Here is a 204,341-nt window from a genome sequence, read left to right on the forward strand (position 1 = left end):
CTTTTCCCATGCCAAAGCACTCAAATCAAGCTTATAGAAGAGAAGGCACACCACCTGCAGTTAGTCCAGGTAGTTCATGGGCCTCCCATCTCTGGAGTTACCATATGTCAAATTCCAATGTCCTCCACCTTATTCTTGATTCTAACAGATGATACAAAGCCTTAGCCTAGGGGTCATCCTAAAAGTGAACATAAGCACTCATGAAGCAGCCTGCACCCCAGCACAGCCCCCATGTTGCCACTTCTCCTCATGAACCGCAGCAGGCCAAGTGGGTGATGGGTCTGTAGCAAGAAAGCAGGGCAGTGCCCATCTACTCTTTTTTTTTTCTTAATACTGTCATAGACAGCATCAATTTAGGCCAAGGAGCCTACTTTTTACAGAGGTTTAGGTAAAACAGATTTTTCTCTTTTCTAATTGCTCAGCCTTTCTCCTGGACTCCTGGATCCATGAAGCTGAGCTGGGGCAGGCTCAAGTTGCAGGATGCAAGCTGTTTCACAATCTCTGTTTCCCTTCAGCACATAAGGCCTGGCACCTCCTTCCAGATGTCAAAAAAAAAAAAAGGAATTTCAAACAAAATTTTTATGCATATTACACAGCTCAGTGGATGCAAAGAAGCTCTCAGTCAGACCTCTAGTATCATTAGTTGTGTTTAAATCATTGTGTGATCTACTAAGTATTTCACTGTCCTTAGTTTTGCCTCCCCCAAAACAAATGGTCCCCCAAACGCCAAGTAAAAGTGAATGGGCTTCGTTTAAGTAATAAAGTAAAAATTTTTGATTTCTTGAAAGGTGGCCGGTCTTTAGTGGAAGTTGGCCATTATGTGAAAAATGAATCTAGCATCCACAATAGAACACTGAACTCACAGCAGTCTTCTTGGAAACAGATACCTGCAAATACCAAGGATCTACTGTGCCACAAATTGAGTGGCTTAGCCACATATTGTCTCACTGTTCTGGAGTCTGGAAGTCTAAGATTCAAGTGTCAGTGGCATTGGTTCTCTCTGAGGACTGTGAGGGAGAATTTGTCTCAGGCCCCACCTAGACTCTGGGTATGCTGGCCATCATTGGACTTCTTTATTTTGTGGAATCATCACCCTGTTTTCTGTCTTCAGCTCCATGTGACATTTTTCCTGTGTGTGTGTGTGTCATGTCAAATCTCTCTTTTTTATAAGGACACCAGGAATAGTGCACTAGGGGTCCACCATGCTCTAGGTTGACAACATCTTAACAAATTGTAACTACATGACTCCATTTCTTTTTTATTATTATTATTCATATGTGCATACAATGCTTGGGTCATTTCTCCCCCCTGCCCCCACCCCCTCCCTTATCACCCACTCCGCCCCCTCACTCTCCCCCCCACCCCCTCAATACCCTGCAAAAACTATTTTGCCCTTATTTCTAATTTTGTTGTAGAGAGAGTATAAGCAATAATAGGAAAGAACAAGGGGTTTTGCTGGTTGAGATAAGGATAGTTATACAGGGCATTGACTCACATTGATTTCCTGTGCATGTGTGTTACCTTCTAAGTTAATTCTTTTTGATCTAACCTTTTCTCTAGTTCCTGGTCCCCTTTTCCTATTGGCCTCAGTTGCTTTTAAGGTATCTGCTTTAGTTTCTCTGCATTAAGGGCAACAACTGCCAGCTAATTTTTTAGGTGTCTTACCTATCCTCACCCCTCCCTTGTGTGCTCTTGCTTTTATCATGTGCTCAAAGTCCAATCCCATTGTTGTGTTTGCCCTTGATCTAATGTCCACATATGAGGGAGAACATATGATTTTTGGTCTTTTGGGCCAGGCTAACCTCACTCAGAATGATGTTCTCCAATTCCATCCATTTACCAGTGAATGATAACATTTCGTTCTTCTTCATGGCTGCATAAAATTCCATTGTGTATAGGTACCACATTTTCTTAATCCATTCGTACATGACTCCATTTCTAAATAAGGTCACACTCTGATGCCTACCTGGCAAGGTAGGACTTCAACATAAGAATTTAGGTGTGTGGATGGGGGACAAAATTCAACCCATAAACCAACCCAAGATGAAGAGGATGGCATTCTGCATCTGCATAGAGAAGAGCACATGCAAACACAAGAGGAGTGGAAATGAGGGCATAGCTGGGGGGTGAAGCCACAGTGGAGGTGCATGAGAGTGGATGGGAAAATTGAGGTGAATATGATAGAGAGGTGGCTTTGAATCTGATTCAACAAAATTCTTGGCATGAATGACTACCCTGGGTGTGTACACTTCTCTGGGGCAGAGCAAAACTCACCTTCCTGGCTTCAACCAGCCTAAGGAAAGAGGCAGGAGTAAGCGTCTGAGAATGGGACATTTCAAAGTGTCAGTTCAAACCATCCTGGGGTCAGAGGATGACACAGAGACAAGAGAGCTTTAACAGCTAAAGTTGAGCTCACATCCTGCTCTGTACCCTTGGGCAAGTCACCTCAACTCTTGGAGCCCATTTCTGCCTCTATGAGTTGACCAAGAAGTCATCTGGCATATCACAACACTCCATAGATCACAGTAGTATTTTCACTGTGACCCATCAGCACAGGAAACACTGATTTTAAAAAAAAAGGAGGGAAGGAAGGAAGCAGGAAGGGAAGGAGGAAAGGAGGTGGGGAGGGAGGGAGGGAAAGGAAGGAAGGAAGGAGTGAGGGAGGAAGGAAGGAGGGAGGAAAGAAAGAAAGAAAGAAGGAAAAAAAGAAAGAAAAAAAAGGGAAGTAGGGAAGGAGGGAAGGAAAGAAAGCAAGCCACCAAATTGTAGTGAAGTATTCTGACTCCAAGCTGGGATTCAGAGAAAGCTGGTGAAGAAAAGTGATAGCAAGAAAGCATGTTTAAGGATCAATTTCCTTTTCAAAGCTCACTCTAAAAGAAATACCCACTTTATTGGTTCAGGTCCTATGAGTGAGGCAACTTGAACAGTGGGCTTTATATTTTGTAATAAAAGGAGATTTGCAAGAACTGACTAGCCTTGCATGAGGGCCTCAGTCCTTCATGGTGATGATTCAGATCTGTAGCAGGCACACAATTGCCCTTTGGGGGTAAGAAGCAGATGGTGCTGGGCAGTAACCAAGGGACACCTCTGGCCTCAGGGCAGAGTCCACAGTCTACACCTCCTGTTGGAATGCAACAGAGGTCATTGGCAGGACAAGACAGGAGGCTGGAATTGTTTCACCAGCTCCTTTTCAACCTGATAGCATGTAATGAGTGTGGGCTTGTTAGAGAGAGAGAGAGTGAAACAAGACAGAGCAAAATACTGAGTATACTATTGCAAATTTGGTCTTTTTCTTACTTTTTGAGAAAATTATAGATGCTTGCAAAAATTCATATAAAGATGTGTTTAAAATGTTACTGGAGGCTGAGGGAGCGGCTCAAGTGGTAGAGTACTTGCCTAACATGTGCAAGAACCTGGGTTCGATCCTCTATACTGCAAAAAAGAGTCAATTAATTAATTACAATATTTGTAAAATGGTTCCTGGAAAGCATGAAAATGTGTAACAATGGACCAAAGTAAATATATAAATATGTCAATCCTTATAAGTCAATGTACACATTTAATGTGATTCCAATATGTAAATATTTTTTAAAAAAATAGACATTAAATGTAAAGTGGGCCCAGACAGAAATCATGAGAGAGAGACAGAGAGAGAGAGAGAGAGAGAGAGAGAGAGAGAGAGAGAGAGGAGAGAGAAAGAGAGAGAGAGAGGAGAGAGAAAGAGAGAGTGAGAAGCAAAGATAAAGATAAAAACCCAGAGACAATATCTTGCCACAAATTAGACCCAGGTATTAAGAGAAGAAAAAACAATGAAACTCCCCTTGTACAATTAATTTATGTTAATAAAAATTCTTTTAAAGATAGGGAAAAAGGCAATGTTTGCTGAACTTAGCATCCCCACTACTCAAGAATGACAAGAAAAGAGAGGGCCAACAGAAGACACAGTGGGTGCTGAAGATGTTTATGTGCTGGAGTGAGCATCCCCAGGGTGCCCAAGAGTGCAGGTCTGTACTCTGTATTTCTTTTTTCTTCTACAGATGAGCCTCCTTCCTCCAATGTTTTACCCAGCTGTGAGAGCAGACACTAGATGGAGAGTGACAGAAACCTGTGAGGAGCGTCAGTGTTTCACCTGCCTGTCTTTGACCCAGAAAATTAGACGCAAGAATTTGGAAGTCTCCCAGCCACGAGCAATGCAATAAAAAGCAGAGCCCTTGGTTACTGACAGCGAGAATATGAGGCAAGCATCATTTGGATCCTGAAAGAGAAAGCATTTCATGTCCCCTGTGTGTGGTGTAGGCAGCCCTTGTAAAGAGACATAGGTCTTTGTAAAAGGAAACTTTTAGGGAACTGTAGTGGAAAAACAGGAGATTCTGACACTTGGGATCAAATCCTGACTACTTGCTGGCTGCATGTGTGACCTTTGAGCAGGTTAATTGACCCTCCTGGGCCTGTTTCCTTGTCTGTAAAATGGGAACAATGACATCCACCTCATAGGGAGGTTCTATGGATTAACTGAGAAAATGCCTGGTAAGTGCCTGGCACATTTTGCTTAGTATATGACCTTATCTGTTATTAGTTTCCTGCAACTGTCAGAACAAATTACCACAACAAATGTTGTTCTCTTATAGTTCTGGAGGCCAGAAGTTTAAAATCAAGGTGCCTGCAGAGCTATACTTCTTTGGGATTCTAGGGGAGAATCCAGCATTTGTCTCTTCCAGCTTCAGGTGGTTCCAGGCATTTCTTGACTCAGAGGAACTGCAATTCCTTCTCCATCTTTACATGCCCTTCTACACATGTCTGTGACTTCTCTTCTGTCTCTTAGTAGGACACTTACCAGTGATATAGGGCCTTCCTGGTAAGTCAGGATGATCTTACCTCAAGATTTCCTAACTTAATTCCATAAGTAGATAGTCCCTTCTTCTAAATAAGGTCATATCCACAGGTTTTGGGATGCAGCTATTCAACAGTTATAATACCTTAATCTCAATACTTTTCACAAGCCAGAACTTAAATGTATTATCTGACCATTTGATTAAGCTAACTCGTAGAGGATAGAATTCTGGATTTCTTGGGGTCTGACAATGTTTTTCTAAATGATGGTGACCAAGTGGGCTCAATGATTAGTGACCAAAGGAGGTGAGATGACACACATAATTTGTATTCTCCAGATTCCCTCCTCAGTCTTCTCCCTGCCTTCTGTCTTAGTCACATGGGATGTGGACCAAATGTCTGTCCCAATACACCTCAAGGAAGGTTTTGTTATCCCACCTGCTAGAAGTATTGTCATCAAATAGCCTTCCGCTGTCAGCTCCTTCAGGTAAACCTCAGTACAGGAAGCCTTGTTGCTCAAGATCACACCTGTCCAAAGGAGGACCACATCAGATGACTGATGGAGACAGCAGTACAAAGGCTGGTCACTTCAGCCTATCATGGGATGTATCAGGTAGGTCACCTCAACTCAAGTTCCCTTGGTGTAGAAGAGGCTTTGCAAGGTCTGCATTGCAACTTAACTTCTTCCTTCACTGAATCCTGATGCCTCCTCCTCCCATCCATGGGCGTTGATATCAAGGCACCTCCCAGTAAACCTTGGGCACACTAAGCTCCTCGTCAGAGTCTGCCCCCCCAGACACCCTAACCTGCACCACTGACTAAGGATCCTCTGTCCTTGGGATTATGCAATTGTGTAGAAATTTTACTTCTACCGAGTTTGTACTAATACGTAATAATTCTGTTTCCCATAGGTGGCAATGGGCCATGTCATCTTGTAGTTATAAATCACATTTTCAATCTTTTGGCAAGCTTCTTGGGGCTCTGAGGTTTTTCATTTTCTTAAGAACTAAGAACATGCTGCATGAATCCAAGGTAATTCTAAAACTTTGAAATATTCTATAGTTACTTGTAAAAAAAAAAAGGAGCAGCTTGAAAGTGGCTGGAAACTTGATTGAAAACTACTCTGAAGTTCAACTAGACTCATATTTGTCTTTGAGTGTTTAAATTCAAAATTTAGTATCATCTATGAACAAGAAGCCATAAAAAGTGTAACACAAAGGAGGCCACTTTACTGGGTGAGAAAATAATACTAGCTTTTGGAATAAAGCAGCTCTTCCTGTCAGAGTGGCTCAAGATGTAGAGCGCCTGCCTAGCAAGCATGAGGCACTGAGATCAAACCCCAGTGCCACAAAAAAAGAAAAAAGAGAACCATTAAAGCAGACCCTATCTCTACTACTTGCTGTCACTGAACTTTGAACCTCAGTTCCCCACCTGATAAATGGGGATGATTGTGTTAGTCGACTTTCTGTTACTATAATAAAACCTAAGATAGAAAAATCAACTTACAAAGATAAAAGGTTTGCTTTGGCTCACCATTTTGGAGATTTCAGTCCAGAGAAAATTTGCCACATAGATTTTTGGTGTACAGTGAGTCAGAACCTCATGAGAAGGAGCATGAGGTGTGCAAAGCTGCTCACTTCATGGCTGGGATGTGAAGGAGAGAAAGAGGAAAGGGTTGGGGTCCCATTGCCTTCTTCAAAAGCACACTGCCAATGATCTGAAGATCTCCCAGTAAGACTTACCTCTTAAAGGTTTCCACCACTTCCCATAGTACCCAGTTGGGGACCAAGCCTTTAACACATGGGCCTTTAGGGGACCTTCCAGAACCAAATTATAACAATAATAATCATACTACCTTATACAGTTTTTATGAAGTTTAGATGAGATTATTTTTATAAAATATTTATAATAATGAATACAGTAAGTGTTCATTTTTATTAGTTCCTACCTGAAGCAAAGCATATAAACACATGCACATACCCTAAAGATCACATATGAAACAAGTTTTCCATCATTTGAGCCACTGTTTACAGAAAACCCATGAAAATTTGTCCAAACTTTTAAAAAAAGATCACACTGTTTTCCTTATTAGAGAGAAAGCCATTAAGTTTTCTAATAAGACAAGATCTGAATGAAGACCTAAGATCTGAATGGTGTAGCTCTTTGGGGCAGAGCATTTCAAGTAGAGGAAACAGTCAATGCAAAGTCCCGAGGGTCTGGATGGCTAGAGAGGAGCAATCCAGGCAGGTGAGGTCAGAGAAACAAGGGGGTGAGGGAAGGTTTTGTAGGACATGGTAGGCCACTGTGTAGACTTTGAATTTGTCCAAATGATTTGGGAAGTTGTTGGACCTTGAGCCACAGAGTGACATGGCTCAGTTCCTGTGTTAAAAAGATGTCCCTGATTACTAAGTTAAAAGAAAGGATTGGGGTGGGCAAGGCAGAAGATGCAGGAAGACCTGCTGCAGTATCCAGGCTGACAGCAATGGCAGCATGGCTGGGTCAAGCATGATGATGGATGTGAGCATAGTCAGCATCTGCTGTGTTTTTGATTCTGAACTGGCATTGTCTTGAGAGGAAGAGACCATCAAGGATGACTCTAATATTTTTGTCCTGAGAAACTGGAGGAAAACAATTCTGTTAACTGAGATGGGGAAGAGGAGACAGATAGAGGGTTTGGGAAGAAGTATGAGGCATTCTTGTTGGAACCTGTTAAGTATGATATAACTCTGAAGCATCCAAATGAAAATGGGGAGGTGGCAATGAGATGGAAGAGTCTGTAGTTAGTGAGCAATCCGGGCTAGAAATATTCATTTGGGAGTCATCAGTCTGTAGTAGTATTTAAAACTATGAGACTGGATGAAATCACTGAGCAAGTGGGGAGATAAAGGTAGGAGGTCAAGGGCAGAACTTGCAGGCACTCTGTGTTAAGGGGTCATAGAGATAGCAAATAGCAAAGGAGACTGAGGAGGAGCTGCCAGTGAAAGACAAGAAAAACCAGGACTCTGGAAGCCAAGTGAAGGTATGCAAGGAAGGTTTTGATGGCTGAACAGGAGTTTGTTAGGCCAGGGGTCCTCAGAATGTGGTCCCAGGGCATCACCAGCAGCAACAGCTGGACACTGGTTAGAATGTGGGAAATTATGGGCATGTCCCAGATCTAATGGATAAGGAACTCTGAGGGTGGAGCCCTCCAGGGGATGGGGAAGGACCCTCAAGTTTGAGACCCACTACCCTACTCACAAAATTGCCTGTACAAAATTATAAAGAAAATAAAGAAGAAGAAAAAGAAGAGGAAGAAGAGGAAGAGGAAAAAGGAAAGAGGAGGGGAAGGGTGGGGGAGGAGAGAGAGGAGGGGGAAGGAAGGAAAGGAGAAGAAGAAGAGGAGGAAAAAGGAAAGAGGAGGGGGAGGGTGGGGGAGGAGAGAGAGGAGGGGGAAGGAAGGAAAGGAGGAGAAGAAGAAGAGGAGGAGAGAAGAGGAAGGAGGAGAGAAGGAGGAGGAGCAGGGAGAGACCTTTATGGGAAGAGAATATTGTTGGAGACCCACTTAGCACTCAAAGATGAACTTGTAGCAAACAAATATTTCAGAATGACTCCTTCCCCACACCACACCCCCGTCCTCCACATCCCACTTTAGATCCTTCTACCAACCAATCTATCATGCTCTTTGGAGAGGAGGAATGCCCCCCGTTTCACTGGACGGAGGGAAGGCTGAGCACCCGGCATGCCAGAAATTCCCCTGGCTAAAAAAAGGGAGGTGGTATTCCGGGGTTAGCAATCCTAGGCCCTGAGCGTTGAGACATAAAGCTTATTTCACTCCCACCGTTTCCAAATTTCCCTGACGCTTTTCTGGGGAGAAGAGGTTAAAATTAGGGCCAGCCCTGCGGGACTGACATGCCAGATGCGCGGAGGCTGTCCCCTGAAATAAGCTGGTTCCCACCGCGGTTGGGCGGGGCAGGCGCGCTGGTCCCAACCCAGCAGAGGGACTGGAGCAAGGCCTGCCCCTTCCAAGTGTCTGCGAGGGGTCTGGTCCCAAGCTTTAAAATCCTGGGCGCAGGCACTGAGAACCGACCTCTCTCTCCCCCAGTAGCCACTGGCCTTTCAAAAGTGTGCCTGCCGTTGTCTCCTCCCTGCCCAGCCCTGCTGTCGCCGGGGACCAGCTGGGTCTGACCCGCCGCTGCAGCTCAGCGCAGCGCGCTCTGCACGCAGGCGTCTCATTGCCACTTGGCTCGCTCTGCAAAGTTGGCAGCTCGCGGGACGCGCTTTGCCTCTGCACCTCTCCCGGGCCCCCAGCGTCCCCGCTCCCACGCTCCCTTTCACCAAGAGCAAGCAACCCCGCTGCCAGCCTGCACCCTTCCTCCCTCTTCCCTGAAGCTCGACCATGCTGCTGAGGGGCGTCCTGCTGCTGGTGCAAGGTAAGGCCCCGCCCTGCGGAGACCTGGGGCGGGGGGGGGGCGCCCACTCCTGCTGCGGGGATGTGGGGCTCGCGGAGCTGGGCCATCCGAGGACGCCTCCCGATTGATCGCTCACTGCAGCCGCTAACCTCACTGTCCTGGCCACGCCTGGGGTGCGGGTGGGCGTGGGGACGTGCAGTGGAGGCCTCCGGGTTGCACTGGGGAGGTAGTGCATCCTCCCTCCCCATCCCGCAGCCTTCCCCCCACTTTCATCAGGTAGCTCCCCAGGTTGGTGCAAATGCTGCCGGCCGGGCGGGAGCCCGAACTGAAACTCTCTTTGTGCCTGCAGCCCTGCAGCTTGCTGGTGCCCTGGACCTGCCATCTGGGTCTTGTGCGTTTGAAGAGGGCACTTGTGGCTTTGACTCAGTGTTGGAGTTTCTGCCATGGATTTTAAATGAGGAAGGTAAGAGGGGTCCACGGAGAGGAGCCCGAGGTGAACTTTCTTCTTGGCTGGCTTTTTTTTTTTCTTTCCCACATGGATAATGTTATCTTGGAGTTAATTCCAAGTGTGAGTGTAAAGGGAAAAGTGTGAGTCATAAATCCTTCTTCCAGCCCTCAGCTGTGCTGCAAGGGAAGGCCAAGGAAGAGCTGGGGGAGGTGTCCCTGTGTACCTGGCCTGTGGGCAGCTGCTCTGAAGATGTGGATCTCCTCCCAGCACTCCCTAATGGAAGGGAAAGAGATTGTCACCCACCAGCTGTGTGCCTCCTGCAGGCCATTAGCCTTGCTGATGGTCAGCAGTACATCATGTGTGAACTGGGAAAGCCAGCTTTGCAGAAATGCTCCCAACCTCCTGTAAGGGGACCTCAGGGTTAGGACTGCCCACCATCCTGTGGCTCGTGGTGCTTTTGCTGCTGTGGGGTTTTATGCTTACCATCCTGTATCTAATCCAGCATCGGATAAAAGAGGAAGTGCCACCACAGATGTCTGAGGTCACTCAGCTGATGGGCGTTGGTCACTGTCTAACTACTTCACAATGGGTTCCAGTGACAAAGTTTAAATGTGGGAAGTTCAGATGTGTTTTCTTATCTTTCATTTTTACAGGAGAAAATGAATTTTAAGTACCTATCAGCAGGCACAGTGTGCCCTTCATCCTTTCCCTTCTATCTCTACTGTGCCACTATCATTTAGAAGCCTGCCATCCAGGACCATTTGGACTAGAAGATGGCCTCTTTTAAGAGACACCAAAGGAAACCAGCTAACCTCTCTCTCCCACTCAGTTGTCCTCAGATCTCAAACCATCCAGATGGTTCCCTGGGGCAGGGCAGAGTCCAGGACTCCTGGTTAGAATGTAGGAACTGCCACCAGGCCTTGGGGGTTTTGTTTACGTTAGCTTCTATCATTCTCACAGGTAGGTGATATTAGCACTACTTCAGAGGAGGAATCTGAGTCTTCGAATATTCAAATGGCTGGCCTATGTCATATAGCCATATGGCCAACTCTGAGCTGTTCAGTCAGGGAAAGAAACAGAAGGGAACTAATTCAGAAGTAAACTTGATCTCTAACACTGCCCCAGTCCTGACATCTACCATTTTCTTAGAGGTATGTAGGAAAAAGAAATTCTTGGTTTGTTATCAGAGGGGTTCCTACCCTGATGATGGCATTAGTTAGAAAAGGTTCTTTACTCTCACGACCCCACTCCTTTCCCTGCTCTGGTTGTGTGTAAAGCATTTTGAGAGATGGCCTTACAAATGTCATGCGTCTGGCTTTGGAGAGCATTATTATTTAGCACAAGTCTTTGGGGACTCTAGCTACATCAGAGTGGCCTGTTTGGTGTGTTCAGGCAGGGCTTGCTGTCCTTTCTTGAGTCTCTGATTCAGTGGGTCTGGGGTGGGACCCGAGAACTTCTCACAAATTCCCAGGTGCTAGGGCTGCTGCTGGTGGTGGTAGTGGTCTGGGGGAATCATATTTGAGAATCACAGACTTCCATGATTTCGTGTACACACACACACACACACACACACACACACACCTATGCTAGGGGCAACGCTGGGTGGAAGAATCACTTGCTCAAGTCTGCAAGTGAACAGCTCCTTGAATCTTGTGCCCTGGGCTCTTTGCTTGCCTTGCTCTGCTGCAGCCCTGAAGAAAGGAAATGAACATCACTCTTAAAACCAGGAGTCTAGGTCCCTGAGGTCCCTCCCTAGGCCTCCCCCACCACCTCATCAGGACAGAGCCCCCTCCCATCTGCCACCAGTCCTTGTGAGCATGCCACAACCTGCTGAGCACTGGGGCCTCCCAGGCCTGCAGGAAGTGCTCCACTGAGCTGGCACCTCCAGACCAGCATGGCAGTTAAACAGTCCCCTCCAGGGAAAACAGGAAGGTGCTTATAGGAAAGGATGATTACGATCTAATAGTATAATGAAGGCACTGTGGCTTGCCTTCTGCTTTCTTTCTAACAGCTGCTGCTTCCTGGCTCTTGACTGGGATGGCTGACTTGGCTGGGGGAAGTTCATTCATCCTCTGCCTGATTCAGGGTTGAACAGGCAGGTTAGGCCTGGGCAGTTACAGACCTAGGTTTCAAAGGCCAGAACTTGGACACTGGGAACTCTGGGAAGTGAAATAAAATGTGTGTCAGTTGCTGTGGTTGCCTGCTGAGGAACCAACACCAAGAATTTCCCTTATTAACCCATTTCTAGGTTGGTAAGTTAAAGATAACAAAATTGTCCTGGGCTGAAATTTGGCAAGCCATTCACAAGGCTCTCTGCAAATTTACTTCATCTGGCCTCAGAAACCCTTTAAAACTGGTTCCAAAGACCTCCATGTGCTGGAACCCCACAAAAAGCAGTGAGTTCCAGAGACTATGGCTCACAAGTCCTTGGAGCACAAATGACACTTCCTATTATCTTTGCTCAGTAGATTCATTTACAGTGAAGGGAACAAAAAGCAAATCTACAGATTTGAGTTTCATCCAGTTACGTAGGGATAGTGGAACGCTCCCCTTGTCTCAAAATATCTCCCCTGCTGCCTGAAATTTTATGTAAGACCCCACCCTTTGTTTTATCTAGACTATTAGGTCTCTAATCATCTCTGATTACAGTTCCAATGTCCCCCAGGTCTTGGTCACTTTGAAAAACCACCAGATACAGAATAAGGAAATTCTGATGGGGCAGTGTGTTGGTGGGGCTGTGTACCCCAATGGAGGGTGCCCCCAGGGAAGGTTGGATCCACTGATGACCATGCACTACCCTCTGGTCTTCTCTACCTTTGGTTTTGCCAGTGGTTGCTTTGTTTTCTTGATCTCCCTGTATGCTTTTTTATAGAATATTTAAAAATTTTTCCTAACTTGTCCAGGGATGCAAGATTATGTCGGACTCAAATTGGAACTTGCTTCATTTTCTATATATACAGATGGTACTGGGTTGAACTCAGATCCTCATACTTGCTAGGCAAGTGCTTTAGCACTTGAGCCAGGCCCCCAGCCCCTTTTTGGCTTTAGTCATTTGTCAGATAAGGTATCCTGCTTTTGCCTGATGCTGTTCTCAGATGGTGAGCCTCCCAAGTAGCTGATATTACAAGAATGTACTACCACACTGGGCAGATCTATGCCTTTCTCTCCTGCTTGATGCTGAAAATCTTCATTCATTTATCTTTAATAATGTCATATTTATTCATTCCTAGTTCAGAAAATATTGGACCCCCTATAGAACTGTGGCACTCAGTTAAAATTGAGACTGTTTGTCTGATGCCAGTGAGTCGTGCTTGTAATCCTAGCTATTTGGGAGACTGAGATAGGGAAGATCAACGTTTGAGGCCAGCCCTGGCAAATAGTTCTTGAGACCCCATCTCCAAAATAATCACAGCAAAATGGGTTGGAGGTGTGGCTCAAGCAGTAGAATGCCTGCTTTGCAGGCATGAAGCCCTGAGTTTAAACCCCACTCTCATCACAAAAAAGAAGGGGGGAAAAAAAAGGAGACTATTCATTGCATCTTCCCTAAGCCAGCTGTGGCTAAGGAGTCTTGGAGACCATGAAGTTGGCCTCACAATTCTAGTTACTCATTGAGAGGCTTGTGGCTTCACTCTTGGTTTTGGACATTGTGGCTTAGTACCTTGAACTCTACATAGAAACCGTTGGAGGAACTGAAGAAGGGAGGGAGGTCAAACCAAATCCAGGTACTGCTCCTTGATTAGAAGTCTAGTAGTGAGCCACAGGTCGAGGAAGGTAGATGCAGAAATATGTGGGCTCAAGAGGAAGTAGAAAGGAAATTCAAAGCACTTGTAGGAAGATCTGCTTTGCTTCTCCACAATAGAAGTCAAGGATGAAGTGATTGGTTAGCACAGGAAATCTTTAGATGGTTTTTGTACCTCAGAATAAGTGATGATTCAGGAGACAGGAAGACAATCATGGGGTCTGGCATAAGATAGGGATGGTGTGGGAGACATGGTGGAGTGTGCCAAGGTCACATTATAAGTACACACGTGTGTCCCTTTCTGATACCTCCTTCTATCAGCCAAGCTCATTCTTTCTTTTTTAAGTACACTCTTGGTTCCTTGGTCATCTGAGTTTCAGTTCTGCACTCAGTCATGTGCCAGTTATTATTAATAGTGATAAATCCTGCCTGATATTTACGATGGCCCAGCTGGAACCAAATGTCTGGGCAGGATCCCAAGGTGCCTTCTTGGGAGAGGAAGAATGCAGCTCTTGTCCTGACTTTGATGGCTGATTCAGCAGCCCACCCTGACATCCCCAAGTTCTTAAGGCAATTCTTGCCCTCATGGGGTTGCTGGGTCTTGCCTTACCTTTGCTGAACAATTACTTGGAGCTCTCCAAAAGAAAGCTCACACCCTATCTCCTTTTTATCGAGGCTGGAAGCCAGCACAAGTCTAGAATGTTCCTTGGTTGCCTCTTCAAGAGATGGATGACCCCAGAAAATCAGCCAAATTATCCCTGTAGTGTCACATGCTATTCCCTAGCCATACCTTGAAGTTTCTGCTGTCAGGCTGAGCATGGCCTGGGGTCTGCCCTGGCTCTGCCTAGGAGCCTTGGAGGACATCCAGCACAAGCTCCTTATTTTCAGGGAAACACACTGAGGCCCTGCCACTTGTGGTCATGGCCAGGTCAGTGGTTGCCTTTGGGTAGGGCCTGTCTCTTTGACTTTCCACCAGTTCTTTTCTCTGTGCTGCTCTTGACATGGATCCTGGCCTCTTGAGCCTCACTGTGTTGGAAACTCTTCCTCAGAGATCTAATTATATATCAGACATGTGAAAGAACACGGATCCCAAAAGTGCAGTGCTTTAGGTCTACCAAACCCACAAAACACTACATTTTATGCCACACCAACATTTATTCACTCTCTCCAATTTGTAAAGCTCCTGCCTGGCTGCAGCCTTCAGCATATAGAAAAGACCCTAGCACATAGTAGGGCTTCAGTAAATACATGTTGAATGAATGAATATGCTGAATGAGTGAATCCAGCATTGGATCATGAAAATGTCCACATAGATCTTGTGTGCACCTGGCTCATTCTGCCTCTTTCCATAAAAAAGGTAGTTCTTTTCATGAGGAGCAGCCTAAGCCTAGTGGTTAATACAAACTCTGAGCTGGGCTGATTGAATTAAAATCCAGGCTCTGCTCTTTCTAGCTCTTGACCTTGGGCAAGTGATTTGTCCTCTCTGTGTCTTAATTTCCTTGACTGTAAAAGAAGACAATAAAAATATCTGTCTCATAAGATTGTTGTGAAATCTATATACATTAGCACATTTAACATATATTGAGCACTTTATACTTGTACCCTGATGTTATTCTTACTCTTAACTATTACTAGATTTATATTTTATCACCATTATACACATTACAAGTAAATATTAGTTCTACTAATTCAGATGATTTTTCAACATAGTTTCTGGGGAGCTAAAGGAATTTTGTTTTCTGATTCTTTTGCCATTTGGTCTTTATTCCAACCAGACAGAGAACCCTCTTTTTCTTATCATTTGGCTGTGTTTTAAGCATCAATGAGCCTCTGCTCACTTATGTGTGGCTGGTACCTCAGTCTCAGTTGGCTCTATTATGAGTGTTTCTGGTACCTTCCATGAGCTCCCAGGCATGCTAATCTCTCACCCCTTAGCTTCAGGCAGACCTCTGACCTTGGCCTCCTTGTCCATCATGCTTTTCTGGAACTCATGCTCTTTTCTGACCCCTCCATTTGCGACTGGACTGGTGATATCTACTGGCTCCTTCCTGCCTGTCCCAGGCTCTGTATAGCTGGCCTCCTTCCTAGCCAGGCCAATACCCTGTCTGAGTTCCTCACTATTCAGATTAGAGTAACCCAGTGGGGAGCAGCTATCCAGATCCTGGCCTCCTCCCCAAGAAGACATCTGGGGATTTTTAGGATGTTTCCTTCTCATAATTGCAGAAGTCGGCCAAGGTCACAATATGTTGGGAGGAAAAAACCAATTTTTTTATTGTAGGACTTTATGCTTTCACCACCATCTTCAAATTTCTTAGCACAGTTGCTGTGTTTTGTGATTTGCACATTGGGGTATGATATTCATAAAGAATCCTGTTTCTTGAAATAGCAGCATCTCTTTTGTTAGGTCACCAGAGGAGCAGTACCATTTCTATCTTTTATTAAATAATACTTGGTTTTCAAAAATTTGAGTGAAACCCAGTTATTCTAATAGAGGTTTGGACATTTCAGTAAGTCAGTTGAGCAGGCAGTGAACTTGTCTTGGGCATCTGGGCTGGTTGATCCTGATTTTCACACCTGCTCTACTACTGTCCCTGAATTTTTCTTATGCTTGTCCTAATCGCATTAGCCTATTATCTATGTATTCAGGTCAAGGTTCTCAAAATGTTTGACTATATATCTATCTGGAAGAAGGCAGTGCTAAATACTGAAGAACAGATTGCTAGTGATAAATGAGGAAGCTACTTAGGAGCAAAACACTTCATAGTAGATCAGAAATTTCTCTTATAGATGGCCTCCTGTTTCACTTAGACAATGGTTTTCCACCCTGGCTGACATTACTTTAAAATTTCTTTAAAAGTGATCATCTCCAGCTCCTATCTCAAGAGGCTTTGAATTATTTGTCCAGAAATGAGACCAGTCTTTGCATTGGTTTAAAAAAATAACTAACACTTACAAAAGAAAAAAACTCCTTAGATGACTCTAACATGCTTCTATAATCATAGACAGTACACTGGAATTACTGCTAGCTCCCCAGCTCCTCCAGATACAAGAAAGAAGAGATGCCATCCTATTAAAAATTCTTTGATAATGTCAATTGTCTATAGGATAAATGCCTAGCTTGGCATTGGAGGCCCTTTGTGATTTGCTTCAAGTTGCTTTTCTGCTCTTCCTTCCCACTAATCCCTAACATGCTGTTCACTCAACACACCCTTTAATTTCTTGCCTCCTGCTCTATTTGCACTGTTCTTTACACCTATATTATCCTTTTCTATTCTCCTGTCCCAGACTGCGCTATTTAAAATATTGTTATGGTTTGGCTATTAAATTATGTCCTCAAGGGTCTATATGTAAAAGACTTGGTCCCCAGAGTGGAGTTTTGGGAGGTGCTATGGAACTTTAAGAGGTGGGGCCCCATTGGAGATTGTTAGGTCATTGAGGTATGCCCTTAGAAGAGACTGTGGAATCCCACCTGTCCTTTCTCTTATCTGTTCCACTTTGGGATGTGACCATTTTGGTATTTGTACACTCCCATCATGATGTCCTTGCTGCCTACAACAGAGGCCAGATTAACAGGTCCACTTGATCTTGGGGTTGAATCAACAAAACTGAAAGCTAATTAAACCTTTTGTTTTGATAAGTTAGTTGTCTTAGATATTTTGTTTTTATAGCATGAAACTGGCTAATATAAAAGCTATCTGTGCTTTAAGGCTCTGCTCTTTCTTAAAACATTCCATGATTGTCTGAGTGAAATTAACTTCCCCCTTTTCCCCTTTCACGTGGCTCTCTTCACTTTCTACCCTGTAACTATTCTTATTTGTGCCTCTTTATTGGAGTGTCCACCCATGTCATCACTGGAGTGTTACCTCATTGAGAACAGAGATCATATCCTCCCCACAGTCCCTGACCAAGAGTATATGGTATCAACAAACACTGGGACTTCAATCAATCTCTAAAGCCCTTATTGAGATTGATAGAAAAATAAAAATTAAAAATCATTGACATTTTTCTTTTCAGTGAAGGAGGTTGTGTTTACTGGTCCTTCCTACCATAGGACTTCAAAGACTTTAGAGGCTTATGTTATAATTTCCAGACACAACAGTGAAGCGGTATTTCAACTTGCCTCACTAATGCATGGTGTGCTTCATCTGTGACATGCCAGTTGACAAATAGCTAGCTCTTGAATTATTCACCCATCAGGGCTGCCCAAGTGCCTTGATCCTCTGCCATCGCAAACAATCACAGTCTAACCTTGAGAGCAGTCCTGCTGGGTCAGAAAAGTATTTTTGGCAAAAGATTATTAGACATTGAACTGGTTATTAAAAACTGGTGTTTGTAAGGAACTCAGGTGTGAGGCATCAATAGTAGCCATTTTTGTGGGGAAATGCCAGGAAGGATATTTGTCTGCTCTAGGGAGAGTTTCTTGCATAAGGATATGACAGAGAAGTCAGAGAATCAGGTTTGCAATTCAGTGAGATTTGCCAGAATATTTGCTTTCTCTGTTTTGTGAGAAATGTGTGTGTGTGTGTGTGTGTGTGTGTGTGTGTGTATGTTGGGGGTTCTGAGGCTAAGAATAAGATAAGAAAATAAAACATGTGGTATCATGCCATTATTTCATGGACTCATGAATGAATCATATGTTCTACAGAAAAAAGCTGCTAAAGAATATTTATTCTACCAACAAACATGTGAGTGTCTACTGCTCATCAGGTACTGTGCCAGTACTGGGAGAACATACTACATAGAGTACATGCAGCATGTGGAGTTCATAGCCCATGGTCTCTGTCCTTGGTGGTAGCTGTAGACCAATCAGAGAAAACGTATCTAAATTATGGTTGAGAGTAAAGGAGTTGTGTACAAGTCAAGGATTTTCACTGCAAACAGCATAAATTGGCAGCTTAAATTAAGAAGAAAATAGCTGCTTGGGAGGCTGAGATCAGATGGATTGGGGCCAGCCTGGAAAAAAAGTACATGAGACCCTATCTCAACAGAAAAAGGCTGGGTGTGATGGCATGTGCCTGCCATCCTAGCAACAGCAGGAAGCATAAACTAGGAGGATTGCAACCTGGTTGGCATGGTCAAGAAGTAAATCCTAGCTCCAAGATAACCAGAGCAAAAAGCCAAAGGAATGGCTCAAGCAGTAGAATGTCTGCCTATCAGCATTGAGTTTAAACCTTGTTACCACCAAAAAAAAAAAAAAATTAAGCAGAAAAGAATTTATTGGAAGGGTATCAGCTTTCAGCATCAATAAGTTTAGAGAGTTATATCTGAGTAGGAATAAAGAGATGCAAAGTGTAGGCAAGATCCTTCTGGAGGAATCATTTGTGTGATTTTGCCACTCCATGTTGGTAACTCTACTGAGGACCTCCCTTTGTTCATTCAGTAGCTTGAGACTGCTCAGTGTGAGGAAGATGAGCTTGTAAATAGGGATGCTAATTAGGGGACCATTCAGTGGTCCGAGAGATGATAAGGGGCTGAATTTGAGGAGGGATATTAGGTATGAAAAGGAAGGAGTAAATGAAATGCAACAAAGAGATTAAATTGGCCAGTTTGATGACTGATTGGGTGGGATGAGTCAGAGGGAGAGGGACCCCCAAATTTCTAGTTTGGGTGCTATTTGGCTTGTGATGCCAAGAGTTGGGACAATTTCAAGAGGGACGTTATGTTTAGGTTAGAAAAAGATATGATATTTCTGAGCTGCCTGGAAAACATCTAAGTGGGTAGAGGTCTCCAAGTAGGTATTTGATGGAAGAATCTGAAAGTCAGGTACAGTCTGGGCAGGACTACAGCCATGGGAACCTTCAACATAAAGACAGTGGTTAAAATCTTGAGCACAGATGGGCTCAAACAAAGAGAATCATGAAGTAAGAGGAGGATGCTGACAATGGGGCTGTAAACTCACAAAATGGGCCTAAGCAAGGAAGGGGAGAGGGCATGAAAGAAACAGAAAGAATTAGGCTAGTATTTGGGGAATTAGGAAAGTGACAGCCACAGGAGCCAAAGAAGTTGAGAGTTCCCATGGGAAGATGTGATCAACAGGATGCAGTGCAGCAGAGGTTGGCTCAGGTCATGTGGCCGTTGGAATTGACTGTTGGGAGATCATTGGTGCTGGATGAGTGTAGTTTCCATGGAAAGAGGACAGAACTTTGAGTAGATAAGTGAATGGAAAATAAAATATAGATGATTGGTGGAGATTTCTCAGCAAAGAAGTTTGAATGTGAAAAGAGAGATCCCACCATATCTACAAAGACACTTCAGATGAAAGGGTATTTTTTTTCTTTTGTTTTTGTTTTGTTTTGGGAAGAGAAGACTTGAACTCGTTTATGGAGTAAAGGGAAGAGATTAGCAAAGAAAGAAGATTCAGGAAACAGAGATTTCCTTATTAGCTCTAGATTAGACCCAATTTCTACTTTGAAAATTCGGAAGTCTCAAGTATGTATGAATTGTTTTAGCTCATGTAACCTAAGAGCTTCCATTGAGAGGCTCATGGGCACTGGAGTGTCAACCTCAAAATGTGTGAAATTTTATTTTTATTGCAAATGCAATGGAGGTAGGAGATTTGACTAAATCTATGGTAACCATGATGCAGCTTGGAATGTACTCATTAAAAATGAAAATATATCTTTTATAAGATGCAGGAGCATGTCTTAGGTCTAAGGGAACTTTAGTGACATGACGTGCTATTTCCACCATAGGAGTAGTTCTCCGTGAGAAGTGAGGGCGTCATAATGAGAGAATCATGTACTAGCTAGGGTCCAGGATCTAGAGACAGTACTGAACAGTGCCTGTCAAGCTATCATTGTCTTCAACCTTCACAGCACTCTTGAAGGTTATTATTGTTAGCATTTAATAGATGTAACACAGAGATTAAAAAAAAAAAACTTGCTCAAAGCCATAGAGAGTGGGAGAATAGGGATGGCAACCCACCCCCCCCCCCACCCGGCTGCAGTTTTGAGCTTCCCTTTTGGCAATGGGCTGCCTCTCCCAATGAGCAGGATCGTGCCTTTGCACTTCCAGAGGTCAGCACTGAGGAAGACAGACTGGCAAGATTCATGTTCCTCTAGAAATAAATGCAAACTTCTGAAAAATATTGATGATGACCCAAATTCCAACTCCTTCTCTGACTCCTCAGCTACAACTCCTCTGTCTCCCAGGCAGTAGCCAGCTTGGAAGGCACCAACAAAGGAAGAGTAATGTAGTTTATACTTATTTTTTCCATAACAGATTAGAGTTTGCTCCTGGAACTATTTGAAGGATTCTCTTCTCAGTCCTACACATAATCTTGGAAAAAAAAAAACCTCAGGGAAAATTTACAGCTTGACTTAAAATACTTTGGCAGTCTTAAGGAATACTCCTAACTTTCAAATTCGTCTAGTCTTGCTGTGAAAAAATAAAAAAGAACCCAGATCAATGTGTTTTTGCAAGCTGGTGGTACTACAACAAGCATTTTGGTACTTATTTATTCTATTACTCTTAATAGAATGGCAATGTTGCCATACAGCAGTGTGATGTATAACTTAGCTAGATGCTTAGAGAAATTTCCATCCCTTATTTGAAAATCTTTTGCCTCACTGCCAAAGAGAACTGAAGTGTTATTTGGGGCTGTGCATATAATGAAGATGACTTTAATATGGTTCTGCTTTCCTGAGAAGTTGCTTCTTTTGCTTACCAATATTTTATAACAAAGACTATCTAATCTGAAACTACAATTTAGGACCTTTTCTTTTTAAGCTTCTGCAGCTTTTTTCTACTTCTGGAACTTTGTTATAAATAAACAAAGGATAGGATAGACTGTTGGAGAATTTTCTTTTGGTTCTGTACTGTGTGTTGTATCACACAAGAAAAGTAATGGTAGAGATACATATCATGCAGCCTGCATGATTCATTTCTAAGACTGGCCTTGGCACTTGGACTTGTTTGCTTTATAAGTATATGCTTTAAAAGTGCTAAATTCAAAGAAAACTATGATAGCTATAGGTATAAATCTCAGGTTTTTAGACTACACCATTTAAAGAACATATCAATAGTTGCCAATGATGTCTTAATTTCTTTCATGCTCAGGTTTGATCCAAATGATCCTCCTGCCTATTGAGTATGCTATTAAGCAACTTTTGAGAGAGGATGAGGGTGACATACTTGTGTTGCAGTTAAGTGAACAGCTCAGTTGCTGTGAAACTTTTTCCTTCCCTCAGAACCTCCCTCCAGCCTCTTTTTGTTCTATAAATGCAACTACTCACAATGAAAATCACTGAAAGATGAAGAGTGTGCAAAATGGTTTATATTTTTAATTACCCCCCTTTCATTTGTCATTTTGGTTATCAGGAAGTCATTTGTACTTTTGTGAACATATTCCTGCCATAAAATAAGTTTGAATGCGTTTATGAACCATCTCTTGCTGAGCATAATATTAGCCTGGTGGTCTAAGAATTCTTAGAAAAGTAATGAGTCTTGAAAAAATAGATAGTATTCCATCAAAATGTGCAGCAAATCATGGCCATGCACAAAACACACTGCATTTGAGACTCAAATGATTTAAGTACTTTTCCTTGGAAATATTTGACAAAGGAACAAGCCTGGAGAGTGAACAACAGGGGCTCAGAGTTTTAATTTATTTTTAGTCTCTATCACCGGCTATGAGGCATCTTCCAGAATGCCATTGGGAAAACCTGGGCTGGCACTGGGGATGGTGCCTGGCATCTTTTATTTTTAATTTTTATTCTTACATCTCATTTCAAGTTTGATAAACAAACTCAAAACTCAAAGTGGCGTTTGCAAGCATTTACTGAGCATAGGATGGGCATACTGGCATTGAACCTGAAGATCAAGGAGGAAAATGAATAGTGAAAATGTTTTTGTTAAACATTAGGCAATTGTTACATGCCAAACATTGTACTAGAGGCACCAATTCATGGAATTCCTGTAAAGGCCCAATGAGGAAGATACTCTTTACAGATGATGAAACTGGGGTGTAGAGTTTTTTTAACATTCTCAAAGTCATGGAACAAGTAATTGATGGAGCCTGAATTTTAACATAGGTCTGTCTCCAAAGACTAAGCATATAACCATTCTGCTATGTTGCCTCTCTGTTCTCAATTTCCTTTGACATTGGCTTGCAAAAGATCTTTGTGATAAATATAATAGTAGTAATTATAAGAATAGCTAACCACTATGGAGTGATCTTATCTGTGTCCTGGACTGCTTTGGGGGAGTTTTTTTTGTCTTAGAAATTCTTTTTTTTTTCTTAAATTATTATTTATTATTGTTGTACTAGGGGTGCATTGTGACATTTACAAAGTTCTTATAATATAGCCTAGTTGGATTCATCCCCTCATCATTCTCTTTTGTCCCCTCCCCCCATTCCAGAATTTTTTCAACAGGTCTCATTTTTTTTCACAAACAATTATGTTCATGAATTATGTTCATAAGTACATAATAATTCTACCATATTCACCCTTCTACACCCTTTCTGTATATTGGACTAAGACTTTTATGTTAAATAATTTGACCATCTGAACAACCCAGTGAGTCAGGTCCCATGTCCATCCCATTTTAGGGTTGTGGTAAGTGAGGCACACAGAAACCTGCAGGTCTTAGAGATCCTAGTGACAGGGCTATGTGTTATAACAGATTTTTCTGGCTAACTGTGTTCTGTAAAGGAAATAGCCATTTTCACATTCACTTTTTTCTCTACATTTTGAGGCAACAAAGTTTTCTACTTGGGTTCTGGTGTGAATTACTAAGGGAATCATGTTAGAGCATTAAATATTCTAGATTCTTCTATACACAGGGGTCCCACCACCAAACAAATTCTAATTTGAGGAAACTTTATGTCAACCTTTTCCTTTGGAAATGGCACGGGGCCCTGGGACAACAGAAGAATTTTCTGCCTGGTTCCAAGTTAAATGAGATTAGCTTGAAAACTCCTGTGAGAATCTCCCACTCAAAGGATCCCCACAACTGCCCTGCACTCTCTGGACAAAGTCCAGAAGGACTTGTGTTCTTGACAGTCTTGATGGTCTCATTTTGAAAAATGAGTCAAGAATTCTTTATGCAAAAAAGTAGAAAATGTAATATCTGCTTGGGTTGTGCCTAAAGACATTCAAACTCAAATGGAGAGGGGTATGAGCAGGAAACAGTTCAAGCATAAGGACAACAGAAGTCTTCCAATCTTGCGATGAAAGCAGAGGGTGAGATTATCTGTCTTTCTAGCTTTTCACTCTGTAGTGTCTTTTGATCCATGGAAATAAACATGCATCTTTCTTTAATTCTCACAATTCAATGAGGAAGATATTCTTTATGAAGAAATTGGGAGTTGGAGAGTTTGCTTTAACATTTCCAAGTTTATGCCATGAGATGTGAGCATGTACTTTAGGAAGCAATAAGATAATAAGGGCTTATGGTCTATTAAAGTGAGTACTTTCCCCTTAAGGTTTTTTCATTTGACATTTGCCTACCTGTGCTAGGCAATAAGGCTGACAGTGGTAGGTAATAAAGGTCCCTTCCCTTGAGGAGTTGCCAGTCTAGGAGAAGAAATGAGATATATAACTGTAACTGTAACCTAATGCCTTAAGATTGGTGCCATGACAAGGAAAGTGTAGAAGACTCTGGTGGTTCAGAGGTTAATGACAAACACTATGGATAGGGTCAAGTGGATATAAGGAGGCCTCTTGGAGGTTCTGGAAATAAAGGTGGATGTGACTAAGGGGTGTGGTTCTCAGAACACATCATCTAGGAGGAGCAGTATGAGCCCAGGCAGGAGATAGGACAATAAGGAGACCTGATATGGAATGTGCATAAATTCTTTCATAGTAGATGCATTGGGTACAGGAAGGAGAAGTACATAAATATGGTTTTTTGTGATGCTGAATATTAAACCCAGGGCTTTGAACAAGCTAGGCAAGTGCTCTATCTTTGACCTACATCCCCAGCCTGAAAGTCCATAAATAAAATCAGAGCTGGCAGAGTGGTTCCAGTGGTATAGCACCTGCCTAGCAAATGCAATGTCCTAAGTTTCAGTACCATCTAAAACCAACAAAACAAATAAAATTTGTATTTGTTATCAATCCATGCACATGGTGGTCAGAGATGTCTGTCTTTTGAATCTGTGGCCTCAGTTGCTCACATGAGGGCACTTCTGGGCTAGGACCTCCACACTACTTAGTTGTCCATATAGTAAGGGACTGATTGATACTGTGTCCAGAGGATGAGTGCTCAGTTCTTCAGTGGAGAATGAGTTATTTGTCAATCAGACCTCAACCATGATATCATAATAATGATGGTCATTAACTGCCGCATTCTATATACCATACACATATTATTTCAAAACCTTATAACCTTTTATGATCCCATGGTTGTCTCCATTTTGAATATGCACAACAGAGATCAGAGAGGTTAGTCAGTCTGCCCCAGTCCACACAGCCAGAGTGGTGATCAGAGTGGCACAGTGCCTGTGCCATTGTCTTGCCTTTGGATGCCCATTCTTAGTTTTACACTGAAGGTGCTTCCAAGGAAGTACAGGATTTAACTTCTGGCCTCAAGAAATGAACACAGTTCCAAAGTCTCATATGTTGACTATTCGTGACTCTTCCTCCCAAACCAAATTCTTCACATTTTTGCCTTTGCTAGGAGCTGTTCAACCTGCCATCGACCCACCACAAGCATCTTTCCCAAACTCCTTGGGGCCACTGGCTTTGTGATGGTAGGCTTTTATTTCGCCTTCCTCCTTCTCTCCTGTCCCATTCAGGTCCTCTCACATAATCTCCTCCCCTTTTTCATCCTATGTGACTTGCTCATCCAAGCTGAGAACAAATTTTTCCTCGTTTACTCAGGTAACCTACTGTACTAGTTCATTACTATAAGAAAATACCTGAGGCTGAGTGATGTTTATTTTGGCTCATGGTCCTAGAGGTCCAAGGCCCAGAGGCCACATCTGGTAATAGCCTTTATGCTGGCAGAGTTGGAAAGCAGTATTCTTGTACTCTCTTCCAATATTCATTGACTAGAAAAGAGTACTAGAAGAGAAACCGGAAGCACTCATATGTATGCATGTCTTCTGCTCTCTCTCTCCCTCTTATTATAAAGCCACCAAGATCAAGTCAATCATGGAGCCCCTCCCTGATGACCTTATGGAATCTTAATCACCTCCCAAAGGCCCCACCTGTAAAACCATAGCACCATTAAGCTTTCTTTCTCTTAACACCTCACCATGGGGATTGAATTTCAACTCACGAATCTTTAGAAGATACAGTCAGACCGAATTCAAACCATAACATCTAGTGTCATTATGACAAAACTGATACCAGGTCCCACTTCCCAAATAAAGCAGTGGTGAAGAGAAAGCTTTAGCATTACATTGGTTGTCTGGGGCTTAATCCTTGAAGAATAGATTTCTTCTTCTTTAGAGGCAGTGAGATCACTGATGGCTTCTTTAGCATTTACCGCTAATGATGCTGAGGTCAAGGGTGATATCTTTGGGTAGCCTGCACTGGCACACTCAAATGCTCAATTCATTAATTCCATTACCTGGAGCACGATGCTTGTTTGACTCACTGGTAATTAATGTAAGTAAGGATATGCAACAGTGCCACATCCTAGGCGTGCCTGACCCCTTTCCCCATCCCTCCACAGGCCGTGGAAGTCTCTTTCCATCACTCAGGTCTCTGCTGAAATGTTACCTCTCTCCCTGGGCACTCTGTGTCCCTCACGGTCAAACACAGCACCTAACTTTAATTCTCTGTACAGCACATTAGCTCTCTGACTTTTTGGTGTTGACTTAAGTATTTGTTTATTGTCCACCAGCCCTGTGAAACTTGTCTCACTTGTATCACCACAGATTCTCTCGTGCCCAGCTCAGTGCCTGGCACCTGGGAGACACTCAACCCATGCTTGAAAAATGTATGAGTAAATCTCAGTGCCTGTGACAGTGTCACCTTCCTTGTTAAAGGAAAGGAGATACCAGATGAGTGAGAGCATCAGAGACATTCTGCATAAGCTATGTGTTTCCTTCAGGGATGTATCTAGGCAGAAAAGATGAAATTTTCAGTTACACTTTAGTGTGGTGTCACTAACTCCACCTCTGCTGGTTTGAGCAAGTGCTCCATTGGGGGGACAGAGATTTATTACCCAGAAGGAAAGTAATATTTTCTTCGTTTGACAAATCTGGAAAGCAATTCCTACAGCAAGTAAAAGACATATAATATGTAGAAGCTAAATTCTAATACATTTCCCAGCCATGAGTAAGAATGATGTGTGCTTGTGTCTGTGTGTGTGTGTGTGTGTGGTTACCCTAGGTTGTAGTCTGATAGCAATTTTCAGAAAACTGGCTAGTTCCTCCCTATGTATGAATTATTCAAACAGTTGTCCTAATTCTCTTTTCTCCCCCTACAATAAGCCAAAATGATGCCTGGAATCCATCATGGTAATCATTCCAGATCACGTGAAAAACACTCTCCCTTACCAGCACAAACTTTGTCTTTTACGATTCCAGAACTCAGTGTGGAGCTCTTAAAGCAGTTTGAAAAGAAATTGCCAAATCATGGATGTGAGTGTCTGGCCCTATTTCTCATACATCTTTGTAAAAATATCCACAAGTTCTGTATTCTCCAGCCTTCTGTATATGAAGGTATGCAGTGCCCAGCATTGTAATGGAGATTTGAGTTCTATGTCTCCTGGCCCACTTAAATACAACCATGATGACTAATGGCTGCCATTTACCAAGGCCCCTCTTCCTCTGTCATACAATCACCTTGTGAGGTGGGTGACATTCCCTCAGTACATAGAGGAGGAAACATAAGTCTCTAGTGGTTAAGTGACATGCTTGATATCACACTGCCAGAAGTGGCAGGACCAGGGCATGAATCTGTCCTGCTTTGTCATTCCCTAAGCAATATCATTATTCTTTAACCTTTCTTTATGCACTTGTCAATCTGGCAAAGAACAAAATTGCAACAATTTATCTTAAATTTTTAATTGGTTTTGTTTTACAGTTCTAAAAGCAGGCAACATTTCATAAAATAGAATAAGTGTTCCCTTGGGCTGTGCAGACGAAATTTGTTTTGTAGACAGAGAAGGGCTGAAAAAAGTCTATTTACCTTGTAAGGTGGGCACAATATAATAAAAAATTGTAACTGGTTAACTTCTGGTGACATTCATGTAAGTACTAAATCTAAGGGAACTATCATCATGTCAATTGAAACTGGCCTTTTTTTTTTTTTTAACACAAATTTTGGCGGTTACCTCCCCATCCTGATAGAAAGCACAGCCAGATAACATCTTCATTTTGATTTTTAGTTTGATCTGTTGAGGTACAGTGGGAGAACCTAGTCTAGAAAAATGGAATTGTAATTGTCATTTAACAATTCTTTTATTTTGCTGGACTCATTTGCGAATGTAGCTTTTTATTCCGACTAGGCGCTGTCTCTCCAACCATGTCATTTATCCTCTTATTCCCCACAGGCCTTCACTAAATGCTCTGCAAATAATAAACTGGGATCTGAATGGTGGGTGCGGGGGGGGGCAAATAAGGCACTCAAATTTAAGGTGGTCTCAGAAGTCTCAGTAATCAGGAGAAATATTACTTTAACGTACTACTTTAAAAACTCGTAATTAGCAGATAAGGGAGAATGATGAAAGGGGGTGAATTCAACTACTATATATTGTAAGAACTTTTGTAAACGTCACAATGTACCTCCCAGCACAACAGCAATAAAAATAGAAAATTCATAAATAATGCAAAAATTAGGTGAACAATATCAAAACTTTACTTACTTAATTTATTTTGTGATACTGGGGTTTGAATGTAGGACCCCACACTTGCTAGGCAAGTTCTCTACCACTTGAGTAGTGCCTCCCGTCCTTTTTGTTTTGGTTATTTTTCAGGTAGGGCCAGTCTTGGATTATGATCCTCCTACCTCTGCTTCCCATAGAGCCATGGTTACAGACATGCCCCACCACATCTATCTTATTTTTTGAGATAGGGTCTCACTAACTTGTTTTGGCTCAGCTTGGCCTTGATCCTCCCGTCTCTACCTTCTGTGTAATATTAAATTGTAACTGAAGACAGATTCCAGCTCAGCATTTAGTCCCCCCTTGCCTCACCATAGTGCCAGCCCCATAAGAGGCACTTAAAACTGGCTAAGTGAATGGATGTAAAATTAGTGCTTGGCTTATGTGAGCTAAGTGCATGATTAAGGATATAGTAAAATGTTCTCACTCGGAATCACTGATGAATGGGGTAGACAAAAGTCTCTCCTCCTGTCAGTGTGCACACAAAGACATTTGTTGAGCTGGAATGGCTGTGCAAACCTAGAAGAATGGGCCATGTCCAGTCTTCCTACCAACCTTAGCAGCACAGGGGTAGATTTTTGGTTTTTGTGTTTTTTAAAAGGAAAAATTTAACTCTAAATTTTTAATGGCCCTGACTGTCTAAGATTCCGAAGTTTCTGCAATTGTCTTTTTGTTTTGCTATTTTTTCCCTTTTTTCCCCCTCCCAGGAAATCAGAGTACAGCCCCTTGATATGCAGGGGTGTTCAGATCCCTCATATAATACGACAGAGAATTTACTTACATTCTCCTGTATACTTTAAATTGTCTCCACATTGCTTATCAAATCTAATACAACATGTGGTGTAAATAGTTACTATACTGTGTTGTTTAGGGAAGAAGGATGAGGGAAAAGGTGAGCACATGTTTAATGCAGACACCATTGCTTTGTGTGTATATTTTCAACCTGCAATTAACTGAATCTGCCGATGAGGAACCTGTAGATATGGAAGGCTGAATATAGTTGTTTTGGAAGTACAGAATTGTGCTACACAGAAATATATACATATGCTGGGTGTGGTGGTACATGCCTGTAATCTCAGCACTCAGAGACTGAGGCAGGAGGATTGTGAGCTCAAGATCAGGGTAGGCTACCTAGCAGGTTTCAAACCAACTTGGGCAATGTAGCAAGACCCTGTCTCAAACACACACACACACACACACACACACACACACACACACACACACATCTTTGTATACTACATCTGTCTATGCCAGTCCCACCATCCCACCCCTCCACCAGGGATAGGTAGATAGTAGGAACTCAGTAAATGTTTGTATTAGATGGATGGTAATAAAAAGCATAGTTTAATTTCTAGCATGTTAAACTGATATCCAAAGTCACCACTACGTTTTACAGCCAACAGAAGGCCTTATTATGTTTTACAGACAAATGAGATCTCTGCAGGTGTAATTTGCTTTCACTTAAGTGAAGACCATCATTCCACACTGTTTGCATTGTTAGTAACTAGAATGCTAAATGCTAAGGCAGATGTGGGAATACAGTTGCATTGCTGTTCACAGTGACATGTATTCCAGGGTCCCTATGTACACTGGGTGGCTTCTCCTTTCAGCAAACAGGCTCCACTACAAAACAAATCACCACTTCCAAGGGAAATTAGTCCCTCTCCAAAGCCAGGTATCCTCATGGTCAACAGACTTAAAATGTGGAAAACAAGATTTGAGTTGACGAATTATCAGACTGAGCAGAACCTGTGTGTTAGGAAAAGTGGAGCTCTCGATGCTGGAGCAGCCAGGGATAGGACAGAAGGCTCTTCTTGCTCTCCTGCAGATGTGGTCAGTCAACTAGAGTGCAGGTGCTAGAGCCTGGGCCTATGCTGCTGGAGAGAAGGAGCAACTTCCACAAAAACAAATCTACCTACTGGTGGGTAGAATCTTCTAGATAGGTACAATCCAGAAAGACTTAGCAGTTTTCAGCACATCATTCATTCGTTCAGCAAATGTCTGCTAAGGCTCTACCTATGCCCAGTGTTGGACAGTGAACAGAACAATAGTCACCTCACACAGAGCAGGCGTTCTAGGGACAGGCCATGCAAGAGGAATGACTCAAGGAGCAACATTGTGATGCGGTGGGTGGCATAGGTTTCATGGTGAGAAGTAGGACAGGGCAAGGTAGCTGTTTGGTCCAGGGGAAAGGGGAAAGGATGACTAAGGAGGGAACAGTTGAACAGAGGCCTGGGTGAGAATGGGAATGAGTGTAGACATGCTGTGTTTGAGAACTGGCAAGGAAGTCAGTGTGGCTGCAGCTGTGTGAGGGAGGGGACAAGTGTGAATGGAGCAGGTCACATAGGTGCCTGGGGACCAGATTGCATTGGTCCAGTGCATCCTATGGGGAAGATGGCTTCCAGCTTTATACTGAGAGAGAGGGGACACCAGTGTGGGGGACTGAGAGAAGAAGGACTCAAAGTAACTTTGTTTTGTAAAGATCACTTGGACTGCTGGGTGAAGAAGTCCTGGGAACCCAGAAGACAGTCATAACTGTTCTGTGGGGTGACAGTCTGGCGGAGAACTTGGCAATGGCATTTAAACAAAGAAAGATAGTCAATTCAGGTAACTATGAGTAAAATGAAAGTGCATGATGGGAAAGCACAGGAATGGAGCTGCCTGCTGCTGATGGCTAGGAAGGCTTCTCTGTGGAAGTGACCTTGAACTGAGAACTGAATGAGGTACAAGAGTCAGTTATGCATTAAAGGGTGACAGTGGAAAGTATGCCATGTGCATGGTGAGCAGTGCAAAAGCCCTTAGGTTGAATGAATGAACAGTGCGTGATGGAGGAATAGCAAAGGCTACTGTGGCCAGAGCACAGTGAGTCAAAGAGAGAGTTTGAGAAGTAGAGAGAGCTAAGTCTTGCAGAGACATTTGGGTCACGGTGAAGAATTTGTATAATAATCCAACTAAAATGGGTAGGAAGGGATTTAAGTAAGAATTCCATTTTAAAAGTATCTCCCTGGTTTCCTTGTGGAGAATAAATGTAGAGTGAAAATAGAAGCAAAAGTATAATCTTTCCAGTGACGTAGGCAAGAAAGGAGCTCATGGAATGAAGAGTAGACTAAGAGTGGACTTAGGCTATCTCTAGAGGTAAGCCGACAGCATTCATTCATGCAATGCATATGGGAGGTAAGGAAAACCAGCAATGATTTCTAGGTAAGTGATTGAGCAACTGGGTGGACAGTGGTGCCACTTATGGAGATGGTGTGGAATGGGGGAGGGTCAGCTGAAGAAAAGCCATAATGGGGTCAGGGAAATTCAAGGGTTCTTTTTTTTTTTTTTCAGGCCTTGCACTTGCTAGGCAGGTACTCTATCACTTCAGCCATGCTCCCAGCCCTTTTTGCTTTAGTTTATTTTTCAGATAGGTTGCTTTTGCCAGGACCAGTTTCAGATCATGATTCTCCTACCTCTGCCTCCTAGGTAGCTAGGATTATAGGTATGTGCCACTGTGCTAAGCTTGCTTTTTGAGATAGACTCTCGCTGTTCTTGCCCAGACTAGTATCAAACCACAATCCTCCTATTTCTACGTCCCAAATAGCTGGGATTACAGGGCATGACACCATGCCCTTGTTAGAACTCTAAATACTAATATTCAGTAGATACTTCCTTATGGGTGTCTGTATTGGGAAGACATATATTTAGGAGTTATTAGCATGCAAATAGTACTGGAGGCACAGACTAGATGAGACAAGGTATGAAAGTGTTGCAGATAAGGAAGAGAAAGAAGGTAAAACTTTAGAGTGGAGTTGAGGAGAGGTTGCCAGCCATGAGGGCAGAGAGGGCTGGCCTGGTAGGCAGACGGCCATTCAGGGAAGAGAGGCCTCAGAAGCAAAAGAAGAACATGTTTATATTTGGGAGTGTCCAGCTGTGCTGCATGCACCTGAGACATGAGATGAGGACAACAGAAGCCACTGGCTTGGCAGCATGGAGGGTTTTGGTGACCTTGGTCTCATACTGTTAGGGTGAGATAAAGAAGGGCAGTCACCCTTTGGCTGGGAAGCCAAGTTGCATGAGAATTCCATAAAGCCATTTGTGAATGAAAGAAATATACCCATTACCAGCACTGTGGAACAGCTGGAAATGGTTGCATTCCCTGGCATAGGATTTAAGAAGGTTTGGGGTATCCAAAGCAAAGCAAAGAGCCCAGATTTTTCCCTTGTGCTTATTAATTTCCAAGCGTTGGGGATCATGGAATGGAGAGATGATCTGGTGATCATGTGTGTGATCCCTTTATTTTATGCAAAAGGAAACAGAAGCCTGGGAAAGTAGAATTATTTGTTTGTCTTTTGCAGTGTTGCGTATTAAGCCCAGGGTCTGTGCATGGTAGGCAAATGCTCCACCACTGAACCACTCTCCCATCTAGCCCCTGGAAAAATGAAATTATAGAGACAGAGTTGAATCCAGAAATCTTCTAGCCAAATCATATTTAGGTGTTATGATCTGTGGCTCTCTTCTCCCTCTCCCCCAAAGCACAGAAAAATTTGAGAAGATTTGAATTGTGGTCCCTAGGTGGCTTTGCAGGACAGGCGTTCTACCTCCCAAGTTAACTATGGTTTGAGACTATCGCAAGACAGAATCAGCTCCACTGATTGGCTAATTATTTAGGATATTATAGAAAGCACTATTGATGAGGGTTCGAAAAACCAATAATGACTATAGTCAAAGTGTCCTTCCTTCACATTAGATGGGATTTCTGTTTCTCCCCTTGTCTGATTTTAATGATAGAAATGGGATTATTTATGTTCCCATGTAGAGTTTGATCCTCATTGCAAAACTTGACCTTCCTGGCGAAGGAAGGTAGAAGATGTGATTACAACCCAGTCATGCAGAATCTAAGGATGTAGGCTTCCATTGGCACAAACATACTGGAAATGCTCATTCCAGTACTTTTGTCCAGAAGCTCACACAGGACCTGCTTCCCTGACTCACACAGTACACATCTCTTGTGGCTCACAAATGGAGTGGGTTTAAATTGTAGTGCAGTCCTGGAATGGGAGCTAGTCGAGAGCAGATGGATGATATTTGGGGGCAAATGATTGAAGTCAGGGTGACAAAGTACAGAACCAAGAGGGGCCCTGAGTTCAGGCAGGAAACATCCAAGAGCTTTGAGCTTGTCCAAGAACAAACTTCAGAGTCTCGATGCTGGCTGGGTTGGCGGGTGCCTGTTATGCTCCAAGCCCCAGGATTTCTTGGCTAGAGCTCATTGATGAGTCTACTGTGTTTTCTTTTTGATACGGGGTATGAAGTCCAGGCAGCAGTACTTTTGGTATCCAGCACAAAGCTTTGATCTACAAACCAATGAAAAAGTCAGAGCTAAGTAGATTTTAACATAGATCCAGTGTGAGATTATTTCTTAGGTACTTGCCTTGCCCTGTTTTCCATTCAGTTACGTCTTCTTCTCTGCCTCCTCTCTCACAGATCAGGAACCCCTTAAATACAACACTCACATCTTTTTTATCTTTGTACCACCTCAATACGGGAAACAGTAGATGCTCAAGAAATATTTATCGAATAAATGAATCAAAGAAAAATATAAGTGTGTTCATACTACTGTGTTTCAGGACTATGTATTTACATAGCTATCTTTGCAAATAATGTGAGTTTGTTAAAAAGTGAAAATAAAAAAATTATGGTAGTGTTAATAGTTATAACTGGAACTTTTTTGCACTTTAATAATCTCTATGTCAACAAACCTGGAATTAGCTGTTGTTATTATTACTATTCCTAGTTTTCAGATAAGGACATTGAGGCTCAGATAAGCTGTCAGAAGTACATGCTTTCCAGTGTACATCTGGGATTTGGACCCAAGTAGACTTCACTGCAAAACCTGTGCTCTTTTCAGTGTGCCAGTAATTGAATGGAAACCAACAGCAATAATAAGATCTCACTGAGACGATATTTATTGGATTTTGCTGAATTATAAAGGAATAATCTTCTTTATAAAACAGAAGTGTATGAAGTGGAAATATAATGGCCTGCTCACATCGTTTTATTAGTGTTTGTTAATTGTACAAAGGCCTCTTATATCATTCGTGACATTTAAAAAATTGTGTTTATAAAAAGGATGCACATATATAATGTTTTTAAAAGAATTAAAACTGGCTCACGCCTGTAATCCTAGCTATGCAGGAAGCAGAGATCAGGAGGATAGTGGTTTGAAATCAGCCCAAGCAAACAGTTTTTAAGACCCTATCTCAGAAAATAAATAGATAAATAATTAAAAACCCACCAAAAAAAAAAAGGGGCTGTAGGAATGACTCAGGTGGTAAGAGAGCCTGCCTAGCAAGCATGATGCCCTGAATTCAAACTCCAGTGCTGCCAGAAAGTAAATAAAAGAATTTAAGGATATATAAGTTAAAATCAAAAGTGAGACTTTTAACTTCCCTCTCATTCCCTGTAAACAACCACTGCAACCAATTTCTTGTGTATTTTAAAAATCATGCTGCATTCAGAGGCAAAGAAAAAGTATATGGGGGGTGTGTGTGTGTGTCTGTGTGTATCATCTTTGGGAAATCGATTTTTAAAATAATTTTGTTTCTAGCCATTCCAGTTACCTTCAACTTCCTAAATGACAAATATTTCATCCTGTGACATATGTAAATTAAATAAATGTAGATTGTTCATGATGTAAGTTTCTCCCGAGGCCTCCTGGCAGGCAGGTCCCTTCAGCTGACAAGTGAGTGTGTAAGGTCACACAGTCAGTACAGAGGGGCGAGCAAGCACCAGTGAGAAACCCAGTGTGGTACTTTGTCTCTATTCACCCCAATGCTGCAAAGCAAAATGAGACCAAGGGAATGCAAGCTACTGTAACTCAGGTGAAAACCGCCTTCCAAGAGTGTAACTGCATGGGAATTAACATTTAGGCAAATTCTTACTCACGTTTCCATACCTCTAAATGGAACAGAATGAGAAGACTAAATCAACAAAACCTCCTTCTCTCAAAAACTACAAAGGAAACATTCTTGAGACATGACTAGCAGTGACGACATGCTGCTCATCAAAACCCAGGTATATCAGCTTTCCAAATCTAGAAGGCAAGTCAGAAATAAAATACTATTTAAAACTCATTTTTATCCTTTAGGAGGTGTTTATGGTGGGCAATCTAATACGTTAGATTTATCTGATTGATTGGATTTCCTATTTTATGTTGTATTTTATGTCAGGGATTTAAAGCAGACATGTTCCAGCTTAAGAATCCTAATGTCTGTCCAAAAGATATGGATTTTTGATGCCACTAATTTATCCATATATAAATTATCATTTATCCATTTATTTATTTATCAAATAAATATTTATCCAAATATTTTTTATTTGAGTGCTTAAAAGTGCTATTAGAATCTATTTTAAGCAGAGGTCAGCAGTGCAAAAAGCATACTTCTATTCTGGTGTTTTGACGATCCTAACTTGAAAAGTAATGGAGTTGTCATCAAAGACAACAGACTGAGTCTTATCTAGGCAGGAGTCCCAGTCCTTTTCCTGTCACAGAGGCCCCTGGAAGTTAGAGTAAGGCAGAAAATCACCTAGAATTAGAAGTCGCGTTCTTCTCTACCAAAACAATTTCCCAATCTCCTCGGTTATCTGTGTAAGACTTCCCAGAGCTCTTATATCAGTAAGCACTAGCAACCTTTCTTGAATCATTTTTTCACCCTCTTATTCCTGTGTGCATGTAGAGATTTTAATGGGAGTCAGACATTGTTCTTGAACAAATCGTTTCATTCAGTCTTTTTTTTTTTCCAAATGAATCCATTGAATACCTATGACATTTGAGACAGTGAGGCAGAGACTGGAATATAATACTGGACAAAACAAAAAACCACTCTCATGAAACATATTGTAATATAAGGTAGAAAATAAAAGATAAATAAGTGCACCAGTTGAGTGTCCCTTATCTAGAATGCTTGGGAAAAGAAGTGTTTCAGCTCTTAAATTTTAGGATATTTGTATCTACATAATGAGATAGCTTAGGAATGGAACCAAAATCTAAATAATAAGCTCATTTATTTCACAATACATCTTATGTACAGAGCCTGAAGGTAATTTTATACATTTTTAGTATACTTGCATTGCTTTTTTTTTTTAAGAGATGAGGAGTCTTTCTATGTTTCCCAGGTTGGCCTTGAACCCCTGGACTCAAGCAATCTTGTTGCCCCAACCTCCTGAGTAGCTGAGACTATAGGCATATACCACCCTGCCTGCCCTACGCCTTCATTTTAACTGATCAGTTACATGAGGTCAGGTATGGAATTTTCCACATGTAACATCATGCCAGCACTTAAAAAGTTCTGGGTTTTAGACCATATTGAATTTCAGATTAGGGATGTTCAACCTGTGTAAAATATCAAGTACAATGAAAAATAACTCATGGTATGAGCCTTGAGAAGGAAGAAAGGAGGGACAATCTGGGAAGGCCTCTGTCACAGCTGCACAGAGGGTATAATGAAATGAGAGAGGCAGTCATGTGTTCTCTGTGGTCCGAGTGCTCCAGTCAGAGACTATACAAGAGCAAAAAGCTGTATATGGGGCAAAAAGTAATAGAATCAGAGCTCTTCAACCTAATAGGGTCCTTGGGACCAGTCACTGATCAGTATTGCCCTTAAATGAGGTGTCTGAGGATGGAGTCTTTCAATTTGCTGATGCAAGTGAAGAGTAAAGTGGGAAATGCAGTTCTTTGAGATAATTTTAGAAAATCACTGTAGACCCCTAGATTCTCATTGTGACTCTAACATGCAGGACTGACTGTATGGCTCACCAGTGTGGTGTTGCCATGGCTACAGCTCTGTATTGAGATGCTAGATAAGAGAACCAGACTGCAACGTACCACCAGTGTGGCCTCATCCAGGTTTGAATGTGCTGAGCTGGATGATCTTATACATGGCACTTACCCTGCCCAAATCTTATTTTCAGCATCTGGAAAATGAAGAAAACCCTGTTCTGTAAAACAGAAAATGTTATGTAGTTCAAATGAGCAGGTGACAAGTATAAACTATAAAGCATGATGCGATTTGAAGCTGTTATAAAACTTACAGAGAATCCAGGACCAAGTTAAACCTAACAGTTTTGACATCTTAAAAATATGAAAGACTATAAAAGTAGTGAAAATATTTATTTTAGTTAACTTGCGAATTAGGCAAAGGATTATTTTATGATTATTCTGAGCATGCATGGCACTTTAAAGGAAGGATAACAACTCTACATCAAGTTCAGCCTGTAGTTAAGAGATAGCCTGGAGCAGGGGACAAAGGGAAGCAGTATTTACTGAACACCTCTTCTGTAGGGGTGAAAGTATTGACTGAGTAACATTTCCATGACGATGTTTGAAAACCAGTAGATCGAAAGCCAGTAGACTACAGGAGGCAAATACCTAAATCCCAGGAGAGAATATGATGTGTGCAACACAAGAAAATACAAGGGTCTCTCATGGTCCAAAGAATGGAAGAGTTTTGTTAGGGGAGAGAGAGCAACAGAAAAGATGTCTTGAAGAGGTGGAATTTACATCATGCAGCTAGGGATGGGCAGGGCTCTGAAAGTTGGGTAAGAAAGCCAGGTGTAAGGCAAAGGCACAAAAATAGGAAATAAAGAACATTCCAGTGAAAATATGGTTCGGTTTGACTGGAACAAAGATTAACATGGAAGAATTATGGTAACATTTATTGAGTGCTTTCTGCAGTGTCCTAAGGTAATTTCTTCAGGTAATTGTCATAGTAACCCTATGGTTTGCATTTTGTTTGCCCTATTGTATGATGAGTAATGTGGGCACCAAGAGGTTAAGTAAATTGCCCAAGGTCATCCAGTGGCTGAGGTAAAAGCTGAACTTGAAACTCATTCAAGAATCCAAACTTTAAGCCACCGTGCTTTGTGGGATTCCCAGGGGTCTGAGATAAGGCTGACAGTCTCCTTTGAGGATAGCCTTACCATGGAGGTGTTAAGGAAAAGACATTAAGTATACTCTTGATTCAGTGTACCAATGTTCCCTAAAATAGGTACATGAGCTACTGATGGGATGATAGATATTTCAGATGGTATGTTGACCAACAAAAAGTTTAAGGTTATATATTTAGTTTAATACATATTAGAAGAACTGGTTTAGCAAGTCAAAACCTAGATCTCACAGAAATTGTTGCTTAGAATGTTGCTATGTTTTTCAAAAAGTGTGTCAATTTAAAAAAAAACTTCATTAAAGGAGTTTATGCAATGGCTGAGTATGATGGCATGCCACTGTAATCCCAGCTACTCAGGAGGTGGAGATAAGAGGATCTAGGTTTGAGCAAGACTGGACAAAAAATTAGCAAGACTTCATCTTCATGCCTATAATCACAGCTATGTGGGAAGCATAGGTAGAAAGATCTTAGTCCCAGGTCAGTATGGACAAAAGTGTCAGACCTTATCTTAAAAAATCATCTAATTGGGTGCTGGTGGCTCACACCTATAATCCTAGCTACTTGGGAGGCTGAAATCAGGAGGACTGTAGTTGGAGGCCAGCCTGGAGAAATAATTCACAAGACTCTATTTCCAAAATAACCAGAACAAAATGGACTAGAAGAGTGGCTCAAAGTGGTAGAGTACCTGCTTTTCAGGCATGAACCCCTAAATTTAAACCCTAGTCCCATCAAAAAATAACAACAGCAATAATAATAACACTAATCTGAAGCAAAAAGGGCAGGAGGTGTGACTCAATTAGCAGAGTGCCTGCCTAGCAAAAGCAAGGCCCTGAGTTTAAACCTCAGTACCAACAATAACAAAAGAGAAAAAGGGAGAGAGTTCATGAAAGAAAAAGTAAATGATATCATTCTTTTTGACAAATCTTTTGTCTTTCACAGATTCCTTTAATGAAGCTTTTCTTTAATTTGCTTGGATGGATGAAGTTTTGGGAAGTGCTAGATGGGCAATTAGAGCTGCTAGAATAAGAACACCATGTCCAAATATACTCTTTAAGGAAATTAATCTTGTCTCATCATTTAGGATCAATTTAAGGTATCAGCAGTGGAATATGCAGAGTCCAGTTGTAACAGTCAATGGCCAACAAAGAAAACAGGAGTCACTCAAAGTCATATAAAAGAGAATTCAGAGTAGGAAATGCATAGATTATTACTTAAGGGGTGAAAGAACTGACAAGCCAAAGGGGATCCATTAAGGTCATTTCTACCCCTAAACTGGAGGGACAACTGGAAAATGTAAGGTTGGAATCCATATGCTAAGGTCATTGGCAAAAGCTGGAATTTTATGGGAGCCATGGAGCCATGATAGAGCTATGGAAGAAGATGCAGCCAGAGCTTAGGTGACATCAGCTAAGGCAGAGAGGGAAAAAGGGAGATATCCACACTTCTCCCTCCATCCAACTCTCCAAACTCTCCCTGCAGTATCCCCCATTAGACCCTACCTAGGAAATTCAGTACAAGTCAGTGAAGAAGAAGGGCCTCACCTAACGCTGAGTCTCTGGCCCTGATCTATTTAGGCTACAATTATGGAGGAAGCAGTAGAAGCAGGATGCAGATGGTGTATTCCAGAGGCCCTGACAGATAAAAGGACAGGATTTGCTGTTGCTGAGAAGGGACAGGTCATGTGGAAGGATCATGTGAGAGAGAGGAGTAAGCTGCAGTCAACTCTAGACTCAGCCTTCATCTCACGTGTGGCATTTCATTACCGGAAGCCCCATTCCCCTTCATCCCATTTCTGTTCACATTCTTGTTCCTGTTTTGTTTTATTTCCTGCTGTACTCAAATTTGTCCAATCACATATCAATAGCAATTCTATTTATGATGGCCACAGGCATTTTAAGTATTTTCCAATCATAATGCAACTTTCCTGTACAGCTTCCTCCACCTGCTTTCTGAAGCCTCGGGTTCTCCAACATTCTTATGGGTCAGAGAGGCAGGACTCGTCATCATAAGCATCTCATAGACGACAGGGTCCAAATTGCAGAAATTGTGCATGTATTACAGTCTTCTGGTATTTATTGAAAAAAGGACAACTGACAAGTTTTTAAATCAAAGGCCACTTTAAGCCTTAGTGGGTAGCAGATGCTAAAAATACTCCAAAGTGTTGTTTTAAGGGAGAAATCTCTGAAAGTTTTCAACTCCTAAAATGGGGAATTTTTTTGAAGATGGTTGTGAATATTTAGCACTGGCTCAGTTCACATTGTTGTACCTGGAAGGATACTGCTCTGCTTTCTGGAACTTCATGCCCCTGGAGAGTTTCAGGGAAAATTAGAGAAGAATTTCAACCAGAAACATTTGTTCTTTTGGTTGCTCTCCCTGGTTTCCTAGGACTTGGTTTTTATGTCAGCATGATCTTGGCTGAGGAAGAATTTATCCTTCTTGGCATTTTCCTCAATTAAGAATAACAGTCTTAACTGCCTTTTTGCAACCCTGCTCAAGACTTTTCTGATATCCCTCTGGGGCAGGGATAGGGGGTTGTAAAAGACATGAGCAGGACTTTGGAAATGTGCAGGGTAGTGAAGACTGGCTGGCAGATCTTACCTTCATTGGCATTGTTAGAGCCAGTAGGCTATTTGGGAGGTACACCTTACCCAATTCCTCCTTGACACCTCAATTTCCTGAGTGTCCTGGGCACAGGCCTTGCTGCTCCTTGGAAGGAAAGAAAGCAAAATCCTACGGTGGAGTCGACCTGGACAGTCACCACTCCAGGCATATGAAAGAAAAAGATGAAAAACACATTCCATATGGACATATAGACTTTGAAATCTCTACTGTTAAAAAACTGTGACCTAGTCATTACCAATTTGAGGAACAACATTTTATATCTTAATGCAATCTGGGAAGAAGTGAAACAGTGGTAAGGAGGTTGAGCCATCAGATCTTTGAAAAACAGGACATTGGGCTGGAGGAGTGGCTGAGTGATAGAGTGCCTGCCTAGCAAGCATGAGACCTGAGTTCAAACCCCAGTACCACCAAAAAAACAGGACACTGACTTTACAGTATAAAGATCTGCAAGTGCTGAAGGACATCCAAAGACTTGAGTCATTGAAAGTCCAGGACTGAGCATATGGTAGATCTCAGTAACTTCCTACAGATAGAATGTGTGATTGATTTGAGAGACAATTTCTTGTAGCAATACAATTCATGTATGATGTGCTTGTGGCCTGCAACTTAAGTAGTGAACTATATTTAAATTTCAGACCATTTCTTGTTCTGCTTTATGGATCTTCATTTGCCATTGATCTTTGGCATTGATCTTTGGTATTCAGTCTTACCCATTTCTTATTTTCCTATTTTAACAGAACTTATTCTTCTGCTATTTTCACACTCATTTATCACCTCCCTCCTTTTCAAGGTAAATATTCTGAAATGTAAATATATAATGTTGATTTTAAAACCATTTCTATAGTCTTGTTATTTGCATGGCTTTCAAAAAATCATGATGGGTTAAATACTTAAACATCAAAGGTCATTTCTATTGACCTCTTAATACCAAAACTTCAAAATCTTCTATACACAGTAAATTTAAAAGGAACTAATGTAATTCTTCAACAAACAGCGCTTTCCAAAAGGTCAGGAGGAGATTTCTGGTTTTCCTGGTGGCTCTTACTGGAGCTGGTTTGATAGCATTAAATTGGCTTGTGGTGGATGAACAGTGTGTTTTAGCATACACTCTGACTTTTCCACTTAATGGAGACCAACTATGAGATGCAGGGGAATTTGAAAGCAGTCCTTGATTTACTTAAGTTGTCATCATTTCCCTTCACAAACTAGAAGATTCCCTGATTGACACCATCCAGGGGTTCCAGAATGAAGAAGTTACTCTACTTATTTCCATTCAAGTAGAACTAACTAACCAAGGAACAAAACATGAGTCTAGGGCTTTTGGTGAAAATGTTTCTTTTTAGATCCTTAAATTTCATAAGATCAAAATTACTGCTTGTATAATTTCTCTGAACTGAGTTGTCAAATACCTAGTTTACCTCCCAGATCACTGTGAGATTAATGGAAACAGAAGAACTATAAAGTATTTTGTAACCCTTATGTTCCATACACAAATGAGGTCTTGCTTTTATTGTGACTTATCAGCCATACAAAGAATCTGCCTTTGGGTAAATTATGGCCTTTGGGTAAGTTTTTGCTTTGATGCTGGTTGAAAGCATTTCCATTTGGGCTGTTGTTGATGGGAAAAAATAAAAAATCAGCAATTCTAGAGGGAAAGCAGAGCAATAAAATTAAAGAAACTAATAGACTGAGGGCAGAGGGGGAGACTGAGTGTAAAGATTAGCTATGAATAAACAAAGAGGCTAAAGGAAGGGACAGAAATGAAATCAACATTTTTCTTTAATTGACCAAAAATATTCCTGGGTGTACATCATTTTGCAATATAATGGAGGTATGCTGGGAGGCTGAATTTTAAAATACAAATGTAAAATGTTTAGAAGAGCCTTCATTTCAACTATTTTAGGAACTGTTGTGATTTAGACCTCATAGAGTCATTAAAGAGCTTCTATCCATTTAAGTAGGTGCCATCAACATAATCACTGATATCAATACTTTAACAGTCATTTGTCATTAGAGATCTCTAGAGTTTTGGTAATTTGGGGAGGGTTGAAGATGCTGATCTGATCTTCATCCAGTTTATCTTATTTTAAATTCTTTTTAAAAGATCAGTGTATCATGGTTTCCTGGAGAGCGCACCATCTGAGTATAAAATTCATTTTAAGGGCTGGCAGAGTGATTCAAATGGCAGAGCACTTGTCTAGCAAGCACAAGGCCCTGAGTTCAACTCCCCCAGTCCCACCAAAAAGAAAAAAAAAATGAGGTTCACAGTGATCACTGGTCCTACCATTGTGTGATATTTCTGCCAGAAACCTAAATTTCCAAGGAGTAAATTTCTGGTTCGAGCTGAGGTCCCCCTTTCTTCAGGATGAGTACTCAAAGAAGTCATCCTGAAATCTAGTACCTTCCAAAGTTCTTAACTTTAGAATTATGATGTCATGTATGCTAGAAATTTCTACACACCAGTCACTCTTATTTAATCTCCACAGCAAATCTACGAATCGTACTATTATCCCTCCACTTTTAGACGAGAAAATTGAAGTACAGTTCAGAGAAAGTTCAGTAACTTGCTCAGGTAAGACAGAGCTGGGTTGGCAGGTAGGCGAGGTAGATTCTTAACCACTGGACTGTAGGACTGTACTGTTTTTCTAAGCTAAATATTTGCATTTCCTAACTTCTGAATCAGCAACAAATTAATGTGTATTTGTCTTTATCTCAGCCATACTAAAACCTAAGCCTGAGAAAGGCTAAGATGCAAGGGTGCACTAAAAATTGAAGGCAAGAGAGCACGTTTTAGGAGGAAAGATAAAAACATATTTTTATTACCCTCTATTTAAGAGATTTGTGTAACAAAATGACAAATAGGTTGTCAAAAAGTAAAACTTTCATTTCCAAGCCTAAGTGTCTGCCAATATGTGGTTTAAAAAGAGAAGGCTTTCCCTTCTAACAAGACAGGTTAGTTTTAATTTGTGGTACTTGTACATCTTGTACCTGAGAAGCACTGGATATTCGTAACAATGTGTCCTAGTTAGTTTGAAACAAAACAAACAAAACCCCAACAAAACAAAACCCAAAGGGAAGACTCCCCTCTAGGCAAGAGAAAATTCTTTCAGGGATGGACTGACTTCTCTTGTCTAGGTGCCATGATGGCTGCTTCAAAGTCAATGTGATCTCTGCAGCTGAAATACTTCCCCTCCAAGTACTAAAGGGGTTCTTGAACTCTGGCCTTTGGCCAAGGACATTGAAAAAACCAGCTGGAAAAAAACCCCATTATTCTGCAGTGATTTGTAGACAGTGTGCCAGTAGCTTTCCAATACTAGGAACTGTATGCAGGATGCTAGCAACTTTCAAATATAAACCTACCTACTCTGCTTTGCTCTACTGCACTTGACCTTGATGTTGTGATTTTCACAAGCTGCATGCGGTCCTGCATCCAATAGGTCTAATAGTGCCATTTTTTAGCAGCTCAGATCACTGGCATTTTTTAGCATAAGAAAGTCTTTTAATTCAGGTAGATATGTTTTTAGATAGTGACATTGCACACCTGACAGACTGCAGTTGTGCAAATATAACTACCAAATTATTCATGTGACTCACATTGTTGTGATACTTTATTGCAGTAATTTTTTGGGGGCATATGAGTGTTTTATTTTCTCTTCAGTACATTACCACCCGCTCCAGTTACTCACTTAAGACCACACAGCTAGAAGTAGAAATAGAATTGTACTGGGGCTTTTCTTGACCCGTTTTTGGAGCTTGGAACTAAATAAACATGACAACTTTGCCTCATTAGAACAGATTGTTAATTTCTGTAAAACTCTTGGAAGGAAGCAGTCCACAGCAGCCCACTCTCCCTTCTTACCTTAAACTTGCAAACGGTGCTAGAGAGAATATTTTTGGAAATATTTGAATTCCTATCTACTATCTATACCAGATCCCAAATCCTTCTCCCCATGCCATAAATCTGTGTGTGTGTGTGTTACTAGGGTTTGAACTCTGGGCCTATACCTTGAGACACTCCACCAGCCCTTTTTTATGATGGGTTTTTCAACATAGGGTCTCACCAACTATTTGCCCAGGCTGGCTTTGAACCTCTATGCTCCTGATCTCTGCCTCCTGAGTAGCTAGGATTACAGGCATGAGCCACTAGTACTTGGCACCATGCCATACACTTTTAAAACAAAAGCAAATGAAACCTGAAAACAACTAAAAACTGGCCTAGAAAGGCTGAGAGTGTAGTTCAGTGGTAGAGCTGGGTTCAATCCCTAGAATCACAGGGAAAAAACAAAACAATGAAATCTTACAAAAACTGGTCTGGAGAGATTATGAAGTTTCCTTGAACAGGCCCACCAGGTGCTAGGGTAGCAAGAGCCTTGGGTGTTTCAAAAATCTAAACTCACACATACATCGCAGGGTAGTCACCAAGGCCTCACACATAAAAGATGTGAAGCTGAATCAAATTTCACACAGAGGTGGGAAAGTCTATGCCTTCTCCACATGCACATTTGTTTCTTCCTCCATTCCAATCTTCATCCCTACATAGTCCACACCTAGTTTGACAACGAGTACATTTTCTAGCTGGAATGTAGGGAGATAAGTAAAACAAACCTATGTTGAAAATATCCAGGCAGCAAGATGTCTTAAAGATTCTAAATAAAAATGGAGAGTCGGGTGTATGGTGGTACATACATACCTGTAATCCCAGCACTCAGGAGGCTGAGGCAGGAGCACTGTGAGTTTCAGGCCAGCCTGAGCTACACAGGGAGAGTCTGTCACAAAAAAGGAGTGGCGGTGGTTATTTTGTGTATGAATGCTATCATTTCAGATGATGAAATGATCACCTCTGGATGAACAGAGGTATTGATTAGAGAAAGCAACTCTCCCTCTCCCCCCCTTTTTTGGGCAGTATTGAGGTTTGAACTCAGGGTCATGCACTTGTTAGGCAGGTGTTCTACCACTGTAGCCATACCTTCAGCCCTGTTTTTTCGCTTTGATTATATTCAAGATGGAGTCTCATATTTATGCCTGGACTAGCCTGGACATTATCCTTCATATTTAGGCTTCCCACCTAACTGGTATGACAGTCATGCACCACCACGCCCAGCTTTTTTTATTGCTTGAGATGTGGGGTCTTGTGAACTTTTTACTTGGGCTGATCTCCAACCACTGTCCTTCTGATCTCCATTTCCAGAGTAGCTAGGATTGCAGGCTGAAAAGGCCCATTTCTATAGATGCTTAAAAGAACTTGGTTCAGCACAGAGTGAGGTGGCACAGGTCTGTGATTCTAGTCTGTAATCCCAGGACTCAGAAAACCAAGGCAAGAGGATCATGAGTTCAAGGCCAGCCTAGGTTACATAGCAAGACCCTGTCTCAAACTCCCTCAACCCACCCCCCATACACACACAAAGCAAAAGATTTTGTTCTATGTATGTCAGAAAACACAAATACAGTTACTTTTCTAACCTGAATTTCCTGTCTACTTTAGCTGGACCCTTTAAGGTAACTTTAAATCATATGTTTTAGTTTTAGTAACTAGAATAGGATATGATTTTAGATTCTAGGGCTGCAATTACTTTTCCAAACTATCAAGATCTCTACCTCAGTAGTGTTTATGAGGGTTCTGGGTACCAGGAATTGAGGAACCAAAGGTGGGAGGGAAAAAAAAGTACTTGTCAGTTTGAAAGTCATACAGTTTGTCCTTTTATAATGAGATAAGGAGAAAAAATGAAGAGCCCTTAGTAAGCAAGAGTCTTCTAGGATCTGGCATTTGGGAAAGTTGTTCAGTTACAGTACATTTCAACTGTTTTTCCATGGCAGAACATCCAGCAGAGACGTGGGAACTCACATGCCTAAAGTCAGGTTACTCTTATGTTCCCTAACTATGTTGCTTGCAGAACTGTTGTTGCTACAGAAGCTGGCTGTGCCCCAGACAAATGGGGTGCTAGTTTGTTCCCACAAATCTTTATCCCAGTCTTCATCGCAAGAAGGACACTGCCATTGTGCTCTCAGCCAGGCTCTTGTCCAAGGTTCCTGGTTCAGTTGACCACATCCTGCTCAATACAACTCTTGTCATCACAGCTTGAGATATGATGACTAATTTCAGCCCTAGGAACCTGGTGGTGAGCATTGAGGGGACAAGTAGCCAATTTGTTTGTGACATTAAGATGATTCTTTCTGCACTTGATGAGATGATAAGGAAACCTGCAGACCCTGATCTGGTGATATTTATCATAGGGATATTGTAATAGTTTTTCAGGGTCCAGGGAGTCGATGTAACTGCCTTCCATGCTGAAAATAAAGGAGCTGATTCCAACTGCTCGGCGGAGAAGCGCTCTCCCGACAGCTGCCTTCAGCCCACAGTCACACCCTGGCAACATTCACTTCCAGCCGGGTGCTAGAGCTATTGCAGTGATTTTGAAATGAACCTGCAGGTGTTTCTCTGAGGTGTGCCTTTGTGGTTACGTGGGGCTCATTTATGATCCTAGTATAAACCATGAATTTCATCTCAGCAAGACCATGCTGGGAATGAAGACTTAGAATTTCCTTCCTGGCCTGGTCACAGTGCCCCTCTTCCATCATTCCAGGCCTATTAGAGGCTTGTCCATGTTGCTCTCTTCTCTGTCTTATACTGATCTGATTAGTAAACATTCAAAGAGAACTCAGTGAGCAGCTGCTCAAAGCTGCATTCTCATAGCAGTGCTTCTTAAACTCTTGGGATCATGGGCCCTTTTGAGAATCTTATGAAAACCACAGCTGTTGTCCCCAGAAAAGTATTCAGACACAGAACAGTTTGTCTACAATATTGTGACCCTCTGAAACTAATGCCTGGTCCCCGGAGTAAGAACCCTAGCTTATTAGCTTTAAAGCAAAGGATGTTGCTGGAAATGCAGGCTCCTTCTAACTCATACTTTCCCGTCTGTATTAGACAGTTTTCCCTTGCTACAATAAAATACCAGATACTAGATACTTTATAAAGAAAAGAGGCTTGTCGAGTTCATGGGTTTAGAGGTTGGAAGTCCACAATTGCACAGCTGTGATTCAATAAGGTGAATGACATTATGGGAAGTAGGGGAGCCATCCTGTGGAAAGCATGAAGGACTTGGGGCCAAGCCTCGTCTTTTATAACAACCCTCACATAAGAGTCAAGAGAACTACCCAGAAGGGTTACCCAGAAGGTAACCCAGTGACCTAGTTACTTCCAACACTGCCACATTGAAGACCAGGCTTTCAGCATATGCACCCCTGGAGAACACTCTTACACATATGCAAACCATTGCACCGTCCCATGATGCAATGAAAACTATGGTCTCAGATCCTCATGGTCTCAGATCATATCAAGTGCTCCAGCCATCTTAAATGCATTTGAGGCAGGAAGATGGAAGATAAAGATTCTTTATAAGGATGTTTTCTCTGAGTACATATAAAACACGCCAATGTGCAAGACTGACTCCCTGGACATATGGCAGTTAAAGAGGTGGTCACCATCTGGAAATTCTTAATAAGTTTATGTTTGAATTTGTTTTATAAGTGAAGTCTAATGGGACAAAAGCCCCAGGTCACTCAGGGTGGCACCTCCTGCTTCCTATCACCTCCTTGGGACCAGATCTACACTGCTGGGTTGTCTCCCCTTGACACTATGGGTCTACCTAGTCTCCCCCTCTCCATCCACACCTAGTGATTACTGCAGTCCACTGCCCCAGGCACATGGCCCAAGAAGGGTCATTGTCAGGCAAGCATATCCCATGGCATCTTGGGGCATAGCATGATGGAGGTGGTCCCTATCCTGAGCTGGCAGCACCCCAACAAAGAAAAACAAATCGTTGGAATGGGCAGATCACTCACCTTTGATATAGTAGCCCAGAATGTTCTAATTCATGGAGGTTGCATTACCCCCAGGGGTCACTGGTCTGCAGTGTGTTGAAGCAGCCAGACTGTAGAGAGAGAAGATGCCTGACTTAACTACCATCTCCCCGCTAGGGCACTGAACAAAGATCTGGCTGTGTGCAGGAGGGGGAGCCTAGCAGTCCTGTGGGCTGCCTTGCTGAATCTCTGAGGTGAGGGAATTGCCTGGCTTATATATCTGTGTACTTGAGTGAGCAGCATAAAATAGCAAATAAAAATCACCATGACAGTTTAAGAGAGAGATCCCAGAAGAAATGATTAGCTTTATAGTTAATATCTTTAACAGCACCTTTTTCCTGCTTTTGCAACAAGGAGCTCTCCATTTGCTTTCTGGACTGTATCCTCCAAATTATGTAGCCTTCCTTTTATGTCTCACAGGCCAGTCACAAAAGCTGCAAAAGATACTAAGAAATATAGTCTTTATTCTGGGCAACTGTGCCCAGGCAAAAATCAGTTTTGTTACCATAAAGTGGAGACAAAGGATATTGGAGTAGATAACCAGCAGTTTCTATCACATAAGAAAACACTAATGCCAAGTGCGGTGACTCAACCCTGTAATCCTAGCTTCTTGAGAAGAGGAAATTGGGGAGGATTGTAGTTCTAGGCCAGCCTGGGCAAAAACATTCATGAGACTCCATCTGAACAGGTAAGTGCCTGTCATCCCAGCTATGCGGGGAAGTGTAAATAGGAGGATAGTGAGACAGGGCAGCTTGAGCATAAAGCCAGACCCTATCTCAAAAACAACCAACAGAAAAAAAGGCTGGTGGAGTAGCTCAAGTGGTAGAAAGCCTGCCTAGCAAGCACAGGCCTGAACTCAAACATCAATACCACCAAAAAAGAAAGAAGGAAGGAAGGGAAGGAAGGCGAAAGAAAGAGAGTAAGGAAAGAAAGAAAGAAAGAAAGAAAGAAAGAAAGAAAGAAAGAAAGAAAGAAAGAAAGAAAGAAAGAAAGAAAGAAAGAAAGAAAGAAAGAAAGAAAGAAAGAAAGAAAGGTAGAAGGAAGGAAGGAAGGAAGGAGGAAAACAGTTCTGAGGCATCACTGAAAGTGTTTACACTTTTAACTCATTTAATCCTAAAAGCAATAGTACTCAGTCTCAGTTTACAGACCAAAAAGCACAGAGTTGAAAAAAAACCTGCCAAGAACACACATGGAGCAAGGGATGGAGCCAGGATTCAACCCCAGGCAGTCTGGACTTCAACTCTGGGACCCTCATCCTTGAGCTCCAGCACCTCTGCAGTCAGCCTGTAGAAACCAGCATATGTGACTTGGTGGGGATATCCTGGCTCTCAAATATCAAATAAAAAACACTGGTCATGGGATCACCTATACCAGACTCAATGTGATATTTGTTTAAACTGCAGCTTCCTAAACTGTAAGCCAGACTACCGTATTGGAATGTCTGAGGGCAGATCACCAGACTCGCCATCCTCAAGTTCCCCCAGCTGATTCTTATAAACTTCAGGAGGTGTTGCTCAAAAGTTTTAGGGCACGGTAAACTTCCTGGGATGAGTGTTGTATGGGAAGTTGTGAGGAACAAATGTTCATATTAATGCATTAGTGACAGTAAAGCAAACGATCTTAATGCAGTGGAGGGGAATTTGGCACCATCTACCCAGATTACAGATGCGGTGGCCCTGTGGGCAGCTGTCCCACCAGCAGACCTCTGTCCTACAGACAGACCTACACATGAATGAAATGACCCATGTGCAAGATTATTTGGTGGCATTACTGATAATAGCAAAATATCACAAGCAACCCAGGCATCCAGTGGAGGAGAGTCATCCAAGTACACTGTACTGCTGTCCAGAGGAACGAGAGAGATCATTAAGTACTGATGGAGGGAAATCCCTAGGACAGGTAAGAAGTGAAGAATCAAGGTGTAGAAGAGTGTGCATGTATAGTTTTTGCAGGTGAGAGAATCTCGTCTCTCCAGGAACAACATGCTGCCCAGGATGTCTAGGGGCTTTGCAAACTCGATCACAGGGCTTGGGATGAGAGGTAGGGGTCCCAGAGGCAGCTCTGGTCCCTTATAGTAAGCCCTGGGTTGCAGAAGACTCCTGACAGCTGTCTTAAAATTAACAGAGGGCCCCTCTACTCTAGGGCTGTGGTCCTGTTCACCAATTCTATGTCAAAGGAAAATGTCTTATTCTATCTCCTGGGTGACGATAGGAGCAACTTTGGAGAGTAGAATTATTCTGAGATTGCATTAACTCTTTCATCCTTTCTGATTGGAAAAGCCCTGCCTCAGTCCTAACTGGATTGTTTGGGGACACACATATTGTTGAAGGGTAGCTCTGTGTGATGCCTCTTGCCTCTTGAATTCATCTCCATCATGACAGGGTATTTTCTTCTGGCCCAAGAGAATACTCTACACTCTTGAGTGGAAACATGAGGGAGTGCTAATAACAGATTGTTCTCTAAAAATAGTCCTCACAGCCTCTCCTGTAAAATAAGGTGTAAAAGTTCAGAGTGAGCAGAGCAGTTTGCGAGGGCAAGAGCAGCACAGACTGTTCCCCTGGAGATTGTCATATACAGCAGGCAGGAAGGCAGACCTTAGAAATAGTCACCAGTGAGAGCAGAGGAACCCAAGTGTCTTCCTTTCCTTAGGAATTCTACCTCCTCAGGAAGCAGGGAGGTTGGATGGTTCAGAGCAAACTCAGCTGCCTCAGGTGCTAAACTCCAGCTGATCTTCGCTCCTAAAACTGTCCATTTGGGAAGCCCAATTAGCCTGGCCCAAAAGACCAAAAATCGTATGTTCTCCCTCATATGTGGACATTAGATCAAGGGCAAACACAACAAGGGGATTGGACTTTGAGCACATGATAAAAGCGAGAGCACACAAGGAAGGGGTGAGGATAGGTAAGAAACCTAAAAAACTAGCTAGCATTTGTTGCCCTTAATGCAGAGAAACTAAAGCAGATACCTTAAAAGCAACTAAGGCCAATAGGAAAAGGGGAACAGGTACTAGAGAAAAGGTTAGATCAAAAAGAATTAACCTAGAAGGTAACACCCATGCACAGGAAAGCAATGTGAGTCAATGCCCTGTATAGCTATCCTTATCTCAACTAGCAAAAACCCTTGTTCCTTCCTATTATTGCTTATACTCTCTCTACAACAAAATTAGAAATAAGGGCAAAATAGTTTCTGCTGGGTATTGAGGGGAGGGGAGAGGGAGGGGGCGGAGTGGGTGGTAAGGGAGGGGGTGGGGGCAGGGGGGAGAAATGAACCAAGCACGTATGAATGCACATATGAATAATAAAAGAAAAATGAAAAAAAAATAAAACTGTCCATATGGGAAGCCCAAGACCTCAAGTTAACACACAAGGAGGCACCTTCCAGAATGAGGCTTCACTGGCCATGGCTTAGCTAGTGTGCTTTGTGGTTAAGGCATAGAGCTGGGTCACCGTCTCTTGGCTTCTGATGTCCACTCATGAGTAACAAACCATGCTTTCCTTGACTGGCCAAGAAGCAGAAGTCCGAAGAAGCCACACACAGGTGACCATTGGCCACTCACCCTTCCTTGTTAGCAGAATTCCTGAAAGAGCGAATTCAGACTGTTATATATGACACATGGATCTAAGATGATTTCCTGCTATGGAGATACAGAACATTCAAGGAACAAACTCATAGCATATTACAAATTGCTATAAAAATGACATTAAGTATGCTCATCCCTACTGAGCAGCCACCCAGCAGGGTTCCATGATTATAAACAGCCCTAGAATTTTAGATCTTATTGTTTTGTTGATGAGTGCACATGGTCCTTGAGCATCCATTGTGGGTGGTCTGCTAGGGGGTTATGAATCAAAGCCATGGGTTTAGGTCTCTGATCAGCCTCTGCATGTTATTTGTGAGCTCTTGACTAATTACTTCTAAACTGAATATTTAATGGCCTCTTCTGGAGTTTTGACAGGAAAATGGCTCCTTGTTTATTCTTAGATGTCATAATAAATCTGCCCTTTACAAACCAGAGGCCCAGCATGGACACATGGGTGGGTGAGTTTCAGAGGACCTCCCTGGGACTCATCACTCCCTGTGCAGCCTTAAAGAAATCACGGACAGGTATCGGCCTTTCCCCAGCACAAGCAAAGCACACCTGCCCTTTATCTGACTGAGTGGGAGTATGTGCAGCTGCAGAAGATTAAAACAGAATGAAAGTTTGTCTGCAAACAGAGCTCTGTAGTGCTTAGATGTTATGTAATTGCAAGTGTTATTGCCAAATATTATTCTTATTTACAGAGCATATGTGGAAACATTTAAACTTATCATTCATTTTGTAGGCAGAGAGTATTTCCCCAATCTCTTGTTTTGCTATTTTGGCTTTAATACATTGTTTGGCTTGGGGGAGAGGCATTGTTTGTTTTTGTGTTTGGCAATGCTGGGGATTGAACCTAGGGCCTCGCACATGCTGGGCAAGTACTCCATCGTTAGTGACCCCATCCCTGTAAATAAAATACCCTATTGGCTATTTTATTTAGTTAGTTTTTAGTTTATCTGTTTATTTTTTGTGGTGCTGGGGATTAAAGGCTGGTTATTTTAAATCACCAAAATATTCACAATTTTGTGACAATTTAAGTAAAGTACGACAAGGGTATACATGAGTAGTTGGTGGTCTCGTTTATTCTCTATCCCATCCCCTTGAAGTAACCAATGTTATCAATGTAGCGTGCAGCATGCCTCTCTCCACAATTGCTCTATGTGTATGGAATCATAAACTCTGACTTTCAAAATGTATAAAAGTGTGGATATGCTTTTTATATGCACTGGTGATAAATACTTGACATAAATATATGCACACACTCACATATATCACATGTTTCCAAGTCAATATCAAGCCACTTCCTTCTTTTTAATAGTCATCTAACAGTTCATAATATGGACCTTATCTATTTAATCATTTCCTTATTGCTGGAGTCTCTTTCTTTCATTCATTCTTTTTTTTTCTCTTTCTTTGCTTATGCTCCCTTATTAAGAAAAAAGGAATTAAACAGAGCCTTGGTTTGCAATAATGGAGCTTTCAGTGATAGTTGGCTGAGTTGCGCGAGTATTTGGGAGTATTGTCTGTTTACACAGTTGGTTTCCTAGGTTTTCATGTATCACTGCCAATCTGTGTGACTTGGAGGCCAAAAGCTAAACTATGTCTTGTAGCCAAATGCGAACTTAACATCGAGGAATGGAAAATATTATAACATTTCTTAATAGTCAGGAGGTTTTAATTCCAAAACAGGTCTAGTTTCTATTTGGTGAAAATAGTATAAAACACCTAATTTTAAAAAATCCTGCTAAGTATGTACACTGCACACAAGAGTGAGAACAGTTTTTACTTGGTGCTACATAGAGATTTGGAGTGACTGGTCTGATTAGGTAACCTGCCTGACTTAGGCATTCTTTGAATATAATACTCCAACAGTAGACTGTTAGCTCATTGAGGTAGGCCTCTCCCAGTATTTTTGTTTCATGCCTAGCATAAGTAAGTGCTCCATAAATGTTTGTGGAGCCAAATGGATTGACATAGGGGTGAGAAGTACCTGCCTGAATGAGGACTCTTAGTTGCTTGTTTGATATGGAGAAGATAGCTTGATGAGGCAGAGAAGGTCAGACCAACCCTAAGAGTTAATGTGGGAGTAGGAGAGCAGGAAATGGGGAAATGTGATGTGGTCTGGTGATGGATGCTAAATCGGATATTGAGGATGTTTGTCTTGGGCTTGATAGTGACGGAAAGCCACAAGAATTGTGCTGGAGGGGAAAGGAATGGCCAAATCAGTGAGTAGAGAGCTGACTTGGGCTTTTTATGTGTCATTGTGATTGATGACCAGGAAGGGACTGTCTTCTCCTGCCTCATACATGGGATGAGTTTGATATATCTTATTTCTATAGTTTGCTCTGCCAGGGCTCCATGCTTCAAAGCATATTCAAGACAATAGAAATAAAACTCCAATTTTCCATACTATTAATTTGTGCCTAGCAGACACATATTTGTCTAGTGTGTGTGTGTGTTTGTGTGTGTTTACATTTAACATATCTACAGATGAACAAACAAAATAAAATTGTGGGGTAAACTACTAATCTTTCAGAAACAATGAAACTTCCTTGCTAATTGTCAGTCCTCTCAAGTTTCTTGGTGGCTCCAAGATTCTAACTAGTCTCCCCAAAAGCATCGGAGTTTGGATAAATTCAGTAAGTTGAAGGCCTCATACTGGCCCTAGGCCCAATCCAGAGAAAGATATTTCAATAGATTATCTTTTTCCAAAGGCCTCCTGAGGCCAAAACTTCCTCCTGGCAATATTCAAGGAGTCTAACCAATTAAAATGGATTCATCTCATACTTAACCTATCACCTGCTCTGTCTGTGCCATGTGATCTTACCTGAGATGATCTCATTTCCAGTCACAGTAAAAGGAATCCTGCCTGGACAAACCAGATGGTCACAGCTCTGAGGAAGTCCACGAGCTGGGTATGGCCTAGGCCCAAAGGGTAGGAAAAATGCAAAAAGAAGGAGCCAAAGTTTACAGGGCTCTCTGTCTTGCCTGTTAATACAGAACAGTGTTAAGACATAAAGAACCTATGATAATAATAGTTACTTTGAATGATTGTTGTTACACTCAAAAAAGATAGTGTGGGTAGCATGTGTAAGTAAACTGCAGAAATTTCTAAGAATTATAGTTGTTCTGTAATGAAAAATTCACTAGATAAAAATATTCTAAAAAAACCTATCTTCAAAGCCCCAAGTTTTGGTCTACTATAAGTTTCCTGCGGAAGTCTGTAACTCATGTGTTAGAAAAGTGAACAAAATATCTGGTCTTTCATCTAATGTCACAGGTTTTTTATACTTTTACCCCAATTTTGTCTGATTTGGAGTGGTTACTGTCTTTTAAACTCTGCAAGTATATTGGGGAATAGTTTTTTTTCTCCTTATATAAATCCTGTCTTTTAATCCAAGAGTTAAAAGAAGTGGCTAGCCGTCTCTAACTGAAAGGAAAGGCAAGGCCTCCTTCAGCATTATGTCCAGAGAGCCACAAGTGACGTAGCCCAGCTTTGGGTCTACTTCTGGCGTAATTACCCTTGGAGGGATGGTTAGAAAACAGTGCCAATCATGGAAGTTAGTTCTCCTTGAAGAGAGGCAATTCCCTGTTCTTTCAGACCTGCAAGCTTAAAGAGCAATTTCTACCTGGTTCACTATTGGCTCTTGAAACACAATGCCACCTGAAAATCAAAACTTTCTAATAAAAAGGAATGTTGAAAATGTTAGCAACGACAAGAAAAAAGATGCAATAGGAATGTTCTAGAAGAACTATTATCACTCATATTTCACCGTATGTTTATTTTAGCTCCCAACTTTTCCTGTTAGAAACTGAATTAACATGGCTGAGGGTATAGCTCAGTGGTAGAGCACTTGTCTAGTATGTGAAGGGCCTGAATTTGATTCCTACCACCACCACCACAACAACAAAAGGTTGAATTAACAAAAAGATTTTATAAGTAAAATCTGAACCTGGAATGGCCATTATGAACAACTTCAGAAAACTGTGAAAGTAGGCAGTGGTCACTATCGTCTTCTCCTAAGAATGGCAACAATTTTCAGATATGGATGTCTGGTTCATCCATAATTACCCTCCCCTTTCTCTTCATGTTAGTCCTGTGCCCTTGATGTTTTAGCTGTTAAAAAATACAATTCAATACTTTCTTTTTAAAGAACATAAAATCCGTTCTAATTCTCTAGTTTTAATTTCACAAGGTTATATTTGTTTTGGGCTGAATTTTTGGGAAATAGTTCACTTCTCAGGTTTTTTTTTTGTTGTTGTTGTTAAGTGTTGCTTATTCTACAATCAAAGCAATAAGGGGCTCCATGGTTCAGTGAACATTTTCTTGCATGGATATAATACGTCTCCTAAGCTGAAACAAATCCTGCCTGATCAATCACTTTTGACAGTCTGCTCTATTAAAGAGCCTTGAGAGTCACATGGCAGAAGGTAGTAGGAACTGAAGACAAGGATGGTAATTTTCTCTGAAAGAAACCAGCTGACTCCCATGATGGCCTTGCCTTCTATTCCCTTGGCTGCATTCCTCTTTCTGTCCTTACACTTGATTTCTTCTTTCTTATAACCCTCATCACAAGTCAAGTCCAACCTATCAGAGACCCATGGACTAAACCCAAAATGATTACCTCGCAGTACTTCAGGTTTTTATTTATTAATGTGGGCCAATTCACTATTGTTACCAGGGAAACTATTTAGCCACCCACAATTAAAATGTGCAAGTCACACAGCAAAACATCTTACATTCATCCCAGTAAAGCTGATCATGTTCTGGTTTTACCACTAATTAGTTGACTTAGGTACAGTTGAAAGAAGGAGTTGGATTCACTGACTTCTGAAGTCTTCTCTAATGTTAATATTTCATGATCTTAAAGAGATCCAATGAGGTATCATCTTTATCACCTCAGTCTTGTTTGATCTCAAACACCATTGAAACCTCCTTCTCATCTGCTGGCACTTCTAAATTTATATACTATGAGGTTGGCTTTTGTGAAGTGGGAGACTCATACCCCTGATATCTTACCCATGCCTTTCATGTTCTACATTGTCAGATCTGACATCCCCTTTCAATTTTCCCACCTCCTTACGTTGTATACTGGCTGTTGTCCTAGACAGCTCTCACTCCAGGTGACCTGACTTAATATTGTCAGAAAAGAGTAAATAATGTCAGAAACATTTGTTTTGTTTATAGCTATATCTCTAGCACCTGCAATAGGACCTAATACAGACAGAATAGATGCTCAGTAAATGCTGTCAAGTGAATGAATGAACACAGAGCTGACACCACATCACCATGTCTTTAGGCTCCATGTAGTCACAGTCACATACTGGAAAAATGCCCTTGTGGTTCTTATCTCTGGTCTCACCTCACCCTTTGCTCAATCTTCACTCTATTTACAGTGTGTGTATGTGTGTTAGAGAAAGAGAAAGAGAGAGAGAGACTCTCTCATCTGTCTGATTCCTTTCCTAGGCTAATTCTGTACAAATGTCCTGTTTACTCACCAATAATTTAAATGTCATGTTTTCAATTCAGTGAATAAGCTATTTGAAATGAGTTTGGCTTTCAGATTTTTGTATGATCCACTGACACCATTGGCAAACTCAGCCAAAGCACTTTGAGGTAAATATGTCTGTGAACTCAAGAGACAATAGGCTCTACCAGTAATGGACAATAGAAGGCATCTTTTCTCGACTGCTAGTAACACTTGGTCAGATGAGGGGAAAGTCTGCCAACAAATACCTGTATGAATGTCATACTCAAGAGATTTTTTTGTTAAAGCATAGATTTTTTCTATATCTGACGTTGTAATGAAAATTAAACTTGATATCAGGACATGGTGGCACACATCTGTAATCTCAGCACTTGGGAGGCTCAGGAAGGAGGATCGTAAGTTCAAGACCCTGTCTCACAAAACAAACAAACCAAAAAATTAAACTTGTTTTAATATAGAACTTTATTATATCTAAAAAGCACATAATTTTCTATATTCTTCTTCCTCTACTGTACAGATAGATGTAAGTACCCTAAATGGACAGTAAAAAATTGAAGGTGAACATTATCACAGTAAAACTGCTACAGAGCCCCTTGTGATTAGTGGCAGAACTGGTTTGAGTATAAACTACCATTCCCAAAAAGCTGGAATAGGCTTCTGGAAAAAAACATTTCTCTGAAGTTTGGGAGGACCATACTGTCCTGCTCCCAGTACTACCAGCATCAAAGAGCTTGTTTCCAAGGAACATGGAATCATCCCTAGATAACTTAGTTTCTATAGGCTCCAGGAACCAAGTTCATTCCATCAAAACGTGGTGCCAGCTGCGAAGTCTGGGAGTGGAGAATGAGATCCTTCTTTTCTTAGGGTCTTAACTTTTGTCAAAACACCGTGTGCCCAGGGAGCTATCCAAGGTGCTGTCTGAAACTCCCTATCATTGGTACATCTCCCTACACTGACATGTATTTCTGCCTATCTTGAGCCTTGCCCTCCTGACTTGATCTAACCCTAAAACCATCTGTGTTTCCTAGATTAAACCATTGCTTGCTTCCAAATCTGGACATGTATTCTGACTCATTCATAGCTTGCCCTCCACTAAGACTTTGCTTGCTTCTTGTCTTGACTCCATGTAGTGTAACTGTTGTCCTCTCCTAAGATCCATCACCCCATCCAGGTTTTGTGTAGCTATAGCACATATCAGCAAAAGATAGAAATCAGAAGTTAATCAGCAATAGAAATTAAACCTCAAGATATATGATGTTTTGTTTCTGAAATAATATGAATTGCCTGAATTATATACTATTGAAAATTTTTTCTAGTTATGCAGAAACTAGAAGGAAAAAAAGAAAAATGGTTCTCATTATTACTTTATTATCTCTCAGCATGTTTGTTAAAGTAAATTAGGTATTCAGCAGTTGTTGGAAAAATCAATATTATTCTTGGAGCATGCATTTTTTATATAGATTTGAGTCCCATTTGCCATTTTTACCAGAAATAAAGCAAAGAAAATTATTTTGACTATAGTAGTGGATGACACCTTCTGGCAATTGGTGCTCAAATTTATTTTTTAAAGGTTTTTTAAAGATTTGGAACATTGAGGCATTCCTGCTTAGGCGACGCAGGTCGTCTGGGTCTAGAGGATTCCACCTACCTTTACTTTTACTGAGGCTTCACGCGAGAAGGTTCGCCAGGCTATTCCATGTAATGTACAGGTTTCAAGATCAAAGGCCAAAGACCAGATAGGACAGAATAAGAGAATTCACTGGCAGTGCATCTGCACTATGAGAAGGATTAAAGGAACTTCATCAGGGAGGAGGAAAACGACACCAGATGGCAACTCAGATCTGCACAGGAACAAAGCAGGCTATCCAGAGTAAAATATATAAGACTTTCCCTCCATGCTTTAAATTTTTTTAATGATGATTGATTAAAGGAAAAGCAATATATTATAGAATATATGACAAAAATAGGATAAAGAATGGAAAATGAAAGTGATAGAAATATACAATTGTAGCATTCCTAAGCTGTATGTAAGATGATTTAATGTTATTTGAAGATACACAGTGAGTTTATGGTGTACATTGTAACCTACAGACCAAGCAGAAAAAAGGCAGAGGAGCATACATAAATAAGCCAAAATGAATATAAAATGGATGATTAAAAATACTGAATCCAAAAATGGCAAAGAGAATATATAACAGGTGAATAAGACAAAAAACAGATGAAAAGATGGAATATTTAAATGCGATGACACAGCAAAGATATGAATGATCTAAACACAATAGTTAAAAAGCAAATATTTTCATATTGAAAAACAAGTGAGACAGCTACAGCCTCTCTTTAAGAACCCATTTCATGTATAAAGTCACAGATAGTTTAAATGTAAAAGGCTAGAAACGATGTCCCCTGCAAAGGTAACCTGGAATGGCTTTATTATTATCACACAGAGTAAATGGCAGAGGAAAAAACAGTCAGATTATATGAGATAAAGGGGACACTTGATAACACTGAAAAGATCAGTTTGTCAAGTGACTGCAACAAACTAAATGCAAATGGACCCATTTGCAGGGCTTCACAGCACACAAACTAAAAACTAGTAGAAGTGAAAGGAAAAATAGACAAATTTGCAATTGCAGTTGGAGATTTTCATACTCCTCAGAATTGTTAAGTAGAAATTGGTAATTCTCTAAATACTTGACAATGCCGTTTAACCAACTTAGAGAACGGTCCACCCAATGGTGGGGTGGAAAATTCTTTTAAAGGTCACAGAGATCATTCATGATGATTGTTAATCTAGAGTCAAATTCTGGATCATAAAACAAGTCTCAATACATTTGGAAGGAAAGAAACCATATAGACTGGGTTGAATTAAACAAAGTAAAGTATACTCACACCTGGGTACATCAGGAAACCCCTTTGAACATTGACTTTGGAATTCAAAATTAAAGATAGGATTGTAAAATAGATACAGTGTGGGGTAGATACTTGTGGGATAGGGGAGAGTATATGAAGGAGGTGAAGGTGAGGGAATATGGTTGATGGACTTCATATACATCCATGAAATAGAACGATGAAACCTCTTGCAAGTGATTTGAGTGGGGAGAGAGGGTGGGGGAGATGGTGAGAGTGGTCTAAGCAATGTACAATGTAAGGCTGTTGGGAATTAGCACAATGACTCCCCCCTGTACAATGATATATCCTAATAAAGTGAAAACAAGAAGAACATATGAAAGGTAGAATAATGAAAAGGAAAGTCTCTCTGCAGCATTTCAAGGAAGTACCAATGGAACCAGTCTGATGGCAGCAGAGCAACTGTGTTGTGGTGCAAGGGGAATTAAAACTGGTGTGATAGTTGTGAATAAACTGACTTGTCTGCAATGAAATCTACGTGCAGATTCAGTAATAAAAAATGGTAACTTCTTCCCCCATCAATAGTATTTTTCTTAGGCTCTATCTGTGAGGGTTCCTAGGTAAGCTTTAGGACATCTGAGATGTCCCTGTCCATTTTATGAAAGACAATGCCTACTCCTGGCCAAGGTCTGGCCAGTACCATATAAATCTCCCCTGTGGGCGGGGTAAATTGCACATTAACCAACACCTCCCCTCCCCAGCTCCACTGTGGTCTACTCTGGTGTCAGTGTTCTAGGCAGAACTTTGAATGTTTGTTGTCGTTCAAGGCTCAGCCTGGCCTTGGCAACCGCCAAAGCAGCCTTGAAGCTATGGATGTGCCCCAAGCTGTCCCTCCAATGCACTTGGGGCTGGTCCTGCAGGAATTTGGCAGGGTTATGACAACAGATCCTGCAGAACTGAGGCAAAAGCCCCATGATTTCCCATGGGAACTAGTGATATGTGTGACTATTATTGGACTTTTCTCTATCCCATTGTTTTTGTGGAGAAGTTTTCAATCGGTTAGAAGCCGGCTTTATACTCAAAGAGAAAAACAGCTTGCTCTAAAGCTTTCTACACTGATTGAAGAAAAATGTGAGCTACTTGAAAAACTTAGCCTTGTGGAGAAATAGCGAGAAGCAGCCTGTGGAAAGCTGGACATCTCCAAGTGTAAACTGGAGGAAGTACTCCTGCTGGAAACAGAGCTGCTAGAAGAGAAATGCAAGCATTATACACAAGTTGAATTGAATGTGGAAATGTCAAAACCATACAGTCCCTAGAAGATGAACTAAAATCTCTCACACCCAAAGTAGCTGCAGCCAAAACAACCTTAAGAACACTTCGAGTTAGTGAAGCAAATCTTAAGGACTCAACAGCATAGGCTTTGAGTGAAAATTTTCAGCTTCAGGAGAGCTGCAAACAGCTCCTCCAAGAAGCTGCAGTGTGGAAGGAACAAGTGAGTCAACTTAATAAACACAAAGTAACACTTGAAGAGCCTGGGACATCTGCAGCACAAATTCTAAAAGACAAAGACGATCACCTCAGGTGGCTAACTGAAGGCATTCGAAAGCTGAAAGTCTGGGCCTTTGTTCTGGAAGAACACGGAACACATGACAGTGACTTGGACACAGCGATGAACCTTGGCCCAGGAAATCCTGCTCACTTAGATACTCAGACCAAAGGAGCTCTGCAGCACCTGATGAACACTGTGAAGTTAAATGCTTCTTTAAAATCCTTGAACCGAGAGAGAGACCAAGTTTACACTGAGCTGCGTGAAGTCGAGAGAGCAAGCAAAGACCTGACAGAACGCATTAAAAATGTCCAGAGTGAACAAGTCATTTTACAGTCTGAACATGCACAGTTGGAAATTGAGAATGAGAAGCTTCGGCAGACAGCTAAAATAATTCCTGAAGTGTTTGAAGAAGGAATGAAATTCTACAGGAAATTAATGGTAGAGGATCACCGCCAGCAAGACGCAGAGGAGAAACTTCCCAAAGTAAAAGAAAACATCAGCTGCAAGACTGCAGAGCTGCAGACCTATAAAAAGGTAGCCAGAGAGCTGGAAGAAAAACTGGAGAGAATCAAACTTAATCACCAAAGGCAGATTATTTCCTATGAGAAGAAAGCTCACTTTAATTGGTTGGAGGCCCGGGATGCTGAAGAACAGCTGCAGTATCTTAGGCAAGTCAACGCCAACAGCAGACAAAAGTTAATGGAAATGGCGTTGGAATTGAAAATTTTAGAAGAAGATCCAAATGCATTTGGGATTTCAAATGCAGCATGTGGCAGGGAGCATTTTCCACGTGGTCCCTCACCATTGGCTCAACCTTCACCTGAAAGGAGAGCGTTCCTCTCTCCTATTGTGTTGGAAGGTCCACTCAGACCTCCATCTTTGCTTCAGCAGGGAGGAGGAAAAGACTCAAGAAGCCCCGATCATCCACTGGAGCATCACACTGGCAAGGAAAGAGGGGACTTGAGCTGTGATGGGTTGACTGGCCATCACAGAGCACCTCCTGAGAATGGGTCCCTGTGTCCCCCACGCAAACAGAGGGGAAGGGTGATGGTCCCTCCATCAGGACAACTATTTACTGACCCAGCTCCTCCTGCACACAATTCAAATGTGCCTGTTGAAAGCAAGGCAGTGGGCCCTGGTTTTGTTCCTCCAGTCAGAGGTCCCTTGTACCCAATGAGAAATGTCTGTTGACTGAGTGGTTTCCCCAGTCATCTTCCCCCCAAGAGCTGGATGTCCCCCCACTGTATCCACATGATCAAAGTGGAAGTGAGTATTCTGCAGGTTGATTCCACCTTCAAATGATTCTGCTACTGAACTTCTAAAACCAGGAGAAGAAACCTGGCAACATTAGGATCTTCTTCCAAAGTACTTCGACTGCTCTCTTGTTTTCAATTTAAATTCCTGCTATTACCTACTTCTTATTCTTTACCTTAAATTGAAGATTAATAGAATTATAATTCTCAGAATAGTATTGAGTAGATGATTTATCTATGAATCCTGTTATATTATTTCCATTATATTTTATTTAGATGGTATATTTTATTTTCATTTAAATCTAGACAGTATAAATATTTTAATTTGATTATTTAATCCTCTATTACATAAACATTAATTGCAGTCTTATGTATATAACTTGCAGTGGGGATATTTTAAACCCCAGCAGCTTTGCCTTCATGCCAAGAATTATATTTACTATAATTGTAGACCAGAGAAAAAGGAAGATCTCTTTTGAAAATATTTTTGACTTCCGTCTCAGTTTCAGTTTAAATTACTACTGTTTTTAGTCATTACATTTTACCTCAAAAAAAAAACTTCACCTCAAACTGAAGGTTAATAGAATTATAATTGTCAAGATGGTATTTTATAAACTTATGATTTTAAATACAAATCTTTTTGCATATGATAAAGCAAATCAGTATGAATAAAGTCATGATACTGTATACAGTTTCTAAAATATGTAAGAATCTTTTCTTTTCAATTCTACTTTATTTTCATTTAATTTGGACAGAATAACTATTTTCACTTGCTTACTTAATCCACTGTTGCAGAAATAATAATTGGAGTTTTATGGATGTAATCTTGTAGTGGGGATAGTTTAAACTCCAAAGTCTGTGTCTTTATCCAAAAAATCTGTTTACTGTATTGTAGACCAAGGTGAAAGTGATATCTCTTTTTAAAGTATTTTGACTCTCTTTCATTTTCAGTTTAAATTAACTACTGTTATTTAGTCATTATACTTCATGTGAAATTGAAGCTTAATTGAATTATAACACACAAGATACTATTTCATACATATATATAATTTAAATATGAATTTATTTTATTTATGTGATACATTTTATTATCATTTATTCTAGATTGTATAACTATTCTAATTTGATTATTTAATCCACTATGCAAAAAAATTGGAGTTTTATGTATGTAATCTTATAGTGGGGTATTTAAAATCCAAAGGCTCTGTCTTTATTCCACGAAATGCATTTATTCTAACTGTAGACAAATGTGAAAATAAAATCTTCTTTCAAAGTAAAAAAAAAAAAGATTTGGAACATTAAATTTATTTTCAATGCAAAATTTGCCCTGAAGTTTACCTATTTTAATGTAATCATAATACTTTATGTTCCAACAAAAGGTTTTTGTATATTTCCTAAAAATTGCCACTACACTGTGTACATTGTCAATAAGGAAAACAAATCCATATGAATTTAGAGCTCTGTGGGTGCAGATCAGGTGTTGTGCTGTTGATTGTGCAATAAGAGCCCTTTTTTTTTTCTCAGCTCCTTCTACGATAACCACAATATCTTGAGAAAGAAAAGACAAACAGCAAGCCTCCAAGCTTATCCCTCCAGCTCTGAGGAAGTTGCCTGCACTGAGCATTCCTGGTGCTGTTAGTCCTAGCATTGAAGGCACAGCTAATGGCTAGCTGGAGTTATCTACATTCCTTCTTCTGGCATCTTGTTTGACCAGTGATCCTCAGTGCTAAAACTGTTATTAAGATTGGGGACACAGGTCATAGCCATTAGCAATTTTTCTGACTGTGGAAAGCTAATAAATCCTCCAGGGACTGAATTCTTGATTTTGACTTCTGACCAACTCCTAACATAGAATAGACAATATTAATCACCACATTCTTACTGATCCCCAGCTGAGTCTTGACTTAATTTAGACTTTAGTATAAACAGAACCGGAATGGTCAGTCAATCCATTTTAACAGTGGGACCCTTCCACCAAAACTCTAAAAGAGCCTGGCATAAGATAAGAGGAGAGCTAGTCCCACAAATGGAAGTTTGGAAACCTGGATCACATTACCATCCCATAGCCTGAGACCCTATTGATTGTCTAGTTCCTTTACTTTGTAGATGGAGAAACTGAGGCTTGGAGAGGTTTACTCACTCTTCAAGGCCAGCCATCTAAGGAGGGGTAAAGGTGAGCCAGGAAACTGGTTTCATGAGTACCTTCTCTTGCCCAGTTCACAGTGTCTGCCTCTCTCTTTCTCCTTTCCTGTTTCCTTGTGTTTGAAACCAGCATAGCATCCCTCACTCAGACTTCTGTACTAACAGGGCTCTTTTTGTCCCCAAAGAAAACAGGCTAAAACTAAAGAAAGACTATATTGCCTAATGTAAATGAAAACTTCTGGTATATCTGGCTTTGGGTGCATCTAAAGTATTAAAGACGCTATCTAGTTGATGCACAGTCTCTCTGTCTCAGCTCTGGCTTTCCTTATGCTGGCTTCATTTTCAGGAGGCCTTCCTCATGGACTCCAGCAAGTGGAGGCAGTCAGTGTTCCTACAGCTTAGAATCCTCGTGGAAAGAAAGCTTCTTTCCTTATAGTGCTGACAATATTCTCATTATTGAGTAGATTTATGTTCTTATTTCTGGACCAAACACTGTGCAAAAGGGCTTGGATAATCTGATTGGTTAAGCCTGGATGGGAGTCAGTCCTGCTCAAACTATTTGGACTGCAAGTAAGGAAGGGAAGTTTTCCCAAAGAGAAACTAGGGTGTTTTTGTTAACCAGATTTGTGGGGAAGGAATACTAGGAAGGTAAAATCCCCATACATCTATGCAATATTCTCTAAGCTTAGTTGGCTTTTGAGACTGAAACTTAAAAACAGAGGCAAGAAGACCCTCCACAGCTCTGCCTACGCTATTGCTCCTATTATAAACCCTTCTGTTTTATTATTGCCCAGTTAGGGAGTATTGAAGGATTTCTCAAAGTTCTTAAGGAAAAAAGCAAAGAATTTAAACATATCCTAAATGTTTGGCATTGGTTTGTAAAAATATCCAAAAGGCTTGATATATCCAAGAATATTTGGTTAGGAGAGGATCAAACAGGGTCAGACAATTTTCAGAAAAGTCTCCAAACAGAATACAGTGTTGATAGCCCTATCTCCTTCATTTCATTCCATTTCCCCTTGGGGCTTCTGAGTCACTCTGAGTAAGGCTAAGTGCAAGGTCATCTCAGGTGTGCACACTGGGGAATGTTCTAGGAGGAAAATACTGCCTTCTAAGTTCCCAAGGTGAAATAACAACACAACCATGGTGGAAAAACACAGCTGCTTCAGGACATCTCAGTGCTAATCCTGTAGTTTTGCAATAAGATCCTAATTTAGGCTTCAACTACAAGTGTCTTAGGAAGCTGACTAATGAAAACATAGGTGCAGAAATCCAGACTCTGGTTCTTATCTCAATTCTGAAGTTTTACTTTGAGCAACTTTCTCACCCTCTCTGGGCCTTAGTTTTTAAGTTCTGGAAAGGAAAGCCTGAAAACATAATAATAACTCTTACATGAATTAGTATTTCTCAAAGTATAATATGCCTACTCTGATGGTAAATTATTTAGGTGGCGTGCAGACATATTTTTCTATTTTTATAATTATGTGAGTAGTTTTTATATAAGCTTGACTAGCACAGCAACTCCCAAATTTCATGAATGAAATTCCTAAGGAGTCAGCTAAAATACATATATATTAAAAATATAAGTACAGTTAGAAGAAAACATGAGGAAATATTAGTACCCTGGTACAGAGAGATGGTGAGACTCAAAAAGTAGTCATGAATGATAGAATTTGAGGAAACTCAATATATAAGACTTCAATATCAACAAATGGTTTTGCTGGAATAGTATGAAGATTATTTGGCAGATATGAAATTTGAACCTATGATTTGTTGAGAACCTAAACTGCACCAGACACAAGGTACATGCATTACACTAAATGTTCACAGACATCCTAGCGAGATACACATTATTATCGTCACTTCACACCTGAGGAAGTTCATTAACTTTCCTGAAGCCAGACTACTTGACTGAGTTGCTATTCACAATAAGAACTACCTGATCCTAAAACCCCCTCTCTTTCCACTAACCAATCTGTTACCCCAGGTTCCATGGTTAACAGAGGTAAAATGAGGATATGATCTGCTGAATCCAGATCCCGGTGGGACTGTCTCTAAAATCCCCAGTACTTCAGAGTGCAGAGTAGCTTCCTGATGCTCTTCACAGTCTAGACAAGGCTGGACACATGAGCAGGTAGAACATGAAACTTTCTACTTGGCTCAATTCTGTATGTGTGCTCCTTATTGCGGTTCTAATTTTATGTATCCAAATTTTTGCATTTTAAAAAATGTCTTTGTATTCCATAATTCTGGGGCTATCATTCAGTTTATACTCTAGGAAGGAATAGCTAAGAGCTGGCAGGAAAACCTAAAGCATTATAAGTAAGCATTTCTTTGGAGGATATACAGGATATGTGGGAAGGGAGTGGAGATGAGGGAAAGGGAGGAAAGTGAAGAAATGCAATGGGGAAGAAAGGAAATTGACTGAAAACTTGAGAAGACCCCAAAGACAAGCTTTACATAGTTTGGTAATGTTATTTCAGTCTACCACTAGGTCCAGAAGAAATTTTAGGAATCATTGGCACAATGAGTCAATTGTACCTTTCTCATAGAACTGCTGTGATTTAAATTATTAGCATATGACTTGATAACCAGTGGTTATCGTATGAACTTTCAAGAATGATCTTTTTCCTAACTAGATATGACTATGCTCATGAAAATACATTTTCAAAACTCATTAAGTTCTTCATTAAAAATCATTAACCAAAGGACAAATGATGAACTGGGAACATTATAATACATATATACAGATATTGGGTAAATTCTCTTAATACATAAAGAATTTCTGTAAATCAATAATGAAAGACTAACAACCCAATGGAGAAAATGGGTCAAGAATATCACACAAAGGAAATATCAAAGGCTTTTCAATATGTAAAAAGATGCTCTAGTTTACTCACAATAAAAGAAATTCAAATTATAACTACAATGAGATACCACCTTTTATGTATCAGATAGACAATTATAAAAACTTCTGTAGCACACACTGAATTCATGAGGTTGGAGGAAATGCTCCTATATATTGCTGCTGGAAAAAGAAATTAGCATAACTTCAAGAAGGAAAATTTGATAATATTTAACCAAAGTATAAATGCATATTCCTTTTAACTCAGCAATTCCCTTTCTAGGCCTTTCTCTAATAGACATTCATACTCAGAAATCTATACTAAGTCATGGGTACAGATTTGTTTCTATATTGCTGTGAATAACAAAAAACTGGAGGAAATGTTCATTACTATGATACCAATTAATTAAATTATGACACATATATATGTAAGGGAAAGCTATGCTGTAGTTTAAGATATGAGGCAGAGCTGGGGAGGTAGCTCAGCGGTAGAGCACTTGCCTACATTGCATAAGGGTTTGATCCTGAGCACTGGGTGGGGAGACCTTCATAAAAATGAGGCAGTTTTAGATAGATAGATAGATAGATAGATAGATAGATAGATGATAGATAGATAGATAGGAAGATTGAGATAATAATTGAAGGTATATTCAGTGAAAAAAATATGACACATAATAGTGAGTTAACCACCCATATCAGAGGTAAAATGCTATATCTAAGTATGCATTTATTTGTGTTTGCACATGAGTACCCCTCAAGAATTTCCCACAGTCTCAGGGTGAGAGAGTTACCTTCACTGTCATATTTTTGAATTATGTGCCACTTGTATCACTTATTTAAATATAAATAAATACAACATTGAATCCACATTGAGTTTGGCCTGAGAGACATCACTAGTGTTGTTCTTTACTCCCCCTCCTATTCCCTTTTCCTACTTCAGCTTGGCCTAAGACTGTGCTTAAAGTCTAGTCACAGAGGGCTAGACAGGTAAGGAGAAAGGAGACACAAGCTTAGTCCATTTGTTCTGAGAGAGGCTACAGTGATCCTCAAATCTGAAACTCTTCACAGAAAAAGAATTGGCCTGAAACCTAGGGTTGCAGAATGTCCTGTTAAATCTGGATTATAGATAAGAACAAATAAACTTTTAAAAGTAAGTATGTCCCATGTAATATTTGGAACATATTTTTAATTGCTCATTCTGGTAATCAGAGAGGGATCTGGAATGGTTTGCTCTTCTGGCAGTGTATATCATCTGAACCAGGCTTTTCTGACCTGTGAACTGTTCAGCTCTGTCACGAGGCTGTTACGAGAAAACCAGCCCCAGAGCGTTGTGAATGGACAAATGCTCTAAAATTGTAAGGAATGACCATAGTTGCTATCAGTGTGACTGTTAACATGCCCTTTGTCCCCACAGCAAACCATTTACTGAAACCATTTTCTTCCTGACTTTCTTCCAGCTTTACTGTGACTGCTTATAAGCCTGAGGCACATAGTCACACATTTCCTTTCATATTTACGGAATATTTCTAAAATATAGGATATAACATATAAAAATGCAAAAGAGACTTCATTTTCATTGTTCTTGGACTTAAATTTGTAGATTTTATTTTAAACCATCTTAACGTTATGTGAGACTGACTGTCAGGGTCTACTGCTTAATTTATTTCACATATATTTATTAAACACTTACTATGTGCCAGGCATTGAAGTTAAAAAGGTGAGCAAAATAGAAACAGACAGCTATCACTGCATGTAGGGTCTGGCTGAGGTCCAGCTATGATCAAACCAAATGGAGAAAGCAAACAGATAGGGGTACTTCTCCAGCTTGTATAGCCTTAGAGTCACTTGGGGGTGTCAAGGCTGTACTGCACACCAAGGCCTCCTTCAGTGATGCTGATGTGCATCAGAGATTAAGAACTGGTAGGTTAGCAATATATATAGCATGTTGCAAGTGAGGACTTCCATGACATGTAGAGAGGAATTCATTTCTTAGAGCAAACACCCAGAAAAGTGAACAAAACAGATGGAAGGAGCTAGAGCTATGTGTAGGACACAATATTAGGCTGCCACATTTAAGACCCAATACTGTCTAAGATAGAGATTTTAAACCACTCCTGGGTTCAGAGGATAGGCCCCAGCAGCCCTGCAAGAAAGCTTGCTTGAGAGGGAATAGACTTGGTAGATAAAACTATCCTGAACGACAAATGACTATATAAAATTTTTTAGCCTACCTGGTCACCACAGCTGTTCTTCTTTGGCCTCTAATAGATGGACCTCTGTGTTCAATTATGCTTAAGAAAAATTTAAAGCCATTAATGTAGATCAGAACATTCATTTTACAGATATTACAGGGATGTCTTTTGTTTAAATTCTTCTTTGTTCTAATACTATGCACCTATTCTAATAAGTCATATCTTTTAGGCAGTGCAACAATGTGAAATGTGTTGACCTCTATAGCCATGTTTTCTTTATAAATGGAATATTCTTGCTCTTGCTTTTAATCTTTATGATAGAAATAAGATGCAGAATTCAAAATGAGAAAGTGCAAAGTAAATGTATGAGTATCTCTGTATATGCATGTGTCTGTACATATACATATTCAGATCTATTTGTCCGTACCAAGTAAATTTTCACAGGCACCCTTGTTTTCTTCTGGTTTGAATGAAGCTGAAATGCACATAACTCCTTTTGTTTGACAAAATTGCCTTGCATAATGCATGAACAGAAATAGTCAGCTGTGTTGTTAGCCACACTGGCAAAACAGAGGGCTATAGCTTCTTGTCCTGAATGATCAGTTCCCATGGAAGGATGCTTTATCCCTTTCTGGTATACTTGGGGAATTTGCAGAGTGAATACAGACAATCCCACTCTCCTCATGATGTCATCTCCATCCATATTTATTTTGTTTGTTTTATTTTTGAGATAGGGTCTAACTATATAGCCCAGACTGGCCTTGAACTTGCAATTCTGCCTCAGCTTTCCAAGTGCTGGGATTATAGATAGTACCACTATCCCAACTCTTTTATTTTAAAAAGAGATATACTTATGTACTTCCAAGGAATATCTACCCCACCTGGCAAGTCATGTAGTGGAAACTATGTTCTGAGAACTGATCTTTGATACAGCAAACACTCTTAGGCAAGGCAGCCCTTTCTTACATTTTGATACTTTGTAAAGCCAAGCTCCCTTTCCAAGTCCCCCGTGACCTTTCATTGTGGGTCATCACTTGGTTTCCTGTTGGTAGTTGCTAAGGTAAACTCTTCCAAAACTGCCGCTGAGGTCAGCAGGGTTTAAAGTACTCCCTTTGTGACCCTAAGGAAAAGGGCAGACAGACATCTGGGTAGTGGTTTCAAATGTTGGCAAACTGTTGACACTGGAGATCGCCTCCTGGCATTTGTGCTCCTCTTGCAGGCATAATGCTTTGTGATCTTTTAAGACTACTTCTGCAGTGTTAGTCACGAGAGGAGAATAGTTTCCCTGTTGTCAAGGGGACAAAATGGCATTTGAGATAGCTCAGCAATGCTGACCTTGTCACTTCTCCATGTATTGCTGACCTCTACACTTTGGCACTCCTTGAACTTGGAAGCTGCTAAAGCTATAGCTCTCTTTAATCTGGAAATGTCACAAACTGAAACATTTTCTGAATGCTGTACACAAACTGCAGTCCAGAAAGGAAGAGAATTGTGCATTTTAACAATTCTTTGTGTATCTCGACACAGTAGGAATTTCTGTATCAGAAAATGTTAACAGTGGGAGCATATGTGAAAATAATAAGTGTGATGTGAATCACCAATGAAGTTGAACTCATTAAATGTTGTATTTCCTTGAGCACAGTTTAGGAATAACAGTAAATTGATTGTTATGAACTTTAAATCTGAAGGATTTTAATATATCCTTTATGTAAAAAAAATAGCAAACCAAACTGGGAAGGAGTTTACTCAAAAATACAAAGAGTATACACCTACTAAGAGTCAAGCAAATAATGTATGTGCCTTTATATACTTAAAATCCTTGGGAGGAACTCAGACAAATAACTCAACAAGTAAATATTAAAGTATAATGCTGATATTAAGTTAGCACTTAAGAAGAGACCTCCAATCATGTTTATAAATGAAAGTTAGCAAGGGCTGCATGGGAAAAGCAGTATGTAAACAACACCACCATGCACACATGCATAGGTTACACATAGCACAACTACACGTGGTAGCTCTGTTGAGCTAAGACCTCAGTGAAGTACAGGGTGAGCTATCAAGAAAGCAGGAGGTAGTGGGGTAGAATGTACGAGGGGAAAAAAGATGAAAGCATATCCTAGGGAAAGGAAGCAGCCTATGGAAAAGACTGGAAGCAGTAAAAAGCCTGAAACTTTAGCTTAGAGGAACTAAAAGAAATTCTGTGGCTACCATATAGACTACAAAAGGCTGTGGCAAAATATGAGTGCCAGAACACCAGGGCTTTATACATGGAGGATGGTAGGGACCCCTCAGGTGTTTTAGGCTAGGAAGTGATATGATCAGGTGGGCATAATAGAAACCATGTGTTCATTGAGGCAAAATTGAAATAGGAAGACCTAATGGGAGACTCTTACCATAATCCAGACAAAAGATAGATTTACCTGAATCCATGGAATGAACTTGGAGGAATGGATAAGTTTGAAAAAAAATCTGGAAAGTAGGTCATCAAGACTGATAGAATTTTGGAAAAGGAGGGATTTGGAAGGACCAAGGCAGATCCTGAGATTCCTTGGGTTGGTCACTGGATGTTTGGATTGGTCACCCCAACCCAAACACAGAAAAAGAACACAGAAAAAGAGCAGGGTTTAGAGGAAGGACAATGAGGTCAAGTGTCTGTGGCATGTCCAAGTAGAGATGCCCAAGAAAAAGTTAGATGTAAGGGTCTGGAATTGAATAAGGGATCAGACCTGAGGGAAAGATTTGGAAAGGAGAAAGACCTTTATCATGAAGCCAGCAGTCACAACTTAGCAAATTAGGTGATTTGGATCCCTCTAGCAAAAAACTAGCCGATAATGGCTTAAATTGAGATGCTTTCTTTTTCTTTTATAATGAGAAGCACAGAGTCAGAAAGTATGGACTGGATAGAAAACTTCACAATATGACCAGGAATCCAACCCCTTCTAGTTTTCTGCCCTTCCCACAGTGATAGCTTACATTCTTACAGTTGCTGCTAGAGTGACCAACTGTGCCAGTTTGCCCAGGACCAAGGGTGTTTGCAAGACGTGGGACTTTTCATTTTAAAACCAGGAAGACCCAGATAACTAGGATGAGTTAGTCATTGTCATCACCTCCTGGTCTTAAGATGGCCTTACAGATCTGCCCATGGCATCCACATTCCAGACAGGAGAAAGAAGGAAAGGAGAGGACAAAAGGGGCACAGCCAGACAAGTCAGTCCCAGACAACAAATGGCCACCCCTAAATGTGAAGGTGACACATCCACGTTGCTTTCTTGACCAAGTATACTGCCAGCCCCTATCAAACCAGTATTCCTTAGTAAGTAAGCAGGAGGAAATGTATATTAGGTTGGTAATTAGCAGTTACTCATCTAGGAAAGACTCACTAGAGTAGAGAGGTTAGACTAAGACTTAGCAAAATACAAACACTTAAGAGATGAAAATAGAGAACCCCATGTAAAACCATGTAGCAGAGAGAAGGTTGTTGGAGGGGTCATCAAGGAATGAAAAGGAAAAGAGCATTTCAAGACGATGGGCAGGTCAACAGGTGAATGCTGCTTCCACGTGAGTCTATAAACAAAGGCTGCTTCTAAGGTGGAAAGTGCTGTGAGCCTCCTGTGGTAATTCCTCTTGACCCCCAGAGCCAGCCATCTCAGCTGTGGAAGAAGCTGCCAAACTAATCAGAGGAAGAAGTCATGCGTAGTCTATCCCAGGTGATGGTCCGTGGCGATAATCTAAGCAGCAGGTGCGCACCAGACCTCCCAGGTTTTTTTGGGGTTGTTTTCCTTTTAAATCCTAAGTGGCACTGAGAAAAACCCCACCCAGGCACTATTGGCCATCAAGGCCCCTTTCAGCCTCTATGCAATAAGGCTCTACAGAGCTTCTGCAGTCATAGGCAAAGTGCTAGCTCCATTTGTAAGAAAAAGGACATTTTTATTTACAAATGAATTTGGAAGGGAAGGAATTTTTCTGTTTTTCATTTTGAAGATAAGCATTGTATAATAATGACTGATACTTCATGAATTTTCCAAGCCAACGGACATTAATCACAAATATGGGGTAGACTGAGAACTCAATTTCCATGGGGAGAGAGAGTTTGCCCTCCTTGGGACAGCACAGAAATTTGTACACTATAATTTTATGGTTCTCTTTAAATGCAGGCTTTCCTTTTTTCCTGAAACAAAGCTATATTTGAAATTCCCCACATGAGAGATTTTTGCTGTGCTAGAGAGGGGTTCATTCTAGGAGGGGTTTCTTACCACTGGGGACCAAAATAGGATTGCAAAGGCCAGCTGCTCCTTCTCAATTATAGATCATTCTGACTGTCACACTTCACAAGTGGGGCCTGCCTGTAAAGTTGCACAGCAAGTCAACCATCCTCAGTACATGCTTTTCTCAGGAAAGTTAGATTGCAGTTTATACTTCTTAAATCTCATTCATCTCTTTAAGTCTCAAGTCAGTGATTTCATGTACTTTTATTGAATGAGAATGAGAAGTCACTTAAGTCTGTGTCATTATTAAGAACCTCACATGGAAGCAAGAAGGAAGAAGAAAAACCATGCCCATCAAAAACATTCACGAAGAACATGAAGAGACCCTTTTTAACCCAGCAGGTTTAGTATGGAGCACCATGTTGTCTGGCAGGTAGGAGTTCAAATTCTTTGTGGAAATAGTTTACCCATAAGACTCACACTTAATGCCTTCTGTTCAGTGCAAAGTAGTAAATATTTATTATTAAGTTGCTGGATTGAAACTCCGCATTGCATCTTGTACACTAAGCCTAGTATTCTCTCAGCAGCTGGTGACCTTATGCTGAATGGCTCCATGGCCCTTCCCTCCAAACTCCCAACACTATTTTCAGGGATTTTTGCTGGGATCCTATGAGCCCAAGACCATAAGGGGTCTCTGACAACCAAACTGCAGGTGCTGTAACCTTGAACCAGTGAATTGATTTTTGTGAATTTTATTTGTAAAGTGATGGTTCCCATCTCATGGGATCACTTGATAGGAATTAGAGACAAGAACATATGTCAAGATCTACTGCCCAGAGCACAGCAAATGTTGGTTTCTTTTTAATCTTAACCAATGATTTATAATGAATTTTTGAAAGCTGTGTTCATTTTAATATGATTTAAATTGTGATTTTAATAGTAAGTGATTTATTAAATAAATGACACAGGTTAATAATAAAATTGAGAACTTCAAACTGAAGTTTGTAGTCTTTTACCAATGAAGATAGTGCATTGCTGATACTATAGTTAACTTGCCGAACGTTACATAGTTTCTGAGTGGCTGGAATTTGAACCTGGCTGGCATGATAGTCTCACTTGACTACTCCATCCCCTTCCATAGATGTGATCCAGGAAAGCACACATCCAGGAAATCAGGAGAAATCCTTACATGAGTTCAGGGGCTGGATGTCAGCCCTGGGGAGGAAGCTACCAAAAAGAAGGCAGTGCACTTCTCTTAGCTATGCAGCAAGCAAAGAGCTAAACAGAGACATAGGCATTGCTGTCAGACCTGGGCTACAAGATTCTGATTTCATCCAGAATCATCCCAGGGGTAAAACTGCTGGATTCTAGTTTAGATGGTATGGGGTGAGAACCAGGGCTTAGTTGTAGGAGGGGAACACTGAGGATGGGCCCCAATAGAGGCGAATACCAAAGGTATAGATTTCAACACCAAATGATCAATTAGAATGAGAGGAGTGATGGCTGTTATCCTATCAGTCTTGAGAATGTGCTGCTGAGCTGCTACCTGAGCAAATTCCAACCTGGTCCATACCAGAAAAAAGTAAGAAGGAATATCCACTTCTTACTATCTTCAAAACTACTGGAGAGCCCCTCTCTTGATGAGGAGAACAGAAATAGTTAACAGTCAACATTGCCATTTACAAAGCAGGCTATGTACATCATTACACCAGGTTCTCACAATGACCCTATGCAAATAAAGTCATGTCTCACTTGAGTGTTATAGTCTAGTCAGCACAGGATGAAAATTACCTACTGTCTATATTGCTCTAGAATATTCCATAAATTATGCACAGAATAAAATGTACATGGTTTTTCTACATATTATACCTGTTTTAGGTACCACATAACCACATTTCCTTTCTATGTGGAAATGCCTGCTTTGAAACTAGATGAGATAAATTTCATTAAGTGACTCTTCATGTTAGATAATATGTCATTTGTAGGGCTGTGTATGTCTGAGTTGTTTTCAATTGGTTTGGTTTTTCTGAGTACATTGAGTGATTTTCCAAATACTGAAATATGTATGTATGTAATAGGATTCCATTCTTTTATTATACCCATGTTGCAGATAAAGAAACTGGTAATACAGTTAGTCCTTGTATGAAAAAGTCTTAAGTCTGGGTTATACACTGCAAATCTTGGGTGGGGTGCAGGGCACCATGTAGTCACACCAACGCGATGGTCACACCTGAAGGGCAGTACTGTGGATAGCTCTCCTATCCATGCTCTAGTACACCCAGCGAATGCCTGAAACCATGTGTAGTATTGACCCCTACAGATGCTATGCTTTTTCCAATGTATATACAACCGGGATAACGTTTAATTTATAAATTAATCATAGTAAAAGATAAACAACAGTAACAAATAACAAAATAGAAAAAATATAATAATATACTGTAATAAATTTGCCAGCATCACTAATAGGGGCCATTATTATGTAAAATAAGAGTTGCTTGAACACAAGCATGGTGGTACCATAACAATCTGTTAGCTGAGACAACTACTGAATGGCTAATGGGAAAGTAGCACAGACAGTGTGTATACACTGCATGAGGGATGATTCATGTTCTGGGTGGGATGAGGTGGGACAGCATGAGATTTCTTCACACTACTTGGGACAGCAAGCAAACTTAATGAATCACTTATTCCTGGAATTTTGATATTTTTGCTATGATTGAATGCAGGAACTGAAACAGTGGAAAGTGAAACTATGGATAAGGAAGGACTGCTGTGGATTCATTAGCTAATAGGATTCCAGGGATGCCAAGAAATACTTGTAGGTCTGGCACAGTGGCTCACATCTGTAATCCCAGCTACTTGGGAGGCAGAGATGGGAAGATTGAGGCTGAAGGCCAGCCCTGTCCAAAAAAAGAACAAGAGAGACCCCATATCAACAAAAAAGCTGGTCACAGCTGCAATTCCAGCTATGCATAGATAGTAGAATTGTGGTCAGAGTTCAGTCCAGCTAAAAAAAGCCTAAGACTCTTATCTGAAAAATAACCTAAAACAAAAAAGGTCTGGGGGGTGTGGCTCAAGTGGTAGGATAGTTGCCTAACAGGCACAAGACCCTGAGTTCACACCCTAGTATCAACAAGAACAACAAAAGAGGAAGTCCCTGAGATACATGTGCTAACCACCTGTCATAGTGATGGCCTGGGATTTAGACCTGTCATACTGCACCAAGACTATGAGGCTCTGGCTGTGTGGCTGTGTCCAGCAATTGAGCATGACCTCAAGACTCAGGTCTTTGCCTTGTGTTCATTGAAATAGCAAAGCTTTTCCTGTGGCTTTGCCTGTGAGTATCAAGGAGACATGTTCAGATCCTGGGGCAAATGGAGTCTGCCCTTTTGAGCAAGGCAGTTTAATTATTGGTTTTGATTTCTTACTTACTTTTTTAAAAACTCTGTTTTGGAAGTTTATGGACCTTTTCTGACCCCTTAAAGAGGTTATCATTTCCAATAAACGTCTCATAAATCAGTTCAGGGTGCCTAAGCAGCGCATTTGAAGTGAGTCCTTCCCTCTCCTCCTAACTCCATGTGTCCAGCACCATGGCTAGTAATCTCTTCCAGACCCTTGGCCTGATGTGTCATGAAGAAGGGCTCAATCCCCATGTGAGTTCAGCCACTCTGCCTTTCTCTTATTTATTTGTGTTTATGTTAACATCCATGAAGCATTTGATTTCTACTCTTATTGGTTAAAAAGGATGGGTAAAGGGAGTGATGTCATGAGTTTGGTGTAGTAAAGAATTCAGGTAATCCCTTCCCTTAAACACAGCGAGAACACTGATGAAAATGGTGAAACTAGCTTTTTACTGACTTGGAAAATTAACCAAGGAAAATTAACTGAAAATTCACTCAAGAAGACAGCTCAATATTGACATGAACATTGAATTTCCTGGCATATAATGTTGAAACTTAGATTATTCCATCCTCATCTTTAAGTTCATTTGGGAGTAAATGGGACCCAGGTAGTCATATGATCTTAAAAAGAAGAATGAAGAATCCCACCATTACCAGTTTCAAAGCTTGCTACAAAGTTAGACTAGGACAGAGACAGGCCTATGGAACAGGAGTGAGAGTCCAGAAATAAAACCTGTTATCTGTGCTCAATTATTTGACAAGAATGACAACAGTTTAAATGAGAAAAAAATTCATTCAGGACAGACGAAAGACCGAAATGTAAGAGCTAAAACTCTAACATTCTTAGAGGAAAACATAGGTATAAACCTTCATGACTTTGAAGTAGGGGATAACTTCTTAGCTACAACACAAAAAACACACCAAAGAAGTAAAACCAGAAAGTTGGACTTCATCAAAGTCAAAAAAAATTGTGATTTACAGGACACCATCAAGAAAGTAAAAAGACAAGTGGCTGGTGGAGTGGCTTAAGTGGTATAGCACCTGACTAGCAAGTGTGAGGCCCTGAGTTCAAACCCCAGTACTGCCACAAAAAAGAAAAAGAAAGTAAAAAGACAAACCACAGAGAAAAATTTGCAAATCAGATATTTGATAAGATCTAGTTTCCAGAAATATAAAACATCTTATAACTCAACAATAAAAAGACAAATAGACTAATACTAAAAATGGGCAAAGGGTTTGAACAGACATATCTCCAAAGAAGACACGCAAATGGCCAGTAGTCATTCTATATTAGTCATTAAAGAAACACCAATGAAAATGTTAATCCCACCACACATCTACCAGGATGACTATTGTTATTGTTTAACTATGAAATGTCATGTATCGGGGGTGTGGTTGCCAGCTGGTGGGCTTTAGGAAGTCACTGGATGCTAAAGGCTCCAGCCTGATCAATGGATTAATCCCTTGATAGATTCATAACATAATAGGATTATTAGGAGGTGGTGAAAATAGGAGAGGGCCTAGTTGGAGGAAGCAGTTCATTTGGGTTGTGCCCTGGAAGGATGTTTTTTGCTCCCTGCCCCTTCCTTTCTGTTACTCTCTTTTCTTCCTGTTGCCATGAGGTGAACAGTTACCCTTCATCACAAGCCTAACCACTGGCCCAGAACTATGGGACCAAGCAACCATAGACTGAAACTGGGAGCCAAAATAAACTTTGCCTTCTTTAAACTGTTTGTCTCAGATAAAAATTCTGACTAACTCAACTATGGTTAAAAAAAAGGTGGACAGTAGCAAGTGAGCATGTGGAGAAATCAGAACACTTAGACACTGCTATTGGAATGTAAGTGGTGCAGCCACTGAGAAAGCTTGGCGATTTCTCAAACAACTAAACATAGAGTTACTGTATGACCTCACAATTTCACTAGTAGACATCTAATGAGGAGAATTCAAACCCTATCACATGAAAAAATGTATGTGAACATCCATAACAGCATTATCACTCATAATAACCAAAAGGTAGAATAACCCAAATGCCCATGATCTGGTGATGAGATAAATATTATGGCATATCCATAATAGAGACTTAATATTTAGCCTCAAAGTAGAATGAAATTCTAATCCATGCTACATTGTGGGTCAGCCTCAAAAACATTGTAAATGAAAGGGGCACATATTATAAGATTCTATTTATATAACACTTCCAGAAGAGGCAAATGCATATAGACAAAATAGATTAGTAGTTTCCAGAGACGGAGAGAGGAGAATAAAGAATGACTGCTGATGAGTTTAAAAATGAGTGCTGTTCTTGGGTGTTCTGGAGGGGTGCACTACTCAGTTCCAGCTGCTGTTGCCATGTAGGAAAGTGTTCTCAATGCTACCAGAAAATCTAGTTTTTCTACAAGAGGCCAGGGATCCAGGGGATCCCAATGCATCTGCTGATTCTCTACCCACAAATTTGTGGACCACAGGTATGTCTTGTTCTAAATTGCAAGCAGAAGACTGATGCTTGCCTGTGTTCCTTTCTCTTTCCAGGCCATTATATTTATGTGGACACTTCCTTTGCCAAGCAGGGAGAGAAAGCCGTGCTGCTAAGTTCTGATTTACACGCTGAGGAATGGAGCTGCCTCCGCTTGGTCTACCAGATAACCACGTCTTCAGGGTCTCTGACAGATCCCAGCCAGCTGAACCTCTATGTGAGATTCGAAGATGAAAGCTTTGATCGCTTGCTTTGGTCGGCTAAGGAACCTTCAGACAGTTGGCTCATAGCTAGCCTGGATTTGCAAAACGGTTCCAAGAAGTTCAATGTAGGTGACTTCAGTGGGGAGATGCAGGCGTGTAACATGTACTTTATGCTATATGAACTCTTATGAAACTTCTGCCAGTTTATCGTAGTTGTATTATGGAAGGTTATTAGTAATGTAAATTAATATTTTCTTTATTCATCCAAAGAGCATCTTCCCAGATTTCCCCCATCTATTTAAACGAGACTTCTCTAAGAATCTAAATGGTTAGTATAAGCTAACCTCTTTAATGAAAGTGGATTTTCTAATGGGTTTTAGTAAGTAGTCTTATTTCCTACAATTAGCTTCACCCTTCTAAATTGTGTGTGGTATATGTTTATGTTATCTTCCTGGTGGTTTAGTTGCTGCAAAGTTTGAACAAGTCATTCTAATAAAAGAAAACATGGAAATATTTACAGAGGAAAGATATTTGCAGGGCATGTTCTGCTTCCTTTTAAAAAAGGAGAGCTCTTCTGTCAGAAGAGCTGATACAGGAGGGCAGAGAATGTAAAAAGTTGGGTGTGGATTAGAGCAGAAGAGGGGAAGGATCTGGCCATGAAGTGTGATAATTAGTGAGATATGGTACTGAGGACACAATGAGCCTTCACGAAAACTTTCTCCATTCCTAGTGTTCTTTCCACTAACACTAAGAGGGTAGTTCCCAGTCCTACCCTCTTCTCCTTTGTAAAGTTTTGAAATATTGTGTCCTCCTCCATCCCAGTCTGCTTGGAGCCCCTTCCTATCAGTCAGTCATGGAGGGAAGGAATTCCCATGTCACACCATCTGACCAGACCTTATCACACCCCAAACCTACCAGCGTAGTTGCAAAATAATAAGGCTAAAGCCACAGAAGAAAAAGCTGAGTTTCCAAAACAGGACCAAACATGAACTCTAACAGTGCTTGAAATCAACCACATGAATTTCCAAGCTTTCTATAAAATTTTTCATCAATATAGAAACTACAAGTTGGTTTACGAGGCCCCTCCATGTCATGTGGAGATCTGTTGGATTTGGGCTTCCTACCTTCTCCTCTAAGGGGTTTCTTTTTACCCCTGAAACCTCTGCCCCCAGTTTCTGACCATTCTTAGCATAGATTTCCCAAAGGACACAGGTTTTTGGGTTTTGTGCTGCCACAAGCCCAAGAGAAGATAGAGGTTGGGATAACAGTAGAAAGCAGCTGAATCTGAACTTTTATTAGACATACCACTCACCTAAAATTTCTAAGTATACCTGTATGTGTTTATGTCCACACACACACGCATGCATATGAGTGCACATACACTTGCACACGCACTCATGCTCTATCTATAAAGCCCATACTGAAATTCCTGTCCAGCGGCCATGAACTCAGATTAACACTTCTGGTTGCTTTGAATTGCTGAACAACTCCTAACAGGTGAAATCCAACGAACATGGTATTTTGAAGTCTAACTGCCCTTCTTCCCCCGACCTGTGTGTTGTGCAGATTTTAATCGAAGGTGTCCTAGGCCAGGGAAATACAGCCAGCATTGCCCTCTTTGAAATCAAGTTGACTACTGGCTACTGTATTGGTAAGTTAATTTCATTTTCACTGCAGCAGAACGCAAATCTTTCTCTAAAATCTAGTGTTGCCAGAAGGCGTTCAATTGACCCTGAAGACCGAGGATGTTACAGAGCACACTGCTTTCAGTGCAGTGATTTCAGTTCTTTGCTAGAGTTACTTGAATGCTGGACGTTGTTTCTCTGCCTTGGGCATAGGAAGTCTCATTAGCATTTGCCGGGACTGGCTGGATCAATGAAAGAAAACTAGACGCAGAGACTGTGACCTCAGCATTGCCACCTAACCTCAACACATTCTAATAAAAATATTTTCTGGGTGGCGCAGGCCTTTATCCCGTGTTGCTGAGGCAGGAAGACTGTGAGTTTGAAACTAGCCTGAACTACAAAGAGAGACCCTTGTCTCAAAGTTCCAAAATAATAGTGATTTCTCTGTTGCTATAAACTCTGCTTTTTGTAGCCTTTACCAGAAGAGCAAAAGCAGACAATGTATTACCTCTTTTCCTCTGTTTTTCTCTCCATATGCCATTCATTGTCCCTGTCTTAATAATCAGAGCTGCTACTTAAATCCCACTTAGACAGGGCTGGTTGGGTGTCTTATGTGCCAGCTTCTGAGAGGGCAGGAAGTGAGGATAGTCCCTGCCCTATGGAGCTCCCCTTCCTTGCTTGCCCCTGAGGACATCTCCTCACACAATAACTACTGCCAGGAAGGAGGACCCTCAGTGTGGAGATGTGAGTAGGAAAGAAAGGGTTGTCCCTGGACAGACAAGCCTGTGGGGAGCAAGGACAGAGCACGTCAGGCATGGGCCAGAGGCTGAGCATAGTGTGAAGTGAGATTCTGTCCTGCTCAAGCCATTCTTTAGGGAAGGGTCTGCATCCCTTACAGAATTATGTGGTTGGGAGATGATATAAGTCAAGCCAACAGGGGAGAACATGCAGCTGAGGTTTTCAGATGATGATGTATCTGGCTGCCATGTGGAAAGTGAGCTGGAGACAGGGAAAACATGTATGAGCTAACAAAACCCTAAGGAGACTGTGGCCTTACAGAGGGGACATAATGAAGGCCTTCAGTAGGGGGTTAGCAGAAACCTTAAAGAGAAAGGTGGGTAGATGTGAGAGGTTTGTCACTCCTGACCATTCTGGAGACTGAAGGGTTGTGGAGGAGAAGGAAGTAGAGAGTCGTAGGGATTTCTCTAATGGAAGGAAGGAAAGGAAAACAAACTGAAGATAGAGTCTAGGCTCTTCCTTTGCGGGGAGGGTCTGCCCAAGCAGCATTCCATGTGGTCCCTGAGTGGGGTACACAAACCAGAGTCAGATGAGCCTGTGGAGTGTCCCCTGCAAGCTCAGTCAACACATGCACCTCTCAGCCTCTGCTTCATCACCCGTAAAATGGAGATAACTGTTCCCCTCGATGGTTTCCTTTGAAGACTAATGCAATCATGGATATGAGGATGAGGGCTAAGGTGCTAAGCACTCAAGAAATGTTAGTCATCTTTCGTCAGATGATTTGGTGGCTTATGGTTTGAGTAAAACAACAGGGATCCCAGTACTTTTATCTTGTTAAACTATATAAACAGTGCTGTCACCTCTCCTTGCTTCACGTGCACCTCTTCCGTTGGCTCCTCATCTGTAAAATGAAGTTAATAATAGTACCTATCTCAAGCGGCTGTTTTGAGGATTCAGGTAATGCATACAAATGTTTAGAGGAGTGCTGGCGTACTGAGGAAATTTTGCTCTGTATTATGCTCTGTGCCAGCCTTTGGCACTGAATATTGGGGATAGGTTGGCAGATGCTGCAGTGGAAAAGTTGAGATTAAATCTTAAATCTTTTCAGTGCTTGCTGATGTACAAACACATTGGTAACTGTGCCAGCTAGGATCCTGGTAGGAAGGTGGAAATAAAGAGGAAACTCCGCCTCACTCATTTCAGGAAAGCCCACCAAAGAGACCACATAGACATGAACGATAAAGGCAACCAGTACAGGATAATGTTATGACCCAGGACTAGTAACAGCAATAACTCAGGAGCTGCTATCCTGGTTAAGTATAAAAGGGCAAGGTAAGCGGAAGTTATGGGAACTCAGAAAAAAAATCACTATAATTGGGGGCTTTTGGACTGGGCTGTGCCCTCAGTAAAGGGACACAGCCAATCATGGTGACCTGGCAGGGATCTAGCTAGGAAAATGAACCCCTGATGCCATGCTTCTTCTAGTGGAATCCAACAGGAAGCCCAAAGTCAGGAAAGCCTATTGATGTAGTCTAGATATGTCAACCTCTGGAGGGTGAAGAAGGCAGAGGAAGGCGGGGCAGGAATCATCCTTCATGTTTTTGAATTGCATTATTATGGGGTCAGTGGAAACACTGGCTTATAAGTTTCAGTTTTTATTGGTGTATATTAATTGTGGGGGGTTTCATTCTGATATTTCCATACATGCATATAATGTACTTTGATCATATTTACCCCCCCACTACTCTTTCTTATCCCCTCTACCCCCAAACCCCTTTTTACAAGATTTTTATATGGGTTCCATTATGACCTTTTCATACATACATATAATGTATTTCAATCATGTGAGCTTCTTGTTCTCACTAAAAGAGTCTGTGTTGGGGAAGAATCTATAGCAAATATACCAATGCCTCTGAGACAGAGAGGTTTTACCTGTTTTCTTTTACTTCTCCACTCAGGAGTTGCAGAAGGCCCTGAGCTTAGGCCATTCCAACTAGGTTGGCCTATTAGTCTTCCCTGCTTATTCCAACTATGTTGTTGTTTATAAGAAAAGCCTAGGGTGGCAGGGTTAACATCCAGAAAACATTCCCTTCATCTCTGGGCATCTTGTTCACCATCAGGAGAGAAAAGGATGGAGGCCTGGGGTACCAGGTTAAAGAAAAGGTAGTAGACAAAATTTCTGGAGCTGACAGCATAACCCTCAATCAAAGATGAGTTGGACCAGGAGTATAGCTCAGTGGTAGAGCCCATGTTCAGCCTGTTGAAGGCTCTGGGTTTAGTCCCCAATACCAAAAAGTGAGTTAATTTAATAAAAATAACTGACAAAATAGCCAGCTTATACCAAGCATCACCACATGCCTGACACTGCACTAGGAGCTACCTATGCTTACAACAACCCTGTGAAGTGGGAATGTATTCCCCAAATCACATATTAAGAGACAGAGTCACACAGCAGGCCACATTACAGGGCCTCTCTTCTTGGCCACTATTGGCCATGAGTCCTGGTCCAAAGGTTCCAATGGGTAAAGGAAGAGAGAAACCTCAATGTCTAAGGGCAAACTCTGCTGTGAAGATGAGTGTATCCAGACCATGAAGTCTGCTTTTATTTCTCTTCCACCAGAATGTGACTTTGAAGAAAATCATCTCTGTGGCTTTGTGAACCGCTGGAATCCCAATGTGAACTGGTTTGTTGGAGGAGGAACCATTCGGAACACCCACTCCAACCTTCCACAGGATCACACCTTCAAGAGTGAACTGGGTGAGCTGGGAACAAATGGAGTCCTTTTCTCAGGGTGAACATTTCTTCCATCTCCTCCCACCCTCTGCAGTGACCTGATTGTGGTCCATCTTGCTATGTTTATATTTCCTTATTATGTTTAACTTAACTACTAGTTGGCTAATAGTTCTTATTTTTTAAAGACAAGGCTAAATTAATCCCAGGTTACTTCTCACTAAAAATGGATGAAAACAAAAACTTCCCAAGTGACAGTAAGGTGAGCCAATACTGATGATGAATTCTGAATGTGGGGTGCAATGGGGCCCCCTGGTGGCCACTGAGGGTGGTTTGCAAGGCAAATTTGGAGGTGAGGTTATCCAGAGGACTTGGAGGAAAAAGATGCTTGAGGAAGACCAGGGCAAGGGCTTCTTCCTTGTGTGCTATCCCTGCTCTCGCCTGGACCCTGGTAGGCACTGTAAAAGCCTAGGTCTTCCTAGAGTTGCAAGCCATTCCTGTCCTCAACTTCAAGTAGTAAGAAGATTCTGGTGGCTGGGTTCTCAATCAAAACAAGAATAGGAATTTTGATTCTGCTGAGAACCATCACTATTTTCTCCTTTGAACCTTTTCCATGTGGATACTCAGTGATTTACTCAGTCCCAATAAATTGCTGATGATGACAGCATGGACTCATGCCTGATGACTTGATGAGTTTTTATATTTCCTTTCTTTTTTCTTCATTTGCTTTATCTCTTTATTCTCTTAATTCACTTCTTTCTCTTTATCTGAATATTTTTAAGCATGTCTCCAACATTTTTTTTTTCCAAAATGCCCATCCTTTAGCTTACCTTGGCTTTGGACAGTCTTCACCTTGACCTTCTTGTTCTCTTTGTTCCTCCTCCATCTCCTTTTTACTGTGTCTGATTCAATTTCACACAGGGGCCAGGCAGATAGAAAAAGCAAAGAACATGTGGGCTGGGTTAGGACTGTGGAAGAATAGAGAGCAGAGACCTGGGCCAAGATTACTCACCTCCAGTGAATTTCTGCCACATGAAAATGTGAGTCCAGGTTGCCAGACCTTTTCATTTTCCAAGGTAATTGAAAAGAAAGAAGTTTTATGTGAAATTTCCCAAAATTTTTTAAGTTTCACTATTTTCTAAAAAAACAATGTGGGCTGATGAAATGCTGGATAACTTCTGCTTTGCAGCCTTTATTTTACAGGTTGCTTTTTTATCTTAACATATCCAGATTTCTTAAAAGGAAATATTTGTAAGTACCCACACTTAAAATGATTGAAGTCTTGTAGGGCTTGCCTGCTTAAGGAAAACCTAGCTCTGGCCCTAGCGTTTTCATTCATTTAACTGTGAATTAGGTATGTTAGGGAAAAAGACAGTTAAAATGTCAAGACCCCAAGGATTCTTCTCAGTTCAAGAAACATACATTCAAGGAAGAGAAAGATTTCTACCACAAATGGATATAGCACAAGGTGATATGTGCCATGTGTTGTCAGAGTGGTGCTCCTCTCCCAGAAAAAGAAAGGTGTTAGATATTCAGAGGTAAAAGAAATCACTTTATGATTGGATATCCTAGAAGTCATGATAAAGGAAGAAAGCTATATTTAAAGAGTGGGTGTCAAAATCGACAGGAAGATACAAAAGAGGCCAGGAGCAATGATACAGTGGTGTCAACTACAAGTAGGAGAGATGGTAGAAAAGCAGAGTGGGTGAGGCCAGGAGTGGTGGCTAACTCCTGTAATCCTAACTACTCTGGAGGCAGAGATCAGGGGATGGCAATTCATGCCCAGCCCAGGCAAAAAGTTAACAAGATCTTATCTCAACAAGATCTTGGTGGTAAGCATCTGTAATCTAAGCTATATGAGGAGTGCACATAGAAGGATCATGAAGCCCTATCCAAAAAATAACTAAAAGTAAAAAGGGCTGGGGGTGTGGTTCAAGCAGTAGAGCACCTGCTGAGAAAGCATGAGGCCCTGAGGTCAAAACCCAGTACTACAAAAAATAGTATAGGGTCAAGTTCTAAAAGGCTTTGAATGCTGGGAAATAGATTTTAATTGTTTCTTTTTTTTTGACAGTGGGAAGCCATTGAAGGTCTTTGAGCAGGGGAGAGATACTGTCATGAAAAGTATTTAGGTGGATCATCCTGTTAGATGGAGGACAAAAAAGTGTAATAAGAATACAAAAGAATGTTCCAGAAACACTCTTTAGAAACAGGTAGGGTCACTTATGGAAGGAACCAAGATAGAGAAAAGAAAAACATTTTCACTTGTTACTTTTAACACTGAAAGGTTGGAATTTCCCTGTGTGTCTCTAGCCTGAAGACACGTGGACCATCACCACACATGGCCATTGCAGGGGCCACACTAGAAATGTATATTCTCTGTAGAGAGAATGGCAACCAGCGTGGCAGAGTTGTCCATGAATCTGCACGCATATTTTGACAGTTGAATTAACTCAAATAATTAAATATCACCACCTCTTGAGACTATTGATTAAGTGAGTAAAGCAACTAACAAATTCTTGAGGTAAGAAAATCAGATGACTTTTTTTCTTAATGTATGGAAGTAGGCAAGATTTGGGGATTAGTTTTGATATCTTAGTTTAAGAATTTAGTACAAGGATCTTGAAAAAAACAATAGATTAAAGTATTAATAATCCTTTGTGTCATTATCATGACTTCCCAAAGGCACAAATTTAACTGTGGGAAAGTATTAGAGAACTTCCCAAACCTCCTAGAAATTAGTTCCAAAGACACATCCTCTGGGTAGCCAAGGTCATGACCTCATGATCTTCTCTTCAATGCATCATTTCCATCTTTATATTTGTCAAGAACTAGTCAAATGGGGAGAATTGGAAGAGGCAACCAATCTATGGACTAATATCCACAATCATCCATTTGACTATATTACATTAATGCAGTCTATCCTTTAAAGATTCTTCATCTGTGACCATAAAACAGTATGGTCATGTTTGTGTCAAGGAGGGAAAGAGAAAGCACAGGCCAGGAGTTGGAATGTGTGTGCTCCAGGCTAGTTACTGTGCTATCTATCACCATGAGCAATCCCTCACCTTCACAGAGTCTCTGTTGGCCTGTTTGCAAATAAGGGAATTACATTCAACGATCTTCAAAATGTTCTCAAGTTCTAATATTTTACTCTTCTCTCTTTACTTAGTGCTATATGTCAAAATCTCCAAGTTCACCAAACATGAAGATCTATGTCAAACATGTATTAGATCCCTCTTGAATACTTATAAGTGCATTGCATTTGGTCTGAGCCAAAGAAAAGAGGACTAAAGGGAAGGAGGAGTGGAAAAAAAAGTACTTGGCTTTTCTAATATCTTGACCAGAAGGGTCAAGAGATAGACCACATTGTGGTCTTCTCCAAGGTGCTCACCTATGCCATTGCACTTACCTCTGACTTCCTTTCCTGCTCCCTCTCTCCCTGTCATCTCCCCTCTCCATCTTCCCATTCTTTCTCTTCTCCTCTGACTATTCTAAAACACTTCCTAAAGGCAGCTTTACCCACTAGCATTGCTCAGTCCCCTGGTGTCAATACTGAGGGCTGAAGAGGAGGCTAGCCCTCAGACTGAAGGGAAGAAATCAAAGGAGAGCTTCCACCTTCCCTCCAGAAACCCACAGGTCAGAGCCAGAACACCAGAAGGAGGCTTCTTCATCAATTACTCACTTATTCACTCATTTGTTTCACTCAACAAATATATAATAAGCACTTTAAATACCTCAGACATTCTTGTATACTTTGATGACACAAAAATAGTCACTGAGCTCAAAGAAACCATGGGAACCAACATTTCCAAAATGCTTTTCTCCAGAGTACAACTTTTGGGGCATAGTAATTTTTTTGCTGTGTAGTTCAGACTGACCTCAAATTTTCAATCCTTCTGCCTCAGTCTCCTGAGTGATAGAGGTATACTAACTATGTGAAGGAAAAAGGGTGATATGTGGTGAGATTAAACTGGAGAAACCCTGAGTTAAAGAAAGTTAAAGAGATTTCTGTATTTCAGAACGTCTCACTGTCTTTAATATAGTTCTGCATTAATGTATACAATGGTATTTCTTAAATTATCTGAATACCAAAAATGCTACATAAACATGCCCAGTGATGTGTGACTATAGAGCCATGAATGAAATGCTATAGCCCCACAGAAAAAATGAAGGATTGCCTTGGTTTGGGTGGCCTAGGAAAGCTTTCTAGAGGAAAAAAAGGCAGAACTAGAATTTGGCTGGATGGATAAGGGAAAGATAAATATAGCACATGAGTGGATAGTTTAGTTCATGTTTGGGAGTATTTGAGAATGCAGGATGTATGGTGATGGCAGAGGAGCCCCAAGATCCTCAATATATTCCTACTTAGGATGAGCAGGAAGCCTAATTGCCTACATTCTACCTCTTAAGCTTTTGGACTGACATTTTGCCTATTCATTAGCCAACAGCTCTCTTTTCCTCACTCAACTCTCTCTCTCTCTCTCATTCTCTCTCTCTCTCTCTTTCTCTCTCTCCCTAGACTCCTGTTTAAGATGAGGCTTAAAAAGATGAGTTCAGGCCAGGATGAGTGGTAGAGCACTTGCCTAGCATGTGCAAGGCCCTGGGTTTGATCCCCAGCACCAGCAAAAACAACAACAAAAAAATTCCAAAGTTTCTAAAATATTTTGTTTGAGAAGCTCCATCTATGTGACTCAGAGTCTGTGGTACACACCTATAATTCCAGCTACTCAGGAGGCAAAGATAAAAGGATCATGGTCCAAGGTCAGCCCGTGCAAAACTGTGAAGTGTGAGACCGTATCAGAAAAACAAATTAAAAGGACTGGGGGCATGGTTCAAATGGTAGAGTGCTTGCCTCGAAGCATGAGGCCCTGAGTTCAATCCCCAGTACTGCCAAAACAAAAAAACAAACAAAAAAAAAAAACAGAAGAAAGAAAGAAAAAACAAAGTGTTCCTTAAGATCACTATGGGAAAAAAGAAAAATTCCCATGCTCTAAAAAAAAGAAAGCCGGGTTGCTGATGGCTCATGCCTGTTATCCTAGCTACTCAGGAGGCAAAGATCAGGAGTCAAAGATCATGGCTCGAAGCCTGCCTGGACAAATAGTTCATGAGACCCTATCGGGAAAAAAACTGACACAGAAAAAAAAAATGCTAGTGGAGTGGCTCAAGGTGTAGACTCTGAGTTCAAGCTCCAGTACCTGGGAAAAAAAAAAAAAGATAGCTATTCCCTCTTGTATTTCAATTGCTTTCTACTGGGTATATTGATTTTCCCTGAGCTCTATCAGTTTGGATGGCAAAGTAAAGATTAAATTGTTCAGATGTCTGCCTGCAGCATCTTATTTTGCTGTCTATGAACTCATTGTATTCATTCAGATACTGGAAGCAGCTTCTGCCTTGGCTTCAGGTAAAAACCGAAGAAACACTGTGCGGGTGGGGGGTGGGGGGCTGTTCAGGAATATTGGAACTGCAGGAAGGACTGGGGAGTCTTACCAGGACAGCACTGGTCTTTGTGTTGTAGAAAAGGGGACAGAATTTAAATCTGCAAAATACAATGTAGATAAGAGTTTTATTTCATTTGCTTGTATATTTTAATAGTTTGCCCCAAAATGAGTCACAATTTTTAAATGAGCATTGGGTCCCCAAATACTTGTTGAATGACAGAAAGAGATAAGACAGTAAGAATTGTGGTGAGACTTCTCTGATATACTGGAGGGGATGTGATTTTATTCTGGTTTTTTCTTACTCGGTTCTGAATCATCACATATGGATTTCTTTCTTTGTTAATATTTTATGAAGCGAAGCAAAATCTTTCAGGAGGCAACTTACTGGCAGCTCAGATCATTACTGTTTTCTACACACCTTAGCAAAAAGAAGATAATTGCTGGGAAAATAATGAGGGAAAGTCATTTCTTTACCAAGATTTTTTACATCAAGCTTGCTTAGGCTGCCACTCTGGAAGATGCTAGATAAGTTTTCAAAACCCAAAGGAAGGTCAGACTTATTTTATTCCATCAAAGACCGTGAGATGGATGAATCACATCTTCATAGCTCATGACACTCTTTTTCTCATTTCAGTTGGATTGAGCTCAAGTGTCATCTTAACAGCAGCTATTCATTGCTCTAGGCATTAGATCCATTTGGGTCACGGCATTAGCACTCGATAGCGAAGCAGCTATATTAATTTCCTTAGCATTGCCTTTGTGCAAGCTCTGCTGGATCTCCTGCCACAGCTTTCTAGTCACTTTCATGTATTAAGAGGCAGCCTCGTTTTCAAGGATTAAATTCAGTCAAGTCCGTTCCAGTGTCTTACCCAATTCAAATCTCCCCCATACTAGTCTACAGAGAGGCAGGAGCTGGGAGAAGGGAGTATGCTTTGCCTCTTTCCGCATCTTTATTTCCTTCTTCCCTTCCTCTTTTCCCACTCACTGTATTACTTTGGGCCCCTTCAGAGTTGGGGAAGTGTGATGGAGTTTGGAACTTAAAGGAAAGAGCCAGTGACAAATTTTATTGCCTGGTGCTGTTTAATCTGACATTGATTCCCTTTGTACTGCAGGTGGCCAAATTCTGGACACTTCTGTCATGGCCAATGGGAATCCCACAGGAATTCCCAGGCAGGAATGATGGTCTTCCTAGTTGGCCATCTATGAATCCCTCTTAGCTCCTATGAGCAATGGGGCACCCCACTAGACCTCTTCTATGGGATTTACCATGCTGGCAGGAAATTCTCTTATAAGGAGTACTTACAATGTACCTTCTACCTAGCTACCTTCTAAATTGCCCACTTGGCCAAGGGAAAATTCATCATCTTTGCACCATCAAACTCTGGAAGTGTAGCTCACTGGCAACAGAAATTCTTCCTCTCTCCTCTGTCCTTACAGGTACCTATAGTCAGCTTCTTGCCTTGAGCTGTAGGCAGCCAAATGACAGGCACTTGTCTCTGTATTCTACAAATTCATTTTCACTAATCAAGTTCTCTCAAGAATTCTGATTATCTTCATGGCAAGGCTCAAGGCACATATGGGTGGTAACGAAATTAGATGGCAATTTTCCTCCTCCATCTCTTCCATGAGTGGTTCTCCTTAGATCCTCTCACTTGATCAAGGTAAGAAAGAGAATACAAGCAAACCCCTTCTCTTCCTTTGAAAGGCCAAAAGCAAATACACAGCAAGTCCTACTCTCTTCAAAAAAACCCTTTCTCCATTTCTTGGATCCATCTCTAGCATTCTCATATCTACAGGTGACAGGATAAAATTGGTTGAGCCACCTTAGATACCAGGTGCTACACTTAACACCTTGATGGTCTAGCATTCTTGTTAGTAATTGTTCTCAGCTTTGAGGTCTTAGCAGAAACTAGAAGTCTGTTAGATTTTGTTGTTGTGATTAAATACCTGACAAAAACAACTGAAAAGGAGGAAAGAATCGTTTTGGTTCACAGTTTCATAGGCTCCACTCCAAAGTCCACTGGCTCCATTGCTTTGGGCCTGAAATGAAGCAAAACATTATGGTGGTAAGAGCATGTCATAGAGGCTGATCAACTCACGGCAGACAGGAAACAGAGAGAATGGAACAGACGGGAACAAGATATATTCCTACAACTAAGCCCTACCTCCTCATTTCTACCACCTCCCAATAATGCCATCAATTTATGAATTTATCAGTGAATACACTGATTAGGTCAGAGCCCTCATGATTCTTTAACTTTCCCAAAGCCCCACCTCTGAACATTGCACTGGGGACCCAAGCTTTAGCAGATGAGCTGTTTTTATTTTTGGGGGGAGAGGGGAGAACATTTCCTATCCAAGTCATAACAAAGTCCCACCTAACATTCATTTGCATGTATGATCTTCTTGAAAGGTATGTAAAAAGACTAGAATCTAACTCTACTGAGTAAAAGCCACTCAAATCCCTCAAACTGAATGTTCATGGACATAATTGTCAAACGTGCAGTAGCAAAGTAGGCATGTTAACTTGCTGACTTTAGGCACTGTCTGCTCACCATGGTAGCAGACCAGTGGGTATTTCCCCCTGGCATATGTCTCTTCAGACATCTCCCTTAACAGGGAGACAGCTTGTCCAGACAGCTAGCAACATGGAAATAGACAATTCAACTGGAGCACAATGTGACCAATGGGGTCAAATCACAGCTGAGTCAGAGGCTGCCTTTGGCATCATAGCCAAGCCACAGACAATCTTTGGGGAATACTGGTTAGTCAGGCTGTTTGAAAATAAATGCTCAGGAACTGCTGAGTTCTTTTTCTAACACCAGGGGAAATGGCTGACTCCAGGGAGCCACCGGTTCTACCTGAAAAGTTTAGCTAATACAGAGGGAGACTGCAAGGCAGATGGATACAAGTGCACCTAGACCATCACTCAGGCACTACTCAGTTGGGCCTGAGCTTTGGCTAGCACTGCTGAGAATTATGATCTTTTGCCAATTTGAAATTTTTTTTTCTAGAAACCTCAGGCTCTGTGTATAACCCAGAATTAAGGAGGAGATTGGCTTCTAGTCTTAGTATGGCAGAATAGCACAGACTTCAGAGAAGTGGCAGTGAACTTGTCAATTCTTAATTTCATGGGAGAACCCATTGCCTCCCCATACAGAATCTTTTCTTTTTAGTTGCAGTTTTAATACCTTCAAATCACTGTGGTCTACAGGATTCCTAGTGATTTCATCAATTATAAGATCCTGTCTATAATCCAGTTGTACTATTTTCATATTTAAACTGGCTTCATCCTACTCAAATCTTAATGATCTCATGAAAATCATCTCTCTCAGAGGTTCTGGAACCACAAAAACCCTCCCATTCTGCCTCATTGAACTGGGCAGGAGAAGACACGGGATATCATTTCCCAAGAAAGTCCGAGTGATCTTTATTCTCTTTGGAAAGAAGCATAACGACACCTGCTCCCACCCAACCCCTGGATGTCCCCACTGAGAGCAAATTGCACCAATGACACTCCTCCAGCCTAGCCTCCTGCAGCAGACACTTGAATGTTCATTTCTTAATCACCACTCCCAACTCCTACAACTGAGATGATAAATGTATGATGGGCTACCTTCTGTTTCCCAATGAGATACTTCATGTTACTCAGATTGTTAGTAAATAGGATCCTATGGTGCCAAAAAAAAATGATGAAGAGGAAAAGGTGGGTAACAGAATGTGTCTTAGTCTAGTGGTTCCATGTGAGACTCGGTGTCAGCAGTCTTGGTCTGATTCCTGGCAGCTTCTGTGACTCATGTTGGGCAGGTCACATTGTGTTTGGTAGATGCTTTTTGGATTAGAAATATGATTGTGGTTCACTTGACATCGTGAACATGAGTTGTTAAGGAGGCACTCCAACTACCCATGCCGGGACTACACTATTGTCCACACAGCAGGTAAGTAAGTGACTTTACAGAACACTATCAGATGTCTATCAACTGCAAGGAAGAGGGATTTATAATGTAGCTGCAGGGGAGAATTTTCTCTAGCTCAGCACAGTAATAGCACAACTCCAAAAGTGGAATGGATAGTTTTAAGTGAATTTGTGAAGTTTGTCAGATTCATTGAGAATTTTCTAGAATCTTTGGAGATAAATGCTCTTCACCTTGGGCAAAATGATTTTCCTCTTCAAGGCTATGGCAGTATGGGTTCCCCAAGAAGCTGACCCTAAGCTAAGATTAGATGGGAAAGAGATTTATTGGGGAGAGATAGCTGTGAAGTACTAACAGGGGAAGGAACCAAAGAGGTTGGGGATAAGGCCAGCTTACTAATTAGGCACAGTGGGTACAAGTGTCTAAGAGCTATGACATTTTTAGGGGTCTGTAACAATGTTTTAATTTTAGTTATTTTTAAATCAGAAGGAAAAATGAATATGGTAACAACAAATACAGCCTAGATTACTTCACCTTACCACTGCAGCCATAGACTAGAATTTTCAGTATTGTTACAGAGAAGTAAAAGGGCCTGGAGCCCACAGAGTGATAATGTGGTCCTGAGTGAGAAGCATCTTCAGCACAGGATAGGAACCTGAGAAAGAGGGAGAAGCCAGGAGGATGGGGAGTAACTGAAGAACCCCTGAAAGCAGAAATGCCCTACTCTAGACCACCCTGGAGGTTTGTTCACTGGCTGAGAATAGCCCAAAATGGCTGGCTTTATTAAAAACTCTGTCATGGATTCAAAGATGGGGCAGTTGAGAGTAACAGGCAGTTATGGTCCCTGCAGCAAGTTCTCCTGAGAACTCTGCGGCTCACCTCTATCGCCCCCACAATGAAGTAGAAAGGAAACCAAGCATTATAGCTCTCTCGCCTCCACTCAGTTCCCCCGCCCCTGCCTGGAGAACTTGCAAGGGGATTCTGTTTCATCGTTAAGACATATTACAAAAGGCAATAAAGACGCCATCTGTGCTTTTGATGCGCATATGAGTTCTTAGTGAACAGAGTCATGTTACAGAGGCCAACTCATCACATACATTCTCCATTACTAGAATATTCTAGTCAAGGGTGGCTGGTCCTGAGGACTACTTTAGAGGGCACTTAACTTTGGGATAAGGAGGAGTGGCTTTCTTTCCATATCAGACGTTCTTTGGTTTCTACCCAATCTGATATTCTGGCTCTGCCTTTAGGATTTCTCCCCAGGGGCTGGCAGAGTAGCAGAAGTTGTAGAGTACCTGCCTAGTGAAGATGAGACCCTCAGTTCAAACCATAGCACCACCAAAAAAAAAAAAAAGATTCCTCCCCAGAGGTGACCAGATAGACCACATGAACCATACACAGCCTGCAGATATGTTTATTTGATACACTCCAGGTTTAAAAAATTATGGTAGAGGGTGTTTGGTATAGGTTGAATTGTGTTACCCCAAATTGGTATATTGAAGTCCAAATCCTCAGCACTTCAGAATGTGATATTATTTGGAAATAGGGTCATTATAATATGCAATTAATTAAGATGAGGTTATGAGGTTAGGAGTGGGCTCCTAAATCAATGTAACTTGTATCCTTAGGAAGAGGGGAACTTTGGTCACAGAGGGAGCTCCATGTATAGGGAGAACAGGCATAAAGGTTGACGTGAACACTGCTTAACCCAGCTACTCTATAAATACAGAGGACTGAGAAATGCAGGAAGCCATGGAAGGATCTGCCTGCATATCATTTGCATGGATTCTGGGTAGAGTTAAGCATGGCAAATTCAAATTTTGCTTTTGGGAACTTTCTGGAATTAATTTTTTTTTCAAATATGTTCAACCAATGGTTAAGATTCAGACAGTGTATATTTTGTCCTCTCACATGGCTGAGACAAAGTGATTGAAGAAAGGGAGAGTGAGCAGCAGCACCAAGAGCTAAAGCCTGGAGGGGTGTGAATGGCTGCTGAGGTTCAATAATCAACCTGACTGTTCCATGCTGTTGAAACACAAGCCCTGCCTATCTCCTTATTCACTAAATTCTGCCCAACACACACACACCACACACACACGATAAAGGCTGAGAGCTACAAGCCAAGGACTGCTGAGATTGTCAGCATCAGGCCTGGGACAGATTCTTCCCTCACAGCTCTCTGAAGGAACCAACCCTGCTGGCACCTCCATCTCAGCCGTGCAGGTCCCAGAACAGTGAGACAAGTTCCTAGTGTTTAAGCCACCCAGTATATAATATTTTGTTCTGTCAGCTTTAGCAAACTAATACAGGGACCATCATACTAGTACAGACAGTATGTTGCTGTGTTGCCCAGGCTGGCCTTGAACTCGCAATTGATTCTCCTGTCTCAACCTCTTGGAATGCTGGAATTACAGGCATGTCTCTCCATGCCTGGCAAGGGGAAGCACCATTTAAAAATTGATAGATTTGCCATTAAACCTGGATTTAAGGCTTCTGTGGAGAAGCCAGCAGCACTGGGCTAGATGTCAAGCATCAAGTGGGAGTGGAACCTTCCCACTCAGGGAGGCTACAAAACACAGGCTGGTGCAAGAGGTGGGCTGCTTAGCAGCCTGTGAGAATACAGGCCCGGTGTGATCAGATTTTCTGGGACTTTTTTCCAGAGACGCTTGATTTTTGTTTCCTACTGCTGGGGAAATATGATTTCAAATGCCGGCATCTATTCACCAGCCTCTATTTTTCTCTTCCACATGCACTTATTCTTGGTATCTCCCCTGAGCATCTGAGTGTGTGATCTCTGTTTATTCACAGTTGCAAGGCTTGGCAAGGCAATAAGAGAAATTACATTTAAACAAGAGAGATTATTTAAGAGGTTGAACAATTTACCACGCAGAGGAAGTGAGCTTTGATCAGTCCATCTTTCCTCTCCCTTGTTGGGGTGACAACCTTTCTGAGACTGCATTCGTGCTTTGAATAACCATGTGTTGAGAGCCTCCTCACATAGGGCAGTGTACTAGACGCAAAGTGTCTAGTGTCCAGTGTATGAATTTCAGATACTGTAGTCTTCTTAATATTCTTTTCTGAGGCAAAAGAAATTCTTACTAACCCAGAATTTTGTAATAAAAACAAAGATATTCAGTCTTAATTGTTGTGCATTTGTAAGTAGAAAAAACATCTGATCCACAGTACATTGCATAGCATTTCTCTATCATAGCTGAAAGTAATTTATGCAAAATTGCTGATAATAATAGCTATGCCTTATGCAAAAGGCATAGCTATAGGGAAAGTATAACTCTAGATTCGTGAATGGTATTACTTTATTTCATTATAATTATGTTAGGCAATTACAATGTGTTAGTCACACACTAAGCACTTTAGATACATAACCTCATTTCATACTCATATCAACCCTATGAGGGAAGTGCGGTTCACAGCCTCTATTGGAGGGTTTCACATCCATGGATTCAACTAATAGTGAACCAAAAATATGCAGAAAAATACTACATCTGTCCTAAATATGTACATACTTTTTTCTTGCTCTTAATCCCTAAAAAAATACAGAATGATAACTATTTACATGGCATTTATAATGTATTTGGTATGAGAAATAATCTGGAGGTGATTTAAAGTTTATGGGAGAGCCAAGTGTGATAGTGCATGGCTATAATCCCAGCACATAGAAGACTGAAGCAGGAAGATCATGAAATCAAGGCCAGCCTGGGCAGCACAGTGAGTTCAAGATCAGCCTGTGCTACATAGTGAGATGCTGCTTCAAAAATAAAGTATATGAGAGGATGTGCACAGGCCATATGCAAATACGACTGCATTTGTATAATGGACTTAGGCATCCACAGATTTTAAATCCTGGGAGTGTAGTAGGTGTCCTGGAACCAATCCTATATGGTTACCAAAGGATGGTTGTGTTTGATTCTCATTGTAAAGACCAGGAAATTGAGGCCCAAACAAATTCAGGAATTTGCTCAAGGCCTCAGGGCCAGTAAGAGGGAGGAAAGATTCAAACTCAGTACTCTTCAGTGCCTCATGGTTCCTCTGTTTCTGGCCTCTCATGGAAGTCAGCCGCTGGGTCTGCCAGATGGTATCACTATGATCCGCCAGCATGACTTCACTAGCTCGGACTCCCAAATCCTAGCCCTGTCTGCAGCGTTGATTCGCCTACTTGTTCCATTGACAGTGAGCAAATTGCCATTTAGTTTGAATGAGCAGTCTTAGCTTCACTCAAAAGCACACAGTGACATATTATATGAATTGTAAAGACATCAGGAGGGTCTTCCTGTGCCCTCTTAATACTAATAGATGGCAAGCTTAGTACGCTCTTAAATGCCTTAATTCTAAGAAAACTTGGGAAGGAGCGGTTCTTGGGCAGTGTTGCTTCTCTTCATTCTGTGACAATTCAAGCACTTTGCAGATGATCTCCCTCTCTGTATGTATAACTTACTTCAATCAAAAGTAAGGGCAATACAAAGAATCCTTCTCATCTAGCACTTACAGTGTACAACAAACCCCATGTGCTGGTCTCCAGCTGCACCATTTATCCCTCATGGCCAGACTCTTCCAACTGCAATCCACCCACCTCCTCCACACCACTCCCACTGGATGATGTTCAGCTTAGTCCCAGAGTCACAGTTTCATCTGCAACCCCTCCTATCTTACCCTGTGCTCTGTCTGTGTCATTTCCAGGCCACTACATGTATGTGGACTCGGTTTATGTGAAGCACTTTCAGGAGGTGGCACAACTCATCTCCCCTATGACCACAGCCCCCATGTCCGGCTGCCTGTCCTTCTATTACCAGCTCCAACAGGGGAACGACAACGTCTTCTCGCTTTATACTCGGGATGTGGCTGGCATGTATGAGGAGATCTGGAAAGTGGACAATCCAGGGATTGCTGCCTGGAACCTCGCAGAGGTCGAGTTCAGCGCCCCTTACCCCATGGAGGTAGGTGTGCGGGGAGCCAGGTGCATTTGGCTTGGTGGCACTGTAGGAATCTCTCTCTCTCTCTCTCTCTCTCACACACACACACACACACACACACACACACACACACACACGGAAGTCAACCCACTCTCCAGCCTGTACATTCAGTCTTTCTTTCCTGATACACTTCAATCTTTTTTTTTAAGGTGAGCATATACTGGATTTATTTTTTAAGTTTTATTCTTTTTTTTTTTTTTTTGTGGGCTGGCTTCAAACCATGATCCTTCTGATCTCTGTGTCCTGAGTAGCTGGGATTATAGACGTGAGCCACTGGTGCCTGGACTTAAGTTTTATTCTTAATTGACAGAAATAATTATACACATGTATGGAATACAGTGTGATGTTTTGAAAAATGTATACAACGTGTAATAATCAAATCAAGGAAACTAGCATATTCATCATCTCAAACATTTATCATTTGTGGGCATGACAACACTCAAAATCCTTTCTAGGTATTTTGCAATATATTATTATTATTAACTAGTCAGCCTACTGTGCATTAGAAACCAAAATTTATTTCTTTTACTTAACTGGAACTTTGTATCCATTAGTTAACATCACCTTTTTTCTTCCATTCTTTCTGTACCTGTATTTTAATTTTTCTCTTCCTCTTCTCAGCCCCCTCCACTTCTCTCCCTTCCTCTGTATTCCCTCCTGTCTTCCTCCTTTTTTCATCATGATTTGCTACCAAGAGTATTCTTTATATGGCAAATGATGGAAGAAGCCAGTCAGCCAACTAGATTTCCTGGGTACACACTCCCTCGGAGCCTTGTACTATGATCCCCAGGATTTCAAATCAAGAGACCCAGATCCTGAGTGCACCCGTTTCCACACTTCCACCCTAAGACCAGTTTCAAAGGTTTCCCTTAATTAAGCAAACTAGAAAAAAGTGAGTTATTTCTTTTTTTGCAACAGAAATAATGACACAAAATCAGAAATAAACTGATTGTTAGAGACCTAATTTGAAAGTCTTAGTGCCTTTATTTTAAAACCCCTTTTCACGAGTGCACACAAGGGAGATATGAGGATAGATAAGACACCTAAAAAATTAGCTAGCATTTGTTGTCCTCAACACAGAGAAACTAAAGCAGATAACTTAAAAGCAACTGAGGCCAATAGGAGAAGGGGACCAGGAACTAGAGAAAAGGTGAGATCAAAAAGAATTAACCTAGAAGGTAACACACATGCACAGGAAAGTAATGCGAGTCAACTCCCTGTATAGCTATCCTTATCTCAACTAGCAAAAACCCTTGTTCCTTCCTATTATTGCTTATACTCTCTCTTCAACAAAATTAGAAATAAGGGCAAAATAGTTTCTGCCGGGTATCGAGGGGGTGGGGGGCAGAGGGAGGGGGCAGAATGGGTGGTAAGGGAGGGGGTGGGGGCAGGGGGGAGAAATGACCCAAGCATTGTATGCACATATGAATAATAAAAAAATAAAAATAAAAATAGAAAACCCTTTTCATAGTTCTATAAGAAACAAATGTCCAATGCAGAAGAATTAGAAGATTCAAAGGAGCAAAGTAAGTTCGAACACTCCAGGCTAACCCCACAGTGATGAGGAATGCTAACATTTTGGTGTGTATCCTGGTAGGCTTTTTCTAAGCACATGTTAATACACATCTACAGCAATGTGTTTCAGAACTTTCAGTGCTTACTTTCCAACAAAATGGATAGATTTTCCCCCATCTTTACAGATGGGAAAGGAGAAAAAAGTCCAAGAAGTTTCACATCTTTTTTCTAGGTCAGGCAGCTGGTGAATGCCAGAGAGCTTAGGAAAATTCCTAGCCTAAAATCTAACCTACAGCTGAAGGAGGCCAGGGGCTCCTCTCTGTCTGAGGATATGATAGGACCTTGAGGCTCCAAGGGCATTGTGGTTGGTATACATGTAAGATGACTGTAAGGATTTGGGGCTGTCAGTAGAGTCACAAGTTCCTAATACCCCACTTTTCACTTTGTGCATTACCTTCCCACCTCCCTTTAAAGTACAGAAGTGGATTATTCCTCTGGCTGCTTTTCAGTGGTGCCATCTGTTAGCCTGCTGTAAAACTAGAGTGCTGAGGCTAGGTCCTGATTTCTGAGATGTTCCATCTACTGATGGCATGCCCAACGCTCCCTGATCTCCTTCCTATTCCTCTCTTCTCCCCTACCCCAAGCCATCCCAGAGAGCACACAGTGCATTTTGCAGAGAGTGTGCTAGTTCCTGTCCCAAAACCTGGCCAGGCCTGTAGTTGCTCTTGCAGCCCAGTGGAAATTGCTCTGTGAGTTTGAGGAAAAGAGATGCATGTGTTGCTTCAGAACACTTTCCTCCTATTAAAGTCAAATGAGTCAAACACATTCACATACATGCACAAACACACAAATACACACACTGCATTTTATCAGCTCCTCCCATCCAACCATAAACTCCTCAGGCAATGTTTGTACAAGTGAAACACCATTCGATTTTTTAAATCAATATTTGAAAATTTATGATGCTGGACAGCAGTAAACCTCAACACACTTCTTTAGGTCCATGTGTGTGTGATTTTGCTCCACTAACCTGAGCCTACTGATGGGTATTATTTGCTCTTGCTAATTGCCAAGAAAAGAAACTCGTCCTGCAGAAACCAGTGAATTTAATGTCACCATATTCTCAACTGAATTTTAAACTCTGGAGACTGACTTTCTGAATAAGAGAACACATTGGCGTATGGGCTGTGAGCAGCATATCTTCGTCACAAATATCATGCTTGTTCTACCTGCTTAATGTGAACTAAATTCTGTTATACCATTCTTTATAAGCCAGAGCCTCAATGTCATGGATCTGTGTCAAGTTTGTAAAGTTAATTCACCCTTCTCCTATGTCCACATCTGTTCCTTCATTCATAGCCCTTGCTCTTTGCCAGAGGCAAACTTCCAGGAATCCCTCTAGATTTTGGAAAGGCTGGGTACCAGGATAGAGGTCAAATCTAACACATGGTCCATTGTCTAGCTGCTGTAGTGTTTTTTGTTTGTTGTTTGTTTTTCTTTGTATGAGTGTGTTTTGCTTGTTTGTTTTAATTTTTCAATTAGTTACCAGCATTAACTAATTCAAAGATATCAAATAGAACCTAGAGGTCCAGATCCTTCTGATAGTGTCCTAATGCACAGATGCTCAACCTTGTTGTTACAGGGCTGCCATAACAAAGTGCACAAAATGGGTGGCTTAGGAACAGAGCCTTAATATCTCACATTTCTGGAGGCCAAAAGTCCATGATCAAGGTGTCAGAAGAATTCACTACTTCTGAAGGTTGTGGGAGGATTTGTTCCCTGCCTTTGTGGTTTTCTGAAAATCTTTGGCATTCATAGACTTGTGGGTCTCTGATATCATCTTCAAATATCATCCTCTGTGTGTGTGTGTGTGTGTCCTTTTTATGAGGACATCAGTCTTTGGAATAGAGGCCAACTTTCTCCAGTATGGCCTCATCATTTTGTTTGTTTGATTTTTTAGGGGGAAGGTAGTGTTTATTTGTTGAGACAGGATCTCAGTAAGTATCCCAGGCTGGCCTTGAACTCCTGACCCTCCTGTCTCAGCCTCCCTAGTGGTGGGAATACAGGCATGTATCACCATGACCAGTTATGACCTCCTATTAATTAAATACATTTTCAATGACCTTATTCTCAAATAAGGTAACATACTGAGGTACTGGAGGTCAGGACTTCAACATATGAATTTTAGGGGGACACGATTCATCTCTAGCAGACCTGACTTCCTGCCATCAACAACTGATGCAGCCAAATAGCATCTGCCCCTTTAGATAGGCTTGCCTTCTCTGTTCCTCAAGTCTACACCATAGCAAGCCCTGTTCATGACGGCCTGGCCCAGGCAGGCTTTTAAGTTTCAAGCCCTGCTTCACACCATGTCTTCTCATGCTATCAACTGCAACACAGGTGAGGGCTGAGCTGACCAACCCAATTCCCACTTGTCATAGGCAGAAAATCTATTGAGCTCAGAGTTAGCAAGTGACAGGTAAAATATCAAGGCTAAAAGTGGTTGGAGTCATTAACCCATGTTCTTTCCATCCATTAGAACATGTCTGGACAGGCCAAGATCTGGGAACTTATCTCTGACTGTTGCATCTTCCCCCAGCCTCTCACACAGAGTGCCACCTAATACAAAGGGAAAGGGACTCAGACAGCATAGTAACCTGTGGAGAGCAGGGGGAGTACCTGACCAGCTTGCCTCACTTAGCTTGTTTTTCCATTAATGGAAGTTCATAATGCTAATGAGTTCAATCAGATATGATCTGGGCACTTCAGCTGACACTCAAAGAAGAGGGAACTGTCCACCAGTAAATATAAACACAAGGGGTCTGTCTTAGTCTATATGAGCTGCTATAACAAAATACCATACACTGGGTGGCTTAGAAATTTATTTATTCACAGTCTTGGAAGTCCAAGATCAAAGTGCTGGCAGAGCCAGTATCTGCTATACAGGCCCATTTCCTGGTTCACAGTTGGCACCTTTTCCCTGTGTCCCCACAGGGTGGAAAGGGCAAACAAGCTCAGTAGGACTCTTATAAGGGGACTAATCCCCTGCCCAGAGCTCTTCCCTCATGACCTAATCACCTACCAAAAGGTCCCATATCCTAATGCCATCACATTGGAGATCAGATTTCAACATATAAATTTTCAGGGGACAAAAACGTTCAGACTATAGCAATTTCATCGACCTTAAAATAGACTGTGGGTAGAGAAGCATTTTAGAACATGATTACATAAGTCCTGTAACTTGGCCTCACCTAGTTTGATTGACATAGCATTTTAAATCATGATTAAAAGCAAGAGAATATGTAAACATGTATTTTCCTCCCCAGGTTATTTTTGAAGTTGCTTTCAATAGTCCCAAAGGAGGTTATGTTGCCCTGGATGACATTTCTTTCTCTCCTGTCCACTGCCAAAATCAGACAGGTAAGCACTCTTCTTCTTCCTCCCATTTGGAATTTTCCTTTCTCAATAGATGCCTGTTGTCAGCACTTGCTTTAAGTTGTCTTTGATTTCCTCACTTTTCCATCCTGTCTTCAAAAAATTAATTACCTGGATAGCTACTCAGGAGGTGGAGATTAAGAGGATTACGGTTTAAGGTCAGCCTGGACAAAAGAGCAAGACGCCAACCCAATCAACAAGGTGGTTCCAAATACTTAGGAGGCATAGGTAGGAGGATCTCTGTCCCTGGGCAAAAACACAAGACCCTGTCTGAAAAATGAGTGGTACGGTGCCTGCCTAGCAAGCATGAGGACTTGAATTCAATTTTTTTAAATTAATTATCTGAATAGTCATTTTTCTGGACAATTTATTCTCTTTTTCCCTCCCATAGTGAATCTAATTTTTCTGAAACTATAGGCAAATTGTCATATCTTAAGGCATTTGTATCTTCCCTGCATATTAGGAAAGGAAAATTAAATATTAATTTACTCCAACCCACCTTTGTCTTTAAAGAATAATCTTCAGTCCACAAATGGGTGGCTTGGGTAGGTTAAAAAAAAACTCAGCCTACTGAATAAAATTATAAAAACTCTTTCCACCTTCAAGTATCTGAGGTTTACAAATGCCCTATAGACTCTACACAGGTGGCTCATGCCTGTATTCCTACTCAGGAGGCAGAGATCAAGGGATCATGGGTTTGAAGCCAGCCTGGGCAAACAGTTGGAGAGACCCTATCTCAAAAAATACCTAACACAAAAAAGGGCTGGAGGAGTGGTTCAAGTGGTAGAGCACCTGCCCAGCAAGCATGAAGCCCAGTTCAAACCCCAGTTCCAAAAAAAAAATGCCCTTATATTTATAGATGTTTGTATTTTTTAGACATTTCTAGGATGGTTTTTAATTATTATATGCTTTTAATTTAATTACTTTTCCTTTTAAAGTGAACCCTTAAATAATTTGTCATAGTCAATTTTGTAATTCAATAACTTTGGTGGCTGGAAAGGGGAAATTTTTTACTTTCTGGGAAAAAAGATAAGCAAATTGAGTCAAAGTGATTTAGAAAACAAATGTTTTAGGATAAGGTTAACAATATTTTAGTGATAACCCAGATAAAAGCAACTGACCTTACCATTTAGTGAATTTATTTCCTTGAGACACTCAGGGTCACATGTTGTCATCCCATCTTATTAATAAGCCCTCACTCTGGATTTGGAGAATGAGAAATAAATCTTTGAACTTGACCTTTGAAGCCTGAATTTCACTGAAGATAGAATTGGTCTCTAATTTGATATGGTTTCAAATATATTCAAGCAGGGCACTAAGAAAGGTAGTATTTTCTCTTTGAGCTAAACTGTTAGACCCAAATTGGAGAGAAATTTCATTTGCTAAAACTTAATGTTATTTTTTACTCATTCTAACTTTTAAAGATATTGAAACAGAGCAGACTAGACATATATGGATATATATACATATGTATATATATATATGTATATATATTTAAATGATTTAATCCAAACAGTAATCTAGGATTGAAATAGTCTTTAAATTTGACAGAACACAGAAAGCAAAATTGTTTTAATTCTCTAAAATTTGATTGTTCTCTAATCCTACCAGTTAATCTTTCAATCACATTAATAGTAATTTCACAACCTCTTTATCATTATTTTTAGAAAGTTCCTCTTCTCTGTTACTAGACGTTTACCTTGAGCTTTTTGATTTCTAAGTTATAGATGTGAGAGGAGAAATGTTTGTTAAATATCTGCACTGAGTAGATGATGAGGTGAAGAAGTAGCTGGGAGCTAACAGAATCAATCTCTATAGATGCTCTCAGTAAAAAAGAACCTGTGTGAACTTATTCCTACATTGGTGGTCTGACTGGTAAAAGGCAAAGAAAGGTTCTATCAAAATGAGGCCCATTTAACAAGAGCTATGTCCTCTTAGTTTATAAAATATAGCCTACATAAATCCTCTTACCCTATAGGTACCTCCTACCATATGCATTTTTATACAGTTAGGTTCATTTCGGCTCCATATTGATCTTTAGAATCTCCCACCATACTCACTTGGCTTTAAAATGGTTTGATTGCATCATTATAGTGTTGTGCTCAAGAACCAGTTTGGATTCACATTCCTATTCTGCCACTTGTAAACTGAGTAACATTGGTCATATTTAACCTCTAGTCTCTAGAAATGGAGTCTCAAAGAGGTTAAATAGCACCATGGCTATGGAGCAAGAAATCTATTTTATAGAGCTATTGGGAAGATTAAGGAGTTAATGTTTTCGAAGACTGTAGCATAGAGTATGAGACACAAAAGATGCTTAGTGATGAGATAATATTATTTATGTAATTTTAAAAATATGCCATCTCTTCCCTGGAGAACAGAGGTCAGATTGAACCTGATGAGAACCAGCAAAAGACACTACCTTCATGACTGTTCCATCTAAAGCCTGCTTTATCCTTCTTTGAGCAGCAGAGAGATGAATTTTGAATTACTAGAAACTGAGCTGCTAGCTTTCAGAGTTCATCTTGCATTTCACAGAGTTTATGCCCTTGTGTTTCACAACAGGTGCCAACATTTCTTTCTTTATCTTGTTTAGTTACAGACTTCTTGTCTCTGTTTTCTCCAGCTGTATCTAGAATTTTCTTCCCTCATCTCTGTAGCTGACTGGGACATGAATTATTTCAACATATGAAGCATCTTATTGCCACTATCTAGTTGGGTTTAGAGTTAATCCAGCTTCCTAGAACTGAGATTATCACATAGTCATGTCTGTTAAGCACCAATGTCATGTAGCTCCCCAAGTAATCCCTCTGGATGCTTCCAGAAGACTCTGCCCACCCCTCTTTGAGTTATAACCCTTCCCTTCCCATGCCTTTTTCATCCGCAAGTTTCTTTTGGCCTAGAGTCTGCACTCTAGGAAGAAGCTCCCCTTTTGATCTGTAAATCCTCCTGTGTCCAACAGGCAATGCTATCTACATCTAGAAATCTTGCCTCAATGCTCAGCCCCCAAAATGCTCTGCCATATACAGGCCCAACTTCTCTGGACTTGAGTCCACCCTACCTCAGGCCAGGGACAGGAAGGGTCCCGACCACTCATGGATGCTCCTCTCAAAGGATCACTACCTGAATCCCAACGTTGGCCACTCACCAAGGACACACTGTCCAGACCTCTTGTCTTGCAAATTTGGTTCCAGTTGCCACCTAGGTTACAGGTGGAGATGCTCCAGTTTTCCTTACCTCTAGGTCTTCACTGCCTAATCGAGGCCCAGCCTCTTGTCATCATCATCCTCCAATATGGTGCCAGGTCCCACTCCCTTTCTATCAGGGAGCACTGAGTTGTCTTGCCTGTCTTCAGGCTGACTCATGGGCTACGAAGTTTAGCAGCTTTCCGAGACCATGGAACCCAGTGGTGATCTACTTTAGCATTACAAGGGCTGCTGAGCCTTTTAGACCTACAGGGCAGATGCTGTGTTTGTCTCCATGAACCCAATGGAGCAGAGGAGAGGAGGAGAAATGCTCCCAACTGTTCTTCTCAAATTGCCGCACACTCCAGCTAATTAGATCGTCTTCAAAGCTTCTCATTTCCATGAAGTTCAAGTGTCAGAAAGGAAGTAATTAACTAAAACTTGCATGATGACGCTTTTTGTAGCTTGCTTCAAAAGGCTTGACTTCTTTTTTTCCTGATCATCAGCTGATGCTCAGGGGCTTGCATCTGTGTCTGATTCCTCACTAGCCTTTGAATATGTCATTAACACCACTCAGTAGCTCAATTTGTGATCATCACTTGACCCATACTTCTGAAACAAGCTGGAAGCACAGGCTCTGCCTCCATTCCAGATCTTGAGCAGATCATTGAGGGTCACAGACAGGCCTTCTGACCCTAGCTTCCCCATTCAGACACTGTCTCCTGGTAGAAACAGCATTCTGAGTGAAAAAGATTTAGTCTATAAGTTATGCTTTTGAGATTTTCTTTTTGTTAGGCAAATCCGCTTTTGAGACTAGATGTTTAGCTAAAGGAGTATAACCACATCACCAGAAAAGTCTTTTCTGTTTGACTCAGTACATTACCATAGAGAGAAGTGATACTCGATTACTTTCAAGTTCGTTTTGTTTTTGCTTTTTGATAGACTATTTTTCAGTGCGGTTTTAGGTTCACAGCAAAACTGAGCAGAAGGTACAGAGATTTCTCATACATCCTTTTCCTCTATACACAGTACTATCACCCAGGCTCCCATAGTTTACACTGAGATTCACTCTTGGTGTTGCACGTTCCCTGGTTTTGTACAAATACGTAATAAACTGTATCCACCATGATGGTGTTACACAGATCCCCTCTTGCTCCTGATATCTGCTGATCTTTTTACTAACTCCAGTTTTACCTTTGACAGAATGCCATAGGTAATCATACAGTAGGTAGCCCTCCTTCACTTAGTAATGTATATTTAAGTTTCTTCCATGTCTTTTTATGGCCCAATAGCTCATTTCCTTTTAGCACTGAATTCTGTTGTACAGATGCACCACAGGACATGTATCCACTCACCTCCTGAAGAACATCATGCTTGCATCCACATTTTGGTGGTTCTAAATTAAATTTCTATAAGCTCTCAAGTTTCAGGACTACCTCCCACACCCTCCTACACCTAAAAAGCGGGTTAAAATTTCCTTGCAGCCACCCAAGGTACTGCATTGAGATTTATTCCTGATGAGTAATTTCAGTGACCTGTTGTTCTCCCTGTGCATGGCGTTTGGGAGTACCACACCATTTCCTGAGCAACACAGCCACCTGTTGATTTTAGGTTTCCATCTGTTTCTCATTACCAGGTATCAGAGGGTAGTAAGATTGGATACCACCATGGGCTTTCCCAAAGTCGGTTTCCTTGATTCTATGACATCATTTTCATTTTTCACAGACTGTCTTCTGGACTTCAAGATAAACCCTTGTGTTGAGAAAATCGAACAGAGCAGGATAGGGACTAATTCACCAGACTCAAAGTATTGAGAATTCTCTATATTTTCTTTTCTCTAAAATGACTCACCAGAATTTGTTACAGCGTGTAGCCTGAGATACTATCAGGTTCCAATTATACAGGAACATTTTCTTCTTCTTTTTACGTAACATGCTATAAATCATTTACTTCTTTTTATTAAAAAAAGCATTTTGGGGACTGTTTTGATATCATTTTAAACTCAGACAAAATCTTTAAGAATACCCTGAAGAACTCCCAGATACTCTTTACCAAGTCTACCCATGAACGTTTGCCGTGCTCACTTTATCAACTGCTTGAGTGAGTTGCAAACATTGCGCCTCTTTACTCCTAAATACTTCAGTGTGCATTTTCTCCAACATAACTATATCATAGTTATGAAGCTTAGGAAATTTAATGCTGCTGCAATATTATCAACTAATTCACAAGCAATAAACCAATTGTTTCTCCAATTATTCCAGGAATGTCCTTTATAGATGTGTGTTTTTCTGGGTCAAGACTGAATTTAACTTCTTTTGAGCCCTTTATTCTGGGTCAGAACCTCACCCTACTTGAATGTTTTCTTGCTTTGAAAACTGACAAACTATGAGCATAATGAGTCTTTGTCCCTAAATAGCTTTCCAGTGTCACCTGCTTGCTGCTCCCATAATTCAAGTATCTCCAGACATATTTTCCAGTTATAAAAAAACACTACTCTGTTTCCCCAGCCTTTTAATGTCTGTCAGCGTGCAGACCAAGTTCACACTTGGCTACAGTGAACATGTCCCACACTTCTACAGTCATATCCCTTCTGGACTCAGAGGTCCATCTAACAAGTGAGGTCACTTGTTAGTAGAACTAAAAGATATTCTCAAAAGAACAGAAATCTTTTATGTTCCACTCCCTCCAGAGAATCTGGGCTGAGACCAGGGTAAATGATGCCAGAACTCAGCAAAACAACAGCAGCCCCCTGAGATAATTGCTGTGATTTTTGAACTGATTTATACCAAGTGCTGATTTTCCTCAAGAACATCACAGCTCCTACTAAAATGCCAATTAAAAGTAAACAGTAGTTCTGTTTCTGACACAGAGAATGATCAACAAAGGAAAATTATTTCTGGAAAATATCATTTCCAAAATATATAACTTAAAGAGAACTTATGAGCACCTTAAAATCCTTTCCTTTTCTCTTTTAAATTTTGTATGCAAGGGTTTTGAGTTGTGAAGAAGTATGCGAATAAGTACATCCTACATCCTAAAAGGAAATTCTTTTTGAAGTCTGGTTCTTATTTATTTTTACAGAGAATATAGACAGGATTCCTTTCTTCCCCTGACTCTCTATAGAGAGGAAAAGAATGATTTTCCTGTCATGTTGAAACATTGTTTTGATGCTAACCTGTCCGCCTGCCATTAGGGTAAAAACATTTCCTTGTATTTTTCTGCCTCTCTCGCCCCTGGCACAAATGTAACTACATCTGTCAACTGGTTGATGTAGTCCTTTGAGATCCTTGGGTTTGACCATAACTTTGGTTCTCATTTTCTCAGAGCTTCGTTTCAGTGCCATGGAGGCAAGCTGTAATTTTGAGCAAGATCTCTGCAACTTTTACCAAGATAAAGATGGCCCAGGCTGGACCCGAGTGAAAGTGAAGCCAAACATGTATCGGGCTGGAGACCACACTACAGGTTTTGGTAAGTTGGGAGTCTGTTGTGGGACATCTTGGGTGGCTTTTATGTGTCATTGGCCATTTCCCACTTACAAAAACATTAATCAGTAATCCTGTGTGTGACCAAGTTTTTAAAAAATTATGATTCAAGTTGCTATGCTAGCATAAGCATTCACCAGTTAATTAGCCAAGCCTTTGGAAATCATTTTGCTCTCACTTTAGATGAAATAATTACTTTAAGAAAACCATTGAATTCCATTTATATGAACAAATGGAATCCATAGAGATAAAAAACAGATTAATAGTTCTGGGGAGAGGGGTTGGAGGAATAAAGGGTGACTATTTAATGGCCATCCCATCCTTTTGGGGTGATGAAATGTTCTAGAACTAGATAGTGGTGATGGTTGCACAGCACTGTGAATGTACTAAATACCACATAATTGCACACTTTTAAATAGTTAAAATGGCAAATGTTACATTATGTATTTTACTACACTAAAAAATCACTGGGGAAAAAAAGCCATTGGAAAATATTGAGTGAGCACTTCATGGGTATATCTACCCCAAAAAACAGAGTTTGTATGTTCCTTATATAATGATACCTATTACTTAAATGACATCCTTTGTGGATTCCACCTCAGTGAAGACTAGTGGGAAAAGCTTGATCTCATTCATTAATTTATTAAGTGTTCATATCCTGGGCACTGGAAAGATTTTGTCATGAAGTTAAGTTCCAGAGACTCTCACTTGCACAGACCTTAAGAAGGTTTTGGAAGGGGCCCTTGCAATTTTATACTTGTAATTTTATACTTTTTCTTAGAATTTACCTAACTTGTACAAATATAGGCCTTATAATCTGGGCACGCCTCTAATTCCAGCTACAGGGAAGGCAAGCTAACCCCTGAAAGATGCAATAGTGAATAAATCAGATATGAATCTTACCCTCACTGGCCAACAGCCAGCTGGCCAGTTGTGCTGACTATTGATTGGTCACTCATATTAGACCACTCCACCTGCCATAACAAAATATCCCAGATTGGGACTTAAAGAACAGAACTGTATTCCCTCAGAGTTTTAAGTTGACTGTGTGGATGATGTGGAAGTTGGGAAGGCCATCTTTTACTTTCTTTATGTTATTTAGAAGAAATAAGGAAAGAACATGGATCCTCATCACCTGAGGGGGTTGCTAATTTAATATAAGACAGGTAGAGTATTAGGCTGTGCCCAGACACACAAATCCCATAAGGACTGCTCAGTGAGCCTGTCATTCCTCCTCACCACTGGTCAATACAGAGGTAGGAAAGGGAAATCTGCTCTGGCTGGGCCTTCCATTGACCTGGCACCAGGTGAACAACCTAAGTCAACTGGTTGATCCAGGCAACCATAGCTCCATGCCGATTTCATCCTTTTTTACTTCATGAAAACTTTAGCTTTAATTGATGATGAGAATCTAGACCAATGCAGTAGGAAATACACTGGTTTATGAAGTTTACTTGGGATTACAGAAGGTTTTGTTTGCAAAAAGAAGCACACAGATGTTTTCTATCACTTAAACCTCAGAAATTAGAAAATATCTTTGTCACTTAAAGCCTATGGGCAAGTCCCACTACCTTAATCAAATCTCTCACTTGATAATTTGGGTTGCTCGTTTTCATTGCTCTTACACTAAATAGCTTGTTGTGTTCACAGGGTATTACCTGCTGGCCAACACAAAGTTTACATCTCAGCCTGGCTATATTGGAAGGCTCTATGGTCCCTCCCTACCAGGAAATTTGCAGTACTGCCTGCGTTTTCATTATGCCATATATGGGTTTTTGAAAATGAGTGACACACTAGCAGTTTATATCTTTGAAGAAAACCATGTGGTTCAAGAGAAGATCTGGTCTGTGCTTGAGTCCCCAAGGGGTGTTTGGATGCAAGCTGAAATCACCTTTAAGAAGCCCATGCCTACCAAGGTACAGTATAACCTGCAAGTCCTATGTCCCTTTCAGCTGTGGGACTATCATAGTGAATTTGTGTTCACTTATTGTTGACTGGTAATGTGTTATTTTCCTTCTGTTCAGGCTCAGTCCCTACCATAACACCACCACCACTACCACCACCCAATGGTGTACAAGTGAATTTTAAGTTCTTTTGCATTTCCTGGGTCTCTGAATCATGGACACCTAGGAAGCTTGGTTATTTTTCTTTTAAGATTTCGTGAGGATGGTCCTAAGACTGGAGTATATGCAAATTCTCTCTTTCTCTCTCTGTCTACACACACACACACACACACACACACACACACACACAAACCCACACACACCAGAGAGAATGCTAGGATTAAAAAAAGATGAATTCACTGCGCCCAGTTCTGCTTTGAGGCTTTAAGGTCCACACCCTAAGACTCCAACTGGGGGAGGGAGGAAGAGGATAAGGCTACATAATCACTAAAAATACAGAACCAACTCTTCCCCTGTCAGAGAGACTTTACATACTGGAACTATCAACAGCTGATTTTCATAACAATGATAATACAAAAACAAACTTTTATTGCAAAAGGAATACAAAAGAAAATAGTAATCTCCCAGACTTAATGACTCATAAATTTAAGGAGGTTTTACAGATGCAATAAATTCTGTCGACTATAACCCAGATATGAAACTAGGGTGGGAAAATCCATTTTGTTTCAGCCTGTCAGTCAATCAGCAAATATTCCTTGAATATTCTCTGTGCGCAAGACAGGAGCCTGAAAAAAATATAAGAATGATCCATTCCTCTAAATAGATAACCCTCATAGAGGGAGCACAATAAATACTGTTGAATGAATGGATCAATCAGTTGATCACACTCATGGTCCAGGAGTTATCTGAAGTCCAGGTTCCCCAGGAAAAGCTGCAAACCTAGGACAGCAAGAGAACCTTTAAGCCTGTTACCTACAGAATTCCAAATATGTTCTAAATGATCCTTTCTTTTTACAAATGTCATGTGACATTTGCAGCATTGTTGAACTTCCACTTTGATCTGGAGAAGCCCAGGCCTCTCTATACCTCTTAGGGATCCCAAAGGCTTAACTTGCTTTCCTATTACTAAGCATTTAACTCTTGTAAGTAGTTATAGCAACTCCTGCACACACATACACACACACAAACAAGCATGAGACTCACCCAATCAGGGATTCGTCAGAAAGTAGTAGAATTTTTGGTTTGCTCCATACCCTGTTTTGTTGATATTTTTTGTTAGTATTTTTGTTTTTTGAGGCAGGGTTTCACTTGCTCTGTAGCCCAGACTTGTCTCAAATTCCTGATCCTCCTACTTCAGCCTGAGTACTGGGATTGTAGGCATGTATCACTACACCCTGTTGATGACGTTTTTAAAGGATATACTTCAAACTTTTGTTCATTCATTTGGTTTCCATTCATTTATTTAGTTAGTCCATTATTCAGCCAGAAGTTATTAGGTACATCCCCTGTGCAAGTGATGTAGAGATGAATGGGGCTCAGATCCTATCCTTGAGAAGACTGCAAATCTCCTACAATTAAGTCTTCTGTGCTTGGCCTATTGCTAGATATCCCATCAGGGTCCCTGGTGGCGTTATGAAGAGGAGTCTACCTTTGTGTGGGGCCGTCCCCACATTACAGGATTTTTAACTTCTGTGGTTATTGCAACAGCCAAAAAATTATTTGCACACACTTCCAAATGGTCTCAAAGGTGTCATATCATCCTTGGATGAGAACCATTGGTCTATAAATTGACTCTGAAAATTGAAATTAAAAAACAGCCCCACTAGCAATCTGTGTTCCCCTGCAATCTGTCCTCTGTCTAGCAGCAGAGCTGTGATGAAACCTTCCCCTGCAGTAACCATTTGGCTTCTTGCTGTTAGGGAACAGACTCCGTGCGCTTTGACAGCAGACTCCTCCTGGCCTTAACCTCTTGTTCTCGCCATTTAATCACACTGAACAATCAGTCTCTGGAACACAGTATGTTCTTTTGACTTTGGGTCATTGCACACCCATTTGCCTCTACCATGACTCTTTTTATTTAGAACTCAGCCGCACTTCCTCAAAGAAGTGACCCCTTTTCTGTCCCCACTCTCCAGAGTAAGTTAGTGTTCCCTGGATATCCTGTGCTTTTCTTTCAGTCTTTTTGGGGACTTCATCACACAGTGATTAGGAATGTAGACATAGCAGTCTCTGGTTTCAATGTAATTCAAGTCGGATGAATGGTCTTCCTGCCCCTAGAAAACTAGAGTTAGTTCTGTGGTCCTTCTGTGTACCCCTTAACCCAAGAAAACCTCTTCAAAGTCTCTGAAAGAAGAATTTTCCAGAAATATGATACCAAAACCTGTGTGATAGTTTTCCACATGTGGTTTCTGTCCAAAGAGGGTACATTCTTCACCAAATATTCATGCCATTTAGAAAGGAGTGTTAAGTCACAAGGCACCCAAAATAAGCATGAGACGAATGCTTGTCAGCTGTTACATGATATCTGGAAGTTTCTATTGGCTGTTCTTTACAGTTTAATAACCCAGTATTTATTTTAACTTATTCTAAACTGGTGACAGCTTAAGAGATTTTTCTGAGCATATTGAGCTCAGCACACATTTTATGATAGTTGGAATTTATAATGACTGCAATATTGAAACGAACTTGCTGGAACATCTAGAGAGTTTCAGTTCAACCTGGGTCAGAACCAGGGTAAACTGGCTGCTTCTCACGTATCTACATTGTGCCAAGCAGCACACTCTTTCTCATTTAATCCTTAACAGTAGCCTATGACAACACATTCCAAATTTATAGGTGAAGAAGCTGAAGTTTTAACAAATTAAAATGGTTAGATTCTTCCTATTTCCTTGACACTCATTTCCAAATTCCAGACAAAAATCCTTAAGGGACATCTCTAAAATTCATCTCAAATTTGTCTCTTTCTCTGTCTCCCCTGGCACCCCCCTACACAAAAACCATCATTTTCACTAAACAACATGAATATCTTTCTAACTGTTTTTTCTAGTTCCACATTGTTCTGTCTATACTCTACATGCAGCCTCAGAATCGCCTTCCTCAAACAGAAGTCCTATCATGGGACTGCCTTCAATAAAGATTGATCCCTTAACACGACTTGTGAAACCCTGCAGGACCTGGTCCTGCCCACGTTGCTGACTTCATGTTCCTCTGCTCTACCAATGATCACTAGGCACACAGTCCACACAGTCACATGGGCCTTTTCTCTGTCCCCTGAGTCTCAAGGCCTTTCCTTCTCCAAGGCCTTTGTACTTTGAGTTCTTCTGCATTGAATGCTCCTTCTCCAGCTATTCCTGTGTCAGCCTGGTTTAACATGCTTCTGTTCTAGATCAAGGACTTCCTCTGGAAGAGGAACTTTTCTGACTACCTAGTTTATAATCCCTTTCCCCTTCCCAGAATATTGCTGAGCCTATTTTGCACATAGCAATTTTCTCACTCTGAAATTATCTAATTTATTTGCTTATTTATTCATTGTCCATCTCTCTTCTCTTATAAAAATATAGCCTTCATGAGAACAAAGACCTTGTCAGCCTAACTCATCACTTGTGTCCACAGCATCTGGCACTGTGCCTGGTGCAAGTAGGTCATCAGCAAAATTCTGCTCAGTAACTTCTTTGACATGCATGCAGTCAATGAATGAATAAATGAATGCATGAGTGGCCTTTCTAAGGTTGGTAAGTGACATTGCTGGAGGTTGAACCACCATTTTGATAACTCTGAGGTCTGCTCCTTGGTGCAGGGGATCATTGAGAGGTCAAGGTCTCTATCCAGACTCAGGGAAGGTCTGTTCTTGTACAGCTAGAAAAAGTGAGGCTCCCAAACCTTCCTTTGGGAGTAGGCACCTTCTGTCATTTTACTTAATTCTCACAGCACTCCTGTAAAAGAAGTAGAATGTCTCTTTTTAGTGCTCATTCTAGAATGCAATTAAACTAATCCAAGGTTGCACATCATAGAAATCAATGATGAGCTGAGCCCATCATGCACGTGTCACTGTTGTGAGAAGAGACTTATTGCCTGTGCTTTTAGTCCTCACCATCCTGTGCCTAAAGTCATTCAAGTGTGATTTGTCCAACAATGGGATTGGACTATGAGCACATGATAAAAGCGAGAGCACACAAGGGAGGGTGAGGATAGGTAAGACACACACAAAAAAAATTAACTAGCATTTGTTGCCCTTAACGCAGAGAAACTAAAGCAGATACCTTAAAAGCAACTGAGGCCAATAGGAAAAGGGGACCAGGAACTAGAGAAAAGGTTAGATCAAAAAGAATTAACCTAGAAGGTAACACACACACACAGGAAATCAATGTGAGTCAATGCCCTGTATAGCTATCCTTATCTCAACCAGCAAAAACCCTTGTTCCTTCCTATTATTGCTTATACTCTCTCTACAACAAAATTAGAAATAAAGGCAAAATAGTTTCTGCTGGGTATTGAGGGGGTGGGGGGAAGAGGGAGGGGGCGGAGTGGGTGGTAAGGGAGGGGGTGGGGGCAGGGGGGAGAAATGACCCAAGCCTTGTATGTACATATGAATAATAAAAGAAAAATAAAAAATATATATATAGCTAAAAAAAAAAAAAAGTGTGATTTGTCAAGACCCAACTCAAAAGGAAGGCCTGCTTTCATGAGCTGACTTTCTTCTCTCCATGGGCTGTCTCATGGGAGCAGAGCCAAGCGGAGTGAGGGGCAGCCTGGGCTAAATGGTATAGAAGTCAAACCTTTCAGCCTCTCTGCCCTTATTTCTCCTCCTTCACCCCTGATACCCACATGCCTCTCTGTGGCTTCCTACATGCCCTTCTACTCTGTGTGTTTCTTTATCTTTGTTTCCTGTATTAGTACTTACCCAGCCCATTTTAAAGGCAATGAACTAATCAGTTTAATAACTCCTTCCTGTCTTCCTTAGATAGGCTAATCTTTAACAAAAACTATAATATATAACCCCATTTAAGGAATGATAGCAAGGGTAAGAATTTCCACTATACCATGCAGGACATGGTGGGACGCACCTGTAATCCCCCATCCTCAGGAGGCTGAGTTAGGAAGATCTAGAATTTAAGGCCAGCCTGGGCTACTTAGCGAGAACCTGTCTCAAAAAAAAAAAAATTCCCTTAGACCATTGTAGCAAAGTAACTGTATGGACAGATTCTAAGTAATGCTATCCTTGCTAGCAACAAATAAGGACTTTATTGAACTCTTTCCAACATACCATTTGATGCCACAGCTCCTAAGAAGAGAAGGCATTACAGTCCCACTTAATAGATGAGAAAAGCTCAGGCAGAAAATTAAGGCTATTGTTCAACCTTACACAGCGATTAAGTGGTAGAACTGAGGGGAAGGTCCAGGACTTTTTGAATCTCAAATCTATGCTTTTCCTACATTGCCCTCAGCTTCCCACCCCTCTCCTGGCTGACATCAGAAGTGTCAGATCAGGTAGCAAGGAAAGCACAACCCTAACTCTCAGGATTTATTTTTTTAAAAATTAGATTTGTATTAAATTGACTCTCAGTGATTCCACTCCAGAAATAAATTTGGCTCCTGGGAGGGCTTAACATTCAAAGTGGTCCAGCACAAAGGAGAGCTGTGGGTTAGAAAAAGTACCATAATGCTTAAGAATGTGATAGTGGGTTCTCTGTTCCTTATGGCTTTTTTTTTTTCAGTACTGGGGTTTGAACTCATGGCTTCATGCTTTCTAGGCAGGCACTCTACCATTCGAGCCACTATGCCAGCCCTGCTCATACCTTTATAACTTAGGCTACTTAGGTAACTTTGCAATCCATGGAACCTTTGCTTTTCTCTCACATGTAAAATAGGTACACAGGTAGTACAGGATATTCATAGTAGTATCCTAGGATTTTGGCACAGATCAAATGAGACACATCAGATAAATCCTTTAGTATATTTCTTGGCCTATACAAAGAGAAAAACTAGGGCTGGGATGTAGCTCGGTGGTACAGCGCTTGCCTAGCATGCGTGAGGCCCTGGGTTCGATCCCAGCACCAAAAAAGAAAAGACAAAAAAAAAAAAAAAACCTCTCCCCAAAGAGAAAAACTAAAGAATGTTTTTCTAAGTCACATTTCTTTGTTATGTGAATAATTTTACATCCTGATTTTTGCTGTGAAGTGCTCTATTCCTTAAACTAAAAATCAGGTCAGAGTTAAACCGTTTTTTTTTAACCACTACTAGACTTTCTTAAAGAACTAGCAGCTTTTACACAATCATGAAGAGCCTACAATAGCTTTTTTTATTGTTTAAGAAATACTTTGAAAGGGCATGAATCATGAAATGGGTCTCTGGCTCTGTTTTCCCCAAGTCCTTTACTGAAAAATCACTTATGTGTTTGGGAGAAAGCCCCCACCTAGCCACTGTGAAAATATAGAAGTACATTTTTTCACCAGGTGAGCCCTTCTTGGGGTTTGTCCCCATGGAGCACAACTGTCCTGAGACGTTCCATTGAACAAGGGCTCTGTGGTCAACTAGGGAATTGAGTAACATGTTAGAAATTCTTGATAAGGTCTCTGGTAAAGAATCCTGTTTAATTGTGTTTAGGGTGACAATTTCCTCGAAGCATCTGACCTAGAACCTTATCTTACATAGCTTCTATTAGTACCGTACCATATTCATAGGCCAGCATGTTATGTTGAAACTGTCAGCTTACCTGCCTATCTGCTTAAATCAGACTGGGAGCTTAGGGACTGTAAGTCCAAGACTAGGGGTCTATGTTTCATTTTTTTTAAATCTCTAATGCCAACATAATTTCTGGAACAGAGTGAGTACTCAGCAGTCAGAAAAGAGAACTGCTGATGGATATTAGTTGATGGTGAGGAAGAACAATGTAATTCCATCAAAGGAAGAAGAAAGAGTAAATGTTTCTGCCTCTGGGTCAGAAATATGTTAACTCCCTTATTGCACAGTACCTGATCAATTTGTCCTGCAAAGAATTTTTGAGTACTCATAAGTAGAAAGACCTTATTTGACTGCATATAGGGACACACATGGATACAAATATCCTAAGTATGATCTGGGAATTTTTATTTACTAAAGACAAGCTCTGTGGCTCTTCCCTTTGAAACAACTTCCCATCCTTACATTGTGCAATTTTCTGATTCCCAAAGTCTTCTGTCATGTTTCACCAGGTCTCCCATTCTTCTGACCTCTTCCCTGCCAAAAACATAGCCTCCATTCTGTGCTGCTGGTCAATGCTATGCTTGCTTCCACATGGTGTCCTCTCCAACCCCGCATCCTTCTGGCTTTCCCACTTTGATCCTCCTAATCCTCCAGAACCCTCAGCTGCTGCATTCTTTGCCCCACACTTTTCTGCACAACTGGAGAAAATGACTGATGTCCACCACCACCACCACCCTCATGCTTTTGGAAAGCCTTTGTTCATCTCCTCTTTCCCTGACTTTCTTCCCTAGTCTCCACCCTAAGTGATTAGATCCATTTTCCATCTTCACTCACAAGTTTCCAACTTGACCCTGCTTATCTCATTTTTAGGATGTGACCTCTTGGGTTCATCTCCCAGAAGGAGGAAGACATCCAATATAAACCCCTTTAGTTCTGTTCCTCTCTGAATCTTTACCTGCCATCTTCATCTCCTAATTAATCTGACAAAGGAAGTATTCTTGCTCTTAGTTGAAAGTAACCTGCCTATCTCCACTTTTGATTTCACTCTCCTGCCCGCTCTGGGACCATATTTCACCAATTATTTCCTCTCTCATAAATCTTCAATCTCCATTAGTCTCCATTAGCACGCTGCAGGAATATGTAGGTCTCGTGCATGCAACACAAATGAACAACAAACTTTCCTTTCATCTCAATACATCAAAGCTGCCCCCATCCTATTCCTTTAGTCTTCAGACACCTGAAAGATGCATTGTCAATTATTGTCTGTGCTCTGGTGCAGTTTCTCATTCACCAAATCCTCACCCTCTGCCCTGTGTCTTCCTCTTCCAATGCTCCTATTCAAAGGGGTTCAGCAGCAGAGAGTTATTTCTCATTGATCTTTTGGCAGCAATTGTTATAGCTGAGAAAATCCTACCCTTCTCTCAGAGTCCATCTCAAGTGCCCCATCCTTTGGGTCTTCTAAGTCATTAATTTGTGTTTTCTTGTTGGAACGAAATTTGTGTAATAAAAAAGCACTAGGTCAGGAATATGAACCTTGGCTCTGACATTAACTATGTAAATTAGAATGTCATGTCACCACTCAATGAAATAAGAACATGTTTTAAGATGACCTCTAAGTTTCTTGTTATTTTTTTTAGGCAACTTAGCGGCAGGAACTTGTGTTATTTTTGTGCAATATGGTTTCTGTAAATAGCCTCCTCTAATTATTTTTTTCTCTTACAAAAAAATCTCCTTTTAGTAAATAAAAGAGTTGGTATTTAAGTCTGTGATTCAGATTTCCACTATCTTCCATTTAGTTGTGACTTTAATTAAACTAAGCAATTGAGAAGATAGAATACATACAGGCAAATAAAAAAAACAGCTGGAAAATAAATTCACAAATACATCCAACCTCATTTATTTAATTTTTTATTTTTAAATTTCTTTTATTCATATGTGCATACAATGTTTGGGTCATTTCTCCCCTTTTTCCCCTACCCCCTCCCTCTCACCCCCACCCCCCTCGCTTCCAAGCAGAAATTGTTTTGCCCTTATCTCTAATTTTGTTGAAGAGAGAGTATAAACATTAATAAGGAGGACCAGGGGTTTTTGCTAGTTGAGGTAAGGATAGCTATATAGGGAGATTCCTAGTTTTGCTTCCATGTACATATGTGTTACTTTCTAAGTTGATTCTTCTCGAACTAACCTTTTCTCTAGTTCCTGGTCCTCTTCTCCTATTGGCCTCTGTTGCTTTAAAGTTTCTGCATTAGTTCCTTTGCATTGAGGACATCAAATGCTTTCTTGTTTTTTGGTTTTCTTACCTATCCTCATACATCCCTTGTGTGCTCTCGCTTAATCAGGTGATCAAAGTCCAGACCCCTTACTGTGTTTACCCTTGATCTACAGTCCACATATGAGGGAGAACATACAATTTTTGGTCTTCTGGGCCTGGCTAACCTCACTCAGGATGATGTTCTCCAGTTCCATCCATTTACTTGAGAATGATAAGATTTCATTCTTCTTCATGGCTGCGTAAAATTCCATTGTGTATAGATACCACATTTTCTTCATCCATTCGTCAGTGGTGGGGCATCTTGGCTGTTTCCATAACTTGGCTATTGTGAATAGTGCTGCAATAAGCATGGGTGTGCAAGTGCCTCTGGAGTAACCTGTGTGACAGTCTTTTGGGTATATCCCCAAGAGTGGTATTGCTGGATCATAAGGCAGATCTATGTTTAGATTTTTAAGAAGCCTCCAATTTTTTTTCCAGAGTGGTTGTACTAGTTTGCATTCCCACCAGCAGTGTATAAGGATTCTTTTTTCCCCACATCCTTGCCAACACCTGTTGTTGGTGGTATTTCTAATGATGGCTATTCTAACAGGGGTGAGGTGGAATTTGAGTATGGTTTTGATTTGCATTTCCTTTATGACTAGAGATGATGAGCATTTTTTCATGTGTTTTTTGGCCATTTGAATTTCTTCTTTTGAGAAAGTTCTGTTTAGTTCACTTGCCCATTTCTTTATTGGTTCATTAATTTTGGGAGAGTTTAGTTTTTGGAGTTCCCTGTATATACTGGTTATCGGTCCTTTGTCTGATGTGTAGCTGGCAAATATTTTCTCCCACTCTGTGGGTGGTCTCTTCAGTTTAGAGAGCATTAATTTTGTTGAGCAGAAGCTTTTAAGTTTTATGAAGTCCCATTTGTCCATGCTTTCTCTTAGTTACTGAGCTTCTGGTGATCCACTGAGGAAGTCCTTGCCTATGCCTATTATTTCCAAAGTATTTCCTACTCTTTCGTGAACCAACTTTAGGGTTTGGGGTCTGATATTAAGGTCCTTGATCCATTTTGAGTTTATACTAGTACAGGGTGATAAACATGGATCTAGTTTCAGTTTTTTGCAAACTGCTAATCAGTTTTTCCATCAACCTCATTTATAATCAAAGAAAAAATTTAAATAATACAATAATATACCTATGACCTGGATAAAGATATTTTTAAAATATAATATCCTGTAGTGTGATGCTTATATTAATAGCTATATCTATACTATATTATGCTTGTATTATTTATCAAATACTTTTTAGAAAAAAATTTATGTATATAAATGCATATCTATATACTAAAATTAGTATATTTTCAAATAAATCCTTCACTTTAAGACCCAAATATATCCATATGTATGTATAAACATGCATATGTATATATATTTTTTGCTGTTCTGGAGAACAAACTCAGGGCCTCATGCATGCTAAACCCCTGGTCCCATAAATGTACAGTTTTGGGGGGTCTAAAGTGGAATTTGGGAGGAGAGCAGGATCTCTTTATGTAGCCCAGGCTGACCTATAAATCTTGATCCTTCTGCCTCTGTCTCCTGAGAGCTAAGATAATAGACATGTGCCACCATGCCTGGCAAATGATTTATTTTTTAAATTAAGTGAAATATATATATATATATATATATATATATATATATATATATATACCTATATTTGAAGATACATATGTATCTATATACAAAATATATGTATTTATATATGAATCTATACATATGAGATACATGTGTGTGAGTGTGTTGGCTTATATATATATGTATACAACATTACCCTGAAAATGTAAAGATGGATGGAAGTAAGTATTTTCATATGATATACTCTGGTATGAGGATACATTTGATTATAATTCAGTTACATGTATACATAAAAACAAAGACCCAAATCTTTTGATATAACAATTCTACAGATTTATCATCAAGAAGTACTTGGCTATGCACAAAGATTTACCTGTCATTGTACATCCCAGCAATGTTTGTAATGTTGAGAAATAGAAGCTACTCAATTGTCTGTTATCAGGAATGGTTAAATAGCTGAAAAAGGGTTCACCTTACGTGAACTTTAACCACATCTCTTCTTCCTGTCACATCTCTTTACTTTGCCTTTGGAATCTCTGAAAATTGGCCAACATTTGTCTTTATGTCTCAGACATGAGTAAAGCAAAGCCATTATTCCTATTTGGGCATTTCCAAAGAATTGCTAAAATTGTCTGCTGTCTTCTGAGCAGGGAGACATTCATTTGGAGCAGAGTAAGCCCTTAAAGGTAAAAGAAAAGGAAGAAATTCTTCCTTTTGCTCATTATTGATTGTGTTCTGCCTGGCTCCCCAAAGTTCTGTTCCTTCCAAGTGAGCCACAACAATAATTCCATGTTATGATGTCCCTTTCTGAACATGAAACTTACATTGGCATTGTATTACATTACATTGGCCAGGAAGTATTTGGGCAGGGAACTCCCTAACAGAGGTGGATCAGAGTAAGCCACTTTGTATGTCCACCCAGCATTGTGGTTTTGTTTGTTGTTTATAACATTTTAACATGTACTAATTGTACAAATGAATAAAAGTCACTGTGATAGCTCCCTATATCAGCATATTTTGGGGCAGTACTAGGGTTTGAACTCAAGGCTTTACACTTGCTAGGCAGGTGCTCTACAACTTAAACCAACAGTTGTTTTTTTTTTTAACACAAAATCACAGCCAGCCTGGGGCCTACAAAAAGTCACCAATTGGCCACCTGCTCCCTGAGGAGTATACATAAAAATCAGGAAGGCCTCAACACCTGTTTTTCTTCAGTAACAAAAGGTTTATGTGGTCTTTACATAAAATAATGTTCTCATTATTAGAGTGTGGAATTATGTTCTAAAATACTAAAAATAATGCTATCTTTCTTTTGTCTAATGCTTTTTTTTTTTTAGAGACTTCATGTTTCTTTTCCGTTTGGATCTTTTGCATCGTGTAAGATTAACCATCCATGCCCAAAAGACCAAAAATCGTATGTTCTCCCTCATATGCGGACATTAGATCAAGGGCAAACACAACAAGGGGATTGGACTTTGAGCACATGATAAAAGCGAGAGCACACAAGGGAAGGGTGAGGATAGGTAAGACACCTAAAAAATTAGCTAGCATTTGTTGCCCTTAACGCAGAGAAACTAAAGCAGATACCTTAAAAGCAACTGAGGCCAATAGGAAAAGGGGAACAGGAACTAGAGAAAAGGTTAGATCAAAAAGAATTAACCTAAAAGGCAACACACACGTACAGGAAATTAATGTGAGTCAACTCCCTGTAAAGCTATCCTTATTTCAACCAGGAACACTTGTTCCTTCCTATTATTGCCTATACTCTCTCTTCAACAAAATTAGAGATAGGGCAAAATAGCTTCTGCTGGGTATTGAGGGGGTGGCGGGGAGAGGGAGGGGGCGGAGTGGGTGGTAAGGGAGGGGGTGGGGGCAGGGGGGAGAAATGACCCAAGCCTTGTATGCACATATGAATAATAAAACAATAAAAAAAAATTATGTCAAAAAAAAACCAAAAAACAAAAAGATTAGCCATCCATGTCTTCTAATGAAAAGAATATGAACTTTGGAGTTAGACTTTGCTCCCAAAACCAAGGAAAGGAAGTGAAAGGTAGTACACATGAAGACCAGGTTATAGATGTAGATACAGAGAATTAAGGGGGTTCTTTCTTAAACACTCAAAGTTTCAGTATGAAATAGAGAGGTAATGCCATCAGCTAAGGGGGAGAAGGACATCCTTGAGGTAAAGAGGAGATGTTAACTGGTTCCATGTTAGCCTGTTCTGCATCAGCCATAACTATGTAGGATTCCAGCTCCGATGCTAGGTTATGGATGCTGGGGTGGAAAGGTTTGATACCTTTCCTCCCCATCATGAGGGTCATGACAACACCCCTATTTCAACTGAAAAGTTAACTAGAGAAAAGCATAACAAATGTATTTAATCCAAGTTTTTTGTGACATGAAAGCCTTCAGAAAGGAAGACCCAGAGTCTCAGGGAAAGCCCCTTATGCCTAAGGCTGATGAAGCATAGATGGCCATGAAGAAAAATGAGTAGTTAGAAAGAATGTGTCCTATTAATAATAGGCAGGGGTGGAAAAAGCAAGGAGGAAAGCAAGGCTTGTCTAGATTCTTCTTGGCCTCTCTATTGTAGTATTTCTTCCTCCCCGGGATGGGGCAGGAACCCCTTCTTAAATGGAGCTCTTATGATCAGACAAGATATGTTTAAGAATTCCTTTATAATAAACTTTAAAACAGAAAGGTAGGGGAAAGTTAGAGGAACATTTCTAGGATTTTTGACTGGCTTTGGTTCAGAGGGGTTCTGATTTTATAAGCACTTTTTGAGGAAGAGGAATTCTAGTTTCTATAGCCAATCTTGGAGAGAAAGGGCAGCAGAAGATTGAAGAGCAAGTGAAGGTCAGAGTGTTTGCTTCAGAGGCCCTTCCAATGTTCTTCAATTCAAAGTTCTCAGCATGCCAAAGCAACATATTTTAGGGTGTTATTTCTTAGCCCCTACACTGAAACTTTTAAAAAACAGACATAATACAAAATGACAGAAAGTGGGTGGTAAGCACAGGTCCAGTGTATTAAGTGGGTAATTTCAAGATCATGCCTTTTGGAATCATATTTTAAAATACCTAAAGAAAAAAGAAAGAAAAGAGGGAGGGAGGAGGGAGGGATGGAAGAAGGAAGGAAGGAAGAGAGGGAGGGAGGGAAAGAGGGAGAAAATGACAGGGTGGTATAACAAAATACGGCCTTTCAGGAAAGGGTCTGATGTTTCATGCCTGGGTGTGCAGCTTGGCATTGTGTGAACTTATATATCACAAACAATACCTTTTCCGCACCCCATACTTGACAGAGTCTGAGCTCTCTTCCCATTACAGTGGCCAAAAGATCTAAAAAAGGAAAAAAAAAACAAAAAACCAGATTTCTGGAACTGATTTGTTGAAAGATTTGGGTGTTTACCGCCCAAATAGCAAGAAAAAAACTTGGCTGTCAGCCTGTATTCTATCACGTCATGCCCTGTGCCCCAGAACTGAAGGCTTTTATGAGCAAAAAGACTTTCACACTGGAAAATCTGGAAGCTGGTTAGTCTTTGTTGCTTGTCAAAGCTAAAAGTTGAATTAAATCAGATGGGTCTTTAAAAAAAGAAAAAAAGAAACAGATGGATCCTTAAAAAAAGTGTTGGTCAGCTAAAGACTTATTTAAAAACACATGGTCATTCTGCCTTTTGTGGGATATGCAAACTAAATATAGCATCTGCAGGAGGTATGCTGCTATAATTTAGCAGCTGCTTCCCAAAATATGGTCAGGTTCTAAGAAATGCTAAAATCTCACCGCTCAGTTTCCTACCTAAAGCTCCACTTAGCCTGTCTTTAGGGATTTATGAAAATTCCACTTTTTTGCCAAGTATTTTAGTTTCAAAATTTTTGTATTGTTTTTCTTTTTGCTTTAGTATTTTTAAGATTCTACTATAACTTATTATCAAACAGTTAAGTGAGTACAATTATATTTTATCATATATCCTACACTTGTAACAGTAGTGTCTTAATGAAGGGCTCTGACTAGATTATAGTAATTATGTGAATAATTATTCCACCAACTTTGTAGTCACCATATCCAAATTTACCTGTGCAAATGATTTCAAAGGATTTTAGTGTCACCTGAAGAAAAGTTAATTTTAACCTGCAATCTAATTATTTGGTGAATGGTTGAGGTGCTTGTAACAAGAACAGAATTAGGGTCCTTTGATGGAGATAGGTAACTTATGGTTTTGTTGAGTATGATAGAAATGTTTCTATCTGAAGATGGAAGGCCATTTATGGAAATGGAAATTCATTTACCAAGGGCTGTTATGTTGGTAAAGATGGTAGTCTATGTCTATGTCACTCTATGTCTATGAAACAGACTATGTAAAGTACTTTAAAAGGCAGTGGAAAACCAGTTAATTCAACCAGTGCTTAACTATTTAATACAAACAATTCTCTTAAATTGCACAAGAAAGGCCTTTTTATTATATCCTATAACTCCCTTCTCCTAGCAAAAACCTGTTCGTTGTGTTGAATAGGACTTAAACTCTGACACCTCATAAAGTGAAAATCAGTAAATCTAATTATTTTAAAACCCAAACTGATTTGATTTGGGGAAAACAAATTCCTGATCAAACTGTTTTCTACTTGTCTTTTTCCTCAGGTTTCTGGTGCTGGGGACGAAACCCAAGGCCTTGTGCATGCTATGAAGGCACTCTACCACTGACCTACATCCCCAGCCCTTGCCCCTGGAGCTTTCACCAAGAACTTTACTGAATTTTTACTAGTGTAGGGGAAGTCTGGTCCTCTGCTAGCCTTGTGGTTAGGTTTCATCTCCTTACTCTCCTCTCCAAAAAAAAAAAGAAAAGAAAAAAAAAAAAAACACCTTAGAAGAGAGTTCTATACCCGCATAAAGTTTGCTCAGTTACCTTTTAAAGTCCGCTACCATCATTATGTTGTTTCTAGAAAGTCGATCTTTTTTTTTTTTTTTTTTGAAAGGGAGAAAGATGAAACCACAGAGGTGATTCTATTGGCCTTTGATGACACAGGAGCAGGAAATTGGACCAGGAAAGCCCTGACACTCTTGGAGATAATGACTCTATTTGCATATTAGTCGTCTGCCCTAACTTCTGTTCCCTTACCTTTTGCTTCCAGGTCTTGAGGATATTTCATTGCTTGTTAAAACCACCACCTCATGATGTGCAGAAAAGAGATCCCAATCTAGTCCATTTCTAAAACTGGGTGGGAGGGAGGTGCATGGCTCAAGTGGTAGAGTATCAACCTGGCAAGTGTAAGGCCCTAAGTTCAAACTCTAGTACCACCAAAAGTAAATAAAAAATAAAATAAAATGTAAAAACTGTCTTGTTCTGAGTGGGGGAAATTAATAGATTGAAATCAACAGTGAGTCCAAAATGAGGGGACATGTGAAAGAGCCTAACGAGAGACTGTATACTCTAAGGAGCTACTAAGAGGGGCTTTATAATCCACACAGCAGTTTGCTCTACTATTCACCAGTGGTTTTCAGCCAGGGAGATTTTGACATGGTCCCTCCTTCCCCCAGGACATTTAGAAAAAAGCTGGAGACACTCTTGATTTCTCATGACCTGGGTAGTGATACCAGCATTTAGTTGGTTTGTAACCATGAAAGTTCCATTTTCACTGCCAACTAATAAAGCCAGTAATTCAGAGACAACTTCATTGGCAATAAGCTGGTTAGTTGGAAGATGGAGGGATTTCACTCAAATTCTATCCAACCAAAGCACATATGGGGTTTCTTAGGGGATCTGGTTTTAGTCATAGCTAGATAAGCACCAGAATAGTTATTAATTGTTGCAGTAATCAGTTCTCTTGACATGGTTTTGATGTTGTCCATAGTTCACCAGGTGTTCTTGTAAACATGCAGAAAGATGACTGATTAGAAGGTCAAATGGTGGTGTTCTTTGATGGTTTCCCTTGTTCTTTGCGGGCAAGGCTGGCTTTGTTGGCTTTGCAGGCAGGGCTGGCTTTGTTGGTTAATTATTTGGGCAGGGATGCATAGAGGAGTAAGGTAAAACAGAAGCAGTTAAAAATAGACTTGCTAGTGCTACGAGCCAGTTAACCTGCTCGTCAGCTTTAGAGAGGCCAGACAAGCTGCTATTGACATCCCAGACAAAGAATTAACTGGCCCCAAAATATCAATGTGCTAAGGTTGAATTTCCCTGTTGTGGATAAAAGAACGTGTGCATATCTTTTTTTAGTACAATGAGAAGTAAGTTAAGTAATACTGTTGATACTTACTTCACTATACTGTTTGCAAAAATATTTGTACAGTCCTCTAGTCACTGCTTATTTGTGTTTTCAAAGTTAATCTAGGTAGATTTCTCCAACAATGAATATTCCCTATCAAAACAAAATTTTAAAGTATTACTTAGTACCTAAGTAATTCAGTATACCTTTAGTATACTGAAACACATTGATTTGCACCATTGATTTACACAAATTTAATTTGCCCTGCCAACCCCAGTGACTCATGCCTATAATCCTAGCTACTCAGGAGGATCAATCTGGAGGACTGAGGTTTGAAGTCAGCCCTGGGCAAATAGTTCCTGAGACCCTTTCTTGAAAAAAACCATCACAAAAAAAGGGCTGGTGGAGTGTCTCAAGCAGTAAGAATGCCTGCCTAGCAAATGTGAGACCCTGAGTTTAAACCCCAGTGCCACCAAAAAATATAAAAAAAAGGAAATAACGTTTTTAAAAATTTGCCCTAACTTTTAAGAGATTTATATAAAATAAGGAACATCTGTCTGAGGGATATCGTTTTACTTGTTCCATCTTCTTTCCCTCTTAAATAGATGCTAATACATTTGCAAGCTGTTTTCTTTTTGTAACCCCACTCTTTAAAAATGGCCCACTGAATATTGCCTGAAATGACATAAACATTATTTTTTTTAAATGTATGAACAAACAAGAGGATAAATAAGCACCTCAAGAATTTAAACTATGGCTGATTACTTTCCTGTCACAATCTTTAACTTGAGCCAGTGGGAAAGTCCTTTTTTTTTTTATTATTTTATTTTACTCTTGAATTAGCTTACATTAATATGAGGGGATTTCATTGTGATAACTCCATACATGCATACAGTGTACCTTGAACAAGTTCACTTCCTCTATTATATTCCCATTTTTTCCCTTACCTCCTTTCCAGGAGAGTTCTTAAGAACAGGCCAAAATATTTGACTTTCCCTTTGTCCTGTCTCAACCAAGGCAAGCCAGCAGCTTGCTCAGTTACCATCTACCTGAAAATAACCTCTCCACCACAAGTACCTAAGTGGGAAATCCAGTGTGCTAGACCAAACGAGCTGATCCTGTCCTATTGCTTTTGTATTTTGGAATCCTGACAGACAATTTCCAAACAAAACTGAGACTGGAGGCCATAGTCAGAATCTAGTCAGTAGATGACTGACTTTGGGGATCTTTTGTCAAACAGAGCATGTGGTCTGGCTCGTGTTCCAAGGGTGGGAAAGCTGTAGATAGGGAAAGCCTTGTAGCTGTTGTTATCTAAAACATTTTTAACATCTCATTCAACCCACTGTGGCAGTTCACAAATCGTTTGGAATAACCAAAAGAGCCAGGGAGGTCTATCTGAGAGAACTTTCTAGAATGAGGAAACATCACATATTTACTGTGTCCAATTCAGTTGGCCACTAACTACATGTGGCTACAGTAATTGAGCGTTTTGGCGTGTGGTTAAAGTAGCTGAATAAGTTATTTTTATTTAACGTTATTTTAAATAAATATGTATGCCTAGTGGTTACCATAATAAATAGTGCCAGTCTAGGAAATACTAATTCATAATTTTATATATTCCCCCCCCCTCAGTACTGGGTTTGAACCCAGGGCTTCACACTTGCTAGGCAGGTGCTCTACCACTTGAACCACTTGGCTAAGCCCTGTTTCATGTGGGTATTTTTGAGATAGGGTCTTGAGAGCTATCTGTCCAGACTGACTTTGAACTTCCATCCTCCTGATGTCTGCCTCCTGAGTAGCAAGGATTACAAGCATGAGCCACTGGTGCCAGGCATTATTTTACATCTTAATTTTAGATATCCTGAGTCTTTTTTGCTTTTTTTCAAGTGTAAATGATAAATTATAGAGTGTTTAGAAAATAAGGAGAAACAGATACCCATAATTTTATAACTAATATAATTATTAGATATTTGGTATAATTTCCTCTTTTTCTATGTGTTCTTAGTTGAATTAAGCATGATTTTATCTTGTTTTACTTTTTTAACAAGCTTTTTTTTAAACTTGGCATTACGAGAGAATCTATTTCTGTACTATTGAATAATATTCACAAGCCTTCAGACCTAATGATTGACGTATCATAATGTGTTGATGTATCTTAGATGGCTGGGTCATAGTTTATTTCTTCTTTTTGAAATTTTGGCTTATTTCCTTTGCGTGATTGTTTGATTTTATGGTTATTATAAAATAATGCTGTAGTAAACATATGAAAGCATGCTGATATTTCTCCTCTTTAAAATACATTACCATATAAAATGTTTGAGTTTTATTCAGGGAAAAATTGACATGGTGCATCCTTTCACTTCCTCATTTTCATTTTGAAAAAACACTTTTCCACTCTACTTGTGAAAAAATGGACTTTAAAACTGACAAAAGGAAAGAAAGCCAAGATTTTTCTCTCTGCGGTACAATTAAGCTGATAAATTATGAGACAAATTAAAAATCCTCTTCATGTAACAATAGGAAGCACTGATAAAATGTGACAGCACTCAGGGCTAATGGCACAGGTCTTTGCCTTCCAAATGGGGAATAAGTTCCCAAGCATAAACCCTGCAAGTAAAATATTTTACATATTCAGATCATCTCTAGAATCTCTTAAGATGAAAAATTAACAGAGATAAACAAAGAAAAAAACTACCATTTTGTTTTGTTCTTTGCAAATCTACATAGTTACACATTGGTACATCTTCAAACTATCCTGTTTAGAATTTAAGGTGTTTTGAGTACAGTGCAAACAAACCTTCACATGTCATACAATTAGTAATTCTTCTGAGGATCTTGGCTGAAGACTTTATATTTTGCATTCTGGTAAACTCACATGATTTAAAAAATTTCTTCTAAAATAAATACTATACTCTAATTATCTGATCATTAACAAACAAAAGGACCTTACTGATTTGATACAAATAAATTTAATCCATAACATTTTGAATATTAGAATGTAAAAAGTCAAGTATTTTCATTATTTGTAAGTAGACTTTTACCTTCTATTATATCATCCTTTGTCTTCATTTGAATTGAGATTTGTTAAGGAATTGAACAGGGACCATATGAGCTTGTGCTAATTAAATATTAAGTTATACATGTGAAACAGCTTTGTAACCCACAAGTACAGTGAAAATCTAATATAAATGTTTTAAGAACTGTTCTTTGGGCATTATGTATATGAGAAATAGCCTTTAAAATTAGCCTAATGGGAAGAAATCAAGACTTCTCTCTTTCTCTGGCATAATGACTTTAATAATTTATTGTATAAATTTGTTTTTCCTTCACATACAACAATAAGAATGTTTGGACCAATAAAATTACTGCAGCTGGGGCTTTTATTAGCAATACCAACTGGGACATAGATCTCTGTCTTGGAAATGGAACCTAAGTCTCCAGATGGCAAATCACTGGGACTTAGTTCACAAAACACAATGCCAGAAAGTCATTTCCAAAAAAATCTGTAGTGTTTGTACAGGAAATGTTTGAAAAATGCTTGGAAAGCCATCAACTTTGTACATACTTTGTGGATTATCTAGGGAAAATATCTAAAATCTGATAGGCTTTTCTCTGTTAACTTCTGGCTTTCCTCACTCTTACTATCAATTCTTTAAAGATGTCTCTAGTTTTGACATAAGTATACACAATATATTGTTATGAGGTTGACACCACTCAAAATAACATAATTCCAGGTAACCATTCTTCATATCACCATGTCCTGTTATCCATATGGTCAATGAAGAGGTATTTTAAATTGCTTATACAGGGCATTATGCTAAGTAAATCCCAGGCTGCAAGAGTTTCCAATTTTTAGATAACAGAATTCATAACTTTATTTTTATGAATTGCAGGTGGTTTTCATGAGCTTATGCAAAAGTTTTTGGGACTGTGGGCTCGTAGCCCTGGATGATATTACAATACAGTTGGGAAGCTGCCGGTCTCCAGGTAAGAAGGCCGTCAATCATTTCAGCTCTTTGTCTTGTGCATTTAATCTACACTAGTCTTTCCTTTCCTTTTCCTGACAGAAGTAGTAGGCTTTGGAATTTAGAAATGCTGACTGCAATGTACATGTGTCTTTGAATGTGTGACTTAACCCCTTTCTCTTCATTTGTAAAGGAAGTTAGCAATACTTACCTAACTTTTGTGAATAATACCTATACACTCTCTAGCATTGGACCTGGCACATAATGGTGCTTTAAAAACAAATATCTTCTTTTTAACTAGTATTGTTATTATTATTGATGTTGTCTTCTGGATACATATTTTCAAATGATAAAAAATTTATGAAATTCTTATTTCACAGATACTTAATACACATAATTTTAAATTTTTAATAAAATAAATATCTTCTAAGTTAATTAAATGACAATGAAATAATAGACCAAGCATTGATGATAGTGACAAAATAAGGTCAGAGCAGTAAGCTGTGTAGTAGATATGACATCCAGGGAGTAAATGGTACAATGTTAACTCAGATCATGGGCCTGGATCTACTAAGTACATCACGTCCTAAATCATGGGGTATCCATTTCTTTAACAGACAGACAAATTGTGGTATCAGGTTGGCACTGGGGAATAATCTCTATGTTTATTTAATTAAAACTACTTGCTTTTACTCCTTTGATTTCTGAAATCCCACAAGGACAATACAGATAAAAATATCTACACTCAAGACATGGGAGAGGGAATAAGGCATCATTAGTATTCAATATCAAATAAAATGAAGTAAAGTCCTTAATAAAAGAGAAGCATAAAAGGCAAACTATTTTATTGGAAAAAATTGCTATGAATCTGGATGAAGGAAGGTGCAGTGTAGTCCAGCTACAGGAGAAGTCCTCAGTAAGTTGGGAGGTAGCAGTAAAGCAATAATAATTATTAAAGTTATTATAATAATGCTTACTATCTTTCCTAATAAGACATTCACTGACTAGTCAGGTCTTTAAATTTTTGCAAAATACTCTTTACAAAAAGTTTATGTCAAAAATTTCAAGATACTATCTTGAATCTCAAAGTAACACTTTTTTTGTATGTGAATGAAGCTGTTGTTTTTACCATGTGCTATTGTGTGATTTTAAGTTATGTGGAAATAACATAACTGATTCCATTTTAATTATAATTTGTTAACTCCTATACATATCATTAAAATAGATTTAAAGTTGAATAAGTTATTAATGATAGCATTCAAAGATAAGTATTGGTCTTTAGAAATGGAAAAATAAAGCTCTTACTAGCAAATAACAATTTTAAATATTTATTTTATTAAGAGTTATTGAGAACTTCATGTTCTAAATACTTTGCATACATCATCTCATTTAATTCTCAGGAAGTCATGAAGTGGATACCATTAACATTTCCACATTACAGATAAGAACACTGAAGCCCAGAGAAATTTAAGTCATTTGCATTGCACAGCTCTGCCTCCACAAGTACATTTAGACCTCCCCCAAAGCAGCTGTGGAGTTCTTCTGAGCATATCTGTCACTCATCCTGAACTCCTGAAGAAAGCTCTTGCATTGTGCAATTTTATTATTTTTCATATTTTCATAAAGACAATATGCCTCCAATTGTTAGAGCTTTGTAAGCTTATTCACACAAATAAATTCACAAGGCTGGGGAAGTTTCCTTCTCAGAGTATCCCAGTGTTTCAGATTTAGATTTCTTATTGTTCTCTGCCTCTAAGGTAGGACCCATGGTGGGACACAGTCTTATCTGGAGGCAAGAGCTTGGTGTAGGTGACCCACCAGTGGGGGGCTGACTGTCATATACATGGCGTATGTCCAGACACATCTCAGATGTGCAGAATGGGCTGCCAGGGAGCCTTAAGATGCATATTCATTGAAAGTATCTCAGCAATTGCAACATCTGCTGTTTCCTTGCAGAGAGACTTCCACCTCCACCTGGAGAGTGTACTTTTGATCAAGATGAATGTGCGTTTACGCAGGAGAAAAGAAACCCGAGCAGCTGGCACAGGAGAAGGGGAGAAACTCCCACCTCCTACACAGGACCCAAGGGAGATCACACTACTGGGGTAGGTGAGTTATGCCACATGGTGCTGTTTCCTAAGAAAGCCTTCTAAAGTAGGCATCCTAGGGCTTCTTGATTGCATTTTGAAATGTGTGAATTCATGTCTCATGTCCAGAATGAGCTACATGTAATTCTACACACACAATAGGTGCACTGAAAATAATCCTTTCTGTTTATAGCCTTGCTTGTATATTGCTGCAAAGAGAATGGAAAAAGACTTACAAGGATAGGCAGGTAAAGATTATTTAATTAAAATTAGGATTAAAAGTAAGAAAGGGACAAAAAATGGTGGTAGTGGTGGTATGTGTGTGTGGGGGGGGGTGGTGATAACTGAAGCCAAAGCCAGGGCTGAGGCTTAGTATATAAAATGTGCTGGCAGATGAGAATGATGAATACAAGCTTGACTCCAAGCTTTCATCCATAATTTTTTTTTGGCAGCACTGGGGTTTGAACCCAGGACTTCACACTTGCTAGGCAGGTGCTCTACCATTTGAGCCACTCCGCCAGCTGCCTCCAAGCTTTCTATTGGTGAGACAACAGTGGAAAATCACCTGGGAAACATGATCCTCAGCATTCTTAGCGTTGGAATGGAGGGAGCTGTCCTCTCAGAGTATAGGCGATAAGATGTGCATTTTCAATAGACAATGTACAAGCTACAAACTAAAGGTTGATCTTTCTTTGTGGTGCTGGAGATGCAATCCAGGGCCTTGTGCATGCTAGGCAAGCACTCTACTACTGAGTAGAGTGGACAGTCTTTGGCTTTTTGAGATAAGATCTTACTATGTAGCCAGTCCTGGGAGTTAGTGTGATGCACTGAACATTGAAAAAGCAGGAAAACTCTTTTAAGTTAAATAGCCAGTAGCATGCTCCTCATGTCTTTACGCTAAATTAACTGCATGTTTGAGTTGTAGACCTTGTTTTGCCACCTCCCATATCCACAAAATCTGTGAAAATCTGGCAAAAACATACACAGTAGATATTAAATTACTCATAATTCTACTCCTTTACTAACATTTCCTTGATTATGGGGACATAAGTTAGCAAACTTGGCGTGGCTTTATTTCAAGGAAGTGGTATGGTTGTGCTTGCTTTGTCTCTTCAAAAGCAAAAGGATATTTCAACTGGCTGGGGTGAAACTTCACTGCAAAAATTGAATGCAAAATCTTCTTAGTGTGTTCCATATTTATTCTGAGTGAGTATTTGATGAATTAAATGAAATTCTCTGGTGCACAACATAGAGAATGTTGATTTTTTAAAGTAAATTATTTCTATAGTCTGTCTTCTTTATGCTTCATTTTACATGCTTCCATACATATTTCCAAAAGGTTCTCAAGATACCTTCTAGTTTCTAACTAAATAAAATATTTTATAGGTTATATCTTTTTATTCCTATTCACAATAATGTAAATGAGAAACCAGATTTTGCTGTGCTGTGCCCAAGTTAACTACAGATGTATAACATTGGATTGAAGGTGTTTTGGTTTTGTTCTTAAAATTACTCTAATAACCATTTTACTGGGGGAAATGATAAAGCTAGTGATCATTTATTGAACACTTAGCACATGCAGGCACTCTGCTGAGAATGGTTGCATCCTTACCATAACCTGTAAAATAAGTGAAAGGTCTCATTTTTCTGAAGAAGCAGAAGCTCAGAGAAGTTAAGTGCTCTTCCAGAGCCACACAGTAGTAACTGGTAAAGTGACTGTCTGGTCTGTTTGGCTCTAATGGCGATATTCTGTCCACTCTACCTCATCAGAGTCCCCCAGCCAACATGATACTCGGACACCACACACGACCCAGAATGACTATGACAGCTTATATGTGAACATCACATCTTTTCACGTAACAGTATAAACTTATACATTACACCCTTTACACCAAAGAAAGGTGTTTTCTTTTAGAAAAGCTATGTTTAAACCAATGGTATTTTTGTACATCACGAGAACTTCATCCAGCAGAAAGAATCCACATTTTTTAGCTATTTCTAGTGTCTGCATACCAATACTATTGCTTTAACTCCAGAAATTCAACCCACCCGCCCATTGTATACCCCAAATACACAGAAGAGTGGCTTCCGTTGTCCTAAACTCTAATGGTGTGACCTAATTGAGGCTGATGTACTGGCTCTCAGATCTCGAAGTGACAAGCACTGCTAATTCAAACATTAAAGCATAAGCAAACAAAGACTCTTTTAAGACAACTTGTATTTGTTGTCTTGTTACTCATATCTGAAACTACATGTACATAAGAATCAAATGTCTTAGACCTGGGATTCATCATTAACTTAGAGCAATGTTACAGAAATCTTGATTCATTCCATTATTGTCTGAGCACCTGCTGTACATTGTGCATTAAATAATGAGGATACAACCCAGGCCTCAAAAATACAACAGGTAAAATGAAGAGGATTATGTGTTAGAGATGGTGAAACCACACTGAAGGACAGCTAGCTCTGTTGGGAGTGTCTTGAAGGATAAGTTGGAGTTCTTCAGGAATGGAAGAGAGTGAGAAAGCATTTCAGGATGAGGGAAAAACAGGTATGAGGCATGAAGCCATTAAGCAGTGGGGCGACTTTGGGGAATGCTAAGTGATTATGTTTGGCTGACCTGTAGTATACTGTCAACTAGCATTTCCAAGAGAGTAAAGTCTAAATTGTAAACTTATATACAGGTATCAAATTTGGAGATATGATTCCAAAGAGCAAGAGTGTGGAACAAAGACCATAAAATAAGGAAGGAGAAGAGAGCTGATACAAAGATGCACCATGGACTTGGCCCACTGCTATGTCCAACTGGTTGTTTGATCCTGTGGGGACATCTAAGAAGCCATTTTGAAATACATCTTAGGACCATAAACTAAGGAGAGAAAGGGACAACTGTTTGACCACAGGCTCCTGTATTCCACTGAGTGTGCCTATTCAGCATTGACTCGCACCCCTCCCTGATTGCTGAGTTGCAGTCACATGGGTGTGTGGTTCTGCAGAAGTTCAATCCAGAAATGACTGAAGAAAGCCTCCACATCAAAGAAAGGAGGCAATTGGCACGTGGCTTGGGTCTAAGATAAGGCATTTATCAAGTAGCACTTGAGACAGTTCTATCTTTTCACTTCCCATGCTTAAATCCTATCAGTCTACACTTGGAAGAACACATACAAGGAGCAAAAAGAAAGAAAAAGGCATACAAAGCTGTTTTATAGACAACTGCATTAGATGATCAGTCGATATGTGCCCATTAAATAAAAAGAAAAGCTCAGTAAAGCCACACTATAAATATGTCAGGTCATTGTGTGTTTGTTAAAATCAATACATCATCTCAAGGTTAAACAAACACAAGCTCTGGGAATGGAGCCTTCTGGTCAGCTGCCACACAGGTCAAATAATGCCAATTAGCCAGCGATGGAGCTTCAGGAAGTTGCACTCCCGTTCTGCCCCTTCCAATGGCTGCTGGCTACTGCTTTCCACAGATGCATTAGTTGTAGAGCTCTTGGATTTCAATTCTGCTACGGAGGAGGAGAGATGGGATGGGACTAGTGCAAGTGAAAAGGTTGCAATCATTTTTCTTGAACAATCACTCTTGGATTGTTGCAAACCTTTAGTTAATTCTCAGATTTCTCAAAAAGTTGATTTTGACCTTTTTTCTTTTTTTCCTTTCTCTCTCTCTCTCTCTCTCTCATTGCTTTTTGGGGGGTGCAGTACTGGAGCTTGAACTCAGGGCCTCACACTTGCTAGGCAGGTAGTCTGCCACTTGAGGCACTCCACCAGCCCTGTTTTGTGTTGGGTATTTTCAGGATAGGATCTTGCAAACTGTTTTCCTGGGCTGGCTTCAAACTCACAATCATCCTGATCTCTGCCTCCTCAGTAGCTAGGATTATGGGTGTGAGCCACCAGCGCCCAGCTCTTCTTGCTTTTTGTAAAGATTTTCGAAGGTACTTACTCTATCATTCTACGAGCACTCTTTTCTTCCTCACATTTGCCTGCTTTTTAACAGATTGGAATTCATTGTTTATTGTGAAAGTCTCCATCTTATCACCCATTTTCTTGAGTATATCACCCTGGGCTCAATCTCTAACTCTTAAGTGAGCTGGGCAAGTGCTCTACAATATATTGTTGTATAGTCATAGTCTTAAATTATTGATCATATTTATTTTATAGTCTTTGTGTGATAAATCCATATTTGGGTTGCTTCTTTCCCACATATAGAGTTTGCCTTCTTCCTCCACACCCTTTTCTTAAAATGTCTGATTAATTTGAATATTTGACAGTGTGAATGTGCCCTTCCATGATGGTGTTTTTCTCCAGAGAGGATTCTATCAGTTTTCAAATAGTCAACTGGAGTAGAGCCATTCCCTTTAGTTCAATTAGAAGTCAACCACCTTCAGGTGGGGTTGCAGTTCTGTTTTTCTGACTCTACCTCTGGTTCTCCCTGTACTCCTGACATGGTCTCTAAGAATGCAGTCTGGAGTTTAATTAGAGACTGACCTCTCTAGTATGTCCTACACTTCAATTTTTTGTCACTCAATTGATGAGAGTCCTGAAAACTCCACTTTGTTTTGCATTTAACTTCTTGATTCTTGCTCTCTGAAAGTAAAGAATTTGGAAAATGCCCTGGCTGCTTTGGCTGCCTTGAACTCCAGTTGTCTTCTCAACCCACTAAGATCTGTTGGTTTCTCTGTCACTTAGGTGATGCTTTCTACTTAGCCTATAAACTCATAGGAAAATGCCTGAAAGGGAAAAACATCTCAGAAAATGTTGAGCTCATCTCATTGACCTTCCATTTTCTCAGGGATGCTGGCCCCTTGAGGCCTTGCTGCTTGGAAAGCTGTCTAACAACTTCAAAACAAATATCCCCACCCTTACCCACCCAAAAAGAAAGAATTATTCATTTGTTTTTTCCTAAGTTTTCTCCACAGAGTGTAGATCTGCTACCAGTTACTCAGTAGAGCCAGAAGGGGGTGTATCTGGTATTTCACTCTAGCAACATTTATTTACATGTTTATTTTACTCAAAAACTAAAGACATTTGCTCTTTTCTTCTGTGCTATAAGCTAACCAACACTGTTTTGAATGAGATCCTTATATCTTTGGCATGTCACAACTACATTCACTTTTTATATTTTCTGACTGTTTACTCAAGGTCTTACTATATCTGAGATGATACTGCCTGGTGTTCTGTTCTTTGGCAAGGGGTAATAGGCAGAGAGTATTAAAATTTGCACATTCTTAGCCGTGAAGTACCTGACAGATTATGCTATTGTTTATGTCTTTCCTTTTATAACTCTCCCTCTTGAATAATAAATTTAAGGGACAGTTATGTTAAAGAAAAAATGGTTCAGTAACAGTTACTGAAGTAAGTGAGGCAGACTATTCAAGTCATCATGACAGGCATAGGGACCCCTGCAATGTGATTTTTCAGTGGAGGGGAAGGTAATCTCTTCCCTCAACTTTGAATATAGTACAGGCAAGTGAGAATTTAAAATCAAGAGTTGTGTGGAGGTCAGTGCATGGAAAATTACTGAGTGCATCAAGGGTAAGAGGGATTCTGGTTGAACTGACCCATTTTTTGTTTTTCAGTGTAGGATATCAAACACAGGAACTTGTGCATGCTAGGCAAATACTCTACCACTGAGCTACACCCCCACCACTTGGTTTTTTGAGACAAAGTGTTACTATATAGCCCAGGCTGGTCTTGAACTCAGGATCCTCCAGCCTCTATATCCAGAGTGCTGAGATTATAGGCATGTAACACCATACCTACCTACTAAGGGGATTGTTACTGAAGGCAGATCACATGTCACCTGGGGGATGGTGGAGGATGAGGAACCTATTCACATGTCAAATGTTACTGATACTCAGGGTGGTAGCTCCTGATTTAGCAGAGTTCTTAACGAAACAATTTTATATGGAAGTATACAGGTAGGTCTAGGAAAAGATTTAGGAGTCTGACTAAAGTTTGGTTAAGCAAAGAATCTTTGTTAATTATCAGAGTGATAAAGTGCTGCAGATGTCTTTTTATAGTCAACTTTCACAGAAACCACTTCTACAATCACCTCATATTTTTAAAAGTGATTTATCTAGTAAATGTAATGTTGCTTAGATGAATGTCACTGAAATTCATCATTCTTAATTTCATACATTCTGCATTAATGAGAAAAATTTAATCGACTCTACAAATTAACAACAATTCATAGATTTTGAGGATGCTGGAGGCAGGTAGGATCTTGTAGATCAATTAAGGCAACATACACATTTTAAATATTACTGGAATCCATTCAAGGGCATTTTAATAATAATCTGCTTGGATCCTGAGGTAGCAACAATAAGCTTGCTTATGTCTAGATATACAACCTAAGCAATAATGAAATTACATCCAACAAAGAGATATCCTATTGCCTGCATGGTGGATTTATTGCATTTACTTCTAACAAACTTTTCTATGTCACTTTTTTCAAATATAGGCACTAAAGTAATGGCAGGATACAAAAATGGCAGCACTTCCTATTCTATGTGTTATGAAAGTACTAGACTCAAATTTTGGACCAGCAACACAGTATCTTTCTCCTTGATGACTAAAAGGGTATTTGTTTGGCATTAGTAGTCACAGGGTCCTTTTTAAATTAATGTAACGTATTCTGGAAGTTTTAGATGACATACCTGTACTTGTAGTCTGCACTGCACATTTTCATTTTCCATCCTTAAAGTCCATCAATCTACACTTGGAAGAACACACTCGGAGAGAAGAAAAAGAAAGTGGAGAGGCATACAAAGCTGTTTTATAGACAACTGCATGTAGATGTTCAGTCATAGACAACCATTAAGTAGAGAAGCTTAGAAAAGCCACACTATAAATATGTGACATTATTGTGTGACTTTTAGAATCAATAAATCATCATATGTCACAATTCCAAGGGAGATACAGCTGCTGACTTAACTGATAGGCAATGCAGAAAAACTTTTCCAAATTCTAACGTGCAGCATGGTAGGCATAGTCTAATGGAAAAACCATCCAATAAACAGTGAGCTTCCTCTGCAGAACTAGGGCATGCTTACATAACCTCTGTGAGCCTCAGTTTCCTCATATGCAAAACAACCATAATAATCAAAGCCTTCTAATCTCTTAAAGTTGCCATGATGGTTAACTAGGAATATATTTGTGAAAAGACTTGATAATGTATAATCACTGAACTGAATGGTGTTACTTTTACAATTAGTGAGTCTTCTATAAAATCTTTTGTTTATCTCTGTGACACTTCCAGGACATGTTATTTTATTTCCTTTAGGTTTCCATAAAATGCAAAATAATAACCTATGACTTCTAGTAAAATTAGTTAGTAGAAACCAAAAGGTTTGATAGAAACATTAAACCAATGTTTACCAATTTGTGTTATATTTGCCACCAGATCTTTTAAGCACTAGGAACATGCCTATTTTTTAACTTGATAGTAATGTCCATGAATAAGAAAAACATATCACTAGCACATCACAGTCATTATCTCACAGATTTATAATTAATTTTCTGTTTTCATGCTAATATGACATTTCCTGTCTAAATAAATATATTTAAGCAATATAATGCAATGTATTTAAAGAAAAATATTAAACACAGGTTTGTGAGTAGACAAAAAAATATCATCAACATGGTATTTGTATAACTTAAAGCTTGGGAAGAACCTAAGGAACAAGTCATTCTACTAGACATGGTAGAATAAAGGCATCCCCCACCAAAAAAAAGTGTCTAGTTCCACCATTTGACTCCTATTAAAAGAATACAAGCATTTGTGACAGATGGCTAGAGAGCTGCATCAAGGTGCAATGGACTTCGTAGGATTTGTTTTGCAAGATTTGTGTATCCATTTCCTGCCACCATCTGCATGTATAACTCTATCCTGCATGACCAGAAAGTTTCCTGACACAAATAGTCTTATTTACAAGATAATAAAGGCAAGTCTTAACAATTTTTCTAAGGTTTAATTGAGTATTGCAACTTTATTGACATTTATATGATACCAGGCTGTCAGAATTCTTTATAAGCATTTGTTTTAATTGATCTATAGTTTATAGAGATTTTGTGGCAAATGATAATGGAATAAATAAATCAACAGATAACTATCCAGTCTAATGAGAAATTGCCTTCAATTGTCTTAATTCCTTACCCCCGGTGAATAGACTAATCCAGCCCTCCCTTCCCCATTCCACTACCTCTCAGAAAAGTAGCTCTGTATCATTTTCTTAACAATTCCAAAGAAAGAGGCACCATCGCTTTTTGGGGGAGGAGGCACTGTTCAGTTTCAATAAACCTTCTTGTTTCTAGAAATTAAATTATCTTACAAACATACTACTAAGTGAAGACAGGAGTCTTCTTCATTTCCAAGAACATTCCCTTCTTGTATAAAACATTAACGATACATTGAAATATCAAAGAATGAAATTTACTTATGAAAATGTGCTGTTAGACAAAAGAAAATCAAAAATTTAATGTGTTTCTTCTATAACTGATTTAACGATAGTCTGTTTCAAATACTTGTCTTTTAAGAATTTTGGTACCTGACATCAGACACATAACCATGCTACCCCACTAGTCTGTAGCCATCTAGGAATTAGTTCCAGATTATCAAAATCTGCAATGTCTTTCAGTATTTCCATAACTAGTCTTATCATGCTAGTTTCTGATATTGCCAGATCTTTACATGGAGAAAGCTTATATGACAAGCTTTTAAAATAAATGTGGTAAAATGTACATAAAATAAAATTTACCATTTTCACCATTTTAAATGTACAATTCAGTAGTGTTAAGTACATTCTCATTGTTGTATGACTTTTCCTATCATTGTTTCCAAAACATTTTCATCTTCTTAAACAGAAACTCTGAACCCATTAAACAACTGCTCTTCGTTTATGAGGAGCTTTTAAAATTATTTCAAAATAAAGAATGACAGGAGGTATGACTCAAGCAGTAGAGTGCCTGCTTAGCAAAGCACAAGGCCCTGAGTGCAAACCCAAGTTCTGCCAAAAAAAAAAATTAGAAACAAAAGTAAAGAGCAATTTTAGAGAGACACCTTTAGCAGTTGATCTTCCCAAAATATTTTTCCGAGACTATTAGGAATTCTCTTGCAGCCCAGTGAAAGCAGCTAGCTGTTCCTTCCACATTGCCTCTTCACTGCCTCTTCACACAAGCCACAGGGGCTCCTTTGTAACCCCAAAAGGGGGAGCCATGAGCCTAGAGGAATGACTGCTTCACACTTCAGGATTGTGGATACGGTGTGTGTCTGTGCATCTCAGCACATCATAGTTGCTGTGTAAGGAACAGATGGGACTCTGATCTCCCAGTAGATCCACTGGAACCCCCATCTTGAATGTTAAACAATGACCCGCAGAGAGAAAGTAATTTGTTTTCTCCAGTTAATCATCCCTTCCACAGACTGGAGTCCTTCACATGCAGGAACATGTGAGCTGGAAGCATCAGTGCTGGGGCTTCCTGGCTCCCATCCAGAGCTTTTGTTTGCTGAGACAGACAGTGCTCCAAGCTGTAATGTGGCAAAACCTGTCAACACACAGGGCTTGTCTGTGCTTTCCAGACACATGGGAAGCAGACTGGCCTTCCATGAAGCTCTGGTCTTTTCTGGGGAAAAGAAGTATCATATGCAAGTCAAGGAGAAAAAAAATATTTATAATAGAGAGGAATAATTGGTTTCTGCATCAGAGGGGCCAATTCCAGGCAGCTGACAAGTTTATTAAAATTATTTTTGAGAATAGGTATTGGTGTACATTGCCCCAAATCAGTATTACCTTATACATGATCCTTAAAATACAAAGTATATCCCAAAGACATTTTCAAAGGCCAAAAATATTGAAGAAAAGTAAGTTGGCATCAGTGTCCCCAGAAAGTCATTCCATTTTTTTGCATATGACCCCTCTCTCCCAAAAGCAGAATAATTACACAGATCAAGAGGCATAGCTTCCTTTCCTACTTCATTATACTAAACACAAAGATATCTGTGACCAGAAACCTAATCAACAACTTCCACCTAACACCCGAGACTTGAAGATACATGAACTGAAATCACAGTAAACTGCAGGAGTCACATCTGAGGAGGGGTGTGTGGTCCAGAGCACAGAGATGGGGTGGAGGAGGCTGCATGGCCATCCTGATGCAGTTAGAGCCTACCCTGCCTAGAAGAGCTTGGCACAGAGTAGTGCTTTGTTCCTTTTAAGGCCAAATTAATTAGTGCATTGTACACAGTGAAGAAAAGAATTTAATCCAATGAAACCAGAGATGATGAAGAGTTTTCCTCTCTTCCAGGACCTTAGAATGATCCTGATCAAGACTCATTAATATCACTAGGAGTTCACCTCCATCCTCACTAAACAAGACAGTTCTCAGGTCATTCTGGAAAGACTATGTTTCAGGCTCTAGTGGTCCCTATTTTCCAGTTCCTCAGTGGCAGCATCTTTCAGAGGAGACTTCCTACCTACCTGAGAGTTTCACCTATAGCCAAGGGCCTTTATCTAAGAGTCAACTGGGCCTTTTGAGAATTCTAAAGCCAGGTGCAATATTTTTTTCATTGATTTTTTTTTTCTTGATGCCTTAAAGATTATTTTTGGAAGAAATGTTTTGCTAATTAAACATGTATTAAGGTATTGCTTCAATCCACTGTGCCACTTACACTTAAGATAGTATAGGACTCCTTTGAACATAGTTAGGTGAGATGTCATGGTTGATTTTATGCCTTGACCCTATGGAATTGAGTTAAACATATTCTTCTGTTAGGATCATGTGTGTGTGTGTTTGTATACACTAAGACTTTTAACTGACAAAATGTTACAAAAGGAAAGATTCCTGACACTGCCAGATATGCCAAAACCCCAGTGTTTTTGTATAGCAATTTTTTGTAGCAGCAAAAGAATGAAGATTATAAAGTTAAAGGATTATCTTGTGTGTTCATTTTTTCAAAATATCTCAGATGGTGTGGAACTAGTTTGAGAGTATTTGCCTTGATAAAACTTTAATTTACATCAAAACTTGGATTTGTGCTAGTTTTGCCTTGGAACATCTGAGGCAAGTGGCCTATCTCACTGCCAAAAACCTCACATATTTGGAGTGAACTTGGTGGAGTCATGTGTTGTAGAAATGGTCAAACTGGTTTGCGGCTCAGAGCTGTGAAAGAAATGCTTTCATTCATCCATCAACAAACATTCATTGAGCATCTAGCATGTCTCAAGCACTGCTCTAGTACCTGGGGACATGGCAGTGAACTACAAAAGGGACAGCCTCTCTTTGTGCATTCTAGAGGAGGCAGACAAACATTAAAGATGAGAAAATTATAGGCAATGTTAAAGCAGTTAAATAATAGGGAAAACATAAGATATGAAGGTGCACGGGATGAAAAGTGCCAGGGAGAGACTACAATTTGAAATGGTATAGTTGGAATAAGCCTGATAGGAAAGGTAACCTCTGAGTAAAGACTTAAAGAGCCAAGAGAGTAAGACCTAAGACTCTCTGGAGTAAGAACCAGGATTAGCACCTGCAAAAGCCCTGAGGTGGCAACCTACCTCCTATGTCCAAGGTCAGAATCCAGTTCAGTGTGGCTGAGCAAGTCTGAGTTGGAGAAAGGTAGCAGCAGTAGCAGATTGTCCAGGATCCAAAAGCAATCATCAGGACTTCAGCTTTTCCTTTGAAAATCTGAGCCAATGGAAGTTCTGGACAGAGACATAGTGGTTTAGCTTTTGCTTTAGAAGGATCACTGTGGATACTGTGCCAAGACTAGATGGAAGGGGATGAGAATAGAAGCAAATAGAACAGCAGAGAAACTGTTGCATTAGTCCAAGTGAGGAAATATGGTAGCTCAGACCTGCGCAGTAGCACGGGAGGAAGTTAGAAGAGAAGTGACTCGATCCTGGATATATTTTGGAGGTGGAGCCATGAGAAATTCTTGACAACCTGGATGTGGAGAGAGAGCAGAGGAGAAAACTGAGATGCATGTTCAGGTTTGGGGCCTGAACAGCTAGAAGGGTTAAAGAAGGGTTTATTGTCTTATGGAGTAGAATTTAGTGTTTTTGTTTGGGCTGCTCTAAAACATTATCACAGGCTAGACAACTTATAAACAACAGAAACTTATTTCTCACAGTTCTGGAGGCTGGCAAGTCCAAGGTCAAGTTTCCAGCAGATTTAGTGTCTGGGGAGGGCCCTCTTCCTCAAAGATAGCCTTGTTCTAACTCTATCCCCTTAGGCAGAAGAGATGAGTCTCTGGGGTCCCCCATAAGGGCACCAATCTCATTCATGAGGACTCTGATGTCATGACCTAATTACATCTATACTCCTCCTCCCAACAGGATAACTTTGGGGATTAAGATTTCAATTGGGGGTGGGGCAATAAACATTTGGAAGCATCACAATATTGCCCATGAATTAGTGTGACAAATTCTCATGTGATAATTACCACACCAGTGACACAATACTGGCACACTAATTACCACCTATTAAACTGAATTATAAATCATTGAATTAAAAATTACTTTATGGTTTTAGTTCCTGTAGCATATCTATTTTCCTTGGATCATACATATTACGCAGAATTATAAAATTCTTTCTCAGTACTGCAGCTAAATCCACCATGCTGCCAGGAACACTATAAAAGAGGACAATGTGACTTGTGTCTTTTTTTAACCATACCTACTTCTCATTCCTCTCAAGGCTATTACATGTACATCGAGGCCTCCCACATGGTGCATGGACAGAAAGCACAACTCTTGTCCAGGCCTCTTCGAGGCGTCCCCGGAAAACACTGCTTGACCTTTTTCTACCACATGTATGGTGCAGGGACTGGCCTGCTGAGTGTTTATTTGAAAAAGGAGGAAGACAGTGAAGCATCCCTCCTATGGAGGAGAAGAGGAGAGCAGAGCATTTCTTGGCTTCGAGCACTGGTTGAATACAGTTACACAAGGCAACACCAGGTAAGCAAAGAGAGGTAAAAACTGAGTGAGGGAAAATATGCATCTGAGTTTATGATGTTCTTCCTTTTTCTTGCTACCAAAGAGAATATTTCCTCCTTTTTCTGGGTCAGAGATAAAGGCAGGATTAGTTTAAGAGTAAACATTATTAGTATCTATATTGATTAAATCTAAGCAGTGAATTGGAAATTAGACAGGGAGAGAAAGCTTTGGAATGCATGCATAAAATGATTTTTTTTTTGTAATTCAGTGATGAAAGTGTATCTGTTTTTGTCTTGGTACATTATGAATGTCAAGTATATTTCCATGTGTCCTGCACATTTTCAAGTGAAGTGTCCTTTCTTCTAAATATGGTATTGCCTGATTAGTTGTGGCAGCTGGATCCTTTATTCATCTTTACCCATATGCATGTAAAACTTTCTGTTTAACCTTAATTTCAGAGTGGGTATGATCCAGAGTAAGATTTTTAAAGCTTCTGTACCCATCTCTGCATTTATGTGGAAGAAACTTGGAGACTCTTGATCCCAAGTCCTGGGTCTCCCCCGGGATCCTCTCAAGTGCTATAGATTCCCATCTAGATTATGTAGATTATTCCAATAGGCAAGGCTCAGCAGCCAATCTAGCCCAGAGAATAGCAGCTGCCTTCTAATAGCCATGGACGACTTCACCTGCCCACCACGAGCCAAAGGTCAGAAAGCTGGAGGAAGATAACTTTCAGACTCCCAACTGTTCTTGAAATTGCACTGTCGAATTCTAAAGCTTGACTTCCAACTAAAAGCCCAGCTTCCTCCTCACCCTTGTTTCTAGCTGATAAACCTCCTGGACCAGCACTCCTCAGCTTTAACCTCTGCTGCCTGGCCTAAGCCCAAATCTTCCTAGGAAGAGGTATCCAAAATAAGGGGTTTATTCTATGCCACTCCACAACCAAAATTAATTTTCCACAGATCTAAGTGGGAAGAAATTGCAGCCCAGGTGGCCAGGATGCAGTGTCATCTGAGGTGCTGCATCATTACAGAACAAATGACAGAGAGAAAATGCACCATTATCCAGGAAGGGCCCATTAGCTCAGCATGGATAAGCTGTTTAGAAATTTAGTAAAGGAACACAGATAGGTACTCACTTCAGCAGCACATATATTAAAAAATTGAAATGATTCAGAGAAGACTAGGATGGCCTCTATATAAGGATAACACATGAATTCATGAAGCATATTTAAGTAGAAAGTGACAAAAGAAAACAAGACAGCCCCACAAATAATTTTGATATTGATATAATGTTGTTTACAGAAGGAAAGTGGATTACTCAGGAACTTAATAATGTACTTGATCATCATTCAGTGATGATGTTTCAATTTTGTTAGGCTATTAGGACTTTTATACTTTTACCATTATCCAATGGTTCTCAAAGTGAGGTTCGGGTCCTAGCAGTATCTACAATACTTGAAACTTAAGCTCACCAAAAAGCAAATTCTCAGGCCCCACCTCAGAAGTTCTGAATCAGAAACTCCAGGGGGTTTCTGGGGCCCCAGAAATCTGGTTTAATAAGTTCCCACCCCAGGTGATTGTGGTGCATGTTAGAGATAGAGAATCTCTGTGCTAAACTAGATGAATCTGAATCTTTGATGGATGGTGCCTGAGCATTGATTAGTTAGTTAGTTAGTTAGTTGGTTAGTTGGTTAGTTAGTTAGTTTTGGAGATAGAACTCAGGGCCTCATACATGCTGGGCAAGAACTGTACCACTAAACTACACCACCAGCAAGTCCAGCATTGATATTTTTTAAAACTCCCAAGTGATGCTGATACACAAGTGCTGTAAGATCTGAGTGCTGAGGAACAAGCAACTTTGAGTGCAGGGTCAGGGCCTTGCACATACTAGACTTGGTGCATAGCTGGTCGTTTGAAATGTTTTTTGAGTTTTACAGAGTAGTGAGGCATATAAGGTGGCATCTTGGGGTGTTCAGATTCAAAAAGTGTGGAATGACCCTAGAGATTTCCAGCTCACAGTCTGCAAGGAAGACTAGACTGGCGCCATTAGCTTAGCACAAAACAGACATGAATCTTCTCCTATGTATTTACTGGTTCCTTCGAGGATCCCAAATGACTGCAGAGGAGGACTAGGCTGAGTTCCAAAGCATCCCAGCATCTAATAAAATCCACACACATTCATGTGCATAAGATTAACCTTTTTCCACATGCCAGGTATACACACAATGCTAAGCACAATACATAGGTTCTTTTAGTCGATCTTATAGTTCCATTTCACAGATAAGGAAAATTACATGTTCACTTGATAGTAACTGAGTAAGAACTCACACCCAGATCTGCCTAGTTCCAAAGTTTGTATCCACGAGTCACTGTTCCACCACAGAAGTTTCAAACTCATTTCCTTTAGGTCACAGGTATTGGGTACCTTGGAGAAATATTATCCTCTCTGAGATTGTTTACGCATTTTCAAAATGAGGAAGTCCTGCCATATTGACATCAACAGAGGAAGATTCGGGTCAAATGAAATAATGTATGTCAAAGGGCTTTTATAGATTTTAATATGAATTATAAAAAGATATTTAAAAAATACATTTACTCCCACTCCCAAATAATTTCCCTGGTCTCTACTTCATAATACCAGGGCAAAACCAGTATTCATTCTCTCTCTCTCTCTCTCTCTCTCTCAATTTCTCTCTCATTACTGGGGTTTGAACTTAAGAACTTAATTCCTGTAGCTTGCCAGGCAGACACTCTACCACCTGAGCCATGTCCTCCATCCCCAGAACCAATAATCTCAATAGCACATCAGGCATCCAGACTGAGCTCCTATAGTTTGAGGCCAAAATATCTCATTTTAATAAATATTTATTGATCACTTGATATGATAGGTGCTAATGATCCTGTAATAAATTTATTATAAAGTTCTTATTTTTTGAAGTTTATAATTTAGTGGGAGAGAAGTAGAAAATGTAAGCCAAAAATATATAATGTTACACAGGGTGACCATAAGAATAACTCAAGTTGAACTCACAGAAACAGAGCAGAATGATGATCACCTGAGCTGGAGGTGGCAGGAGAGGGAAGGAATGGGGAGTTGTTAGTCAAAGACTATAAAGTTTCAGGTAAGCAGGAGGAATAAGTTTGAGATCTGTTAGACAGGAGGGTAATTATAGTTAATAAATATGTATTACATACTTCAAAATAACTAAGAGTAATTTTCAGATGTCTCACCCCAAAAATGATTGCAATTGATAGTTAATATGCTTCATTTAATCATTTTGCATTATATACATACATAAAAACATAACCTTTTACCCTATAATGGTGTACAGTTGTAATTTGTCCATTAAAATAATATTAATGTAAGGAAAAGAAAAAGGTCAAGCCAATCAGGAGATGAAGCAGAAGTATTAGAATCATCCTGAAAGAACTTTAGCGATCATGGGAAAGGGCTTGAAATTTATTCCAAAAGCAGTAAGAATCCATAAGATGGCTTTAAAGTAATATGATCTGATTTATATTTTTAAATAATCCTTGTAGCTTCTATGTGGAAAAGATATTTCTGGTGGGGCAAGAAGACTTGGGGGCTACTGCACTAGTCTTGGCAAAAGGAAGGGTAGCTTGGACTAGGTAGCAGCCATGAGTTGTTACCAGAAGCTCACAGGACTTCTTATGTACAGAATGTAGTGTTTGAGAGAAAGAGAGGAGTCAAGGTGGCTCTGGAGTTGGCCAGAGCAATTGCCACAATAAACTTATATGCCATTTATGGAGATGATGAAAGCTAGGCAGAGAATCTCTGGAGGAGTGACGACAGTGTGTGTAGAAGGGAAATTAATAGGTGTCTCTTTGGAAATGCTGTTTTTAATGTCTACTAGAAATCCAAGTGGGTGTATCAAATAAGTGGTCCACATGAAGCTGAAGTTCACAGGAGAGAATGGAGCAGGGGAAGAAAATATGTGCATATCATCAGTGGAGGTGGGTGGGAGTAAATGATTTTTAAGAATCCCCCTAGTATTGCTGCCATTTGAGACTGATCCCTATAAGGAAAATATGTGCATGGCTCCTGAAGACCCTCCAATCTTCATATTATCCTTGTGGGAGAAATGCATCAAATGGAAAAACCTGAATTATGCTCCTTCCTAAGGGATTTATCCAGGTATTAAGCATAACCTCACTCACTGTTGATCAAAACACAAAATCATTCTATTGCCTTTGGATTCCCTGATTACTCTTTCTCTTCTGCTTTCAGGTATTTTCCTTTTTGGTTTCTTAGATTTTTTTGGTGTTATTAAAAGAAAGACTTAGACAAATTCTTGACTCACTGAAATATTTACACCAGTTATCTATTCTGCCTGACATTTACCAGGACTTCCTCTGTGCTGGGTGCATATAAGGCCAAGTTCCCCAAATTTTTTGTTCGTGATTGACTTAGTCTTGGTAATTTTCCCCCTGTGCCCCTAGACCAAAGTAAATACCTGATAGTTCCATTTATTAAAGTAGTTAGCTGCAAACTTAATACTTAGTATTTATGTCCTGATGACTTTGTAGCCATTTCAAAAACAGAATATTTAAATTTAAAGAAAAAGCATTTTTATCTAATTCTTAAATGACCACACAATTACTTACTAATAGATTATTTGTATATATACACAACTTACTACTGTAAGTTATATAACTTCTCAAACCTTGGAAATTAGTGGTATACAGCAACTCATTTAATGATCTGCACTGATTTTTACATGGTGCTTGGTTTTAATCATAGCAGGTACAAAAAAACCTAGCTCTATAAAGATATGATGCTACGAAAAGAAATACATGTCCATCTGTTGAAACTTTGAATGACCTTGAATTAGTAGTTCTCACATTGTCTGCTTAGATGCTGAATATTGCTATGACTCCCTTGAAATTTCATACTATCTTACAGTACCCCTGTGAATGCACTTAGGTGTCTCAGAAGGACATATCTAATTTAGTACTATAGTTATTGTATTTATTCTATAAATAAATATTTGTTCATTAGTGGTTACAGGATACATTTGGTTAATTAAAAGGTACAAAGATAAACTAAATAATCTTGTCAATATAGAAATAGAAGAAATGCTAGTACATTTCTATAAATAAAATAGGGAAACCATAGTGGTGTGAAATGGTCATCACTAAAGTAATGAGGAAATTCAAAGTAGGAGGTTGTGTGGAATAAAGTGTTTAATCACAGATTGCTCAGAATATAATTCCATCAGAATTTGTCTATTACACTTTCCATTGCAGAACTGGAGGTCAAAATGGATTTTTTTTTTGTTCAGAAAACCAAAATATTTATTAACTGCACTTACATGACCTTCTATACAGATGCTAAGACATGTTTTCCCCTTTTCTTGACATTTATTTGGATTGTTGTTTAGGGTTGTGTATTAATCAGAGTCCTCCAAAGAAACAGAACTTTGGATGGATGGATGGACAGAGGAGTAGACAAATAGATTGAATTATGTGGAATTGACTCACATAATTATGGAAGTTAAGAATTCCCAGAATATTCCATCTGCAATCTGGAGAACCAAGAAAACCAGTAGGATAATTTAGTTCTGCTATTCAGGCTGAGAACTAGAGAAAATACTGGCATAACTTTTAGTCTGAGGCCAAAGGCCTGAAAACCTGGAGGAAGCCACTTGTGTAAGTCTGAAAGCCCTAGAGCCTGGAATTCTAATGCTCAAGAATAAGAGAGAGAGAGAGAGAGAGAGAGAGAGAGAGAGAGAGCAAATTCACTTTTCCTTTCTGTTCTCTCTGGATTCCAACAGATCAGATGGTGCCCATCCATGCTGGATAAGGGCCACTCTTTTTTACTTAGTCCACTGATTCAAATGCCTGTCTCTTCCAGAAAGAACCTCACAGACATACCCAGAAATAATGGTTTGCCAGTCATCTGAAGTCCTTTAGCTCAACCAAGTTTACACCTAAACATGATCATTACAGATTATGTCCTTAGAATTTTTATTAACTTTATATTGCCTTCTTTCTGTCTTTAAAGCTTTAAGTCATTAATTTCAAGCTCATTTCGTAAACTTATTAATTATTCCATTTATATTCTTAATTCTGGGAGGTTTAAATGAATTATTTTAAGGGCTTTCTTTTCGATTTAATTTAAATCATAAACCAGTCTAATGGGAAGTCATTTGCTCATAAACTGAGTAGAGCAAATGTGTCTTCTGGACAATTTTCATTACCCACAAACCTCCCAGAGGATTCAGTAGTTTATTAACCATCATTGGGGTTGCCTTAGAGCAGGTAATCTATTTTTTTCCAGAACAAAAGTATTTGATCTGCTATTTTCTGCTTAGTCTCTGAAGTCATGACACTGATTTCCCCATCTCTCTGGGCTATGTCCTTGGTATCATGGTATTTAACATGATAAGTGAACCATTATCTTTTGGTAAATTTAATTATTATGCTTTTCTGTTCATACATGAGTATTTTCAGTCATATTAAATTTTTCCACCTATTATTAGAGGTAGATTTATGCCTAAAGAAATTGGTACTTCTAGGTTTCTTACTTTCATAGGCCCTGTGAGTGCTGGGAGATGGTGGAAGTAGGATGTTCTATGTAAGGAGCAGAAACCATGTCACCACTAGGAAGCTTTCTAGGGAATTGCCAAAAGAAAGGGATCTGAATCTCCAAGACTCTAGTTAACTTATTAGTGAATTTCCTTTCATTCAAAATAAATATTCTTTTTAGTACCTAAATTTGAATGTGTGATTTTGTATCCTTTTCCTTAAATGGCACCCCAAGAACTATCTAAGCTTCCAGACCCACAAAGCCTAGGTCTGCTCTGACCACTATTGTTTTATCAGGATGACTCTATTTTTAAATTCCAACTTCATTATTTTTCAGATAATTTTTGAAGCCATTCGGGGAGTGTCAATAAGAAGTGATACTGCCATTGATGATGTTAAATTTCAGGCAGGACCCTGTGCAGGTAATATTTTCCCCAATTATATAAACTTCACTAAAAAAAAAAGATTTTGCAGAGACAAGCATGGTGGCACATGCATGCAATCCTGGGACTGGGGAGCCTGTGGCAGGAGGATCACCAATTCAAGGTTTGCCTGGGGTTACATAGTGATTTCAAGGCCAGTCTGAACTGTACGGTGAAACCCTGTCTCAAAAGATAAAAAGATTTTGCAATATAGTCTCAAACAACTAAAATGAAAATTATATGTTTTTTCTGTAAGAAAAAAAGAGAAAACTGTTATTGTCTATTTGGTTTTTTTTCTGACAGAAATCGAAGATACAGCTCAACATTCATCAGGATATTCTGAAGATTTAAATGAAATTGAATATTAAGGAATGATCTGAATTGGATTAAATAGATAAAATCTGCACCTCTTCAATCAAAACAAAACAAAACGAATACTGGACAGTTTTTACCATTTCATAAGTTATGAAATGACTTCAGAGCACCCCTTATTCATTACTTTTGCAAAAAGATACTGACTCAGGGCTTTTTTTCTCTTGCATTTGACAACTGGTACTAGAAGTACAGGCTGCTGGTTTGCATCAATCTTCTTAATTTTGGTACTAGTTAAAAATACAAATGTACTATATTGTAGACATTTTATAATACACAAAGAGCACAATCAAAATGAGTGTGCTTACTTAAATTCTCATTCAGTGAATGTACTGGGAGAAGACTGGGTCTTGTGGGTTTCCTTTTGAATTTCAAGTATCATAAATATTTTTAAAGTAAATAATGTGGGGTGTCAGGAATATTTGCAGAATGAATGCAGTTTTTCATGGTAACAAGTTATTCTAGAAAAATAAAGTCATTTTTTCTATGTTTTATTCATAGAAAGAGTATTAATTTTTAATAATTTCACCATATGTGATAACAAAGGCGCTTTCTTGAACTCCCAGGGGAAGTCAGTACTAATTAACACAGTAGTACAAGACCGTGCTACCTTCTTTTTTCTCCCTTTGAACTACCTTTGAGAGTCACCGAGCACATGGATAGAAATTGCACTTCTTTTTTTGTAAGGTACGCTTGAAACTGTTTATGTACACTCAGCCAATGATTTTTTTAATAAACTTGTAAACAGTTTGATTTTTATAATAAATATTTTGGTAATGTTTTGAATGATATGAATTCAACCAGATATGCTAAACTACTGCTTTTTATTTACTTGTTTAAAGAATTGTATATATACTTGTGCACCCAAACAGCTGTTTATAAAATTATAGGTAATTATAAAATTACCTAATAAAAGATAAAAATCCTTCCACTCACAAGTAACTCATTTCTATATTAGTTGTCTTTGTCAGAATATCTTCATTAGATAACTGCAGTTTCTAATTTGAATGTCTCTTCTACCACAATAAAATGTTTTTAAGACTTTTTATTAATGACATAAATACTGCATACATCAGTACAATAACTAATTTTGAGGGGTACTTCATTTCACATAAACAATCTCATTTTTTCCAAGATTTTATGTCATTGTAATGTAAACCCTGAATTCCCACCTATTCAGGAGGCAGAGATTGGGAGGATGGCAGTTTGAGGCCAGCCCAGGCAAAAATAGATTCCATCTCAATCAATAGGCCAGATATGGTGGTGCACACCTGTCATCCCAGCTACTGGGAGGATCAAGGTCTGAGGCTGGCCCCAAGCAAAACTGCAAGACCCCATCCAAAAAATAACTGAAGCAATAAAAGGCTGGTGCGTGACTCAGAGGTGCCTGCCTAGCAAACGAGTGTCCCTAAGTTCAAACCCCAGGACTACCAGGGAAAAGAAGGAAGAAAGGGAGAGAGAGAGTGAGGGAGGGAGAAAGGAGGAAGAGAAGGAGGAAGGAAAAAAGGAAGGAAGGAAGGGAATTCTGTGAGGACAAGGAATCTTGCTATTTTGCTTACTTTTGTATTCTTAGTCCCCAGAAAATGACTGGTGTGTAGTAAGTATGCAACAAAGAAATACTTGTTGAATGTATGAATGAGTTTAATTTTTCCATTATCCTCTGAGTAGGAAATATTTTTAGATCTTTTCACAGATAAGAAAATTGAATCCCAAGCACTAGGGTATGGCTCCTGGTAGAGCCCTTAACTAGCCGGTACAAACCCTTGCATTCAATCCCCAGTATCAAAAGAAAACTGAGTCTCAGAGAGTGAAGAAATAAGATTCCACAGTTGTGAAGTAGAGGAACTTCAAAGTCAAATCTCTCTGTTCCCCAGAGCCCAAACTTCTTAGTACTTTGTGTAGTCCAAAGTTTGTTATTCTCATGGAGTTGGGAGTTTTATCCACTCAAGAGCATCAAACCTAAACATTAATCTGTTCAGAGCATTATATCTTTCTGAATGCCATATTACTTAGCAAGCAAAAAATACTCAACTGTATAATATTATATGAATCAAATCCTTTCCATTCATGATGATTAATTACTTTTAGAGGGGAAATCCTACAGAGTGGAAATTTTAGGAAAGATTTCAAGCTGTTGACCATTCACTGCATTAAGCAGTATAATTCCCTCAAAGCATTATTCCTGACAAGAATTATAGTTATATTTACTACCTAAAGGATGGAGACCATGTCTCTAGGACCTAACACATGGATCTGGGTGCAAAGTAAGGTAAAACAATAGTGGTAAATGGATGAAGTCATTCCCTGGCCTCTTTGATAATGACATAAATCCATAGTTATAATTATAGGTAACATTTGTTGAGTATTTTCCATTTTCTGATATGTGCAAAGAGCTATATGTGAATTTGCTCATCTAATTCTAACAAAAGTCCATGAGGTAGGACCTAGTGACGGTTCCATGTTATAAATAGGAAAACCAAATCTGTCTAAGACTAAGCTAGTGTAGACCAGGGTTTGAACCTGAGTCAGTTGCACTGGTGATCCTCTCATCTAATTCTTCTGAACCTGCCACCTCGCCTCCCAACTCTATCTCCAATGTGGATTTACAATCTGGCCAAAGTTTCCAAGTTTCCCTCTTTCCGAGGATTTATTGTCTATCAAAATGGCTTCAAACTCTGCCAAGCCAGGAAAATTACTTGGGACACCGGCTTTCGCAATTCAGGGGAGGGGGAGTGGGGCTTGGGGTTTAGTGACTTCGGGAAGAAAAGAAAGAGGTAATTATTGCCAGCCGTTGCTAAGAAACAACTTGATGTTCATGGAAGAGAGGAAGGAGAAAGTGAGCTGATTAACTCACCTTGCCTCATTTATGCTCCTTCTACAGGATTCAATTTCTGGATGGTTTGCTTCCTTTCCCAGGTGGCCCTTAGCATTCATTTTAACTCTGTTTCACCTGGATGAAAATGTAGGCGATGGTAGGCACAGTATAGTTTTCTTAGGTTCAGAAATAAGGGAGGGGAAGGCATGCTAGCTGATACAATTTAACAATTTAAGCAGGGTGTTTGCGTTTATTTTAATTCTCAGCAGCACCTAAACATCCAAGTGCTTCAAATAGAAACTGCTTTCTCACAGACTGTGTTTTCTCTTATAATTTCCAATCTGGGGTGGAGATTATTTATGTACAAAAAGGAGGGAAGGAGAAGATAGTGAGAATAGAGACTCTGTTGCAGGGTCTGGTTTAATAAGGAAGAGGAAAAGGCTTAGCAAAGGTTTCTTGAGATATGTATGCTCTGGGCATTTTACCAAGCCATGGAGGTTACAAAGATGCTCACAGGTTAGTGAAGAAAATAGAGATACATAGGATCCAACACAATTCTGAATGCTCAACGCAATGTGGTCATATGCTCAGAATCTATGGATGGGTCTGGCACGGGCATCAGACCTGGCAGGGCAGGGGTAGTGTCCTGGTCAGTCTGGGCAAAGTAGTGAGAAGAGTAGAGGCTCACTAATGCAGTGCTCTGTTGCCTTGAACTTTTCTTCTCTTACTGTCTGAAGTATAAGGTCGAGGATCCCGGGTTTCTCATTCCCATGGAGGTGACATGTGTTTCCCCACATAATTTAACCAGAGGTGGAAAAAAATGAGTTAGCATAACCAAGGATTCTAATATTGCTGCATTTCCAACATGTGGATTACTATAAAGAGGCAATATATTAATGTATATGTTTGTATATATGTATGTATGCGTGTGGTCCCAGTTACTCGGGAGACAGAAGCAAGAGGATTGTGAGCTTGAGGCCAGCCAAGGAAAAGTTAGTGTAAAATTCTATCTGAAAAAAAAAACTAAGAAAAAGCAAAAAAAGACTGCAACCATGGCTGAAGTGGTAGAATGTGAGGTCCTGAATTCAATACCTGGTACTAAAAGAAAAAGTATGGTGGCTCACACCTGTAATCCCAGCACTCAGGCGGCTGAGGAAGAAGGATCCAGATAGTGAAGCCAGTCTGGGCTATATAGCAAGCTCAAGGACAGCCTGAGTTACAAAGGAAGACCCTGCCTGTGTCAATCAGGTAACATTACATAGCAACTAAGTACACCATTTCTGGATTCAGGTTGTCTCTGTTTAAATCCTGGCCCTGCCACTTACAAGTTATGTCATTTATACCCTTTCTGGCTCCTTTTCCTACTCCACAAAATGGTGCAAATATGTATCCCTACTTCTTAAGGTTGCTGTAAAGAATAAATAAGAATACATATAAGAATTTGGGACGGTCTCCAAAACACAAAAGTCATTTTAGTTTATACTATCAGGTGTCCATGAAATTTCGGTTATTTTTATATATTCTTTTTCTACAAAGAATTGTGAGTTTATAGTGCCATCTTAAGGATAAAGCAACCATGTAATCTTGTCATTCTATCATCCTTTATTACTAGCAGTATAAGACTGTTTTAACCAGTGGCTAGGTAATGTCTTCCCCCAGCAGTCAATGTTTACATTTCTTCTGAACTGCATGCACACCTCTAGCAAAATTTATAGTGCTAAGTCTAACTTCTTGTTTATAGATCTATCTCTTCCAGAATGGTCACTTACTCAGTTTTGTTCCCTCACTGCTGAGCATACTCATGAATTATTTCTGGATTAAGTGAATGTTCAATAAAAGCATTTAGTTTAGTTCAAGCATATAAATGGGTTCAAAAAATTACAAGGGAAAAAAGTCCTCATTGGTCCATCATAATTTCATTGGTTCTTTTAACATATTTGTCAGGACATTATTTTTCCCCATAAGCCCATCCTCTAACATTTCACAAAACATTAGGCTATACAGTGAATAACTGCATGTTATAAAATACACAATAAATTCAAACCCAGACCTACAGTCTCATGAAGATTGTTTAAAAATATGGCAAGATGGAATCTAGATTTTTTTAAAAAGATATGAAAGTAGAAGAGGGGGAAGAGGGAGGACCTGAGGAAGGAGGGAGGAGGAGAAGAGAGGACGATGGGGTGAATATGACCAAAGTGCATTGGACACATTTGTGACAGTATCGTAATGAAACTCATGACTTTGTACGATTGATATATGCTAATGAAAAAATATGGCAAGGAAGGGTGAGGTGGAAATAGGGCCAATGGGGAAAGGATTGTGAAGAAGACTTCACAATGTATACCTATTTAGGGCTGAGGATGTAGCTAGGTTGTTGAATGTTTGCCTAGCATGCATGAAGCTCTGGGTTTGCTCCCCAGCAACACAAAAATAAATTAAATAAATAAATAAAGAATACCTGTTTATATCACATAAACATATTGTTTGTTCCAAAAATCAAGTTTTAAAAGTATGGTAAGAAATACATACTGGAGAATGCAAAGGTATTCTGTGTAGCAGAATGCATAACCCAATACCCCTGAGCACATAGGCATGCAAAGCAAAAAAAATTTTTCAAATGTAGGTGAAATATGGTAAAACTTTATTGTAAATGAGTAGCCAAATTGGTAAGACAGGAAGGTAATATTCAGACTGTACTGTACTCCATCTATCCTCCACCCCCAACAAACAGAACATAAGAGCAGAGAGGTAAGAACATAAGCTGACACTATAGCTACCTGAAGGGGGCTTGCCAGTCTTGGTGAACTGGGGTTTTAGGCTTTTATTCCCACAAAAGGATGAGAAAAGAGCCTACCAAAGGTGGGGAGGAGAGAACTGAGGTACCCCCCAAATAAGACCAACACTCTTGAAGAGCTACATTTTTACTAAAAGGATAAATTAGGGGGGAAAAAAAACTTCCCTCCAGCACAGGGAGAAAACCAAGTTGCTTACTTTCTTCATTTGGACTGTGGAATGTGAACAGGGCTTCTTCCTTGAGAATTCCTAACTGGATTATGCAAGTCTGGAACACAACATTACCCTGGCTTCATGGTCCAGGAATCCACAAGCTCAAAACTCAACATGAAAATATGTCCCTGCCTACGATGGGGCACCTATCAGAACACTAATATGTACCTTTTAGCCCAGCTGCCCAGAGTTTCTACAAATAAAATTGTTCTAAAAAAGGAATTAATAATCAAAACAGTGAAACGATGCACAAGGAGTAAACATCAGCTGCCACCAAGCAGCAGAACTGGGTACCCATACTTCATAAAATAGACAATTTTCATGAATACTCCAAAATAAATATTCTTAAATGATTAGAAGGGGAAAAAAACCCACCAAACCCAAAATCCAATATTCTGAAAAAGCAGATACTTTTTTTTAAAATCAGTATTGCTATTTGAATTCTGGGCCTCATGCTTGTTAGGCAGGTGCTCTACCACTTGAGCCATATCCCCAGCCCACAGGTAGATTTTAAAGGAAAGCAAATAGAACTTCTGTATGTAAAAAAATGTATTCATTAAAAGTTAAAAATTCAGTGGAAGAAGCAAATAACCTATTATACACATCTAACAGAAGAGAACTTGTGAACTGGACTATGAAGTAATAAACCAAAGTGCAGGGATAGGAGGAGATCCAAGATGGTGGTTAGAGTAAGGAATCAGAATTCTTAAACTCTGTGACTCCAGAAACCACCTTGAGATGTTGGAGCTACACTTGGGTAATTCTATGATTGCCGTTGCCAAAATAATAACCACCATTACATCAGGTGCACGTAAAATTCAAAGACTGACTCTTAAATCAGCCTTTGATTGCAACTAACAGCCGGGAAAATCCTGTGCAGCACAGCTAGCAAGGTATGTCCAGCCCTGGGGAAAAAAAAAAACCCTGGCTGTTTCTCCTTTTTTTTTTTTTTCTTTCTTTCTCCCAATAAGCAGAAGACAGAGCATCAATCAGAATCAAACTCTTTGACATCCTGGACCCCTAACCCATGGAAAGCCTCCTGCTGCACTGAGAAAAGCAGCACTTCTCTCCTCCAGCTGGCTCCAAAGCGGCTTGCATGAATCTGCAGAGTGAACAAGTGAGCATCCTAACTACACAAGACTCCCCTAACAACCCCTGAGGAATATAATCCAGACCTGCCCCTGGGAAGACTGAACCCCCCCCCAAAACAAAACTGAACAGCATAAACAGCGAACTATAATATAACACCAACAGTGGAGATGGGAGTAGAATGCTGAATCTGCCCTGGAGAACTGGGATGGGACAAGGAGCTGAACTCTCAGTGCCAAACTCTCAAGGAATGAATGCAGGTCAAGCAGCAAAGGCTGAGAGCCAGGGTGGAGCGGCAAGCCAACCTCCCAGAGGAGGCAATAGCACTGAGCAGAGATCAGGGGAGGGACACAAGGCTGAGAGTGGGGCGGGGGGAAGGGGAGGGTGACAGGCCAACCTCCCAAAGTGGGGCAAGTGGTGGATCCCAGAGCTGATCTAATGGGACAGAGGGCAGAATTTAAAACTGAATTGCTCCACCTTGCTGCGGGAGAGCTGACCAAACAGAGTTGTAGCTGAAGGGCAACACCTGGTGAAAATAACAACAGTTCTGACCACCCTATGTGAATTGGCAGACTCACGTCACCTCCCAATTGCAATGAAAACTGCGGACAGAAGGAACTATTCACAAGCCAGCCAGTCACCTGGTGAGACCACATCAGAACCTCCTCTTGTATACCAATACCAGGATTGGACACCTAACGAATAACTCCAGAACTTTTACCAAAAACTGAACTTCTTGTTGTTTCTGTACCTGGTGTTTTTTTTTTGTTGTGATTCTAGGGGTGGGGGGCTTCTGTATTATTAACTTCACCATCACTATTTTCTTATCCTTATTCTTACCCCCTCACTTTCCTTCCTTTTCCTATGCTATAATCCATTGTTCTCCTCCCCAACTACTCTTTCTGCACCTTCTCATTGAGTCTTTCCCCTGTCTTCACTTCCCTCTCCTATCCCCCCAATCTGTCGCCTCACTATCCCTCCCTCCTACACATTCACCAGCCACTGATAACCTACTGTATCAACTATATACAACCCCAGCCCCCTGCAATCCCCGACACAAGCACCTTCCACTACAACAACAGAAATACACACACACACAAGGGCCACAAAACCCAGTGGTCCCCATACCTTTCCCCCGACTAACTCACCCCTTTTCCTGCCCCCCCTTTTAGTGCCACATTTCCCAATTTCCAAAATTTCTATACCTAGCCTAATAACCATTACCCCATCAACTCCCACTGTTTATACATATTATCACCAAGGGGTTTTCTATATAATATGTACACAACTGGTCTGTCATTAAGCCTGTGAATTTGTTATTGCTAAATTATACCTCCAGGCCTGGGACAGAAAGAACACATCAACCTAGCTAACAACTAAGTCAGTCACAACACAAAAATTAAATCAAGGCAAAGAAAATAGGCAATTAAAACCACCAGTTACCCTATCAATAATATAGTTGCAAAGCACCAAGTAGAGTGATGGGAAGAAGAAGAAGGGATGGAAACCACTGTCCACAAAAAATAATTCAATACAGAATTCAGTGGGAAATGAAGACAGTGGATATCCAGCTCTTGACAACAACAGAACAATGATAAATGTCACTTAAGGAGCCAAGTGATGCCCACAAAAAACCCTCAAAAAAGAAATCTCAGAGAAATTCATGGAGAAGATACTAGACATGGTTAACCAGAATGTACAAGATGCACTCAAGAAATTTTAAGACACCAAAAATAAAGAACATGAGAAGACACAGAAAAAAAATAAATGAACTCAGAGAGGAATACAACAAACACCAAAGTGAAACAAAGGACACTATAAAAACAGAGATATATGAATTTAAAATGACAACACAAAATATAAAAGAAGAGTTGAATGAAGATATGGAAAATCTCAGAAAAAAGAATCAAACAGAAATCCTGGAAATAAACAGTCCCTTTAGTCAAACAAAAAATACAGTACGAGGTCACTCCAGCAGACTAGAACAAGTGGAAGACAGAATCTCAGAGCTCAAAGATAAAATAGAAATTAAAGAAAATCAGAAAAAATCTTAGTCAAACAACTCAAGAGCTATGAAAAGAATATGCAAGAACTCAGCAACACCATCAAAAGACCAAACCTGAGAATCATGGGCATTGAAGAAGGAGAAGAGGTGCAAGCCAAAGGGATATGTAATATGTTTAATAAAATAATAACTAAAAATTTCCCAGATCTTAAGAAAGTTTTGCCAATTCGGATACAGGAAGCCTCCAGAACCTCCCCATGGCGTATTATCATTAAAACAACAAGCACAGAGAACAGAGAAAGAATATAGAAGGCTGTAAGAGAGAAAAAACAAATAACATACAAAGGTAAACCCATCAAAATAATAGCAGATTTCTTCTCAATGGAAACCTTAAAAGAAAGAAGGGCACAGAGTGAAGTATTTTGGGCACTGAATGAAAATAACTTCAGTCCTAGGATACTTTACCCAGCAAAACTATCATTCAAAATTGATGGAGCAATAAAAATCTTCCACAATAAACAGAAACTAAAACAATATATGACCATCAAGTCACCACTACAGAAGATCCTACAAGGAATTCTGACACAGAAGATGAAAGCAAACAAAACCATGAGAGGACAGGAAATATCAAACCACAGGAGAAGAACAGACAAGTAATCAGAGAATAGTATTGATTCAGCTGCATACAATCAAATCCTTAAATAACAAAAACAACTGAATGGCAGGTATCACCACTTACCTATCAATACTAACACTGAATGTCAAGGGACTCAACTCCCCAATCAAAAAACACCATTTGGCAAACTGGATTAAAAAGAAAGATCTGACAATCTGTTGTTTACAAGAGACCCATCTTACTGACAGAAATAAACACTGGCCTAGGGTGAAAGGTTGGGAGAAGATTTACCAAGCCAAAGGCCCCTGAAAACAGGCAGGATTAGCAATACTTATATCAGACAAAGTAGACTTCAAATTTACATTGGCCAAATGAGATAAAGAAGGACACTTCATATTAATAAAAGGGGCACTACATCAAAAGGAAATAACAATTATCAACCTATATGCACCCAATATCAGTGCACCCAATTTCATCAAACATACATTAAAGACTTAAAAGCACATTTAGATTCCAACACAGTGGTAGTGGGAGACTTTAATATCCCTCTGTCACCAATAGATAGGTCATCAAAACAAAAAATCAACAAAGAAATCCTAGAACTAAATGATACCATGAAACAAATGGACCCAACTGATGTCTACAGAATATTTCATCCAACAAAAGCACAATATACATTCTTCTTAGCAGCTCATGGAACTTTCTCCAAAATAATAATATCCTAGGGCACAAAGCAAGCCTCAGCAAATATAAGAAAACAGAAATAATCCAGTGCATTCTATCTGATCACAATGCATTAAAACTAGAACTCAAAAACAGCAGAAAATATACAAATAATTGGAGGCTGAATAACACATTGCTCAATGATCATAGAAGAAATAAGAGATGAAATCAAAAGTTTCCTAGAAGTTAATGAAAATGAAAACACCACATACCAGAACCTATGGGACACAGCAAAGGCAATGCTAAGAAGAAAGTTTATAGCCATGAGTGCATATATTAAAAGGACAGAAAGATCTCAAATCAATGACCTAATGCTAAATCTCAAACTCCTAGAAAAACAAGAACAAGCAAATCACAAAGCAAACAGAAGGAGAGCAATAATAAAAATAAAGGCCAAAATTAATGAGATAGAGACCAAAAAAAAAATACAAAGGATGAACAAAACAAAAAGCTGGTTCTTTGAAAAAAATAAACAACATAGACAAGCTCCTGGAAAACCTGACTAAAATGAGGAGGGAAAAGACCCAAATTAGTAAAATCAGAAACAAAAAAGGGGAGATAACAACAAACATCAAAAAAATCCAGAGAATCATCAGTGACTACTTGGAGAGCCTATATTCCAATAAATTTGAAAATCTTTAAAAAATGGACAAATTTCTAGATACTTAGGACCATCCAAAACTGAATCAAGAGGATATTAACCACTAAAACAGATCTATGACATGTGATGAAATTGAAGCAGCAATCAAGAGTCTCCCAAAAAAGAAAAGTCCAGGACCTGATGGATTGTCTGCTGAATTCTACCAGAACTTCAAAGAAGAACTAATACCAACACTCCTTAAACTTTTCCATGAAACAGAAAGGGGAGGAAAACTGCTTAACTCATTCTATGAAGCCAGTATGACACTCATCCCAAACCACACAAGAACACATACAAAAAGGAAAACTACAAGCCAATCTTCTTAATAAACATTGATGCAAAAATCCTCAATAAAGTAATGGAAAACTGAATCCAACAACACTTCAAAAAGACCATTCACAATGACAAAGTCAGCTTCACCCCAGGGATGCAGGGATGGTTCAACATATGCAAATCAATAAATGCAATACAGCACATTAATAAAAGCAAAGACAAAAACCACTTGATCATCTCAATAGATGCAGAAAAAGCCTTTGATATGATTCAACACCATTTCATGATAAAAGCTCTTAAAACTAGGAATAGAAGAAATGTACCTAAACATTACAAATGGTGTATATGACAAACCTATAGCCAATATCATAGTTAGTGGGGAAAAACTAAAACCATTCCCCCTAAAGTCTGGAATGAGACAAGGGGGCCCACTATCCCCACTCCTCTTCAACATAGTACTGGAATTCCTAGTCAGAGCAATATGGCAAGAAAAAGAAATAAGAGAAATACAAATAGGTAAAAAAATAGTTGAAGTATCCCTATTTACAGATGACATGATCCTGTTCCCTAAAGACCCAAAACACTCTACCCAAAAACTTCTAAACACCATAAATAGCTTCAGCAAGATATTAGGATACAAAATCGACTTACAAAATCAGTAGCTTTTCTATATGCCAACAATAAACAAATTGAGAAAGAATATAGGAAAACAATTCCATTTACAACAGCCTCAAAAGAAATCAAATACCTAGGAATGAACTTAACAGAGGATGTAAATGACCTCTTCAAGGAGAACTACATACCTCTGAAGAAAGAGATCGAGGAAGACTACAGAAGGTGGAAAGATCTCCCATGCTCATGGATTAGCAGAATCAACATAGTAAAAATGGCTATACTACCAAAAGCAATCTACATGTTCAATGCAATTCCCATCAAAATCCCAATGACATTCATCACAGAGATGGAAAAATCTACCCTAAAGTTCATTTGGAAACACAAAAGACTGAGAATAGCCAAGGCAATACTCACCAAAAAGACCAACGCTGGAGGTAGCAAAGAGGTCTGATAGAAATGAACCAATGTGGGTTGTAATATACATGTGTATAGCTGTCTTTACCTTAAACTAGCAAAATGCTATGTCTCTCTTATTATCTGTTATGTTTTCTCTTCAACAAAATCAAAGAACAAGAGGGCAGGACAGATTCTGCCTGGAAGGGTGAGAAGGATGGGCTGGAGGGGGAGGTGGCCCAAACAATGTATGCACATGTGAGTAATGTAAAAATGATAAAATAAAAAATAAACAAATAAACAAAAAAAGAGATCCAAACTACCTAAAAACAAAAAGAAATAAAATTGGGCCAGGTTCTGGCAGCTCACACCCATAATCCTAATTATTTGGGAGGCTGAGATCAGAAGGATCATGGTTCAAGGCCAGACTGGGCAAATAGTTCACAAGGTCCCTATCTCAGCAAATACCGTGGTGTGCACCTGTGGAAAAAAAAAATGCAGGGATAAAGAAATAGAAAATATTAGAAAAAAGTAAACAAAAGAATGAGAGTCTAATGTATTAAAATAAGAGTTCCAGAAAGAGAGAATGGAGGAGAGGTAATATTCAAAGGAAAAATATTTGATATTATTTCAAAATTGGTTATGGGTTAAAAAAATTCAAGATAATAAATTATTCAGTAAATTCTGAATAATGTAAATAAAAATCAATCCATACCTAGAAACATAATTATGAAATTATGGGATACCAAAAATGAACTGATTTTAAATACAACCAAGGTGAAAAGACAGGTGAACTACAAAGGAATGAAAATTAAGCAAAAATCAAATTTATCCATAATGAGGCATCAAAAAACAAAACCATAGCCAGGTGCCAGTGGCTCATGCCTGTAAACCTACCTACTTGGGAGCCTGAGATAGGGAGGATCCAGGCAAATAGTTCTTGAGATCCCACATTTGAGGCTAGTCCAGGCAAATAGTTCTTGGGATCCCACATCCAAAATAACCATAGCAAAAAGACTGGAGGTATAGCTCAAACTGTAGAGTGCCTGCTTTGCAAACTCCAGTCCCACCAAAAAAAAAAAAAAAACCAACAACAACAAAAAGTCCTACAACAAATTAACGATTTTAATTGGCTTTATTTGTGATTCTAAAACTGGGTAACATTTCATTCCATAAAATAAAATGAATATTCATAGAATGAGTGTTCCAATGGGCTGAACAGAAGAGATTGGTTTTACAGACAAAAATGGGTCAAAGAAAGCAAAAACAAAGAGCAAAAAATGGGTTGATCATTTCAAAATTACTTTGCTTGTGAGGCAGAGACAAAGAAACAGAACAATAAAAAAATAGCAGAGTGATACATCAAGTTACTTCAGCTCTCTCTTTCTTTTTTTCAGAATTAAAGCAAAGGAAACTTTATTATCTTGCTGACCAAAAGTAGCCTCTTTGAATTTTTCTTTTTGGTGGTACTGGGGTTTGCACTCAGGACTTTGGACTTGCTAGGCAGGTGTTCTACCACTTGAGCCACACCTCAAAATGCAGCCTGTTTGAATTTGGTTATTATTTCTCTCCTGATTGCTTGGGAAAGTCAGATAACAGTACAGTTCCAGTTTAGTGTTGTGAAATTATGACATGAGTGACTCCATTTTGAATTTTAGCCTGGGCTATTGGGGCCTAATATAGGAGCTTAACCCCAAAATAATGGCCTCCTATAAATTTTACCTAACCAAAAGAAGTGAGACATAGAGGAGCAAAATCTTCAAAATATTGAGAGAAAGTAATGTCCATTGGTATAAGAATGAGACAAGATATTGCTCAAGAATGAGATCAAATAATGACAAATAATGAAATTTGAAATAAACAAAGAAGAAATCAAATTTTTTCATATATATATGTGTGCCTGTGAATCTCTATGTAATATACATACATGATAATAAAAGTACCACATAGCAAAATTTGTGGGATGTAGCTAAGTTAATACACAAAGGAAATTTAATCACCTTAAATGAACTAAAACCAGAAAAAAGAGAAGAAATTATTGAAACAAGCATCCAACTCAAAAAACTAGGAAAAGAGCACATAAAATCTAAAGAGAAGGCCTAGGATAGTGATACAGTGCTTGCCTAGCACATACAGGTCCTAAGTTCAATCTAGCACTACAAGAAAAACAACAAACAAAAAACAAAACAAAACCAAAATCTAAAGAAAAAAGACAAAGGAGTGCTGGGGCTCAGGAAGTGATATTCCACAGTAAGGGGCTGTACTTGGAACTACAGGAGTTCGGAAGTTCTCAGAAGCAGAAGCAGGGTGTCTGGGGCCTTCTCTTGCTCTCCTGTTACCTGCTGCTCTTCCTCCCATGAAGTGGGACAAAGGAACTCAGTTGTCAAGAGTCTCCTCCCCGGGAATCTCAGCAACTAGGGAAATTAGCACACAGGACAGGAGACACACCATTCATACAGACTGTCATAGGCCATCACCTATTCTTCTGAGAGCTGTTCCAAGACACATTTTATTTTTCAAGAAGTTTTTTTTTTTTTTTTTTTTTTTTTTTGCAGAACTGAGGTTTGCATTCAGGGCCTCACACTTGCTAGGCAGGTGCTCTACCATTTGAGCCACACCTTCTGTCCCCAACAGATTTTTATCTATATAATATGACAACAACCTTTACTTACCATAAATTTCCTCTCCTTCCCACATAACTGTGGCCATCTCCCCCGAGGAGCCCTCAATCCCAACTCCTTCCTGTATTTCAGGATGCTAGCTATATGAACTACCTACCCGTCAATCATCTGACCCTTCTTCAAGTCTCGTATTTTGTGTCTCCCGTGTGTACGCATGTAATGAAAGTGATTTTTCTCCTATTAATCTACCATTAGTTTCTTTTATAGACCAATTATCAAACTTTTAGAGGGTAAAGTTTTCTTTTTTCTCCTACAAAAGGAAAACTATAAAGAATATAAGTTAATAAAATAAAAACAAGTATCTAATAGGGAAAGAATTAATAATCCATGTAAGTGTCTCAGGAATTAGAAAAGCAAATTAAAATCAAAAGGTAGTATGCAAAGGGGACCTTTGTCCCCTTGCCTGAGAACCTATTAGAGTGGTTTTAAACAGGATCCAAGCTATCAGCATGCCTCCTTGTTTATTTGCATTCCTGTTTTTGCATTGTGTTTTGGCTGTATTGGAGATTGAATTCAGGGCCTTGTGCTTGCTAGACAAGCACTCGACTACTTGAGCCACTTATTTCAGATTGTTTTTAAAATAGAATCTCATGATTTTGTCTGGCAGGGCTTGGACTAAGATCATCCTGCCTCTACTTCCTGAGTAGCTGAATTTACCCTGTGTTCTACCACACCCAGTCCTTTATTTACATCTTACAGGGAAGTTAAAACGCAGCCTGAAGGTAGGCCTGAAGAATCAGAGAGCTGTTACCAAGGCTAGCAATACCTCTAATGGCCATAAGTGGAGAAACACAGCCACTGTTCAAACCAGCCATCCTCCAGTCTGCTGCTACTGCCTTCCCACTGACTGACCAAAGTCAGGGCAAGTGAGTGTTGATTATGGGCTGTAGAATTTAGGCTCCCCTAGCATTGACCAGGCTGATGAGAGGCCAGCAAAAGATACACAGTTGCAAGCAAGAAACTCCTGCACAGAATGTTTAATTTTTTTTTAATGATTTTTCTCATCATAACATATTAGGTTCTTTAATAGTGGGGATTATGGCATTTTTTCTTTTGATCTAAATGAGAATGAATTCCAAGTACCTCCTTAATTACAGCATATGCTCTAGGCTTTTGGTTTATAGTACTCATCAAGTGAAGAAACCTCAGTCTCATTCCTAGTTTCCTACAAATAAAGATCAAACTTTGTTTCTTTTCATGTTGAGATAACGATTTTTTCCTTTTAATCCATTACTATGTGAATTACATTGGATACATTATTGATTTTCTTTCTTTTGTCTCATTTAACAGTTTATGTGAAACACAACTGTAAAAAAGTGTGTAGACAAAATGTATGTAAATGTTAAGAAATAATAATAAAATGAACATTCATGTACGAACAATAGAGTGTGAGAACTGTGTTATCAACATCTCAGAAGCACTCTGTGAATTACTCCTCCATCAGAAATCCTTTCCTCTCTCAGACCCCAGTTCCACTGAAACAAAACAAAACAGAAACAAATCCTTTCCTCTCCCAGGGAGGTAACCATTCTCCTAAAATTCATGTCAATCACTTTTTAATTTTTTTCTTTTGTAGTTCTAACTCCCTTCCATATATGCACACTAATAATATATTGATTATTTTTTCTGGCTTTAAAAATAATGCAGATGAAATTATTGTGCATATATATTTATCTGTAACTTGCCTTTTTTGCTCAAAAATATGTTTGAGATCCAGACATTTGTTATTTATAGCTGTAGCTAATTCATTTTCACTGTTATGTGATTTAACTAAATGATTATTCTGCAATTTATTATTCCATTCTACTGTTGAAGAATATTTGGGTCATTTCTGGTTTTCTGCTATTGTGACCAGTGGTATCTACACATCTGTGTAAAAGAATTTCTTTGGTTACATATCTTGAATAAGAATTCCTGGTTCCTAGTGAAAGGATGTGCCCTTTGCCCCAGCAGATCCCCACAGCAGAAACCAGTAAAGCCAGCACAGGATGCCCCATGCAGGATAAGATAAACAGGATGGGGGCAGGTGGAATGTGAGGAATGTGAGCAGATTGCGAAAGATGACTAGAAGTACGTGCAAGATGTGCCCTGCCTGCTTGCTAAATGTAACCGCGTGCGCGAATACTGACCCTTGAATCTATAGGCTAAGAAGTAATGTACTCTTAAATGGATAGGCTGGAAATGTATGTGGTGTTACAAACTCATTGGCTATGTACTGTGTGGGCTTTTGCTGTAATGGCCGGTAGGGGCCTATATAAGATCTTCCCTAAAGAGGCTTGGGGTCTTGTCTGCCCAATCGGACCTGTGTGTCTGTGTAGGAGCTTGACCCTGGCTTGCCAGCTCAATAAACTCTGCTTTGTTGATTGCATTCATGTGTGACTCTCTGTCTCTCGGAGAAATAGGATTCTCAGACCCTAACATTTGGAGATTCCACTGAGATACCCTATTTCGAGAAGGTAGACCATCCATGAGAAAGCAGAGGTGATTCCAAGTCCTAGGCATTGGGAGAGTCTGAGATTCTCATTTGGAGGGAACTAATTGGTAGATGATTGTTCCTGTTTGGGCCATGGCGGGGATTTGGCCAATCCCCGGGGAGAATCATTCTGGGAATCTCGTTAAGGGGACCACAAGGTCCTGCTGGGAGAGGCTTTCCTCTCATTTGGGCTCGAGCATTTCAGGAATCCTGGCGCCAGGTGAAGAACTAATTGAACTAGTCAACCGATCACCCGTCAAGTGGACGCCTTTCGGCCTGATATCCAAATTGGACGGTGAGGAGATTGAATGGGGTGCGCACCAGTGTGAGAGAAGGACCGGTCCAAGCAAGTGGTGGAGAGTGTTCTGTGTGTGTGGAGTTATTGTTGCTTTCACCCTTTTTGTTCTATCTCTCCTGGTGGTTGCTTCTCATCCCACAATGGGACAGGGACAAGCAACCCCAAAGTCTTTGATTCTCTCTCACTTTCCAGAAGTCAAAAAAAGGGCATTAAATGTGGGTCTGGTCATTAAGAAAGGTAAGTTCGACACCCTTTGTTCTGCAGAATGGCCCACCTTCGGAGTCGGATGGCCCATTCAAGGTTCCCTCTCCCTAGACCTGATCACTAAGGTCAAGGCTGTCGTTTTCCGACCAGGCAATCAAGGCCACCCAGATCAGGCCCCCTATATTTTGGTTTGGGAAGATTTAGTGGGGAACCCCCCCGCTTTGGTTAACAGCTTTTCTGACTCACCCCTCCAGTTCAGCTCCCGGGGCTAAAACCCCAGTCACGCCTGCCTTGGTCATAAAAGAGAAAGAGAAACCTCCCCTTCCCTCCCTGATCAGTCCTCAAAATAGGACACCCTCTTTACCACCCCTGGTCTTACCGGAGAGTTCCCCCCTTTACCCATCCCTCGCGGGGGTAGAGGAAGATTGGCCGCCCCCATACGTGACTTCCCCTGGTCAGGCCAGTGCTCTGGAGGAGAAAATTTACTCATCCTCCTCAACAGGACCGACGGCTGGAGGAGGAATGGGTCGAAGACTCCGCCCCCGAGGGGTTCGGGAAAGGGAGGGTGAAGACGGGCCCTCCTCATCAACACATGGGGAGGAAACTGTCCCCACATTTCCAGTCCGGACGGTAGGCCAAGGAGGACCGGGAGGGGGGCAACAGTTTCAGTACTGGCCCTTCTCCTCCAGTGATCTATATAACTGGAGGACACAGAACACACCCTTTTCAGAAGACCCTAAGTGTCTCATAGGTCTCCTGGAGTCCGTCATGCATACACACCACCCCACATGGGACGACTGTCACCAGCTGTTCAATACTCTTTTTATGACGGAGGAGTGGGAGCGCATCCTCCACGAAGTTAGAAAGAACGTCTTGGGGGACAACGGGAGACCCACAACCCTCCAACCGGCCATAGACGAGGCCTTCCCCCTACGCCGCCCTGATTGGGATTTTGGGACCACAGAAGGTAGGGAGCATCTCCGAATCTACCGCCAGACTCTTATGGCAGGTCTCTGAGCGGCCGCTAGGAGGCCCACCAACTTTGCAAAGGTAAAGGCAGTTGTCCAAGGGGAAAATGAAAGCCCGGCCGGTTTCTTAGAGCGCCTCTATGAGGCATACCATCAGTACACCCCTATTGACCCCGAGGCGGAGATCCACCAGTCTGCTGTGGTATTCTCATTCATTAATCAGGCAGCTCCAGACATTAGGAGAAAACTCAATAAGCAGGAAAACTTAGGGGAGATAACCATTAGGGAAATGTTACAGATAGCAGAGAAGGTCTTTACCGCAAGGAAAACTCCAGAAGAAAGGGAGGAAAGGTGGAGAAAGGAAGACAGGGAGGCCCAGGAGAAATTGAGAAAGGAGGACAGGGAGTTCCAGGCTAAGGAGAACCGAAAGCAACAAAGAGAAATGGCCCGTATTTTCCTAGCGGGTGTCCGGGACCAACCCAGGGAAGGGGGCCACGCCAGGACCCCGGATAAGGAACACTGTTTTTACTCTAAGGAAACTGGGTATTGAAAGAGAGAGTGCCCTAAGTTAAAGGGAAGAAGAGGGTTTGGCAGGAGACCAGGAGGTAACAGGGAAAGGGAACGAGCAGTGGAGCAGGCCAGAGTCCTTCTAGCCGGAGAAGAGGACTGAGGGAGACGGGGCTCGGACCCCCTCCCCGAGTCTTGGGTAACTGTATGTGTGGAGGACAAGCCGATGGGGTTCATGGTGGATACCGGCACCCAGTATTCGGTCTTAAACAAGGCATGTGGACCTTTAAACAAGGAACGAACAAGTGTCATTCAGGGGGCCACGGGTACCCAGTTATGCTCATGGACTACCAAAAAAAAGGTAGACTTAGGAAAACACCAGGTCACACACTCCTTCCTGGTCGTCCCTGAGAGCCCCGCTCCCTTGCTTGGATGAGACCTGCTCACCAAAGTAGGGGCCCATATCTATTTTGAACCAGATGAAATAATTGTGACTGATCGGGAGGGGAGCCCAATACACGTCCTGTCCCTATCATTGGCTGACGAATATCGACTGTTTGAGAGCCAACAGGAGCCAGGAGGGGACATAGCCCAATGGCTAAAAAGGTTTCCCACGGCCTGGGCAGAGACTGCGGGAATTGGCCTCGCCAAACACCTCCCTCCCGTAGTTATACAATTGAAGGCCTTCCACTCTTCCCATTCAGGTAAAACAGTATCCTATGCCCAAAGAGGCTCGAAGAGGCATAGCCCCTCATATCCGCAGGCTAATAAAAAAAGGAGTACTGCAGCCTTGTTGGTCTGCCTGGAATACTCCTCTGCTCCCCGTCCAAAAGCCGGGAAGCGGGGACTATAGGCCTGTGCAAAACCTGCGAAAGGTAAATGAGCGGGCGGAGGACATTCATCCCACTGTACCGAATCCCTATACCTTGCTCAGTCACCTACCGCCCTCACAAGTATGGTATACAACCCTTGATTTGAAAGATGCTTTCTTCAGCATTCCATTGTCAGAAATCAGCCAGCCGCTATTTGCATTCGAATGGCAAGAGGATGGGGGCCGGACTGGACAGCTCACTTGGACCAGACTGCCACAAGGATTTAAAAATTCTCCCACCCTGTTTAACGAGGCCCTGAGCCAGGACCTGGAGCCCTTTCGCCAGAGTCACCTGTGAGTCACTCTACTACAGTACATTGATGACTAACTTTTAGCGGCAGAAACCCGAGAGGAGTGCAGCGAGGCTACTGAACACCTGCTAACGGAGTTAGGTGAGCTGGGATATCGGGTGAGTGCCAAGAAGACCCACATCTGTGAAAGGTCAGTGACATATCTGGGTTATCAGATCGCAGATGGGGCAAGATGGCTGACTGATGCCATGAAACAGACTATTTTGACTATTCCACCCCCCACATCCACTAGGGGAGTGAGAGAGTTCCTGGGCTCCTCAGGGTTCTGTAGACTCTGGATTCCGGGATTTGCAGAGATAGCCAGACCCCTATATGAGGCCACCAAAGAGGCTCTGGATTGGAGGTGGGGAGAGGAACAACAGCAAGCCTTTGACCAGCTAAAGGCCGCCCTTCTCCAGGCCCCTGCCTTGACCCTACCAGACCCCACAAAATCGTTCACTCTGTTTGTGGATGAAAAAAAGGGGGTAGCCAAAGGAGTCCTGGCCCAACAGTTAGGTCCCTGGAAGAGACCCATGGCATATCTTTCCAAGAAATTAGATGCAGTAGCATCAGGATGGCCCCCCTGCCTCTGCATCATAGCGGCCGTTGCCATGTTAGTGAGAGAAGCAGACAAATTAACCTTTGGACAGGCCCTCCGGGTCATGGCCCCTCACCCGGTGGAGGGAGTCCTTAAACAACCCCCTGGGAAATGGATGACGAATGCCAGGCTCACCCACTACCAGGGGCTCTTGCTGGATTCCCCTCGGATCACCTTCACAGATCCCGTAACTCTGAACCCTGCCACCATGTTGCCCAACCCGGAACTACAGACACCTGTCTATGACTGCAAGGAGTTCCTCTCCAAAGTTACTCAGGTACAGGTTGACCTAAAGGACACCCCACTGTCCGGCTGTAAATTAAACTGGTACACTGATGGAAGCAGTTTTGTCCAAAATGGAGTCTGAAGGGCAGGGGCAGCAGTGGTCGACCAAGAAGGAAACACGGTATGGAGCAGCGCCCTCCCACCCGTAACCTCAGCCCAAAAGGCAGAATTAATTGCCTTGGCCAAGGCCCTGAAAAGGGCAAAAGAAAAACGAGTCAATATCTACACCAATAGCCGCTATGCTTTCAGTACCATCCACATCCACGGAGCCATCTATCGCGAAAGGGGATTTCGCACAGCAGAAGGAAAAGGCTTAAAAAACCTGGCCTAAGTCCAGCGTCTATTAATAACAGTGGAAAAACCGAAGGCAGTGGCAGTGATGTATGTCCCAGGCCATCAGTCTGCCAAGATTCCGGAAGCTGTCAGTAACAACAGGGCAGATCAAGAAGCTAGGAGAGCAGCAATGGTGAGTCCCTCCGTGGTCGCGGCTATAGATGTGCCTGTCCCCGAGCTCCCTTCGCTACCTCCCCGACCAGAGTACTCCTCGGAGGATTTCACTTGGATGAGAGCTCACTCCCTCACTAGAAAAAGGGAGGATGAATGGAGAAGCGACTTGGAAGGCAAGCTAATCCTGCCTGAGAAACTCGGCCAATTCCTGTTAGCTAACTTACATAAGTCCACCCACTTGGGGCGGAGAAAGTTGCTAGACTTGCTGACATCTGCACAACTCCGATTTCTGAACCAGACCGCGGCCGTCCGTCAAATTGTGGAGGATTGTGCTAGCTGTACAGCTATGAAACCAAGACGAAGGGAGGGGCACCACACAGGTATTCTGGAATGGGGGAGGGCCCCGGGAAGAAGCTGGGAAGTAGATTTTACCAAAGTAAAACCAGGGAAGTTTGGGTACAAATATTTGCTAGTGTTCATAGATACCTTTTCGGGCTGTGTGGAGGTATTTCCTACAAAGAGAGAGATGAGTCAGGTAGTGGCAAAAGCCTTACTAGAGAAAATCATACCCAGGTATGGGGTGCCTGAGGCAATTGGGTCAGATAACAGTCCGGCTTTCGTTAGTAAAGTCCTGCAGGGACTAGCCCAGGCTATGGGGGCCAATTGGAAACTACATTGTGAATATAACCCCCAGAGCTCAGGGCAAGTAGAAAGGATGAATAGGACACTAAAGGAGACTTTAGCCAAATTGGCCCTAGAGACTGGCGGTGATTGGGTGACACTCCTTCCCTTGGCCATCTTCCGAGTCCGGAACTCCCCTTATGTCCATGGGCTAACCCCCTTTGAGATCCTGTATGGGGCTCCACCCCCCATCATTCAAAGGACCTTAAGCCCGGGACTAGGTGATCTGGCCCCAAATTACCTGACTATGCTACAGGCTCTAGCTAAGGTGCAACAACAAATATGGCCCTTAATTCAAGCGTACCATACTACTGAGAGGGTCCCGACTCCGGAACATGGCATAGTCCCGGGTGACATGGTATGGGTTAAAAGGCATCAGTCCAAAACCTTAGAGCCTAGATAGAAAGGACCTTATGTTGTACTGCTTACTACCCCCACCGCCCTCAAGGTCGATGGAATTGCACCATGGGTACACCACTCCCATGTGAGATGGGCACATCCTCAGGAGGAGCAGGGAAATTGGACTGCACGACAGCATCCCACAAATCCACTTAAGCTCCGGCTGATATGGGATGCTCCGGAAAACGAAAACACCCCAGATGCTCCGCAGGCCTCCTAGAATGGGATCATCACCTGGGTCCACTACACCCACATCAGACCAGCAGACCCGGTAGCCGTGAAGGAAGACTTCCTGCCAACAAAAAGGGTGTCCCACCACAAGGACAATTCCTTCAAACTCAAACTTCAGCAAACTGGACCTCGGTAACCTTATTCCTTTTTCTAACCCTGTCCACCACTTGCTTGGGGCATACAAATCCACATCAACCTTTTAACCTGACCTGGATGATTGTAGATGTATCCACAGGAGACATTCTTAACCAGACCTCCAAGGTAACCCCTCCCAGCACCTGGTTCCCAGAATTATACTTTGACTTAAGGGCCTTATTCACTGGCAGGGGACAATGGGATTTGCGCCAAAGTTACTTCTATGTCTGCCCCGCTCCCCAACCCAACCACAAAAAAAAATGTGGAGGAATTGCAGACTATTATTGTAAGTCATGGGGTTGTGAGAGCTCAGGGGACATATGGTGGCCACCCCCCAAACAGGGGGACCTTATTCAGTTAAGTAGAGTCTCTCAGTCTGGTATTACATACCACCAACCTAGACCTATAAATAAGGGATGCCCAACTCCCCCCAATTGTAATCCCATTATGATAAATTTCACTGATTTAGAAAAAAAGGTGACAAATTGGGAATTGGGTAAATCCTGGGGATGGGAATTGGGTAAATCCTGGGGAGTCAGACTCTACAAAACAAATCATCCAGGAGCCCTTTTTACCTTGCGGCGTGTGCGACAACCAGTCTCTACTCTAACAATAGGACCTTGTATTCTAAACGGACTTGTGACTTTCATCAAAAACCGAATTAACTCTGTCCAACTTCTGGTCCTCCACCAACAATACCAGGCTCTTCATCCCCTTGAGAATGATTCCTCAATATAGCCCAAAGAAAAGGGGGGAATGAAAGGATGTGCCCTTTGCCCCAGCAGATCCCCATAGCAGAAACCAGTAAAGCCAGCACAGGATGCCCCATGCAGGATAAGATAAACAGGATGGGGCAGGTGGAATGTGAGGAATGTGAGGAATGTGAGCAGATTGCGAAAGATGACTAGAAGTACGTGCAAGATGTGCCCTGCCTGCTTGCTAAATGTAACCGCGTGCGCGAATACTGACCCTTGAATCTATAGGCTAAGAAGTAATGTACTCTTAAATGGATAGGCTGGAAATGTATGTGGTGTTACAAACTCATTGGCTATGTACTGTGTGGGCTTTTGCTGTAATGGCCGGTAGGGGCCTATATAAGATCTTCCCTAAAGAGGCTTGGGGTCTTGTCTGCCCAATCGGACCTGTGTGTCTGTGTGGGAGCTTGACCCTGGCTTGCCAGCTCAATAAACTCTGCTTTGTTGATTGCATTCACATGTGACTCTCTGTCTCTCAGAGGAATAGGATTCTCGGACCCTAACACTAGGATATGTACTCTTTAGCAAGTAATGGAAAACTGCTTGCCAAGTGGCAGCACCTAGCCTTACTAGTATAGATGAGTACAAAAACTTCCTAATGTCAAACTTTTTAAATTTTTGCCAATCTGTTGCAAATTTATATTGCACTCAGGTTTTAACTTGCATTCCTCTATTTGCCTATTGGATTTTTAAGCCAATTCATAGGAATTCTCTAATATGCCATATAGTAAGTTTCTATTAGTTTTGGCACTGCAAATATATTTTTTAAGTTTGTAGGTGGGGTCCTAATATGAGTTGGGGGCACTCATATTATAGGGAATTAGATTAAAGCCCTTTTAATGATCTAATAAATCTTTTTTGGTTTGACAGAGTATTTGTGTATATATGCCTTATTTAAGGAACTCTTTCCTTTCCTGTGGTTTTTAAAGATATTCCCACATAATTTCTTCTAAAAGCATTGCAGTTTTCCGTATTGACTTTAAGTTCATGATTCATCTGAAATTATACTCAGCCAGTTTGCTAATCTCTCTATTATTTCTCAAACTGTATTTGTATTCAAAAGTACCATGCTCTTTGTGGCATAAAACCACAAGTACTTATTATTTTACAGTTTGAGATGCCAGCATCTGAAAAAGGGTCTCATGGGACTAAGATCAAGGTGTTGTAAGGCTGTGTTCCTTGTAGAGGTCCCAGAGAAGAATATATGCTTTGTCTTTCCCAGCTTCTAGAGCCATCCTACATTCCTTGTTCATAGCCTCTTCCAGCTGTGGCATTGCTCTATTATGGAATTCCATTGTCACATCTCCTTCTCTGACTTTGATCCTCTGTTTTTCTCTTACAAGAATGATTTTGATTACATTGGGCTCACCTGGATGATCCTTAACTTTTTTTTGTGGTACTGAGTATTTGAATTCAGGACTTCACTCTTATTAGGTAGGTGCTTGAGCCAGGCCCCCAGATCTTTTTTGCTTTAGTTATTTTTCAGGTAGGGTCTAGAGGTTTTTGCCCTATACCAACTTCAGACCTTGATCCTCTGACCTATGCCCCCTGTGTAGCTGGGATTATGGGTGTACACCACCATATCCAGCCCTAACTTAAAGATCCTTAAATCACATCTATAAATTCACTTTTTTTTCTTTATTCATTTATTCATATATACATACATTGTGTGGGCCATTTCTTCCCCCTGCCCCCTCCCTCTCCCCTCCATCCCCCTCGCTTCCAGGCAGAACCTGTTCTGCACTTTTCTCCAATTTTGTTGAAGAGTAGGCATAAGCAATAATAAGAAAGACAGCATTTTTGCTAGTTGAGATAAGGATAGCTATAGAGGGAGATTCCATGCACAAGTGTATTACAACCCAAATTGATTCATCTCTACCAGACCTCTTCACTACTTTCCGGTCACCTTCCCATATTGACCTCTGTCACTCAAGATGATGTTCTCCAGTTCCATCCATTTACTTGAGAATGATAAGATTTCATTCTTCTTCATGGCTGAGTAAAATTCCATTGTATATAAATACCACATTTTCTTAATCCATTTGTCAGTAGTGAGGCATCTTGGCTGTTACCCTAACTTGGCTATTGTGAGTTGCTCTGCAATAAACATGGGTGTGCAGGTGCCTCTGGAGTAACCTGAGTCGCATTCCTTTGGGTATATCCCTAGGAGTGGGATTGCTGGATCATAAGGCAGATCTATGTTTAGTTTTTTAAGAAGCCTCCATATTGTTTTCCAGAGTGGTTGCACTAGCTTGCATTCCCACCAACAGTGTATGAGGGTTCCCTTTTCCCACATCCTTGCCAACACCTGTTGTTGGTGATGTTTTTGATAACTATTCTAACAGGGGTGAGGTGGAATCTTAGTGTGGTTTTGAGTTGCATTTCCTTTATGGCCAGAGATGGTGAGCAATTTTTTCTTGTGTTTTTTGGTCATTTAAATTTCTTCTTTTGAAAAAGTTCTGTTTAGTTCAGTTGCCCATTTCTTTATTGGTGTATTGATTTTGGGGGAGTTTAGTTTTTTGAGCTCCCTGGTCATCAGTCCTTTGTCTGATGTATATCTGGCAAATATTTTCTGCCACTCTGTGTGTGGTCTCTTCAGTTTAGAGACCACTTCTTTTGTTGTGCAGAAGCTTTTTAATTTTATGAAGTCCCATTTGTCCACCCTTTCTCTTAGTTGCTGAGCTGCTGGGGTTCTATTGAGGAAGTCCTTGCCTATACCTATTGCTTCCAGAGTATTCCCTGCTCTTTCCTGTACTAGCTTCAGAGTTTTGGGTCTGATATTAAGGTCCTTGATCCATTTTGAGTTGATACTAGTACAGGGTGATAGACATGGATCTAGTTTCAGTTTTCTGCAGATGGATAGCCACTTTTCCCAGCAACATTTGTTGAAGAGGCTGTCTTTTCTCCATTGTATGTTTTTGGGTGGGCATAGCTGTGTGGATTCATATCCGGGTCCTCTATTCTGTTCGACTGGTCTTCATATCTGTTTTTGTGGCAGTACCATGCTGTTTTTATTGCTATTGCTTTGTAATATAGTTTGAAGTTGGGTATTGTGATACCTCCAGCATTGCTCCTTTTGGGGAGTATTGCCTTGGCTATTCTTGGTCTTTTGTGTTTCCAAATGAACTTTAGGGTAGATTTTTCAATCTTTGTGATAAATGTCATTGGGATTTTGATGAGAATTGCATTAAACATGTAGATTGCTTTTGGTAGTATAGCCATGTTTACTATGTTGATTCTACCAATCCATTGTTGGGGTCCAAGGTTGACCACCCCTCAGAGGAACAAAAAGACACTCACGATAATGTAAGCCACAAAGCGAGGTTTATTTCCAGCCAGCTGGGGTCCGGGTATCCGCCCGACGCAGTAGGTTTCAACATGGACCCCGAATACAAAATTCAGGCTGCTTTTATATTTTTTTAAACATTAGTCACAGTCACACAGCAATTTTTATGGTCCCTGGGATCACATATTTCTGATATCACCCACATCTTGGTGGTGGGGCAAGATTACTTGAAGATTATTTATCAGGAATTTGGTAAACACCAGGTGTCTCAACTCATTGACTCACATACTGTTTTAACAAGATTAACCAGAAACAGTCCCTGTTCCCAGAAACCGTCCCACCTCCCTTAGTTCCAGTAAGTGGTGGCTTGGGTCATGTTAGCCATGGCCGGTTTCAGGCTGAGTGGGCTGCAAGCTTCAAAGGTACCCTAACATTTGTACCCTAACATTCCCCCCTTTAGTGGTTCATAGTGAGGAATCATGCTTATCTGGGCGATGAGTGTAAACATCCTCATGGCTAGGTAACTGTTCATATTGCTGCCTCAGGACCATTAGTTGGACTGTACTAATTCGATCTTTCATGAAGGTCACTAGCTTATTCAGAATACAAGGACCAAAGGTTAAGATAAGCAGTAGTATGACCACAGGGCCCACCAGGGTAGAGACCAAGGTAGTGAACCAGGGGGACCTATTGAACCAAGCTTTGAACCAATTTTCTTGGGCTTCCCTTTCCCGTTTCCTTTTTGCCAGCCCTTCCCTCACTTTAGACATAGACTCCCTAACTACCCCTGAATGGTCAGCATAAAAACAACATTCCTCCCCTAAGGTGGCACATATTCCCCCCTGCTGAAGGAACAATAAGTCTAGGCCCCATCGGTTCTGAAGCACTACCTCAGATAGAGAGGTAAGGGATTTTTCTAGGTGACTAATGGAGGCTTCTATCCTCTCTATATCCTCGTCTATGGCCACGTGCAGCGAGGACATCCCTTTATGTTGAGTAGCCAGGGAGGCTATGCCAGTTCCTGCCCCAGCCATCCCTAGGCTAAGTAGGGTAGCAATGGTTAATGCAGAAATAGGCTCTCTCTTCTTTCTCTCACCTGTTCCTGTATTCCAGTATGAATATAGGCTCTCCTCAGAATGATAGATGATGAGGGGCAGCACAGCCATTAGGACACAGAATTCTTTAGAGCCATTAAACACATTAGTTGATAGGCAAGGGGTGAGCCCGGACTGTGAGCATATCCACCATCCATTGCCTTTTGGAATTACCCACTTAATACCATCGCCCCAGGTGAGGTTGTTTTTTACAACAGCACATAGGTCCTGTTTTCCCACTGGCACTTTCCCTAAGCAGGTTCCTTGGCTGCTCACTTGTTGAATGGTCAGACCTCTCTTATGGTCTCCCCAGGAACATTGGGTGGGGTTTTCACTAGTTGAGATATCGTAGGTGACATTTAGCCCTATTGCCTCATAGGATGGGGGCCTCACATCATAGCACAGCCAGCAGGAGGTAGTCATATTAGGGTTGGTGTGGTTCAATGTTAGGAATGCAGCATTTACCAGATTCCAGAGGGGGTCTGTGGACCCGGTCATGAGACTGGGCTTCACCAAGGGAGGGCCAGTGCCTAATGGTCCTGGAGTTTTAATACTAGCCTTTGTGTGAGGCTGGGTAGGGACTGGGGTTGTGTGAGGTTGGAGACGTGGCTCTACATAGGGTGGCTTAAGTACTTTGTTGGGGCCTACCATTTTGGACAGTGGCCCCATGGGCTCAACTTTTAATCTGATTACTACGGTCAAGCCAGAATGTCCACCATATTTATAAAACACAAGTCCCCACACCTTACCTTGTATCCACCCGGGGGTGTCCTCTTTGCCACTGTCAGTGAAGGTGACCTTGATTCTATCTGTATCTGTGGGCTGGCATTTATGGGTGGGTGATGGAATTCTGCGCCCCCAGGGTACCCCGTTTACAAAGGCAAATTTGACTAGGTCCGGTTTTGATATCCCCCACTTCCATTCACCATCGTTGGATGTGACACATGCCCATGACTTACAGAAGGAGTATTGTATCCCCCCACAGTCCTTGTTCTTTTTGTGGCCAGGGCAAGCATAAAAACCATAACGTCGGGCTGACTCCGGAGCAGTAGACTTGTAGGCAGGATTGATGTCTCTGAAGCAGAATTGAAGCTCCGGCCACCAAGTTCCTTCCTATGGGGGCAGTGCAAGTAGTCTCATTAAGGGTGGTATGAGTCTCCCCATCGGTGAGTATCCAGGTTTGCTTATAGGGCTGGTGAGGGTTGGTTTCTGCGAGGCTCCTGCTCTGGGCATTGAGCAAGATCAGAGCGACCAGCCAACCCATCCGTGGCTGCTCCTTAAGACTCTGCATGTTCCCGGGGTTGCAAAAGCTTCAGCTTCAATGGGTTATCTAGGTGCCGCCGTGCAGTCCACTCTCTAGCCTCTTTCTGTTCCTGATGATTGGCTTGACGCACGTGGGAGTGATGGACCCAAGGCCCGATGCCATCAACCTTAAGAGCAGTGGGGGTAACCACAATGACCAGGTAAGGGCCTTTCCATCTTTCTTCCAGAGTGCAGGCTCTGTGCCTCTTTACCCATACCCAATCCCCTGGGACGATGCCATGTTCCGGGTTCGATGTGTCCTTTGTCTCATGCAAGGCACGCACTATGGGCCAGATTTCACGTTGGACCTCCTGTAGGGCCTTTAAGCTAGCCAAGTAATTTGGGGGCCATACTGGGGTCTTGGTCCGGTAGGGTTTGGACAATAATGGGGGGCGGAGCCCCGTATAGAATCTCAAAGGGTGTCAATCCATGTACATATGGTGAATTTCGAACCCGGAAGATAGCATAGGGTAGGAGGGCCACCCAGTCTCTGCCAGTCTCGATGGCTAATTTAGATAAGGTCTCCTTCAGGGTCCGATTCATTCTTTCTACCTGCCCTGAGCTCTGGGTGTTATATTCACAATGCAGTTTCCAATTAGTCCCCACTGCCTGGGCCAGCTCTTGTAGGACATTACTGATGAAAGCCAGACCATTATCAGAGCCTAGAGTTTCGGGAATGCCATATCTGGGTATGATTTCCTCCAGCAAAACCTTAGCTACAACCTGAGCAATCTCTCGTTTTGTAGGAAAAGCCTCCACCCAGCCTGAGAAGGTGTCTATCAGAACCAACAAATACTTATACCCATACCTTCCTGGCTTCACTTCAGTAAAATCCACTTCCCAGCTCCATCCTGGCGCCCTCCCCCGTACCTGTTTACCTGTATGTAGCAGTCCCCTTTTGCTGGGTTTCATAGCCTGGCACCCAACACATTGGTCTACAATCTTTTGAATCTGGGCTGTTTGATGCGGGAACCGGGGGCGGGCCGACTCGAGGTAGGTGAGTAGTTTCTTCTTGCCTAAATGGTTGGCTCGATGTAAATTGGAGAGGAGAAACAGTCCTAACTTTTCAGGAAGGATCAGCCACCCTTCGATATCATGATACCAGCCTTGCTGATTGGGCTCTGGGCATCGGTGATCTTGGATCCACTGTTTGTCTTCCAGGGTGTACTCGGGTCGCGGTGGCAAGCGTGGAAGCTCGGGCATGGGTAAGGTCAGCGCTAGGGTCATGGAGGCCAAAGCAGCATTTCGGGCCACTATGTCCACACGCCGGTTCCCCATAGTTTCCGGAGTCTGGGCAGATTGGTGACCAGGAACATGTACTACCGCCACAGCTTGGGGCTTCTGCACCACAATCAGTAGTCTCTGAGTTTCCGAGAGGTTATGTAACTCCTTTCCTTCCACTGTAATGAAACCCCTTTCCCGGTAGATGGCACCATGTACCTGGATGGTGCCGAAAGCCTAACGGCTGTCAGTATAAACAGTCACTCATTTTCCCTCAGCCCGCTTGAGTGCCTCTGCCAGCACGATCAGTTCGGCCTTCTGGGCTGAGGTCCCCGGGGGCAGCGGGGCACTCCAAATTATGTTCCCACCTTGGTCCACCACCGCTGCGCCCGCCTTACGCACCCCATCTGAGACGAAACTACTCCCATCTGTATACCATACCAGCTCACTGTTGGGTAGGGTTGAGTCCTGGAGATCGGGGCACACTTGGGTGATTTCAGCTATAATCTCCTGACAGTCATGTAGAGGGGCTTCCAGGTCCGGATTTGGCAGCAAGGTGGCCGGATTTAGAGAAACCGGGTCGGAGAAGAGGATTCGGGGAGCATCCAGCAAGAGCCCTTGGTAATGAGTCAGTCGGACGTTGGTCATCTATCTACCTGGAGGGTGCTTTAGGACCCCCTCTACTGCATGGGGGGTTACCACCTTCAGGTGTTGCCCAAAAGTGAGCTTATCTGCATCCTTTACCATTAGGGCAACTGCCACTATGATCCGCAGGCATGGGGGCCAGCCCGCTGCAACTGGGTCTAACCTTTTGGATAGATAAGCAACTGGCCGCTTCCAGGGCCCTAGGCACTGCATTAGTACCCCTTTCGCTATCCCCCTTCTTTTGTCTACAAAGAGGGTGAAGGGCTTTAGAGGGTCTGGCAGCGCCAGGGCTGGGGCTCTCAAGAGGGAGGTCTTGAGCTCCTCAAAGGCCTTTTGTTGATCTGGCCCCCAGGCCCAAGGGGCCTTGTCCTTAGTTGCCTCATATAAGGGTTTTGCCAGTTCAGCATACCCCAATATCCACAGCCGGCAGTAGCCCGCCGTCCCCAGGAACTCGCAGACTTCTCGAGCCAAGGTGGGGACGGGGAGTCTGAGAATAGTTTCTTTCATGGCATTCGTTAACCATCTGGTTCCCTCTTTTAGTTCATACCCCAGGTAGGTGACTGTTTGTCTACAAATTTGGGCCTTCTTTGCACTGGCCCGATAGCCCAATTTCCCCAGCTCCTGGAGGAGGTCTCCAGTGGCTTGCCGGCACTCAGCTTCAGATGCAGCTGCCAGAAGCAAGTCATCTACATACTGCAAAAGTGTGACGGAACTGTGGCTCCGGCGATATGAGTCCAGATCCTGATTAAGAGCCTCATTGAACAGAGTAGGGGAGTTTTTGAAGCCCTGTGGGAGTCTAGTCCATGTTAACTGTCCGGGGGTTCCCGTATTTTCATCATGCCATTCGAAGGCAAAAATGTGTTGACTATTGGGTGCCAGGGCTATGCTAAAAAAAGCATCTTTCAAGTCCAAAGTGGTATACCAAACATGGGAGGGGGGCAAATGGCTCAGCAAGGTATAGGGGTTGGGGACTGTGGGGTGGATGTCCTCAACCCTCTTGTTTACTTCCCTTAAATCTTGGACTGGCCTATAGTCTTTTCCCCCGGGTTTCTTAACGGGGAGGAGTGGAGTGTTCCAAGCAGAACAGCAGGGCCATAATATTCCAGCCTCCAGGAGATGGTTTATGTGAGGGGCAATCCCCCTCCGTGCCTCGGAAGACATGGGATACTGACAGACTCGGATGGGCTGAGCTGAAGCCTTGATCTCTACTATTACCAGGGCTCGATATTCCACCAGCCCCACACCTGCTATTTCTGCCCAAGCCTGGGGGTAGGTTTGAATCCAATAAGCCATTTCAGGGGACCACTCAATAGGTTTTGGGGGAGGGTCCCGCAAGAACAAGCGATGTTCATCCTCAAGAGACATGGTCAAGACTTGGAGGGGCTGTCCTTGTCCATCTGTCACTTTGATACCGTCCGGCTCAAAGTGAATGTGAGCCCTCACCTTAGTTAGCAGATCGCATCCCAGAAGGGGGGCAGGGCACTCAGGAATGACCAGAAAGGAATGGGTCACCTGATGTCGGCCCAAATCCACCTGACGTTTGCTAGTCCATTGATATGCCTTGGATCCAGTGGCTCCCTGCACAAGGCTAATTCTCTGGGACAGTGGCTCAGTAGGTTTATTAAGGACTGAATATTGGGCCCCTGTGTCCACCATGCATCTCACAGGCTTCCCCTCCACATATATGGTTACCCAAGACTCGGGGAGGGGGTCTGAGTCCCGTGCCCTCTAGTCACTGTCCATTCCAGCTAACAGGACTCAGGTGTCATTATTAGGGCTGCTATTTGGTCCCGGGCGACCCTGGAGTTTGGGACATTCCTTCATCCAGTGTCCATATTCCTTACAATAGGCACATTGTCCCTGGTCTAGCCAGGCTCGATCTCTTCAGGGACGTGTGAGGCCGGTCCGTCCAGAACTCAGTCCGGCCAGACCCTGGACTCCTGCTAGCAATATCTTAGCCATCTCCTTTTGCTGTTTCTTGTTTTCCTTACTCTGGTGTTCCCTGTCCTCCTTCTGAATCCTTTCTTGTAGTTCCTGATTCTCCTTCCTGATTCTATCCTCTCATTCTTCCGGGGTTTCTCGGGTGTTAAAAACCCTTTCAGCTACTTTCATCAGATCCCAGGTAGTCATCTCCCCAAGCCCTTCTTGCTTATATAGTTTCTTCCTAATATCAGAGGCAGCCTGATTTATGAAGGACATTATCACAGCTGACTGATTCACCTCCGCTAGTGGGTCTATGGGGGTATACTGTCTGTATGCATCGTAAAGACACTCAAGGAACGTGGCCAGGCTTTCATTTTCCCCCTGCATTATTGCCTTTACCTTAGCCAAATTGGTAGGGTGGCGGGCTGCTGCCCAGAGGCCTGCCATAAGAGTCTGGCTGTAGACCTGGAGACGCTCCCTACCTTCTGTGGTCCCATAGTCCCAGTCGGGTCTGTTTAAAGGAAAACGATCATCAATCAGGTTTGGCAGGGTGGTCGGTCGCCCATTGTTGCCGGGGACATTCTTTCTGGCTTCAGTGAGAATCCGCTCCCTTTCCTCGGTGGTGAATAGGGTCCTAAGGAGCTGCTGACAGTCATCCCATGTGGGACTGTGAGTATGCAAAATGGACTCGAACAGATCAGTCAGGCCTCTAGGGTCCTCAGAAAAAGGAGGATTCTGGGCTTTACAGTTGTACATTTCACTACTTGAAAAAGGCCAATACTGATAGGTGCATCCCCCATCGGGACCAGCACCACCCAGGGCCCGCACCGGGAGGATGGGGGGCCCAGTGGAAGTGGAGGAGGGCTCCTCCTCTGGGGTTTCTTCTCGCTGCCTATGGGGCCTGAGTCCCCTCGCCGGTCTGGAGACCAGGGCAGGGGGTGCAGACAGGGAGGCTGATGAGTGGTGAGGTTCAGAGGAGCCATCTGCCTCTAGCTGGAGTGGCGCGGCAGCAGCATATGGCGGGGGATTTACTTCACAATCTAAGTCTATCAAAGATGGATGGAGAGTTGGGTCTTCCTGCAGAATAGGCTTCTTAGGGGAATTAACGGGAGTGAGGGTGTTCCCCGACATGGCCAGTATTGCGGGCCAGTCTGTAGGTGCTCCATGGATAAATGGCCACAGCCAGGAAGGGGGGTCTTCTACTAAAGTCTGCCAAATAAGGACGTAGGGATATTGATCAGGGTGGCCATGAAGACCGGGTCTATTAATGACATCTCGGACCTTCTTAATCGTGTCCAAGGAGAAGGTACCTTGAGGAGGCCAGCCTACGTTAAAGGTTGGCCATTCCGCTGAACAAAGGGTGTCAAACTTAACTTTCTTAATTTTCATGCCATAATTGTGTCCCTTAGCGCGGATTTCTGAAAAATGACTCAGAAGAAGAGTCTTAGGAGTTACCCAAGCCTGTCCCATGATGATCAGGAGAGATGGACAGAGGAGACAGCAAAGAACAAAAGAGACAATTCCAGCAGACAAACAAATTTGCACAGGACTCTCTAACATACACAAGTACCGGCTGGTCAACCAGACTACTCTCACAGGCGCAATTCCATTCACACCAGACTCTGGATCCTTACCCAAAGACCACCCAAATGGCGTCCACTGAGGACGCCGGCACGGCTCCTGACTGTCAGGGATGTCTCCCACGACTTCCAATAGTGAAGCCTCCGGGGCTGTAACCCCTTCCTTCCACTCAATGAGAATTCTCAACCAAATTCAGATGGGGACTCTAAGTCCCTCCAAACGGAGGTGGCCAATCCTCCTTCCGCAGTCTTTTCCAATTAAAGCTCGGTATCGGAGGCCAGATGTTGGGGTCCAAGGTTGACCACCCCTCAGAGGAACAAAAAGACACTCACGATAATGTAAGCCACAAAGCGAGGTTTATTTCCAGCCAGCTGGGGTCCGGGTATCCACCCGACGCAGTGGGTTTCAACACGGACCCCGAATACAAAATTCAGGCTGCTTTTATATTTTTTTAGACATCAGTCATGGTCACACAGCAATTTTTATGGTCCCTGGGGTCACATATTTCTGATATCACCCACATCTTGGTGGTGGGGCAAGATTACTTGAAGATTATTTATCAGGAATTTGGTAAACACCAGGTGTCTCAACTCATTGACTCACATACTGTTTTAGCAAGATTAACCAGAAACAGTCCCTGTTCCCAGAAACCGTCCCACCTCCCTTAGTTCCAGTAAGTGGTGGCTTGGGTCATGTTAGCCATGGCCGGTTTCAGGCTGAGTGGGCTGCAAGCCTCAAAGGTACCCTAACATTTGTACTCTAACACCACGAGCATGGGAGATCTTTCCACCTTCTGTAGTTTTCCTTGATCTCTTTCTTTGGGGGTTTGTAGTACTCCTTGTAGAGGTCATTCCATCCTTTGTTAAGTTTACTTCTAGGTATTTGATTTTTTTTTTGAGGCTATTGTAACTGGAATTGTTTCCATATATTCTTTCTCAATTTGTTTGTTGTTGGTGTATAGAAAGGCTACTGATTTTTGTAAGTTGATTTTGTACCCTACCTTGCTGAAGCTGTTTATGGTGTCTAGAAGTTTTTGGGTAGAGTTTTTTGGGTCTTTAAGATATAGGATCATGTCATCTGCAAATATGGATAGTTTGACAGTTTCTTTACTTATTTGTATTCCTTTTATTTCTTCTTCTTGCCTAATTGCTCTGGCTAGGAATTCCAGGACTCTGTTGAATAGGAGGGGGGATAGTGGGCATCGTTGTCTCATTTCTGATTTTAGGCAAAATGGTTTTAGTTTTTCTCCATTAAGTATGATGTTGGCTATAGGTTTGTCATATATAGCCTTTACAATGTTGAGGTACATTCCTTCTATTCCTAGTTTTCTTAGAGCTTTCATCATGAAGTGGTGTTGGATCTTGTTGAAGTCTTTTTCTGCATCTATTGAGATGTTCAAGTGGTTTTTGTCTTTGCTTCTATTAATGTGCTGTATTACATTTATATATTTGTGTATGTTGAACCACCCCTGCTTCCCTGGGATGAAGCCGACTTGGTTATGGTGAATAATGTTTCTGAAGTGTTGTTGGATTTGGTTTGCCTTATTTTATTGAGGACTTTTGCACCAATGTTCATTAGGGAAATTGGCATATAGATCTTCTTTTTGGAGGTATCTTTGTCTGGTTTTGGGATGAGTGTAATACTGGCTTCATACAATGAGTTAAGCAGTTTTCCTTCCCTTTCTATTTCATGGAAAAGTTTAAGGAGTGTTGGTATTAGTTCTTCTTTAAAGGTCTGATAGAATTCAGCAGAGAATCCATCAGGTCCTGGACTTTTCTTTTTTGGGAGACTCTTGATTGCTGCTTCAATTTCATTTTGTGTTATAGATCTACTTAGGTAGTTAACATCTTCTTGGTTCAGTTTTGGGTGGTCATAAGCATCTAGAAATTTGTCCATTTCTTCAAGATTTTCAAATTTATTGGAATATAGGTTCTCAAAGTAGTCTCTGATGATGCCCTGGATTTCTGTGGTGTTTGTTGTTATCTCCCCTTTTGCATTTCTGATTTTACTGATTTGGGTTTTTTCTCTCCTCATTTTAGTCAGATATGCCAGGGGTCTATCAATCTTGTTTATTTTTTCAAAGAACAAGCTTTTAGTTTTGTTGATTCTTTGTATGTTTTTTGTTTGTTTGTTTCTGTTCCATTAATGTTGGCTCTTATTTTTATAAATTTACTTCTGCAGTGTAAGGATGTGGGCATCTTGGGAGGAGGCATTATTCTACCTACCACAATTTTCTTTTGCTACTAGGTCAGATTTCTTAATGAAGCTACTTCTGATTTTTCCTTTTCAGCTTTTTTTCTGCTCTATTTTCTTAACTTATTTGACAGAATTGGTTTCCAATATAGTGTTCAACAGGAATTGTGATAGTGGCTGGGTGTGGTGGTACATGCTTATGATCCCAGTGCTTGGGAGTCAAAAGCAGGAGGATTGTGAGTTCAAACACAACATATTGAAACTCTAAGTCATAAAACCAAAACCAAATAAAATCACTTCTCACTGAAAGAAAAAAGAAATAGAAAAAGAAATAGTTATGGTATCCTTAAATCATTTGTGAAATGTAGGAGACTATTTCTAAAAATTTCATCATTGAATATGAGTTTACTGAAGGTTTTTGGTATTACTGGGGTTTGAACTCGGGGTCTCACACTTGCTATTCAGGCACTCTATCACTTGAGACACCTTTCAGCCCATATTGAAGGTTTTTAGAATTGTCATTTATTGACTAAAGGAAGTTTTCTTCTACTCACAGTTTTCTAGAAAATTTTGTGGTGCTGGGGGGTTAAACTCAAGTCTTCATGCTTGCTGGGCAGGCACTCTACCACTTAAGGCAGTCCTTTTTTGTGCTGGATATTTTTGAGATAGAATCTTGTGAACTATTTGCCCCAGCTGGCTTCAAATTGCGATCCTCCTGTCTCTGCCTCATGAGTAGCTAGGGTTACAGGTGTCAGCCACTGGTGCCTGTTTTCTAGAAATTTGTAACCATAAAGATGTGTTGAAAAATATTGAATGCTTTTTCTGCTTCAATTTTTCTGTTATCTTTTAACATAAAGAATCAGGTTAACCTGCTCCATTCACCAGTATGTAATACAACTTGAATTTCAATAAACCCAACTACGTCATGATGTATTTACTTTCTTTGGACATTGCTACATATTTTCATTTAAGTTATGAATAAGACTGACAGAAAATTTTCATTTCCTTATCTGGCTTACAACAACTTTAGACTCATAAGAGCAGCTGGGGAGTGGCCCTTCTTTTCTGCTGTGATAAAATGGGTAGCATTGGCATCTAGTAAGTAAAGGCAAAGGACAGAGATGAACACCCTACAAAGCACAGGACACCTGCCTCCTTTACCCAACAAAGAACCTTATGCAACTCATACTGTCAACAGTGCTGATGTTCTGATTTCTTTTCCTAATCTTGCATTTATAATTTTGTATTTTTTCAGAGGGGGCTTCAAAAATTATATAAGCTTCAGGCTCCATAGAACTAGACTTAGTGGGGAAAAGAAAGGACATTGTGTAGAGAAGAGGGATATGTGTCTGTGTAGGTGTATATACAGGAGGATAAAGGAGGAAGAGAGAGAGAGAGAGAGAGAGAGAGAGAGAGAGAGAGAGAGAGAGAAAGCAACAGAGAGAGAGAGAGAAAGAAAGAAACAGAGAGACAGAGAGAATAACTAGAAAGTCAAAGCTAATCTAGAGAGAAGAAATTTTGTTTTGCCATCATTTTCAAATAATCACAGTTATTAAGAAATTTGCCATGAGCAACAATAACCACAACTACCAATAAACTTAAGAATAGTGAGTATGGCATGTGGTCTAATGATTCAAATTTTTAGTATTTGCCCTAGAGAAATGCTTGCAAATGTACATAAACATATGTCCAAGGATATACCCTAAAGCACTGTTTATGAAAATGAAAAATGAAAAGCAATTTATATGTCAGATCATTGGAGTAATAGATAAAGTATGATATATTCAAACAAAACTCTACTGCCTTTTAAGGAAACCAGACTCATACTTGTCAACGTGGATACATTTCAAAATTATTAGTATTAGTATGATACTTTTTGGTAGTATCAGGGTGTGAACTCAGAGCGTCATGCTTGCTAGGTAGGCGCTCTACCACTTGAGCCACTCCTCCACCCATCAATATTATTGTTATTATTTTGTAGCACTAGAGATTGAATCCAGGGCTTTGCACATTCTAGACAAGCACTGCATCATTGAGCTACAGTACTACCCCTCAAAATTATATTTTTGAATGAAAAACCAAGCTGGATAACTATTCTTATTACATTTTATAGTAATAAACATATATGTAAGTATATATTGGTTATGTATACATTTAAGTAATTCATTCACTCAAAGGTGTTACAATATATTTTTATGGATAAAATGCATGTAAAATATAAAATATAAAAAGGGCCTGAAAAGGGGATAAAGAATGATGGAGGGGGTGAATTCAACTATGGTATACTGTAAGAACTTTGGGAAATTTCACAATGTACCCCCAGTACAATAATGATAAAAATAAATTAATTTTTAAAAAAATCAACAAAAATGGCCTGAAAAAACATTACATTATACACCGAATATGTGTGTTACAATAGATAACTTTGTGTGATAAAGGAGATTGAAGGGGGAAATCACATTAATTTTATTAAGATTATTCTAATTTTTAAGAGGAAAGTATGGTGGTACATTTCATGTATAATTTTTTAAAAGGTAGATAATGGAACAATAGACGAAGAAATGCCAAATTGCTAATGGTGGGTTTTATTTAATTATTTATTTATCGTTTGTTTTTGTTTTGTTTTGCATATTGGGGTTTGAACTCAGGGCTTTGGGCTTTGCTAGGACTTGAGCCATGGCCCAGCCCAGCAGTGTTAATTCTTGATTGAAGGAATATGGATGAATGGCTATCAGTTTTTACTTTCTGCTTTTTTGTTTTCAAATTTCCTAAAATGGTAACAAAAATACAAGAACAATTTTAATTCTAAAAAGAAATTTATGCTACCAATAAAAGTTGTAGAAGTTAAAACAAAGAAGTTTACGGGAGGGTTCAGCAGCATCCCAGCTTGTCAGACACTAGGATGAAAGTGTTACTCTAGGTGAATGATACCAAAGGACTTACTTCTCTTATAATTTATGTTGCTGGTTCTGACAGTTTTTATCACAGTTCTGACCATAACTGACTTTCTTTCCCTTGGGAAGTAACAGGTTCTGAGAAAAATCACTCCATCTCCTCCCAGATCCTTTCAGGGCTCTACTTATGCCTCTGACCTTGACTGGGCAAGGAGACTGTCAGTTCAATTTGCACAGACTTGCAGAGGAGACTACATACAGTGCGCTAGCCCTTCATGCATGTACTTTCTTAAGTTGAAGGTCAGTTCTTCTGGAACAATTTAATACTGTTTTCTCATTTTATAGCAGTGAAAGAAATGATGAACTATTTATTCTAGGCTCTCTGCCATGACCTATCACAAGGAACTGACACCTTATATTAATTCCTGACGATTTAAAAAAATTTTTCAGCAGTTTTTGTATCCAAGAGATGGAAATTTTAGAAAGAAGCCAGTCTATTGAGACACTGACATTTTGTTTTAAACTTTTGTATGATATTTGAAACATACTTTTAAAAGTAAAAACTTTAGAATTAAGGTATTCATATCTCTTACAGGAGCCTGCTGCTTGAGGTTTTCATTCCGCTGTGTTAAGCATACTGGTTCTCTTCAGATCTCCTCATGCTTGCCCCAACAGTTGAAACTTTAGCTAGGTGGATCAGAAAATGTATGCATGGATTAAAAAATGTTGCAAAGGACTTGGGTTTGCCATTTCACCTCTTCCCTCCCTTACATGCCTCAAGGGCTCACTTTTCTACTTTATAAATTTACCAAAACCAAAAGTAGTATCTATTCTCACTTGTCATAGAAACCAGAAATGACTAATCCTGTGAACCTGTGGGGGTTCTTTAGTTGTTGTTTTGTTTCTTGAGAGAGGGTCTCTCTATGTAGTCCAGGATGGCCTGGAACTCATCGTGTTTCATCCTCCCAGACTGCTTACAGGTGTGTACCACCATGCCCATGTGGGGGTTCTTGTTAGAAGAGGAACAGCAACAGGTCTCAGTCAGAGGTGATCTCAACAGAGCTCCATGCAGCTGGTCCACCTTCTTGCTAGTGTGGCACCATTGTCAAGGGCTTGGAGTGAAGACAAGACAGCAGCACAGAAGAGGGTTGCTATGGTCTGAACATTTGTGTCCTCCTAAAATGTCTAATTTGAAACTTAGCTCCCATTGTGATGGTAATAGAAGGTGGAGACTTTGGGAGGTGATTAGGATTTAGGGTGGAGCCCCTATGAACGTGATTAGTGCCCTTATATCAGGCTGTGGACACCAGTGATCTCCCTGGTGATACACAGAGAAGCAATTGTCTATCAGGAAGCAGTCTCTCATCAGACACCAAATCTGTTAATTGGCCTTCTCAGCCTTCAGAACTATGAGAAGTAAATTTCTATCATTTATAAGCTACATGGTCTATGGTATTTTCTTATAGCAGCCTAAATGAACTAAAGCAACAACATTCTGACAGAAACATGAAATATGTTTATAGTCTTGGACCCTGATATCTGCTAGCATTTTGTCAGTTTTTAAAGACTGAGAGTTGCCAAGTTGTCACTCAAAATGGTCCCTGGCCAGTAAATAGAATTCTTTGCCACATCTATTAGCTAACAAATAGAGGTAAAAATAATAGCTGATGTCTTGACTTTAGACCCTGGGAAGTATGGAACAGATGTTGTGGATCACTCATTATTAGCATCAGATTCTGGATAACTGTTATTTTATTTCTGAATACCTTCTCTCTCTGTCTCTTTAACATCAAACTCCCTTTAAGACCATTCTTACCAGTAGAAATAAAGAATCTAGACAAGGCACAATAAATGTGTATACTTTCATGGGTGCATGCAACTTTTAAAGCATATTAGGAAGCACTGAGCTACTAATAGTCTGCTAAAAGTATCCTTGGCTCATGCTAACTTTCAGTCATACAGAGTATAACCTAAAAGAAATATTTAAACAATGATGGTACATCTATTTAATGAAATGGTATATAGTTACTTAAAACTGTCATGGAAAATAATATTAGGTGGGGCAGTTAATTAACCATAAATAATCCAACTTCTGCATTATCATCCTTTTTCTAGAATGAAAGCTGTATATCATACCTATACAAGGAAAAAAAGATTTAAAAAATACACCAAAATCTGGAGGTTTTTTTGCATTTTGAGATAAGAGTCTTACTATGTAGCCTAGTTTGATCTGGAACTCAGCCTGAAACTCAAACTCCTAGAAAAACAAGAACAAGCAAATCCCAAAACAAATAGAAGGAGAGAAATAACAAAAATACGAGCTGAAATCAACGAAATAGAAACCAAAAAAACCATACAAAGAATTAATGAAACAAAAAGCTGGTTCTTTGAAAAAATAAACAAGATCAATAGACCCCTGGCAAACCTGATTAAACTGAGGGGAGAAAAAACCCAAATTAGTAGAATCAGAAATGCAAAAGGGGAGATAACAACAAACACCATGGAAGTCCAGGAAATCATCAGAGACTACTTCAAGAACCTATATTCAAATAAATTTGAAAATCTTAAAGAAATGGACAGATTTCTAGATACATATGATCATCCAAAACTGAACCAAGAGGAAATTAATCACCTGAATAGATCTATAACACAAAATGAAATTGAAACAGCAATAAAGAGTCTCCCAAAAGAGAAAAGTCCAGGACCTGATGGATTCTCTGCTAAATTCTATCAGACCTTTAAAGAAGAACTGATACCAACCCTCCTTAAACTGTTCCACGAAATAGAAAGGGAAGGAAAACTGCCAAACACATTTTATGAAGCCAGTATTACACTTACCCCAAAACCAAGCAAAGACACTTCCAAAAAGGAGAACTATAGGCCAATCTCCTTAATGAACATTGATGCAAAAATCCTCAACAAAATAATGGCAAACTGAATTCAACAACACATCAAAAAGATTATTCACCACGACCAAGTAGGCTTCATCCCAGGGATGCAGAAGTGGTTCAACATACAAAAATCAATACACGTAATAAACCACATTAACAGAAGCAAAGACAAAAACCACTTGATCATCTCAATAGATGCAGAAAAAGCCTTTGATAAGATCCAACATCATTTCATGATAAAAGCTCTAAGAAAACTAGGAATAGAAGGAAAGTACCTCAACATTATAAAAGCTATATATGACAAACCTACAGCCAGCATTATACTTAACGGAGAAAAACTGAAACCATTCCCTCTAAAATCAGGAACCAGACAAGGATGCCCATTATCTCCACTCCTATTCAACATAGTACTGGAATTCCTAACCAGAGCAATTAGGCTAGATGAAGGAATAAAAGGAATACAAATAGGTGAAGAAACTGTCAAAATATCCCTGTTTGCAGATGACATGATCCTATATCTTAAAGACCCAAAAATTCAACTCAGAAGCTCCTAGACATCATCAATAGTTATGGCAAGGTAGCAGGATATAAAATCAACATAGAAAAATCATTAGCATTTCTATACACTAACAATGAGCAAACTGAAAAAGAATGTATGAAATCAATTCCATTTGCAATAGCCTCAAAAAAAATTAAATACCTAGGTGTAAACCTAACAAAAGATGTGAATGACCTCTACAAGGAAAACTATAAACTTCTGAAGAAAGAGATTGAGGAAGACTACAGAAAGTGGAGAGATCTCCCATGCTCATGGATTGGTAGAATCAACATAGTAAAAATGTCTATACTTCCAAAAGTAATCTACATGTTTAATGCAATTCCCACCAAAATTCCAATGATATTCATTAAAGAGATTGAAAAATCTACCGTGAAATTTATATGGAAACACAAGAGGCCACGAATAGCCAAGGTAATACTCAGTCAAAAGAACAATGCTGGAGGTACCACAATACCTGACTTCAAACTATATTACAAAGCAATAATGACAAAAACAGCATGGTACTGACACAAAAACAGACATGAAGACCAGTGGAACAGAATAGAGGACCCAGATATGAAGCCAGACAACTATAACCAACTTGTCTTTGACAAAAGAGCTAAAAATATACGATGGAGAAATAGCAGCCTCTTCAACAAAAACTGCTGGGAAAACTGGTTAGCAGTCTGCGAAAAACTGAAACTAGATCCATGTATATCACCCTATACCAATATTAACTCAAAATGGATCAAGGACCTTAATATCAGACCACAAACTCTAAAGTTGACACAGGAAAGAGTAGGAAATACTCTGGAGTTAGTAGGTATAGGCAAGAACTTTCTCAACGAAACCCCAGCAGCACAGCAATTAAGAGATAGCATAGATAAATGGGACCTCATAAAACTAAAAAGCTTCTGTTCATCAAAAGAAGTGGTCTCTAAACTGAAGAGAACACCCACAGAGTGGGAGAAAATATTTGCCAGCTACACATCAGACAAAGCACTGATAACCAGAATATATAGGGAACTTAAAAAACTAAATTCCCCCAAAACTAATGAACCAATAAAGAAATGGGCAAGTGAACTAAACAGAACTTTCTCAAAAGAAGAAATTCAAATGGCCAAAAAAACACATGAAAAAATGCTCACCATCTCTAGCAATAAAGGAAATGCAAATTAAAACCACACTAAGATTCCACCTCACCCCTGTTAGAATAGCCATCATCAGCAACACCACCAACAACAGGTGTTGGTGAGGATGCGGGGAAAAAGGAACCCTCTTACACTGTTGGTGGGAATGTAGACTAGTACAACCACTCTGGAAAAAAATTTGGAGGCTACTTAAAAAGCTAGACATTGATCTACCATTTGATCCAGCAATACCACTCTTGGGGATATACCCAAAAGACTGTGACACAGGTTACTCCAGAGGCACCTGCACATCCATGTTTATTGCGGCACTATTCACAATAGCCAAGTTATGGAAACAGCCAAGATGCCCCACCACTGACAAATGGATCAAGAAAATGTGGTATCTATACACAATGGAATTTTATGCAGCCTTGAAGAAGAATGAAATGTTATCATTTGCTGGTAAATGGATGGAATTGGAGAACATCATTCTGAGTGCGGTTAGCCTGGCCCAAAAGACCAAAAATCGTATGTTCTCCCACATATGCGGACATTAGATCAAGGGCAAACACAACAAGAGGATTGGATTTTGAGCACATGATAAAAGTGAGAACACACAAGGGAGGGGGTGAGGATAGGTAAGACACCTAAAAAATTAGTTAGCATTTGTTGCCCTTAACGCAGAGAAACTCAAGCAGATACCTTAAAAGCAACTGAGGCCAATAGGAAAAGGGGACCAGGAACTAGAGAAAAGGTGAGATCAAAAAGAATTAACCTAGAAGGCAACACACACATACAGGAAATTAATGTGAGTGAACTCCCTGTATAGCTATCCTTATCTCAACCAGAAACACTTGTTCCTTCCTATTATTGCCTATACTCTCTCTTCAACAAAATTAGAGATAAGGGCAAAATAGTTTATGCAAGGTATTGAGGGGGTGGGGTAGAGTGAGGGGGCGGAGTGGGTGGTAAGGGAGGGGGTGGTGGCAGGAGGGAGAAATGACCCAAGCCTTGTATGCACATATGAATAATAAAACAATAAAAAAAAGAAATATTTTTCAGTATTTTCCCAACTTTTCTGCATTTAACAGGTGTTACTTTGGTAATTAGAAGTAAAAACCAGTACCAGTTTCCTTTTTAAGGGATACTGTTAAGCATGATTGGCTAGCTGTGCATAAGTCATGGTGTATCTCTGCACTTGTAGAATCATCACAAGTTCAGGGGCTCATTTTCAACCTCCAAGTTTAGAAACACAATTTGAATACTGCACCAAAAAACTGATCATGACGACTGATTCCCTGCCCTTACCTCCCATTACTGCTGCCCATATTCTCACTTGTCTGGAGAATGGATTCCATCACTTCTTCAAAGAATTCAATTCTGAGGCTTCTTTTTTTTTTGAGACAAGGTCTCACTTTGTCACTCAGACTGGCCTCAAACTTGTGACTGACCTCTCTTATGGGTGCAGGCTACCTCTCCTGGCAACTTCTAAGACTTTTGAAGGAGAGTACTTAGAGACATCAAAAAATTTATACCAGCAACATAGGAAAGAACAGTATGGTACCCTCTAAGCATTGTGTTTTCATTACTGCCTGCCATTTGAACACTTTACACTCCTTGAGGCACACCTCCAGGAGTAGGTAGGATCTCGCTTTTTTGCTCAGGCCAGCATGCCTCTCCATCATCCAATTTCAAGCTTTCTGCTGTAGTTGGGATGACAGGTGCACACCACCATGCTCAGTTTATTTCCATTGAGATAGGGGGTCTCACAAACTTTTTTGTCCACACTTGCCTGGAACCCCATACTCTAGATCTAAGCCTCCCAAGTAGCAAGGATTACAGCTGTGAGCCACAGGGGCCACAGGCTTCAAATTCTTCTTTAATTTGTATTTTAAAAATATCCTGGGGCTGGAGGCCTGTTTCAAGTGGTAGAAGCCCTCAATTTAAACTGCAGTAGTACCAAAAAATATATAAATAAACCTAATAACCTGACAAATTATTTTGGTTGCAACTTTTATAGAGAGCATATTCCATTTGTGTCCAAGGGAGAGGTTTAGTCTAGGAATCAGATCAAGGATTTGACTGGAACAGTTTTCTAAATGGCTTTCCACTTCCACATTTGACTCCCTGCAATCAATTGTCCACACAGTAACCAGAATGACTTGGAGACTTTAATCATGTCCCTTTCCTGCTTAAAACCATCCCGTGGGCCCCACTGCCCCCTTCCTCACTTCGTGCTGTACACTGACTACAGGGCCTGGCTCATGATTGGAAGCGGATTACTACTGAGCTACACCTTGCTCCCCCCATTGCTCTTAAAATAAAATTCAGACTCTGTCATGACGGATAAGGCTCTGCTCCGCTAACTTGTTCACTGCCAGGCAAGCCACAGGGACCTTCTCTGTGTCCCGCAAACATCCCATGTGGTTTCCTTTTCCATAGCCTTTGTCTTCGCTCTTTCCTTTGCCCGAAATACTGTCTTCTCAGATCTTCCCACGCTTGGTTCCTTCTTGTCCTTCAGGGCTTATCTCCAACACCCCCCTCCCATCACCCTCATCCTGTTTTACTGTCTTCAGAGCACCGGTCACAGCCCGAAATTATCCTTCCTTTCCTGTCTCCCGGTTGGGAGTGGGAGGGAATGCATCCTCGGCAGCCTCTGCGATCGCGACTGAACGCGTCCATGACCTCTGCAGGCTTCATCTTTGCGGAGGGGCTACTAGATGAGTGCAGCAAGGGAAGCGCAGCCAGGCTCTTCTTCATGACGCCAGGGCATCCCAGCTCAGGACTTCTGAAGTCTGGGCAGGGAATTAAGGAGCAGGAGATGG

General features: G+C 40.7%; 1 protein-coding gene, 1 non-coding gene and 2 pseudogenes across 3 annotated transcripts; 3 read left to right on the forward strand and 1 right to left on the reverse strand.

Moving 5' to 3' along the window:
* Positions 1-8,768: 8,768 nt before the first annotated feature.
* Positions 8,769-157,832, forward strand: Mamdc2 (MAM domain containing 2). 2 transcript variants are annotated; one of them, XM_074052014.1, is made up of 14 exons: positions 8,771-9,239; positions 9,568-9,681; positions 80,624-80,895; positions 82,337-82,421; positions 85,754-85,891; positions 99,912-100,168; positions 105,046-105,139; positions 111,664-111,807; positions 113,472-113,737; positions 134,376-134,469; positions 136,404-136,556; positions 149,234-149,493; positions 156,361-156,445; positions 156,749-157,832. In XM_074052014.1, exons 1-14 carry the CDS (start codon positions 9,206-9,208, stop codon positions 156,811-156,813), a joined length of 2,061 nt encoding a protein of 686 aa, XP_073908115.1. In that variant the 5' UTR covers positions 8,771-9,205; the 3' UTR covers positions 156,814-157,832. The 2 variants fall into 2 exon arrangements, with proteins under 2 accessions (XP_073908116.1, XP_073908115.1); XM_074052015.1 differs by lacking the exons at positions 156,361-156,445; positions 156,749-157,832 and having other exon boundaries at positions 8,769-9,239; positions 136,404-136,552; positions 149,234-149,474.
* On the reverse strand, positions 46,525-47,015 carry LOC109679733 (gametocyte-specific factor 1 pseudogene; annotated as a pseudogene).
* On the forward strand, positions 63,947-64,013 carry LOC141415975 (small nucleolar RNA Z39; annotated as a pseudogene).
* LOC141415941 (U6 spliceosomal RNA) lies at positions 150,603-150,711 on the forward strand. Its single transcript, XR_012440886.1, has one exon. It is a non-coding gene; the product is annotated as a U6 spliceosomal RNA (small nuclear RNA).
* Positions 157,833-204,341: the final 46,509 nt, after the last annotated feature.

The sequence above is a fragment of the Castor canadensis genome, chromosome 13, assembly GCF_047511655.1.
Source record: "Castor canadensis chromosome 13, mCasCan1.hap1v2, whole genome shotgun sequence".
Classification (NCBI taxonomy): Eukaryota; Metazoa; Chordata; class Mammalia; order Rodentia; family Castoridae; genus Castor; species Castor canadensis.

What these genes read in the sequence shown, in the direction of transcription:
- Mamdc2 (XM_074052014.1), top strand. Translation starts at nt 9,206, where the DNA reads ATGCTGCTGAGGGGCGTCCTGCTGCTGGTGCAAG. An exon ending in AGAAGCCCATGCCTACCAAG is followed by an intron (nt 113,738 to 134,375) that starts GTACAGTATAAC and finishes TATGAATTGCAG; the next exon opens with GTGGTTTTCATGAGCTTATG. An exon ending in GTTACACAAGGCAACACCAG is followed by an intron (nt 149,494 to 156,360) that starts GTAAGCAAAGAG and finishes ATTATTTTTCAG; the next exon opens with ATAATTTTTGAAGCCATTCG.